Below are 288358 nucleotides of genomic sequence, written 5' to 3'. Positions count from 1 at the left end.
AGTACCAGCTACTCTGGAGGCTGAGGCAGTAGAATCGCTTGAACCCAGGAGGTGGAGGTTGCAGTGAGCCAAGATCGCACCATTGCACTGCTGCCTGGGCAACAGAGTGAGACTCTCAAAAAATTAATTAATTAATTAATTAAATAAAAAAATAAAAATAAAATATAATTAAGACAACTAGGTCTGCTGGGACCAGGTAATCTAAACTCCTCCTACTGTAAAATTTCTTTTAGAAAGTACTAGTAAGATAAGTGAAATTCCCAGAGGCAGGGGAAAAAAAAAAAAAGAACAAAAGGGCATAAAAACTGAAGGAGAAAGGGTGTGAGTTGAGCTGATGCTGTGGCTACAAGTGGTGAAGGGAGATGAGGCAGTGGGCCTGCCTGCGGTGAAAAATTAAAACTTAGACCATTCACGGAGAAGGGTTATGTCTTTACTACAGGGGGGCTAGAAAACAATCTACCGTCCATACACCAAGATGACAAGGAAGAGAGGCCTACATCACAGGGGCTTGGGGCTTGAATTTAAACCATGTGTGCAGTCCTAAAATCACATGCCACACTTCCCCAGCTGGGAAGTTAATATGAAAGGTGGCTAAGGCCAGTGATGTCCCAGGCAGTGACAACTTTGGAGCACCTTACAGAAGCAACTCTGACAAATAGATTTTAAAACAAAGATTGTTTTACTAGTCTAAGGCATTTCACCACTTGCATGTGCTTAAGGTGTCCTCAAACATATTTAAAGCAGAAATCAATGAAGTTAAGAGAAATTTAAAAACCTGTAGACAGTGAGTTATAAAAAACATCTCTCTTAGTAATTGAAGGAGAAAAAAATATAAAATAATAAGGATATTGAATATCTGAATAACCAAATTAACTAGCTTAATCTAGTCAACACATGCAAAACCCAACAACTGATTGCTTGCTGGGCCATAAAGAAAATCTCATCAAATACCAAAGACTCACTAACATATAAGACATATCCTCTGACCACCTTCTAATAAAATATAAACTTGAAAGAGACACTTGAGCTGGCCTGGCACGGTGGCTCATACCTGTAATCCCAGCACTTTGGGAGGCCAAGGCGGGTGGATCACCTGAGGTCGGGAGTTTGAGACCAGCCTGACCAACATGGAGAAACTCCGTCTCTACTAAAAATACAAAATTAGCGGGGGGCGTGGTGGCACATGCCTGTATTCCCAGCTATTTGGGAGGCTGAGGCAGGAGAATTGCTTGAACCTGGGAGGCGGAGGTTGCAGTGAGCCAAGATAGCACCATTGCACTCCAGCCTGGGCAACAAGAGCGAAACTCCATCTCAAAAAAAAAAAAAAAGACACTTGAAATTACTCTGTACATTTGAAAATTAAAAAGAGAGAAGGAAAGATACTTCTAAAGACTATTTGGTCGATGTAGCATTTGGAATTGTATAAGTTATGCTGCAATAATACACAAACTGAAAATATCTTAATATTTTAAAACAATGATGTTTATTTCCCATTCGTGGTACATTTCCAATGTAAGTCAGCTGGGAGCTCCCTTCCACAATTTCTTATGTTGGGACTCAAGCTAATGGAGACTGCATTACCTAGAGTATTGCCAGTTGCAGTGGTGGAATGAACACACATCACCTTCACTCGTATTCTGTCGACCAAAGCATATTCATTGGCATAGCTGACTTCAAGAGGATGGGGACCTGGCCAGAAAGAGGAGAACTGGACAGGTCAGTGACCAGTACTAGTGATTATCACAAAGAGAAAATAAATATGAAAATGAGAAAACATTTACACTTTAAAAATAATGAAAATGAAACACATTAAAACTTGGGGGATGGTGCCGGGCACAGTGGCTCACGCCTGTAATCCCAGCACTTTAGGAGGCCGAGGTGGGGGTGGATCACTTGAGGTCAGGAGTTAGAGACCAGCCTGGACAACATGGTGAAACTCCGTCTCTACTAAAAATACAAAAAATTAGCCAGGCGTGATGGCACATTCCTGTAGTCCCAGCTACTCAGGAGGCTGAGGCAGGAGAATAGCTTGAACCTGGGAGGTGGAGGTTGCAGGGAGCCAAGATTGCATCACTGCACTCCAGCCTGGGCGATGGAGAGAGACTCCATCTCAAAAAAACAAACAAAACAAAAAAACCAAAAACTTGTGGGCTATAGCTAAAGCAGTGCTTAGAGTAAAATTTCCAGCCTTAGATAATTATATTAAGAAAAAGAGACTGTGAATTAAGGAGCTAATCATCTAATCTAAGAAAATTAAGTATCCCAGAAATAGTAGGAAAAAAAAAAGAAAGGTATGAGATGCATTAATGACACAGTCTTAGAAAACAGAACACAATATAAAGAATAAGAAAAAGAAAAAAAACTGCTGTTGTCTTGGTTTCCTCGGAAGCAGACTCTGAGATGAAGATGAGTGTGTATTTGACCCATGAAGGAAAAGCTCCGTAGAGAAGCAGGTAAGGCGGCGGTGAAAACTGGCCAGGGAAAAATAGGCAAGGGTACCATTTCAGGCCAGGTCCCAGGGAGAACAGCTCCCATGTGATCCCACAGTAGGTTTCTGAAGTGTGAAGTACACTCAGCGTTCTTTCTCTTGGGGCCTCCATACTCCCACAGCTGTCAGTTATTGGCTAAGGGCTAACTGGAGTGGATGTGGATTCCTAGACACTTCAGTGTCTCTGCCTAAGTGGCCAAAGTGCCTCCGGTAGCCTGAGGGCAGTCTTCTGAAAAAAAAGTTTTAGGTGCTGGCGCTGGGAAGGGAAACCACCCTGAATCTGGAAGAGGAATGAAAGAGCCCTAGGGAATCTGGATGGAACTAAAGCAGCGTCTACTATAATTGAATCTGTGAAAAAAAACGAATGGACAAGCATTTGTCCAAAATTTTTGAAAAAACAAGTCGGCATTTACAAACAATATTAGAAATGAAAAAGGGGTCATAACTGCTGATGCCATACAGATGAAAAAGAAGATATTACACCAATAAATTTGAAGATGGAAATGGTCAATGTCCAAGGAAAATATGATTTATCAAAACTACCTCAAGAAGAAATTGAAGCAGGAGTACAGCCTTAACCATTAAAGAAATGGAATCAACTGTTAAAAAGCTTACTCTTGTCCCCCACATAGGCCCAGATGAGTTTGGCTGAGCATTCAAGGAACAGATAATCCCATGTTGGTGTCAATTTAACTGAAGAATAATTAACAAAGGAATATTCCCCAACTCAGACAAATAGAGTATAAAAAAAAGGAGATTGCAAATCAGCCTTACTTATAAATGTGTATGTACAACTAAACAAAAGACAAGAAAGTTAGTAACTGTATTAAAATAAAATTAAATTCATCATAGGAATGCACAGATAGATTTATATTAAAAAGATTAAATGAGAAAAGCCATATGATTATCTCAATAGCATTTGATAAAACTCAATACCTATATTCATGATTAGAAAATTCTCTTAGCCAACCCCTCGCAAAATAGGAATAAAAGGAGTCTTTCTAAATGAAAGATAGGTACTAAAAACCTCAAGTGACTTTTTTTTTTTTTTTTTACTTTTACATATTCTTTCTTTTCTTCAACTTTTATTTTAGACACAGGGGTACATGTGCAGGTTTGCTACATGGGTATATTGTACCTTGTACCCAGGTAATGAGCATAGTACCCAATAGGTTTTTTTTTTTTTTTTTCTGAGATGGAGTCTCGCTCTGTTGCCAGGCTGGAGTGCAGTGGCACAATCTTGGCTCACTGCAACCTCTGACTCCTGGGTTCAAGTGATTCTCCTGTCTTAGCCTCCTGAGTAGCTAGGCCTACAGGTGGGCGCCACCATGCCCAGCTAATTTTTGTATTTTTAGTAGAGACAGGGTTTCACCATGTTGGCCAGGATGGTCTCGATCTCTCGACTTTGTGATCCGTCTGAGTCGGCCTCCTAAAGTGCTTGACCCATTCCCTACTCCCTCCCACCCATCTTTGGTAGTCCACAGGGTCTATTGTTCCCGTGTTTATGTCCATGTGTGCTCAATGGTTAGCTCCCACTTATAAATGAGAACATGTAGTATTTGGTTTTCTGTTCTTGCATTAATTCACTTAGGATTATGACCTCCAACTCCATCTATATTGCTGCAAAGGACATAATTTTATTTCTTTTGTGGGACAGCAATCATCTTTAACCATGAAATTTAAAAATCTTTCTCTCCAAAATAAGGAACAAAACAAAGATTCCTTATGTCGATGGGCAAAAGAAAGTATAAAATAATTTAAGAAGAAAAAAACTATTATTATTCACAGGCAATATGACTATCTCAGTAGAAAACCCAAGGACATCTATAAATTATTAGAACTAATAAAGCTCAGCAAGATTTCTGGATAAGTTATTAATATACAAACTTCATTTGAATTTTTATAAAACAATTAGAAAAATATCTTGTAAAAACACATCACGTTAGCATAAAAATTAGTGCATTTGAGAATATGTTTGAAATAATGTACAAGACCTTTATGGTAAAATTTTATTTTTAGAAATTTTTCTCAAAAATTTTTAAGAAAAGCTAAAGTAATGGAGAAACATATCATGTTCATTAATGTGATGATTCAGTATCAAGAAGATCAGTTCCACCTCCAAATTGCCTTGCAGATTATGACAAAAATCTCAATAGGGTTTTTCCTAGAACTTAATCGAGTGATCCTAAAATTGATATAAAAGGGCAAAGGTTAATGTCAAAAAAGAAAATAGATAAAATGGAGGGGGGAGGGTATTGGAATTGTCCTACCAAATGTAAACATATTACAAAGCTGTAGTAATTAAGATTGTGGATATCATAACAGGAATAGAAAGAACAGAGCTCAGAAGATAACCCACACAGATACGTAAACTTGACATACAAAAAATGTGGCATTACCAACGTGGAAAGGATGGAGGTAGTGGGAATAAGTGAGATTGGGAAAATTTATTCTCCAGTGGGAAAAAGTAAATTAGATTGCTATCTCATTATTTAATCCAAAATAAGTTCCAAATAATTTATATACCTAAATATAAAAATTGAATATTTAAACCTTGTAGAAGAAAATGTAGAGGAATTATTTTGATTTTTGGGGTTTAAAAAATTCTTAAACAAGAGAAAGAACAGCTGAAATGATTGATAAATATGACTCCATTAAAATAAAAATAAAACTTCTGGACAATAATAGCAATCATGGAGATTATCTGGACAATAATAGCATACATGGAGAGGAGTGAAGCTTCATTGTGACTGAACACACAGTAAAGACTATTAGGTATTTGCTATTACTTCATGTATAGGTTATTTTCCCCCACAATAATTACAATAAAGCTATTTTTACAATGTATTTCTTTTCTCCTTCAGGGAGGAAAAAATGTACCTTCTAGCTTTCCATCTAATGATGTAACTAAAGGAAGAGAATATTATCTGAAAAACATGTTTTCATGTTAATGAAAATGAGTATTTTACTCTTAGGCAAACTTGCCAATTTTAATACAAGCATTTCTTCCATGGGAACCAGTCGTCATTTGCATAAACTCTGTAGCTTCTGGTCTTTTCTTGGTAATGTTAACATGGAGCAAATTTCTCCTGGTGACTTGTTTTGTGTGCCCAAAAATGCAGCCACTGGCTTTTCACAGGAGTGTAACTGTTGGCAGGCCCCCAGCAGGTCTGACGCTGCCATATTGCTGGGGACTGAACTGGTTAGTGTGAAAACCAGGAGTCTTCTCTGTTTTCCCTTTTGACCCTGGGTCATCATTTCACATTTTCATCTGGGCCTTTCTCCATTTGTCTCTTGCAGGCTGCCGAAATAAACAAGTGAACTTCATTCCTGCTTCTATATTAGACTGCACCAAAATATTGGTGTAATTAGAAGAGAAACATTTGTAGGAGCTCTGGAGGTCTTATTAATAAAAGATAAAAGATAAAAATCAGATGATCCTGGGTTAATGTTGATCATTGGAGGTGAAGGGTGGCCATTTATAAGAAAAAGTCTTTCCTCAAAATGATATTATTTCTGGCTCTGTGGCCAAGTCCCTACCATTTTAAATGGCGATCTCTCTAAACCCAAGCTCTTCCACATTACAAATAAACTATTACCACGCACCTCTTAAGGAGCAGCAAGAGCTGTTTTTGCTTCAACCCATAGCACAGTTCAGAAGGTCAGACGTGACCACAGTATCTCCTGTTATTTCAGAGCTCACATGTGTTTGCTTTGGCTCTATTTCCCTGGCATTTGGTTTCCGTTATTTTTCCATGGGTTTGGCTTGCAGGAATCAAAGAAACATTTTTTAAAATAAGCAAAGTTTGTAAAGATGAAGTATTCTGAACTGGTCGTGACTGGACACAGTTGAAGGGAATGCAGGCCTCCCAGTTTATGTTCAGTAGCACGGCCCTGACCCCAACATGACGAATATGAGTAATGGCGAGGGCAGAGGGCTGTCCCACTTGGCCAGACTGGCCAGTGCCTCCCTCCTTGTTCTCCATCCAGACTCCAGCGCAGCTCAGCTGTCTTGGTTCAGGGTACTTACTAAGGCCAAAAGCTAAATACCTAGGAGAGCTGAGGGCCTCCCTTGATGAAATATTTTCTATTTCAGCCTCAGTTGCAGCTGATTGTTCTCAATGGAGAGATACTGTGATTGTCTCATTGCTGGGGCTGGTTTTGGTTCCTGCTGTTAGCTCTCTGCAGAATGTGTCTGGGAAATAGGCATTCACTCTGTATAAAGCATGATTAAGAACACTACTGTGGGGTTAAACTGACAGCAGATACCTCAAGGCCAGATGTTATCAGCCTGTTGGTTTGATGGGAGAAATGTGGTAGACTGGGTGGGGAGGAATGAAGTACAGTAGTTCCCAAGCTTGTCTGCACAATGGGATCACCTGCAGAATTTGAGAAACTACAAGTACCCATGTTCCACCCCAGGAGGTTGTGATTTAATTGGCCACCTGAAGTTAGGATGTTTTAAAAGATTCCTGGGTGATTTGGGAACCACTGATACAGTGGTCAAGAACCCAGACTTTGATGTTGTGCAGCCCTGGTTTGAATCCCATTCCCACCACTTAATAACTGTGTGACTTTGACCAAGATGTTAAACCTTTCTGAGTCTCAACTTTCTCATCTTTAATATGGGGATGATCTTTTCTCCTTTATGTGGTTCTTATGGGAGCGAGTATAAACATACCGAGTTTTAAATATTAAAAATGTTGTATCAACAGTCAGTGAGCTGAGCAGCAGTGCAAACTCTGCCACTTCCTAGTCATACACTAGAGAGGCCATATGGTAGAGTCATTGACAATCTGGGTTTTGGAATCATATTGGCCTGGGTTTGAATCCTGACTCCCCTCTTTGACCTTGGGCAAATGTCTTCCCTTTTAAGTCTTCATTTTCCCTGTTGATAAAATAGACATTTTTACCCTATAGGCTTCACAGGAGGATTAACTTACATAATGCATTTAGTGTTTAGGTTGAACATTATAAAATTACCTTTCCTGACAGGTTAAATGATAAATATCAGCAATTTCATATGTTCTTCACATGAGTCTTCAAAAATGTGAAAAGTCTTCATAAGTCTTCAAAAATGTTAGTAGTAATGGCTGTTATTACTAATAATCAGCATGACCTTGATGGAATTACTTTACATCAGAGGGTCTGTTTCCCCAATCATAAAAAGGACACATTGAAATTCTGCCTCTTTCGCCGGGCGCGGTGGCTCACGCCTGTAATCCCAGCACTTTGGAAGGCTGAGGCAGGCGGATACGAGGTCAGGAGATCGAGAACATCCTGACTAACGCAGTGAAACCCCATCTCTACTAAAACTACAAAAAAAATTAGCCGGGCATGATGGCAGGCGCCTGTAGTCCCAGCTACTTGGGAGGCTGAGGCAGGAGAATGGCGTGAACCCGGGAGGCAGAGCTTGCAGTGAGCCGAGATTGCGCCACTGCACTCCAGCCTGGGTGACAGAGTGAGACTCCATCTCAAAAAAAAAAAAGAAATTCTGCCTCTTTCAACCAATTGCTATAAAATTTAAGTGAGTTGATGTTTATGTAATGACTTTGAAGATTATAAACTATGAGAAAATCATGATAATTTAGAAAAAAATCTTCTTAGAGCCAGGCACAGTGGCTCATGCCTGTAATCCCAACACTTTGGGAGGCCGAGGCAGGTGGATCACCTGAGGTCAGGAGTTCGAGACTAGCCTGGCCAACATGGATGAACCCTGTATCTACTAAAAATAAAAAAAAAAATAATAGCTGGGTGGGGTGGCACACACCTGTAATCTCATCTACTGGGCAGGCTGAGGCACAAGAATGGCTTGAACTTGGGAGGCAGAGGTTGCAGTCAGCCGAGATCGTGCCACTGCACTCCAATCTGGGAACAAGGCTCTGTCTCACAAAAAAAAAAAGGAAAAAAAAATCTTCTTAGAAACTGAGCATTTCATGTATATAATGGTAAATATTCTGGGAAAGAGGGGTACATCTGTAAAGTATGAAACATGGAAAGGAAATTGAGTTACACAGAGCTTGGCCTTTGGGATTCAGACAGGAAATCATTTTTTAAGTCTGCTCTGAGTTGAGCACCACTAAGCAGTGTGGAGAACAGAAGGGGAGTGAAACCCGTGGCTCCTGCCAAAGAAAAACTTGTGTCATGATTGAGAAGATGCATTGCATTATCTGTTTAGAGAATAATAACTAATACTTACATAATGATTACCACATGCCAGACCCTGCTAAAGTTTCCTACATATATTATTTCATTTCATCCTCTCAAAGTCCTATCATTATCCTAGTTTTTCATAGGTGATTAACTGAGGCACAGAGAGTTTAAATAATGTGTCCAGGTATAATAATAAAAGACATTGAAGCAATGATTTTTGTGAAAAGTATTTGTGTCAAATAAATAAGTTCAAATTGTAACAAATTATAAGCAATAACAAAATATTTTACCTGGAGCTCTCTGTGCTTTCCTACTTTTTACTTTTAACATAGACATTTTCACTAGCATTATCAACATTCCTCACAGAAAATGTCTCATGGCTCATGTTGAGGACTGATTACCCGTATTTTTGGTTCTTAACCTCGTTTTTAATCCCTGACACTTTGGGTGGCCTTGGGTGGGCAAAATGACATCCCCGTGGCTATCGTTTCTCCACCTACAACATAAGTCTAATAATGCCTCCCTTGAAAGCATGTTGTGGAGGCTAATTATCATAAAGTCTTTTTTTTTTTTTTTTGCCTCGAATGTAGACTGGAAACCCAAAGGGCCACCCAGACTTCAGCCCTGTGGTAAAATCTTGGCTTCTCTGGGACAAAGACAAGAGTATCGTTTCTTGGTGGGCTTCCAAACCCTCTTACTATCTGCTCTTTGCATAGGGCAGTTCTTGGTGTCTTTTTTCACATGCAACATTACTTGGAGTGAGTTACCATAAATACCTTGTGGTCTAGGAGTAAGTGATCCCATTTATTATAAAGCTAGCTGGGAAATATTTTCAACTAATAGGGATCATTAAGGCAGTAGCAATGTCACTTGATATGCTTATGGTCTAATAGGGAAAATATTATTCCATATGGGAAAAACTTAAAAAGGATTGACTTTCTTTAAGGGCAGAGATAGTGGCTCCTGTGGATTTTAGAGCCTCACCTCTCCAGGTGTGGTCCACAGGTCAGCATAGTTATCACCTGGGAGCTTATCAGAAATGCAGGTCCCACTCCAGTCCCTTTGAATCAGACTCTGCAGTCCAACAACATCCACAGATGTTTGGCACACCCATTAAAGCTTGAGATGCACCACTTCACTTGGAGCCATAACCAAGATGATACAGAAAGTGGTGGAGCTAGAAACCCAGTTGAGGTCTATCATGTTCTGTCCTCTTAGCTGCTCTGCCTCCTCTGTTGGTGGATGCAGGTAGGGTCTGAATTATGGCTGAGATGCAGTCTGACCTGCATGTAAGAAGCCTGAGCATTGCTCCTACAGCGGGTTGCAAACTCCTCAGCTCAGGGAACTTCTGAATAAAAACAGTTTTAACCACAGTGTTTGTAATTTTGTTACATTTTGATTTTCTGCCTTTATTTTTTAAAAAGTTCAAGATATTTTCTTACTTGAGGGAAAAAAGAGAGAGGCAGGCAAAGAGGGAGTAGAGAAAGAAAAGCAAGCAGAGAAGAAAAGCAAAAGCAATCATTTGAGCAAACCAAAAGTTTATTTTCATACTCCAGTTATTTATCCTGATTATGGGGCAAATGAATTTATTGTTAATCTTTAAGGGCTGTTGTTTTATTTCAAACTTTTTTTTTAAATAAAAATCTTTCTGAAATCATTGAACAGCATCAGTGAAAGAGAGTGCCAAAACAACTTATTCCTGTTTTCTTTCCCTTTCAACTTACTTATTTTTACAGACTATTAAAATTACCAAACCAGCAGGAGGTACCCAATAAATATTCATAGTTAGAACTTGATTTTGATTGTCATTCTCATGAGGTTGCACATAATTAAAGAACTATTACATTTATTCATTTTTAAGATAACTTATACTATAGTCGGAATGACTTTGAAAAATGCAAATTTAAACTTCTGATGAATTATTTTATCTAGGCATTTGATCATCAATGGCTGTTAATAACATAAAAAGACAAACCTCCCAATGGAAGCACACAATACCACCATAGGAAATATTCTTATCAAAAGATAGGATCTGGATCTCATCAATATTCTATATCTAATTATCAAAGTACAGGAAATATGGAAGTCACTTAACTGTCACCTGAGCCTTTTGGAATGCTTGCTCTTGGGTCACTCTATCTTGGAATCTAACTACCATACCCTGAGAAGCCCAAGTCATATGAAGAAGCTATGCAGAGGCAATTCGGTTGACAGCTCCAGCTGAGCTTCCAGCTGACAGTCACCATCAGCTGTCATTGCATGAATGGGCCATTTGGATGTCCAGCTGACACATGACTGCAACTGCATCAGAGACCCCAAATGAGAACCACCCAGCGAATCCTAGTCAACCCACAGAACAAAGAGGGTTAATAATAAACGTTTAGAGGCACTAAGTTTGGGGAGCTAATAGTAGTACGGACTAAATGTTTGTGTTCTCTCTCTCTGTCTCTCTCTGACGTGTGAAGACACAACCAGAAGGTAGCTGTGTGCAAACGAGGGGGTGAGCTCTTACCAGGAACTGAATCTGCTGCCACCTTGATCACAGACTTCCTAGCCTCTAGAACTGTGAGAAATAAATGTCTGTTATTTAAACCATTCAGTCTATGGTATTTTGTCATAGCAGTCTGAGTTGACTAAGGCAAGGAGCAATACTCATCTCAGTATGTAGATCACATTGACTGAAAGATAAAACATAGTGAGGATACTAACATGATCCCAGGTTTTGGGCTTGGAAAAATGTGAAGATCATGGTGCCATTCACTGAACTAGGAAATGCAGGATGAGGAGCAGTTTGGTGATGGGAGGGCAGGAAGAAATAACTTAAATGTTTTCCATAATTATCTTAATAATATATACCAATTTTAGAAAATTTGTAATATACACAAAAAGTGAAGAAAAGGAAATAAAAATAACTTGTAATCCTACTACACACAGCTAACCATTCTTGTTATTTATTATAGTCGTCTCCAGTGTTGTTTGTTTGTTCTTTGTTTTTTACAAAATTTTGGAGGCAATTTTCCCCAAACTATATTAAAGCTTACCAACTTGGCAACCCTCTTGGAGAGGATTTAGTTAACTCAAGATCTTGGACCAAAAAATCTAATGTTAACTTCTTGTTGCAACTCTTTTTATTCCCTGCGTAAAACTTCAAATTAAAAAAAAATGGCATAAATGTTGGGAATTATTTGTTTTGGGGAAAAAAGGTAATTATTTTCCAAAGAGTTAAATTTTCAGGGAAATTCTAAACATTTTCTCGTGATGGAATTGCTGGCCTATGACAAAGGGTCAGATGAGGCCATGCTTCAGTGCGTGCAGAAACAAAATTCACTGGATAATTATTTGTCTATTCAGTCTAAATGGGAAAGGTAAGGTGAACCTGGAGAATTTATGGGAATAATATGAATCCCTGGTTGTCCTTTGGTCTGTTCACTCAATCATGTATTTTTAAATCAAGAAATATTTATTGAGCACCTACCATATATCGGCTCCTGAAGTAAGTGTCAGAGATCCAATGGTAAGCAAAAGTCATTAATTCCCTCCTGTTCAGTGGGTGAGACAATCGTTAATCAAATAGTTTCACAAATATATACATAAATACTATGACCAAAAAGCCTATAACAAGTAGCTACTGAGTGCCTACCATGTGACTGTCCTGTGCTTAGTGTCGTGAGTGCTACCAGGAAGGTTGAGAGGGCGTTGGTCTTCAGCACCATTACCATCCAACTGAAGAAGCATGTGTTCCCTGCAGTGATGAGGGAACCTGGGTGCTCCTTTGTGTAGTGTAGACTTGCTATGACAGGAGATCACAGACAGGAGTACTCAGTGTTGGAGCCAACCAATATCTTAAGATGGAAAACTAATACATAATAAATACCGTGGTGTCTTAGTTCTGGATGCTATAACAAAAATACCATACACTGAGTGGCTTAAACAGCAAACATTCATTTTCTTATAGTTCTGGAGGCTGGAAGTCCAAAGATCAAGGCGCCAGGATGGTTGAGTTCTGATAAGGGCTAGCTTCCTGGTTTGCAGATGGTTGCCCTCTTGCTGTGTCTTCACGTGGTGGAGAGAGAGAGATCATCTGTCTTGTGATCTCTCCTTATAAGGATTCTAATCCCCAATCTCGCTTTGGTAACTCTTGCCTTTAAGTTCATTTCTGGAATTTGCATTGTCAGTGAACCTAGCCAAGGCACAATGGCTGTGAAATAGATGGAGAGTGAGGTTGAAGCCTTGGGTTTCAGTCTCCATCCTGCTCACAACTAGCCTGATGCAAGGCTAGCCAAGGTGCAAGTCACCTTAAGCAAGTGCCTTCCCTTATCAGGATTGCAGTTTGATTAACTGAAAAATGGGTTGCTTAGAGAATAACATTGAATTGAATAGGAAATATTTTGCATGCATTAAAAGTATTATCTGCACTTTTGACAAACAAAAAACTCAGCTCTGAAATTTCATTAGCACCACCAGAATGTTTGCCTCACAGCTTCCAGGTGGGACAGGAGGAGAAAAGGTATTTTCTGAGCCCCACCTTAAATATGCAAGCACCATTTCAAGGAGGAGCTATAGAACCTAGAACTCTCTCTCCAGTTGGATTGAGACAGAGAGAGACAGAGAGAGAGAGAGAGAGGGTACGTTTAGTGGGTCATAGTATAAAATGTATTTCTCAGGGGAGCCATGGCCAAAAAGTTTGAAAGTTGATAGGCTAGAGGACTCTCTGCTATGGGTTTAAGTGATTGGCCAAAGATTGTGAAAATGAAGGAACTTGAGATTTTCAGTGCAATAGACCATTGGGATAGAAAGAACTCTCTTGTGGTATAAGCAATGGGGATGGAACTGCTTCTTCCCTGATTTTATTTGTTGCTGAGGTCCAGGGCCAGGAAACAGATCCCCTTTCAATCAATGGCCCGGGTACTAGATATTTGGGGGCATTTTGGTCACCTAGCATGTTTTGAGCAATTCCCAGATTGGTGCCAGTCCTAAGATCATACTCTATCATCTTGGTTTAACTTCTGACTCCTCCAGTCTTGGTTGTCTTTCTGGTTATGCTGCCTGCATCCTGGACCAGACTGTGTTTGCAATGTCCTTGAACTTCTGTTGCCACTGTGACACAGTGAAGAGTGCATTTCTGTGACACTTAATGGCTTCTTTGTTCTTTGTGGACAGAGGATATGGTGCTCCAAATAGCTGAAATGTCTGCACTCTAGGTTGGAAGTAGAAGGCTAATTTACAAGTGCTAGCAAGGAGGCAAAACATTTTTAGACCATTTTTTATTTTTGGACTGACATTCTGAAATGGAAACTGGATTTGACACCAGATGGTCAAGAGTGGGAAGATGGAAAGCCCTCAAGGCACAGGCTTACCAGGATCCCCCAGTATATTTATCCTTTTTCTTCCTGATGTCTTTCAAGGGCTGTGGAGAAAGTCACATGATCTAGAGCTCTTGGCACTATAGCTCCTCCTTGAACTTGGCGCTTGCATATTTAAGGTGGGGCTCAGAAAGTACCTTTTCTCCTCCTGTCCCACCTGGAAGCTGTGAGGCAAACATTCTGGTGGTGTTAAGGAAATTTCAGAGCTGAGTTTTGTTTGTCAATCCTAGGGCAGGCTCTGGCAGATTTGGGGTGAAAGAGCACAAAGAGGTGCGGTCCACAGGATGTGTACACTTAAGTGGAACCCGTTGTGATGCTGTCTTGGGGAGCTGGGATTTATTTTTTTCCAGCCATGCATAGTCCTGGGAGCTGTTAGATTTCTCTAAAGCCTTCACAACTCATGAACCTAGGTAAGCTCAGGTTCCATTTTCCTACCTCCTCAAACTCATTAGCTTTGCTCTGCAAAATAAAAAGAGCAAAGTCTGTTAGAGCAGACACTTGTTGGAAAGGAAATCCCTGATCAATTTTGGGAAAGCACTTTACAAGCTCAAAATGACCGTACGTCTGGGAGGTGGGACGGCCATTCTGAGGTATTTGTTTCTGGAGGTTGATTTTTCACATATGTTTTCAAATGACCGGACAAGGCTTATCTTTCAAAATGGTCACATTGTAGGATTGTTATCTTCTTCCACATTTGTGCCAGGGCTCAGAGAATGTTTGCAGTGGTCTCCAGAGCCAGTTAGAAGGCATGTGATAGATTTGGGATCTGTAAAATTTCACCTCATTTTTGACCTGAACATCCATCTCTGGCTTGGTCTCCAGGCTTGTTCACTAGCTTTGGCACTGAATACCAGATGGCTTTTCCAGAAATGAAAACTTTCTGGGCTATGTGCAGTGGCTCACGCCTGTAGTCCTCACACTTTGGAAGGCCGTGGTGGGTGGATCTCTTGAGCCCAGGAGTTTGAGACCAGCCTCCATGGTGAAACCCCATCTTTACAAAAACACACACAAAATTAGCCAGGCATGGTGGCATGCCCCTGTAGTCCCAGCTACTTGGGAGGCTGAGGTGGGAGGATCTCTTGAGCCTGGAGGAAGGTTGCAGTGAGCCAAGATCATGCCACTGCACTCCAGCCTGGGCAACAGCGAGACCTTGTCTCAGAAAAAAAAAAAAAAAAAAAAAAACAACCACAACAAAAACCTTCTGAAGGTCATAATCTTGCCATTATTGAGGAAATCCAAAAGAATATACTGAGATTTTCTGGGAAAGTTCCAAAGAGGTGTTTTAGAAGTACACTAAATTGCTCTCCAGATTCCTCCTCTCTGGGCAGGGCATATCTGAAAGGAAGGCAGCAGCCCCAGTCAAGGGCTTATAGATAAAACTCCCATCTCCCTGGGACAGAGCACCTGGGGGAAGGGACAGCTGTGGGTGCAGCTTCAGCAGACTTAAATGTTCCTACCTGCTGGCTCTGAAGAGAGCAGTTGATCTCCCAGCAGGGTGCTCAAGCTCTGGTAAGGGACAGAGTACCTCCTCAGGTGGGTCCCTAACCCCCGTGCCTCCTGACTGGGAGACACCTCCCAGCAGGGGTCAACAGACACCTCATATAGGAGAGCTCTGGCTGGCATCTGGTGGTTGCCCCTCTGGGACGAAGCTTCCAGAGGAAGGAACAGGCAGCAATCTTTGCTATTCTGCAGCCTCTGCTGGTGATACCCAGGCAAACAGGGTCTGGAGTAACCTCCAGCAAACTCCAGCAAACCTGCAGCAGATGGTCCTGACTGTTAGAAGGAAAACCAACAAACAGAAAGGAATAGCATCAATATCAACAAAAAGGACATCCACATAAAAACCCCATCTGAAGGTCACTAGCATCAAAGATCAAAGGTAGATAAATCCATGAAGATGAGAAAACACCAGTGCAAAAAGGCTGAAAATTCAAAAAACCAGAATGCCTCTTTTCCTCCAAAGGATCACAACTCCTCACCAGCAAGGGAACAAAACTGGACAGAGAATGAATTTGATGAATTGACAGAAGTAAGCTTCAGAAGGTGAGTAATAACAAACTCCTCTGAGCTAAAGAAGCATGTTCTAACCCAATGCAAGGAAGCTAAGAACCTTGAAAAAAGTTAGATGAATTGCTAACTAGAATAACAAGTTTAGAGAAGAACATAAATGACCTGATGGAGCTGAAAAACACAGCATGAGATCTTCGTGAAGCATACACAAGTATCGATAGCCAAATCGATCAGGCAGAAGAAAGGATATCAGAGATTGAAATTCAACTTAATAAAATAAAGCATGAAGACTAGATTAGAGAAAAAAGAATGAAAAGGAATGAACAAAGCCTCCAAGAAATATGGGACTATGTGAACAGACCAAACCTACATTGATTGGTGTACCTGAAAGTGACAGGGAGAAAGAAACCAAGTTGGAAAACACTCTTCAGGACATTATCCAGGAGAATTACCCCAACCTAGCAAGATAGGCCAACATTCAAATTCAGGAAATACAGAGAACACCACAAAGATACTCTTTGAGAAGAGCCATCCGAAGACACATAATCATCAGATTCACCAAGGTTAAAATGAAGGAAAAAATGTTAAGGGCAGCCAGAGAGAAAGGTTGGGTAACTAACAAAGGGAAGCACATCAGACTAATAGTGGATCTGTCTGTACAAACCCTACAAGCCAGAAGAGAGTGAAGGCCAATATTCAACATTCTTAAAGAATTTTCAACCCAGAATTTTATATCCAGCCAAACTAAGCTTCATAAGCAAAGGAGAAATAAAATCCTTTACAGACAAGCAAATGCTGAGAGATTTTGTCAACACTAGGCTTACCTTACAAGAGCTCCTGAAGGAAGCATTAAACACGGAAAGGAAGAACCGGTACCAGCCACTGCAAAAACATACCAAATTGTAAAGACTGTTGACACTATGAAGAAACTGCATCAACTAACGGGCAAAATAACCAGCTAGCATTATAGTGACAGGGCCAAATTCACACATAGCAATATTAACCTTAAATGTAAATGGGCTAAATGCCTCAATTAAAAGACACAGACTGGCAAACTGAATAAAGAGTCAAGACCCATCAGTAAGCTGTATTCAGGAGACCCATCTCACATTTAAAGACACACATAGGCTCAAATAAAGGGATGGAGGAATATACAACAAGCGAATGGAAAGCAAAAAAAAGGATGGGTTGTAATCCCAGTCTCTGATAAAACAGACTTTAAGCCAACAAAGGTCAAAAAAGACAAAGAAGGGCATTACATAATGGTAAAGAGATCAATGCAACAAGAAGCGCTAACTATCCTAAATATATATGCACCCAATACAGAAGCACCCAGATTGATAAAGCAAGTTCTTAGAGACTTACAAAGAGACTTAGACTCCCACACAATAATAGTGGGAGACTTTAACACCCCACTGTTAATATTAGACAGATCAATGAGACAGAAAATTAACAAGGATGTTCAGGACTTGAACTCAGCTCTGGACCAAGTAAACCTAATAGACATCTACAGAACTCTCCACCCAAAATCAACAGAATATGCATTCCTCTCAGCACCACATCACACTTATTCTAAAATTGACCACATAATTGGAAGCAAAACACTCCTCTGCAAATGCAAAAGAATGGAAATCCTAACAAACAGTCTCTCAGACCAAAGTGCAATCAAATTAGAACTCAGGATTAAGAAACTTACGTAAAACCTCACAACTACATGGAAACTGAACAACTTGCTCCTGAGTGACTACTGGGAAAATAACAAAATGAAGGAGGAAATAAATTAGTTATTTGAAACCAATGAGAACAAAGACACAACATACCAGAATCTCTGGGACACAGCTAAAGCAGTGTCTAGAGGGACATTTATAGCACTAATGCCCACAGGAGAAAGCAAGAAAGATCTAAAATCGACACCCTAACATCACAATTAAAAGAACTAGAAAGGCAAGAGCAAACAAATTCAAAAGCTAGCAGAAGGCAAGAAATAACTAAGATCAGAGCAGAACTGAAGCAGATAGAGACACGAAAACCCTTCAAAAAATCAATGAATCCAGGAGCTGGTTTTTTGAAAAGGTTAGCAAAATAGATAGACCACTAGCCAGACTAATAAAGAAGAAAAGAGAGAAGAATCAAATAGACACAATAAAAAATGATAAAAATGGATATCACCACTGATCCCACAGAAATACAAACTACCATCAGAGAATACTATAAACGCTTCTATGCAAGTAAACTAGAAAATCTAGAAGAAATGGATAAATTCCTGGACACTTACACCCTCCCAAGACTAAACCAGGAAGAAACCAAATCACTGAATAGACCAATTACAAGTTCTGAAATTGAGTGAGTAATTAGTAGCCTACCAACCAAAAAAAGCCCAGGACCAGACAGATTCACAGTCTAATTCTACCAAAGGTACAAAGAGGAGCTGGTACTATTCCTTCTGAAACTATGCCAAATAATAGAAAAAAAGGGAATCCTCCCTAACTCATTTTATGAGGCCAGGATCTTCCTGATACCAAAACCTGGCAGAGACACAACAATAAAAGAAAATTTCGGGCCAATATTCCTGATGAACATGGATGTGAAAATTCTCAATAAAATACTGGCAAGCCGAATCCAGCAGCACATCAAAATCTTATCCACCATGATGAAGTCAGCTTCATGCCTGGGATGCAAGGCTTGCTCAACATATGCAAGTCAATAAACGTAATCCATCACATAAACAGAGCCAATGACAAAAACCACATGATTATCTCAATAGATGCAGAAAAGACCTCCAATAAAATTCAACACTGCTTCATGCTAAAAACTCTCAATAAACTAGGTATTGATGGAACATATCTCAAAATAATAAGAGCTATTTATGACACACCCACAGCCAATATCATATTGAATGGGCAAAAGCTGGAAGCATTCCCTCTAAAAACCAGCACAAGACAAGCATGCCTTCTCTCACGACTCCTATTCAACATAGTATTGGACGTTCTGACCAGGGCAATCAGGCAAGAGAAAGAAATAAAGCGTATTCAAATAGGAAGAGAGGAAGTCAAATTGTCTCTGTTTGCAGATGACATGATTGTATATTTAGAAAATCCTGTCTCAGCCCAAAATCTCCTTAAGCTGATAAGCAACTTCAGCAAAGTCTCAGGATGCAAAATCAGTGTGTAAAAATCACAAGCATTCCTATACACCAATAACAGGCAAACAGAGGGCCAAATCATGAGTGAACTCCCTTTCAGAATTGGTACAAAGAGAATAAAATACCTAGGAATACAACTTACAAGGGATGTGAAGGGCTTCTTCAAGGAGAACTACACACCACTGCTCAAGGAAATAAGAGAAGACACAAACAAATGGAAGAACATTCCATGCTCATAGATAAGAAGAATCTATATTGTGAAAATGGCCATACTGCCCAAAGTAATTTATATATTCAATGCTATCCCCATCCAGCTACCACTGACTTTCTTACAGAATTAGAAAAAACTACTTTAAATTTCATATAGAACCAAAAAAGAACTCATATAGCCAAGACAATCCTAAGCAAAAAGAACAAAGCTGGAGGCATCACACTACCTGACTTCAAACTATACTACAAGGCTACAGTAACCAAAACAGCATGGTACTGGTACCAAAACAGAGATACAGACCAATGGAACAGAACAGAGACCTCAGAAATAATGCCACACATCTACAACCATCTGATCTTTGACAAACTTGACAAAAACAAGAAATGGGGAAAGGATTCCCTATTTAATAAATGGTGCTGGGAAAACTGGCTAGCCATATGCAGAAAACTGAAACTGGACCCCTTCTTTACACCTTATACAAAAATTAACTCAAGATGGATTAAAGGCTTAAATGTAAGACCTAAAACTATAAAAACCCTAGAAGAAAACCTAGGCAATACCATTTAGGACATAGGCATGGGTAAAGACTTCATGACTGAAACACCAAAAGCAATGGCAACAAAAGCCAAAATTGACAAATGGGATCTAATTAAACTAAAGAGCTTCTGCACAGCAAAAGAAGCTATCACCAGCATGAACAGACAACCAACAGAATGAGAGAAAATTTTTGCAACCTATCTATCCGACAAAGGGCCAATAACCAGAATCTACAAGGAACTTAAACAAATTTACAAGAAAAAAACAACTGACCCCATCAAAAAGTGGGTTAAGGATATGAACCAACACTTCTTAAAAGAAGACATTTATGGAGCCAACAAACATACGAAAAAAAGCTCATTATCACTGGTCATTAGAGAAATGCAAATCAAAACCACAATGAGATACCATCTCATGCCAGTTAGAATTGCGATCATTAAAAAGTCAGGAAACAACAGGTGGTGGAGAGGATGTGGAGAAATAGGAATGCTTTTACACTGTTGGTGGGAGTGTAAAGTTCAATCATTGTGGAAAACAGTGTGGCAATTCCTCAAGGATCTAGAACCAGAAATACCTTCTGACCCAGCATTCCCATTACTGGGTATATACCCAAAGGATTATAAATCATTCTACTGTAAAGACACATGCATACATATGTTTATTGCAGCACTGTTCACAATAGCAAACACTTGGAACCAACCCAAATGCCCATCAATGATAGACTGGATAAAGAAAATGTGGCACATATACACCATGGAATACTATGCAGCCATAATAAAGGATGAGTTCACATCCTTTGCAGGGACATGGATGAAGCTGGAAACCATCATTCTTAGCAAACCAACACAGGAAACCAAACACTGCATGTTCTCCTTCATAAGTGGAGTTGAACAATGAGAACACATGGACACAGGGAGGGGAACGTCACACAATGGGGCCTGTCGGGGAGTGGGGGCTATGGGAGGAATAGCATTAGGAGAAATGCCTAATGTAAATGACGGGTTGATGTGTGCAGGAAACCACCATGGCACACGTATACCTATGTAACAAACCTGCACATTCTGCACATGTATCCCAGAACTTAAAGTATACAAAAAAAAAAAAAAAAAAAGAAAACATTATGCTAAGTGAAAAAAACCAATCACAAAAGACTACATATTGTAGGATTTTTTTTTTTTTTTTTTTTGAGATGGAGTCTTGCTCTGTCACCCAGGCTGGAAAGCAGTAGCGTGATCTCGGCTCACTGCAACCTCCACCTTCCGGATTCAAGCAATTCTCCATCTCAGCATCCCGAGTAGCTGGGATTACAGGCACCTGCCACCACACCCAGCTAAGTTTTTTATTTTTTATTTTTTTATTTTTTTTTAGTAGAGACGGGGTTTCACCGTCTTGGCCAGGCTGGTCTTGAACTCCTGATCTCGTGATCCACCCGTCTCGGCCTCCTAAAGTTCTGGGATCACAGGAGTGAGCCACCGCACTCAGCCTGTACGATTTCATTTATATGAAGTGTCCAGAATAGGTCAATCTATTAAAAAATAAAGTACACTGAATTATTGTTGTATCTTTGGGAAAAGGGTCAAGCTTTAAGAGAAAAACAGTATGAAGGTCAATATTTCAAAAACCTATATATATATGTATGTATACACACATATATATTTATAACTATATTATAAAGGGCACCATTTGGTTACCTCCTACCATTTTCTAAATGTATTAATACATACATCTATTTTTTCTCTTTTTTTTTTTTTTGGCAGGAGAAGACAGTGAGTAGCCAGTTATTCATCATTGATTTGTTTATTCATTCATTCTGTCAAAATCTGCCTACTGTTCATCTTTCAGTGGTGAAGAATAGGTGCCCACATTCAAACGGGAGAGATAGTTGAACATTGATCAAAGAATCAGGCAAATAACCAAAATCCACTGTGATAAGGGTTGTGGAAGGGAAGAGCATCCTTGGAGCTAAGGAGCAGTCTAAGGGATAGCTCCCTGGCCAGGGAGAAGCTGGAGGAGGAGGAGGAGTGGTTTGGTGAAAGGGAGTGAAGTGGAAAAGTTTTCCAGCCAGAGAGGATACCTTATGTAAAGTCTCTAACAGGAGGATGATAGGGAGTTGGAGGAACAGAAAGAAGCCTAGTGGGGCTACTGGTCAGAGCACAGTAGGAGAGGAGGATGGAGATATCTGTGATGAAAAGACCTCATGGGACATTAAAAGGAGGGGGAACCACATAATTTACCATCTAAACTGAAACACTTGTGAGAGTAAAATAAAGGGGTATAACTACCCAAACAGGCATAAACTCCAATTACCCTGCGGACACCAGAATATATGCTCACCTTACTTGCAGAACATGCTAGGGATTTTGGTCTTCGTCCTAAAAGCAATGCTAAGCCGCTGCAAGTTTCAAGATTGGGGATGAGAATGAATGAGGACATGATCATATTTGCATTTTGAATAGATCTTTCTGGTTATGCTGTGGAGACAGGAATATTAGTTATTTGCTTATATGCCAAGAGACCTGGCTTGATTGGGATCTTCTTTATGTGCCACTCTCCTTTCTCTGCTCCCAGCCCAGTGCTCCACACACATCTGTGCAGCAGCTGCAGAATTGGATTCCAGAGGCTCTGGTAATTTGTAGCATTATGGAGATGGTGTCTGGCAGCGGACTGCTCCCATTAGTGCTGCTCATGTAAGCTTGATGCCTTCCACATGCTCCTGTTTTATTCCAGTCCTCCTGGGGCCAGGCCAGTAATTAACTCTTTGGGGAAATCTGCTCTGACCTAGTGTCTTTCATTGCTCAATATGCAAGAAAAACAGGGCCTGTGCATGTAAATCAGTGGGAACAGTGCCTCAAACCCACAAGGGGGCTATCTCTCTTCCAGAATCTCTTCTCTGTTTCCCATAGAGTCATAGACTCAGAAAGGGCTTCAAAAGATCTGAAACCCTTCTTTTGAGGGATATTGAGGGATGGCCTATTGAGAAGTGGTCATCCCAGTTATTTTGAGGGATGGCCTATTGAGAAGGGGTCATCCAAGTTCTTCCAGGGACCTGGACCACACTCCCTCCCAGGATTCTATCCCGAATCTGCTCTCTTCTCTCTATCTCCATTGCCACCCCCTTGGTCCAAGCTGCCATCTCTCACCTGGATCACTGCAATAGCCTCCTAACAGGCCTCCCTGCTTCCACTACAGCCTCTCTCGAATCCATTGTCCATAGCAAAGCCAGTGAACATTTTTAAAACAAAAATCAATCAAGTGTTAAACATGACTGCTTAAACTTCTTCAACAGCTTCAGCTTCTTGTGGCCTTGGATTAGGATCCAAACTCCTTACTATGCCCATAGGGTGCTGTTTTCTGCTTATTTCCCCAACCTTCCCTGTCTCCATTCTTCTCTTCTCACACTATGCTCCAGCACCATTAGCCTTCCTTCAGTATTTCAAACATATAAGCTTTTTTTTTTTTTTTTGCCTCTGAGCTATAGCCCGGAATATTTTGTTGCTGTTTATATGACTGACTCCTTCCTATTCTTTAGATCTCCGCTGAAGTGTCACCTACATGGAAAAGTTTTTCTCAACTATTTGTTTGCAGTGCTCCCTCTCACTGGTCTCCATTTCAGGCCCTTTTCTTCTTTATGAGACACAATTTGTGAATTTTTTTTTTTTTTGAGACAGAGTCTCGCTCTGTTGCCCAGGCCGGAGTGCAGTGGTGCTATCTTGGCTCACTGCAACCTCCACCTCCTGGGTTCAAGTGATTCTCCTGCCTCAGCCTCCCGACTAGCTGGGAGTACAGACGTGTGACACCACACCTGGCTAATTTTTTTTTGTATTTTTACTAGAGAAGGGGTTTCATCATGTTGGCCAGGCTGGTGTTGAACTCCTGACCTCAAGGGATCCATCCGCCTCGACCTCCCATAGTGCTGAGATTACAGACGTGAGCCACTGTGCCTGGCCTGTGAGTTTTAATTGGTGTATTTGATTGTTTTGTTTCAGTTGTGTCTCTGGCTAAAATGTGGGCACCCTGAGAGGGGAGCTGAGCGTGATTGCCTTGTTCACTGCTAGCATATAGTACTTGGCACATAGCAGGTGTGCTCAATAAATATTTATGGAATAAATGGACAAATGACAGTGGCCATCTTTTTGTTTAACAGCTCCATTTGTTAGGAAGTAATTTCTTAATTTGAATCTTATAGTCATGGTTACCTTTTGTTACAGTTCTCTTTAGAATTCCCTTTTCATAATGAAAATCCCTCAGATATTTGAAGACCATTATCTTGTCCATTCTAAGACATCTTTTCTCTAGTCAAAACATCCTCAGTTCTTTCAACTCTTACCCTGTGAAATGCCATCTTGTTTGATTCATTGTATCATATTTTCAGTCTGTCAAATTCTCTTTGGATTCAAAATGTCATCTACCATAGTGGTTATGACTTTCAACTGCTGGGCCACTTACAACTTTGATAAATATGCTAGCTAAGTCCTCATCCAATTCACAAGCAAATATGTTGAATGCCCCTAGAGACCTTTCTTCAGGCAATGATATCTTAATATGACCGTGGAAAAAATTACAGAGACCATTGCATTAAATAGAAAGCAAAGAGTTGAATGCTTCAACCAAGAAATACATTCTATGTGGAGCTGTCTAGGTGACACTTCCAATTGGATCTCTTGCCTGCTGCATGCACTTAACATGTTTGAAAAGAAACTCACAAATTAAGATACATAACAGTAAGTGGCCATTTAAATGGTGGTTATAAAGACTATGTAGCAATGTAGAATAATGATTCTGCTATGTGATATATGGTAAATGGAAAAAGTACAATGCCAAATTATGAGCAAATTTTCTTCTCTATTTTGAAATATGTGTTTTTCATATTTATAATGAAAAACATACATTTATAGGAAAACTACTTCTATTTCTCTTATAAAAATCAGTACTTTCTACTAAGGAGTCTTGCTTTCTCATAGAAATAGGAATCAGGATTTTTTTTTTTTTTTTTTTTTTTTTTTTTTTTTTTTTTCGGAAACAGAAGGCATACGAACTTTTAGGGACGGGGAGAATCAATGCCCTTGTATCTTAACCACTTAGAGAGCTTAAAATTGTACTTACATACCATTTTGTAACTTTGTGGCTCCTTTCTTTTGAATGGCACTTTTTTTTTCTATGAAACTTTTTAGGAAAAATTGTGAAATGAAGACGGTTTTTTTTTTTAATTTCCCTTTTTCCTTTACCTTTTTTCAGTCCTCAGGTACCTTGACTTCGTGCTGTCCCCACTATAGCACCCACCTTAATCCCAGAACTCTTTCTTTAATTCTTCTGACCTTCATCAAAGTTTACCTATTCTGATTCCTACTTCTTCCTACTCCAAAAGTAATACAGATCAGGAAAGATCTCGCTATTTAAAAAATACATATGATAATTCAATTTGGCCTAAAATGTTTGTGGATGGTAATGCCTTAGTCTCTCCTGTGCCTTTTTTACTCTAAATGAATAGTGGTCTTTAAACTCATGAACTGGAGGGAGTGGCTTATTGGTGGACATTTTATTCCCTGTAATGAGGTTGCAGGAGAATTTTCTCCGGAAGACCAGGAAGAAGGAGCTATTCACCTTCTTCAAATGAGACCATTAAGCAGCCACTTACTCTGTCTTCTTGGAAATGCATCCTTCTCTTCAAGCTCCCATGTGGAGAAAATGCAATGTAATACTCTTCGCTTACTTCTTCATTCAATAATTAATCTCAGTCCTCACTTCCCACTCCTAGGCAGCTCTCCAGCTTCCAGTGCTGTTTACTGGGGACAGGCCACCCAGCTAGTCTATGTCTTCTCTGAATTCCTATTATATTTCGTTGTCTATTCTGCTTGATTCTTTCCAGCCTTGTATTTGTCCTTAGTTGTTTCTTATAAAGAAGGCCAGCCTTTCACCCAGACATGACTCAAAGGGCCAAATCTGTGCCTCACATAGGAAAATCTCATTTAATTAGAATGATTGAGGGGGCTTAGGGCTGGTACACTTTACTATAAATGTGAGTAATAAAAAACTAATCTGAGTTTTTTTTCCTTCAAAATATATGCAAGGTAACTGATTCTTCTTTTATGCCTCCATAATAAAGTTTAGAGAATATCATGAAATTTACCATAATTTTTAAAGAACTTGTAGATTCAGTATTCTGGACAAAGTTTCTCATTTCCAAAACTCTTACTGTTAAAGCAAGAATATAAGATCTAAGGTTTGATAGTCTCTTTCAGTCTTTATTCCCAAGACAACCTTCAGTCATTATCACTTGAGGTGTCCAAGTCAATAGAAGTGATGTTGAAAGGGAGGATGAAAGATGATGTTGGTGAGACAAAAGAAACTCAAAGTCATGGCCGAGGCTACTCATGTGATGAGGAAAGATAGCAGGGCACCAGGAGCCCCAGATTAGGGCAGTCAATGCATTAAGTTTCCGTGAAGGAGTGTCAGTCCTGTACAATTTTTCATAGGGCAAAGGGTGGTTGTGATGCTGGATCCCAGAAACTCAACTTTTGACTAGAGGTAAAAACACATTTTACTATAATTTTTCTTTCCCCTCCCCAGCATCTAGTCATCTGTTCTCTTTGGAACTCCTCTGGGTATGTGATTGAGATGATACTGTTAAACATTTAATGGGTGAAAATATAAAATAAAGATTCAGAGTCTGAGACGTAGAAAGCATTCAATAAATTTCTGGTGGCTGGATGAATAAGTACACAGATTGGAATTCTGCCTTTGCCTCTAATTTCTTGAGGGACCCTGGAAAGTTGCTTAATCTCACTGAGCCTTAGTGTTCTCATCTGTAAAATGGGATGCTAGTACCTTCCTTATAGGATTTCCGTGATGATTAAATGAGCTAATTGATATGGTTTGGCTCTATGTCCCCAGCAAATCTCATGTTAAATTGTAATCCCCAATGTTAAAGGTGAGGCCTGGTGGGAGGTGACTGAATCATGGGGACAGATTTCTCATGAATGGTGTAGTACCATCTCCTTGGTATAGTCCTCACGATAGAGAGTGAGTGAGTTCTTGTGAGATCTGATTGCTTAAAAGTGTGTAGCACCTCCCACTCTGTCTCTTCTTGCTCCTGCTCCCGCCATGTGAAGTGCCTGTTCCCCCTTTGCCTTCCACCATGATTGTAAATTCTGGAGGCCGCCCCAGAAGCCAGCAGTTGCCAGCATCATGGTTCCTGTACAACCTGTGGAACTGTGAGCCAATTAAAACTTGTCCTTTTAATAAATTACCCAGTCTCAGGTATTTCTTTATAGCAATGGGAGAAAGGATTAATACACTAATGCATGTAAAATATAGCATACAGTGGGGTTTTGTGTGTGTGTGTTTTCTGTAGTTTTAGTTGTGTTTTTTTTCCTTTTAACAGTAAAAAAACTTTTATTTTAGGTTCAGGGTACTTGTGCAGGTTTGTTATGTAAGTAAATTGCATGTTGTGAGAATTTGGTATGCAGATTATTTCCTCACCCAAGTAATAAGCATAGTATCCGATAGGTAGTTCTTTGGTCTTCACCCTCCTCCCATCCTCCACCCTCAGGTAGGTTCCAGTGTCTGTTGTTCCCTTCTTTGTGACCATATGTACTTGATGTTTAGCTCCCACTTATAAGAGAGAACATGCGGTATTTGATTTTCTGCTTCTGTGTTAGTTCACTTAGGATAATGGTCTCCCTGTGTTGTATTCCATGGTGAGTATGTACCACATTTTCTTTATTCAGTCTACTGTTGATAGGCAGATAGGTTGATTCCATGTCTTTGCTGTTGTGAATAGTCCTAAAATGAACAAACATGTGCATGTGTCTAAATGATTTGTATTCCTTTTGGTATATACCCAATAATGGGATTTCTGGGTTGAATGGTTATTCTGTTTTAAGTTCTTTGAGGAATCTCCAAACTGCTTTCCACAATGGCTGAACTATTTTAAATCCTCATCAACAGTGTATAAATGTTCCCTTTTCTCCACAACCTCTCCAGCTTCTCTTGTTGTTTGACTTTTTAATAACAGCCATTCTGACTGGTATGAGATGGTATCTCATTGTGGTTTCTATTCACATTTTTCTAATGATTAGTGATGTTGACCATTTTTCATGTTTGTTGATACATGTACGTTTTCTTTTGAAAAGTGTCTGTTCATGTCCTTTGCCCACTTTTTATTTTATTTTATTTTATTTATTTATTTTGCTTGTAAATTTAAGTTCCTTATAGATCCTGGATATTAGACCTTTGTTGGATGCATAGTTTGTAAATATTTTCTCCCATTCTGTAGTTTGCCTATTTACTCTGTTGATATTTTCCTTTACTATGCAGAAGCTCTTTAGTTTAGTTTAGGTCCCATTTGTCAAGTTTTGTTTTTGTCGCAATTGCTATTGGCATCTTCATCATGGACTCTTTGCCAGGTCCTGTGTGCAGAATGGTATTTCCTAGATTATCTTCCAGAATTTTTTATATTTTAGGTTTTATATTTAAGTCTTTAATTCATCTTGAGTTGATTTTTGTATATGGTGTAAAGAAGGGGTCCAGTTTCAACCTTCTGCATATGGCTAGCTAGTTATCCCAGCACCATTTAGTGAATAGGGAGTCCTTTCCCCATTGCTTGCTTTTGTCGACTTTTGATCAGATGGTTGTAGGTGTGCAACTTTATTTCTCTATTCTGTTCCATTGATCTATGTGTCTGTTTTTGTACCAGACTACAGTGGTTTTTATAAAGTAAAATAGTAGCAATAGTAGAAGTAAGCCCAATAATAACTGCTATTATTGTTATTTTTAGTATGTAATGCCAGTAAATTAAGACTACTTTTAGTTATATTTTGATGTGTGTTGAAATTTGTATTATACCTTTATATTATAACAGTCTAGTTGCCCAGCATAGGTCTCAGTACACTGTAGGGCCTCAATAAATGCTGTTGCTGTGTTTTTCTTCTAGGGGCAGAATTGAAATCTATTCCTGTGATTCTTTCTCTAGTCTGTTAGACCATGTACCCTTCCTCATTATTCTCTAGATTATTGCAATGAACTTAATTATTGGTGGCAAAAATATTTCATGTATAAAAATGTCAGATAACTTATTTGATGATGAAATTGCCACTTATGTCATAAGTGTATTTTGGGGAAAAAATGCTTAATTATTTTAAGATGTTGATCTACCCAGTCAGAAGCAATGACCTCTAGTGTCTAGTAGAATTTGTGGATCAAGCAAATAGGTTCCTTGGGAGAAGACAACCAGTGATGGCTTGGATCTGTGTCCTCACCCAAATCTCATGTCAAATTGTAATCCCCAGTGTTGGAGGTGGGGCCTGGTGGTAGGTGATTGGATCATGGGGGTGGTTTCCAATGGTTTAGCACCATACCTGTAGAGCTGTTCTCATGATAGAGTTCATATGAGACCTGGTTGTTTAAAAGTGTGTAGCATTTCCCTGTCAGCCTTCCTCCTGCTCTGGCCATGTAAGACGTCCCTGCTCCCCGCCTTGCCTTCTGCCATAATTGAAAGTTTCCTAAGGCCTCCCCAGCTATGCTTCCTGTACAGCCTGTGGAACTGTGGGCCAATTAAACCTCTTTTCTTTATAGATTAGCCAGTCTCAGGTATTTGTTTATAGTAGTGGGAGAATGGACTAATACAACCAGGTTATGCAGAAACATCTTAATCTTCAAAGTCCTGTCTTCATTTTGCATTTCTTGCTCTTATAATGAACCACACCTCCTGGTATTCATACCTTTGTGTAGTCCTCATCCTCGTACTTTGATTGTAGGCTTGACCAAGTTACTTGCATTGGCCAATGGAATATTAATAATTGTGATGCAAGCAGAGACTTGATAAACACTTGCGTATGGGAGCATGTCCTCTTAGAAAGCTTCCTCTTGGACTCCAGGCTTCATGCTGTAAATATGCTTAGGACAGGCCACTAAATGATGAGAGACCGTGTGAAAAGAGCCTGAAGGATAAGAGCCAACTTGGACATTCCTACTTGAGCTGAACTCAGAGTTGAATGCAGTACCTGAGTGACCTCAGCTATACCATATGAAACAGATGAACCACCCAGCTAATCCCAGGCAACCACAGACCTGTGGAATATAACAATACATTGTTATTTTACAACATTACATTTTGGGGTGTTTTGTTTACATCGCAATATACAATGGCTGCATAACCTCTTTTCTCCCTTCCTCCAGCACTCATGGACAGACCAAATGGAAGCGTCCCATGATGTATCACCAAAAATATATTGGTGTTCAGAATAGTCACAGCTCTCATTTATCCTGGGAAAAGATCATTCATCTCTTCAAATGCCTTTGCTTTAAAAATGTAAATACTGAGGCTCAGAGAGAGTAACTTCTCCAAAATTACTCGTTTAGGTCTTTGGATTCAGCATCCAATGCCTTTTCTATGAAGAGCCATGAAAATATCTTCAGATTCCGAGAGAATTCCAGACCGAAATCACATCATAACATCCAACATATACATAGAAGTTTTGGTCTACTCACACAACAATCCTTGTTGACGGGATGGGATTCTTTTCTAATATGAACTAGTTATCAAAATATCCTAATGAGAGTCATGTTGGCCATGGAAGTTAAAAGCTAACTTAGCCCAAGGAATGCAAATTAGATGCTAGCAAAAATACAAATGGATATCATAAAAAGAATAAAGATGCAATTCCTACTGATTCTTGCTAAAACTTACACAGCCTTTTATAAGTTCAAATTATGCCTCACCTAGTTCTGCAAACCCACTCGTTCAGCACCTATTGATTGGGCACTGTCTTTGTGCCAGGCACTGTGGTGGATGCTAGGGATATACTGTCAACAAGACAGTCCTTGCCCTTAAGGGAATTTAACGTAAAGTTTAAGCGAATCATTCAGGGTCATATAGTTAGTGACAGATCTGGGGCTGTACCAAGGGATGCTCTGGTCTCCCTAGTGGCTGCCAAACATATGCCTGATGGCACGCTGGAATTGTTGCATGCTCTTAAATTGAGTAACTGTGATCTCAACAGGGGATATTTTCCTTGGGCCTCTATCTCCTTTTAAGATTAGAGTTGTGATTTCTGAGGCTTTGCCATGATTTACTCTTTTTAATACTCTCCTTTGTATGTCAAGAGAAATTTTCCTGTAGATTAGATTCAGCTTTTCTCTCTCTCATTCATTGAGGCAGGAGTATAATCTGTGCTATAGTGTTATACTTGCATTCCTGAGAAGTCTTTTTATATAAATCACTTTAAAAATACTTATTTCAAAGAGTAAATAGGGGATTTGAGGCTGGGCCATTTCAACTCACAATAATAATTTTGCCTGCAGGCATTTCAATAATACTGGTGTTTTTATAGCTTTAAGTCTATAGATATAAAGCTAAATATCCCTGGGCAAATCGAGCCTTGATTTCATCTCGCTTTTGATGAAGAGCAATGGCCTTTTTTTCCTGTCCTCCCAAGACTATCATTGGCCCAAAGCCTTTTAGTCATTTTTATCATGTTTATCACCCATTGTTGGATAAACATATCACAAAGCCACTCAAAGAAGCTGACAGCAAGTTTTTTCCCCTTTGTCTGATATGTTAGTTATAGCATTATAACCATGTGCATAATGAAAATCACATGTCCCATCATTTATTTGACAAATATTTTTTGATGCCTACCTAGTGATAGGCATTGAGCTAGGCAATGGGGATATACCAGTAAATAAGATAGACAAGTTCCTGCTGTCACGGAGCTTCCATTTCAGTAGAGGAGGTGGTCCATAAACAGATAAACAAACATACAATATCATGTCACCTGATGGTAAGTGGTATGGAGCAAACCATGATAGGATCAGAGAATGGCCAGTAGCCAGATCATGGTGAGCCTCAGGAGTCACTGAATGTACTTTGGATTTTATTCTGTGTGTGATGGAAACTATTAGAAGTTTTTGATCAGGAGAATGGCATAGTATGATTTATATTCTAGAAAACCTACTCTAGCTGCTGTAGAACAGACTCTAGAAGATTAAAAGGGATAGCTGGGAAAAATTAGGAGGCTGTTGTAGCTTGAGTTGCTCTACAAAACCAAGTTTGAAACAAGAGCTTGTGTGTAGCCATTTATTTTAGGAAGTTATTGAAGGAATAGAAGTGGAGGAAAGGGAAGTGTTAGACAAGAAAGGACGCAAAGTCAATCTGGTGGGGTGGAAGATGCTGATAAACTCTGTAGGGCTCTGAGCCACTAGAGATCCTCTAAGAGGTCAGGTGGGGATGCAGCTCTGATGTGCTCAGCTCCTGCCCCACATTGGTCCAGGCTGCCCATGGGGATAACTCCCTTGAACTGAGGGATGAGGCAGACTGAAGCAGAATGACTATGACTGAGCAATCCCCATAGGCATCCCACACTTCAAATAGCAGTTACAGAAGCAGGAGTTCTGTGAAGCAGCTGAGACTCAGTGAAGGCCAGTTATGTGCAAGAGGTATCCAATATAGATAAGCTGGTGGCATGTGAGATGACGGGAGGTTGGAGTTGGATGGCAGAGGGAAGGTGGTGAGGACTGGACAGATGCCCAGGTAATATGGTTTGGATTTATGTCCCTGAATAAATCCCATGTCAAATTGTAATACCCAGTGTTGGAGGAGGGGTCTGGTGGCAGGTGGGGGCAGATTTCCCCATTGCTTTTCTTGTGACAGTGAGGAGTTCTCATGAGATGTGGTTGTTTAAAACTGTGTAGTGCCTCCTACTTCTATCTCTTTCTCCTGCTCCAGCCATGTAATATGTACCTCCTTCCTCTTTCCCCTCTGCCATGGTTGTAAGATTCCCGAGACTTCCCCAGCCATGTTTCCTGTACAGCCTGCAGAACTGTGAGCCAATTAAACCTCTTTTCTTTACTGATTACCCAACCTCAGGTAGTTTTTTATAGCAATGCGAGAATGGACTGATACATCAGATTACATCCAAATTACTCAGTGAAAATTTGCACTGGAATATAAATATCTATATTTCCACAGTGAGGGCAGGCTATTAATTTCATAATTACTTGCCTCTATGACGTTGTATTGGTCTGTTTTCACACTGCTGATAAGGAGATGCCTGAGAATGGGCAATTTACAAAAGAAAGAGGTTTAATATGGACTTACAGTTCCACGTGACTGGGAAAGCCTCCCAATCATGGCAGAAGGCAAAGAAGAGCAAGTCACATCTTACATGGATGGCAGCAGGGAAAGAGGGAGAGCTTGTGCAGGGGAACTTCTCCTCTTTTTAAAACTATCAGATCTCCTGAGACTTATTCCTATCATGAGAACAGCATGGGAAACACTTTCCCCCATGATTCAATTACCTCCCACTGAGTCCCTCCCACAACACATGGAAATTCAAGATGAGATCTGGATGGGGATACAGCCAAACCATATCAGATGTTGTCTTCATTCCATAGCCCTGTTCTCATTCATACTCACACAATTACCCATTTTGTGAGCATCAAAACTTAACATTTACAGTAAGGAAACTGATGAATGAAGAGTAAAAACCACAAGGAAAAATAAGGTAACTATGAAAGGTGATAGATATGTTAATTTGCTTGACTCTAATCATTGCACTATGTGTATGAATATCAAAACATCATGTATACCTTAAATATATACAGTAAAAATAAATAAATTAATTGAAAAAAAGATTCAAGAACCCACAAACAAGTCTCTGTAGCCTTAGATGTCTTCTGTGTAATATATTTGATAGATTGTAGAGGCAAAGGAAGGTGAAGTAATGGGAACAAGCTTGAACTTGCTATATATTTGGACAGGAAAATGCATTTTGGTTTAGACAAATGTCTGAAAGGGTAGAAGACTTATGGGCAATGTCAAAAATGTCTGTTTAAAAGTCAAAAAACAAAAGATTATCCCTGCATTGGTCATGGTTATTCAAGTTTCTTATATCATGCTAACCCAAGGCCAGGAATACAATTTTCATGGCATGAAACTCAACATTTTGAAAAACAATATGTGTTAGGGTGTTTCTCAGGAAAAGAACATCTGTAACTTGTCAAAAAATATTTCCTTGTTGATGAAGGTGCCTAGGAGAGTGATTCTGGAGAACAGCAATCCAGAGAATGCTGTCAAAACCCTCGGTAAAGAGGTTGAAGAGAAATGCATTACAGTGTCAGAGGTAGCTGTGCATCTCCTGGGAAGTACTTCAGGGTGTTTTCACAGAAGCATTGTCTCTCTTGCCTAGAACCTGGCCCTTCTGCATTTTTGTCATTCTCTACAGTCACTGTAAGCTTTCTGTTTAAACTCACTTAGGCAAAGTGACAATAATAATGCTAATAACAATAATAATAATTTCCATTTAATGAATCCTCTTTTGTGCAAGGACTATGCAAATCCCTATGCATACATATGCATTGATAAAGAAAAAATGTTTTCTTAGTAGATGATGTGAGAATTCTTTGTGGAGAGAGATTTTTTTTGCTGAAAAGTTAGTTTCTTCAACCCACTGAGGTATAGAAGGAAACCTCTGGGGCTTGGGTGGGGCAGGTTTAAAATGAGGAGGGTTCTTTGTAGTAGAAAGTGGGGCAAAAGGAGCTGATAGAGGATACTAGCCTGCTGTACATGAAGGGTGAGGAAAGAATTGGCATCACATGGCTAGAACCAGGAGAAGCCACTTGGCAATAAGACTTGTCCAATGGGGACTCTCGTTTTTTGTTTTTTGTTTTTCTTGAGAAGGAGTTTCACTCTTGTTGCCCAGGCTGGAGTGCAATGGCGTGATCTCTGCTGTGTTTTAGTTTTTTTCCACTTGCAAGTCCTGGTCCACTCTGGGCCATATTCTGTGCCCTGGGATGCTGGCCTCTATGTCCAATGTCACCTGGGATCCTTTGACCTATGACTTACAGTTGAGTTTGATCTATGAGAAGTACTGACAGGCAACCTCTACCTCCCAGGTTCAAGCGATTCTCCTGCCTCAGCCTCCCAAGTAGCTGGGATTACAGTCATGTGCCACCACGCACAGCTAATTTTTTATTTTTAGTAGAGACGGGGTTTCTTCGTGTTGGTCAGGCTAGTCTCGAACTCCCCAACCTCAGGTGATCTGCCCGCCTCTGCCTCCCAAAGTGCTGGGATTACAGGCCTGAGCCACTGCACCTGGACTAATGGGGACTCTTTTAAGAAAACCGTTTGTGCTGCTTGTTTAGTGAATCCTCCTGGTGAAAGTCATGCCTTTAAGTGAAAGTGCTGTCTGCTCTCAAGATGGACATGGAACTGAGGCACCAAGGGCTCTGCAGATATGGAGGAGAGAAGCTAACTGGTTTACTCTCAAAAGGCAATGGAGTGAGTGGTTAATAATATGGATCTGAATCCTACCTCTGCTGTGTTTTAGTTTTTCTCCACTTGCAAGTCCTTGTCCATTCTGGGCCCTATTCTGTGCCCTGGGATGCTGACCTCTATGTCTAATGTCACCTGGGATCCCTTGACCCATGACTTCCAGTTGAGTCTGATCTATGAGAAGTACTGACAGAAAATTAGAGGCAGAGGGAAAAGAGAGGTCAGGATATTAATCCCCTTTCTTCTTTCTTGCCAAGCTGTGGTTTTGCACTGGCTGGGTTTCTCTATGACCATCTCTCACATGTGTACATGGTTTCAGATATACTGGTCTCTCTTCTTGTCCCTTCTGGCTGAGAGGTGAGAATGACTCTATTGGGTAGTCCCTGGATCTGCCATGGTATTAGTCAGTCTTCATACTGCTATAAAGATTCTACCTGAGACTGGCTGATTTATAAGAAAAGGAGATTTCATTGACTCACAGTTCTGCATGGCTGGGGAGGCCTCAGGAAACTTACAATCGTGGTGGAAGAGGAAGCAGGCACCTTCTTCACAAGGTGGCAGCCGAGGGAGCACATGTGAAGGAGGAACTGTCAAACACTTATAAAACTATCAGATCTCATGAGAACTCACTCACTATCAGGAGAACAGCATGGGGGAAGCTGCTCCCATGATCCAATCACCTCCCATCAGGTCCCTCCCTCGACACATGGGGATTATGGGGATTACAGTTCAAGATGAGATGTGGGTGGGGACACGGAGCCAAACCATATCAGTCACTATTAAACATTCTCAGTTCCCCATTTGAACATGTCTGTCTCCCTGTCTTAGTCTGTTCAAAGCGCTAAAACAAGTGTACCTTAAATGGAGTCTGTTCAAAGTGCTAAAACAAATATACCTTAAACTGGGTGGCTTGCAAAAAAAACAGAAATGTATTTCTTACAGGTATGGAGGCTGGGAAGTCCAAGATCAAGGTGCTGGCAGATTTGTGTCTCGTGAGAGCCTGCTACTTCTTAGAGAGCACCTTCTCACTGAGTCTTCACATAGTAGAGGGGGCAAGTGGTCTTGCTTTGGTTTCTTTTATAAGGGCACTAGTTCCATTCATGAGAGCTTCATCCACATGACCTAATCACCTCCCAAGGTCCCCACTTCCTAATACCATTGCCTTGGAAGTTAGGATTTTGATATATAAATTTTGGAGAAACATAAACTTTCAGTCCATTGTACTCCCTGACTGTTGCAGTGAGTGACCTTGAGCAAGTTACTTAACTGTTTTGTGCCTCTGTAGTCTCATCTGCAAAATGAAGTTGATAATAGTGTATAACATATGGGATTGATTGTTGGAGGATTAATTAACATATATAAGGTACTTTGCATGCAATAAGTGTTAGCTACTATTATAAATTCAGTTTCTTATCTAATCCTTAAAACTATAATGTAGGCATTTTCTTATTTTATATATGGGGAAACTAAGACATAATAAAATTTAGATGACAGAGTTGTGATTCAAAAACCAAGTCTGATTTGAAAGTTATTTTTTACCTCATTGTATTAAATGAGATTTCTCCTCCAGTTAAGGGGCAGAGAACAAATGGTAAGATTAATAGCTAGCAAAAAAACTACTGAAATGCTCTAGTGATGATGGAGTATAGAATAGATTTGTTTTTAGAGAAACCAATCTCCTCAAAATGACTTTGGACAGTAAAAAGAACATTGATCAATGTCATGCCACTCATGCCATGAAAAATGGCTTTTTCCCCCCTCAAAAAGAGCTTGTCACTTATATTTTTATTTATTTTTTAAGCCAATTGATTTTTTCTTTGGCCTCAGGGGCCTTTCCCTTTTAGTATGCTTTTGTGTCCTCAAACATTGATTCTAGAAAAGGATGATTTTCACCTTCCCTATTGCCCACTGGAAAAGTCTGAAATCCTGTGATTAACCAAATAATTATCACTCTCATTTTCCAAGGTAGGGCTTTTGTGCTGAAAGTAGAATGGAAAAAGTGAAACTGGAAAGTCTCAGTTTCACATTAAACCTTCCTTTAGAAGGTTGTGTGTTGTTTGAGGGAAGACAAGGAGACAATGCATGTAATCAAGCTTGATTTGTCTAAGTCAGTGATACAGGATCTCCTGAAACCTCTTTGGAAGGAAATAAATTCTTCTTGGCTTCTACAGCATGAAGGAGGCATTACTTTTCAGACTGAAAACAAAATGATTGGCCCCAGACAAAGATAACTTGGGAATCTGTGCATGCCAAGTTCTGTCGAACAGTCTCCCCTAAGGCAGCTAGACCAGAAGGAGGAAGTGTAAAGCAGCTGTGTTAGAAAGGAGATTGGCCAGAGCTGTCAGGAACAATGTTTCTCTACAAGAAGGCACATTGAGGGTAGAAACTGGTAATTAATTACATTCAAATTGAGTAAATGAATATTATTTTTATATATATTCGTATGTATTATGAATATATATTTTATTTTTCTTCCTGGGAGATTACATGCAGAGTCTCCCAGGAAGAAAAATAATTCACTTGAAAATAAATAGAGGAAAGATTCGGTGGCACGGGAGAAAAACCAAGCCTAACACATTTGATTTTATGAGGTTTTGGACAGAGGTCATCATTCACTTGACTCTGTATAAAACATATCCAATTCACTAACTTCCTTTCCTTTCCTTTTCGTTTTCCTTTCCCTTTCCCTTTTCCTTTTCCTTTTTCTTTTTTTTTTAACAGGGTCTCACTCTGTTGCCCAGGCCGGAGTGTGGTGGCGCAATCATGGCTCACTGTAGCCTAGACTTCCCGGGCTTAGGTGATCCTCCCACCTCAGCCTCCGAATAGCTGGGACTACAGGCGTACACCACCAAACCTAGCTAACTTTGTATCTTTTGTAGAGACAAGGTTTCACCATGCTGCCCTGGCTGGTCTCAAACTCCTAGGCTCAAGTGATCTGCCCGCTTAGGTATCCCAAAGTGTTGCGATTACAGGTGTGAGCCACCACGCCCAGCCCTCTTTTCTTTTCATATCCCCGCCAAACCTGGCCAGTGTGTAGTGGTGCCCACGTTAGCACACATAGGCTAATTGTGATAAGAAACAATCTTTGCATCTCAAGACAAGCACAGTAAAGCTTATATTGTGCTCACTTGTAGACCAATACAGAGCAGTAGAACAGATTTCCCAAATTTGTTTCCTTTTATCTTAAATTTTTTTAAGCCATCCTTTATTTCCCTCTCCCCAATGATAGGAGCACTGCAATCAGGAACTGTCCTTGTCAGTGTGCCTGTCATCGTTATCAGCATCATCACTAACAGGTGGATGAGAGCAACCACCATTTATTGCGTGTTACTTTGTGTCAGTTACCACAGCAAACATTTCACATAGACTGTCTCATTGATCCTTTATAAGGAATGATCATTAAAAGGAATATGTCATTGGATCCTACTTGACAGATTAGGAAAGCGAGGCTTAGAATCACATAGCCAGTAAAGCAGACCTGGAATGCAGACCCATATTTGTTGAAATCCTAAGTTTATATTCATTACCACTTTTCCATAGTGCCCTGATATGTCTTAAACACGGAACAAAATTGAAAAAGGTAGAAGGTAAATGATCAATTCAATTCACTTTCCACTTAGAATAAAAAGGAGAAAGCACTAGAAGATTTAGTCAATTCTTAGGGGTTGAACCCAGTATCATCATGGTCCCTAACCCCCGCAACCTGAGTTTAGCAACACATACAACTATCTCTTTTCCATATTGACCTAGAAGTGAAACTCAGGCCTTTTTTGGGTTTGCACAAGGCCATACGCACACAAAGCTATGAATGTATTTATTAGATTTTACTGAAATGTTGAGATGTGGTTAGGGGATAGAAGAACAGTTTATATTGCCCAAAAACAAAGAACTGTAAGTTGAACCTCAGGTGCCCCTATCCCCAGGACTTTGTATTGGGTGCTTGGCCCTAGCCTCAGGCCATCTCCTCTCCTGGCCATCTTCCCCTTCTGTCCTGGATGGTTATTCAAACTCTAAATTTTCCTTATTCTATTAAATAGGATCATTCAGTGTTCTCTCATTTCATATTCTGCTTCATGCCCACCTTTTTGCACATGAATCCATCAAGGTGCCCAACAGAGCAACAGGGGTGTCCATTTAACAGATTCCACCTTCCTTAGAAGACATTAGAGATTTCCTGTACTACCTTCTCTGGAGCCAGTGCCCTGGAGAGATTGGATCTATTCCTGCAAGGACCTAGCAGAGCCTAAGATCAGCATTAATGGTAACTCCAGCATCTCACACGTCTCCCGACAGCTTGGATTAAGCAGATTCCCTGGAGACTAATTTGACTGAAGTCTGGGTCTGTGTCTCTACCTCCCACTGACTCTGGGTTAGGCTGGGGTTTCTGGAACCCAGGAGACTGCTTTGGGTTTCTAGGCTCCTTAAAGGGCATTTGGCACCTTGTAAAAGCTGCTCATTAAAGGAAACAGTAGGACTGCTTTCCCTTTAATAGCCTAGCCATGGAAAGCTTGATCCATTTGGGGAGTTTGGAGGTGGAAGACTGCAGAGTTTGAGAGGGTGGGACGAGCCTGTTTGGCAAGGCGATAGCAAGGCTACAGAGGGAAGACCAGGCCTCTGGAGCTCTGAGGCCTGGTCCTCGGTGGTCAGGAAAAGCCCAGGGAAGGCTCTGTAAAAAATAATTATAGCAGCTAAATGTTCAAGGGTCCAGTTTGGAGCTGCAATTCCAGATTTTACTTTTTTTCCCCTCACTCTTCAGGTTTGGCTCACTGCTATTTCCCCTCTCCTAAGGTCCTGTTGACACATGAGTGTTATGAAGGCTTCCGGAGGGTGGGATGAAGGGCCGCCATGTCACAAAGGAAGGCTAATTGGCTGGAACTCCCTCCTCTGCCCCCTCCAGCTGGCCTGAATCTCTTTGGTTTTTAGTTATTCCTAAAGGATCTTGGCATTGGTGGCCTGCCTCTCCTTTCAAAATAATTAAAACCAAAGAAATTCAAATGAGAGCCTTTCTCATTGTCAGTGCCATTTTGCCTTTGTTTGTGAGGTTGGCGGAAGCAGAGTTCTGTTGGGACTTTGGGGCTCCCTGGCTGGACCTGAACCAGTTAACTCCTCCTGCAGACTATGTCCAGGTTGTGACATCCCCTAAGGAGGAACAGCAAATTCTGGGCAGGCGAGTGGCTCCCAAACTTGTGGCAGATCTTAATAATGGGCTGAGGCATTTATTATTTATTTTTTTTTAACTTTTCCAGCTAAGCCTGGGCAAAGCCTCATGTTTCTTCTTACTAGAACTCTCTCAGCAGCTACCAACAGGAAGCAATGTTGGTGCAGGAGTTGGAGTCTATTTAGTATCCTTGCCCTTACCCTAAATTGCTCTAAAACTCAGAAGGCATTGTCTTCTTGGTAGGGGCTGGGTCACGGTTAATTGGGTCAATTTTAGGTTTGTTTCCAAATCCAAAAGAACCTCCTTTCTATGCCTTCAGGCTTCTTGTGCCTTTCTTCTTCTCTCTCCCATCTGCCTCCACTCTTCTTCTTCAAAATGCATCATTATAGCTTCTGAGGGGAGGCTTTCTGCTTTCTAAGATGCCTGCTACTGAGAATCCCAGTATTAGTGATGCAAAGTTTCACCCAGTCCAATTGAGGCACCCCCAGCCCAAAAGTTATACCACTTACAGACAAACTTTCGGGTTAGACCCTCAGCTAAAATGAAAAATATGTTACCTAGAAGGAATTGAGCCCATGACGTCGTTTCTGTAATGTTGAGTGAGTAGAGCAGAGTGATTTAGATTCAGTGTACTAGGACCTGATACAGCTGGACTTAAATTGCAGCTCGACCACTTCCTTGCTGGATGACCTTCAGGAAGTTAATTAAACTTCTTTGAACATCTGCTTCCTAATCAGTGAAATGTAGAAAATAACAAAATCTTATCTTTTGTTGTGTTTTGAGCATAAAGTAAATTCATATCTATAAGGCACTTGGCACATTTTGGCAAATTTTGGGCATGCGTGAGGCCCCTTTCTTCCTCAAACTTGTGGCAGACAATATTAATGAACAAAGCACTTAAAAAAGTTGTGCTGATTTTATCCTCTACTTATTAACTACTTGAGAAAGAGGTGAAATTTGTTGTCCAAGGTCACATAGCTAATAAGACAGATTTAAGCTTTGGTTCTGTCTGCTGGATTTCAAAGACCATGTTCTTAAACACCTTGATGCTTCACGTTTGACCTTAAATAAGCTACTATGATTTTTAGTTTCCTGGAGGAAGAACGAGTTTCCTCACCAGTAAAATAGAAATAATAAGCTCAATTTCATTGAGTTATTGTAATGACTAAATGCATTATTGCTTGTAGAATAGTGCTTGGTTAGAAACACATGCTATCGCATATTTATCATCATCGTCAGTGTTTTCATCTGAGTTCACTCCCTCTTCCCTATCATCTAGCACCGTAGTTGGCACATACCAGGTGTTCAGTATGTGAGTAGCTCTTTTAAAGCAACATATGGTATTGTTACTCCAGTAAGAGAGGCGGAATGAATGACTGTCAGGACTGTGTACTCTGGCTGACCTTCTGGTATCCTCATAAATAATTCCAGGAAATCTCTTTCTGGTTACCTAGGGAAAATCCTGGAGAAGAAGCTTAGCCAAGCAAGGATCAGAAGCTCTTCCCACTCCCAACAGAATCCCTGCTTTTTGTGACTATTCTGTAGAGGTTGGCCTTCTGAAGAGTCAGTGGATAAAAATTGAAGGAGATCTCATTAACTGTTGTGTCCCTATCTTTAACAGCCAATGCCTGGGATAGACAACTCATTTTGAGATTGTTAAGAGAGGTGTATTTTGTCACCAGGAGTTCTAAGAAAAGCAGAATTCCTTGAGCTTTTGATTGAACTGTGCCCAGACAAATGCTAATATAGGATGTATTATCTGGATTCTTATACTTCCCTATCCCCATTAGGGGATCACTATGATTCACGCAGTCTTCCTTAAGCTCTGAGTGATCATTTCCTTCTTAAAAACATGTTAATTTCAGTGAGGCCAACTTTATATTTCCAATGGGCAAATGACAGTGGTATTCCTTGTTTCCAGTCTGCACGTATCTGTTATTCCTCATGGTTCACCTATTTTTTTTTTAAATAAACTTTTTTCTAGATTACATTTTTTAGAGTAGTTTTAGGTTCAGAGCAAACTTGAGAGGGAGGTACAGAGATCTGCTCCCACATATGCGTCACCTCCTTCATTATCAACATTGCCCTCCAGAGTGGTACAGCTGTTACAATTAATGAACTTAAAATGACACATCATAATCAACCACAGTTTACTTAGGGAAAGTTTACTTAGGGTCCATTCTTGGTGTTGTACTTTTCATGGATTTGGACAACTGTATTGTGATGGTTAATACTGAGTGTCAACTTGATTGGATTGAAGTATGCAAAGTATTGATCCTGGGTGTGTCTGTGAGGGTGTTGCCAAAGGAGATTAACATTTGAGTCAGTGGGCTAGGAAAGGCAGACCCACCCTTGATCTGGGTGGGCACCATCTAATCAGCTTCCAGTGTAGCTAGAATATAAAGCAGGCAGAAAAACGTGAAAAGACTAGACTGGCTTAGCCTCCCAGCCTACATCTTTCTCCCGTGCTGGATGCTTCCTGCCCTTGAACATCAGACTCCAAGTTCTTCAGCTTTGGGACTCGGACTGGCTTCCTTGTTCCTCAGCTTGCAGATGGCCAATGTGGGACCTTGTGATTGTGTGAGTTAATACTCCTTAATAAACTCCCCTTTATATATGTATCTATCCTATTAGTTCCATATATGTATATGATGACATGTACCCTCTGTGCTTGGCCTGTTTATTCCTCGTCCCTCTCAGCCTCTGTCTTTTTACTGTCACCATATTTTTGCCCTTTCTAGAATGTTGTATAGGTGGAATCATATAGTATGTAGATAAAATTTTTTTTGAAACTTTTTATTTCCAAATAATTGTAGATTTACAGAAAAGTTGGAAAGAGAGTGCTGACAGTTTCTCTATACTTTCATGGTACATTTGTCAAAACTAAGAAATTGGTTTTGGTACAATACTATTAACTAAACTACAGGCTTTATTTGAATTTCATTAGTTTTTCCACTAGTATCTTTTTTGTTCTGTGGTCCAATCCAGAATATCACAGTTTCTGAGTTTTTCTTAGGTTTTCATGGCACTGACAAGATGCTTTGCAGAAAGTATCTCTATTTGTTTTTTTAATGCACTTATTTATTTAAATAAATTTTTTAGTAGTTTTTGATTTACAAAAACTGCAAAAATAGAACAGAGAATTCCATATACCCCACATCAATTTTTCCTTATTCCTAACATTATCTTATGTTATTGTGGCATATTTGTCACAATTAGTAAACCAATATTGATACATTATTATTAACTAAACTCTATAGTTTATAAATATTTTCTTATTTTTTTTTTTTACCTAATGCACTTTTTCTGTTCCAGAATCCCACCTAGGCTACCAAATGTAATGTACATTTAGTTGTCATATCTCCTTAGGCTCCTGTGGTCTGTGACAGTTTCTTAAGCTTTCCTTATTTTTGATGACCTTGACAGTTTTGAGGAGTACTAGACAGGTATTTAGTAGAATGTCCCTTAATTGAGATTCATCTTATGTTTTTCTCATGATAAGACTGGGGTTATTGTTGTTTGGTAGGAAGACTACAGAGGTAAAGTGCCATTCTTACTACATCGTATGAAGGGTAAATATTATCATTATTTATCACTGTTAATGTTGACCATGTACCCTGGCTGAAGTAATTATTCTTCAGCTTTCTCCACTGTAAAGTCACTCCTCCCTCTCTCATCTTTCTTATCCTGTAATCTTTATAAAAATGTAATTTAGGGACTGAGGAGTCATGTTCCACCTCCTTGAGGGCAGAGTATCCAAATATATTATTTGGAATTCTTTCACATGTACTATTTGTATTATCTCTCCTGCTTATTTATTGATTGATTATTTATATCTAAATAGACTCATTGATATTAATTTTATAACTCAAGACTACTTCAATTATTCTGTTGCTCAAATTGTTCTAACTTTGGTCACTGGGAGCTCTGTCACTTGGCTCCTGTAGGTCCATCATTTTATGTTTAGTTTTTTCACTCCTTATTTTCTGGTACTACAAGATGATTCAAACTCATCTTGTGTAGTTCCTGCCCCAATTCTGAAATCAGACATTTCTCTATGAAGCTCTGGCTCTTTTTATTAGAGACTGGTATTAGAAACCAAGATCTGGGTGCTAAGAGTGCCCATTGCTATTGGGGTGTTATTTTTCTAGCCCTCTCAGCTGAGTGAGCAAGGAAATATACATGTGTATACTAACATATGTATCAATTAATATTCCTATTGTTAACATCTGTATCTATATTGTGCCAAACAGGAATTTGTCCCAATTTCTCTGGTTCTAAATACAAAAATTATTGGGGCATGGTGGCATGCATCTGTAATCCCACCTACTCAGGAGGCTGAGGCAGGAGGATCGCTTGTGCCTGGGAGGTGGAGGTTGCAATGAGCCAAGATTGCACCACTGTTCCATGGGAAGGAAATTATTTCCATCTCTACTGGACAAAAATGTTCCAGGAGAGCTTTAAAATAGCTTATATAATAAAAACCAGTACTGTACTGAGAAAATCTTCCATAATTGCTTTTCAAGTTTCAGATACTTTCTGATAATGAGTTGATAAAAAAAAAAAGAAGTGTAGGTGTCTAACAAAAGTACATAATTGGGAATAGGACAAAAATTGGCAAAGAGATAACATTAAGAGAGGAAAGGGCTCACCAGAGCCCCTTACTAATTAAACCAAGGTCATGGGTCTACCTGCTATAAGCCAGAGAAAAGATAGTTGTCTGATGTTTCCCACTGTGATGTGTCTGGCTAAGTTCATTTTCAATATATATCACTTGAAAAGGTGATAAGTTTGTGTTAATGGTGATAGAATAACAAATCCCCACCAAATTGCCTGTCGCTAGAGCTGGTATTCCCAATCTTTTGAAACACACACATTCAAGAGCTGGGAGACTAAGAACACAAAGAGAGCTCTTTAGGCTAGAACAGGGCTCAGAGCAGAACAGAATTAGAAGGTCAACCATGGAAAAGTCAGAAGCTTGCTCCTGCTTCTAGCTTGCTTTGACTGTTTTTGGTTAATCTCCCTATCATGTTTTTGCGTTTTAGGTAGAGGTCCTTTGGAAATGTGTAACCTTTGTTTCTTCATCTGCATTGCAGCAGCAGAGAAAAGGACACATTAAATCTCCATAGGTGGCATTGGAATTATCATGAAAGAAATCCTAGGAAGGGAGGAAAATATCAGAGGCCAAAAGTTGAGGTTACTTTAGTGGCTGGGTCCTCCCAACAGCTGCACTTCCTAGAAGCACATCTCTGCCCTGGTTTTAGAAGGAAAACTTTATAATTGGTTCTTTTAAGGGGTGATTCCCTGACTGTGTCTTTATGTAGAGCTGGAGTTGAGATCCTTTTTGCCTGAATCATGATCTCTCAGTCAAGAAGCAGGCTGTAGGATCTTTCCCCCATATATTAATACTATTAATAGAAAATAGCTTTGTTTTTTTGTTTGAAAGGTGTTGGAAACAGAATCCCTTCACTGGTCTCAAATTCAGGCAGTGTTCTCTATTGATAAGTGTTCTCTATTGAACCATTTTCATTTTCCCAGTGAGGTCACCACTTGCCTCCCTGGGAGGCCTCCCACATAGGTGAACATCACACCATCTTACTCAGCCCTGGAGATCCTATCTGGCTGCCCTGGCAAGTGTCCCGAGCCTGAGACATGGTGACAGCAGATATGGCTCCTCCTTGTCTCACCCACAAAGATGTGAATCTCAGCACTTTGAGTGATGGTTTTGTGGTTTGCACATGGTGAGAAGTGCTTATGGCAGCAAAGGAGCATTGTTTCATTCGAGGGCGCTTTGTAAAACACAAATGTCAGGTTTAAGGCTGCAAAAACTTTGAGGAATTTTCCATTTTCATCAGTATTGCTTTGTTATAAATTACCATAATGATTAGCATCTGGAAAATTCTAGGGACTGAAAGCATGAATATTCTACATATCACAAAAATGCAATGTCATATCTATACCCAGATACTATTTTTTTATTATTTACACCACCACCACTGCCAGCACAGAAAACAACAAAACTGCCTATAGCTGCATAAAAATGTCTCCTTCATATTTCTCAAGATTCTACTTACAGAATATTTTTCTGAATTAAGAAATCTCTCCAAAATTATAAGTTATCCTCTAAATTGAAGCCCATGAGACATAAATCATTCATGCTTCAGTCTTGTTTAATTATATAACTTGCCTTTTTCTTTCTATTATCCTTCTGAGAATTGGCCCCTAGGGAATTGGAAACTTTTATCAGAAAGGAGTGGGGTGGGGGTTTGGGGTGGGAAGGACTTGAATTGGGAAATGCTGGACCATATCATGGGATCCTTTCAGCCTTTAGACTTTTCTCTTGTACAAAATTTCCTTTACTTAAAAATGTATGCCCTGTATGTAAGCCAATCTAGAGTATAATATGTGGTTACATTAATACACACAGGAGGATAGTCACTTAAAACAAACACCCGGTCAGGCTCTGGAATTACATTTAAGTAGTGATAACAGAGCAGTTCCAAGTGAATGGTTTATTGTTTCATGTGTGGCTCCTAAGGGGATTTCAAGCTATTGGTAGCTGTGACTACAGAGTGAGTCAAAAAGTAGGAGGGGAAAAGTGGTGTCCTAACTTCTAAGATGCTTACAGGCAATCAACATGTAGCATATTCCACATCTTCCTCATCCCATGATAAGGTCTGTCACCCTTTTACATTACCCTGTTCAACACTCACTCTTGGATTGTTTGATCCATCCATTAATACATTCATCCATTCATTCATTCATTCATTCATTCTCAAGCAGTTATACATTATGATTTTTAAATGGCAAACAACAGAAGCTGACTTTGATTAACTTAAAATTAAAAAGGGATGTAGTAGAAAATTAACAGGGAACTGAATAACAAATCTGTGACAGTTTGCAGATATGACCATATTTTTCCACCCTCTCTGCATCCACACCCTTTGGAACATGACTTTGCAACTCCTCCTATCAAGAAGGAGAACCTAGTCTTTACCCTCTTCAATCTAGGCTGATCCTATGACTTACTTTGGCCAATAGAATGCAGTGGAAATGGTGATATACCCAGTCTGAGTGTAGGCCTCAACAGGTCTTGTGTAATTCTATTCCCTTTCTTGGAAATCTGCCCAACTGCATGTGAATAAGCTCAGGCTAGAATGCTGGAAAACAGCAAGACCCAGCTGAAGCCACCCTAGACCAGCAAGTTTCCTGTTCACCAACAGTCAGTTGTAGATGCATGTGTGAATCCCTCCAAGACAAGAGAAATGCCCAGCCTAACCAAGTTCAAATTGCTGATCTCTAAAATTTTGAGATAAACAAATAGATATTATTTTATACTACAATTATTTGTTACACAGCAAACACTCACTGGTTCAAAACATTGAGAAGAATAGAATCTAGGAACCAGGGCACTTGTAGCTCTTCTGGAGTGCTGCCACCAGGTAACATAGCTCCAGTTGCCTTTTATTCTTTTTGAATCCTCTTCATTCCTGGGTACAAAAAAAATTGATTGGTCTATCTTGGGTCATATGCCCTCCCCTAGGATAGCAATGGAGTCCTCTGGTTTAGTAGCTTTGCCTAAACCACAAGGAGCAGAGAAAGGACAGTTCCTTAAAGGATAGTAGCAGCTGCTATTTCCATGAATAGGGAAGAAGAGGTCCTGTATAGACAAAACATATGTCTGCTATAAGCATTTACACTGTGTACTTACTCAAGGAGAGTAAGACATTCACTTTCAGCAAGGAAGTCCTGGTCTATTAAGGAGTCAGGTAAGCCGTGGTGTCAGGCAAGTAACAGTGTGGCTACTGCTGTCACAAAGGGGCCAGAGATAGCTTTGAGAGCTGGAGGAGGACAACTAACCCAGAATGAATACCAGGAAGATTTTTGGGGCGATGGCATTGGAACCGAGCTCTGTGAGATAAATAATGAGCTAGGTGAAGGAGGAGAAGTGGTGAGGGACACAGGAGGCCTTTTTAGGCACTTGGATTTTAGCATGAGTGAAAACCTGGAGTGAGAGTCTTCATCTGTCACCACGGGCCAAATATAAACCATGTTTATGCCTGGTTTGGCCTAACTCCTCTAAAAAAAAAATGAGATAACTCAATTCACAGACTCTACTAGTTCCTACTGTTTTATCTCCTCCAGTTCTCACACTTGTTATCATTGGCTTGGTCCTTGTAGGCACCTGAGTTTGCCACTCTTAGGTAAGAGGCCAGAGAGCATCACTGTGGTTAGAGTGGTAGAGAGGGTATGAGAAGGTAAGGGAGAAGGGTTTGAGGCTGAATAGCTAGTGGGGAATTATGGAGAACCTTGTATGCTTGCTAAGAAACATGTACTTACTCCTATAAACAATGCAGAACTATTACAGGTATTTGAGCAAGGGTGGTAGTCATGCTTAGACTTCAAAAGGATCAGTTTGGCAACAAGTAGAAGATGGATGGCAAGGGCAACAAAGGAGGCGGGTAGAACAATTAGGAAGTGATTTTTGTTTTCTAGATAATAAGTACTGGCTTCAACTAAAGGGAGTGGGATGAGGAAATGGTGAGGATGGGACACATCTTTTCATGATGTCCTCCAGGGAGATCTGGAGATATTGGTTGCTTCTATCTTTAACAACTACTGTTGTTTCCTTAAAGCAAAATCATAATTTAAAAGGCCTTTTGCATCTGATAACAGAACTTCCCTATGTCAAAAGGAGACACATCTGTTCTGGAGAAATTGGTGATAAGCTTTAGTCTACATGATGCTGAGACACAAAATCCCTCCTCAGTCTTGCTAGGAAAAATAAACAGCTCCCTTGGACCAAATCAACTTGCCAGAGACCACAGCAGTTTCCACACCACTTAGAGTCGTGGATGGAGGGCTGTCAAAGGTCAGCCCCGAACTAGAAGCAGATGGGAGAGGATTGTTGCCAGAGACATCATCCAAACCTCTTGCTATTCAGCGATCAGAGGTTGAATGTTCAGAGAAAGTGCGTCTGATGCCTTATTCACAACTGGATCAACTGAAATAACAGTGAAAGGCGGTGTCTGCCTCAAGAGGGATAAATGGAGCAGCTGCCAGGAGATTCGTGTTTGCCTTCTGGGGAGAGGGTAACGGGAAGGGGCAGTGTCCTTACTCAAAAGGGTTTGGACAGAAAGCAAAGAGAAAGCATTGATTTGACAGTTCTTTTTCCATATCATAGAGTAGGCATGATGAGGAGGGTGTATAGGGGTTGGGATGATAAAGAAAAAGTATGAATTTATGATGGAGAGAGATCAATTTTTTGTTAGTTTTTTTTTTAAACAAGTATCAGTAGTTCAATTAATATGTTGCATGTCTGTTACAAGCATGAAAAGTTATAGCAGAGTGTATGACCCTTTTACTCTGGTTGGGAAGCCCAGACATTTGCATGGAAAAATGCCAATAATAACACAAGGAATAAAGGCTAATGGTGCAATCAGAATCCATTAGTGGTGATAAAAGGAGGAGGTGTTTAAGGGAAGCAGTTTGGCAACAAATCTCAATTTTAGACTTGTTTTTAATCTCCAAATGATGCCATTGAGTCACAGAGCTTCAGGGAAAGGATTGAAAGAAGGTGTACATCAGAGAGCTCTACAGTTTGTCTCCTTACTAGGCCACCTTGCCAACACAATGTGTTCACAATCCATTACTTGCTTTCCATAAATCTTGAAATTATATTGTCAATTGCACAATTCAATTGTATTTTGGTTTCACATGTATATGCATAATTAAAGCATTGACTTGTTAAATGAAACATTTCAAATACATTGCACATTTTATAACTCTGTTTTTCCATTTTTCTATTTTTATTTTTATTTTTTACTAAACTAGGCAGCTTCAGGAAATGAAAGTGAATGTATTCGCTCTCAACAGGGAAGATCTCCTGATTTCCATGCAGGAGAAGTTAGGGCATTGTGTGATGAATTGCCAAATAATAGTGATTACTATTTATCAAAGACCTATAATGAGCCAGTTACTTTACTAATCTTTGAAAAAATGTTTAAAAGACAGCAAATGCATTTATAGCAGAAACTACAGAAAAATCAGATGAGAAAGAAAATAAGCAACCTGCAATACTGTGGGATAGCCCATTCTTGGAGCCCTTCTAAAAGGCAACCACATTAGCTCAGAGTCTTGACACCTCAAAGTTGGATGGCGACAACACTGCTTCACTCTGGTCAGTGGGGATGAGAGAATGAGGGGAAAGTGAGAAGACACTTTGCAAGGGAATGAAGTTGAGAGAGGTCTTGGTGATCCTGGGCACTGCTGGTCAGCAAGGGCGCCTAGTCCTGAGGTACCAGCAAGGGCAAGCGACCCAGAATAGAGGTGGAGAGGATCACTGGGGGACTTTTTGCTTTAAGCTGGCTAGCCTTTAGAAAGTACTCCCAGACTTTTTTGTCAAACATTCTGTTTCCCTAGTGAGATGTCTGGGGTTCTCCTAAGCTATCAGTCCTGCTTTGCTCAAGATGACAGTCTGGGTGTGAGAGGCTGTGGTAACCCCTTCTGCCTGCGGGACAGAAACCTGGCTGGCTGTGCCATTGTTGGGTCCCAAAGAACGGCATCTGGCCTTTCTTTCCTTCATGATTTTATTGCTCTTCTGATGGGTTTATGGTATTTACCTTATGTGTTTCTCTTCCCTAGGCCTACCAAAGGTCAGGGTGAAATGTTTTGCCTGGTGAAGATACCTCCTTAGCCTAGTGAAGAGATCTGCTTTCACCAGAATCTTTCTCAGGAGGGGTGTAATTTAAAGGAAATAAGATGCTGTGTTTAAAGCAGGGCCTTCATGAACCCTACATATTCTGACTTTTGGAAGCCTTACCATACAACATATCAAACACACTAATGGCACCCATATCCCACATTAAATATACTTTTTGGCTTTAAATTCTTTTTGTAAGGGCCTTTATATTTGTGCTTTAGAAATTATTTGGCTCTATGTAACTTTCATTTAATTTATGATTGGCTATGAGTTCCCAACAATCACTGTGTATACTTAAGGGAATGTGTGAAGTGAGAAAATTGAATCTATAAATCGTATTAGATGTAATGAAATCTTTATGAATATTAAATTTTAATAGTTAATGAAGTTGGCATGTCGGTGCATTTTTGTAGACATTTAATTAAACATTTATTCATTTTAATTTTTTATTGTTTTCTTTTGTAGTTTTGGAGCCAACAACTATTTTTCTACCTGAGGCTTATATATTTTCTAAGCCCCTGAAAAGCTCTTAGCTCTGGGATCACATTGCATTGATGACATATTGATGAAACAGTGCTTCTCAAAGATTTTGGCTTCAGGACCCTTTTAAAATTACTGAGGATTCCAAAGATTTAAAGATTATTGTGGACTTCAAAGATTAATTTAAAAAATTTTTTAAATGTGGGTTATATCTATCAACATTTATTGTAGTAGAAATTGTAACTGATAAATTTTAAAATAATTTATTTACTAGTGAGCTGACTGCATGTTACATAATTAACTTTTTAATGATAAATAACTATATTTTTCACCCCAAAACTGTAGTGAGAACAGCAACACTTTTATAAATCTCTTTAATGTGTGACTTAAGACAAGACAGATTCTAATAATCTCTTTGGCATTCAGTGTGCTGCCATAGATTGTTTTGGTTGCAGTATAGGAAAAAAATTTAGCTTCATGCAGATATGTATTTGGAAAAAAGAGGTGTGATTTAATAGTCTGTTTTTTGCGCCAGGCACGGTGGCTCACGCCTGTAATCCCAGCACTTTGGGAGGCCGAGGCAAGCGGATCATGAGGTCAGGAGATCCAGACCATCCTGTCTAACACGGTGAAACCCCGCCTCTACTAAAAAATAGAAAAAATTAGCTGGGCGTGGTGGCGGGTGCCTGTAGTCCCAGCTACTCGGGAGGCTGAGGCAGGAGAATGGCGTGAACCTGGGAGGCAGAGCTTGCAGTGAGCCGAGATCGCGCCACTGCACTCCAGCCTGGGCGACAGAGTGAGACTCCGTCTCAAAACAAAACAAAAAAAACAGCCTTTTTTTGATACTACCTCAAAACTTGACTGCCAGTTTCTTAAAAGGTAGTTGTAATATAGAACCTGAAACTATACAAATGCAATTTTCATAGTATGTTACCTTAAACTCCACTGGCCATTTTATGCTTTGAATCAATGTTTACCTGTGCGTGATTTTGCAGTATGATACAGTGGACATTTAAAAAATATTGGTTCACTGAATTATACAGATCTTCCAAATGTTGACACATTGTCTTATACACTATCAAAGGATCACATTCTTTAATGCCAGCACAGATCTGATCAGAAAAGTCTTAATATATTGGGAAGCTAATGAGTTAACAGCGACGTATATATTTTCCAAACTTCTAATTTTCACATGAAAGTTCAAATGTTACCACTGGCAACAAACATGGTCCGCTGTTTCCTTCCTTCCTTCCTTCCTTCCTTCCTTCCTTCCTTCCTTCCTTCCTTCCTTCCTTCCTTCCTTCCGTCCTTCCTTCCTTCTCTTCCTTCCTTCCTTCCCTTCCTTCCTTCCTTCCTTCTACCGCTAGTGCTTGCTCCTTCCCTCCCTCCCTTCCTTCCTTCCTCTCTCTCTCTCTCTCTTTCTTCTTTCTTTCTTTTGACGGAGTTTTGCTTTGTCACCCAGGCTGGACTGCAATGGCACAATCTCGGCTCACTGCAAACTCCGCCTCCCAGGCTCAAGTGATTCTCCTGCCTCTGCCTCCCAAGTAGCTGGGACTACAGGCATGCACCACCACACCAGGCTAATTTTTGTATTTTTAGTAGAGACGGGGTTTCATCATGTTGGCCAGGCTGGTCTTGAGCTCCTGACCTCATGATCTACCCGCCTCGGCCTCCAAAAGTGCTGGGATTACAGGCGTGAGCCACTGTGCCTGGCTAAGCTGTTTTCTTTGAAGTAAGAGGCTCACTTAGTTAAGTTTTGAGAACATGTCTGCCAACTACCAGAGTCTGAACACCCATAGTTTCTCTTTTGTTCTTTCAAGTACAAATGGTGATCTATGAAAACTGAGCTTAGTTCAGACTGCAACTCAACAACTGTGCAGGTGCCTTTTCTTTGAGACAACCATGGTACTTAGACATGCCTTATGAGTTCTTCCTGTTTCCTCGTGCGGAATCTTTAAAAGATGTTCATGTGCTCAAGGGTTAAAATTTAATAAAATTAAAAATGATTCTGCTTCATCAAAGACATGCTTATATGAATGGCCACATTTTTCTACCACAATAACCGTGCTGGTTATTCACAAGTGGGTGGCCTTGAATAATTCAATGACTACTAGTGCAGTTTGGTGCACTGCCTTGATTTGTGCTATGGTCCTGGCAGCTTTCCCATCAGCAGTGCAAATGTAAATACAATGGAAAAGGCGAACACTGTTTTATTGTTTTTATGAATATTGTTTTGACCTTGTAGATCTCCTGTAAGGGTGCTGGGAACTCAGAGAGGTCCACGAACTGCACTTTGAGAACTGCTGGGATAACCAGGCCTACGGCAAGCACATAATAAATGTTCAATCAACCGCAGCTAAGACCATATTCTGTTTGCCTTTCTAAGCATCATTTTTCTGTTTTTAAAAATAGGGTTAATGTTACTTCACAGGGCGATTGTGGAGATTAAATGCAGCAAAGTATGTAAAATGCTTACCATAGTGTTCAATATATAATAAATGTGCTATGAAGATTCAGTATTATCATTAATATTAATATTACTAATAAGTTATTTAAAAACTTTTCCTGCAGAGGAACAGTAGGGTTGCTTCATATTTCTACCGCTAGTGCTTGACTGGAGTCTCTTTCCTATGGAGACTTTTAAAGGCGGTGGTACCTCTTTTCTTTTTTAATCTTCATCCTTCAAGCCAAGGCTGCTGCTGCTGCTGCTGCTGCTGCTGCTGCTGCTGCTGCTGCTTCTGGGGATTTGCTCCTGTGTACTCTGGGAAAAGGGCCCGAGCCAGGAATTCCCACTTGTTTGAGGACCACAGAAAGCTGCAGTCATTTTTTTTCCCCAGCCTTCGTAATCTAGTCTAGACACTCTGAGGAGGTGAAGGATATAATTACAGCTTGAAACACTTCACATGCACCAGCAATGCAGCTCCTCCCGCACATGTGTGATTCAAGCCCCAAGAGGGCAGTGAAATCTGATGATTCACTTGTCTAGATAAGCTGGAAGTGAAACCCTAGCGGTCCAGGGTCCAGTTGCCTTTACCACATAGCACCCTTTACTTGCAACCAGTTTCTCCATTCGGTTCAGTTGAATTCAAAGCAGCACATGGGCCTTGAGGTCTTACTGGAAGCGTGCCCTTTGTGTACCACACTGCGTCAGGTACCGTGCTGGTTATTCACTCTTGGCTGCCCCAGTCTCATTTCTGCTTTTCTCTGTGCTGCTCAGAGGCCGACCTTCATGGATGGCATTTCCAGGCTCTTCTGCTTTCTGGCCTCCAGTTGGAGTCCATCTCTAGCAAGTGCTGGCAAGAAAGAGATTGGAGGGTCATAGGAGAAACAGGTTGGTGCCACCTGACTAATTGTATAGCTGGCCTGCTCTGGCTAAAACTTCTGTTGGGCCACCCCTCTTCCACTGTTAAAGCAGGCTATAGCTCTCGTCACAATATGGTAATAACATTTTCTCCCTTTGTCCCTTTCAGGGTGGTAAGAGCCTCTCACTCTGTGGCTAGTCCCTGGCAAGCCACTACCCCTGTTGTTCCCTTATGCTGCCTGCCCACACTGCTATAAATATGGCCTCCGTTATACCCTTTCCAGTTAACCCTTTCAGTGTGCCATCTGTTCCCTGGCTGGACCCTACTGACACAGACAGAAAGCTGCCTTGAGAAACTTATGGGCTACTTAGACTAGTTATCCCAAGCACTAGTCAGATGCATACCATCTTCACAGCTGTTAAAGCTAAGAACCAGCTCTACTATTATTATACATTTAATACTTCTGCTTAACTTGCTTAACTTTTTAACCATACATTATTTAATTCAGATAAAAAAGAGGAAGGGGCCGGGCATGGTGGCTCATGCCTGTAATCCCAGCACTTTGGGAGGCTGAGGTGGGCGGATCACCTGAGGTCAGGAGTTCGAGACCAGCCTGACCAATGTGATGAAACCTCATCTCTACTAAAAGTACAAAAATTAGCTGGGCATGGTAGCATACACCTGTAATCCCAGCTACTCAGGAGGCTGAGACAGGAAAATCACTTGAACCTGGGAGGCAGAGGTTGCAGTGAGCCAAGATCGTGCCATTGCACTCCAGCCTGAGCAACAAGAACAAAACTCCGTCTCAAAAGAAAAAGAAAAAAAAAGAAGAGTGGGAGGGAGAGAGAGAGAGAGACTTTTTATCACCAGATAAGCAGGAAATAAATATACTTGCTGCTATGGTCTGAATGCTTGTGTCCTCCCAAAATTTGTATGTTGAAATCCCAACAGGTAAGGCCTTTGGGAGGTTATTAGGTCATGAGAGTGGAGCCCTCATGAGTAGGATGAGTGCCTTCAGAAAAGACACCTCAAGAGTTAGGTTGTCTCTTCCACCCTATGAGGATGCAGTGAGAAGGTGCCATTCATGAAACAGGATGTAGCCCCTCCCCAGACAGTGAATCTGCCAGTGTCTTCATCTTGGATACCTCAGCCTCCAGAATGGTGGGGAATATATTTCTGTTGTCTATAAGCTACCTAGTTTAGGATATTTTGTGATAGCAGCCCAAACAGACTAAGACATTTGCCAAAAATATGAGAAGAGGGTAACAACAAATCACATGAAAACAAAACAGTATTGCTAAACCCCAGCACAGCATCACTGTGGTTAAAGGGCACCTGCTCTGTATACGCTGCCTAGGTTTGAATCCTGGTTCTCCGACTTTCCAGCCAAGTGACCACGAGCAAGTCACATAGCTCTTCTGTGCCTCAGGGTCTTTACCTTTAAACTGGGAATGAGTCTACTTCGTAGAGTTGTGAGGCTAAGTGAATTAATATGTGTAAATATATGTAAAGCGCTTATAACAGTGCCAGGCACATAGAAAGCACTGTGTGAATTTAAGTATCTTTTTTTTTTTTTCTTTTGAGACAGAGTCTTACTCTGTCACCCAGGCTGGAGTGCAGTGGCATGATCTCGGCTCACCGCAACCTCTGCCTCCCGAGTTCAAGTGATTCTCCTGCCTCAGCCTCCCGAGTAGCTGGGATTACAGGTGTGAGCCACCACACCAGGCTAATTTTTGTATTTTTAGTAGAGACGGGGTTTCACCATGTTGGCCAGTGTGGTCTCAAACTCCTGACCTCAGGCGATCTGCCCACCTTGGCCTCCCAAGTGCTGGGATTACAGGTGTGTGAACCACTGCACCCGGCCAAGTAACATTATTTTTTATGATCAGATGATGATGATGATGATGGAATTACCTGACTCAGGCTCTGAGCTGCAGGGTTATTAGCAAGAGGAGAAAGACACATCGGCTCCAGACTGAGGCTTTCTCCTGGTGTAATCAGTAGAGTTTGGAGAGAACTGAAAATAATAACTTCCTTACCATGTGGTTCGGTGTCATTTGTTTCTCTATTATCATCCAAAATTATTGATATTCCACAAAAACTTGCCTCAGGTCCAACAGTGGAGCACGTCCTCCACTTCGGGAAACGCAGGGAAACAATGGTTACACTACAGCAAACAAACAACAAGCAAGGTGGAAGAGGCGGCACAGAGAAAAACCAGCGACAAACTCGGGGGTGGAGAGTGAGAAGGAAGTTGTTGGCCAGGTTTATCAGAGTCTGAGTTAGGGCTGGAAAATTGGCAGACAAAGGGGGTTCTTGGGGATTAGAGGAAATAGCTGTTTGAAGACAGTTGGGTGCAGGGGGGATGAGTTAACAATAGTAAGGTTAGGAAAGAACAACATTCACAAAGAAATAACTTCCCCCAACAGAGAGACAGTAATGGCTTATGAAGAGCTGCCTAGAGAAGCAGTTCTCCAAGGGTGGTTCAGAGAGCTACTCATCAAGACCTGGGAACCTGTTAGGAATGCAAATTATCAGGCTTTATCCCCAGACTTACTTAATCAGAGACTCTGGAGGAAGATTCCAGCAATCTGGAATTTGATAAACCCCCAGGTGATTCTTATGCATGTCAGAGTTTGAGAACCACCGGCCTAGAGGAGGTTGGGAGAATATCAACAGCACCTGAGCTTGAGATTTTGTGCACAATAACAGAAAGAGCGGTTTACTGAGCACTTTCTATGCACTGGCAGTTGTGCTTATTATTTTACCTGCTCTAGCTTCTGTAATCTTCACAACAATCCTGAGAGATAGATTATTATGCCCATTTTACAACTGAGAAAATTGAGGCTTATGTTGAAGCTTAATAACCATTTGTTCCAAGGCAGTGAAGCCTAGAGTAATGAGACAATTAGGTGGTGGAAAGAAAGGCAGAGGACAGACTGGAACAGACTGTTGGAAGATTGTCTACAGCACCTTTGTCTGGTAAAACTCTCTTTTTTTAGTTTTTTGACATAGTCTTGCTCTGTCACCCAGGCTGGAGTGCAGTGGCATGATCTCGGCTCACTGCCTTCTTCGCCTTCTGGGCTCAAGTGATCCTGTCACTACAGCCCTCCAAGTAGCTGGGACTTCAGGGGTGCACCACTGTACCTGGCTAATTTTTGTATTTCTGGTAGAGACGGGATTTCACCGTGTTGCCCAGGCTGGTCTCAAACTCCTGAGCTCAAATGATCTGCCCACCTCAGCCTCCCCAAGTGCTGGGATTACAGGCATGAGCCACGGCACCCTGCCTGGTAGAACTTTCTATAATGGTGGACATGTCCTGTATCTGTATGGTCTAATATGATGGCTACTAGCTGTATGCAGATAGTGAGTTGGCTAGTGTGGCTAGTGTGATGGAGGAGCTGAATATTAAATTTTATTTAATTTTAATGAATTTAAGTGTAAATAGCCATATGCAGGGCAAGTCTAAATTCATAGAACAAGTAGGTTCAAGGGCAGGACTTCACCTTAGGTCTGTCTGACTCACGAGCTATGGTCTTTTCTACTATTGCTCCTAATGTAGAGCCATTCTTGTCCATTGTCTGAAAAGAACTGGGATCCCTTTCTGGCCAAGTCCCTATGAAATTATCTCATAGACCCAGAATGGCTCTCTGAGAACCCTCTTCCTTAGCTGATCAGTATGGTTGGCGGGAAGGCATAGCAAAAAGCCACAACAGGCTGCCCTCAAAATGTTCCCTATGATATGAATGACAGCTGACTGGTGGCTTTCAGGGCAGAGAGTGCAGGTTGACCAGGTCCTTCCTTAGCCTTTACTGTGTTCCTGGTGCCCTTTGTGTCAATATTAAACATTGGATGGACCAGCCAGAGACCCCAGGAGATCCCCTGGAAAAGATTTTTCTAAGCTAAATGCCAGAACTTGAGCATGTTTTTTTATTTGCTTGATTCTCCATGGAGCTGATGGAACATTGAAAACTTCTGCTCCCAGGAATTCTTGGCCTCATCAGCCCTATAACTTCTTCAGATCCACCCCCTGCCTTTCTTTCCACCATCCAATGACCTCATTATTCTAGACAAGAGGTTGGCAAACTTTTTTCTGTAAAGAGCCAGATAGTAAATATTTTAGGCGTTATGAGCCATGTAAGGTCTCTGTTCCATATTCTGTGTATGAGGTTTTTTTTAGACGACTAAAAATGTAAAAGCCATTCTTAATGCTCATGCAAGATTTGGCTTACCAGCTGTGATTTGCTCCCATTCTAGGCTCTCTTGCCTTGGAAATAAATGTTTATGAAGCTTCAAGAAGCATGACGATCTTCTACATGAGTTTGTAAACCCCAGATTCCTGTGCTCTCAGAAGATTGTGATTTCGTGGGGTTGGGCTAGGGTGTAGGAATGTACATTTTAACAAATAGTCTTAAGTAACTGTTCTCATGCAAGTGGTCTGTAGTCTACCTTTTGAGAAATGCTATTACAGGTGGAAGGGCTCTTAGACTCCTTTAGCGACCAATCCCTGCATTTTACAGATTAGGGAATTGAGGTCCAGGGAAGGGAAGTAATTTGTCCCAAGAGTTATTGAGTTAAGGCCACGAAGTATCTGTAGGAAGAACCCACTGCCCAACGCAGGGCAAGGAGATGGAGGAAAAACTGGATCATCATTGATTTAGCTGAGGGAACAAGCATCCCCTGAAGGTGGTCATACTGGTGCATTTTCAACAAAATTTCCATTATGACTTAAGCCAGTTTGAGTCAGATTCTCTGCTGCTGGTATGTGAAAGCACCCTAACTGATACAGACCCCTCTTGTTACCAGCCTTCTTTGATCCATCTCTTTTGAGAGAACTATCTTTGAAGAAATACTCCCAAGGCATCATCCAAATGTTTAATCCTTTAAATGTCAAAGCCTTCGTAATGAATGGGGTAGGTTACACACACCTCCCTGCACCTGAAGGCAGAGTGTATAGAGTTGAAAGTGGGCCAGGCCCGGAATTGGGAAATTTGGCTTCTATTCTTGCTTCTATCATCATATATCTGTTTGAAACGGGCAAATTACCTAATTCTTCTGTGCCTAGCTTTCTCATTTGGAAAATGAAGGGGGTGGGAAAAGCCATTTTTAGGCCCCTTTGTCCTAGGTGTTATCATTGCGTTTTAATTGTTGACACTATTTTTCTTGATTTTCATAACTTATTCCTTGCCTGTTTCTCTCACTCTCTTTCTTTACAGAAAATAAACACAAAAATAAATGGCAGCATTGACTTTGGGCCAGTCTATTCTTTCCTGGCAGAAATTATACCCCTGAAGAGCTGATATATGTTTGCATTTGAATCAACATCCCGAAAAGGTTTCTCTAGGGAATGTGAACGTTTCCTTCCCAGTTTGAAGAATGGAGCTAATCGACACAACATAGCTTTGTGTCAGGTGGAAACATGTTTTTTTTTCATTTGCTAAAAAATAGTGAGGCTAGCCAGGTAAACTGCAACAACAATTAAAAAAAATGCACTGGTGCCTTAATTTAGTGGTGCTGGTGGAATAAATTACCTGTGTCCGGCACTCCAGGGAGAGCAGCCACCACGCCTTGGCAGGTTTTCCTTTTCACTGAGGGAGGGAGGACATTACCTAATTTTGCCTTCAACATGTTGTGACAGGAGCCAGGGAGGCCTAGGTAGTTACAGCCCACATTCATGTGAAATCATTCTTGTTTGGGTTTCAGTAATGTTTGTTCTTTTTTCTTTTAAACCCGAATGCATTACGTGTTCAAAGCATAAGCTTATAGCTTTACTATAAGAAAATATAGTAAAGCAAAAAAACACACAAAGCAACACAAATCATCCTGTAAGTTCACAACCCAGAGATGACCACTTGTCATTTTTTAATTGTTTTGTTTCAACAACTTCTTTTCTAATCACCAAAGCAATACAGGCTCAATGCTCAAGCAAACACTGAAGAGGAAAATTAATCACAGCCAATCCTACAGCCAATGATAGTCACATGAAATCTTTGAATAAATACCCGACCCCACTGTGGCCTCCCAGCTTGCTGCCTTTCCTCATGGTTTTGTCATTCCCATGCTCCAGGATTTCACGTTCCATGAACTGAAGGCATTGGGCCCAGCAAAGAGGCACCAGTGTATTTGCTTTAGCGCTTTGGAAAGATGCCTCCCCAAGGGCTAGACCCCAGGGAGGGTCTGTGCGCAGGAAAACCAGCTCCACAGAAACATACAGCCACCACGACTCCCCCTGCCCCTCCCCTCATCAAAATTTAAACAGTGTGTCTGGAGCTCTCCTAAAAAAAGTTTTTCAAATTGGTGTGGATGCCAACTGTACTCACAGGCTGTAATATCACCTAAAACTTTGTTGTTTGATTTGCACAGTTAGTTTCTGATGCCATAATGTCATCGATCACCTTTCTTCCCAAACCAGTTCCCTTTTCTTGGTATTTCTTTCATTTGCCAGAAACGCCATCATTCTCTCTAACTCCCAGGATCCATATTCTGTGGTCCCATCTTTTCTGCCTTGAAAAATGTCTGGATATTTTCTTACCAGGTGATAAGGAGTAGTGGAAGAAACATTCCATTGGCTTTGGAGTCAAAGTGACTTGGATTTAAATTCTACTCTTGCTGCTTACAAGCCTGTGAGCTTGGATGAATCAATTTACCTCATTGAAGCTCAGTTTCAGCTTCTGTAAAAAATAATAATAGACATTATGCATTGAGTGTTTACTATGTGCATAATACTCTTCTTACTGCTTTATATATATTAACTTATTTAATCCTCACTACTGCCTTATAGGTACCATTATTCTCATTTTGCTTGACAAGCAAATTGGCCCAGCGAGATTAAGCCACTTACCCAGGTAACACAACTAAGTGACATTCAAACTCAGGTAATATGTTCCCAACCATGCCTCTGTTTGCCCCTCTGTTGAGGGAAGTATTTCCTCCGAAGGGTATAATAAAGGTTAAGTGAGAATTTATGTGTAGTATATATAGCAGAACCTAACCATTCATGTGCTTCACTTTTCTTTAAAAAAATTGTTAGAAATAGTTTTTTCTTTCTAAATTTTGTCATCCATCCTTGTCCCTCTTTTTTTTTTTTTTTGAGAGAGAGGGTTTTCAAATGCTAATAGTCTATAAGTCTATACATCTCCAATGGCCAGGTCACAATAACACAACTGTATACTAATATTGAGAGGTGACAGCATGATGGCAGTCCTCACAGCCCTCGCTTGCTCTCAGCACCTCCTCTGCCTGGGCTGCCACTTTGGCGGCACTTGAGGAGCCCTTCAGCCCACCGCTGCACTGTGGGCGCCCCTTTCTGGGCTGGCCAAGGCGGGAGCCGGCGCCCTCAGCTTGCAGGGAGGTGTGGAGGGAGAGGCGCGAGCGGGAACCGGGGCTGTGCGCCGCGCTTGCCGGCCGGCTGGAGTTCCGGGTGGGCGTGAGCTTGGCGGGCCCCGCACTCGGAGCAGCTGGCCGGCCCTGCAATGAGGGACTTAGCACCCGGGCCAGCGGCTGCGGAGGGTGTACTGGGTCCCCCAGCAGTGCCAGCCCACCGGCGCTGCGCTCGATTTCCCACGGGACCTTAGCTGCCTTCCCACGGGGCAGGGCTCGGGACCTGCAGCCCGCCATGCCTGAGCCTCCCACCCCCTCCATGGGCTCCTGTGCGGCCTGAACCTCCGCGACGAGCGCCACCCCCTGCTCCACGGTGCCCAGTCCCATCGACCACCCAAGGGCTGAGGAGTGCCAGCGCACGGCGCGGGACTGGCAGGCAGCTCCACCTGCAGCCCCGGTGCAGGATCCACTGGGTGAAGCCAGCTGGGCTCCTGAGTCTGGTGGAGATGTGGAGAACCTTTATGTCTAGCTCAGGGATTGTAAATACACCAATCAGCACCTGTGTCTAGCTCAGGATCTGTGAATGCACCAATCGACACTCTGTATCTAGCTACTCTGGTGGGGCCTTGGAATACCTTCATGTCTAGCTTAAGGATTGTAAATACACGAATCGGCACTCTGTATCTAGCTCAAGGTTTGTAAACACACCAGTCAGCACCCTGTGTCTAGCTCGAGGTTTGTGAGTGCACCAGTTGACATTCTGTATCTAGCTGCTCTGGTGGGGTCTTGGAGAACCTTTGTGTCCATACTCTGTATCTAACTGATCTGATGCGGACGTGGAGAACCTTTATGTCTAGCTCAGGGATGGTAAATGCACCAATCAGCACCCTGTCAAAACAGACCACTCGGCTCTACCAATCAGCAGGACGTGGGTGGGGCCAGATAAGAGAATAAAAGCAGGCTGCCCGAGCCAGGAGCCAGCCGTGGCAACCTGCTGGGGTCCCTTTCCACACTGTGGAAGCTTTGTTCTTTCGCTCTTTGCAATAAATCTTGCTACTGCTCACTCTTTGGGTCCACACTGCTTTTATGAGCTGTAACACTCGCCGCGAAGGAAGGTCTGCAGTTTCACTCCTGAAGCCAGCGAGACCACGAGACCACCGGGAGGAAGAAACAACTCCAGACTCGCCGCCTTAAGAGCTGTAACACTCACCGCAAAGGTCTGCAGCTTCACTCCTGAGCCAGCGAGAACCACGAACCCACCAGAAGGAAGAAACTCCGAACGCATCTGAACATCAAAAGGAACAAACTCCAGACGCGCCACCTTAAGAGCTGTAACACTGCGAGGGTCCGCGGCTTCGTTCTTGAAGTCAGTGAGACCAAGAACCCACCAATTCCGGACACGATATGGTTTGGCTCCGTGTCCGCACCGGAATCTCATCTTGAATTGTCCTCCCATAATTCCCACATGTTGTGGGAGGGACCTGGTGGGAGATAGTTGAATCATGGGGGCAGTTTCCCCCATACTGTTCTTTTGGTAGTAAATAAGTCTCACGAGATCTGATGGGCTTTCGCTTCTTTTTCATCTCTCTTGCCACTGCTACTTAAGAAGTGCCTTTTGCCCTCGCCATGATTGTGAGGCCTTCCCAGCCATGAGGAACTGTGAGTGCATTAAACCTGTTTTTCTTCTCAGTCTCCTGTATGTCAGCAGTGCGAAAAAAGACTAATACATATATTGTGCATTTATTATGTTTCAGGTACTGTGCTAAATATTTTAAGTGAATGATTTTTACGAATCCTCATGGTAGCCTTGTCAGTATGCACCGTAGTACCCTCGTCCTGTGGAAGACTGCTTCTTCTTGGTGTGGTTAGGTCAACACTGCCAAGGTCAAGCAGGTGAGTGACAAAGCCAAGATTCAGACTGAGGTTGCTTCATTTCAGAGCCTGAACTCTTGATCACTTATGCTAAAAAATATCATTCTTTGTGGTGTTAATGTCTTTCCTGGGGTGAGACGTGAAGTTGGGCAGAAATAGATAAGATCCTCTTTGGGAGATTATCAAATGATCATCCGAAGAAGGGCATTGGTAAAGACTGCTGTGGCGTCTCTGGGAAGGGGCATCATTGCAGGGCCTGGAGTCACTGAGACATTGGATGCAGCAAAGCATCGACCTGTGGGCAGATGCATTCACAGGGTCTTGACAGTGTGGGTCCCCTAGCCTTGTGCTTGAATATACCTAGAGAGCTACCCTGATTAATACTGGGAACGAGAAGACTTTCAGATATTTTCTTAGCACAGGTGACCAGAATGTGGGGATTTGGGGTATAGGTGGTGTGATTAGGAAACAGAGGTAGAAGAGTGGGGTTTGGGATGCAAGGTTTTTTGTTTTTTTAGTTACTGTAATATTTCCTGTGCCCAGTTTAAGGAGTTGAGGGGAAATAATTAAATGTATAGAGCCCCTACTATGTTTCTAGATGCTTTCTGTATGCATTATCTCTTTTGAGCTTTGTAACAATTTCTTGAGGTAGGTAGTGCTAGGACTAGCTCCATTTTTGTAGGTGGGAAAACTAAGGCTGAGAAAGCATAGGTTATTTGTTTAGGATCTTGAAGAAATAAAATGGCTGAGCTGAAGTTTGAAATCAGATCCTGGCCCAGGAATAAAATGATACCACTATGATTGAAAGCTAAAAAACCTGTACCAATGATATATTGATGTGGTGCTGTTTCGCTGAGAAAAAACTTAGTTACCAGTGAAATCAAAAACACACAGTAAAGGGGCAAGACTAGTCCTCTTGTGGGTAAGAAATAGGATTCTTGACATGTCTACACTGTTTGTGAAAGAGAGTATATTTGTGATTTTGTTCCAGAAATTACTAGGGTTTTTTTTTTTTTTTTTTTTTTTTTTTTTTTTTACTGATAGAGCAGAGAAGGTTCTGAATAAATGCTAACAACTGTTTTTGGGGGAGCAAAGTACAGGTGGTGTGATGTGGTGACCTTGGTTGTAGTTATTACCAGTGGAGGGTGTCCAGGTTCTTGGCATCTTGGACAAAGAATTGGACAAAACACACAAACAAAGCAAGGAAAGAATAAAGGAACTAAAGCAGATATTTATTGAAAATGAAAGTACACTGCACAGGGTGGGAGCAGGCCAAGCATAGGGGCTCAAGACCCCCGTTACAGAATTTTCTGGGGTTTAAATATGCTCTAGAGGTTTCCATTGGTTACTTGGTGTATACCCTATGTAGATGAAGAGGAAGAAGCAAAGTTACAAAAAAGTTGCAAAGTCATTTACTCAGTGTATGCGCTGTGTAAATGGAGAGGATATTTCCTGTCATAGCTGAAGTGTTTCCATTTGATTTAGTTCTAGGAAGTCAGCATGAATCGGCCTTATGTTCCCTGCTTCCAGACCCTATTCTCCTGCCTCACAGGGAGTGACCTCACAGAAAGGCATTTTTTTTTTTTAATTGGAAGTTTCTTTCAAACTCTGCCTGCTTTTAGATGGCTCCTCTTGAAACTATGCCTCAACATCTCTCCTGATACTTGGATGCTTTTCCTCTGACTGGTGAGACCTCCATCTCTGATCCCATCTGCAGTCATTTGGGTGCAGTTCAACCCACAGGATTAGAAAAATCTGTGGTCGGACCAGTGAGATCTGGCCTGAAGTGCTGGTCAGTGACTTCTGTGACTGACCATCCCCTTGAGACGGACAGACCCTGGGCCTCTTCACCCTCCCCTCTCCTTTCCTGGAGAAGCTAGCTCTTTCAGGTTGGGCTGCTTCCTAGAATTTCTTGGTTTACTTAGTTCCAAGCGAGGCAGGAGGTGGAAAAGGGGGCAGCTTCCAAGTTCTCCTGGGGAGAGCAAACTCAGGGCCATATCATCATTTCACCACAGACAACCACTCATGGAATTTTTCCTGATGTCTGTGTGGTTCTCAAGTTTCCCAACCTGTTCACCCTGGACACTTGGAGTTGGCTTTTGAGCTCAGAGAAAATACTCACTGTTGCCAGGCCACCAGTTTAGCCTTGGGGAGCGATGACTAAATAAATAAGGGGACCCCTCCCCCAATCTTGTTAGTTTACTTTCACAGATAGGACTTTCCACTAATGCTGCCCAGAAAGCCCACAGAAAGGACTGTGGGCAGTGGCTGCTGTGGCTGTGCATGGCAGCTGGGGACTCCTTCCCCCGACCCATTTAAGTCACACTATGACTGATGATCAGAATGGAAGAAAAACAACTGCAGATGGATAGTCAGTGGGGCAACCAAAAACCAACACAGCCTGTTCCTGGTGTCTGCCCTTGCCTGACGTTGAAGGGGCACTTGAAGTAGTACAGTGATTAAAAGCACGGGTTATGGAGTCAGAAAAATCTGGGTTCAAACCCCAAGAGCAGCACTTAATGATTGGGAGACTTTGAGTAGATTTGTATCATTGTTCTGAGCCTTAGATCCTTGAGGGCGGTGGGGATAATAATACCTTACTCTTAGTGTTGTTCTGAGGATTAAATGAGATAATACAGGGGGAAGTACTTACAGAAGAGCCTGGCAAATAACCAGTGCTCTATCAGTTGCAGCTCTATCACAGCTGTTGGTTGGCTGTGATGATTTTGCGATTATGTGAAATACTCAGCACAGTATCTGGCACAGAGGAAATAATAAATGGTAGCTGTTTCATAGGATTATGGAATGTCAGGGTTGGAAGGAATCTTGTCTGAAGCCAAATTACTTTTATCTTCTCCTTTTATAGATGAAGATCCTGAATACCAGAGAGGGCCGCTGACAGGTCCAGGATTACACTTCTAGCACCTAGCAGAGAGAGGATTCACTACATCGTGCTTCCTGACATCTCTCCCTTTGAAGAGCAGTCAGACTCCTGCTTTGCTCTTCAGACTTAGTTTGGGGGTTTAACAGGTGAGGTTGCTGGGGGAACTCTTTTACATCTCTCTGAAAGAATCCGGGCTGCCAGTTTCATTTGGTTTGGGTGTCAGTAGCATGATGGAAAGACAAAAAAACACAACTTGACATCTGCAGAAATGGGTTCAAATTTTACCTGCAACTCACCAATTCTGTGGCCTTGGTTCAGTAATTAAACTCCCTAAAATTCAGTTTTTTCTTTGTAAAATGGGGTTATGAACAGTACCTACTTCAAAATGTGTTTGTGAAGATTAGGAAAGTTAACATAAAGAGTTTAGAAGAGTGTCTGGCATATTGTGCTCAATAAGTGTTTATTTATTTATTGCTGAATAAACCAGTAATTTAATTAGTATTAATAATTAGCTATTACTAATTAAACTAGCATACTATAGTAATAAATTATTACTAAAGATCAGGTTGCAAAGACTTAGTGCTTAGGAACTCATTTCCTGCCTCCAGCCAATTTTGTGCCTCAGTGACAGTGTTGGTGGCCTTGGTCCCAAGACAAGGGGGAGGCAGAGCTGCCTGCAGATAGAGGGTTAACACAGGAGCTACCAGAATCCAAGGGACAAAAGGGGATTGGTTTGGAATCCTGGTATGGATTTGGGGTACAGATCCGGAAGCCTGGACTTTCTCTGTGGCTGGTGGCCTTGAGAGACACATGCTACATCATTCTTGTTATTTATTTTTTTTGTCACTGGAGCAAAGCAGAGGCTTTTCCTGGTTCAATCAGGAGTCATGAGCAAGGACAAGTAGAGAAGCTGAGCAGCTGTCAGGAGAATTCAGGCTGGAGTGGGCTCAGTGCCCAGGCCTTGCAGCCTGAGCTAGGGAGGAACACATCGAAATGTGACATCTGCTGCCCAAGTTCCCCCTGACGCCCACCCCCTTCCTTGTCCAGCTGCTCAGGAGAAGGGAGGAAGCTAGCATTTTCCCATTGCCATTGTATACCTGACAAGTTCATTAATCTTAGCTTATCTCATCCTCATGACCTCTCAAGCTGGTTATCATTTCTTTTTTATGGAAAAGGAAAAGGAAGAGGAAGAGGAGATTCAGAAGTGCCCAAGGGCGCACATGGGGGTAGAGCCAGCATGCAAGCCCAGTCTTGGACTCTAAAACCCATGTTCCTTTCACGGCACTTGATAGTTCTTGTGGACCCAGCCAAGATATCACTGGCAGCATCTGGTTTATCATGAATCTGTGCAGTGTATGGCCAGAGGAGACAGAAATAAACCTAGAGGCAGGTGGCTCCTGGCATTAATGGCCTGAAGAAAAGAGAAGACCAGGCCCAAGACTCCTTCCTAGTTTGCATATCCCTCCCTCCCCCGCTACCTCCCCACTTCACCTTCCTGCCCCTAGTGCCCTGGACCAACCCTTGACCTGGAGAGGGCAGCTTGTCCTGGTGCCAGCCCAGCATGCTCAGGCCTAACAACAATAGCTGGAAGGGCCTCTTGGAGCAAGTACTTCCTGAAGTGCCCAGAACAGCCACTGTCCTTGCGGCTCAGGAACAATCACAGCTCACGCCAACTTCCGCGCTCCATTTCAGAGCCTCCAGCACTCTCAGTGGAGCCCCTGGGCCTGCTGTTGCAGGCTCCGAGCTTCAGGAGAGACAGGTAGACAAGGAGTCCAGGAGGCTACCCCTCAGACTGCTCAAATGCCTGGGGTTTAGGAGGACCTCAAGTTTGTTTTTGTTCTTAAAGTTGGAAGAAAAATCTGTATAGTTGTTGTCCTTTACCCTTCCTGTAAACCAGCGGCCTCCTCCTTCATCTTTGTTCTTCTGTCATCTTTCTTTGGGCTTTGAAAACAAAGAGGGAGAAAAAGAAAACCACAAGTAAAAATTTAATTCTGGAATAACATTATACGCTTGATTCTTCATTCAGCAACACTGAATGAGGCCTGCTATGTGCTAACCACTTTGGGGTACGAAAAAACTATTCAATATTTATTCACTTATTTATAAATGTATCTGGTCATTTCACAGTAATGATAGAGCCCCTGCCAAGATGCAGGCATTGTATTTATAGAAATGCCTGGGTAGCTTGGACCCTGTCCTGTGCAGCTTCAAGTCAAGGGTGGGAGGTGGACAGAGAACCTGTAGTTGAAATACCCAGTTTATGTGCTGAGTGCTGGGAAGGGGAAGCACAGGGTGATGGGGGAGCACACACAGGAGGGGCAGCTGACCCTGACCAAGAGTCCTGGAGGACGGATAGGAAGGAGCCCAAAGGAAAGTGAGGTTAGGTGGAGTAGGCGAATGCATAGGAAGAGGCATTGACATTTGAGAAGGATGGAGGTGAAAAACAATGCATATTTTGCATTAGACATAAAGGAGGTTCATGTGGCTGGATTGCGAAAGGAACAATAATCTCTAGTTCTTAGGAGTCCAAGCTCTGGATCCAGTCGGCCTGGGTTAGAATCTTTGTTGGGCCGCTTATTACTGTGTGTCCTTGGTGAAGCTATTAATGCTTCTGCAACTCAGTTCTCTTATCTGAAAAATGGAGAGGATGAAAATAATAGTACCTACCTCATAGGTTGTGGCAAAGATGAAAATGAGCAAATATGCATGAAGTACTAGAATCATAGCTGGCATGCAGTAAGTAAGGGCTTTAGTAGTGTCACCTATGATTAGGTGAGGAGTAGGGGACAGGAGGCTTGGACAAGCAAGGGAGTTAGTTCCATATACCCGTAATGCCTGTGGGCCAGGCATTAGCAAACCAAGCAGAATCAGAAAGACCCAGCTCCTGACTGCAGGGAACTTGCAATATTGACTTGTTAAAAACTTGGACCTTGGAATCAGAGAGACTTGCCTTCCAACCTGTCTCATCTGTGTAGTCATAGGCAGATTATTTGTCCTCTTTGAGCCTTCTTCTTTTCATCTGTAAAATGGGCATAATGATAGTATATTCTTTATAGAGTTGGGGCGAGGATTGGTGAGACCATATGTGTGTGTGTGTGTGTGTGTGTTTATAGTCTCTATGTATATAAAAACACATATAATGTAAATATATATATGTGTATATATAAAATAGTACTAGCAAAATAGTAGCTATTATGCCAATCAGGGTAGGAGATGACAGGGAAATAACCATAATACAGGGAGTATATTTCATAATAATCAGGATGGTGACGCCCTTAGACACGGTGGCTACAGGCTCTCAGTGGTTTCCCATAGCTCTAAAATAAAGACGTATTTACCTCACTGGCTTCATCTATCTTCATTTTCTCTGCTCTCTCTACTTCATCTACCCCGCTTTGTACTACACTGCCTAGACATTCCTGCTCCCCAAACCTACAGATTCCAGGTGAAACATCATTCACTAGCAGAAGCTTTTCTTGAACCCCAGATGGGGTCAAGTTTATGTCCCCCACTACATACTCTCACAGTATCCTTTATTTTGATTCGTGTCTGTTGTCCATAAGCTTCATAAAGTCAGGGGTCATATCTTTTTTACTTATTATTGTCTCTCCATCAATTATTATGGTCCCCATATTAAGAAACCAATAAATATCTACTAAATACATAAACACAAATGCAGCCGAGATTTGAACTTTTATAAAGGGAGAAGCTGGAAACCTGCTCCACTTCCACTCAGAGAATACAATTTTCCAGGGCCCTCCGCAGATTCCAAGACCCCATTTCTTTGCCTGAACAGCAGTGTAACTGATATGTCACACTGTAATGAACCAGAGCGCTGATTAAGAGCTTATGTAAATGTTGGGACTTTTGGCAGCATTCATTTCCCTCTGATTTTGGCATGACTCAAAGCATGGGAATTTTTCAAAAGAGAGAGCTTTCAGAAAATACCCACACCCAACGGTGGAAACCTTAGAACAGAGTGCAGAGGAGCGTTCCTCAGCGAGGGATTAAGGGACTCTCAGCAGGTTTTCAAAGGCATATGGAGACAAGATGTCAGTGTGAGCTTGTTTCTCTGACAGAATCTGAAACGCTTTTAACCAGCAAGTTACCAAGAGGCTTTTAAGTGAAGAGGCTGATGTTGTAGGTTTATAAATAAATGGATGTTTGTGGTGACTTCTTTGTGGTTCATGTGACAGGGAGAACTTCAGGGAGGGGAGATTATGTCTTGCATTAACAGGTAAATTGCTTTTTCTGCCTCTTGGTTAAGTGAGCAGGAGGACAGAGTGCCCTGGGTAAGGAATCGGGAGACCCCCCTTTTCTTTTTAACTGATCCTGGCTTTCCCTGTGATAAGCAGTGTGACCATGGACAAGATATTAACCATTCTCTGCCTCAGTTCCCTCATCTGCCCAATGAGATTTAAAACACCTTGTCAGATTTTTATAAAATTCACTTGTAATACTGGTAGCTAAAACTTATTGAGCACTTAATATATGTCAGCCCCATATGAACTCGGTCAATCTTCACAACCACCCGTGAGATAGATTACTACTATTGCCCCTACTTTACAGAAGAGAAAACTGAGGCACGAACACTCTAAATACCTTGTCCAACGTCACAAAGCTGGTAAGTAGTGGCACCGGGATTTGAACCTAGGCTACCTGGCTCTGGAACCAGATTTAATGACTGTGCTCTATGCTACTGCCCTTCTAAGTAGAGAGGGCCTTCTTAAAGGCCTTAAGAAGAATAAAGCCCTCTGGCTGGTTGGCTGGGCAGGATTTTGACAGAAAGTCTGCAGAGGAAAGAAGGATAGAGTGTCTACCAAGGGGAGACGTTATGAGTAATCATCTCTAGAAGGTGAGTTTTACCTTTTTATGGCTAGTATGGGAGAATGAGAGTGCTTAGACCTTGGGCTTGGAGACAGATATGGGCTTGAATCCATGTTTGGTCACTTAATATGTAACTTTTGGGGTAAATTACTAATCTGATCTGAGTTTCACAGCTCACCTTAAAGACAGAGCTATCAAGGTTACAGGATGTTGTATGGATTATGTGAGAACATGTCAGGCATATGGTGCTCAACGAGTTTCTCCCTTCCCCTTTTTAACATGGTCCCCCCAAAATGAATTTATCGGTGTCAATCACACTTTGAAACTAGTTTGGGATATGTTTATTCTCTGGGCTGCATTTTCCATTGATAGTGTTTTTTCCGGTCAGGGTAATTGATAGGTTTTTGGGGTTCACTCCCACACTCACATTTGTCTACCAATGGGCAATTTGCTTGTCCTTTGGTGTGAGGCACATAGCCATTTCCAAGGAGGTTTTAGCCTTGCTGAGTATAGGGTCTCAGCCCCATCCCAGTGATGAACTGGAAATGGGTAGGAAACATAAGGACACTGGATTCCATACACTTTTCCTGGGTACCATTTCTGTGCTGGACCCAGGGGGGTTGGTTGTTCAACCAGGAAGCCAGCTGGCTAGTTGGCTGTGGTCTCAGCTGAGCGGAACTTGAAGACATGACAAGAACTTCCTATCAAGGAAGTGGGGAGCCAGGAGAGTCAGCAGACAAACCCATGCCAGGTCTATGAGGGCTGCTTGGACTCATACTCCAGAGAGTCCAGAGGCAAAGTCCAGCAAGGTCGGGAGAGATGGGGATTACACATAAAATCTTAAAAGCTGGATTATTGCATCTGGAAAAGGTCACGATGCAAGTTCTGGATACGTCCAGGTAAATAGGTACAATCTGGGCTTATGGAAAAGAGGGTACATTGTATGTGTGAGTGCCAGGTAATTTCAAATTAGGTGGCATATTAGGCATTGAATAATAGATAGTCAGATAAAACCTAGCATTCCCTGGCAACACCACAAGGGGGCAGACATTCAGGTGGGAGGGTTATGTTGTAACAGGAAGAAACATTGATTTTGGTTCTTAGTCCCTTCTTAGCTCGTAATAATAGCGGTTGCATGCATTGGACACTTACTATGGGTCACAGACTGTGAGCATGCAATCTCGTTTAATCTCCGCAGCAAACGTGTAATATTAAGACCTATTTTTTCCATCTTTTTTTTTCTTTGAGACAAGGTCTTGCTCTGTTGAACACGCTGAGTGCAGTGGTGCGATCATAGCTCACTATAGCCTCAAACTCCTAGGCTCAAGTGATCCCCCTGCCTGGGCCTCCCAAAGTGTTGGAATTATAGGTTTGAGCCTCTGTGGCCAGCCAGATTCTCTTTTATTGGACAGAAAACTATAAACCTTGGTCCATATCCACAAGGTATTGATGTTGCCATGACCACAGAATGATAGAATATCAGAAACATCCCTCTGATCAGTCCTGTCCTCATCTTCTCTACCAAGTTTAGGCCAAGTCTGGGGGCCTGAAGGCCAGTTTTGGGATTTGCTCAGTTGTAGAAGGCTGTAGAAGGTGGCCCATCTACTCATTCACTCACTGTGTATTAGTTGAGGTGCCCACTATGTGTCAGAGAATGTTCTTGACACAGGTGATGAAATAGACCCTGCTCTTACAGACCTTGCAGTCATAGGAGTGACCAAATTACTGGTGTGATAAACTCTTTTGTTAAGGAAGTAGCACGTGTTATAGGGACTCATAAATGGAGCACCACTTAAATAAATAAGAGGAGACTTCTGAAAGAAGTAACAACTAAACTACATACATGGAGTCAAGCTTTGCATGAAAGGTGCCATCAAGGCTTAAGATTCAAAGGGCATGGTCATATTCACTGTATACACTGACATGGAGCAGAAATTTTTTTTTTTTTTTTATACTTTAGGTTTTAGGGTACATGTGCACAATGTGCAGGTTTGTTACATATGTATCCATGTGCCATGTTGATTTCCTGCACCCATTAACTCGTCATTTAGCATTAGGTATATCTCCTAATGCTGTCCCTCCCCCCTCCCCCCACCCCACAACAGTCCCCGGAATGTGATATTCCCCTTCCTGTGTCCATGAGTTCTCATTGTTCGATTCCCACCTATGAGTGAGAACATGCGGTGTTTGGTTTTTTGTCCTTGCGATAGTTTACTGAGAATGATGTTTTCCAGTTTCATCCATGTCCCTACAAAGGACATGAATTCATCATTTTTTATGGCTGCATAGTATTCCATGGTGTATATGTGCCACATTTTCTTAATCCAGTCTATCGTTGTTGGACATTTGGGTTGGTTCCAACTCTTTGCTATTGTGAATAGTGCCGCAATAAACATACGTGTGCATGTGTCTTTATAGCAGCATGATTTATAGTCCTTTGGGTATATACCCAGTAATGGGATGGCTGGGTCAAATGGTATTTTTAGTTCTAGATCCCTGAGGAGTCGCCACACTGACTTCCACAATGGTTGAACTAGTTTACAGTCCCACCAACAGTGTAAAAGTGTTCCTATTTCTCCACATCCTCTCCAGCACCTGTTGTTTCCTGCTTTTTTAATGATGGCCATTCTAACTGGTGTGAGATGGTATCTCATTGTGGTTTTGATTTGCATTTCTCTGATGGCCAGTGATGATGAGCATTTTTTCATGTTTTTTTGGCTGCATAAATGTCTTCTTTTGAGAAGTGTCTGTTCATGTCGTTTGCCCACTTTTTGATGGGGTTGTTTGTTTTTTTCTTGTAAATTTGTTTGAGTTCATTGTAGATTCTGGATATTAGCCCTTTGTCAGATGAGTAGGTTGCAAAAATTTTCTCCCATTCTGTAGGTTGCCTGTTCACTCTGATGGTAGTTTCTTTTGCTGTGCAGAAGCTCTTTAGTTTAATTAGATCCCATTTGTCAATTTTGGCTTTTGTTGCCATTGCTTTTGGTGTTTTAGACATAAAGTCCTTGCCCACGCCTATGTCCTGAATGGTATTGCCTAGGTTTTCTTGTAGGATTTTAATGGTTTTAGGTCTAACATTTAAGTCTTTAATCCATCTTGAATTAATTTTTGTATAAGGTGTAAGGAAGGGATCCAGTTTCAGCTTTCTACATATGGCTAGCCAGTTTTCCCAGCACCATTTATTAAATAGGGAATCCTTTCCCCATTGCTTGTTTTTGTCAGGTTTGTCAAAGATCAGATAGTTGTAGATATGCGGCATTATTTCTGAGGGCTCTGTTCTGTTCCATTGATCTATATCTCTGTTGTGGTACCAGTACCATGCTGTTTTGGTTACTGTAGCCTTGTAGTATAGTTTGAAGTCAGGTAGTGTGATGCCTCCAGCTTTGTTCTTTTGGCTTAGGATTGACTTGGCGATGCGGGCTCTTTTTTGGTTCCATATGAACTTTAAAGTAGTTTTTTCCAATTCTGTGAAGAAAGTCATTGGTAGCTTGATGGGGACGGCATTGAATCTATAAATTATCTTGGGCAGTATGGCCATTTTCACGATATTGATTCTTCCAACCCATGAGCATGGAATGTTCTTCCATTTGTTTGTATCCTCTTTTATTTCATTGAGCAGTGGTTTGTAGTTCTCCTTGAAGAGGTCCTTCGCATCCCTTGTAAGTTGGATTCCTAGGTATTTTATCCTCTTTGAAGCAATTGTGAATGGGAGTTCACTCATGATTTGGCTCTCTGTTTGTCTGTGATTGGTGTACAAGAATGCTTGTGATTTTTGTACATTGATTTTGTATCCTGAGATTTTGCTGAAGTTGCTAATCAGCTTAAGGAGATTTTGGGCTGAGACAATGGGATTTTCTAGATATACAATCATGTCATCTGCAAACAGGGACAATTTGACTTCCTCTTTTCCTAATTGAATACCCTTTATTTCCTTCTCCTGCCTGATTGCTCTGGCCAGAACTTCCAGCACTATGTTGAATAGGAGTGGTGAGAGAGGGCATCCCTGTCTTGTGCCAGTTTTCAGAGGGAATGCTTCCAGTTTTTGCCCATTCAGTATGATATTGGCTGTGGATTTGTCGTAGATAGCTCTTATTATTTTGAGATACGTCCCATCAATACCTAATTTATTGAGAGTTTTTAGCATGAAGGTTGTTGAATTTTGTCAAAGGCCTTTTCTGCATCTATTGAGATAATCATGTGGTTTTTGTCTTTGGTTCTGTTTATATGCTGGATTACATTTATTGATTTTCATATGTTGAACCAGCCTTGCATCCCAGGGATGAAGCCCACTTGATCATGGTGTATAAGCTTTTTGATGTGCTGCTGGATTTGGTTTGCCAGTATTTTATTGAGGATTTTTGCATCAATGTTCATCAAGGATATTGGTCTAAAATTCTCTTTTTTGTTTGTGTCTCTGCCTGGCTTTGGTATGAGGACGATGCTGGCTTCATAGAATGTGTTAGGGAGGATTCCCTCTTTTTCTATCGATTGGAATAGTTTCAGAAGGAATGGTACCAGTTCCTCCTTGTACCTCTGGTAGAATTCAGCTGTGAATCCATCAGGTCCTGGACTCATTTTGGTTGGTAAGCTATTGATTATTGCCACAATTTCAGAACCTGTTATTGGTCTATTCAGAGATTCGACTTCTTCCTGATTTAGTCTTGGGAGGGTGTATTTGTCGAGGAATTTATCCATTTCTTCTAGATTTTCTAGTTTATTTGCATAGAGGTGTTTGTAGTATTCTCTGATGGTAGATTGCATTTCTGTGGGATCGGTGGTGATATCCCCTTTTTCATTTTTTATTGCATCTATTTGGTTCTTCTCTCTTTTCTTCTTTATTAGTATTGCTAGCATTTATCAATTTTGTTAATCTTTTCGAAAAACCAGCTCCTGGATTCATTAATTTTTTGAAGGGTTTTTTGTGTCTCTATTTCCTTCAGTTCTGCTCTGATTTTAGTTATTTCTAGCCTTCTGCTAGCTTTTGCATGTGTTTGCTCTTGCTTTTCTAGTTCTTTTAATTGTGATGTTAGGGTGTCAATTTTGGATCTTTCCTGCTTTCTCTTGTGGGCATTTAGTGCTATAAATTTCCCTCTACACACTGCTTTGAATGTGTCCCAGAGATTCTGGTATGTTGTGTCTTTGTTCTCATTGGTTTCAAAGAACATCTTTATTTCTGCCTTCATTTCATTATGTACCCAATAGTCATTCAGCAGCAGGTTGTTCAGTTTCCATGTAGTTGAGCGGTTTTGAGTGAGTTTTTTAATCCTGAGTTCTAGTTTGATTGCACTGTGGTCTGAGAGACAGTTTGTTATAATTTCTGTTCTTTTACATTTGCTGAGGAGAGCTTTACTTCCAACTATGTGGTCAATTTTGGAATAGGTGTGGTGTGGTGCTGAAAAAAATGTATATTCTGTTGATTTGGGGTGGAGAGTTCTGTAGATGTCTATTAGGTACACTTTGTTTAGAGCTGAGTTCGATTCCTGGATATCCTTGTTAACTTTCTGTCTCGATGATCTGTCTAATGTTGACAGTGGGGTGTTAAAATCTCCCATTATTATTGTGTGGGAGTCTAAGTCTCTTTGTAGGTCACTCAGGACTTGCTTTATGAATCTGGGTGCCCCTGTGTTGGGTGCATATATATTTATGATAGTTAGCTCTTCTTGTTGAATTGATCCCTTTACCATTATGTAATGGCCTTCTTTGTCTCTTTTGATCTTTGTTGGTTTAAAGTCTATTTTATCAGAGACTAGGATTGCAACCCCTGCCTTTTTTTGTTTTCCATTTGCTTGATAGATCTTCCTCCATCCCTTTATTTTGAGTCTCTGTGTGTCTCTGCACGTGAGATGGGTTTCCTGAATACAGCACACTGATGGGTCCTGACTCCTTATCCAGTTTGCCAGTCTGTGTCTTTTAATTGGAGCATTTAGTCCATTTACATTTAAAGTTAATATTGTTATGTGTGAATCTGATCCTGTCATTATGATGTTAGTTGGTTATTTTGCTCCTTAGTTGATGTAGTTTCTTCCTAGCCTTGATGGTCTTTACAATTTGGCATGATTTTGCAGCGGCTGGTGCCGGTTGTTCCTTTCCATGTTTAGTGCTTCCTTCAGGAGCTCTTTTAGGGCAGGCCTGGTGGTGACAAAATCACTCAGCGTTTGCTTGTCTGTAAAGTATTTTATTTCTCCTTCACTTATGAAGCTTAGTTTGGCTGGATAGGAAATTCCGGGTTGCAAATTCTTTTCTTTAAGAATGTTGAATATCGGCCCCCACTCTCTTCTGGCTTGTAGAGTTTCTGCCGAGAGATCAGCTGTTAGTCTGATGGGCTTCCCTTTGTGGGTAACCCGACCTTTCTCTCTGGCTGCCCTTAACATTTTTTCCTTCATTTCAACTTTGGTGAATCTGACAATTATGTGTCTTGGAGTTGCTCTTCTCGAGGAGTATCTTTGTGGCGTTCTCTGTATTTCCTGAATCTGAATGTTGGCCTGCCTTGCTAGATTGGGGAAGTTCTCCTGGATAATATCTTGCAGAGTGTTTTCCAACTTGGTTCCATTCTCCCCGTCATTTTCAGGTACACCAATCAGACGTAGGTTTGGTCGTTTCACGTAGTCCCAAATTTCTTGGAGGCTTTGTTCATTTCTTTTTATTCTTTTTTCTCTAGACTTCCCTTCTCGCTTCATTTCATTCATTTCATCTTCCATCAGCAATACCCTTTCTTCCAGTTGATCGCATCTGCTACTGAGGCTTCTGCAATCTTCACGTAGTTCTTGAAACTTGGCTTTCAGCTCCATCATCTCCTTTAAGCCCTTCTCTCCATTGGTTATTCTAGTTATCCATTCTTCTAATTTTTTTCAAAGTTTTTAACTTCTTTGCTATTGTTTTGAATTTCCTCCCGTAGCTCAGAGTAGTTTGATCGTCTGAAGGCTTCTTCTCTCAACTTGTCAAAGTCATCCTCCATCCAGCTTTGTTCCGTTGCTGTTGAGGAGCTGCGTTCCTTTGGAGAAGGAGAGGCACTCTGCTTTTCACAGTTTCCAGTTTTTCTGCTCTGTTTTTTCCCCATCTTTGCAGTTTTATCTACCTTTGGTCTTTGATGATGGTGATGTACAGATGGGTTTTTGGTGTGGATGTCCTTTCTGTTTGTTAGTTTTCCTTCTACCAGACAGGACCCTCAGCTGCAGGTCTGTTGGAGTTTACTAGGGGTCCACTCCAGACCCTGTTTGGCTGGGTGTCAGCAGCAGTGGCTGCAGAACAGCGGATTTTCATGAGACCACAAATTCAGCTGTCTGATAGTTCCTCTGGAAGTTTTGTCTCAGAGGAGTACCCAGCCGAGTGAGGTGTCAGTCTGTCCCTACTGGGGGGGTGCCTCCCAGTTAGGCTGCTCAGGGGTGAGGGACCCACTTTAGGAGGCAGTCTGTCCGTTCTCAGATCTCCAGCTGCGTGCTGGGAGAACCACTACTCTCTTCAAAGCTGTCAGTCAGACAGGGACGTTTAAGTCTCTGGAGATTCCTGCTGACTTTTTGTTTGTCTGTGCCCTGCCCCGAGAGGTGGAGCCTACAGAGGCAGACAGGCCTCCTTGAGCTGTGGTGGGCTCCACCCAGTTCGAGCTTCCTGGCTGCTTTGTTTACCTAAGCAAGCCTGGGCAATGGCAGGCGCCCCTCCCCCAGCCTGGCTGCTGCCTTGCAGCTTGATCTCAGACTGCTGTGCTAGCAATCAGCGAGACTCCGTGGGCATAGGACCCTCTGAGCCAGATGTGGGACACAATCTCCTAGTGTGCCGTTTTCCAGGCCCGTTGGGAAAGCGCAGTATGAGGGTGGGACTGACCCGATTTTCCAGGTGCTATCTGTTACCCCTTTCTTTGACTAGGAAAGGGAACTCCCTGACCCCTTGCGCTTCCCGAGTGAGGCAATGCCTTGCCCTGCTTCGGCTCCTGCACAGTGCGCCTCACCGACTGTCCTGCACCCACTGTTTGGCACTCCCTAGTGAGATGAAACCGGTACCTCAAGCAGAAATGCAGAAATCACCAGTCTTCTGTGTCGCTTGGGCTGGGAGCTGGAGACCGGAGCTGTTCCTATTCGGCCATCTTGGCTCCACCCCTGGAGCAGAAATTTAAAACAAAAATGAAAAAGTGTAATTAAAAACCTAGGCTTAAAATTAAAAAAAAAAAAAAAATATATATATATAAAAAACAGAGCCCTTGTCTGCCATCTCTCTCACCCTCAGCACTGTGCAAACCCATCTGGGTATTGTTCAGTTCTTTGAATGCTGATTGACACTGACAAACAAGAGGGCATTAAAAGGGGAGGTCACGGCTGGGTGTGGTGGCTCATGCCTGTAATCCCAGCACTTTGGGAGGCCAAGGCGTGCGGATCACCTGAGGTCAGGAGTTCGAGACCAGCCTGACCAACACAGCAAAGCGCTGTCTCTACTAAAAATACAAAAATTAGTCAGACCTGGTGGTGGGTGCTTTTAATCCCAGCTACTTGGGAGGCTGAGGCAGGAGAATCACTTGAATTTGGGAGGTAGAGGTTGCAGTGAGCCGAGATCATGCTACTGTATTCCAGCCTGAGTGACAAGAGTAAAACTCAATCTCATAAAAAAAAAAGGAGTTCACCAAGAAGTGGAGAGATTTGAACCCTTATAATGCAAGAAATGGGTTGCATTTTGAAGGGTACACAGTAAGGCAGAGGCATAGCAAGGGGAAGCCTCACTTCTCATCTGGGCTACAGTAGCCCTCCATCTTCCTCCTCTTTACACACACTCCAGATGAAATACCCTATATGATGACTCAGAGTCATTAATAACACGACCACTTGTGCAGCCCAAAGATTAGACAGCCAAAAGCCAAGAGTCTGTTGTGTTGAAGTGGCTCTGGGTGGGAAGCATTCTCCCCAGAGACTGGGGCAGGGTATGACTTGCCAGGGGAGGGTTTGCAAAATGTTTAGACTGTGACTCATGAAGGTCTCAGATGAATAAATAGCTCTCTTTCTGCTGTGACTGTTGACAGGGCTGGTGACAGCTTACCTTTGCGGTTGCCGAGGAGAATCTCACTCTGATGTTTGACAAGTTCAATTTTCCTAACCAGCTGGGGTCTCCAGAACGGCCACCATGAATAAAGGCCTAGCCAAATATAAAGGGCAATGAAGCAATAGGTAATATTTGCAGGTATGAAATCTGAAGTGCAAACATCTCCTCCCAGCCAAGGAAAGTCATCATTGGGAAGGGAAGATTAAAGGAAGAAAGTTTTCTGCTTTCTGGATTGGGAAAACAATACCTTGCATCTTGGTGTGGCTAGTTGTCCATTTTATTAATAGTCTTAGAGCTTCATAATCTTGTTGAGAAGAGAGTAGTCCTCTTTCTGGAAACATCTATATAATTTAAAATCTATTTGGCTATAAGTAATAAAACCCTGACTGATAGTGGCCCACACCATATCAGTTTGATTATCTCACATAATAGGAAGTCTGGAGATAAGTAGTCTAAAGTGAGAACAGCAGTTCTATAGTATTATTGAGTTGACAGACACTTTTTCATCTCCGTATTTATGTAGGTCATTGATTCTTCTGCCTGTTGTCTCATGGTTTCAAGATGGCTGCCATGTCTCCAGATATCACAACAGTATTCAAAAGTAGACAGGTGACAAGGAGTGGGAGTGTGGAGTGGCAAAAGATCCTTTTCTTGGAATGACTATGTCATTTTATCAGTGAGGAAACAAAAGTATCCCAGAAGCCCTCCCAGCTGATTCACTCTTATATCTAAATGACCAGAATATTGTTGACCAGAAATGGGTCCCATGACTGCCCTTAGATGCAAGGGAGCCTGGAAAAGTGAGTATCTGGCAAATGTTTATGAAATGGTCATGACTGACTTAGGTCAATCATGATTTAACCCCCACCAACCCAGGGCTGGCACTTTTCTGTCTTGAATAAAACTAATGTTTTGTTGGTAAGGAAGAAGGTTGTTGGGGATGGGGCCAGTTTCTACGGCATGACTTTGGAAAGCTAGTCCAACGTTATACTATGACAACACATCATTAGTACAAAATAAAAAAACTAGAAATAGAGGTGTGAATTTGCAGGATTTTCAAGGCATGAAGGTCTTTGAGAGTGTGATGGACTCCAAAGACTGTCAGTGTGTGCTAATAGAAGATTGCAGAGAAAAATAACAAGTCACTTAACACACCCATTATCGTACTCACCCTTTAAGGCCCAAGCCAACTTTGCCTGCTTGTGAATCTTCCCATCCCTTGCAGGTAGAGCTAGCCCGTCCCTCCTCCTTGCTCCCATTGCACTTTTCACACACATTGATTATACGAATCACCAGCTTGAATTCAGAATCAACAGGTATTTATTGTGTTCCTATTCTGTCCTGGCCCCAGGCTTGGTATCTCTCTATGTCAGTTTAGAGTAGACCTTCCATGGCTCCCCTTATAATCAGGTAATGGACATTCAGGGATAGTAAACTCAAGTGAATTTTAAACTTAGCTCACAAGGCCCTTTGTACCCACTCTGGTTTACTTCTCTTATCTCAACTATCGTGACCACCATCTCTTTAAACCCTGTGGTTCATCCATTCTCTTGACCCATGGAAGCTATCCATTTTTTCTCTCCCTGCTATTCCTTCTACAAAAAACAATATTCTTTTCTTCTATGCCTGGTCAGTTTTCACTTATCTTTCACACCTTATTTTAGATGTCATTTCCTGGAAATGAGCTAGGTAGGACTGAGCTAGGTAGCCTTTGTCTATGATCTGTCTTGCCATCTTAGTCTGCTTGCATTGCTATCAAAGAATACCCAAGGCTGGGTGATTTATAAAGAAAAGAGGTTTATTTGGCTTATGGTTCTGCAGGCTGTACAAGAAGCATGGCACCAGCATCTGCTTCTGGTGAGGGCTTCAGGGAGCTTCCAGTCATGGAGGAAAGGGAAGGGAAGATGGCTGTGCAGAGATCATGTGGCGAGAAAGGAAGCAAGAGAAAGAGGTGAGAGGTGCCAGGGTCTTTTTTAGAAACCAGCTCTTGTGGGAATGAATAAAGCAAGATCTCATTTATTACCATGAGGAGTGGACCAAGCCATTGAGAGGGATCTGTTCCCATGACCCAAACACTTCCCATTAGACCCCACCTCCAACATTGGGGATCACATTTCAGCATGAGGTTTGGAGAGGTCAAACAAACCACAGAACCTGCCCTGCATATCATAATTCTATGTAAGTGCCTGAGTTTCCCAGTGGTGGGACTGAGGTGCATTCATCTCTTCATTGCCAATGCATGGTACAGTGTCTGATGCATCCTGGGGGATATTTGTAGAATGGCTGAGCGACAAAGCTTTTCCTCAAATATTTAGTGCCGGATTATGCATCAGAGCCCAAAGTTGTAGCCCTGGCTCAGAGGAGGAGGTTCCTGAGCACTCAGTGGTGCTGCAGTTGAGTAAACACTGGGCTTGTTGCCCTGTCATGGTGTGACCACAGAAAAAGCACATTCTATCTCTAGGTATAAGCATTATTCTTCTGGGGAAAAAGAGGAATTAATTTTCAACTTTTTTTAAAAAAACAGGAAAAGTCCCCTTTGTTTTCTTTCCCAAATAAACGACACACTGAAAAGCAATCTCAAAAACATAGTGGAGATGATTTGCCTAACACAAGGGTATAGTAAGTTGCTATTTCTGTCATAACAAATTACCACAAATTAAGTCGTTTAAAACAACACATGATTGGACCGGGCATGGTAGCTCATGCCTGTAATCCCAGCACTTTGGGAAGACAAGGCAGGCAGATCATTTGAGGCCAGGACTTTGAGACCAGCCTGGCCAACATGACCAGCCTTAGCCAGGCGTGGTGGCACATGCCTGTGGTCCCACCTTCTTGGGAGGCTGAGGCACGAGAATTGCTTGAACCCAGGAGGCAGAAATTGCAGTGAGCCAAGATGGCGTCAGTGCATTCCAGCCTGGGAGACAGAGTGAGACTCGGTCTCAAAACAAAACAAACAAAACACATGATTATCATCTTACAGTTCAACAGGTTAGAAGTCAGATGGGTTTCACTGGGCTAAAATCAAGATGTTGGCAGGACTGAATTCCTTTCTGGAGGTTCTGTGGTAGCAGCCTTTTTTTTTTTTTTTGCCTTTTCCAGTTTCTAGAAACTCCACTTTTGGGGCTCATGGCCCTTCCTCCATCATCAAAATTAGCAACATTGCATCTCTCTAATCATTCTTCCACAATCACAGCTCCTTCTGACCACAGCTGGGAAAGGTTCTTTATTTTCAAGGTCCTGTGTAATTAGATTGGCCCCACTTGGATAATCCTAGATAATCTCCCTGTCTCCCAGTCCTGAAGTTAGTCGTATCTGCAAAGTTCCTTTTGCCATGTAAGATAACATATCGCAGATTCTAGAGGTCAGAACATGGACATCTTTGGGAGGCCATTATTCTGTCTACTACAGGGAGAAAGAAAAGTAAGATGGGTAGGGGCCTTACTCTTTGACTTTCCCTTCTTGGACAGCCCTTGTGTCTGCAGTGGTCCTAGAAGCCCTAGAGCAGAGTTAAGACCTCACTGGTCTCTAAGATGTATTGTGGTTCTAATGAAAGGGCTAAATAGCTATAGGACCTTGGAATGTTATTTATCTCTCCGTCTCTTTGTTTCGGTAACTGTAAAACAAGGAAAATTAGTCTATCTAGCTGATAGGGTTGTGCTGAGGTTATAGGAAACAATCTGTGAAATACTTAGCCCAGTGCATGGCACACAGTAAACATTCAGGAAATGCTAGGTATTTTCATTATTAGGTGCCCTAGGGTCCCTTTCCATTCAAATAGCTGGCTCCATCATCCTAATTTAAAACAGAGCTGCAACAGATGGAATGAGAACTGCTTTTCCTGGGTCATTTAGCCATCACAAACTTTTTTTTTTTAAAGTTTCCCTTATTTTCCCTAAAAAACAAAGCACATTTTTGTGCCTGTAGGGTTAAAAACTTCTTTTGTCCTTTTGAGCATCTAGAAAATAATGGAAAATATGGTAGGTACCAATGAGAACCAAGAGGCTGGGTGACAGCAGAGTTCTGCTCTGACCAGAAGGCAGTGAGCAGGACCTGGTGTTTATTTAGGAACATATAAAGAGAGCTGAGGCTACAGCTGGGAGACAGTTTACGAAACACAAACACTAGGGAAGTTTACCAAATATTAGGCTTGAATTTTATAGCGTCTGGAAGAAGCACTGTATTCCAGAAGACAATAAAAATCTGGCCTTCTAAAGGTAAATAGTCCCTCATGTCACTTTTGAAGACAGGAATGTTCATGGGAGGGGTCCATTCCTGTTTGAGAGATGTAGGTCTTCCTTCTCTTGTCTCCAAAGCCTCTTGTGGCATCGTTGAGCTGGAGCCAAACAGAGCAGGGAGTGTCAATACCCTTAAGTGTGTATTCATCCCTTCTGATTCGATCATACCACTTGGGGGATTCTACCCTCATATGGAAACTCCAAATGTGGAAAAAACTTTATGCACAAAGATATTTAGTGCAGCTTTATTAGTAATAGCCCTAGACGGAAGGCATCTCAAATTGCCTGTTTTTAGGGGAAGGTCTTGGAAAATTATGGCACATCTTGACAATGGAGTAGAAGGTGGCCAATGCTTACAAGGAGCCTTGAAAGCATTACAATAACTGAAAAAATAGATACAGGATACGCATTTGTATATTTAGTCTAATTTCTGTGTTGTTAGGAAATATATCAGAAAGTTATCTGTGGTTGTTCTCAGGTGTTTGGAGTGAAGGAAAATTTTCCCTTCCCCTTTTTATTACTATTTTTCTGTATTTTCCATCTTTTACAGCTGAATGAATAATCTAGTGTTTAAACACCTTGGGTATGGAGGCTGCTGCCTGCGTTTGAACCCTGCCCCCTACTGGCTGGCTGCTGAACCTTTCTGAGTCTCAGTATTCTCTTCTGTCTTGTGGGGGTAATAATCATTCCTACCTTGCAAGGTGAATGTGAGCATGAAAGAGATAATTCAAGTGAAGGGCTTGACACAGCACTTTGCAGAGTAAGTGCTCACAAGACGCCAGCTGGTATTGTATTGCTATGTTCGGATTTCAAAACTATTTCCAACAAATCTAAAAATCTTAGAGATGGGGCCGGGCGCAGTGGCTCACGCCTGTAATCCCAGCACTTTGGGAGGCCGAGGTAGGCAGATAACTTGATGTCAGGAGTTCAAAACCAGCCTGGCCAACATGGTGAAACCCCGTCTCTACTAAAGATATTTTAAAAATTAGCCAGGCATGGTGGCGGATGCCTGTAATCCCAGCTGCTTGGGAGGCTGAGGCAGGAGAATCACTTGAATCTGGGAGGTGGGGGTTGCAGTGAGCCGAGATCACGCCATTGCATTCCAGCCTAGGCGACAAGAGTGAAACTCTGTCTCAAAGAAAAAAAAAAAGCCTTAGAGATGGAAGACATCTCAAATAGTCTGCGATTAGAGGAAGGACTTGGTAAATTATGGCACATCTTGATAATTGAATGGAAGGCAGCCAATTGCTTACAAAGAGTCTTGAATATCCAAAGAAACTGCTACTCTCCTACCTTAATCAGTGAAAGACTTACTCCAAAGGTTTATCAAACAAACTTTCTTTTTCCTAGTTCTTAATCACTTATGGTATTTTGGAGAGCATCTACATAGTTAGGAGCTAAAGGCCTTCTGAATGAGAATACTCAATTTTTCTCTTGAGAGAAAAATCTAAGACTGCAGCTGTCTCTTCAGTTGCTGGCAATCCCTGCTCTTCTACCTTCTCTAAGCATCAGTTCCCGTTCCTCCCATTTTGGGAGGTCTCCCTAGATGATCATCTGTGTATCCACCAATTATGTATCAGTTTGGCTGCACATAAAGAAAAGCTGACTAGAGCTGTGTAAAGGAGTGTGTTAGTCATTTATTGCTGCATAACGAATTATCACAAACGCCATGGCTTAACGAAACATGCATTGATTATCTCGAAGTTTCTGTGGATGAAGAGTCCAGGCATGGTTTAATTGGGTCCTCTGCTCAGGGTCTCACCAGTTGTTATGAATGTGTCAGGTGGGCTGCATTCTTCTATGGAGGCTTGGCTTGGGAATAATCCACTTCCAAGCTCATTCAGATGGTTGGCAGAATGTATTTCCTTGCCGCGGCAGGACTAAGTGCCCTGGCTTCTTGCTGATTGGAGGCCAACTTCAGCTCCTAAAGGCCACTCACAGTTCCTAGAGGCCACTTGCAGTTCTTTGCCATGTAGGCTTTCCCGACAAGGCTGCTTACTTCATCAAGTCAGCAGGGAGAATCTCGAGAGTAAGCCTGCTAAGAAGAAGCTTTGCATAACATGACATAAGCACCAGAGTCACATCCATCCCCTTTGCCACACTGGTTAGAAGCAAGTCACAGGCCCTACCCATATTCAAGGGGAGTGGAGCACAGACAGACATGACCACCAGCAGGTGGGGATCATGGGGGCCACCTTAGAGTGTCCAGCACAACAAGGAAGGGTTTATTTTTTCCATGGTGACAAGGAGCCCAGCACAGGCAGATTGGGGTGAGGGAATGTATCCACGGTGCTATCCATATTTCAGGCTTTTCTGTGTGTTTTACCATTTTTCACCCTGCTTTTTTTTTTTTTTTTGAGACAGAGTTTCACTCTTGTTGCCCAGGTTGGAGTGCAGTGGCATGGTCTTGGCCCACTGCAACCTCTGCCTCCTGGGTTCAAGCGATTCTCCTGTCTCAGCTTCTCAAATAGCTGGAATTACAATTACACACCACCATGCCTGGCCAATTTTTGTATTTTTAGTAAAGACGGAGTTTCACCATGTTGACCAGGCTGCTCTCAAACTCCTGACCTCAGGTAATCTGCCCGCCTCAGCCTCCCAAAGTGCTGGGATTACAGACATAAGCCACCACGCCCGGCCCACCCTTTTGATCATAAAATGGTTCTTCTAAGCTTCACATCATCCTCATTCAAAGAGCTTCAAACAATAGATTCCTGGAAGTCCTACCCAGACACATGGCCCAATGGCTCTTGCATTTGTATCAGTGAGCCATTTCCACCGCAAAGACCATTGGGAAACACACACAGTTAATAAACAATATCCACTATGACCCCAACAAAAATGCCAAATGTAGTTGGCATGTGTCTTTTGACCTTCAATACATGGGCACATGGGTTAACGCTTCCACTGAGGGCTGGCCTATGAATAAGTTACAAAGCTTGAATGAGAAAATGCATAAATAATCATTTGCACTGTGCCTGGCACATGACATCTTCTCAATCAATGTTGCCTCTTTTCACCATTCCCTACCTGCTCACCCACAACTCTGATGCCTTTTGTTTTTTTTCTGCGTTGCCCCTGCCTCTGGGTTTAAATGCTCCAAACACAGCAGTACCTCCAGAGTTAAGCACGCTGTCAGGCAGACAAGTCTGTATTTATGAGGGAGGAATGTAATAGCCCCAGCTGGAACCCTGCCAGGGGACTAGCAACTGCAACACCCTTATTTGCTCTGGGGAGGAGCAGCTTGGAAACTTTTTATGAGATTCCAGAAGCAGCAAGGTCATCAGTTTTATGGCCATCCCGCTTCGTTTGTAAATATGGCCTTTAAATGATAATGTTTGGGCTCCTTGACACAAACAAGGCTGGTGTTAGCTCCGTTGGAATGGGAGACAATAAAATAAAATATATTCTGTTCCACGTGACTGCAAGGCGTTCTGAGTAATTTCAGACCCCAGCAAACAACAACAAACCAGTCGTACATTCGGAGAGCTTGATTTTTAGATAGCCTTACTATAAAGCCCCTGTGTGTGTCTGAGGCAGGTAATCTGATTTGTCAGGTCACAAGCAAAGCAACATGTGTTTACTATCACACTCATTTCCCAGCCAGCTGCAAGTGTTTGAAGGAAAGCTCTTGGTCAGGCCTGTTTGCTGTGATAAAGTCAAGGCCGAGGAGGAGGGCTGCCTGCTCACCAGGCTCCATGTGTTCTTGTAAATAAGAACCACCCTCTCCAGTGACACCTGGGCCTCTTTCTCTAATTGCTCACTGGACCGTGGCTTTTATTACAGTTGAATATTTACTAGGCTGAGCCCAGGAAACATTCAGCTTCCATTGTCTGGCTGGCCGCCACCGTCTGCTCTGCATTACAGTTGGCCATGGGTAAAAGGTCAACCCATTTTTGGGTTTCTTTATTTTGGGCCAGCCACATGGCAGCAAAGACAGAGCCAGCCTCTCTCTCTCTCTCTCTCGTGTGTGTGTGTGTGTGTGTGTGTGTGTGTGTGTGTGTGTGTGTGGACTGAGGGGGAGTATGGGTAGAGGAGGCAGGAAGTGGTAGAGAGGCAGGAAGACACTTCATAAATGAATGAAATTCTCCTTTATAGGCACAATTCCTGGTACCAAATACTCTTTTGATGAATGTTTGTTGAATGAACAAATGAGTGATTCTATTCATTTAACCAACATTTATTGAATACCTACTATTTGCCAGGTGCCTAAAGTCTGATGATAATGCATAACATAATAATCATGATAATTGTATTCTCCTGGAAAATGAATTCTGTTTGGGGAATGAAGAGGATCAACAAATGAATGAGCGAGATGTAATTGACAAATGCCCTATGAAAAACAGGAGTCAGGGTGTGGAGGTGGACGTGGAGGGGGCTGGGGAAGGAGAGCTACTATAGATAGGAGACCTTCCTGAGGAGGTGATATTTGAGCTAAGACTTGAATGATGAGAGGGCACCAGTCATGAGATCTCTGGGAATTCATGTTCCTGGCAGAGAGAGAACACATTTCTAGAAGGTGTAATGAAGGCCGAAGCTAAAAGAGACAGGAAACTATAGCTTAGACACTTCAGCTGAAGAGAGGGCTCATCTTTCCTTTAGAACGTGGGCAAAGATCAGGAAATGAAAAAAAGAGGTATAAGGAGTAGGAGTAGGAGTAAGGAGTGGTGTTGGAAATAAGTTTAATAGAAAGTCTGCTTTTTGAACAGGTGGCCCTCCACCTTTGCAATGGAACTCCTGGGAGCTAAGCTCTATCCCCAAGGCAGGCACATTGAAAGGCTATTCTCTAAAGAAATTGGATGGCCCTAGACAAATGACTTCCCCGTTGAGGAACTTAGGGGATCCCCCTGACTGATCATCCTACAGTGAAGCCTGCTAATCAGTCCAAGGCTCACTGGGGTACACAGAGCTCCCAAGCGGTCATTTATTCTTTGTAAATAATGACAATTAAGCTTCACTAGACAGATGAATAACACTTGAGATAAAAATGAATGAATAATGTTTCCACTTAGTAGACTGCTGACCTGTGAAAATCTTGCTTAGAGCCTATCAGGGTTAGAGGGACCTTGGGAGTTAGGGAGGTCATTTGGCTTTGAGCTGCACAGAGGCCTAAAGCTTTCTAAGTTAGGCTTTTAACATTGTCTAGAAATGCACACATAGGTTTGAAAGAGGAAGATGTTCATAATTAAACCTACATGCCATTACTGAACAAAATGCCTACAGTATACTGTGAATTAACATATTACATAAATCCTAAATTAACTTTTGAACAGCGTAAGTACATAGCATGTATTTTTGAACATTAGAAGTATACCTTTGTTAAACACAAACATTTAACACATATCAAAATTTCAAAAACTATTTTGGCATATATATATTTTGTAATTTGCTATAAACCTCAAGGAATAGAAGTAGTCTGCCTGCATACCTTTGCATCATCTGGATTGAAGGTGAATCATCTGGATCGAAGTTCAAATGTACCCCAAAGTGTCATTATACACTTGCAACAGCTTCTTAGATGATTTTCTCTTACCTATGGCCAGTACCACTTGCATGCAAATTTGTCTAATTTATCATTCAGAAGTCCTTATGTCTGAGGTTATGGGAACCCCTTATAATGGACAGAACTAACAATTTAGATGATGTTGCCTGCCTACTCAGGAGAGAGCATTGGGCCTCCCTCAGCACCCTCTTGGAGTATTTTCTATATGGTAAGAGAAATCCTAGGTAATAAAGATGTAGAATTAAAATCACATTAAAATATAGGAAGTGAGAAGTGTAAGAGGGTCAGAAATGTGGTGAATAGAAGAATATAGTATGCCCTGAGAAGCCCCAGCTCTTAAACTCAATGCCAGCTTTATGCTGAGTGCCTTCTGTACATATTTCCAAATGGACTTTTGCAGGCTTCCCATCATTATTGCCAGTCAGTTAAAATCCTACCCATTTGTCAAGGTCCATCTAAATGCCCTATTTTCTGTGAAGCTTTTCTTGGATGACTGGCTGGAAGTAATTGCTCATTTCTACATGTTCTCATGGTGCATTCATCATATTCTCTCTCTCTCTGTTTCTCTCTCTATTATCTATCTATCTATCTATCTATCTATCTTCTATCATCTGTCTATATCTCTATCATCTATCTATCCATATATTTAAATGCCTATTCAGCGCTTCACTCTCTGCTGGGCGCTAATATTTATACAGTGCTTTATGGCTCACAAGTGACTTTCATGTGCATTTTCTCACTTAATTCTTAATTCTATAACTCTCAGCACCTGAGAGACACAGAGCCCAGAGACAAGAAGTTGTAAGCAAATTGACTTCATAAATTGTGGCTACAAGTCAAAGTTATGTGAGATATCCAAAATTCAATAGCCAAAGAATGCAGGATTCCATTAAGCACAAAGATCTTTAGAGTTAGACTGAAAAGACATTCACTTATTTTTAGATTCTATTGCATTCAAAAGTCTATAACATGAGATAGAAGAGACATACAGAGATCTTATGAACCAAAGAAAATACATAATCTAATCAAAAGATTGAGCTGGGCTGGAGTTTCAGATATCTGTGAATAGATGGCCGAATCAGGGGTTGTGTATAACTTGAGTCCCGTGATTTGACCATGCCTCCTTTGAAGTTATAAACCCATTGATATAACCACTAAAAATAGAGTTCAATTGTCACATCAAGGCCACCAACATCTCTGATAATTACAACTCCCCACATTTCTTTGGATGATTCGATAGTTTTCTTAGTTTTTGTAAAAGCCGTCACAAGGAAGTCTGAATCTCCAAATCTTATGTCCAGTCTAACAGCTCTTTGAAAGGTAATTTCAGTTAACAAGGATGGCGTTTATGTTTCTTACTGGATAAGTATCTTCAATTTCCTGGAAATCTTAGATTATATATACAAATGATGATTCAAATCATCATATAAATATTTTCGTATTAAGAGTCAGACTGTATTTGGCATTTCTATATACTTGTAATATTTAAGATAAAAGAATATTTATGTTATTCTAATTTCAAATGTATACTAATAAATTATTGACATACAACTTTAAATGGAAATTCATATCAATCATATTTATAAGCATAATTTATTAGATTAAGTATTTGGGAACATTGTTGATCAGACAATAGGAACCCTGAAAGTGAAATTGAATTTCTAAATGTAGTTTAGACAATTTGAAGAAATGTAATTACCTAAGTCTGCAAATATAATCAAGCATTGTTTAAAGACTCTTTAAAAGTGACTAAAGAAGGTGACATTAAAATTTGCTCCATTTCTAAATGGGAAAATAAAGACTCATAAGTTGAATGTGAAACCCAAAGAGAAAATATGTTCTTAGATTTATAACTTTAGTAAATTGACTATTAAAATTCAAGATAAACTCCTCATTAGTCTTATCAATGCACAAAACTTGCTCTCAGGGCCGCAAAGTAACTTAGATTCAAAGAGGTGTCCTCCTAAGGTCACATGGCTCATAAGTGGCACAGTCATAACTTGAGCCTAGGGTCCAGGCCCTGTATCTTTTAACTGAACCTTGCTGCCCCTCTTGGCTGCATTTTCAGTACTTCCTTTATTAGCACCTGTAATATTTTGTCCTGGATTTTAGGTTGTTTATCTGTGTCTACTTGTGTCTTCCCAGCTGCCAACACTAGGTCAGACATGGGGTGGAGGTGGGGGTAACTCAATAAATGTGTCAGATTCAAATGATGGTAACCCATAAGCAGCCTCTGAGAAAGGGCGTCTTCCTGGTGTGGGGGATGGATAGAGAATGTTTTCTCTCTGTGATACTGTTTAGCTTTAAGGGGGTCTAAGTCTGCAGCCCTGGACTCCAGAGACCCATGCTCTGATGAAGTGGATGTAAACTAGCCCTGTTCTGTCTGCCTTATTTGAGATTTAATTCCATGGATAAGCTTCCTACTGCTCTCAGGACAAAGAATAAAATCCTTCCAGGCTCAGGGAGACCAGTATTGTCTAGCCCCTGCCCATCTCTCTAGATTCTTATTCCACCTGCTCTGAGTACCCTGGCCTTCATTGAGTTCCTTGAACAAACCAAGGTTATCCCTAGATGCAGGCAGGTCTCCACACTGGCCACTCTTAGAGCTCTCTGAACCTCGTCTCTTTCACAGCACTTGTTAGAGGTTGTAACTATCCATTTTTATTTGTAGTTATTTATTTAATATCTTCCTCTTATGGAAAGTCTTTAGCTCTGTGCAAAGTGCCTGCTTTGCTCACCCTTATGCTTGGTGCACTGTAGGGGTTTAATAAATGCACACTTCTATTATTAATATCTTTACCATTTAATACGTATCTGTTGTTGTGATGGATGAATGGAGTAATATGTGGGAATCGATTTTATGGTGATCTTTTGGACTGGCCTGATCTCCACTCAGCCGGGAAAGATTTTAGATGAAATCTTATCAGACAGACAGGGGACATGATGTCTGAGATTCCTTCCAGGCCAATGAGCCTTTTACTTCAGGAAGGCTGTTTGTCACTTTGCTTTAGCCATTGCTTTTATCATTCTTACGGGGATCTGTGGCTGTGTGTGTGTGTGTGTCTGTGTGTGTGTGTGTGTATCACCAGAAAGAAAGAGAGACAGAGAGAGACAGAAAAAGAGAGAAAGAAAGTGTGCTGGCATGCAAGGTGATGGGAAATGACCCAGGGAGGCCCCTGGAAACGACCTTGGTTTCCCTGCTTGCCTCATTCAGGCAAGTGAGATCTCATTTGGCAGGGAGTGCATCAGCTGAAAAATGTCAAGCCCTGCACATCAGTGAGTTTTGCATTTCCAAATGATGGGTTTATGATTAAACTCCAATAACTCAAATGCACCATCTGTGAAGGATGCCAGTTCCATCTGGTAATTCTTGTTCTCTTTAATCCCTTCCCCTGTTTATTTTCTGGTCTGTGCGTCAAAATCCCTCAAACCACAGCCATGGGTGGGTGTTTAATCGAATTTTCTGATGACATGTAGATGCTTACCCCTCATGGGTAAGCATCTACATCACCTATCCTGAAAATTGTAGAAAAAGACACCAAAGAGCATGAGGCTAGCGAGGGAGATAAGCTGATCCTAAAAACAGGATCCTTGCTTTCTTACTCTACCAGAGTAACCTTGACCTCTAGCTGGATGGAGACAGCTAGACAGAGAATTCAACTGGTCCCTCCTGCTCTGGTTGGTGGATGTTGCCTGATCCTCTGGGATTAAAAGATAATATTTGGAAATCTCCGTCCTAAAAATGTTCACTGTATCCTGCCTGGCTTCTCTTCCCCTCCTCAAAGAATATCATCATTTATTTAGTCCTCAAGATTGGCAAGGCATGAATTCCTGTGTTAGTTCAAATTACACCCAACAACTCTGTGAGGTAGGTGTTATTGCACCCACTTCCCCAGCAGGAAAACGGAGACTCAGAATTTTGTAACTTGCCTGGCACATACCATTATGAGGTGGCCGAACCAGCCTTCTTAATCAGGGTTGTCAACTCCAAAGCCTGTTTTCCTTTTAACTCTGAGTCTGGGAGAGACCCCAGGGAGGGTTCAGGTGTCTGGTCCTTTCCCCTCCTCTACGGGGACTTGCTTTGTGGGAAAGGTCTCTCAATCACTGTGCTTATTTGTTCTGCGTCTACCTAACTAATTCCTATTTATATTCAGAAGCCAGGCCGATTCTTGTTCCAGATACGTCAGTCCCTGTAAAAGCAACCAGCTGTCTCCCAGGCCCTTCACTTTCTTGGTGATAACATCTTCATTCTTGCAGACTGAGAGCTCTGTTTGAAACCATGAGGTGAATCAATGAAGCTACCCAAAAATGACCCAAAATGGAATTTGAAAGCCCACTGGGGGTTGAAGTGTCCAAGAAAGTGTAATTCAGTTTTCTGTTTATCTTTCTCTGGGTGTTTTTAATATGTTCTAGTTGAGATTTTTCTGTTTGATGAATGGGTTTCAAGCGAACTCTGTTCAGATGGGAATAGGGGGAGGACATAGAAAAACAGTTTCATTCCTCTTTGATGAGATGATTGAGCTGAGCATGTGGGTGGTGAGATGGGTGCAGTAAGAGGAGAAATTCTAAAGAAAAAAAAGCAATAAAAATTTCAGTTCTTTAAAAATGCATTAGCTGATGTAAGGACAATGTTGCTTATGTAATGTGGGCATCTCAGCTTTCCATGGCGGGGTGTCTTCCAGTATGTGTCTGGGTTGATCCACTGACATGGCTAAGTTTTTCAGTGGCTTGCAAACTAACACATTAAACTAATGGACTTTTTCTGTGTTACTTTATTCAGAAGAATGAAGCTTGCCCAGGGCAGTTTAACATGTTCCCATTAAGATACAGTGTTTACCTGACTTCACAGTATCTTATTTTTCTCATTTTAAACTTTTATAGTCACTCAAATAATTAAAAATAATCACATGTTCTTTTAGACATTTTCTATAAAGAAAACATTTATTTAAAAAACTTGATTATGAGAGCAGACTATATTTTTTATTTGTTAGTATAACATTGTCCTTGTTCCAAGGCTGCAAATACTTCTATGATATGGTTCTTTCATTTTCTCACATTTATTGAGCACACACTCTCATTCTATTATATGAATGAACCATTATTTAGTTAATACATCTCTCATTGTTAAGAAATTTGATTGTTTACAGTATTTTGAAACTATAAACATTGCTGTGATAAACTTGCTTATACGTATACAAGATTCGTTTCTCAGATTAAATTTTCAGAAGTGGAACTGCTAGGTCAAGAGTGGCATTCCTACTTCTGAAAAGGTATGTTTAAATTACCCTTTAGAAAAGTTATACTATTTACGCTTCATCCATGAGTGTGCATTTCCCTGTACTTTAGTCTGATCATAGAGACTTGTTTTTTTGTGTGTGTGCCTGTGACTTACCCAGAGACTTCTTAGCCTACTAATAAATGGCATGTTAAGAAAGCTGACAAAGTTGGAGACTTTAAATACATTCAGGAATCTCAATTTAAGAAACACTCATAGACTATAAGTAGTGAGGCATCCTGCAAGCTGGTGAGAACACAAATACCACTAAGACCAGCCACTGTCTGCAAGAAGCCCACTGAATATCAAAGGAATTAGACGTGGAAGTGCAGAGTGTGTCTGGAGAAATGCTGGCAGACTGGCATGGCAGGATCAAAGCATAAGAAGATGGTGTTAGGATGGGGAAAGAAGGGTGAGTGTGGGGCTCTTGACTTCTCTAAAAAGCTGGACCATTCTGTTGGCTGTAGACAGACAAGAAAGCTTGTGAGAAGGGGAATGTTGTGAGCAGATTTGATTTTTTTGGAAAAATCTTTCTAGTTCTCTTCTTTGCCCTTCACCTTTTTATCACCTGTTTGTTTTTGCTTCCTTTGGGATGCAGGAGGATGGGATTGAGAAAATTCATGTTTGTTTTTGTCTGCAGGGATTATATACTTCTTAAAATTGAAAGTTGGGGGTACAGAGGAATTTTCTTTTTTTAATAAAGTTATATTTTTATTAAACAGCCAAAAATCTTAAGACAAATACCTACAGACAATTTCTTCATTGGCAAATATTTTCCAGTCATAAAAGGTGATAATTTATGGGATTATAGTCCAGTTTCTGTAGAGAGGAATTTTCTTGTTGTGTTGGTGTCCATGTGGAAAACTAGGGGAGCTTAAGAATAAAACAGAGGGCTGGTTAGAAGTGCTGATCACCTCATAATGCAAAATTAATAGTGTATTCCACTTTTTTTTGGTTCTGGAACCAAAAAAGATTAATTTTGGAAAAATTATTCGTTTAGCTTTTTTTCTTAAAAAAGGCACATTTTCTATTTATAGTTGAAAATTCATCATTTAAAAAGTTAAATAAATAATAGTTTGACTAATGTTTCACGAAATTAAATATTATGCATTTTATTATGTATAAAGATAAATCAATACTACAGTCATCCAGTTCTGCAAAGAATGTGCATTTGAAAGCCTGACGAGTTAGATTCGGATATTAAAGAAGAAAGCAACTCAAAGGAAAGAAGGAAGGGGAAAAGGTGAAGGAAGAAAGAAGGGACATGGAAAGCTTGAGCATGTTTTCTCAAGTCGTTTCTTGAAGCACAGGCTCCCTGCAGAAATTTTTTTTCTCTCTCTCTGCATAATCTGTTAGAAACAAACTGAAATTTATAGCAAACTCATAATCACATTAAGTTCTGGTATCTATAACTTTGTATTCCCTTCTTTGAGATCATATAGAAGGCAACTCAAGAGCCCTAAAATTCCACCCATGACATATGGCCAGAGTGCATCCAAAACCTGGAGCCTCATTCACTTTTGATCTTTACTCCTGGACCCTGAAGAAGATGTAAGATAACAGATATGGGCTCTGGAGGATAAAAAAAATTCCTTACAATTATCACCTTTTTTAAAAAATGGTTTTTTGTTTGTTTGGTGGTTGTTGTTGTTGTTGTTTTTTTAGGTTAGTTTAACATAACGCATTGAGACACACATGACTCAGTGAAGCAGTGATCTATTTCCAGCACAGAAATCTGGTAACATACCCCATCTCTCTCACATTGTCACCAATACAGAATGAATTCCAAGTGGTATTTGTTGCACTAATCTTGCTGTGCAGATGACAAGCGGTTTTTCTTAAATATCTGTTTCCAGTTCCTCCAGAGATATAGATACTTGTTTTGTTTCACGTGTGTGCATTCCACATCCCCCCCCACCCTGCCCCAGTAGCTAAAATCAAGTATACTCATGATTATTTTGGTAAAAATAATGTTTACTAATTGTTCTTACAATATCTTACATGTTGACCAGAAGTTTTATTGACCCTTATTTAAAAATGAATAATAATATAAACAGGAATGACATTATCTTTCTATTCAAGAATTTCGGATAGGGCCAACATTGTGTCTGGTCAGTGGCCTATAATCTGCTAGCATAAATCTCTCATTTTGTAGAAATGGAAGGGTCATTTTTTGCACTGTTGTCTTATGACATTTATTTACGCAGGTACGTAGCATAAGTTTATTATGAAAATTAAAGAAATATCCAGGTGATTTTCTTTTCTGGGCTCCTGCTTTAGACATTTGAACCTCTCAACCATCACTCCTTTAAAAAGTTCAGGCCAGGCGTGGTGGCTCACACCTGTAATCAATCCCAGCACTTTGGGAGGCTGAGGCAGACAGATCACCTGAGGTCAGGAGTTTGAGACCAGCCTGGCCAACATGGTGAAACCTTGTCTTTACAAAAACAAAAATTAGCTAGGTGCGGTGATGCATGCCTATAATCCCAGCTACTGGGGAGGCTGAGGTAGGAGAATTGCTTGAGCCCAGGAGGTGGAGGTTGCAGGGAGCTGAGATGGTGCCACCGCACTCCAGCCTGAGAGACAGAGCAAGACCCTGTCTGAAAACAAAACAAAACAAAACACCCAAAAATTCAATAAATTTTCCTGAAGAGATCTACCCCTCCCCCACATTTTAATCCTTCGTATTGTAAAGAAGTTATTTTGTATGTACAGCTGGAAACTCCCCAACTTTCTTTAAATCCTGCTGGCTTTGGATAGGCCCCTGATGTCCTGTTTGAGGCTAACCTAGTAAGGGGAAAGACTGTTAGATTATAAGAGGTCATTGGCTTAGGCTCTGATAGTGGGATGCTAGGTCTCAGCTGAGATGAAGGGAATTGATGGTCCTGTCCTGGATGGGATTATTGATGAAGGACCCAAGTTGCCCAGAGCTGACCTTTTGGCCTTCAAAACTAGTGTAACATGGAAAACCCCTCCCAGAGCCATCCTTCTTCATGGCAGTGTCAGGAGCCTTCTGTCTGAATATCTGACCTGTGTAGAGCGTTATAATAGAGACAGGGCACCTCTGAGAAAGGTGATGTTTACCATGAGCAGAAAGAAGACCAATGGAAAGTCCCAGCTTATCTAAAACCCAAGGACCAGGCCTCGAGATAACAGCACACTGTTTTTAAAGCATTTACATCCAGAAAGCGGAATTTAGCAAGGTGCCACAGCATGGCCTTTGTGGCATTAATTGGGTCTTCCTTACCATTGCCCAACCGTGAAGGTCTATTTTGGAGAGTACCATAAGGTGGTTGGGAAAAGGAAATTTATATAGTACTTATGAGTCTAAAATTTTAGCAATTGGTAATAACAAAGTAAGATAATCTTGGTTGTGGAGAAAGTGAGATTAAATATGAGGAGGGAGACTTCTTTATGAATATTCCCTCCTCACTTCTTAATAACAACTATCAACGTGAGGGCCTGCGATTCTCAATGCTTTGCAAAGACCTGCAACAACCTTGATTGTACCATCTCCTTTTACAGATGAGAAAACTGAGGGTCAGAGAATTTAAATAACTTGCCTGTGGCACAGAACTGCATACACAAATACACATGCATACAGGATGGATGAATTGCACGAATAAGCCAATGAGAATCTCCATGCTCCACTGTTAGGACCTAGAAACCAATTAGTGGACAGACAAGTAAATAGCATAGGTTTTCTAAAAAACAATAATGAACAAGTCAATCTCAGTGAATTTTGTGAAAACAGTCAAGACTCAATCCCATACCTTTTTCATCTTCATTTATTGCCCTGAACAGTAGCAACTGAATGTTGTTACTGGTGAAAATGGTGCCAAGGCCCCATCAGATTTTCAGGTTACAAAGAATGTTACTGTCATGTTTGCTGACTTTGACTTCCAGAGCACTACACTGGCTTCACACTTTCTGGAAAGAGCTTCAACTGAAAATAGTAGAATCATGAACCTTGTCTTGCTTATTTCTCAGTTAATGACAGCATTCTAGTTCATTAAGGTTCCTCTGTATTTATTTGGTACATTTCAAGGAACAGAATAGACAGGGTGGCTGGAGTGGAACGAAAGGAAGGTGGGTGGCAGATGAGGCTGCAGAGGTGGCAGAACCAGCTCACAGTGTGATTTGTGGGCCCTGCCAAGAATCTGGGATTTTATTACAGTGCAAAGGGAAGCCACTAATGAATTTGAAGCCAGAGAGTGACATGATCTGATGTAAAATTTTAAAAGATCATCCTGGCTGCTTTGTGTACTTAATGTTTGGGTAGTGAATGCATTGAAAGGGGACAAGAAAGGCCAGAACAGTTTGGACTTGGGTGGTGGCAATAAAGGTGGAGAAAAGTTGATGGATGGATTTGAGATATATTGGAAATAAGAATTACAGGATTTGGTGATGGATTGAATGTGGGAAGGCAAGAAAGAAGAAAGAGTCAAGGATGATTCAAGGTTTTTGGCTTGAGAAACTGAATAGATAATGGGACATTTGTTGAGATGGAGAAGACTGCCAGAGGAGAAAGCTTGAAGGAGATAATCAAAAGTTCAATTATGGAAATGTTAAGCAAATATCCAAGCTCAGGCATGCAATAAGTAGCTGGAGATATCGATTAGGAAGTCAAAGTAACTATCTTGAAGAGAGTCATTGGCATATGGGTAGTCTTTGAAGCCTTGGGAATGAGGAAGAGCCTTATGGTTAAAATGTCAAGTGAGAAGAAAAATGGATGCACAGCTGCACTTTGAGTATTCCAATATTTAGTGATTTACTGGAGGAGGTGAAGCCAATAAATGAAACGGAAAGAAAGCTACCAAGGAGGAAACCAAAGGAAGGATACTTTGAAAAGGAGGGAATAAGGCCAGGTGCAGTGGCTCACGCCTGTAATCCCAGCACTTTGGGAGGTTGAGGTGGGTGAATCACGAGGTTAGGAGTTCAAGACCAGCCTGGCCAATATGGTGAAACCCCATCTCTACTAAAAGTACAAAAAATTAGCTGGGGGTAGTGACAGGTGCCTGTAATCCCAGCTACTCAAGAGGCTGAGGCAGGAGAATCACTTGAACCTGGCAGGTGGAGGCTGCAGTGAACTGAGATCGCACCACTGCACTCCAGCCTGGGTGACAGAGCAAGACTCCATCTTAAAAAAAAGAAAAAAGAAAAGAAAAGGAGGGAGTGGTCAGTTACATCAGTTGAGATCAAGTAAGACTAGGGTTACATTATAACGTTAAATATGCACTTACTAGGGAAAGTTATATGCCTTGGGTAGTCGCAAAATTAAGGATGTGAAAAAGTCCCAGGACATATATTGGGCAAATAGTAAGGATTGACTGTTAGTTTATAGAATATAAAAGGCCTTTAAAACACTTCTCAACCCAGCCACGTTATTGGTGTGGTGGGGGTAGGACTTAGGACAAAGTTAGGACTCCTTTTCCAGTTGAGATTACCTAATGGACAACTCACACAGAACACAAAGTTCTTATCAAAGTGCTTCGTAAGTAAGGAGGGAGAGAATTCAGGGAACATGCTCTTTGCAAAATCTAGAGCCGTGTGGACAGGGCCGAGTACATTGGTATGTTGCCTTTATGGTCACAGCAGAGTTATCAGGCACCTTTTTCTTTTCTTTTTTTTTTTCCCCCTGATGTTTAGCTCCTCTTTTTTTTTTTTTTTTTATTTCAATAGATTTTTGGGGAACTGGTGGTGTTCGGTTACATATATAAGTTCTTTAGTGGTGATTTCTGAAATTTTGGTGCACCCATCACCTGATGGTCACAGCAGAGTTATCAGGTACCTTTTTCATCTTCATTAACAGTATCTTTTGAGAAAAGATCCAGGAGGGGGATCTTGAGGGCACCAAAGATCATATTAGGCTTTAAAGACTAGATCTTGCTTTTGGGGTCCTGACTAGGGACTGGGGTTCTTTTTGGGAGTGAGGGAAGAAGACTGTTATCTTCTAATCCGATTAGCATCAAGATTTCCCTTCAGGTGAATTTGAAAAAAACTGATCTGCGCTGGGCGAGGTGGCTCATGCCTGTAATCCCAGCACTTTGGGAGGCAGAGGCAGGCAGATCATCTGAGGTCAGGAGTTCGAGACAAGCCTGACCAAAATGGAGAAACCCTGTCTCTACTAAAAATACAAAATTAGCCAGGCGTGGTGGCACATGCCTGTAATCACAGCTACTCGGGAGGCTGAGGCAGAAAGCAGGAGAATCTATTGAATCCAGGTGGCGGAGGTTGTGGTGAGCCAAGATCACGCCATTGCACTCTAGCCTGGGCAAAAAGAGCGAAACTCCATCTTAAAGAAAAAACAAAAGAAAGAAAATAAACTGATCAAACCTGTTTGCCAAATTTAGGCTTCTTTTGAGATTGAAAAAAAAAACAAAAAACAAGAAAAGAAAAGAAAAGCCTTGAAGACCAAAATAGAACCTGAGTTTATATCCAAAGGAGATGAACAGATTTCTGGCAATCACTGCAGAGAACTAGAAGGACACACATGCACAGTTACGGAGACAGAGAACAGGACGCAGATCACAGAGAGAAGCTCGCAGCACTGGAACTGGAGAATGAGATTTTGTGGGGAAGAGATCACACGCTGGAATTCTCCTATGAGAGTAGCTTTATTTATGGAGGACCAACGTTTTTCTAATTAGGCCCCAGACCTTTCCCAGTATCCTACAAATCAGGAAAATAATGCACTTGGAAAAGAAAAGAGTTAAGGACATGGATGGTTTTATTTGCAGTGTAGGGGCATTTGAGTTTCTTTGAATTCCTCAAGTCAGACCAGGGTGAAGTTAATGTCTCTTTTAGGGGATAGCAGTATAAATACCAAGGAGAACCCTCTCACTGAAGGATAAAAACATTAAGAAAATGCAGCCTTTGTGAACATCCCTGCTAGGTCTGGTTGGGCTCTGATGCTGCTGTTAATGACAAGATAACAACATTAAGTTCATTCATTAGTTCAACAATATTTACTGAGTATCTATCATGTGCTAGGCATTGTGGTGAATGCTAGAGACACAGATTGAAACAAAGCAGACAGGGTCCTTGACCTCCTGGTACTTGGATCCTAGAGGTAAACACAGACAATAAACAGGTAAACAAAAAAGCAATTAATAATATAATTTCAGTTAGTGGTAAGGAATGGGAAGAAAACAAACACAAGCACGAAGAGTGCTGGATAGAGAATGCCTTGGGGTGGGGTTGGGGATTGGTAGAGTTTTACTGGTGATCAAGAAAGGCTTTTCTGAGAAGATAACCTTTGTACTGAGATAAGAAAGAGCCAGCTATATACAGATCTGGAGAGGGAAGTTATCAGGCTTACAAAGCTGCAACTGCAAAGACTGTTGGAAGTTTGAGAAATGAAAAGAGTCCATGCTGGAGCTTAGTGCGAAGGAGGAGAAGAGTAGACAACTTGTTTGGAGAAATATTCAGGGAATAGATGGATTAAGGGCTTGAGGGCCAATGATAAAGGTTTGAATTTTGTTCTAAGTGAAATAGAAAGCCCTTGGAGGGTTTGAGTAAAAGAGTGTTGTGGTGCAGGGTAAAAGAACACACTGAAGAGAATGAGGAGAATAGATTGAAGGACACAAAGAGTGGATATGGGGATTGGTTAGGAATCTTTTACAATAGTGGTCCAGGCAAGGACAAAATGACAGGGGCACAGGCTAAAGGCGCTGCAATTTAGTATCTGAGCTGGGGGAAAACTAAGGGTTTTCAACATAGGTTGCATGAAGCCCTAGGTTTTGGAGGAAGTGCATCAGGACTGGCCAAGGCAGCAGATAACTGAATAGGTGGAGCCACCGACTTGCACTTGGGGTTGCCTCAGGGTCTGAGCTAATCACAGGGGATCGGATAACTGGGGGCTACAAATGAGTAGGATTGCAGCGCTTTCAGTGGTGTGCTGGTAAATGTTTAACAGCAGGCACTAGGAGGAGGGAGAAGGCTGGATTTGTGGTGTTTGCCAATTAAACACTGCAAATGATCCCACAGTTGTTGATTTCACGCTGCCAAGGTGATGCAAAGTGGGGAGGGGGTACATAAAATTGACTCCTTAGAACCTGTGCTACTGACCCCAGCCCACCACTGAGCACCTTCCTCACATCGATTGCTGGCTCTAGCTACTGCACTAAACTTTGAGAACTGGGCTGCTGAAGCCATAGCAGGGAGTAGAGTGGAACCAGACTCAGTTGTAACACTATCCTCTACAGTCATAGGACATGTGGAGAGGTGGGCCTTTCTCCTTACAAGTAGGCAGCTCCCTCCTATTCTTTCTGGAGTGGGTGTGGGTGGGACCTTTTTAAAACAGCCCCCACTGCCTCTATTTGTGCCTGCAGTTCTACCATTAGTAAGTACTTCTTTCCTTTTCTTTCTGAAGTTCTTTAAGAAATTGAGAGTTCATGAGTTGGGTGCAGTAAGTTCCCAGCATTTTGATGTGGGCCTGTTTGGCACACTGGAGAGAGATCTTACGCTGAACAGGCATAGGTAGGAGCTAAGGAACTCAGTCTAGGGTCAGTGCGCTCATTCCTCACAATCTGCTCATTTAGCGAGGCCTCCAAAAGAATAGGGAGGAGGCCAATTAGATTCTTCTTCCCTTGAAGTCCTTGGGTAAAGCCTATGGTTAAAAGACTTTGTCCTAGTGAATGAGCCTAGAAGATTGACTTAGACAAAGGGAGATGCAGGACAGTTCTGAAAGATTCTATTCTACCTTACTTACATCATAGCCCAAATCAATTCCAGATGGCATTAATGCGAAAGGCAAAACCTTAAACGTTTTAGAAGAAAATATAGAAGAATAACCATATGACCCAGAGGTAGGAAATGATTTATTAAATGAGACTCATAAAGTACTTAATGTAAAATAGATAAATTCAACCACATCAAAATTAAAATTAATTTCTGTTTTCAAAAGGCACAATTAAAAAAAGGTGAACCTCAAATTCCTCAAATTGGGAGAAGATATTTGTGATATAATTAATTGTGATTAATATACAAAATATTTTTAAAATTCCAGAAATCTATACAAACAATGCAAACAAACATAGTTAAAAGATAAATGGGAAAATTGCATGAACAGGCAACTTGCAGAAGAGGAAACATAAATAGCCAATGGTCATATAAAAGATGCTCATCTCATTAGTAGTAGATACTATATTCCACCCATTTTATTCCAACTAGATTGGCTGATTTATATATTTTTAAAAGCTAACACTACCAAGTGTTGGATAAAATATGGAGTGATGAGACTTACATACTCCTGGTTGGTGTAGAAATTGGTACACTTTGGCAAGCAATGTGATACTATCTTGTAAATTTGAAGTTGGCACACTTATAACTCAGAAATTTCAACCCATGTGTCCTCCAGAGCTGGGTTTCTCAGACTCAGCACTGCTGACATTTTGATCCGGATCATTCTTTGTTGTGCAGGGCTGTTCTTGGCTGGTTAACGGCATCCTTGGCTGCTAGCTTCTAGCCAGTAGAAGCCCTCTGTCCCCATTTCTCTTCAGGGGTCCCTCTGGTTGTGATGATCAAAAATGTGTCTGGATATTGTCAAATGTCCCTGGAGAGGGAAAATTGCTCTGATGAAGAACCACTGCTCTAGAGAAACTGTTGCACATGGGTGCCAGGAAATATTAAAAAAAATTATAGCAAAATTCTTAACAATTAAAAACCCCTGGAAACCATTCACATATTGATCAACAGGAGAATGGATACATAAATTATGGAATATTTACATAATGAAATACTATACAGTAGTATAGATGAATGAGCTACAACTTTGGAAATCTCTGAAATATAATTTTAAGTGAAAAATGAAACTACAGAAGAATGCAAGCTTCATGATTGCATTTGTATAACATCTAAAAATGAGTGAAACAAAAAAAATACAATGTCTAAAGGTATGTACGTATGTATTAAAGCTTGAAAGAGAAACTAAGGGAATGAAGAAAGCAAAATTTAAGAGAGTGGATACCTCTTGGCAGGGAGGTAGGGAGTGGGATCAATGAAGCACACATGTAGTTCCTATTTTTTTAAATTAAGGGGTGGATTATTTGTGTTTATTTTATTTGTACGCTTTATTTCTTTGTGTGCTACACACATTCTTTTATATGTAACAACAATTTTATTAGAAAAAAGTTAAAAAGGGAGAAGGAATTACAAAATATTTGTAGAAAGAGAAACAAATTAGTCCAAACTGTGTCAGGACTACTTAGCTGAGGTGAGAGAATCACCCGTGGCTTTGAGAACAGACGCACAGGAGTGTTCCTTGTCTGTTGACCCTGTATCCTGAACTGAGCTGCCTCAGGGTTATAATGCTTTGAAAATTCACCTCTTGTCCTTTAGCTGAATGACCTTGACCACTTCCTTTTTCTTCTCTGGGCCTTAGTTTCCCAATCTGAAAAAAAGAGAAAAATAGTGGGTCCTGGATTAGAGGTCAGGGTTAGTAAATGCATGCACATCCTACTCCATTGTATGCTCCTGGCAGACATGAATGATTCATTGCAACACACATTCTTTCTTAAGTGGGAAGAGGCATCCCAATTGATTTCAACATAGAACTTCAGGTAATTGATCACATGTAGCAAAAGAGAGTAAGTCTGTGTTCCTAAAACTTGATCTCTGAAGGCCTTCAAGATTCTTCCCTTCTCACCCCTCAATTTTATATTTAGCCACCCTAATTATTTTGGGAGTTCTTCAAATGAAGGAACTATGTCTCACTTCCATTGTACCACCCATTTCCATTTCTCAAGGCTACTGGACAATAAGTTTCAGTAAAAAATGGCTGTCTGGAAAGCACCTTCTCTTCTACCTTTTGCACCATTCACATCCCAGATCAAGAATGAAGCGAATCTGCCAGAGCCCATTAAATGGATCCTGGCTGTTTATGTACTAACCCCATTCAGTATGCTAGGGCCGTATTAAAGAGGCCCAGGCCCTGGTTTCTGCTGGAGGTTTGTGAAAAAGAAAAGAGAACTTGGAGAAGCCATGTGCAGGAGCGAGGAGAAGAAGAGATGGGCTCACAATCTCTTAAGAGTTCCTCTTTTAAAAAGTTAAGAGAGGATGTGGCATGAAGGGCTGTTTAGGGATAATATTATGGAGAAATAAAGGCAGTACAATTGGCATCAGGAAGATTAAGCACACTTCTCTCTGTTGACTTTTCTAACTCACATCGTCTCTGCAGGCTGCACCTCCTCACCTATTAGCTCTGTCAAAGGAAGGAAGTGGTTTCTTTGATTCTTTGATTCCAATTCAATGGACTGAAATTGAAGTTGTGTGCAAGAGAGCTAAAACCTAGAAGGCCATTTTACAAACAAGTACTGCACGCCCTCCAGTGGCAGAAAACCAATAAGTCAAGTAGTAATTAATTTTTGCCTCAACTAATTTTTGGAACTATTATAATTTTTTTCTTTTGCTCTCAACTGGATGTTCAAGATTCTATATAGGCTTCCAAAAACAGCTTGGATGCTTCACAGGAGTGTTATAGAATGTTATCAATTCACAAAATGTCAGAGCTGAAATTAATAAAAAAAATTATCCAATTTTTATTATACCTAAGAAGAAAAGAAAGTTCAGAGAGGTATAGGGAGAAGGCTGATACTATGACCTCTGTCCTTTGGCTCAAATTCAGTGTTTGCTTCATTCTCTTGGCTTCTCTATAGCAGTGGTTTGTTTTTGTTTTTTTTTTGTTTTTTGTTTTTTGTTTTTTGTTTTTTTAGATAAAGTCTCACTCTGTTGCTCAGGCTGGAGTGCAATGGCATGATCTTGACCCATTGCAACCTCCACCTCCCAGGTTCAAGTGATTCTCCCACCTCAGCCTCCCAAGTAGCTGGGACTAGAGGCGGGTGCCACCACGGCCTGCTAATTTTTTGTATTTTTAAAGTAGAGACGGGGTTTCACCATGTTGGCCAGGCTGGTCTTGAACTCCTGACGTCAAGTGATCCACCCACTTCGGCCTCCCAAAGTGCTGGCATTACAGGCATGAGCCACCATGCCCAGCCTGTTTTTGAACATTCCCAATGAGCATGGCACCATGTTGGCCATTACTGGGGGAATAATGATAACAGTAGCCAAATACTGAGTCTTACTCTGTGCTGGGTACAATTCTAAGAGCTCCATGTTGATTATCTTATTAATCCTCAAAACAAGTCTATGAGATAAGATTATTATTCTTATTTTATAAATGCAGAAACTGAGGCTCAAAGTAGTAAGAAGGGAATTACTAAAAGAAGTGGATGATATGTCCCTGCCCTCGAGTCATTTAGGCTATTTTTGCGTTTTACCACATTTGTTAATTTTATTTTTAAATTAGGCTTCTGACAGCCTGGTCAGAAAGACAAGCTTGCTTATCTTAGCTGGAAGGAAAGATCTATCTGTTATTGACTGTGGCTAGTTTGTCTAGAACACACAGAGTTTTGGAGCTAGGACAGTAAGACCCCAGAAATGACATGAGTTTTCTCGGTGGATTTCTCTGTAATGCCGCTGGATGGGACTAACATCAGTCCTCCACGTTTCATCTCACATGACCACTCCTATAAGCAGCACCTGCCCTCTACAGTGCTCTATCTAATGGGCATATTTAGGCTCAGGAGGAACTTATGTTTGAGCAATGAGTGATCTCTGCTATGGGTGAGGGATGGGGGTGATTGGCATGTGACACATATTTGCCGTAATTGCTCTAAACGACACATATTTGCCATAATTGCTTTAAATGAATTAAATAATACAAAGCCTACACATCTCTCAGTGTTGTCTACAGACACAGAAGGGCATCACCTAGTTGTTATGCTCAGGCCCTATCTCAGATCCACTGAATGAAAATCTTCATCGTAACCAAAGCCCCAAGGAATTTATGTGCCTATTAAAGTTAGAAAAGAGCCACTGTAAAACTTTTTTTTTTTTTTTTTTTTTTTTTAACAAATCTAGTCGTGACATATCAGAGGTCAAGGCTGGACTTCTGCTACATGTAATTCAACAATGTGATTATTTTTGCATTTTATCACATTTGTTAATTTTATTTTTAAATTATCATATAGTGAAATGGACTTTTTTGCTGTACAGTTCTATGAATTTTAAGACATGTATAGATTTGTGTGACCACCATCACAATTAGGATGCACTATAGTTCAGTAAGTCCCCAAACTCTCTTGTGCTATTCCTCAGTAGGCACACCTGCTTCCACCATTAATCCCTGCTGACCACTGATCAATTCTCCGCTATTGTAATGTTGTCTTTTTTACAATGCCATTATAAATGGAACCATACAGTGTGCAACCTTTTGAGACTGGCTTTTTTCATTCAGCATAATAACTTTCATAACTAGGTTTTAATTTCTTTCTTTCTTTCTCTTTCTTTCTTTCTCTCTCTCTCTCTCCCTCCCTCCCTCCCCTCCCTCCCTCCCTCCCTCCTTTCTTTCTTTCCTTTTCTTTCTTTCTTTCTTTCTTTCTTTCTTTCTTTCTTTCTTTCTTTCTTTCTTTTTTTCTTTCTCTTTCTTTCTTTCTTTCTTTCTCTTTCATCTCTCTCTCTCTCTCTCTCTCTTCTTTCTTTCTTTCCCAGCTATAAAGAAAATACTGTAGAGTAATATTCTGTGACTCCATAGAAAAATGCTGATTTCACTGACATAAATGTTGAGGCTAGATGATCCTAGGAATATATCAATATATTCCCTCTGGGGTGTCTATGCTCATTTAGGCGTGACAGTGTATATGGAGTTTACTTCCTAGGCACACTCAATCTGTTGTCACTTGGTATTTGCTATACTTCATAAAATGCTCATTCATATTCTTCCTATTAGTCTAACATTTGTTTTATTTCTCTTTTTTAAAATGACATTTTTAGTCTGAGCCTGGTGGCTCACGCCTGTAATCCCAGCACTTTAAGAGGCCAAGGCGGGGGGATCACCTGAGGTCAGGAGTTTGATACCAGTCTGGCCAACATGGCAAAACCCCATCTCTACTAAAAATACAAAAATTAGCTGGGCATAGTGGCAGGCACCTGTAGTCCCAGCTACTCAGGAAGCTGAGGCAGGATAATCGCTTGAACCCAGGAGGCGGAGGTTGCAGTGAGCAGAGACTGAGCCACTGTACTTCAGCCTGGGCGACAGAGCAAGATTCCATCAAAATCAAATAAAACAAAATAAATAAAATAAAATAAAATAAAATAAAATAAAAACAAAACATAAAATTTTTAAAGGGTGTATTCCTTACCTGTCTTTGTAAATCATGTTTTGGATGGAAAACTTAAATACATACATACCCCAATCCACCAGACATTATACAATGGGATAAAATTTAATATTCTTTTTTTTTTAAAGTTTTGAAACAAATAGCTTTATAGAAATCTTTCTAAGAAGGAAAACAACAAACAGAATGTTTAAAATTCTGCCCTAGAATATAATCTTCATTATCATAGCCATCCTTTATGTTTATAAATCAGTTTCCCCTCCATCCTCTGTTTGAAATCAAGAGTCCTGAAAAGGGAAGGAGTCCAATTATTTTTACTGTTATTGTGCAGATGAGAAATGTAAAAACCAAAGGGGAGAGGAGTAGACAAAGGTTACACAGATGGCTGGTGATAGAGCCAGAATTAGAATGCAAAACTTTGGGTTCAATTCTGCTCACTAAGCCTCTGGTATTGCAAAAAAAATTTTTCTATTAGAGAATCACAGAGACTTTGTTAGATCTTTGTTTTAAAAGACAGGAATAGTCTCTTATGAAAAACAAAGACTGTCTAATCATGGTACTTTTTTTATATAACCTCATGAATATTTTGATAGTAATCCTTTTCTGTTCTTTTTGTTTGATTCTGGTCCCACAGAGCAGCCGGGTTTGAGGATACCACCCATTTGCCATCACAACCACACAAGTAGAAATTTTTGTTCCCAGAGAGTAAAACTGTAAAAGACTGAATCCATTTCCTAGTTCCCTATTCCCCTGCTTCCCATTTTAGAGCCTTCCAAAAATAAAGTCTACTACAAAGCAGGACTTATTAGAAAAATAGACAGGATTCTCTTCTCCCTTGGAATTGCCATGGGATCTGGTAGCCACTTCTTTATACCCTCGGGATCAGGTTTATGGGAAAATTTTACAATGCAGAGAATAAGTAATATTTCAATGGAAGTGGTTATGATTTTAGTTCATATCTTCACAGACATTTTGTTTGGGATTTTATCTGAAATGTGCTGCACATTGGCAATTTGGAAACCATTACCTTCAAAATCATGGAAACAAAAGCAGAGAGCCTCTTTAAAGCTGACTGGGTCTTAATAATGGAGAAAGGCAGTACTTAGCCCTGGTGCATAAAAGTTGCTTTATGTTCTCTTAACCACCTTTTTACCCATCCCCGGGACATACCCTGCACTGCCTCCAATCAAGAACAGTGCCTAGGCTGGGCATGGTGGCTCACATCTGTAACCCCAGCACTTTGGGAGGCTGAGGTGGATGGATCACCTGAGGTCAGGAGTTCGAGACCAGCCGGGCCAACATGGTGAAACCCTGTCTCTACTAAAAATACAAAAATTAGCTGGGTCTGGTGGCGCACGATTGTAATGCCAGCTATTCGGGAGGCTGAGGCAGGATAATCACTTGAACCCGGGAGGCGGAGGTTGCAGTGAGCCGAGATGCACCACTGCCCTCCAGCCTGGGCGACAGAGCAAGACTCTGTCTCAAAAACAACAACAACGACAACAATAAACAGTGCCCAGATGTCATGTGGCTCTCCTGCGGGGATGACCCTCAGCCATCCCATGCTGCACAAGCCTACTCAGGGTAAGCAGTAGGCCCAAAATGAATTCATTAATTAACAAGGGTGATGGGAAATTGTAAACACAGCTGCTGGCTGCTGGCTCTGCAGACCTGCCTGCATATGGCAAGTGCAGAAATCTTGTGTGGTAACACAGCCATACTGTCTGGGGCTCCTTAACTGAACTTGACAGAATATCTTTGGCAGAGGAGCCAAAGCAACGTGGCAGTCTCTCCAGAGGTACCCTGAGGCAGGACTCCTTTTTGCTTGGAGTTTCTTTCCTTATAGTCAAGCTGATGATGAGAGAGTCTTGGCAAAGAGTGGGAAGAGAGCAGCCACCCATTTACAATGGGCATATTTTCCAGTCATTGAGCAATTATGTTTTTGATGAGTTCCCAGAAGAGACAATAGCTGACCTTTTCTTCATAGCTGCCTTTTAGCAGTGGTTACTTAACTTTCACCCAAAACTGGGCCATAGCAGTTTTCTGCCTCGGAGGGACACATTTATTCCTTTAGCAGACAAAGTTGTTTGATTTACAAGATAGCACCTTAACTTTCCAGAGATCTAGGGTCTAGAAAACGTTTCCACACTTGCCTTTTCATATGAACTCACCTATGGATGAAGAAACCAAGGTTCAGAGACCTCAAGGAACTTGCATGAGGTCAAATAAAAAGCAAGTGGGAGGTCTGCAACTTGGATCTTCAGTCTCTGCACTCTGTGTTCTTTCCACTACATCCTACATGCCCCACCAGGCCTTTGGAGAGGAGCAGGAACTCATAACGAAGTCTGACTATTGGCCCAAAGTGTTGGAATCCCTCAACACGCTGCTGGAACCAGGGCTCAGACTTGCTGATGAATACTTGCTGCATCAATATTTGCACCAAAACAAAGCTCATTGACAGTATGTTCTGGTAGCAGAAAAAGAAAACACACGAGGCAGCTTGTTTGTAATTAAAAATGAGGACAACAAGTGAACTCACAGGCAGGCCCAAGATGAGGGTGCTCTGATGAATTCCTTCCTACTCTGGGCAAAGTGTTTTCCATTTGTGCTTCAGAAGGCCCACACGATGTCTAGCCCTCCAGGAATTTCTAATACTGGATTCTTTAAACAGTTCAACTTGACCCATATACATACAGGATTGTGTATCTGTGGTTTGCAAAGCACCGTGGTAGAGGTGGGGGTATCAGAAATAATTAAAGTAGGCTTCCTGCTTTTGAATTGCTTCCAGTCTTGTGGAAAAGAATGGCCTGTTGTAAACAACTTTTTGGAACATGAGGCAGAATGAAATAAATGCCATAACTGAATGAAAAATTAAGTGCTATGTGAACCAGAGGATCACGACAGGGAAAATGGAAGACTTCAGGTAGAGGAGGGATTTGGGGTGGGCCTTGAGGGACAGTAGGATTTTGATAGAAGAAAGCAGGGGAAAAGCATGCTGAGGTCATGGCCCAAAGGAGCAGAAGCCTATCTTCTGTGTTCTGGGTTTCACCAGGGGATGTCTGTAGGGTGAGGAACCTGTGAATGGCCGAGAACAGAGGAAAGGGGACCAGGCATCAAGGAGGAAGGTCAGAGAGGTGTTAGGAATTGAGATGAGGTTTTTAATGCATTTATGCCCAGAGACCTGGGAAAGCTTAGATCTACTCCACCAGTCAGTTCTTTCCCTAGTTGATTTCTTGATGAAAATAGAGTCAAGGAATAGAACCTAAATGGAGATCTAATTAGTCCCACATGTACCCAATAGCCCTCAATGCAGAATGCTGGGGAAAGTGCTGTCTTAAGCTTGAAGACTAAGTCAGGCTTTAAATCTCAAAAAGACTTGAATCTGAATCCTTCTAACCAGCTCAATTCTATATTGTGGCAAACAGCAGCATGCTTAGGCATGCATATGGAGATATAATACATCTGGCCTACCTGGATGTATACTCCCAGCCATATGAAGATAATGGGACAGATAGCTTTGTGCCTTTAACACATAGCGATCTTGCCCCCAAAGAAAATGTGACATGAAAAATGTTCTAGAATTTTAATCAATCATATTAGTTACTTTCTCTCTCTTGAAAGGTCAGGGCGGGAGCTAGGAAGGGGTGGCAGAGGTCTGCATGACGTGGGGAGAGGGTGGGAGCATTCCTGTGATGACATGCAGCAATGGGTGAAAAGTTGGGGGAATCTCCATGAACCAGAAAGACACAGGTTCTGGTTGGCAGAAAACAATGAGGGGTGGGGGTGGGCTCAGATCCTAGAAGGCAGTTAGGAGCTGATAAAGCTGATGGAGTCCCTTAGCCACAAAAAGATGGCTGGTCAAAGGACGGGGAGGTTGACAGGAAATAAGGAGCAAGGCAAGACAAACAAGAGAAGGAACACATGGTACTAACAAGGCAAATGGAAGTATCATTGTCCAGCGTTCCTCTTGTTGAGGTCAAGTCCCTGGTGAATGTCAGGCAATGCTGCCTTGGTAGCAATGTCAGCAGCTGCCTTGGTAGCAATGGAGTGGGGGTGGGGGAGTGTGGGGAGACATTTATCTGTGGCAGTGGGAAGTAGGGTGGGCAGCAGGTGTTTTAGTTCCCCTCCACCAACTGTAACAAGGGCAGTTCTACTGTTACATCTTGATGTGCCATGTAAAGATATTCTTTCCTTAAAGAGGGATTTTGATCCTTTGAAATGTTTGAAAACTTTTAGTATGGCAGAAAAGATTGTATTGGAAGTCAGCAAACAGGAGTTTTAATGCCGATTCTGCTATTTCAGCTACATGACCTTGAACACTAATTAAAAACTGTAATGATCCTGATGGTCACTAATCGATATTGTGTGTTAAACTGAGTGTGAGATTGTATATGTAATAAGTACCTTATATGTACTACTTAATTTAATACTCATAATAACTCTGCGAGATAGGCATATTATTCCCATTTCACAAATGAGATGCAAAAAGTAACTTGCTCAAGGAGATACAGCTGATATTAGACCCAGTCCTCAAACCCAGGTCTGTCTAACATCAGGACTATGCTTTTATTGTACTGGTTCTACTGCTTATTATGACTGTCACTCCCACCTATAAGACATGAATAAGGATCGATTCCTATTTTCCTCACAGAGTATGGTGGGGGATCAAATGAATGAATGTTTGTGAAAACAAAATTATAAGCTAGAAGTGCTTTAAAAAAGAAGCAATTATTACCCTGTTCAAAGCCTGGTACTTTAAAATTTTTGCTGAATGCATGCATACTTAATTGGGAATGCATTCTCTTTCTCTATATTGATATTTTTTAAGGTCCCAATTGTGTGAAGAAATTGTCTAAGCCACAGAAAAACAATCTTTAAGAAAATCTTTTAGTAGGAGAAATTCCTCCCAAAATTTGGTTGGTTTAAGTGTGTCTAAGAATGATTGTCCTTGGATGACCTTCATGAAAGGAATGATAGAAGAGTTCCCTATTTGTTTATTTTTAAGGCAGGGTCTCACTCTGTTGCCCAGGCTGCAGTGCAGCAGCACAATCACAGCTTATGCTGCAATCTTGACCTCCCAGGATCAAGTGATCCTCCCACCTCAGTCTCTTGAGTAATCGGGACTACAGGCACACGCCACCACATCTGGCTAATTTTTAACTTTTTTTGTAGAGACGGGGTCTCACTATGTTGCTCAGGTTGGTCTCAAACTCCTGTGCTCAAGCAGTCCTCCCACCTTGGCCTCCCAAAGTGCTGGGATTACAGGCCTGAGCCATCGCACCCAGCTGAGCTCCCTTTTATTAAGCACATGGTGTCTGTCAGGTGTACGTGATGTCTCATTTAATCCTCAAGTGTGGGCATTATTTTCATTTTACAGGTGAGTGAACTTAACCTTTAAGAGGTTGAGCAATTTACTCAAATTTATCTAGCTTGAAATGCAATCATGAAACTTAAAAATATCTGACAAAATGAAATGTGAATATAGCCTTGGAGGCACAGTTTGGAAATAACTTATAACCTTTCACTTCCTACCAAGCCAAGAAAAGAAAATGTGTACCACTGCCTATTGGAAAGGCAATTCCCAAAAGGTTTGGATAAATAAGAAAAGTTTCAGCAGCCTGTGACCCTGAAGAATGAGGAATGATTTGAGAGCCAGGGCTGGGGCTCGGTTGCGCTCCCTGGAGCTCTGATGTGATCTCCAGTTCTTCTCAGTAGCCTTGGCTCCAACACTCATCTGGCGAGAATTTTGTTTTTCTCCTCAGCATGGCTGGGCTGGAGTTTTTTGATAGTGTTCGACTTCAGCAAGTCTCTACATGAGCCTCTGATCTAGTGGTGGAACAAAGCAATGGTGAAGGGAGGCCCAGCTTGGAATGAGTCAGGCGAAGACTGATGCCTTGTTTCTTGTTAAACACTGTTCTCCCTCCAGGTATGTACTTTTCCCCAACAGTCAAACTCTGTCAACACAAGTCTGGGCTTCCTTCTGCCACTAAAGCAAACACTGTCAATAGAAGGAAAGGAGAACAAGGTGATGGCTGAAATTTGCAATCCTATGTTTTCAGATGGAGGATCAAGAGCCCTTTACCTTGCCAAACATTATTTGAATTTTGTAGAACAAACACTGGAGTTTAAGTTACATCCTCAAATTCAATATTTGGCATAGGTGATTTCTCGCACTTAGTGTACCTGTTAATTGCTTTGAGATAATGCAATAGGCACTATCAGAGGATTTTAGGAGTTTGTATGCATTACTCCACCTGTTTTTTAACTAGTGAAGAAACTGAGCCCCAGAGACGTGAAGTGATTCACCTAGGATTATATAGCTACTTGAAAAATGGACTCTAGAGAACCCCAGGCTCCTAACTCATATTACAGTGCCCTTTCAACTGTATGAGGTTTAATTCTGTTTTTGTTGGAATCTATATCCACTAAAATAAAGCTATTTGACTTGGATCAACTTGAAAACACATTCTTTTTTTTTTTTTTTAGGTTTTCTTAAACCATTTTTTTTTTTTTTAATTTCAACTTCTATTTTAGATCAGCAGGGTACGTGTGTGGATTTGTTACATGAGAATGTTATGTGATGCTAAGGTTTGGAGTACAGATCCTGTCACCTTGGTAGTAAGCATAGTACCTGATAGGTAGTTTTTTAAGCCACCCCATCCTTCCTCCTCCCTCCTCCCTCCAATAGTCCAGTGTCTATTGTTCCCATACTTGGGTCCATATGTGCTCAATGCTTAACTCCCACTTATAAGTGAGAACATACGGTATTTGGTTTTCTGAAAAACACATTCTTAAGAAGTGATCTGCTGGTAAATAACAGTATTTACTACTGTTAAATATTCTGATTCAATTTGCCAGCACCTGTAAGGATGTGGTTAAGGGTGCACATTCTAGAGTCTGCCTGTATTGCATCTCAGCTGCACTCCTTACCAGCTCTATTCTCTTAGGAAGTTTTGTTTACCGCTCTGTACCTCAGTTTTCCTTTTCATAAAATGGGGATTCTAATATCAACCTAAAAGAGTTGTGAGAATCGAGATTATCCATATAACCGAAGTTAGAATGTGTCAAGTGCCTAGCAAATGCCCAATAAATGTCAAGTTATTTATTGCTAATCTTACATTGAACCTTGAGAAATGTTAATTTTGGCTCTGTCATAAACTAGACTCTTTGTGCCTCAGCTTCCTCATCTGTGAGATAAAATTCTTATTTCTTTGCCATTCAAAACTGAAATGAGTTTATTTAGATGCTGTGCAATGGAGACAGTAATTCATTTAATTTATTCATTGATGGGTGAATATTTATTGCATGCCAGCTCTGCCAGGCATCATATGAGCAAGACTGACAAGTTCTCTGTTTTCAAGGACTTTACAGCCTGTGGGGGAAGACAGAAAATTAACAAGTAGTTATGGTAAAGGATGATAATTGTTATGATAGTTCAAGCATGGGGTGCTGTGGAAAGCAAGGGTAACTCACATAGTTTGGGGGTGGAGGTGAAGAGGTTAAGGAAGACTTCTGAGAAATGTTGATTCAGCCAAAATCCAGAGGATGGTAATAGTTACCCAAGCAAAGAGAGAGAAAAAAGTGTTCTAGGAGGGACAACAGAACACGTGAAAATCAGAGGTCAGAGAAAGCAAGAGAATAAGGTGGCTCCACTGTATTTAATCTAGTTCAAGATATCATGGATTTTAAGATACACCATCATTTTATATACCCATAAGAATGAAAAAACATTGCCAGTTAAACTATGGCACAAGATTTTCTTATCACTTAGGGTTTTAATACTTTCTGAAAGAGCATTTTTTATCCTCAACTGGATATGTATTTTATTATACATCACTCTATCAAATATAACAAAATAAATACAAAATATGGCAAAATAAAACTATATATGAAATAATTTTCTTTCAGTATTCCTGAAACTTCACTTTTAGAATCAGATTCTTCTGAAAGACTTGATTCAGAGGCATGGACGTCACGCTTTTCCACACACTATGGGCAAGAGCATTGCAGAGGCAGCATTTCTTAACCGAATTTATGGAAGATCTGGAAACCATCAGGACTGGGCTTTTAAGCTGGGTTTATGAGTATGTGGCATGAACCTACTTTTGATTCCCAGTTGTGCGGTGTTGCTAAACACCTCTGCTTTGCTGCCCACCACCACCTCCCCATTGGGTTCCTAGGGGTTAACAGGATTGTCCAGTGTTGTTTGAGATTTTCTTCCAAGCAAACATTCATTCTGACAGTTTTGAAGCTGCTGCTTTTTATGTTTGTGCATGCAAAGGCACAACAATTAGTTAAATCTCTTGTTTGTTCTACAGTGATTTCCAGGTAATCTCAATCTCAGCAGTATTAGGATGTGTCAACATTGTGCATCTTCAAGGATAATGGAATATGGCTGAAGCAGAGAGGGTGTGTGTGGGTGTCTGTGTGCGCACACACTCACGAGTGTGTGTTGTTGCCGTGGGCGGGGTGAGGTGAATAATCTGTAGCTTATCATCAGCTCAAACATCTGAAGGCATTTTGACTTATCCACAAAGTGTTTGTTAAGCTAACAAGGATGCTAATCAGAGGAATGATAACCCTTGCTGCTGAGTGGAGAATAGATAGAATAGGAGCAAGATAAAATTTAGAGGATTCAGAGAAGAGGCAGGTTTTAGAGGATTCCTGCTTTGTGGGTTATTATTATAAAAAGGAGACAGAATGTCGATCATTTTAGGAGCTCTTAGTGGGGGCTTTAGCCATAAAGATTGCTTCTCTAGGGTAGCCAGCTCCCCACCCAATTCCTGGAACATGTGGTGTCTCAGGCAGAGGATTAAACACAGAAAAACTGCTAGTTTTTCACCTTGAATGAATATCCCAGATAACTGAAACTTATCTCTTTAAAAACTAAATTCTCTTTCTAATGAAAATCTCTTTCAGTTCAAATTTACATGGCTTCTTATGTTGGGGGCTACTAAATATATCTATTTTTAAACTGAGGGCTCTATTTAAGAATATTAATATTTTGATTTGCATTTCTCTGATGGCCAGTGATGATGAGCATTTTTTCATGTGTTTTTTGGCTGCATAAATGTCTTCTTTTGAGAAGTGTCTGTTAAAGATTTGGAACCAACCCAAATGTCCAACAACGATAGACTGGATTAAGAAAATGTGGCACATATACACCATGGAATACTAGGAAGCCATAAAAAATGATGAGTTCATATCCTTTGTAGGGACATGGATGAAGCTGGAAACCATCATTCTCAGCAAACTATCGCAAGGACAAAAAACCAAACACTGCATGTTCTCACTCATAGGTGGGAATTGAACAATGAGAACACATGGACACAGGAAGGGGAACTTCACACACCGGGGACTGTTGTGGGGTGGGAGGAGGGGGCAGGGATAGCATTAGGAGATATACCTAATGTTAAATGACGAGTTAATGGGTGCAGCAAACCAACACGGCACATATATACATATGTAACAAATCTGCACGTTGTGCACATGTATCCTAAAACTTAAAGTGTAATAAAAAAAAAAAGAATAGTAATATTAACTAAAGTACTTGGTGGCAGTGCAGTGCATTTCAGAAGACTGTTATTGGGTTGTCAAAACAATTTGCCCCTGTATTTTAAAAGTAATTAATACCTAATACTTGTTTCTCATTCTATGGTTTTCAAAAAATGTTTGTATTCATGATTGCATTTGATCCTCACAGCATCCTCCTGTGTCATGTCAGGTCCTCCTGGGAGCAGATGCTAAGATAAAATGAAAAGTGCAAGAGAGTTTTTGTGGGAAATACCTGTGAAAGACAAAGGAGAAGATATATAAATAAGCATTATTATATATAAATATATATAAAATGCTCAACATCTCTAATCATCAGAGAAATGCAAATGAAAACCACAATGAGATATTACCTCAAACTTCTTAGATTGGTTATTCTCAAAAAGATGATGAAAGGTACGGGGTCCAATTTCATTCTTCTGCATATGGCTAGCTAGTTATCCCAGCACCATTTCTACTGGATGCACATGGACAGAAAGAAACAACACTAGGAACCACTAGAGGGGGGAAGTAAGGAAGGGGAGGAAGGGCTGATTACCTATTGGGTGCTATGCTGACTAGCTGGGTGACAGGACCATTTGTACCACAAACCTCAGCACCATGCAGTATACCCATGTAATAAACCTACGCATGTATCCCTTGAATCTAAAATAACAATTGAGTGTTGGCAAGAGTGTGAAGGAAAGGGAATCCTTGGACACTGTTGGTATTGTAAATTGGTATAGGCATTTTGGAAAACAGTGTGGAAGTTCATCAGAAAACTAAAAATACAACTACCATATGACCCAACAATCCCACTTCTGGGTATATACCCAAAGGAATTGAAATCAGTATGTCAGAAAGATGTCTATACTCCCATATTCATTGCAGTATTAGTCACAATTGCCAAGATATGGGATCAACCTAAGTGTCTATCAAGGGAGGGATAGATTTTTTTTTAACTATGGCATATTTACACAATGAAATACTATTCAGTCATGCAAAAAACAGGAAATTCTGTCATTTGTAATACCAAAGATGAACCTAGAGAGGATGATATGTTAAGTGAAATAAAGCAGGCACAGAGAGACAGATGCTATATGGTCTCATTCATTTAAACTCATAGCACTAGAGAGTCGAATGGTGGTTACCAGAAGCTGGGGTGGGAGCAGAGGTAGTGGTGGGGTTGGATGGGAAAAGTATTATAGTAATACTAAAATTAAAAACTGTGGTAATATAAATTAATTCTAATAAACTTCATTACTACAGTAAAGTTGGTCATGGGTACAAAATTTAAGTTAGGAGGAATAAGTTCTGGTGTTCTATTGCACAGTATAGTGACTATAGTTAATAGCAATTTATTGTATATTTCAAAATAACTATTAGAGAGGATTTCAAATGTTCTCACCACTAAAAATGATAAATATTTGAGGTGATGGATTTGCTAATTAGTCTGATTGGATCATTCCACAGTGTATACATGTATCAAAACATCACATTATACCCCATAAATATATAATTTTTATTTTATTTTATTTTATTTTATTATTCTACTTTAGGTTTTAGGGTACATGTGCACAATGTGCAGGTTTGTTACATATGTATCCATGTGCCGTGTTGGTTTGCTGCACCCATTAACTCGTCATTTAGCATTAGGTATATCTCCTAATGCTGTCCCTCCACCCTCCCCCCAACCCACAACAGTCCCCGGAGTGTGATGTTCCCCTTCCTGTGTCCATGAGTTCTCATTGTTCAATTCCCACCTATGAGTGAGAACATGCGGTGTTTGGTTTTTTGTCCTTGCCATAGTTTACTGAGAATGATGTTTTCCAGTTTCATCCATGTCCCTACAAAGGACATGAACTCATCATTTTTTATGGCTGCATAGTATTCCATGGTGTATATGTGCCACATTTTCTTAATCCAGTCTATCGTTGTTGGACATTTGGGTTGGTTCCAAGTCTTTGCTATTGTGAATAGTGCTGCAATAAACATACGTGTGCATTTGTCTTTATAGCAGCATGATTTATAGTACTTTGGAAATATACCCAATAATGGGATGGCTGGGTCAAATGGTATTTCTAGTTCTAGATCCCTGAGGAATCGCCACAGCGACTTCCACAATGGTTGAACTAGCTTATAGTCCCACCAACAGTGTAAAAGTGTTCCTATTTCTCCACATCCTCTCCAGCACCTGTTGTTTCCTGACTTTTTAATGATCGCCATTCTAACTGGTGGGAGATGGTATCTCATTGTGGTTTTGATTTGCATTTCTCTGATAGCCAGTGATGATGAGCATTTTTCATGTGTTTTTTGGCTGCATAAATGTCTTCTTTTGAGAAGTGTCTGTTCATGTTCTTCGCCCACTTTTTGATGGGGTTGTTTGTTTTTTTCTTGTAAATTTGTTTGAGTTCATTGTAGATTCTGGAGATTAGCCCTTTGTCAGATGAGTAGGTTGCAAAAATTTTCTCCCATTCTGTAGGTTGCCTGTTCACTCTGATGGTAGTTTCTTTTGCTGTGCAGAAGCTCTTTAGTTTAATTAGATCCCATTTGTCAATTTTGGCTTTTGTTGCCATTGCTTTTGGTGTTTTAGACATGAAGTCCTTGCCCACACCTATGTCCTGAATGGTATTGCCTAGGTTTTCTTCTAGGGTTTTTATGGTTTTAGGTCTAACATGTAAGTCTTTAATCCATCTTGAATTAATTTTTGTATAAGGTGTAAGGAAGGGATCCAGTTTTAGCTTTCTACATATGGCTAGCCAGTTTTCCCAGCACCATTTATTAAATAGGGAATCCTTTCCCCATTGCTTGTTTTTGTCAGGTTTGTCAAAGATCAGATAGTTGTAGACATGCGGCATTATTTCTGAGGGCTCTGTTCTGTTCCATTGATCTATGTCTCTGTTTTGGTACCAGTACCATGCTGTTTTGGTTACCGTAGCCTTGTAGTATAGTTTGAAGTCAGGTAGTGTGATGCCTCCAGCTTTATTCTTTTGGCTTAGGATTGACTTGGCGATGCGGGCTCTTTTTTGGTTCCATATGAACTTTAAAGTAGTTTTTTCCAATTCTGTGAAGAAAGTCATTGGTAGCTTGATGGGGATGGCATTGAATCTATAAATTACCTTGGGCAGTATGGCCATTTTCATGATATTGATTCTTCCAACCCATGAGCATGGAATGTTCTTCCATTTGTTTGTATCCTCTTTTATTTCATTGAGCAGTGGTTTGTAGTTCTCCTTGAAGAGGTCCTTCACATCCCTTGTAAGTTGGATTCCTAGGTATTTTATTCTCTTTGAAGCAATTGTGAATGGGAGTTCACTCATGATTTGGCTCTCTGTTTGTCTGTGATTGGTGTACAAGAATGCTTGTGATTTTTGTACATTGATTTTGTATCCTGAGACTTTGCTGAAGTTGCTAATCAGCTTAAGGGGATTTTGGGCTGAGACAATGGGGTTTTCTAGATATACAATCATGTTATCTGCAAACAGGGACAATTTGACTTCCTCTTTTCCTAATTGAATACCCTTTATTTCCTTCTCTTGCCTGATTGCTCTGGCCAGAACTTCCAGCACTATGTTGAATAGGAGTGGTGAGAGAGGGCATCCCTGTCTTGTGCCAGTTTCCAAAGGGAATGCTTCCAGTTTTTGCCCATTCAGTATGATATTGCCTGTGGGTTTGTCATAGATAGCTCTTATTATTTTGAGATATGTCCCATCAATACCTAATTTATTGACAGTTTTTAGCATGAAGGTTGTTGAATTTTGTCACAGGCCTTTTCTGCATCTATTGAGATAATCATGTGGTTTTTGTCTTTGGTTCTGTTTATATGCTGGATTACTTTTATTGATTTGCGTATGTTGAACCAGCCTTGCATCCCAGGGATGAAGCCCACTTGATCATGGTGGATAAGCTTTTTGATGTGCTGCTGGATTTGGTTTGCCAGTATTTTATTGAGGATTTTTGCATCCATGTTCATCAAGGATATTGGTCTGAAATTCTCTTTTTTGGTTATGTCTCTGCCAGGCTTTGGTATCAGGATGATGCTGGCCTCATAAAATGTGTTAGGGAGGATTCCCTCTTTTTCTATTGATTGGAATCATTTCAGAAGGAATGGTACCAGTTCCTCCTTTTACCTCTGGTAGAATTCAGCTGTGAATCCATCAGGTCCTGGACTCTTTTTGGTTGGTAAGCTATTGATTATTGCCACAATTTCAGAGGCTGTTATTGGTCTATTCAGAGATTCAACTTCTTCCTGGTTTAGTCTTGGGAGGGTGTATTTGTCGAGGAATTTATCCATTTCTTCTAGATTTTCTAGTTTATTTGCATAGAGTTGTTTGTAGTATTCTCTGACGGTAGATTGTATTTCTGTGGGATCGGTGGTGATATCCCCTTTTTCATTTTTTATTGCATCTATTTGATTCTTCTCTCTTTTCTTCTTTATTAGTCTTGCTAGCAGTTTATCAATTTTGTTAATCTTTTCAAAAAACCAGCTCCTGGATTCATTAATTTTTTGAAGGGTTTTTTGTGTCTCTATTTCCTTCAGTTCTGCTCTGATTTTAGTTATTTCTAGCCTTCTGCTAGCTTTTGAATGTGTTTGCTCTTGCTTTTCTAGTTCTTTTAATTGTGATGTTAGGGTGTCAATTTTGGATCTTTCCTGCTTTCTCTTGTGGGCATTTAGTGCTATAAATTTCCCTCTACACACTGCTTTGAACGTGTCCCAGAGATTCTGGTATGTTGTGTCTTTGTTCTCGTTGGTTTCAAAGAACATCTTTATTTCTGCCTTCATTTCATTATGTACCCAGTAGTCATTCAGGAGTAGGTTGTTCAGTTTCCACGTAGTTGAGCAGTTTTGAGTGAGTTTCTTAATCCTGAGTTCTAGTTTGATTGCACTGTGGTCTGAGAGACAGTTTGTTATAATTTCTGTTCTTTTACATTTGCTGAGGAGAGCTTTACTTCCAACTATGTGGTCAATTTTGGAATAGGTGTGGTGTGGTGCTGAAAAAAATGTATATTCTGTTGATTTGGGGTGGAGAGTTCTGTAGATGTCTATTAGGTCCACTTTGTGTAGAGCTGAGTTCAATTCCTGGATATCCTTGTTAACTTTCTGTCTCGTTGATCTGTCTAATGTTGACAGTGGGGTGTTAAAATCTCCCGTTATTATTGTGTCGGAGTTTATGTCCCTTTGTAGGTCACTCAGGACTTGCTTTATGAATCTGGGTGCTCCTGTGTTGGGTGCATATATATTTAGGATAGTTAGCTCTTCTTGTTGAATTGATCCCTTTACCATTATGTAATGGTCTTCTTTGTCTCTTTTGATCTTTGTTGGTTTAAAGTCTATTTTATCAGAGACTAGGATTGCAACCCCTGCCTTTTTTTGTTTTCCATTTTCTTGATAGATCTTCCTCCATCCTTTTATTTTGAGTCTATGTGTGTCTCTGCACGTGAGATGGGTTTCCTGAATACAGCACACCGATGGGTCCTGACTCCTTATCCAGTTTGCCAGTCTGTGTCTTTTAATTGGAGCATCTAGCCCATTTACATTTAAAGTTAATATTGTTATGTGTGAATCTGATCCTGTCATTATGATGTTAGTTGGTTATTTTGCTCGTTAGTTGATGCAGTTTCTTCCTAGCCTCGATGGTCTTTACAGTTTGGCATGTTTTTGCAGTGGCTGGTACCAGTTGTTCCTTTCCATATTTAGTGCTTCCTTCAGGAGCTCTTTTAGGGCAGGCCTGGTGGTGGCAAAATCACTCAGCGTTTGCTTGTCTGTAAAGTATTTTATTTCTCCTTCACTTATGAAGCTTAGTTTGGCTGGATATGAAATTCTGGGTTGAAAATTCTTTTCTTTAAGAATGGTGAATATTGCCCCCCACTCTCTTCTGGCTTGTAGAGTTTCTGCCAAGAGATCAGCTGTTAGTCTGATGGGCTTCTCTTTGTGGGTAACCCAACCTTTCTCTCTGGCTGCCCTTAACATTTTTTCCTTCATTTCAACTTTGATGAATCTGACAATTATGTGTCTCGGAGTTGCTCTTCTCGAGGAGTATCTTTGTGGCGTTCTCTGTATTTCCTGAATCTGAATGTTGGCCTGCCTTGCTAGATTGGGGAAGTTCTCCTGGATAATATCTTGCAGAGTGTTTTCCAACTTGGTTCCATTCTCCCCGTCATTTTCAGGTACACCAATGAGACGTAGGTTTGGTCTTTTCACATAGTCCCAAATTTCTTGGAGGCTTTGTTCATTTCTTTTTATTCTTTTTTCTCTAAACTTCCCTTCTCGCTTCATTTCATTCATTTCATCTTCCATCAGCGATACCCTTTCTTCCAGTTGATCGCATCGGCTCCCGAGGCTGCTGCAATCTTCGCGTAGTTCTCAAAACTTGGCTTTCAGCTCCATCAGCTCCTTGAAGCCCTTCTCTCCATTGGTTATTCTAGTTATCCATTCGTCTAATTTTTTTTCAAAGTTTTTAACTTCTTTGCTATTGTTTTGAATTTCCTCCCATAGCTCGGAGTAGTTTGATCGTCTGAAACCTTCTTCTCTCAACTTATCAAAGTCATTCTCCATCCAGCTTTGTTCCGTTGCTGGTGGGGAACTGCGTTCCTTTGGAGGAGGAGAGGTGCTCTGCTTTTTAGAGTTTCCAGTTTTTCTGCTCTGTTTTTTCCCCATCTTTGTGGTTTTATCTACTTTTGCTCTTTGATGATGGTGATGTACAGATAGGTTTTTGGTGTGGATGTCCTTTCTGTTTGTTAGTTTTCCTTCTACCAGACAGGACCCTCAGCTGCAGGTCTGTTGGAGTTTGCTAGAGGTCCACTGCAGACCCTGTTTGGCTGTGTCAGCAGTGGTGGCTGCAGAACAGTGGATTTTCGTGAGACCACAAATTCGGCTGTCTGATAGTTCCTCTGGAAGTTTTGTCTCAGAGGAGTACCTGGCAAAGTGAGGTGTCGGTCTGTCCCTACTGGGGGGTGCCTCCCAGTTAGGCTGCTCAGGGGTCAGGGACCCACTTTAGGAGGCAGTCTGTCCGTTCTCAGATCTCTAGCTGCGTGCTGGGAGAACCACTACTCTCTTCAAAGCTGTCAGTCAGACAGGGGCATTTAAGTCTGCAGAGGTTCCTGCTGAATTTTTGTTTGTCTGTGCCCTGCCCCCAGAGGTGGAGCCTACAGAGGCAGGCAGGCCTCCTTGAGTTGTGATGGGCTCCACCCAGTTCGAGCTTCCTGGCTGCTTTGTTTACCTAAGCAAGCCTGGGCAATGGCGGGCGCCCCTCCCCCAGCCTCGCTGCCACCTTGCAGTTTGATCTCAGACTGCTGTGCTAGCAATCAGTGAGATTCCATGGGCATAGGACCCTCTGAGCCAGGTGCGGGACACAATCTCCTGGTGTGCTGTTTTCCAAGCCCTTTGGAAAAGCGCAGTATTAGGGTGGGACTGACCCGATTTTCCAGGCGCTGTCTGTTACCCCTTTCTTTGACTAGGAAAGGGAACTCCCTGACCCCTTGCGCTTCCCGAGTGAGGCAATGCCTCGCCCTGCTTCGGCTCGCGCACAGTGCGCTGCACCGACTGTCCTGCACCCACTGTTTGGCACTCCCTAGTGAGATGAACCCGGTACCTCAAACGGAAATGCAGAAATCACCCATCTTCTGTGCCGCTCACGCTGGGAGCTGTAGACCGGAGCTGTTCCTATTTGGCCGTCTTGGCTCCACCCCCCAAATATATAATTATTATATGTCACTTTAAAATAGAATAAAAAATGAAAAAGATAAAGGGAAGAGGGAACAGGAACTTGAAAGGAATGGCTTTCAAGTGCAATGCAGGTTTCACATGCATGGAAGGACAAGAAGAGGGAGAACTGGGTAGAAAAAGCCTTAGATTGCAGTGTAGCTCTAAGTCTCTACTAGGTTGATAGGGAGCTTCTGAATGAAGAAGGCTTGTTAGAGGAACTCTGTGACAAGCAGAAACAGTTTGATTCTTGTTCTGCTGCCATACTTAGTCACTGGGGAAAAGCAAACTGGGGACAGTGTGGTCCTAGCATGAATGCTGTAGCAGATCCCCAAAATGCGGCAGCTGGAAGCTCTTGGCTAACTATCCTCTTCTGGCAAGTTTTTTTTTTCTCTCTCTCTCTCTTTTTTTTTTTTTTTTTTTTTTGAGACAGGGTCTCACTCTGTCACCCAGGCTGGAGTGCAGTGGCATGATCACAGCTTACTGCAGCCTTGACCTCCCAGGCTCAGGTGATCTTCCTGCCTCAGGTTCCCAAGTAGCTGGGACTACAGGTGCACACCACCACACCCAGCTAATTTTTGTATTTTTGATAGAGATGAGGTTTCACCATGTTGTTCACGCTGGTCTCTAAGTCCTGGGCTCAAGTGATTCACCACCTCCCAAAGTGCTGGGATTACAGGCATAAGCCACTGCACCAGGCCCGTTTTTCTTCTTTAAGGGAGATCTTAGTAGCAATCCAATCCTTCATGGCTGCCACATTCTGTGAAGTAGGCAGAGCAAGAACTATGAACTCTACTTTAAGAAGTTTCAGATAGTTAAAAATAATCAGTGTGATAATGGCAGATTCCTAGAGTTCACAGTTGTCTTACCAGGTAGGTTTTTACAAGTATTTTTGTAAATCCAATTGTGATGGTTAGATAGTCTTCAAAGATGGCCACCATCTATTACTTCCTTTCTGCATTCAAAAATGGAATCTATGGCTTCTCCCCTTGAATCTGGGCTGGCCCTATACCTTGCTTTGACCAACAGAAGGCAGCCAAAGTGTTTGATGGCTACAGGCTTTAAGAGGAAAGACAGCTTCCTCTCTCCCCTCTTAGAAGCCAGCCATCCTGTGAATAGTCTAACCAGAGCTTCATCCAATTATGAAAAAACATCAGACATAACCAAACTTAGAGATATTCTATAAAGTAATTGACTAGTACTTGTCAGTGTGTCGAGACCATGAAAGACAAAGTTGATGAACTGCAATAAATTGGAGGAGAATAAGGAGAAATAACAACTAAGTACAAATGTGGGATGATAAATAGGATCTTGGGATAGAAAAAGATCATTAATAGATCAACTGGTGCAATTTAGTACAACCTATAGTTTAGTTAGTAGTAAATGTACCATGTTAATTTCTTAGCTGTCATGATGTTTTAAGGAGTCTAAGGTGTTAACATTAGGGAAACCTGGGTGATGAGTATACAGGAATTCTACTCTTTTTATAATTCTTATGTTGGTCTAAAATTAGTTCACCATAAAAAGTTAAAAAAAAGGAAGTGTCTGATCACCCTGACGTCTCTGTGTTGAAAGAAAGCCAAAATTAGCCTTAAAGAGAGGCCACATGGAGGAGCACTGAGGTGCCACACATGTGAGTATAACCTTTCTGGATCAGCCAGCCTGATTTGGCTGTCTGGATATAGTCAGTGAGTGACTCCAATCTATGCCACGTGGGGCAGAAGAGCTTCTCAGCTGAGCCTTCCCTGAATTCCTGACCCAGAATCATGAGGAATTGTGCCATGGTTGTCTTAAGCCACCAAGTTTCAGGGTGATTGTAATGCAGCAGTAGGTTCCTGGAACATCTGTAGAAGAGGCAGCAGCTCAGATAATCCCGCAGAGTTTATCCTGGTTGGAGAGAGACAGGGGAGTCCTGTTAGAAAACAGGACTGATCCCATGATTGAGAAGTTGGTAGCTTTTTCTGCAATGTTATTGAAAGGGTCATCAGGTATTTGCTTACCAAACAACATTTTCACTTATCTATCTCAAACTGAAATTCCATCCTTTAGGTAATCCATTAATTTAAGGCAAGCACCATAGAGGGTATCTAGTGTAATAGTAATATTGGGAGATCCACCACAAAAGAAAAATCTTTGTTTAATGTTTGAGAAAGAATCAGACAGTTTACTTCTTGAAGATTACCTATAACATTAGCAGATGAAAGACTTGAGAAATCCTGCAGTGAAAAAAAAAATCTGAAGAACTTTATGTACCTAGCATTTATTCCCCAAATTTATTACCATGGAATGTTTTTAATTTTTTTTTTATTTTTGAGACACGTCTTACTCTGTCTCCCAGGAGGGAGTGCAGTGATGCGATCTCAGCTCTCTGCAGCCTTGACCTTCCAGCCTCAGGTGATCCTCCCACCTCAGCCTCCTAAGTAGTTGGGACCACAGGTGTGCACCACCATGCCTGGCTGATTTTTGTTTTTTGTAGAGCTGAGGTCTCCCTATGATGCCCAGGCTGGTCTCAAACTCCTGGGCTCAAGTGATCCTCCCACCTTGGCCTCCCAAAGTGCTGGGATTACAGGAGTGAGCCACTGTGCCCGGCCACCACAGAATCTTAAGTGTGTGTATAAAAACATTTTTCCATGGAAGATACTTTAGAAAATGCCATATGAAAGCATCTTGAGCTACAAGGGGCTTCAAGTAACAAAAGTGAATCCTCTTTCCTTAGGAGAGATAAAAGTGAGGCTGAATATCAAGATTAATAAGAAGGTCTCCCACATTAGAAGATAGTTTGGACTTGCTAGCCTCTATATATTCTTTACCACTTAAAAAGTCTGTCAGTCAATAGAAGGGTATATTAGCCAAGATTCTTAGTGGTGAATAACAGAATCCACTCCAGAACAGGGATTTATGACAGTACATTACTTAGTTAATTTATTTATTTTTAATTTTATTATTATAATTATTTATTTGAGATGGAGTCTCACCCCATCACCCAGGCTGGAGCGCAGTGACGCAATCTCGGCTCACTGCAACCTCTGCCTCCCGGGTTTAAGCGATTCTTGTGCCTCAGCCTCCCAAGTACCTGGGATTACAGGTGTGCGCCACATCACCCGGCTAATTTTTGTATTTTTAGTAGAGACAGGTTTCACCATGTTGGCCAGACTGGTCTCAAATTCTTGGCCTCAAGTGATCCGCCCTCCTTGGCCTCCCAAAGTGCTTGGATTACAGGAGTGAGCCACTGCGCCCGCAGTTTATTCAGTTTAAATGAGGGCCAGGGAACCTGTTTTGATACCACAATATAGAACAACACAGGAAGGAGAAACCCTCAACTGCATTATGAAATCCCACCACCAAGGATGTCCACCTGTTATTACCTGTGATGCCGGAACCTTAATCATAGCTACGCAGAAGAAGCCCAGAAGATCTCACTGACTATAAGTCATATGAGTATCCTAGCAGCAAAGGCCTGTGGGAAAAGTAGTTTCCCCTCTTTTCTGGGAGCGAATGTATAGGAACACACATTATAAGGGCTTTTAATATTTGTTGGGTAATCTAATTTGCAGCATTGGCCACAGAGTGCTACATTTACCCATTCTTCATTTGACACATGCAAACATGAGATTGGTTTCATACCATGATTTTCGTTCCCCACCCCCTCTTCTATGTAGGCCTTAAAAGTAATTATTATTTTGTTTATTTATTTATCTTGAGACAGGGTCTTGCTCTGTCACCAGGCTGGAATACAGTGGCGCAATCTTGGCTCACTGCAACCTCTGCCTCCTGGGCTCAAGCAATTCTCCTGCCTCAGCCACCTGAGTAGCTGGGACTACAGGCATACACCACCATACTCAGCTAATTTTTGTATTTTTAGTAGAGACGGGGTTTCACCATGTTGGGCAGGATGGTCTCGATCTCTTGACTTCGTGATCCACCCACCTCGGCCTCCCAAAGTGCTGGGATTTCAGGCGTGAACCACTGTGCCAGACCAAAAGTAATTATTAAAACACTAAACATTATAGCAATAATAAAATCCTGAACTGTGACAATAATAACCATCACCATAAAACCCAGTACTAAAATAATACATGCAATATATTGTTAATATTAAGCCAAGTGTTACAGTAATACTAAAATTCAAAACTATGGTAATAAAAATTAATGCTAATAAAATTCATTACTAAAGTAAAATTCATTTTTGTAATGGCAATACAACTTAATACTCTAATTAAACTGAATAACATAGTATGCACCTTAGTATTTGAATTTAGTTTCTTTCCTCTTCGTGGTTAAGAACTTAGGTTCTGGAATCAGAGTTCCTGGCTCTATCCTGACTTTCTAAGGGACGTTAGATTAGTTAGGTAAGCAATTTAGTTCTCCATTTCACATTGTAGACTGGAGATAATAGTTGTGTCTTCCTCATAGGGCTGCTGCAAGAATTAAATAAGAAAATATTTATTAAAAAAGTATCTTGCATATTGTAGGTATCTGTCTTAGTCCATTTTGGGCTACTATCACAGAATTCCTGACACTGGGTAATTTGTAAAGAACAGAAATTTATCTCTTATAGTTCTGGAGGTTGGGAAGTCCAAGATCAAGGCACAAGTAGGTTCATTCTCAGGTTCTAAGATGGTGCCTTGCTGCATCCTCTGGAGAGGAGGAACCTCACATGGCAGAAGAACAGAAGAGAGAGGATCCACATTTTTACAGTGGCATTAATCCATTAATGAGACAGAAGCTCTCATGACCTAAACATTTTCCAAAAAGCCTCACCTCTCAACACTATTGCATTGAAGATTCAGTTTCCAACACATGAATTTTGGGGGACTCACTTAGATTATAGCATCACTCAATAAATGTTAGCTTATGGCTGGCATTCTCTGCTTCTGTGAGACAGGAAGCCTGCCTCTGTAATCCAGCCTTCTGTGACACCCTGATATATCCCTATTGAGTCATTTCCCACTGTCATACCTACCTGTACTAAGAGGGATATGCCATTCATTTCTATTTTTAGATTTATCCCTACTTAACAAACATGGAGTTTGGTACCTGCATTCTGTCAGCATCATGAGGACCTTTCTGGATCTCCATCTGTAGGGCCTAGCCTTTCTTTGAGCTTAGGGATCTGCCTATCCCTTTAACTATCCAAGACATGGGCTTTGGAGCCAGTCAAGTTGGACTCAAATACTGTCTTCATCATTGATTAGCTGATCTCAGGCAAATTATTTTACCTCTCTAAACCTTGGGTTCACATGTAAAATGGAGTTCATGACACTTTTCTCAAACTGTTGCTATGAAAAGCAATGAAGTGATGCTAGATGGCGTCTGGCATAGTTCTTAGCATGTAGCAGGTGTTTGCAATGAATATTCCACTCCCTCCCTTGTCCCCTCTCCTGTCTGCTCTCTGCTCTTGTTTTTACAGTGCCATTATCCCTTTTTCTAATAATGTTCCTGTGGTGGAAGAGGGTGGAGGCTGAACCTTGAGTTTGTTCTGACCTCAAAAAACCCCTAGATATTGTGATTTTTGTTCTAGGTCAAGGAAAATAAATCAGCTTGTTCCCGTGTGTGTGTGTTTTTTTCCCCTAGAAGTGAGACTCAGCTAAAGTTCTGGGAACAGAGAGTTCAGGTTAGCTGCGTTCTGCTTCAGAGGTTTTTCTGTGTCTCTCCATCGAGCAGGTTAGTCCTGGGTGTCTTGCTTAGGCAGATACTTTTTATTCAATAGGTTAATAGCTACATTTTCTTCAGGGCCTTGAAAGAGTTTGTACAGCTTCTGAGATTCTACGTTGAATCAGTATGATCATATAATCTTAATATAATTATTAGCACAGTGTTGGAATTTAGTATTTTGGTTACAGGGCAGAGAGCTCAAGAGGTCACATTTTGGTGTCAGGTAGACCTAGGTTTAAATTATAGGCTGTGTACATTGAGAAAATTATACCAGAGCTTCTTGGTGTGCCTTGAAACAATTCACTAGTGTCGTCAACTGTTGGGTGGCTAGATAGGGCCTGAGGTGGCCAGTGCCCCCACAGATGGTTTCTTACGCCTGCCAGGACCTACAATGTGCTGTAGAAATGTTATTCTTTTTGATTTGTGCCTTGACATGACAAGCCTTGTGTTTCTCATCTGTAAAATAATTATAACAATAGTATTTACCTTAAAATAATTAATATATCAAAAGTGTTTAGAATAGGACCTACCACATAGTAATGTATGTAAGTAATTATTGTTATCAGCTATAATTGTTTTCCAAATATTATCTGTAAAAGGGAGATGGATAAATATTTATACTTTGGATAATAATCTAATACTACGTTACTTTGTTCTTCAAATTATTTTAGCTTTGGCCATCAGCTGCTCTTTCAGGTTGACTCCTATATACTTTTATCATCCTTTTGCTTTTTGAATACTTCCTTACTTTCTAGCATTGAAAGATGCTTCAGGCTTACTTTGTATTTTCCGTGCCCCAGCTCTGGAATCAGCCATTTCTCCAAGGATCCTTGGTTCCTTTTATTGAAAAATAGTATTAGACATCAAGATCTGGGTCCTAGGTGAGCCACTAGATTTTGATCCAAATACTTTTGCTATTATGTTGGTGTCTGTGAAATGACACATTCAGATGAGTTGGTCAGGGAGGCACTGCAGGGCAGGGTATAGGATAGTTATATCAAGCCAGGGTCACGGAATGAGAGTGTTTACTGGAGCTTGAGTATACCCAGAAGGGAACGTTGCTGAGGAGAGTCTGTGGAAGAAATCAAGGATGTTTTTAAAGACAGTGTGAGTCACAATGATTCTGCAGTGGTGATTACATTCTAATGATCCCTGACTTCTTCAGAATTGTTTCGATGCTTTCTTTTCATTCCAATTATCTATTGCTGTGTAACAAATTACTCCAGAACTTACTGGCTTAATACAACAATTGTTTTATCATCTCTCTTGGTTTCTGTGGGTTAGTGATTTGGGGAAAGGCTCTGCTGGATAGTTCTGGAGTCTTTAATGAAGTTTCAGTGAGCTGGTGGCTACAGCTGTAACAGTAGAGATATGGAGCAGCTGGGGACAACTAGATCTCTCACTTATATCTCTTCTTCAGATAGTCTCAGGGCTTCTCCATGTCATCTCCTCATGTAAACTAGCTTGCTTACCCACAGCATGGCAGCCTCAGAGCAGTTGGAGTGCTCACATGGGAACCAAAGACCCCAGTGCAGGTGTTCCATGGGACCCTCACCCTTTCTCACCTCACTTTAGAATTTACTTTCACTGCAATCTGTTATAAGTGAGTTACAGACTGCTCAGATTCAAGGGGAGGGGATACAGACCCATCTCTCGATGGGCAGAATGCCAAAGTTGCATTTTAACAAGAGTCTCTGGGATGAGAGTCATTGTTCTGAGCATCTTTGGGGGAAAAAAATCCTCCATACATTCACATATGCTCCCAAGATTTCTAGTATTTGAAAATATGGCATACATTCATAAAAGCTGAAAGCTGCTGCCCTGAATTGGAAGGGTCTTTATCTGGTGTCTTTCTGTACATTTCTTCCTTTATTTCTCACTGTCATGACTTCTTAGAATTTCTTTCTTACCCACTGTCACTCATCTACTTTCCCATGTCATGTTTTCTGATTCTTTCTTGAGGGACATAAAGATTTTCTTTAAGTGGGCTGTTTGCTCTTAGTGTGGCTGAAAGAAGACATGTCTAATAAAGAAAACACATAAACAGAGAGAGATGACACAAATGAGTAATGGAAAACAGAAGGAAAAATGAACAACGATGGGGAAAACAGAGTCAGTGGCACTGAATAATATGTGAGAGCACAGACAGAAGGGACTGAAAAATGTTTAAGAGTGAAAGTAAGGAAATATTAAACAAAGGAAAAAACTGCACCAGTGCTAAGAATTGTCACGGGCCTATTTCCTACAAAACAGTAAAACTAGGAATCAGGGATGTCATTAAATCATAAAAATTGTGCACAAAATTAAATTTAAGTGAGAGAAGAGGGTCTATATTGCTTATCAGACCTGCCAAGGGGTATGTGGGTAAAGCAGCTTTAAGATCCAGTGATAAGGTCAGGTGCGCTGGCTCACGCCTGTAATCCCAGCACTTTGGGAGGCCGAGGAGGGTGGATCACCTGAGGTCAGGAGTTTGAGACCAGCTTGGCCAACATGGTGAAACCCCGTCTCTACTAAAAGTACAAAAAATTAGCTGGGGATGGTGGCATGTGCCTGTAATCCCAGCTATTCAGGAGGCTGAGGCAGGAGAATCAGTTGAACTGAGGAGGCGAAGGTTGCAGTGAGGCGAGATCGCGCCATTGCACTCCAGTCTGGGAAATAAGAGTGAAACTTCGTTTCAAAAAAAAAAAAATTCCAGTGATAAAATGTCAGAAGCTCACATGGAGAAGGATTTGTTCAAAGTTGCAGATAGGAGCAGGAGAGTTCTGAAAATCTGACGTCACTGATTCAGGGCCATGAACTATGTATGTCCCAGCTGAGATTCAGCTTGTTTTGGCCCCATTCTGCTTCCTGGTGAGACATGCTGTTCCTCCCTTGCAAGTTTGTGCATCTGCTTTTATCTCACTGTCCAATTAACATTCATCCATTCTCCTGTTCTTACTAATGCATATGCTATGTCCACACCTTTACCAATTGCTATTGACTATTCTACAGCTGAGCTCTTTCTTAGCACCCTCTACACACAGACACAGACCCAGACACACACAGTTTTGTTTCTTTGGTTGTTAGAAATCACAGTTTTCTTCTATGTGCAAAGAGATACACTGGGTATGAAATCTCCATGAATGGAGAGGGCATGACAAAATCTAGAGGTTAAGAATGCTGCAGTTCTCAGCAAGCAATGAAAGGACAGGATTCAGTGAGTTCAGGAGGGAAATTTTTCTCTGCCAGGCTACATGAGGGAGCTCTAGTTTTCTGTTTTCATAAAGTTGGTGAAAAGAAATAGTGTGTGTTTAATAAAGGCTGTGGGTTAATTTCCAGGGCAAACCACTAGATGGAGGCCCTGCCTAAAGAACACACTTGAAGGATGAGTCACTCCAATCTGCAAGTTTCCTCTTCCAGATAAAAACGTGAATTGGAAGGCCGGGAGCGGTGGCTCATGCCTTTAATCCCAGCACTTTGGGAGGTCATAGGTGGGCGGATCACGAGGTCAGGAGATCGAAACTATCCTGGCTAACATGGTGAAACCCTGTCTCTACTAAAAATACACACAAAAAAACAAAAAACAACAACAACAAAAAACCCAACCAAACAAAAAAATGTGAACTGGGGGCACCAGCTGAAATCCTAATTTATCCAAAGGGCTCTGTAATCTTGTCTTGTTGTGGAACATGCCTCCTTTCTAACTGCTTTATCAATTCTCCATTTTCTTACTCACGAATTGCCCCAAAATTGGGTCATGCAATGCCCCATGGTTCCGTACACTTATACAACTAACTATAGGAATGTTTTTTACTCTTTAAAGACTTTTCCCCTCTGAATGCCAGAATGGCCAACTTTGTCTTTATTCTCCATTTTATGAGCTTTAAGTGCTACCTGACCTGTGAAGAGTTTGTTGTTTCTTGAAAGGAAACCTTGACAACACAGGTAATCTCCCCAGTATGTGATTTAGAGTCTACATAGTAAATAAACAGAGACAAATCTGAAGGTAGCTAACCTCTCTTTCTGGGGGTGGAGTTAAGTTTTTCTGATTGATATAGATTACTCCATAGCTAAGGCACTTGGGACAGGCCTTATTTTTATTGTGAGTATTATTAGAAGCAAGTGTACGTTTACTCTGCCAATAAAACTCCATTAATTTAAACATATTATAGCTGCATCTCATGAGCTATAAACTCACAATTATTTAACATTTTCATCAAATAAATCTTCACACTTGAGATATACAAGTCAATCAACAATTCACAGAGTTTACTTGCTTTTATTTTGCGTATAAGAAAGCAAGAATGGAGATGGGCCTGGCTTCCCAACCTACATCTTTCTCTCCTGCTGGATGCTTCCAGGAGTACTTGAACATCAGACTCCAAGTTCTTCAGTTTTAAGATTCGGACTGACTCTTCTTGCGCCTCCAGCTTGCAGACAGCCTATTGTGGGAACTCGTGATCATGGCTTGGGAGCTAAGATGGCCGAATAGGAACAGTTCCAGTCTACAGCTCCCAGTGTGAGTGACGCAGGAGACGGGTGATTTCTGCATTTCCAGCTGAGCTTTGAAGAGAGTAGTGGTTCTCCCAGCATGCAGCTTGATATCTGAGAACAGGCAGACTGCCTCCTCAAGTGGGTCCCTGACCCCCGAGTAGCCTAACTGGGAGGCACCCCCAGTAGGGGCAGACTGACACCTCACACGGCCGGGTACTCCTCTGAGACAAAACTTCCAGAGGAACGATCAGGCAGCAGCATTTGTGGTTCACCAATATCCGCTGTTCTGCAGCCACCGCTGCTTATACCCAGGCAAACAGGGTCTGGAGTGGACCTCCAGTAAACTCCAACAGACCTGCAGCTGAGGGTCCTGACTGTTAGAAGGAAAACTAACAAACAGAAAGGACATCCACACCAAAAACCCATCTGTATGTCACCATCATCAAAGACCAAAGGTAGATAAAACCCTAAAGATGGGGAAAAAACAGAGCAGAAAAACCAGAAACTCTAAAAATCAGAGCACCTTTCCTTCAAAGGAATGCAGCTCCTCACCAGCAACAAAACAAAGCTGGATGGAGAGTGACTTTGACAAATTGACAGAGGAAGGCTTCAGAAGATCAAACTACTCCGAGCTAAAGGAGGAAGTTCGAAACAATGGCAAAGAAGTTAAAAACTTTGGAAAAAAATTAGGCGAACGGATAACTAGAATAACCAATGCAGAGAAGTCCTTAAAGGACCTGATGGAGCTGAAAACCATGGCACGAGAACTACGTGACGAATGCACAAGCCTCAGTAACTGATGTGATCAACTGGAAGAAAGGGTATCAGTGATGGAAGACGAAATGAATGAAATAAAACATGAATAGAAGTTTAGAGAAAAAAGAATAAAAAGAAATGAGCAAAGCCTCCAAGAAATATGGGACTATGTGAAAAGACCAAATCTACGTCTAATTGGTGTACCTGAAAGTGACGGGGAGAATGGAACCAAGTCAGAAAACACTCTGCAGGATATTATCCAGGAGAACTTCCCCAGTCTAGCAAGGCAGGCCAACATTCAAATTCAAGAAATACAGAGAATGCCACAAAGATACTCCTCGAGAAGAGCAACTCCAAGACACATAATTGTCAGATTCATCAAAGTTGAAATGAAGGAAAAAATGTTAAGGGCAGCCAGAGAGAAAGGTCAGGTTACCCACAAAGGGAAGCCCATCAGACTAACAGCTGATCTCTTGGCAGAAACTCTACAAGCCAGAAGAGAGTGGGGGCCCATATTCAACATTCTTAAAGAAAAGAATTTTCAACCCAGAATTTCCTATCCAGCCAAACTAAGCTTCATAAGTGAAGGAGAAATAAAATCCTTTACAGACAAACAAATGCCGAGAGATTTTGTCACCAAGAGGCCTGCCCTAAAAGAGCTCCTGAAGGAAGCACTAAACATGGAAAGGAACAACCGGTACCAGTCACTGCAAAAACATGCCAAATTGTAAAGACCATCAAGGCTAGGAAGAAACTGCATCAACTAACGAGCAAAATAACCAGCTAACATCATAATGACAGGATCAAATTCACACATAACAATACTAACCTTAAATGTAAATGGGCTGAATGCTCCAGTTAAAAGACACAGACTGGCAAATTGGATAAAGAGTCAAGACCCATCAGTATGCTGTATTCAGGAAATGCATCTCACGTGCAGAGACACACGTAGGCTCAAAATAAAGGGATGGAGGAAGACCTACCAAGCAAATGGAAAACAAAAAAAGACAGGGGTTGCAATCCTAGTTTCTGATAAAACAGACTTTAAACCAACAAAGATCAAAAGAGACAAAGAAGGCCATTACATAATGGTAAAGGGATCAATTCAACAAGAAGAACTAACTATCCTAAATATACCTGCACCCAATACAGGAGCACCCAGATTCATAAAGCAAGTCCTTAGTGACCTACAAAGAGACTTAGACTCCTGCACAATAATAATGGGAGACTTTAACACCCTACTGTCAACATTAGACAGATCAATGAGACAGAAAGTTAACAAGGATATCCAGGAATTGAACTCAGCTCTGCGCCAAGCAGACCTAATAGACATCTACAGAACTCTCCACCCCAAATCAACAGAATAGACCGCTAGCAAGACTAATAAAGAAGAAAAGAGAGAAGAATCAAATAGATGCAATAAAAAATAACAAAGGGGATATCACCACCGATCACACAGAAATACAAACTACCATCAGAGAATACTATGAACACCTCTATGCAAATACACTAGAAAATCTAGAAGAAATGGATAAATTCCTCGACACATATACTCTCCCAAGACTAAACCAGGAAGAAGTTGAATCTCTGAATAGACCAATAACAGGCTCTGAAATTGAGGCAATAATTAATAGCATACCAACCAAAAAAAGTCCAGGACCAGATGGATTCACAGCCGAATTCTACCAGAGGTACAAGGAGGAACTGGTACCATTCCTTCTGAAACGATTCCAATCAATAGAAAAAGAGGGAATCCTCCCTAACTCGTTTTATGAGGCCAGCATCATCCTGATACCAAAGACTGGCAGAGACACAACAAAAAAAGAGAATTTTAGACCAATATCCTTGATGAACATTGATGCAAAAATCCTCAATAAAATACTGGGGAACTGAATCCAGCAGCACACCAAAAAGCTTATTCACCATGATCAAGTGGGCTTCATCCCTGGGATGCAAGGCTGGTTCAACATATGAAAATCAATAAACGTAATCCAGCATATAAACAGAACCAAAGACAAAAAACACATGATTATCTCAATAGATGCAGAAAAGGCCTGTGACAAAATTCAACAACCCTTCATGCTAAAAACTCTCAATAAATTAGGTATTGATGGGATGTATCTCAAAATAATGAGAGCTATCTATGACAAACCCACAGTCAATATCATACTGAATGGACAAAAACTGGAAGCATTCCCTTTGAAAACTGGCACAAGACAGGGATGCCCTCTCTCACTACTCCTATTCAACATAGTGCTGGAAGTTCTGGCCAGGGCAGTCAGGCAGGAGAAGGAAATAAAGGGTATTCAATTAGGAAAAGAGGAAGTCAAATTGTCCCTGTTTGCAGATGACATGATTGTATATATAGAAAACCCCATCATCTCAGCCCCAAATCTCCTTAAGCTGATAAACAACTTCAGCAAAGTCTCAGGATACAAAATCAATGTGCAAAAATCACAAGCATTCTTATACACCAATAACAGACAGAGAGCCAAATCATGAGTGAACTCCCATTCACAATTGCTTCAAAGAGAATAAAATACCTAGGAATCCATCTTATAAGGGATGTGAAGGACCTCTTCAAGGAGAACTACAAACCACTGCTCAATGAAATAAAAGAGGATACAAACAAATGGAAGAACATTCCATGCTCATGGGTAGGAAGAATCAATATCGCGAAAATGACCATACTGCCCAAGGTAATTTATAGATTCAATGCCATCCCCATCAAGCTACCAATGATTTTCTTCACAGAATTGGAAAAAACTACTTTAAAGTTCATATGGAACCAAAAAAGGGCCTGCATTGCCAAGTCAATCCTAAGCCAAAAGAACAAAGCTGGAGGCATCACGCTACCTGACTTCAAACTATACTACAAGGCTACAGTATCCAAAACAGCATGGTACTGGTACCTAAACAGAGATATAGACCAATGGAACAGAACAGAGCCCTCAGAAATAATGCCACATATCTCCTACTATCTGATCTTTGACAAACTTGACAAAAACAAGCAATGGGATAAGGATTCCCTGTTTAATAAATGGTGCTGGGAAAACTGGCTAGCCATATGTAGAAAGCTGAAACTGGATCCCTTCCTTACACCTTATACAAAAAGTAATTCAAGATGGATTAAAGACTTACATGTTAGACCTAAAACCATAAAAACCCTAGAAGAAAACCTAGGCAATACCATTCAGGACATAGGCGTGGGCAAGGACTTCATGTCTAAAACACCAAAAGCAATGGCAACAAAAGCCAAAATTGACAAATGGGATCTAATTAAACTGAAGAGCTTCTGCACAGCAAAAGAAACTTCAGAGTGAACAGGCAACCTACAGAATGGGAGAAAATTTTTGCAACCTACTCATCTGACAAAGGGTTAATATCCGAATCTACAATGAACTCAAACAAATTTACAAGAAAAAAACAACCCCATCAAAAAGTGGGCAAAGGACATGAACAGACACTTCTCCAAAGAAGACATTTATGCAGCCAAAAAACAAATGAAAAAGTGCTCATCATCACTGGCCATCAGAGAAATGCAAATCCAAACCACAATGAGATACCATCTCACACCAGTTAGAATGGCCATCATTAAAAAGTCAGGAAACAACAGGTGCTGGAGAGGATGTGGAGAAATAGGAACACTTTCACACTGTTGGTGGGACTGTAAACTAGTTCAACCATTGTGGAAGTCGCTGTGGCAATTCCTCAGGGATCTAGAACTAGAAATACCATTTGACCCAGCCATCCCATTACTGGGTATATACCCAAAGGATTATAAATCATCCTGCTATAAAGACACATGCACACGTATGTTTATTGTGGCACTATTCACAATAGCAAAGACTTGGAACCAACCCAAATGTCCAACAACGATAGACTGGATTAAGAAAATGTGGCACATATACACCATGGAATACCATGCAGGCATAAAAAATGATGAGTTCATGTCCTTTGTAGGGACATGGATGAAGCTGGAAACCATCATTCTCAGCAAACTATCGCAAGGACAAAAAACCAAACACTGCATGTTCTCACTCACAGGTGAGAACTGAACAATGAAAACACATGGACACAGGAAGGGGAACATCACACACCAGGGACAGTTGTGGGGTGGGCGGAGCGGGGAGAGATAGCATTAGGAGATATCCCTAATGCTAAGTGAAGAGTTAATGGGTGCAGCACATCAGCAGGCACATGTATACATATGTAACAAACCTGCATATTGTGTGCATGCATCCTAAAACTTAAAGTATAATAATAATAATAAATAAATAAAAAATAGGCCTGGAAATTTTGTTTTTTTTTTTTACTAAAAAACAAACAAAACAAAAAGAAAGCAAGAACTTTCAGTGGGGCACAGTGGCTCACACCTGTAATCCCAGCATTTTGGGAGGCCGAGGTGGGTGGTTCACCTAAGGTCAGGAGTTCAAGACCAGCCTGGCCGACATGGTGAAACCTTGTCTCTACTAAAAATACAAAAAATTAGCCTGGCGTGGTGGTGTCTGCCTGTAATCCCAGCCACTTGGGCAGCTGAGGCAAGAGAATTGCTTGAACCTGGGAGGCGGAGGTTGCAGTGAGCTGGCGAGATCACGCCATTGCACTCTAGCCTGGGCAAGACAGCAACAATCTGTCTCAAAAAAAAAAAAAAAAAAAAGAAAAAGAAGACAAGAACTTTGCATTTGACAAACAATGACCTGTTTTCTAGCTTAGCTAGTTGAAGAATTGGGCTACACTAATGTTAGCTTTGGGAAAGTTTGATACTGAGAAGCCTCTGAGTCCATCCTTGCTAGGATGGCCAAGGTCAAGGTGGCAGAAAGAAAATTGGAGGCTCTCTAGTGTTCTCCACATTCTGTTAGGGCCCCTGCCACTGTTCAGCTTCCCTTCACCTCTGCACCCCTTGCAGTCAGGAGCAGGGGATGTGTGTGTCAGTTTGCCTACTTGCCTATATCCCTAGTCAAAAGTCTGGGGGCCATGTTATCCTACCCTCCCAGCTAACTGGACCAGAGGTGATTCTGTCAGGATTGACCAGGATGATACTACTTTAAGTATTTAAAACATAGTCTATTTAAAGCAGAGAATTAAAACATGAGTGATGAAAGAGCTGAGAAGCCTAAGAGGGCAGTCAAGAAACTCAGAGATTATTAATAGTTAAGAAGTCAAGACGGCTCCTAGGCTGCAAGGGACAAAAAGAGTATATGGTGTTTCCTGAGCCCAGGGCTAGGATCACCAGTCAGAAACCAGAACCACAGGAGGCCTGATAGCAGGAACTGGAGCCATGGGAAAGATACATTCTCTACCCGAGCTGCCACTGACTCAGAGCAGGAAGGGGAATACCCCTCCTGGCTCTCCAATCCTCCAATGGTGCCCAGATACTAAATACTAAGTAGGACTGTATCTCCAAATAAGAGATAAAAGCACAGAAGGATATCTTGATTTAGGAAAGATTCTGTTGATGGAGTGCCTAATTTTAATTAGGAATGCTTATATTCTGTTACAAAATGGAATGAAAACAGAAATTCCTATAATTTAGTAACATCTAAATCTGGTGACACATTCCAAAGAATAACTAAGACAACTTTTTTGATAACTGTTGTTTTGTAATATAATATTACTAAATAATATTATTTTAAAGAGGCAAAAATAGAGTGCTTTTGGGTATATTTGGGTCAAATTTTTATACATTTAATCCCCCCAGTTAAAAAAAGCTAATGTCTTTCATTCAGTAGAAACTGCCCTGAATTTTCCAGTAACCTCGGCACCTGCAAAAAGTATTTTCTAATTAAATATTATAATGGTCTACTGAGAAAAGTCAATTAAAGGTGTCATTAATTTTATATTTATTAAGAAAAAAATAAAACTTTGAAGTTTGCAGACAATTTTATGAAAACATTTAAAAACAAGATTTTGTGAAGAAAATCTCTAGAGGCGTAACAGTGATACAGTTTTAGACTCAGGTATGTGTTTTAAGATACTCTGCTCAGTTATTTTTTAATGTTCACATTATTAGTTTAAATAAGCTTTAAAGATAATTTAATGTATATGGACCTATGCTGTTTTAACTTTTAAAAATGGATATTTAAAAATAGTTTTAGTTGGGCACAGTGGCTCATGCCAGTAAATTCCGGCACTTTGGGAGGCTGAGGCAAGAGCATTGCATGAGCCCAGGAGTTCGAGACTAGCCTGGGCAACATAGTGAGACCTCGTCTCTAGAAAAAGGAGAAAAATTAGCTGGATATGAGGGTGCACACCTGTAGTCCTAGCTGCTCTGGAGGCTGAGCTGGGAGGATCACTTGAGTCCAGGTGTTCGAAGTTACAGTGAGCTATGATCACGCTACTGCACTCTCGTCTGGGCGATGGAGCGAGAGACTCATTCTCTAAATATTAATAAGTAAATAAAATAAAAATAGTTAACTGTTTTACTTTTTAAATTGATCTGTTTTCTAGGTCAATATAGTGAAGTTTTTATTATCTTGTAATAAAAGCACAATTTGTTGGTCAGCAAATATATTTAACAATAGCCTTCCTTATTTTAGGCTTAGAAGAGCTCTGAGCTCCCTGGGCCACCCATGCGGGAAGTACTTAAGCTTTTATCTCATACTCCCCTTTATTCTAACCCCTACTAATATCTTAGCTTACCACAGGGAGATTTAAGCCCCTGGTGCTCAGAGAGACTCCGAATTGTACTTGCTATAGTTCCCCGATCCACAGACTACTAATAATACTTACTAATGTCTAGAAATTACCAAGAGAACAAATTGGTAGTTTTCTGAAGAAGAAAACATTCTACTTCTCTTGCTTGGATTATGGGCTATTCCTGCAGATTATCTCTTTATGCTTTCCAGTTATGTAATTTAAATAACCAGGAAAGATATAATAAAAATTAATTAGTTAGAAAACTTTAAAAATGCTAAAGCAACTAAAAATAGCATAAAAACAGGATAAAACAAGTAAAATGGAATATTGATAAAGCCCTAAGAAGAATGGAGGTAAGAAAGCAGTATAAATAATCATAAGGAGGCAAAATAAACTAAGAACAATGAAAATAGAGTAAAAGGCCAGGCATGGTGGCTCACACCTGTAATCCCAGCACTTTGGGAGGCTGAGATGGGAAGATTGCTTGAGCCTAGGAGTTCGAGACCAGCCTGGGCAATGAGGCAAAACCCCATCTCTGCAAAAAATTTAAAAAATTAGCTCTGTGTGGAGGCATGCACGTGTAGTTCCAGCTACTTGGAAGTCTGAGGTGGGAGGATCACTTGAGCCCAGGAGGTTGAGAATTCATGCCACTGCACTCCAGCCTGAGTGCCAGAGCAAGACCCTGTCTAAAAAAAAAAAAAAAAAGAAAATACAGTAGAAAAGTTAACACAAAAAGAATAAAAGAGTCAAAGAATAAATCCAGCTAAAATGATACAAAAGTGGGTACAGGTTTAGGTTTATAAAAATCAAATCAATTAAAGAGAATGTGTACTCAGCAATGTTAGGAATTCTATGTTTTAGCCCATCACATGAAAACAATTTTGGCCTAACTGGCTAAACCAGGCCTGTAAATTCTGGAGGCATTGCAGGACTCTGTGGAAAGAACTCTAGGGCAGAGGACTCTCAGTGCTCTGAGGTAAAAGCTGGAAAGCAGCTTAAACCCATTAAGAAAAACCCTTTTTTAGGCCTATTTAGGTCACAGGTCATGGTGCAGTAGATGATTCCTTAGAATAATTATCTAGTCCAATCTTCTTCCTATAGATCTGTGAAATACACCTGCATTGATGAAAAAAGTGGAATTTCAGTGATGGGAGTAGAGAGAGGTAGAGCCACAGGGAACACATGCTGACTGGGAGACCTACACATTTAAGGTTTTATCAGCACCTTCTTGAGTAATCCTTTGTTTTTTTTTTGTACTCAAAGTTTGGAATTGACACAGGTGTGTTTGATGTGTCCTAGGTGGGCATTTACCTCCCTGAGAACTTACTCCCTAGGCTGTCTGGGTATATCCAGTTGCACAACGGAGAAGTATCTGAGAACAGTGATTTCTCACAAAGACACAAGCAGCTCTGCTGGCCTGGGGTGAATTAAGGTTGAGGCATAGGTGGAAAGTGGGGGAGGTTAGTCTTGTAGAGCCTTGCCTGGATTTGATGGGGCAGCTGGAGAAGGCCCATGAAGGGGGAAAAAGGAACAGAGTGGGCAACAATCCTGGCTGCCCCAGCTTCACTCAGCCTCCCAGGTGGTACCTGGGGATCTCTGCAAGGCTGCCTCTGGGAAGAGAGCTGCAAACACAAAGCTTGTGCAGGTAGGTCAAGGCATCTACCATAAGACTCAAAAGGCTTGCAGGCCTCTTCAATTGTGACAGTTCTGGAGCAAGGGACTGTGTTAGTTTCCTATTAGCTGCAGTAACCACTTATCGCAGATTTATTATCCTGCAGTTCTGGAGGTCAAATATCTGAAATGAGTCTTACAAGGGCTAAAATCAAGACATCAGCAAGGTGCATTCCTTCTGGAGATTCTAGGGGAGAATATATTTCTTGCCTTTGTTAGCTTCTAGAGACCACTTACATTCGTTGGCTCATGACTTCCTTCTCCACCTTCAAGGCCAACCATACAGCAGCTTCAAATCTCCCCCCGACCCCATCCCCTCTTACCTTTGCTTCTCTTTGACTCTCCTGTATCACTCTTATAAGGACCTTTGTGATTATATTGGGCCTGTTTGGATCATATGGGATACTGTCCCCATGTCAAAATCCTTAACTTTATTGTAGCTGCAAAGTCCTTTCGGCCATGTAAGATAACACATTCACAGATTCAGGGGATAAGGATGTGGATATCCTTGAGGGGCATTACTCAGCTTACCACAAGAGCTGTTCATTCCCTGTTACTTCAGCAGATTTGTCCTTGTAGGAGAGCCCAACTGAAGATCTTCTTCAGCTCCTGGTGGGAGCTGGAGGCAGGCACTAGCTTGTGGTTTCATTAAAAATAATGAGTGATTGAGCCAGCTGCTTTAGGACTAGCTTGTAACTCCACTTCCTCTTGGAAGTTTCAGCAGCTTAAGCCTCTAACTGCTTAGGCAGGAAAGAGCTGAGGGTTGGCCAAAAATGTTACAGTACTAGACACAAGCAAATTCATTGAGCAAATTTATACTCAGTACTTGGTGGGTAGTGAATATTCTGCAGGACAGTAGAGACTCATTGGTGAATAAGAGTGATTGCTCTCAGATATTAATTTTATTTATGTGCTATCTCCCCTTTTGTGGTAGAATCTAAGCTACATTAGAGAACATATTTTGTCTTAATCACTGCTAAATCTTGATGCCCGCTTTTCAGGGATTTTGATGGTAAATTCTCAATAAATTTTTGCTGGTTTAGTAAAAGATATGATCTTTGACCTCAGTGAGCTTATAATTTAATACGTTGGACTAGAAGTTGGCTAATTATGGCCCTTGGGCCAAATCTGCCTCACTGCTTGTTTTTGCAAATAAAGTTTTATTGGAACTCTGATGTGCCCGTTCATTTACATATTGTCTTTGGCTGTTTTGTCGTATAACAGTAGAGTTGAGTGGCTGTGCCAGACTGTATTGGTCACAATTTGGGGTTAAATATTTACTGTCTGGCCCTTTACAGAAAACATTTACTATCACCTGGGCTGACAAATGGTAGCCAAAAATGGTAACAAAAAATGGTAGCTACATTGAGCATAATAAGATCCACGATAGGAGCTCATGAGACAGACAACACTTTCATTATTCTTGGAGCTTCCCATGCTCTGAAGTTCACACATTTAGAGAGACGCTTTAGCACATCAATCATCTGACCACAGTGGTTGTCATGGAAAGCCCATTGTTCCAGCTTTCATATTCTTTTGGTTCCTGCAGGTTTGTGGCTTGGTAGTCACCTATGAGACTCTTTGTTGAAGTGGGAACTCTAGTGTCTAGGATCTAGATTCTCTGGGTGGACCATTCCACCTTTTATTCTGAGGTCTCTCTACCTTTCTACTGCACTGTTGAGGTGTAGCGTTTAGATTCCTACTGTGCATACATTTTTCTATTTCACCCCCGATGTCCTACAATTGTTTCCTATGACCTCATCAGTTCTGTCTCCTCACCTTCCAGGTGATCTAACATAATCTAAGTACTGTCTAAGTCTTCAAAAGATGTAGACATTTATAAAAGGCCCCAGTTTCTAATTTTCTCCCATCAGAATCTCTAGGGCAAAGAATTGCAAGTCTTGGTTACCAGTATGGAAGCAGCATTAGATGGTAAAGGAGATAACAAACAAAAATGGTATTTTAGGAATTATCTCTCCTGCTTTGCATTGAATTATATCCTGAAGGCAACACATTTAAATAAGAGAGTGGTTTTAAGGAATAGAGTGGCAAGATCAACTCCCAGGATAATATTTAATATTTAGCAGGTGGTACGTATATTAACCACACAGACTTAAAAAATTGTGTGGCAGTATGGGTACTTACTGGCTATGGATCAGTAGGATTTGTGTTTTGGAAGTTGATCTGGCTGTCAAGGGCAGAATGGATGGGAGGCATTCCCATAAGATTAGAGGGAGGCTAGGTAGGAGGGTATTATACTAGTCTAGGGAAGAGATAATAGGATCTCTACTTGGAAAATGACAGTGGGAATGGAGTAGGGTATACAGAATCTAGTACCATTGTATATGTGGAACCAAAGGGATCTGGTGAGTGGATATCTAGAGTGAGGAACTGGAAGAAGTGTGGATTGCTCGTAGGTTACTGACTTCAGCAATGGGATGGATAGCGGAACTCTTAGGAGACAGGATGAAGAAGTAAGTGTGGAGTACGTTAGGAAGATGTAAAATTAACTTTGGTTGGGGGATTGGACCTTCTGCTCTACCTCTGGAATCTTCCCTTTAATTGCTTAGTGATATGATTTGGATATGTGTCCCCAATCAAATCTCATGTTCAATTGTAATCCCCAGTGTTGGAGGTGGGGCCTGGTGGGGGGTGATTTGATTATGGGGGCAGATTTCTTCCTTGGTACTGTTGTTGCAATAGTGAGTGAGTTCTTGTGAGAGATGGTTGTTTAAAAGTGTGTAACAACTCCTCTTTCTTTCTCTTCCTCCTGCTCCAGCCATGTGAAGTGCTCACTCTCCCTTTGCCTTCTGCCATGATTGTAAGTTTCCAAAGGCCTCCCCAGAAGCTGAGCAGATGCTTCCTGTGCAGCCTGCAGAACTGTGAGCCAACTAAACCTCTTTTCTTTATAAATTACCCAGTCTCTGATATTTCTTTATAGGAGTGTAAGAATTGACTAATACAGAAAATTGGTACTAAGGAGTGGGGAATTTCTATAAAAATACCTGAAAATGTGCAAGCAACTTTGGAACTGGGTAATAGGCAGAAGTTGGAACAGTTTGGAGGGCTCAGAAGAAGACAGGAAGATGAGGGAAAGTGTGGAACTACCTAGAGACTTGTTGAATGGTTGTGACCAAAATGCTGATAGTGATGTGGACAGTGAAGTCCATCTAGGCTGAGGAGATCTCAGATGGAAATGAGGAACTTACTGAGAACTAGAGTAAAGGTCACTTTTGCTATACTTTAGCAAAGAGCCTGGCTGTATTGTGCCCTTGCTCTAAGGATCTATGGAACTTTGAACTTGAGAGAGATGATTTAGGGTATCTGGTGGAAGAAATTTTTAAGGAGCAAAGGTGTTTAAGATGTGGGTTGGCTGCTTCTAGCAACGTTTCCTCATATGCGTAAGCAAAGATATGGTCTGAAACTGGAACTTGTGTTTAAAAGGGAAGAAGAGCATAAAAGTTTGAAAAATTTGCAGCCTGGCCATGTGGTAGAAAAGAAGAGCATTTTTAGGGGAGGAATTCAAACAGGCTGCAGAAATTTGCATAAGTAAAGAGGAGCCAAATGCTAGCAGCCAAGACAACTGGGAAAAAGCCTTGAAGGCATTTCAGAGACCTTCTTGGCAGCCCCTCCCATCACAGGCCCAGAGGCCTCTGAGGGAAGAATGGTTTTGTAGGCCAGACCCAAGACTTACTGCAATGCACAGCCTCAGAACCCTGCTTCCTGTGTCCCAGAAGCTCTAGCTTCAGCCATGGCTAAAAGGGGCCCATGTAAAGCTTGGGCTGCTGCTCTGGAGGGTGCAGGCTATAAGCCTTGGCTGTTTCCACATGGTGTTAAGCCTGTGGGCGCACAGAATGCAAGAATCGAGGCTTGGGAGCCTCTACCTAGATTTCAGAGAATGTATGGAAATGCATGGATGTCCAGGCAGAAGCCTGAATGAGAGGTAGAACCCTCATGGAGAACCTCTACTAGGGTAGTGCAGAGGGGAAATGTGGGGTTGAAGCCCCCATGCAGAGTCCCCACTGAGGCACTGCCTAGTGGATCTGTGAGAAGAGGGTCATTGTCCTCCAGCCCCCAGAATGATAAAGCATGGTAGAGCCACCAGCAGCTTATACCCTCAGTCTGAAAAAGCCATAGCCACTCAACACTAGCCCTTGAGAGCTGCTGCGGGGGCTGAATCCTGCAAAGCCACAGGGCAGGACTGCCCAAGTCCTTGGAAGCCCACCCCTTGCAACAGTGTGCCCAGGATGAGACGTGGAGTCAAAAGAAATTATTTTGGAGCTTTAAGATTTAATGACTGCCCTGCTTGGTTTCAGGCTACCATGGGGCCAGGAGCCCTCCTTTTTTTTTTTAATTTTTTGGCTGATCTCTTCCTTTTGGAATGAGAATATTTACCCAATGCTGATACTCTCATTTTACCTTGGGGGTAATTAACTTGTTTTTGATTTTACAGTCTCATAAGTGGAAGTGACTTGCCTTGTCTCAGATGAGACCTTGAACTTTGGACTTCTGATTTAATGTTGAAAGAAGTTAAGACTGTGGGGGACTGTTGAGAAGGGATTTTGAAGAGTGAGAAGGACATGAGTTTAGGGAGGGGCCAGGGGCAGAATGATATGGTTTGGATATATGTCCCTGCCCAAATCTCACGTTCAATTGTAATCTCCAGTGTTGGAGGTGGGGCCGGGTGGGAGGTGATTGGATCACGGAGGCAGATTTCTCCCAGGGTACTGTTGTCACAAGAGTGAGTGGGTTCTCATGAGATCTGGTTCTTTAAAAGTGTGTAGCACATCTCCTCTTGCTTTGTTTCTCCTGCTCTGGCTATGTGAAGTGCTTGCTCCCCCTTTGACTTCTGCCATGATTTTAAGTTTCCTGAGGCTTCCTCAGAAGCCAAGCAGGTGCCAGCATCATGCTTTCTGTATAGCCTGTAGAACCATGAGCCAATTTAACTTCTTTTCTTTACAAATTATCCAGTCTCAGGTATTTCTTTATAGCAGTGCAAGAACTGACTAATACACTTAGCAAATGCCTTAGCTATCCCAGGAAAGAGAAGTCCCTTTATACAGAAATGGCCAACAATCCCTGCATCAAGAGAACTGTTCTGTTTTATGCAAGCCAAGCTCAGGGATCTTGGAGGGTTGCATATTGTGATGGAGACATAACTGTTTTCTAAGTCACTTTCTGCTAGCCTGCCAGAATTTCTGTATGTGGAGTCTATTTTATTAAATTTGGAGCCTTCTGGTATAATCTCTTTCTCCTCTATTTTAGGTCCAGATAGTTCTATGTAGCATTTAAGATCACATAAAATCACAATAAAACCTTTCCACTCTGATTCTATTGAGTTACTTTTTAAAAATTTTTGTCCCTTCAAAATAAATTATATGAACCACATAAAACACAACACATGCTGTTTCCATTTACTGTGATTCTACAAAGAGAGATGTTCTGACAGGACAATATAGGTAAGAAGTACAGGACAAAATTATAAAAAGAGAACTTGTTCTTCTTCTCTCTTCCTTCCACATTCTGTCATCTTTTTCCTTTTCTTCCTCATCCTTCTCTTCCTTCTTCCCATATTAGCAAGAACTGATTATCATACAGTAGCCTAAACACATTTCTCTGCCTATTACTCCCAAAATAGAAAATACAAGAGAGGTTAAGTAATGCATTTATTTTTTAAAAATGAAATTATGAAAACTGTTCAAAACTTTTCCAATAAAATTTTGATTCTGATTCAGTCCAAATTCTTTTTTAAGTGGTTGGCTCAAACTTAGGAGCTCTTCAGGGAGTAAAATGAAATATTAAAAAGGAAAATCCTTCTGGTAATTTTAACAATACTAGAGCCTGCTGTTTTTGTCTTTCCATTAGATCTAAAGCCAATGTCCTTTTAGTCAATGTGCTTTCAGAGACAGTTTTATTATTATTTTTTAATAAAGAAAATCTATTTTTATAGAAGTTTTAGTTTTAGCAAAATTGAGCAGAAAGTGCAGAGAGTTCCCGTAAAGCCCATGTCCCCACACACGTACAATCTACTCCGCTATCCACATCCCGCACCACAATGGTATATTAAATGAACCTGTGTTGCCACATCGTCACCTCAAGTTTACATTAGGGTTCTCCCTTGGTATTGTACATTCTATAGGTTTTGACAAATGTCTACTGGCATGTATCTACTACTGTAGTATCATACAGTTCCCTAAAAGTCCTCTGTGTTCCACCAATTTTTCCCTTCTTCCCTACTAAAACCTGGCAAGTACTGATCTTTTTTTTTTTTTTTTTTTTTTTTTTTTTTTTTTTTTTTTTTTTTTACTATTTCTATAGTTATCCCTTTTCCAGAATGTCATATAGTTGGAATTATACAGTAGGTAGCTATTGAAGGTTGGCTTCTTTCACTTAGTAATATGTATTTAAGTTTCTTCCATGTCTTTTCCTGGTTTGATAGCTCATTTCCTTTTAGTGCTGAGTAATATTCCATTGTCTGATGTACCATAGTTTATTTATCCATTCACTTACAAGGGATATCTTGGTTGTTTCCAGGTTTTGGCAATTATGGATAAGGCTGTTATAAATGTCCGGGTGCAGGTTTTTGTATGGACATAAGTTTTCAGTTCATCAGAGTAAGCACCAAGGAGTACAATTGCTGAATCACATTAGTTTACTTTTTAAAAATCTAAGAAATACTTAGCGCTCTTCAATCAACCCTGGTAACAATGAGGCAAATTAACTCATCCAAAATAATTTTATGGAATAGATGTTAAATATAATTGTATTTAATATTCAAATTATTTAGTATTTAAGTTATATTTAAATACAATTATATCAAATATTTAAATATAAAGTATTTTCTTTTTTTTCTGATTTTACTTTAAGTTCTGGGATACATGTGCAGAATGTGCAGGTTTGTTACATAGGTATACATGTGCCATGGTGGTTTGCTGCACCTATCAACCCATCATCTAGGTTTTAAGCCCCGTATGCATTAGGTATTTATCCTAATGCTCTCCCTCCCCTTGCCCCCCACGCCCTGACAGGCCCTGGTGTGTGATGTTCCCCTCCCTGTGTCCATGTGTTCTCACTGTTCAACTCCCACTTATGGGTGAGAACATGTGGTGTTTGGTTTTCTGTTCCTGTATTAGTTTGCTGAGGATGATGGCTTCCAGTTTCATCCATGTCCCTGCAAAGGACATGAGCTCATTATTTTTATGGCTGCATAGGGTGTATATGTACCACATTTCCTTTATCTGGTCTATCCTTGATGGGCATTTGGGTTGGTTCAATGTCTTTTTTATAAATTTACAAGTATGCAATTATGATTAAATATTTCAGAATCTTTCAGCTTCCAAAATACTGGTTTTCTACAATGTCTGGGATATTCTTGAACAGGAAATTTTGTCCTGAGACAACAGTTATTTGATGACTATGGATCAGAGGTAGGGGAAAAGGAGCACATTGACCTGTAAGTGTGTAGAAGTCAATGTAAATCTATCTTTTGGGAAAGAGGAAGCCTTCCTCAGATGCACTTTAGTCTCATTTGTGGGCATATGTAAGCCATTGCATTTTATTTCTTACAAACACTTAAACATTTCATTTTTACTACTCTCTCTTGTGCTTAGTTTCTTAGACAACTCATTTCTTCCTACTATTTTTTTACTTTGAAGTTTTTTGATCAATTTAATTGAATAATATTTTAGATACAATAAACTGCAGCCATTGGAGGTATATAGTACATAGATGAATTTTGACATCAGGAAAACCACAGTCAAAATCGAGTTACAGAATATTCCCATCACCTCAAAAGTTTCCTTCTGCTCTTTTGCAGTCCAAACATCCCTCTGCCCCAGCCTAGGAAACCCACTGATCTGTTTTTGCCATTGTGGATTATTTTACATTTTCTAGAAATTTTTTATAAATGGAGTCACACACACTGTGTATTATTTGATTTTTTTTTATACTTATGCATGGTGCATGCATCAGAAATTTGTTCCTTTTTATTTGCAGAGTAGTAGTTTGTTGTATAAATATACCACATTTTATTTATCTAGTCACTTTTTGGTAAGCATTTATATGTATCCAGTTTTTGGACATTGGCTATTGTGAATAATGCTGCTGTAAACATTTGTGGACATGTTTTCATTTCTCTTGGGTACATATATCTAGGAGTTGAATGGCTGGATCACATGGTAAATATAATACAACTTTTGCTTTAAGTATTTGTATATATTTTAAAGACATTAAGAAAGAAAAATTGGCTGGACATGGTAGCTCATTCTTGTAATCCTAGCACTTTGGAAGGCTGAAGTGGGAGAATTGCTTGAGGCCAGAAGTTTAAGACCAGCCTGGGCAGCATAGTGAGACCCCATCTCTACAAAAAATAGAAAAAATTCTCCTGGCATGGTGGAATGTGCCTGTAGTCCTAACTACTCAGGAGGCTGAGACGGGAGGATTACTTGAGCCCAAGATTTCTAGGTTTCAATGAGCTATGATTGCACCCCCACACTCCATCCAAGATGACAGAGTGAGACCTTGTCTCAAAAAAAAAATTGGTTCTTATATGAACCGAGTTTTTACTATTTTGGATGTTTTTTGTTTATTCTTAAAAGATCTGTGTTTAACTCTGTCAAATTCATTTAGTCTGAAGAATTTCCTTTTAGCATGCCTTTTAGTGTGGATCTTCTGGCAATAAATTCTCTTAGTTTACTTTATATGGAAGTGACTTTTTTAAACCTTTATTTGTAAAGGATACAGAATTCTAGGCTGACAGTTTTCTTTCAGCAATTTAAAGCAAATCACACTGTTTTCTGGATCTCATAATTTCTGAAAAGTTCATGGTTATTTGAATCTTTGTTCCCTTTCCACAATATGCTTATTTCTGGTTGATTTCATTTTTTTTTCTTTTTGTGTTTGGGTTCAGCAGTTTGACTGTGATATGCCTAGATGTGGTTTTAGTAATGCTTATCCTGCTTAGTGTTTGCTGAGGTTCTTGAATGTGTGAATCAGTATAGATGTCCTTTACCGTATTTGGGGTTTTTCAGCTATTGTTTCTTCAAATAGTCTTTCTTTCTCTGTTCTCTCTTTTCTTCTTTTGGACAAAAATTACACATTTTCTATAGTTTTGAGATCTCCCCACAGGCTCCTGAGGTTCTGTGTATTATTTTTCAATCTGCTCTCTCTCTCTTTTTCAGATGGAATAATTTTTATTGATTTATTTTCAAGCTTATTGAATATTTCCTCCATTATGTTCATTTGTGTTTTTAAGCCCATTCAACTAATTTTATTTCAGATTTTGTACATTTTAGTTCTAAAATTCCAATTTACTTATAATTTTCTATTTCTCTGCCAAGATTCCTACTCTTTTGTTTCATTTAAACATATTTTTCTTCAACTTGTGAGCATAGTTTTAATAGCTTCTTTAAAGTCATTGTCTGATAATCTCCAAATCTGGTTCATTTTGGGTTGATATCTAATGTTTGTCTTTCTTCACGAGAATGGCTCATACTTTCCTAGCTTGTTATAATTTGGGTAATTTGGGATTGTCTCCTGAATGTTGTGAATTTATGTGTCAGGACGCTATGTATGTTTTAATCATCTGAAGAGTGGTGACGTTTTTGTATTACTAGGCACTTAACTTGATTAAACTCAGATAAGAAAGTGAAAGTCTGTCTCACTTGCAGTGGAGGTTTAGATCTCAGATTAGTTTAGTTTTAGAGGGGTTGTTTTTTGAGTATATCCAGCACATGTGTTTCAGAATTCTGTTTTTTTGTTTTGTTTTGTTTTGTTTTGTTTTGAGACGGAGTCTCACTCTGTCACCCAGGCTGGAGTGCAATGGCACAATCTTGGACGCCTCCTGGGTTCAAGCAATTCTCTCGCCTCAGCCTCCTGAGTAGCTGGGATTACAGGAACCCACCATCATACTCGGCTAATTTTTGTATTTTTGTAGAGACGGGGTTTCACCATGTTGGCCAGACTGGCCTCGAACTCCTGATCTCAGGTGATCAGCCTGCCTCGGCCTCCCAAAGTGCTTGGATTACAGGCATGAGCCACCGTGCCCGGCCTATATTAGAAATCTTACACATCATTTGGAGCCCCCTTCTTTAGATGTCTACCCTCTAAGACTGCCTCTTCATTTTCTCGTGACTGTGGATCCTCCACGCTCCATTGTTCAGTCCCTGCCTGGTGGAAGGCTTTCTTTCAGGGAATTAGCCTGCCTATGTAATGTGATCATTGCAATTTGTCCTCAGGCCAAAGGAACAAAAATTAAAAACCCATTCCATTCCAATTTCTTTGCCCAAGTTTTGAAGTCTCATCAAAATTCACCTGTCTTGCTCACTCTGCAGAGACCACAGTTAGGGTTTCTTTCTCTGCTGCATTTTCTCTCTCTTTCTCTTTTTTTTTGTTTTTTGATATGGAGTTTCACTCTTATTGCCCAGGCTGGAGTGCAGTGGTGCAATCTCAGTTCACTGCAACCTCCGCCTTCCGGGTTCAAGCAATTCTCCTGCCTCAGACTCCTGAGTAGCTGTGACTACAGTCAAGCACCACCCCACTGGGCTAATTTTGTATTTTTAGTAGAGGCGGGGTTTCTCCATGTTGGTCAGGCTGGTCTCAAGCTCCTGACCTCAGGTCATCTGCCCACTTCAGCCTCCCAAAGTGCTGGGATTACAGGCATGAGCCACCGTGCCCTGCCACTTTTCTTTTTTTTTTTTTTTTGAGATGGAGTTTTTGCTCTGTTGCCCAGGCAGGAGTGGAATGGCGCCATCGGCTCGCTGCAACCTCTGCTTGCTGGGTTCAAGTGATTCTCCTGCTTCAGCCTCCTGAGGAAATGGAATTACAGGCTCCCGCCACCCTGCCTGGCTAATTTTTGTATTTTTAGTAGAGACGGGTTTCAACGTGTTGGCCAGACTGGTCTCGAACTCCTGACCTCAGGTGATCTGCCTGCCTAGGCCTCCCAAAGTGCTATGATTACAGGTGTGAGCCACCATGGCCGGACCTGAATGTTTCATGCATTCTTTGTTTCTTACTTTCTCCCTTGCTGTCATCCTTTGTGATTTGATGAGTTTTTAAATAGTGTTATGCTTTGATTTAATTCTCCTTTTATTTAATGTACTACGGGTTTTTTCTTAGTGGTTTCCAGGAGGCTTACATAAAATATTTATAATTATACCAGTATTTTGTGCTGATAATATATAACTTCATCTAGATACTGTACACTTAACAAAAACTACACGTTTACCTCTCCCTCCACATTTGTTATTGATGTCATAATTTATACTTTTTAATATTGTATATCCATTAACAAATTATTGTAGCTATAGTTATTTTTAATACTTTTGTCTTTTAACTTTTATATTAGAGTTAATAGTGATTTAAGCACCAATATTACCATATTAGAGTATTCTGAATTTGACTATACTGTCACCTTTATAGGGACTTTTATACTTTCACATGTTTTCATGTGGTTAGTTAGCATCCTTTCATGTTAACTTGAATAACTCTCTTTAGTATTTCTTGTAAGGCAGGTTTACTAGTAATGAAATTCCTCAGCCTTTGTTTGTCTGGGAAAGTCTTTATCTCACCTTTATTTCTGAAGGGCAGCTTTTTTTGTGTGTAAATTATTCTTGGTTGACAGTTATTTCATTTTAATAATAAAAGATACCATCTCACTCTTTCTTAGCCTGCAAAGTTTCTTCTGAGACTCTTGCTAATAGCCTTATGGAAGTTTCCTTGTGTGAGATGAGGTTTTTTTTTCTTGCTGCTTTCAAAATTCTTTCTTTGCCTTTGATTTTTGACAACTTTGTTATTATAATGTGCCTTATGAAGTTCTTTTTGAGTTGACCCTGTATGGGGACATATGAGTTTCAGGTACCTGAATGTCCATAATTCTCCAAGATTTGGAAAAATTTTAGTTATGTTTTTTAAAATAAGCTTTCTGGTTTTTTTTCCTTCTCTATACCTTCTGGAACTCTCATAATTTGATTGTTTACCTTGGTGGAGTCCCATAATTCACATATGTTTCTCCATTGCTTTTCATTTTTTTTCCTTTTCTCTTCTGAATGGATAATTTCTAATGACTTGTCTTCAAGCCCAAAGATTTTTCTGCTTGATCAAGTCTGTTGTGGATGCTTTCTATTGCAATTCTCATTTCATTCATTGTATCTTTCAGCTTCAGAATTTCTGTTTGGTTCTTTTTAATGATTTCTGTCTGTTGGACTTCTCATTTTGTTTGTATAGTCTTTCATTATTATTTTCCTAATTTCATTGAGTTATCAGCTTACCTTCCCTTAGAGCTCACAGAGCTTCTTTAAAACAATTATTTTGAATTATTTGTCCAGGAAATTTTAGATATTCATTTTGGGGTTTGTTACTACAAAATTATTGTGTCTCTTTGGTGTTGTCATCTTTCTTGAATGAAACAAAATTTTTGTTATAGTCTTGCGTTGATGTCTGCACATTTGATGGATCCAGTTACCTCTTCCAGGTTTTATGGACTGGTTTTGGTGGGGAAGGACCTTCATCTGTGGGTAGATGTGAGGGTGCCAGCTGGGTGGAGTGTGGCTGTTACAGTTCTGGGAAAGGCCCAGTGGTATAGTATCTGTGCCTCTCTGTCACCTTTGATCAGCATCATTGAAGATTTTCGGAGTCCTCAATGGCCAAGGCTCTGGGTATCTTCTGTAGCAGCAAGGGCTGTTGGTGTAATTGGTGGAAGGCTGCTGAGGACTTCCTGATCTCTTTTTGTTGTTGTTTGTTTCTCATGGGGGATTTCATGACTGATCAGATTCCTCTTGGTGCCAGGTCCAGCTCATAGGTGGCGTTGTGCTAGATAGCCCATTGTTTCAGTCACTAGCTCACAGTGATGATAGCTTCAGGGTGTGACACACAAGTGCACATGGAACAGCCACGGATCTGGGGTTAGGAGCATAGATACTTGTAGAATGACAGTGGCCATAGGGTCCAGGGCACAGGATAGCCAGCCCACAGTGGTTGTGGCTCCAGTGATTGAGATGGTGATACATACTGAGCAGCCATGAAGTTGGGATTGGGAGAATAGGTATGCATGGAGAGACAATGACTCTAGGGTCTGCATTGCTGTTAAAGGAAAGTTAAGTGGCGTTCTAGATTGTCTTAACTTAAAAGATTTTACAGGGGGACCCTGATTCAATTTTTTACCCAATAATCCCAGTGGCAAACAACTTAGTGATGGCTTCAGATGTGAACTTTTCCAAGCTTGAGACTAGGTCTCCCTTTGATTGCTGAGAAAGTACATTATTCATCATTACTAGAACTTTCAGCTGTTTTCAAGAAAATGTATAGGACATTCCAGAGATCATTAAATGCTAGCTTTCATGAGAGTTTCATTTGAATACTGATTGAATCCAATATTTCAAGGACCCTGGCTAAAATTTGAAAGCAAATTATATAAGGAAAAATAAAATCTTACAAATAAGTTTTCTTTTCCCTTGCATATTTATATTCATTACATCCTTTTTCTTCATCTGCCTTTGTCCCACCATGGATCTGAGAATGAGGACTTAACTCAAACAACTAGGGTGGTAAGAACTGAGTTTTGCATAGGTGTATTAAAAAAGGAAATGTTATGATTTATGTCTTAAAGTGAAGCAGCATATCTATATTCACTGCATCTTCTGCACCCTGCTGCCCTGCCACCAGCTGAATAATTAGGTCTCTCTGTGTATGACTTAACCCAGAACAATCAGATGACAAATTCTGCAATTTTACATGAGTATATTAAAAGGGAAAACTTGTGATTTATATCTTTATATGTATAATGAAAACTAAGCCTCTGGGTCAGCACACTGATATTTCTTAGAGAGAAATCATAGCAATATTTGGGCTCATGAAGCATCAGTGACAGTGATATTTTCCATATGGCTTGCAGAGATTGTCAAGCTTGGGTCAGGGCTTCTGCTTACATCATATACAAATAAACAAAAGTACTCCTTTTGCACTCAGTATAAATTTTTTTTATTATTATATTGATTTCAGTAATTTGAGGGCAGTTATAATCAACATCTTCCCAGCCACATAATGGGATCATAATTATAAATGCAACTTTCTCTAAAAATAAAAGGAAGGGAAAATGTCTTCTCTTCTACCTATCAAATGCGAGTTTTGGATTATTTCCAAAAAAAATATTCTACACTCAAAAGTGATACTTTACTTATTTATTCAGCAACTGTTTATTGAATGTCTGCTGGGTTCTGGGTATGCCATGTGTTGTTAATATAACTGTGCCAATGCCATCATGTTTGTCTAGGGAGGAAAAAAAATCTGGATCATTAATTATGCAGAAAACCTTCTGATTACAGCTGTGGTAAATGCTTCCAAGGAAAAGTTTAGGTTATAAGGAGAGCATGTGGTAAGTGACAGGCTGAGGAAGAAATATGACTTATTATGGCTGAAAAAAGGATCTAGTTATCAATCCCTAATGACGTAGAATAGGGTAAGCATACCCTGTCTGGATGCCTCTCTTTGCTACTGACATACCAAAGGAAAATAACGGAAATCTTTGCCTTAGGAAAGTGAAACAAGTACAGACAAGTCATGGACATTAAAGGTCCCTCAGGATTTTTTTGGTCAGAATGAAATGCTTCTTTTGGACCAGGTGATATGAATGCTATTTCTTAAAGTATGGTTCATGGACCACCTACACCCAAATCCTTTGGATGATGGTTAAATATCCAGATTCTTAGACCTAGGTCAGCTGAATCTGAATAGGTGTGGCCTAGGGGTCAGCATTTTAAATAAGCTTCCCAGGTGATTCTAATGTGTTCTGCAATTTTAGAGCTTTTGCACTGATTTGGATTCTCATAAGTATTAGACCCTCAGATGACCTCTTTGCCCCTTCATGTTTGTTCCTGAATCATTTCTGGGATTGCTTCAAAGGAAATGCAAAGTAAAGCCATTGGTCAGACATTTGGAAGCAGCATGGAGCCAAGCTAATTCCACATGAAGTTGAAATCCTCACAGTGTGAAACAGTGGAATGAGAAATAATGTGGAATCCAAAACTTGTGTTTGAATTCTGGCTCTGTTACTCACTATGTATAGCCATGGAAAGTAATTTCTCTTCTGTGATTCTGTTTGCTTGTTCATAAAATGATCAGCATTTTCCAAACTTTGGTCAATTCAGTACTACCTTCAAAATAGTACCACCTGCACGGTTAGTAGTATTTTTAAAATAGTTACTTAAGTTTAATTTTAAAAGGAGCTTTATGTCATTATCATAAATGGAAAATCAGCATCACTTACCATAATTAGAAAATTTTAACTATAAAATATATAACAATTAAACATTTTTAAAAAGTTTAAATTCTGAAATTTTAAAATAACTTTATCTATTGCTAATGATATTGTTATCATACTTTTGGAAATAGTGAATTTAATGACATTTAAGACGATTTCATGTTTTATAGATCTAAGTATTTATTGGAGTGTAATGCAAAAGGTTATTTCATTATTTCTAGAGGGAAGGGGAATCCAAGTTTGTGAAGAAATTTCTGAAAAATCAACGTTGGGTGATTATCAGACAAAAATTTCATAATAAAAGTTGTAGGAAAATAATGGCTTTTCCTCTTCCTCTAAAAATGGCTTTTAAATGTTACTCAAATATTTAATTAAATGCTTACATTGGGTATGTAGCATTTAAGCAGGAAATATTTTTCTTAATAACATCTGCTAACCCCATCTGTTTCTATTTTCAAATCTTTAAAACTACATTGGAATTAGAAAAAAAATTACAGTTTTAGCAGAAATAAAATTCCAAGTCTGTTCACAGTATTCTCATTCTGCTTTCTTTAGGTTACTGGGTAGTGAGGATGGGGAAAGTTGGGAGGTGGGTGTCTGCAGTAATGAATCTGAGCGTAGTACCTTCTAAAGGGATACTTCCTAATAATTTCAGATTGTACTGTTGGGTTTTACACTGACCTGTTCACACTGCTTATCTTAATGATGGGAAGGGGGCAGCTTCCATTAAGACTTGACACAGCGATCATCATTAAAGGCATTTATTATGGTTGTATACATGTTAACAAAATAATTGGTTAATTCAGTAGGAAAAAAAGGATAATCACAACTAGCTATCGCAAAGAGTAATAGCTAGTTTTGATTATCCTTTTTTTTCTATCAGACTGACTAATCTTGTCCACTAGCAGTACTGAAGTAACGATGAACACAAACTCATCTCATTTTGATGTAGTGTTCTATCAAACAAAATGAAAAGACTGTCTCCTCTACTGGGAAAAGGACAGAACAACCTTGCATTTTTCAGAGAACTGTTATAAATATAAGCAAATGAATGGATTGGAAATGTTTTTGAAAAGCTGTAAAAGGCAAAAAGCCAAGCGATTTTTTTTTTCATCCAAGGGCTCAATAAGAACTTTATAAGAATAGTTTTTTGTTTGTTTGTTTGTTTTTACAGGGGATCTCAGTTACCTACAAAAATCTGATGAACTAATAATCTTTTGACTCAGAAAAACATGTGTGATACATACAACATGCATAAATACATAGTACATACAATTTCAAGGTGTTCATGAACTTTCTAAAGTCAAACGCCAAAGCCTAGAATCCCACAAGAGAGCAAGATCCTCTGGTTTTATTACAATGATTGCGGTCTGATACCAACATGGTAATACTGTAGCCTGATATTAACATTATAAACATGGAAAACACTCAATACTATCTACTAACATTAAATTAAAGAAAGAAGTCCTGTGACTTGATCAAGTTAGTTCATGTTCTAACTAAAGCTGGCAAAAGCTGATGATTCTCATCAGAGACATTGACTGAAGGATTCACGTAACCAAAAGCTTGAGAACCTACTTACCACTCAAGGTATAGTGATGTTTTATTTTACTTTCACATATTTATTCTCTGGTGCTCTTCATTTTTTATGTAGATTAGAGTTTCTGGCCTACATCTTTTTCTTTCTCACTTAAGAATTTCTTTTAACATTTCTTGTAAGGCAGGTCTACTGGCCACAAATTCCCTCAATTTTTGTTTTGGAAAGTCTCTATTTCTTTTTCACTGTTACAGGATTGTTTCTCTGGGTACCTAACTCTAGGTTGATGTTTTTCTTTCTCTCAACACTTAAATATTTCACTTCTCTGTCTTCTTGCTTGTTTGTGTGCATGGTTTCTGAAGATAAGTATGATGTAATTCTTATCCTTGCTTTTCTGTAGGTAAAGTGTTTTCTTTCCTCTGACTTCTAACAAGGTTTCTTTCTTTATTTTTGATTTTCAAACTTTGAATATAATATGCCTAGGTGTAGTTTTTGTTGCTATTGGGATTTATCTGGCTTGTTGTTTTCTGAACTTCTTGGGTTTCTGGTTTAGCATCTGATGTTAATTTGGGGAAATTAGTTATTATTCCTTCAAATACTGCTTCTGTTCCTTTCCGTCTTTCTCCTCCTCATATTCCTGTTAGATATCAGGGGAACCAGCCCCCAATATTTCAACGTAGGTTCTTTTCTATTTTCCCTAAGTGTCGACTGCTCTGAGAAATAAAGAGAAAGAGTACAAAGGGAGAAATTTTACAGCTGGGCCTCCGGGGGTGACATCATATATTGGCAGGTTCCATGATGTCCACCTGAGCTGCAAAACCAGCAAGTTTTTATTAGGGGTTTCAAAAGGGGAGGGGTGTACGAATAGGGAGTAGGTCACAGGGATCACATGCTTCAGAGGGCAATAAAAGAACACAAGGCAGAGGGTGAGATTAGAATTACTGATGAGGTTCCATGTCCTGCTGGGCACATATTGTCTTGATAAACATCTTAACAGGAAACAGGGTTCGAGAGCAGACAACCGGTCTGACTAGAATTCACCAGGCTGAAATTTCCCAATCCTGATAAGCCTGAGGGCACTGCAGGAGACCAGGGCATATTTCACCCCGTATCTTCAACCACATAAGACAGACACTCCCAGAGCAGCCATCCGTAGACCTACCCCTGGGAATGCATTTCTTCCCCAGGGTTATTCCTTGCTGGGAAAAGAATTCAGCGATATTTCTCCTATTTGCTTTCTGCAAGAAGAGAAATATGACTCTCTTCTGCCCGGCCCCACAGGCAGTCAGACTTTATGGTTATCTCCCTTGTTCCCTGAAAATCGCTGTTATCCTGTTCTTTTTCAGGATGCCCAGATTTCATATCATTCAAACACACATGTTTTACAAACAATTTGTACAGATAATGCAATCATCACAGGGTCCTGAGACGACATACATCCTCAGCGTGTGAAGATGATGGGATTCAGAGATTAAAGACAGGCATAGGAAATTATAAGAGTATTGATTGGGGAAGTGATAAACGTCCATGAAATCTTCACAATTTATGTTCAGAGATTGCAGTAAAGACAGGCATAAGAAATTATAAAAGTATTAATTTGGGGAACTAATAAATGTCCATGAAATCTTCACAATTTATGTTCTTCTGCTGCGGCTTCAGCCAGTCCCTCCGTTCAGGGTCCCTGACTTCCCACAACAGTTACACATTATGCCTTTTGTAGTTGTCCCACAGTTCCGGGATATTCTGTTCTGTGTTTTTTTTTTTAATAATTTTTTTCTCTTTATTTTTCAGTTTGGGAAGTTTCTATTCTTATGTCCTTGAACTCAGAGATTTTTTTTCCTCAGTCATTTCCAGTTTACTAATGAACCCATCAAAGGTGTTATACATTTCTGTTATAGTTGTTTTTATCTCCAATATTTCTTTTTGATTCTATCAATTTCCATCTCTCTCTTTACATTATCCATCTGTGCCTGCATGCTGCCTACATTTTTTCTATTATAAGGGCACATTAATCATAAAAAAGTTTCTGGTCTAATAGTTCCAACATTTCTGCCATATCTGACTCGCCATTTATTGAAGAGACTCTCCTTTCCCCATGTGTGTTCTTGGGGTCCTTGTCAAAGATTTGTTGACCATATGTGTCTGGGTTTATTTCTGGACTTTGTGTTATGTTCTGTTCATCAATGTGTCTGTTTTTATGCCAGTACCATACTGTTTTGATTACATAATTTTGTAATAGAGTGTGAAATCAGGAAGTGTGATATTTCCAGCTTTGTTTTTCTTATTCAAGATTGCTTTGGCTATTAGGGCCTTTTGTTGCTACCTATGAATTTTGGGATTGCTTTTAGTGTTTGTGTCTTCTTCAATGTTTATTTCTTTCATCAGTGTCTTATAGTTTTCAGTATACAGATCTCTTACCACTTTGGTTAAATTCATTCTTGAGTGTTTTATTATCTTTAGTGCTGTTGTAAATAGGACTATCTTCTTAATTTATTTTTCAGATAGTTCATTATTAGTGTACAGAAATGTGACCAATTTTTTTGTATGCTGATTTTGTATCCTGCAAATTTACTAAATTTATTTATTAGTTGTAACAATTTTTATGTGATGTCATTAGGGTTTTCATTGTATAAGATCATGTCATTTACACAAGGAAACAGTTTAACTTTTTTCATCTTGTCTAAGTATAGCCAACCTTGTTCTCGTTTGGTTACCATTTGCATGTAATATTATTTTCATCTCTTCACTTAAAGCCCGTATATGTCCTTGAAGGTAAATTGAGTCTCTTCTAGGTAACGTATAGTTGGGTCTTGTTATTTAATCGATTCAGTAACTCTATATACTTCGGAGTATTTAACCAATTTACACTTAATTATTGATAGGTAAAAAATGACTGCCATTTAAAAAATTGTTTTCTGTTTCTAGTTATTTTTTCCTCTTTTTCTGTCTTCCTTTGTGATGTGATGATTATCTATAGGCATATGGTTTGATTCTAGAGGTTTTTTTTGTGGGTACCATGAGGCTTGCATAAAGTATCTTACAGGTATAACAGTCTATTTTAAACTGATAACAACTTCAATTATATATTAAAATTCTACACTTTTACTTTACCCCTCACATTTTATGTTATTGATATGCTTTTTAAAAAATATTCTGCATCTATTAATAAATTATTATAGCTGTAAGCATTTTTAATACTTTTTTAACTTTTATACGGGGTTTAAAAATGACTTATGCACCACTATTATAGTATTCAAATATTCCAATTTTGACCATATATTTGCCTTTACCAGTTAATTTTATACTTTCTTACGTTTTCATGTCGTTACTTAGTGTCCTTTCATTTCACCTTGAAGATCTCCCTTTAGCATGTTTCGTAGTCTGGTCTAGTGGTGATGAATTTTCTCAGCTTTTGTTTGTCTGGGAATGTCATGTTTGCCTCTATTCACTTTATCTCTTCTTCATTTCTGAAGGAGAGCTTTGCTGGATATAGTATTCATGATTGATATCTCCCCCACACCCCCTGCCAGTCCCAACACTTTGAATATATCATCCCACTCTCTCCTGGCCTGTAAGATTTCTGCTAGGAGTCCGCTGATAGCTTTATGGAGGTTCCCTTGTAGGCTGCAGTTGCTGTTCTCTTGCTGGTTTCAAGATTCTCTCTTTGTCTTTGATTTTTGACAATTTGATTATAATGTATATTGGTGTAATCCTCTTTGAGCTAATGTTGCTTGAGCCTCATGATTATGGATAGCCATATTCCTACCAAGATTTGGGAAGTTTTCAGATATTATTTATTTAAATAAGCTTTCTACTGCTCTTATTCTTCTCCTTCTTGGACCCCCACAATGCATATGTTTGTTTGCTTGATGCTGTCCTGTAGGTCCCATATGCTCCCTTCCTTCTTTTTCATTCTTTTTTTCTGTTGTTGTTGTTGTTCCTCTCATTGGCTAATTTCAGGTGACTTGTCTTCAAGTATCCTGATTCTTTGGCACTATTGAGTTAGCTGCTGAAGCTATCTATTGCTTTTGCAACTCTGTCATTGTGTTCTTTAGTTCAGGTTTTCTTTTTAGGTCTTTTTTTATGGTTTCCATTTCTTTATTAGACATCTAATTTTGTTCATGTATTTTATTCCTGATTTTGTTTAGTTGTCTATCCTGTCTTCTTGCATCTTGTCAAGCTTCTTTTAGATGATTACATTGTGTTATTTATCAGAAAATTGATAGATCTTCATTTCTCTGGGGTTGAGTACTAAAACTTTAATTTCCTTTAGTGATGACATATTTGCCTCCATTACTGTGGTTCATCTAGCCTTGCATTGGTGTCTGCGCATTTGAAGGAGTAAATGCCTTTTCCAATTTTTACAGACTGGGTTTGGCAGGTAAAGACCTTTTCCTGTTGGGTCCTTGCCCTGATGAGATTGCCTCTAGGATCACAGTTGTGTAGGATTGGGGTCAGTTTACATGGCTGCTGATTGGTCTATCGTGGGTTCAGTGATTGGTTGGCCTATTACCAGAGGTTGGTCAGATATGGATCCTGTCTGGTCCCTGGGTAGACTGGACTGCCTCCATGACCTGGGTCAGTAAGATTGCAGCTGGGACAGGACCTACTTCAGGGTCTGTAGCAGTTAGGTTCACGGACAGCTGGCATGCTATCTGGTTTACAGACAGTTGTGGCTCTTGCCAGGCCCCTTGGATGGCTCTTACCAGGTTACCAGGTAAGTTTCTGGGTGGGTTCTTTGGCAGGGTGGCTTGGAATCAAGTTATAGTACTGCTTCAGAGTCCATATCTGAGAGTGTAGCCTGTATGTCTGCCTCCAGGTGTACGGATATGTATGCCACCTGCTGGGCCCACGGGAGCCATTTTCTAGGGCTACTTCAGTCTGACTGAAGTTGGCAGACCTGCTTCTTGGGACATGAATGGGTATGTCTTTTGGCAGGTCATTGCAGAGGAGGACCATTCTTGGTCTGCAACTGACAGGGGCTGGAGTCAAGTTGCAGGGTTGTTTCAAGATCTGCTATGGGATTGAGGTGGGAAAGTCTGCCTCCAGGGGCGTGGATCCTGGTGGGTCACAAGACTGGAGCTGGGTCACAGGCTGCTTCAGTGTCCTCAGCTGACTGTGGTCAGCAGGCCTGTTATCTAAGGCATGGAGTGGGGGTGTGACTTCTCCTGGGTCTCTTGGCAGATGGTACTGCTGGCAAGACCAATGCTAAACAGGTGTGTATCTAAGTCCATAGGAAGTTGGGGGCTGTTTTGGGGTCTTTAGCTGGTACCATGGTCAGTGAGCCCTACACCTGGGTGTAGACTTGCCTTTTCAAAACAGCCCTCTTTGGTCTTGAGCTTCACTGGATTTCAAACCTCCTACGTGTTTCCCAAAGCTTCTACAAAGGCACTTTTTTCTGTTGATGGCTGCCAAATTATAGTTGCTGTGGAGAGATATGAGTGGGAAACCTCCTGCTTTATCATCTTGCTGACCAATCTTAGGCTGAACTTTGAATGAAGAAGGGGAGTTTTCCAGGCATAAAGGGTTGTAGAGCAGGGTATTCCAGACAGCTGGAAAAAATGTGCAGAGACTCAGAGGTATGCTCCAAACCATAAAGTCCAACCAAATTACATTTTCATTGCAAGAAATTTTGGTTCACATCCCTCCTCAAAATGTTATTTAACATAAAGGAATATTCTTGTTTATAAAATACCCCTTGTTTCACAGTTTAAATTCCTGAAGAGAAATTACCCTCAGCATCACTCTGTTTTTCTATAGAATTTCTTTTTTTGTTTAAATTCTTTATACCAATACTTGTTTGCCTGCCCTTTAATGGTTGACTGGGGAGAGAAGTAGACACCAATGAAAATACTTTGTGACACGTAATTCTGGTGACCTGTGGAGTCATTTTGATGAACTAGCCAAGTAGCTAACATTCTCCAAGTCAAATCAGAGAAATGGAACAGAGAGTAAGAATCCATACTGCCAAATAAGGGTAAATTCTAATCCAGCTTACATCAGGTCTATTATGAGGTTGGGGAGAAGTCAAATCTTTAGACAATTATATCCAGGAAACCTAATCATCTTCAGTTAGCACCAGCTGCTGTAGCCCATAATATGTCATGTCCTATATAACACTTTAGAAATTGTTTAACTGCATCCAAACCTTCTGTCTCTCCTTTCCAGGACAGAAATAATATTTGCAATAGAGAAGGAAACAGCCAGGCCACGGGGTAGTGGCTTGGAATGCTGTTTTTTAGAGACAAAATATAATATGTAAGAGATTTATCTGATTTTGAATATAAGCCTTCTCTGATTCTGAATGTAACTGATTCTATAAGCGAGGCCAATATCATTGGCTTATCATCCAAACATTAGGGATGTGACTTTGGTCACATCACTAAATGTCTCCAGGAAAACAAATGATGATTTCAACTACCATCTATATACTTTCCAAGTGTAGACCTCTAATTCAGATTTCTGTTCTGTAGTCTATGTGCACATATATCCAACTGTCCAATGGAATAGCTCAGTGGCAACTCAATCTCAGTTTGTTCAAAATTGATTTTATTGCTGAACAAGCTTGATCCTACTATTGTGGCTTCTTTTCCCTGTGCACAACCCATTTCTCCTAACTATAAACTGATAAGACAAGCTAGACTCTCCCTCATTCTTTACATGCAGTGGGTCAAGTCCTCTAGATTTTGCCTTCTATGTATCTTTCGATTCCCTCTTCCAGTGTTCTAATTCAGTGCTCCTTAATTTTGCATCTGGCTTCCTATAGTAGCCTCATAAATAGATTTCTGGCCTTTTTTCTTGCCTGTTTACAATTCCCTTCACCATGAAGCTAGATGAATCCTTAAGAAATGAATATCTAATCAAGGCACTTTGCTGCTTAAAAACCCTTAAATGGCTCCTAATTGCTTTCAAGATGAAATACTAACTCCTTAATGCAACATGCATTTAGACATTTCATGACTTGATCATTGTTTCTATTTCCAGCTTCATATACCCCTTCTCATCCTAATCCCCCTCTTCCTCTGCAAATTCTGGTTTTATAACTAATTTATAGTTAATGTCTATTGAGTACTGACCCCAACCCTGGAACTATGCTAAATGTTTTATATCAGTATTTTCCAGACTTCACTGATGAGGCATATCACCTGGGATCCTTGCTAAAAATATAATTCCTGGTCCTCATCCCAGACCCACTGAATCATAATCCTCAGGGAATGATCTGGGAAAATGTATTTTTTAAAAAAAGCACCATGGGTGTGACTTACCATCCGAGAAATTTGAGAAAACACTGCTTTACATGAACTTTCATTTAATCCTCATAAAAATGTAATGGGATAAGAACTGTTATTAGTTTCATTTATAGATAGAAATAATGAGGCTTAAGGGGAACAGTAACAGTTATTTGTCCAAAGACACGTGGTTCGAACCTAGGCATACAACCCCAAAATTCACATTATATCGTAATCTATTTCTTTCACTTGTAAGTCAACACAAGCCATGTTGCCACTCTCAATTCTCTGTGCCTCTTCTGCCCTTTAACTTGGAGTTTTATTTCACCATCTTTGCCTGGAAAACTACTATGAACCTTTATAATTCGACTCAGACTGAAGCTTTTCTTAGCATTCCCAGTCTGGTTTGGTTGCTTTCCTGAAGGTCATTCTGTTAACATAGCACATTATAATCTATATCCTTATCTGCTCCCCTACCAGACTCTAAGAAGGTAAATTTCAAGTCCTTTGGTATTCTTATTTTAGCAGAGTGCCTGACATATATCAGATATGTGATAAATATCTGTTAAATAAGTAAAAGTATAAGAAGTCACTTTAGCTGGGCAAGTGCCTTGGGTTTAGATGCTATGAATGGATAAATCTAGGGTCACTCCAGCAAATTGTTTTTAGGTATCTAATGTTGCGTTTTAGAATCAGGCCATGCATCTTGAATTTACTTGTTTTTATTCTAGGAGCATTTTAGGAGGTATGGGATTGAGAACCCAACTCATTCCCTTTGTAGTTCAAAGGAATCAACGTGTGATATACTACAGTAGCCCAAATCAAGACCAAATGATAGAAAAGGACAATGAGGACCCCAGAAGGGGGCGGTGTTATAAGGGAAGGAGGAGTCTTGGCTGGAAATGTGGACTTCATACCAGAATTCAAAGTGTCCAAGTGGTGTGCCCACATAGGCTAAAGGTGGTCTTCATCTAGACTCCCTGTGCCATGGGCACACTTTGTGGAAATTGAAGTGGATGTGCAGCAAAAGTCAAAACAACAATGAAAGTAATGTTTTCTACTTGGTCTTGAGGCAACAGGTAGAGAGCTCTCCAGTGGTGGCAATAATTAAGACTTTTTGAACAGGAAGCTTGATTAGGTCCAAAAATCTATGAACTACCAGGATTTCAGCAAATGGTAATGCTAAGCCTTCTTGGCAGGGGTAGAGGAAGACTGGATTCAATAAGCATAGGACTTCCATTGCTGGCAGTGACACCTGTGTTCCATCACTAGGGAAAGGCAGTGACTATAGAGGAAGCTGGGACCAACAGGGAAAGCTGTCCAGAGATTTGCAGACGTTGTGTTATTCATAAGTAGTACCTGTCTCTTGGTTTTACCTTTTCCAGTTGTTAGTCAAAAACAAGAAATGAGGAGATCTGATTCATAGACACATGGAAGCAATGCTGACAGTGGTTGGGAGTATTTATTTGGGACAAGATAAAATTAGACTAGGCTGAGCGCAGTGGCTCATGCCTGTAAGCCCAGCACTTTGGGAGGTTGAGGCTGGTGGATCACCTGAGGTTAAGAGTTTGAGATCAGCCTGGCCAACATGGTGAAATCCTGTCTCTACTAAAAACACAAAAAAATTAGCTGGGTGTGGTGGCAGGCACCTGTAATCCCAGCTACTCGGGAGGCTTAGGCAGGAGAATTGCTTCAACCTGGGAGGTGGAGGTTGCAGTGAGCTGAGATCGCGCCATTGCACTCCAGCCTGGGCAACAAGAGTGAAACTCTGTCTAAAAAAATAAAAAAAATAAAAATAAAAAAAAATAGTGAGACTAGATTTTCTCTTTATTAATCATGCTTTGTTTAGACGTCATAATTTAGGTAGTAAAAGAAAATGTTGGAATCACTAAATTGGCGAGGTCTAGAAATTTGGATAATAGAATTCTGTAATAAAAGTGCATAAAACAGATCTTTGGAAATATAAAACCTTTTCCAAGCATGCTAAAGACAGTCATGTGCAGTTTTGGAAAATGAGATCCTATAGGCAACAGGGTAGAAGCATGTTTTGAGACAAGTTTTATTTGAAACGAAAGGCTTATTTGAAGAAATGTTTCATTTGCTACAAAAACTATTTGTAGACATTCTGGAGATACTCATATATGGGCAAAAGAAATCAGAGCAGGCATGCAACAGAGCAGAAAGGATGCTTTATTTGCAAAAGAGTGGTGAAACACCTACAAAGTTGACATTGTATATGATTACAAAGTAAAGAGTACTCTTGTGAGAGAAGTTACATGTTCATTGTTAAGGAAATTATATGTAAATGACAAAGATCATGGTCTGTGAATAATGTGCCATATCTCGCAAAATATAGTCATTGGAATCTTATTAAAATTATCTACAGGAGACTTCAGTTTCCATTCTCGACCCTCTGCCTTAAGATACGAAGCCTTGACATGACCACATCCCAGTCAGCATAAGCTCCTTCTAGATGGCGGGATATCTCAGTTCCTGCTTCATAGCTACGTCGGCCATGAAGTAAGCGCCAGTTATCAAAAGTAATCACATCACCTAAAGAAAATATTTTTTTCAATATGAATAATTGTGTGTTTAAATGACTTACAGAGCTAGAAAATGTAACATGCAAAACATAGCTGCTACTTGGTTCACATCAAGAACCATCACTTATTTCTTTACATGAAACTGCACATTTACTTTTCCACACAAATCAGGCCACTGGATGCAAACTGCTTTAGACCTTATGACAATTAAACTACCTAGCCTGGTAGTCTCCTGAAGGTACTTTAATCATTCTTATTTAAAATATTATCTCTGTGTAAAACATCTGTATCGTTTTGACTGATCGATACCTAATTAGAAATGTTTCTTCTGCCTGGTGTGCTGGCTCATGCCTGTAATCCCGGCACTTTGGGAGGCCGAGGCAGGCAGATCACGAGGTCAGGAGATCGAGACCATCCTAGCTAACGTGGTGAAAACCTGTCTCTACTAAAAATACAAAAAATTAGCCGGGCGTGGTGGCAGGTGCCTGTAGTCCCAGATACTCAGGAGGCTGAGGCAGGAGAATTGCATGAACCCAGGAGGTGGAGCTTGCAGTGAGCCGAGATCACGCCACTGTATTCCAGCCTGGGCAACAGAGAGAGACTCCGTCTCAAAAAAAAAAAAAAAAAAGAAAAAGAAAAAAAGAAATGTTTCTTCTCAGTTTAACAGCTTCAGAAAATAAAAAGGATAGTGACATTCTTAGTTTGTCTTCTCTGTGCCTAGTATTTTATGTCACATTATTTCTAAGCCTCATAAGAATCCTGAAAAGAAAGTATTCTCTCATCTTTTCACACATGAAGAGACCGAAGCTTTAAAAAATTGAGGAATTTACCCAAAACTACACTGCCATTAAATAGTCAAAGCTTGGATTCTAACTTGTATTTTTTGTATTTTTCCCCCATAATGTTTTCATTTTACATGTTGCCATTTTTAAAATTAACCCGCTGTGACTGCATGGCAGTGGATTTATGGAGATTCCTATTAACTTATTATACCAAAGATCAATTAAAAATATATACAAAGGAAAAGAATCTTCCATCTGGCCAAATCAACAGCAGAGAGAAATTACACCTTTTATTGTAGATGCCAAAAGCCTCAGGTTTGATGGCACTTTACAGAGTAGAGATGGTCCAGAAAAAATATAATGCTTTCTGCTTTTTTTATTTCAAGTAACTGGAATACTTTAGGTACTACTTTATTTCAGGTAGTACTGTCTCCACTAGTAAAGCCTAATGAGTGAGCATTACTTGTGTGTGTTAGAGTAAGAATCATGAGGATTTTTTATTTATCAGGATAGGATAATTAAGCGTAAGCCTCAATGAGGGCCACAAGTCCACTACGTAAGCAAGTCAGTTGCTCACCAAGATTCTGTTGTTGGTGTTCTACGTGCCATACCTGAGAAAAACTGCTCTGGATATAATTCCAGGTGGTTAAGGTTGAAGAAAATCCATGCTTTTGGTTGTTTGAGAAAATGTATTCACTGACCTGGATTCATCTTGAAGGTAAACTTAGATTCTTTGCTGTTCATGAGATCAACAAACTCCTTCAGAGCAGCATAAAAAGGCTGAACTCTTTCAACAGGCACATCAAATATTGTGTCCCTAGTTGCGTTATTGAAGTTGATGCGAACCACTTGGCCTTTATCATCTAACCTGTTTTATTAAGAGAAAAAGTTAATACATAATTCATGAAATATCTATTTACATTGAAAAGGGTCAATTCCTCTTCAAATATATTTTTGAAACACCATATTAAAAAATCCAAATACATGTACAGAAGATATTAAGGCTACCTGTGGTACAATGTATTCTTTTTTTTTTCATGCATTCATTTAGATTTTTTTCTAAATCTTACTACCTCAGTACCAGGAGAATTCAACTTAAATTAAAATAAGTATTACTGAGAGATTCAAGTTAAAAATTTTGTTATGCTTAGTTAAAGTCATTCATTCTTTGTTATTTGAAACAGGTATTAAAATCCTTTCATGTTACAAATTTATAGGTCAATTGTTCTATGTGTTTCATTTATTAAGGTTCTAAGTATGGTGGTTTTATCTGGGGGGTATGATGGGAAGAAAATTCTATTTTTTAAATAGTTTGAAATACATGATTCTAATTCAATTCTTAGTTTACAGGTGGGAAAACCGAAGCATGAGAAAGGGAGGGACTAGCCTGAGGTACATTCTTTCTATCTATTTACTCATCCTACCTATCTTAGTATTGAGGCTTCCAGAAGACAGTGCTGTATCTCATTTAATGTTGTATTCCTAGCATTCAACATAAAGCCTGGACATAACAGACAGTTAATAAATGTTTGTTGCACATATCACTCTCTATATTTTTTAGTACCTTGGGAGGGCACTAAGGTTTTTTTTTAGTAATTTGAGAGCTCTTAATGTTGTGATCTTTATTCTATTTCTTACAATACGGATTATGACCATGCCAATGTAAGATAATACAGCATTTAATAAAAGGAAAGAAAGCCAGGCACGGTGGCCCACACCTGTAATCCCTGCCTCCCTTCGGGGGCCAAGGTGGGCGAGGCAGTTGAGGTCAGGAGCTCGAGGACAGCCTGGCCAACATGGCAAAACCCTGTCTCTATTAAAAATACAGAAAAAATAAAAGGCTGGGCATGGCGGCCCATGCTTGTAATCCCAGCTACTTGGGTGTGGTGGCAGGCACCTGCTTGAACCTAGGTGGCAGAGGTTGCAGTGAGCTGAGATCGCACCACCACACTCCAGCCTGGAAAACGAAGTATGACATCTCCAAAAAATAAATTAATAAATAAATAGGGAAAGAACATTATTTCCTAGATTTGAGCTTTGGTGGTTATAATTAGCAAGACATGAACATCACCCAGATACAGAGGCAAAAAGAGGAAACTCCTTTGTAGCTTATTGGGAAGGTGGACCTTCAGACAGTCTTAAAGTGTCAATCAACATTATCTTTTCTTTAGGTAGAAACAGGATGAATGCATGCAAACTGAAGGTGATCAAGGATGGTGGCAAAGTGCCTAGGATTACTCCCAGGAGCAGCATCCTAGAAGGACAAGTGCAGGAAGTGCTAATGAGAGCCAACAACTGACCAGGGCCAAGGCTTGGTCGGTCAGACCAAACACATCATCACATATACCTGGGTTTGGTGACCCTGGTTTGGGGTCTGGGTTACATTTAGTAAATATTATCAACAAATGGCGAAAGATGCCATTGACAGTGAAGTACAAATTGTGACTATCAGGGCCCCCTGTGCATGGTGGCTCTGGGCCCAATGGCAATTGTAATGGTAAACTCAACAGTTGGTGATTAGCACCAATTCTTTGCTTATTGGATAAGGCCATAAATCTACCTATTGAACCCACACTGGGAAAGAAGTAAAAGGAAGGAACAGGCTTTCAAAAAGGCTCTTAGACTCTTAAAACATAGATTTGCATGTATTAATAACAATACAAATGTGACTCACTAGGTGATGGAATACCCCACCCACTTCCACATGCTTTCACATAAATCAAGAATTCTGAGCCTTTTGGATACAGCTTTATGTACAAAGAATCAGATAGAAGGTAAGTCAGTAGAAAAGACTGCGTACCTCTAGGATTTAGTGGTACAAAGAGTACACGACCTTTCAATTGCCCCCTTAGAGTTCATGCTGCTGGTTTCAGACCTCTGTCACAGTGTCTGAGGCCATTTGCCTTTTGATATTACCTTCAAGATTCTAGCCCTACTGCTTCTGACCCACTTTTCCTCTTTTTTTTTCTTGTTATGTGTTCTGTACATATAACATTATCCTCTGTGTCATCCGCCAAAGGATGTCATGACTTTGAAACTTCTGGGGGGTCGTCTGTTTCAGTCATCCTGAAGATCTGCTTTACTTTTCTTCCACTATTACCATAGCTCCTTGATTTGAATGGTTATGCTAATTATGAGCTAACTATTCCAGAGTCCTTGGGTATATCCTCATGTATCAGTGAAAGGAACTTTGTGATTAATAAATGTAATGAAAATCAGAATTGGATGCCTCATGGTATACTAGATTAGGCTTTCATTTTTAAGAGTTCACCTATATAGAAAGGTAATCAACTTTTTTTGTGTGTTACAGTGTAACACAGTCCCTGCTTTCTTTTACCTACTGTTTATCTGAGAAAACAAGACACAAATTTATTATTTAGCATTCTCAGCAATAATAGGGGAATGGAAAGCAAATTTTGTTATAAGATATAGAGGGGACATTATTCTGAGAATTGAAGAATGTTAGAGGAGATGGGTAGCTGGTACCTTGAAGAACAACCTAAAATGCAAAATTGAAGGTTAGCAAGAAATTTGATGCCTTATAACAGAACAACAGGGTCTAATGTAAGTTTGCATGCTGAGGAAAGGTTAAAAGCCACAAAAGATGGGAGTAACTGGCTATACGTTCGCTATACATAAAGGACAAATTAATTAAACTTAAACCGACAACATAGTGGCAGTGAACCAGCAAAAGCAAAACTTTATCAATGATGCCAACAAAAACAAAAAAAAACAAAGGACTTTTAAAATGATCTTCTACAGTTTGTGTTGTGAATACTCCTCATTAGTGACAGCATTATGTCTCGTTGTTAGACACAGTGTTTTATGGAACTTGTTGTATTTGTTGTGGGAATACCACTACAGTGTTGTCTACCATGTCATAATTTATGAGGATCTGTGGGAAAAGTTTATTTCAGACTTCGAAAGCGTCTTGTCTTGTAACTGCTTATATTCTCTGTTTGCTTTGGTTTCTAGAAACTCAGACCTGAAATAGAAATCTCTCCCCAGTAAGTGTGTTGGACTTCATGCATATTATAACTAGCTAAAACGTATTCTGCATTTTCTAAACTAGGCACAATAGTAGGGGCTTCCATATATTAACTCTGCAATTTCTACTTCAATCATGTGTGGCAGTATTTTTTGCTTTAGTTTTTTTAACTGGAAAATATACTGTGGATCAGCAAGGGTAAATAATCACATGAGAGATTACACAGCTGGCAAGTAAAAGACTTGAATTTACGTGATTGAATGTGTAGTTGATAGGATAGCTGAGTCTCACCGTCATTATTTTTGCTCGTTTCTTTATTGATTTATTTTTCTTTGTACTGAATTATAGCTAATTCAGTCAGCAGCATAAAAGACATTTTTGTACTAGGACATAAAAATTTAAAAATTTAACCACAAAGAAAATTAAATTAACCCAAACACTTAGGAGATGGAGGCCCTCTGTTAACTGAGAACGCTCTGTTTCATTTCCTGTTGTTGAAAATATACTTTTAAATGAATTAATGTTAACTATTTGATAGTTATTCTCTAGGGGCTATTCCTGAGACCTCACAGATGGCCAAATTTTGAAATTTTACTACAGAAAATATCAAAGCCAAGTCATGAGCCACATGGTGGACATTCAGTTAATCTAATCTATAGCTATGTTTCTTGCCTCTGTTCACTAGCCTTGCAGAATCTGTAATCGTATTGTGTCTTAACAAAATTTTGATTTGTCATGAATTTTTAAGGTAATATTTGACTAGTTAAAACTGTCACATTATAACTAAGGGTCTCAAGTTATTTCCTTTTCACCTTGATGAGTGAATTCTTAGAAAACGTCTCAGGTTTATTCTGAACTAGAATTTCATTCTTGACGTCTATCTTTTTCTCAGACACTTCCTCCAATCTTTCAGGAAAACAATCTGTTTATACATGCAAAATGTAACCAAAAACTGATCCTTCTCCACACCACCACTGCTGTCACTCTAGCCACTCATGTTCAAGGCACCACCATTGCTAGCCTGGAGTCATGCAGTAGCTTCCTGGCTGGTCTTCCTGCTACTATCCTTGCTCTTTCTAGCAGTCAGGGTGACCCATTTAAAATATAACTAAATTTACATAAATATCAAAGTCTTTCCTTTGATCAGGATCTTGCAGCAACTTCTTACTTCACTCAGAGTAAATGTTACTGTTATAATTTGCTAACAAGACTCTACAGGAACTTGTCCCCACCTGACTTCCTCCCCTAATACTTGCCTCCTTCACTCTGTTCCAGTCACACTGGTCTCCTTGCTGTTCCTTGAACACCCCAGACGCGTTCTTAGGACCCTTTTAGAACTTTTGGTCTAGAAGTTTTGGGAAACTGCTTCTCTTCTGAAAACTCCGTCACTCCTTTAAGTGTTTCCTCAAATCTCAGTAAAGCTTTCCCTCACCACACTGTTTAATAATGCAAGTTCTGTCCTTGCTAAGCCCTACAGATTCCCCTTATCTTGCTATGCTTTTCCTTGTTTTCTTGAGCACTTAATAATTTTTAACATTTATTATAATTTGCTCATCTGTTTAAAAATCTTTAAAATTTCCCCTTCCCCATTAGAGTATAAGCTATATGAGGGGAGAGATCTTTATTTTGCCCACTGATGTATTCCAAGTACCAAGAAAAGTGGCTGGCCTCAATAAATATTTGTTGAATGAATAAATGAATGTACTGGGGATTTAATTATTTTCTAAATGAGTTTATTTTCATACCATTTGGCTATTTCTCTTAATAGAAAAATTTAAACTCAATTCTAAAATTATACCCCTGTACCAAAATTAATCGAGGTATAATTCAATAAACTGTTGTAGAAACAAAATGTAAGTTAATTTGCAAATAAAAGGATGAATTTGTGGCCTTTGTAGGTACTTGGAAAAATTATGATAAAATAATATTAAATAAAAAGAAAAGGAGAACACAAAATGTTCTGTGTAGGTAATATATGATCTTTGTTGGCTTAGTATCTCTTTCGGGAGCCTCCCTGCTTCATTCTCAGTCCGTGTGGTTCAGATGAGGCTGACCCTGCTCCAGAGTTGAACATGTGATCCAGGCATGGACAATCAGAATTCTCTAACCCACTGGCCATGATGATTGATTCAGGGATAGACTTGGACAGAAATTAGAGATTGAGTCATCTAGCTTTATTGTAGCTATTGGGAAATAAAAGCATTGTTTGTGGTGTGATTACTAGCTCTAAGGACAATGAAAACTTGGAGCTTCTGCTGATCATCTTTGAAAATAAAGCTAACATAGAGGATGGCAAAGCTAAGAAGAAAAAAGGGACCAATATCAGATGACATTGTTTAACTCTCAGATCAACCTATTTTGAGTTATATTCTTTCACTTCTGGCCAAAAGCCTTCTGACTAGTATAATTGCATCGATTATAGCTATGTAGAACTTATATTCTAAAAATGAAGTGTATGTGAAATCTTAGTTACTTTTCCTCTAATATTGATTAGGAATAAATTTTATGTAATTCAATAACAACTTTTATGGTGAAAATACTATCACTCTAAAATTGGGTGAAATGTTAATAAAAATAAAGCTCTGAAGTTCGTTGAAGTTTTGTGCTGTTTAAACTTTAGATTAATAGATCCTTTGCTGTCAATTCTTTTATTGCTATGGGAAATGTATAAATAGTACTTACTCTATAATTTTATGTTTTGATTGTACAGAAAAATCACAGTAATCCACTCCAATGTCTGTAAAGTCCACAAAGGTAGAGGACAAAATCTGGAATGCCTGAGGATTATTTTTCTTTAGTTTTTGGCACACATTAAACCCATCTACAATTTCTGAATCACCCCCTGTGACTGTTTGCTTTATGCAGTGAAGAAGCTGAACCTAAAAAAGAAAATATGCATTATTAAATAAATATTAAATTAAATTTTAATTATTAGAATTAATCTTCAATAAAATAAATAATAAAATAAAATAATATACATGCACCATTTTTTGATACTATGTTAAAGATTCAAAAAGCTATGAATGAACCAAACCCAACAAACTTTTTTTTTTTTTGTCTTATGTCATCAGAAAAGAGTTGGGAAGAAAAAAGTTGCTTATAATCAATACTGTATAGTTCAAACATGTTACAGTTGAAGGCATAGATGCAGGCATGATAATGCTCGTTAGCAAACAAAAAGCACAGCTTGTAAGAGCTGCAGAGATGGAGCACTTGATGTTGGAGTAGGCAGGGAAGGATTTCAAGGGGAAGAGGCAGGTAAGTTAGGCAAAGGAGAATGGATGAGATTTGGGTCATGCAGAATAGAATGAGAAAGCAAATCAGGTGACAGAAATAATGATGTGCAAAAATGCACAGTTCACTGGGTAATAAAAAGTCTGGCTACAGCAGAGGGCCATAAATAGAAAGAATGAATCAGGTTGGAAGGGCAATTTGAGGCCTCATGATGGAGAGTCTTAAATATCAGATGAAGGGCTTTTGTACTTGTGCATAGAGGGAATTCACTGAACGCTTTTGAATATGAAAGTAATGTAGTCAGAACTGAGCTGCAAAGTATTAGGCCAGTGGTGTTACATAGGATTATGATTTTTTTTTTGAGGAAGGAACTGGTCAGAGTAGCAAAACAATAGCATAACTTTGTTTTTGAAGGATCACAGTGTTCTTTTTTTTAATTATTATTATACTTTAAGTTTTAGGGTACATGTGCACAATGTGCAGGTTTGTTACATATGTATCCATGTGCCGTGTTGGTGTGCTGCACCCATTAACTCGTTTAAATCCTTTTAGATTTTGCCATCATGAACTGACAGAGTATTTCAAGTGCTAATTTTTAAAAAGATCATTTTTTAAATGTTATTTACATATGTCAAGGCCCCTTAATACTTTTTTTGTACAGTTACACTTTTAATACAATCTTCCAATAGAAAAAAATGATGGAGCCTGACAATACTTTTATTGCTAGGTTAAAAGGCAAATATATGCCTGTCATGTATAAAACCCAATTTTACTTCATATGAGTCATTCAGAACCAAAAATATTTTCCTTCTGAATGTTACTTTATGCAGCATGTGACTTCTGCAAAGACAGTGAGTGAAGCAACATCTCTGTTTCATTAAAGATGTGGTGACTTATCTCTGCCCCACATAATCCAAATCGATCAAACTGAACTCTCAACAGGTAACTCATTTTTCAGATTATTTCATCTGTATAGAAAAATATATTGGTTTGTTCTATTTGTTATAGAAAATCTCAAACCTTGGCACAACTCCCCTGGAATAATTCAAAATGGAAGTTTGAACAACGGTACAAACAGCTTGCCTACATTTTATTATTCTAGTAGAATCTAGACATTTTAGGAATCATCTGTTATTTTAAAATCTCCTATCAAGTCACCTAGTTTGAACGTTTCATTTGCTGGAGACAGGTACAGGTTTGTTGCACTTCTTTGCCTCTTTATAGCATATCTATGATGTCTCTATTACACGCAATGTGCGTGTAAATATTGAGATACAAAGTATTGAAATACAAAGAAATTTTTTCTTCCCAAGAGTCAATTCTTGTCTTTAAGAAGTTTGTAAAGTATGATAAAATCTGTAAATATTCTATTTTATTACATAAATTATAATAATTAGAAATTCCAGATCAGTGTGGTGTGACAGAAAACTAGATGGAGGCCTGGGTTCAAGTCCAAGTTCTTCCTTAATCAAATGTCACCCTATAAAAATATTGAATCTCGTGTTTCATTTTCTCATCTGACATAAAAAGACATGATCAGTCTTGTCTACCTTAAAGGAATGTCAAGAAGAGTCAGGTAAAATAATGAAAGTAAAACTGCTTTGAAATAGTATAATGTGCTATGAAAAAGTCAAGCGTTCTATTATACTTCAGGAACATTTATGAAGTCATTTGGTCACTTTTCCTTAGGCTTTGAATTTTAACCCAGAAACAAAACTTAAATTCTTAAAAGACAGAAGATAACTTAAAAATTCAAACAGAACTTTTAGTTTTCTAGTCTCATTCTTTAAGCCTTATTCCATCCAACACCCTCAGCCTATCTTTGGAAGATGAGCTGAGCTGATTAATTTGGCTCTTAACCCTAGGGTTTTAGAAAAATCTGAGCCACATTTAGAGTAAAATCACATTGTGTGTCTCCTGCCCCCAACCCTTACCCAAAAATGTGTCTACAGGGGTCATTTTACTGCCACTTAGTTCAAAGAAATCACGTGGTGTTTTACAATCAACAAAATAATTTAAAACACGTAAAGTTAAATACTAGACTAGCGTAGCTAATACTGGCGAGAAGAATGGGTAACAACAAGGGCACAGAGAAAACATGTTCAGTGAAGATAATGACAAAATGGGCTAATTGTGATTTTGGCCCATTTTTCCTTTGTTAAGAATTGTCCAAATTTTCATTGCCTTTGAAGATACAGATTTCTATGTGGTTATTTCACATAGTCTAATTTAGCTGTAAAAATAGGGATGGCATATCTTTTAAAAGGTAGTTTCCTAACCATTTAGTTTCGGTGTAATAAAATAATGATTTGGTAAAAATGTAGCTCATTTAGTAAAATGAAACTTTTGTAAAAATGCAGAGAAAGAATGTCCACCCAGAGATTCTCCTGGGGATTTGTGGCTTCACACTGAGCATTTCCCTCCTTGACAAGGAATCTGATAGATGGGATGTTGGATGGTTTCCAAAAATAGACACTGTTAATATGTTCCTTGTAGTCATACAGTTTATAATGCATTTTTGCAGCTTCCTCCATAAGCGGTCTATTTCCTCACCTCCTGAATGTGGGCTAGATTTATTACTTTCTTAGACCAATATAACATTGCAGAGGTGACTAGCCTAGGCCTTGAGAAGTTGTGTAGCTGTCTGAAAATTCTTCCACTTGCCATATGCATTAAACTTGGGCTAGCCTACTGGTGGTCAATAGACCAAGTGGAGCAGAAACCAGCCATCTCAGTGAAAGCCATCGGTCCCAAGCCAACTTAGCAACTGATTGCAGGTATATGACTGAAGACAGGAGCTGCCTAACTGAATACAGCCCAAATTGAAAAAACAAGGGCTAAGTAAATGGCTGTTTTCTTAAGCCATCAAGTTAGGGAGTGAGTTATTATTTTTTTGTTGTTGTTGTTATACTTTAAGTTCTGGGATACATGTGCAGAATGTGCAGGTTTGTTACATAGATATACACTTGCCATGGTGGTTTGCTGCATCTGTCAACCCGTGATCTACATTAGGTATTTCTTCTAATGCTATCCCTCCTCTATCCTCCCAACCCCCACAACAGGCCCCAGTGTGTGATGTTCCCCTCCCTGCATCCATGCATTCTCATTGTTCAACTCCCACTTATGAGCGAGAACATGTGGTGTTTGATTTTCTGTTCCTGTGTTAGTTTGCTGAGAATGATGGTTTCCATCTTCATCCATGTCCCTGCAGAAGACATGAACTCATCCTTTCTTATGGCTGTGTAGTATTCTATAGCATATATGTGCCACGTTTTCTTTATCCAGTCTATCATTGATGGGCATTTGGATTGGTTCCAAATCTTTGCTATTGTGAACAGTGCTGCAATAAACATACATGTGCATGTGTCTTTATAGTAGAATGAGGCAGCAGTAGTTAACGGATATGAATGTTGCCCATGTGACTTTGAGGGAAACCCTACATTTTGTTTACTGATTCCATTTTCTCTCTTAACTTTCTTAGAAATATATGTGCAAAAAGACCTCAAGATTTACTACTACCTTAAAATCTGTCTTGGCAAAACAGAAAATGCAATAGTAATTTCTAGGAAGAACAAAGAAATGTTTTTGTTGTTGTTGTTGTTTTAAATGAATGAAATTATCCTCTCCTTTAGGAATGTGACGATATTTAGGATTTAGGTACAGAGATTTTGTGAGCTTGGATTGTGTTTGGAGAAAGAAAATTTATATAAGACAAACTACCTGGTGAAATATGTAATCTTCTAGACTCAAAATACGAAAAGATATTGGTCATTGGCCTGCTTTGTGGAAAATATGTTGAAGCTCACCTTACCCCAGGTGGATGATGGAGGGCTGGATAATCAGTGTGAAAGCTTAGCTTCCCAGTTGTGTAAGCCACATTGTTTGCATCGATTTTGTCTTGCACTTGCCAAGTATGTCTGTAAAATGCAAGAAACACATGTTTAAACAGGTTGTCACTAAGCCAGAGGAAATGTATTAGAATGAATTTGATATGTGGGGAGAAATGGAAACTTTTCATTTTTTGATATAATTACCATAATGACTATGAGTGAGAAAAGGAATCTGACCTTTCTCTGCCTAAAGTCACTATTTCAGAATTAACATCTCCTCATTTTTCCTCTCCTCTCAACAAAAGAGTACATCAGTCTGTCCTACAGTTTATAAAGAAGTATATATGGAATTGTAGGTTATCTTTTTACTGGCTTAATGCATTTTAAAAAGTGATTTATTGAGGTGAAGTTCACATAACAGAAAATGAATCACTTTAAAGTGAATAATTCAGTGGCATTTAGTAAATTCACAATGTTGGCAACCACCACCTCTACATATCTAGTTTCAAAATGTTTATATCACTCCACATCAAAACCTCTTATTTTAGTAAGCAGTTTCTTTCCATTCTATCCTTCCCCAAGACCTTGGCAATCACTAATTTGCTTTCTGTCTCTGTGGATTTACCTATTTTAGATATTTACCATAAATGGAATTATATAGTAAGCTCATTCTTTTAATGTTATATCTAAGAATCCACTGCCCAATCCAAAGCCATGAAGATTTACCTCTGTTTTCTTCTAAGAGTTTTATGGCTTTAACTCTTATATTTAGATAATTTGTTCATTTTGAATTAATTTTTGCATATGATATGAGTTGTGGGTCCAATTTAATTCTTTGCATGGGGGTATTCAGTTGCCTCAGAACAATTTGTTAAAGAGATTGTTCTTTCTCTATTGAATGATATTGTCATGCTTGTTGAAAATTGATTGGTCATAGTTGTGTGGGTTTATTTCTGGACTCTCAAAATTCTATTCCATTGATCTATTTGTCTATCCTTATGCCAATATCACACTATTTAGATTACTGTAGATTCGTAGTTAAGTTTCAAAATCAGGAAGTGTGAGTCTTTTAATTTCAGTCTTCTTTTTAAATATTGTTTTGCCCACTTGGAGGCCCTCACAATTTCATGTAAATTTGATACTGGCTTTTCCATTTCTAAAACAAGAAAATGATACTGAAATTTTGGTAGGGATTGTAGACTGCTTTGGGGAGTATTGACATCTTAACAATTTTATGCCTTCCAATCCACGAATACAGGATGCCATTCCATTTCTTTAGGTTTTCTTTAATTTCCATCAGCAGTGTTTTATAGTATTCATTGTACAAGTCTTTTACCCCTGTGATTAAATTTATTCCTAAGTATTTTATTCTTCTGGATGCTGTTGTAAATAGATCTGTTGATTTCCTTTTCAGATTGTTCGTTGCTACTGTTTATAAAGACAACCGATTTTTGTGTTTTGATCTTGTACCCTGCAACTTGCTAAATTCATTCATTAGCTTTAGTAGCTTCTTTTGGGTGGATTTTACGGGATTTATTATATGTAAGATCATTCCATCTGTGAATAGAGATATATTTACTTTTTTATTTCTCATTTGGATGCCTTTATTTCTATTGTCTAATCGCTCTGGCTAGAAATATTGGTGCAATGTTGAATCTCAATGGAGAAAGCTAGCATTTTTGTCTTGTTTTTGCTCTTAGGGAGAAACTTGATTTTTTTTTTTTTTACTTTTAGGTTCAGGGTACATGTGCAAGTTTGTTTTATAGGTAAATTGCATGTCACAGGGGTTTTGTGTACAGAGTATTTTTGTCACTCAGGTAATATATATAGTAGCCAGTAGGTGGTTTTCTTGATCCTCACCCTCTTCCCAACCTCCACCCTCACAAAGGCCCAGGTGTCTAGTGTTCCCTTCTTTGTGCCCATGTGTACTCAATGTTTAGCTCTCACTTATAAGTGAAAACATGCTGTATTGGGTTTTCTGTTCCTGTGTTAGTTTGCTTAGGATAATGGCCTCTGGCTCCATCCATGGTGCCACAAAGGACACAATCTTGTTCTTTCATATAGCTATATAGTATTCCATGGTGCATATGTGCCATATTTTCTTTATTCATTATATTGCTGATGGACATTTAAGTTGATTCTATGTCTTTGCTATTGAGAATAGTGTTGTGATGAACATATGCGTGCATACATGCTCTTTATAGTAGAACAATTTATATTCCTTTGGGTATACACTCAATAGTGGGATTGCTGGGTCAAATGGTAATGTTTTTAAGGTCTTTGAGAAATTGCCAAACTGCTTTCCACAATGGCTGGACTGATTTACATTCCCACCAGCAGTGTATAAGTGCTCCCTTTTCTCCACAACGTCACCAGCATCTGTTATTTTTTAACTTTTTATAATAGCCATTCTGACTAGTATGAGATAGTATTTCATTGTGGTTTTGATTTGCATTTCTCTAATGATTAGTGGTGTTAAGCACTTTTTCATATGCTTGTTGGCTGTGTGTACGTCTTCTTTTGAAAAGTGCCTATTCATGTTTTTTGCCCACTTATTAATGGGGTTGTTTGTTTTTTTGCTTGTAAATTTGTTTAAGTTCCTTATAGATTCTGGATATTAGACTTTTGTCAGATGCATACTTTGCAAATATTTTATTCCATTCTGTATGTTGTCTGTTCACTTTGTTGTTAGTTTCTTTTGCTGTGTAGAAGCTCTTTAGTTGAATTAGGTCCTATTTGTCAATTTTTGTTTTTGTTGCAATTGTTTTTGTTATATTCATCATGAAATCATTGCCAGGTCCTATGTCTAGAATGGTATTTCCTAGGTTATCTTCCAAAGTTTTTATAGTTTTAGGTTTTACATTTAAGTCTTTAATTCATCTTGCGTTGAATTTTGTATGTGGTTTAAGGAAGGTATCCCATTTCAATCTTCTGCTTATGGCTATCCAGTTATCCCAGCACCATTTATTGAATAAGGAGTCCTTTCCCCATTTCTTGTTTTTGTCCACTTTGTTGAAAATCAGAGGGTTGTAGGTGTGTGGCATTATTTCTGGGGTCCCTATTCTGTTCCATTTGTGTATTTATCTGAGAAACTCAATTTTTAAATTACACTCTCGAAACTATTGCTCAGGTCAATAAATAAAACTTTAGGCACCTATGTGTGGCCTGTCACAGTCACAGACACTTCTGTCTTCTCCAAAGTAACTATGACTGTGACTTCTATAGCTATCATTTCCTTGCTTTTCTTTACAATTTTATCAACCAAATGTTCATCCAAGGACACTATGTTTAAACTTGCTCATTAATAACAATTGTTACATGCTTTAAGTCTATTAATCTTCAAGTTTTTCCTTCAAATTGTGCTCCTTACAATTGTTGAAGAACTAGGGAATTTGGCCTATAGAGTTTCCCACAGTCTGGACTTCATTGAGTACATACTCATGGTGCAGTTTCTGGGAAACTGGCAGCAAAATGCAGAGGCTTAGACAGTGTCTATTCTTTCTCTTTGGCAAAGCCACAGATGGCATTATGTTCTTGTATTGCAAGACACATAACACCTGGCTGTCTTTCTTTTTTGATGTTTGTACATATTCATGTTCAATGGCTATATCCATTAATTCGTCAAGGCTTTCAAACAATGAAATACCAAACTGATGCTTTTTTTAAAAAGATTTATCACTCAGAATACTTTTAAGGGGAGCCACTTTTCCTCATCCACTATTTGGTTACTCAGTATAACAGCTTACAGAGGGATGATGAGATAAACATTTGGTGCTTTCTCTTTATTTACCATTTGTAATATAACAAATTTGTTTCCTATCATTCCAAATTGAATAGTTTAGAAAATATTATTTATGAAAAAGTATTAAACTAAATAGAGGTGGTATTTGCACAAAATTGTGAATGTACTAAATGACACACAACAGAATATACTAAAGGAAACTAATTACACTTTAAAATGGTAATAAAAAAATAATTTCAGCTTTTAATTTCAGGGGGTACATGTGCAGGCTTGTTAGATGGGTATATTGCATGATCCTGAGGTTTGGGGTAAGACTGATCCCATCCCCAGATACTGAGCATAGTACCCAATGGGTAATTTTTCAGCCCTTTCCCGTTCCCTCTTTCCCCCCTCTAGTAGTTCCTAGTGTCTATTTTTGCCATCTTTATGTCCATGAGTACTCAATGTTTAACTCCCACTTGTAAGTGAGAACATGTAGTATTTGGTTTTCTGTTCAGGTATTAATTTGCTTACAATAATGGCCTCCAGCTGCATCCATGTTGCTGCAAAGGCTGTGATTTTGTTCTTTTATATGGCTGTGTAGTATTCCATGGTGTCTATGCACCACAAAATGATTAATTTTATTGTTATGTAAATTTTACCTAAATTAAAAATACCTTAGCTTAAAAGTTAAAAAAAAAGTGAATTAAAAAAAGAACTAAGGTTACTTGCAAGTCTGTAGCAAGAAAATAAACCATTATTCAGACTTCGTAAGCTATTACCCTTGGAAGATCCAGACAATGGGTAATTGAAAGGAGGCCATGTTTAAAAATAAACCAAATATGTCTTGAAAAATGTTCACTATATATACAGGCCATTTAGTTGCTGTTATAATGTCTATTAATATATATTCATATACATCAAATGATCTTTGAATAAATAAACACTGAACACCTATTCTATTTCAGTCATTGATTTAGCATCAGAGATATAGCAGGGAACAAAAAGACAAAATAGTAATTATTAAATTTAATAGAGATAGGTCCTACAAAGAAAATGGGGCAAGGTAAAGAGATAAGGAAGGGGGTCAGAGAAGTATTATTACAGAGATGATGCTGTGGGAAGTGCTCTGTGAATAGGTGGCATTTTTCCCCACAGAAACCCAAACAAAATAAGGGAAGGAGAAATGTGAATTTCTGGGAGATGTATTTTAGGCAGAACCCAAAGTGAAAAGGTTTTGAGTTCAGAGTATGTCTAGCGTATTTGTGGAAGAACAAGGGCAGAACAAGGGCAGCATGGTTGGGACAGAGCCACCAGGGGATCAAGAATGGGAAATGCATCAGATGCACAGAGAGAAGCCGGTTTCTGAAGGGCTTTGGGGACTAGGATGAGGATTTGAGATTTTGCTTTACATGTGATGCGAAGCCACTGAAGTTTTCCATTATGTAAATTATTCATTGGAATTGTAGTTTCAAAGAATTGCTCTAGCCACTGAGTAAGGGGTAGATGGTACTGGGAAAAAGGTGGGAGGAGGGAGAGATGATGGTAACCAATTCTCTCCTAAACATGAGAATCATGATGGTTCTTTCCTAACTATGGCTACATGCATAGGAGAGAATGATTGGATTTGAACTTGAAAGGTAGAGTTATCAGGATTCTCTGATAAATTGGATGTAGGATATGAGAGAAATGGAGTCCAGAATGATGCTAAGGTTTTCAGGTTGAGAAACCAGGTGGGGGAGGTCCTATTTATTGAGATTCACTATATAAAAATTTATTATCTGGTGGAGGAAGAAGTTTGCTTCACCTAATTTAAAAAAACTTTTAAATAAGTGCTTTTTTAAAAATCTCCATTCACATATGGACAAAAGAGCACACAAAATAAGACCCTTGGTCTGGATATTTTAGCTTCCCAGAAAGTCACTCTAGGCTGGTATTCTACCCTGCCTCTGGTATTCCCCCATACACTGCGTACTACAACCAGGCAAACCTCTCTAGTGCTTCATGTTTATTTTGCCATTTCTCTGTCAGAAGCTCTTACTGATTCTTCAGTCCCAGAAGGACAGAATTCAGCGCTGCTGATCTAGAATTCAAAAACCCAATGCAATTTTCTAACCTTGCCAACTATTGCCATATTTGAGTCATCTGTTCAAATCATGTTGATTTTAGCACTACACACTTTCCCGCCTTTTTTCTGGTTTCTTTTTTCTGCCAGTTTTTTCTGTTCTTTTCCTGATCTCTGTGCCCATTAATGAAAATCTAGCTCAGGTTCCAACTATTTCATAATCTCAATTCTAGAAAAAGTCTTGGTCTTTAGGTTCAAACGGTACTGGCTTCAAAGCCTTGGTTTCTAATTCATAACTATATAATCTTGGACAATCCATCTATTATTTCTAAGCCTCAATTTATATATTTGGAAAATGGAACAATACATTATTGTATTTGAAATACATTATTTCAAAAACTTGTAACAAATAAGAAAGGTCTATGTATGACACACAGGAGATGCCCCATAGGACTTTTCCTTCCTCTCATTCTCCTGATTACCCAATATTTACTCCTACACTCAGAACTCTCATAAGCATGTTTTATTCATCTCATTTATTAGATCTGAATATGTTAGGGGTTTTATGAAGATGGTTATAATTTTTAAAGAGCTATTGTAAGTCTAAGCTCATTTAAATACACAAATACATAATTCCGCTTCCTCTTCTGGACTGTAAACTCTCTTAGTGTACAACAAATACTTTTGATCTCCTACTAGTAACTAAACCAGTGCCAATTCTAAAGCAAGGAACCAATAAATTTTGACTGAATAAGTGTAAGCAGGGAAGGGGTGACTTTTATGAGCTTTCATTTTCATACGGTGTATGGTAAAGTGTATTAGTAGGGTGGTAGTTGCAGGAGGAGAGTGGGAATACAATCTATAATCTCTTCTCACATGTGGGGATATTTTTCTTAATGAGAAAAAGAGTTTCTCACCTGTTCCCTGGGATTGAGGATAAAATTGGCTATTTTGCTCTATTTTTCTCATTTAAAATTAGGGTGAAACACTTGATATGTCTTTCACTAAGGGTCAAGCAGCCATCCATATGTGGCCATGAAGTGGAAACAGGCTGAGTGAAAAAAGATGGAGTATTATAGTCTGCTGCAACTCATTTCAAATATGCGTCAGACAATCCATTATATTGCAGTGAGAGTCGCCAAGAAATACATGTTCTCTATGAAGTTCACGTCACTCCATAGACCATACAAAATACGGATCCAGACGATTGTCAACACTGGCATTTGAAAAATAATGAACATATGAGAAGAGATTTAAGGAGATCAAAAAAGTAATTTCATCAAGGTGCAGAATGCATAATATCTTCTGACTAAGAAAATGCTGCTGTTTGCACGATCAATAGGAAATGACTATTTGAATTCTTTTTCAAGAGTGGTGATGGTTTTGCATTGATTCACCTACATTCTTTTTCCTGGTTCCTTCTATGATCAAGGGTAAACTGACAGAATTTTACTCTAGCCAAAACCTGGTTGAGATGCAAGGTGTAAGCATTAGCCAGAGAACAGATCTTTTCTTTGACATTAACTGGCCTCTACAGGGATGGGGGTCTGTGACTTGGCTTCATCAGAGCAGTTCTCTGGCCCTCTGAGCTAACTGGCAGGGAATAATAAAACATTTATTAGCCCTAGAGTGTCTTAGGCACAGTATGGGATATGTAGCCTAAAAGTCTATGCTCACATATTATGATAAATCCCATGAAAGGAGCTCACCAATTCCAATCATAAAACATTCTCCTAATGGTCATAGCACAAGTATGGAAAAATCTTAGAAATGTCATCTGCTTTACCTTTCTACCTTGTCATAGAAATGAATCATGCCAAGAAGGCTGCTACTTATTGTTGAGGACACTAAGTTCTTACTTATGCATCCCAAATCCAACTCTCCAAGAAAACACAGCAGAAATAAAATGCAAACATATTTGCAGCCATATAACCCTGGACTTGCCTGATCTTGCAGCTAAGCAGGATTAGGCCTGGTTAGTACTTGGATGGGAGAAACAGGTGCAAATGTGATTCATTGGTCATGAAGGAACTTTTTTAAAAGCCTAGTGGTGAGGCCTTGGTGAGATGAAGGTGTATTTACGTGCATCCCTCATTAGAGACAGATTCTAATGCTATTCCAAGTAAGGCAACAACTCAAGCAGATTACTGAGAATGGCCATGACTGACGTAAAGGTATGGGACCAGATTCTTATAAAACTGAAGAGGCAAGCTCCACATAATATCTTAATCCAATGGTATAGACTTGTTTACTGTTGTGCTGGGGTGAGTGACTGAAACTCTGCAAATTATCCTGCTTTTATCAAAGATGCTATTTTAAACAAACCTAAGTATTTCCACTGAGCCATTTGTGTCATTCTCAACATTTCTTCTTTATTAGTCTTGATAGCGGTCTATCAATTTTGTTAATCTTTTAAAAAAACCAGCTCCTGGATTCATTGATTTTTTTGAAGGGGTTTTTGTGTCTTTATCTCTTTCAGTTCTGCTCTGATCTTAGTTATTTCTTGTCTTCTGCCAGCTTTTGAATGTGTTTGCTCTTGCTTCTCTAGTTCTTTTAATTGTGATGTTAGGGTGTCAATTTTAGATCTTTCCTGCTTTCTCTTGTGGGCATTTAGTGCTATAAATTTCCCCCTACACACTGCTTTAAATGTGTCCCAGAGATTCTGGTATGTTGTGTCTTTGTTCCCATTGGTTTCAAAGAACATCTTTATTTCTGCCTTCATTTCACTATGTACCCAGTAATCATTCAGGAGCAGGTTGTTCAGTTTCCATGTAGTTGAGTGGTTTTGAGTGAGTTTCTTAATCCTGAGTTCTAGTTTGATTGCACTGTGGTCTGAGAGACAGTTTGTTATAATTTCTGTTCTTTTATATTTGCTGAGGGGTGCTTTACTTCCAACCATGTGGTAAATTTTGGAGTAAGTGCGATGTGGTGCTGAGAAGAATATATATTCTGTTGATTTGGGGTGGAGAGTTCTGTAGATGTCTATTAGGTCCCCTTGGTGCAGAGCTGAGTTCAATTCCTGGATATCCTTGTTAACTTTCTGTCTCATTGATCTGTCTAATGTTGACAGTGGGGTGTTAAAGTCTCCCATTGTGTGGGAGGCTAAGTCTCTTTGTAGGTCTCTAAGGACTTGCTTTATAAATCTGGGTGCTCCTGTATTGGGTGCATATATATTTAGGATAGTTAGCTCTTCTTGTTGAATTGATCCCTTTACCATTATGTAATGGCCTTCTTTGTCTCTTTTGATCTTTGTTGGTTTAAAGTCTGTTTTATCAGAGACTAGGATTGCAACCCCTACCTTTTTTTGTTTTCCATTTGCTTGGTAGATCTTCCTCCATCTCTTTATTTTGAGCCTATTTGTGTCTTTGCATGTGAGATGGGTCTCCTGAATACAGCACTCTGATGGATCTTGACTCTTCATCCAATTTGTCAGTCTATGTCTTTTAATTGGAGCATTTAGCCCATTTACATTTAAGGTTAGTATTGTTATGTGTGAATTTGATCCTGTCATTATGATGTTAGCTGGTTACTTTGCTTGTTAGTTGATGCAGTTTCTTCCTAGCATTGATGGTCTTTACAATTGGGCCTGTTTTTTCAGTGGCTGGTACCGGTTGTTCCTTTCCATGTTTAGTGCTTCCTTCAGGAGCTCTTTTAGGGCAGGCCTGGTGGTGACAAAATCTCTCAGCATTTCTTGTCTGTAAAGGATTTTATTTCTCCTTCACTTATGAAGCTTAGTTTGGCTGGATATGAAATTCTGGGTTGAAAATTCTTTTCTTTAAGAATGTTGAATATCGGCCCCCACTCTCTTCTGGCTTGTAGACTTTCTGCCGAGAGATCCACTCTTAGTATGATGGGCTTCCCTTTGTGGGTAACCCGACCTTTCTCTCTGGCTGCCCTTAACGTTTTTCCTTCATTTCAATTTTGGTGAATCTGACAATTATGTGTCTTGGAGTTGCTCTTCTCGAGGAGTATCTTTGTGGCGTTCTCTGTATTTCCTGAATCTGAATGTTGGCCTGCCTTGCTAGATTGGGGAAGTTCTCCTGGATAATATCCTGCAGTGTTTTCCAATTTGGTTCTATTCTGCCCATCACTTTCAGGTACACCAATCAGAAGTAGATTTGGTCTTTTCACATAGTCCCATATTTCTTGGAGGCTTTGATCATTTCTTTTTACTCTTTTTTTTCTAAACTTGTCTTCTCGCTTCATTTCGTTCATTTGATCTTCAATCACTGATACCGTTTCTTCCACTTGATCGAATTGGCTACTGAAGCTTGTGCATTCGTCACGTTCTCATGTCATGGTTTTCAGCTCCATCAGGTCATTTAAGGACTTCCCTACACTGGTTATTCTAGTTAGCCATTCGTCTAATCTTTTTTCAAGGTTTTTAGCTTCTTTGTGATGGGTTCGAACTTCCTCCTTTAGCTCGGAGAAGTTTGATCGTCTGAAGCCATCTTCTCTCAATTCATCAAAGTCATTCTCCATCCAGCTTTGTTCTGTTGCTGGTGAGGAACTGCGTTCCTTTGGAGGGGGAGAGGTGCTCTGATTTTTAGCATTTTCGGCTTTTCTGCCCTGTTTTCTCCCCATCTTTGTGGTTTGATCTACCTTTGGTCTTTCATGATGGTAACATACAGATGGGATTTTGGTGTGGATGTCTTTTCTGTTTGTTAGTTTTCCTTCTAACAGTGAGGACCCTCAGCTGCAGGTCTGTTGGAGTTTGCTGGAGGTCCACTCCAGACTCTGTTTGCCTGGGTATCAGCAGCAGAGGCTGCAGAACAGTGAATATTGCTGAACAGCAAATGTTGCTGCCTAATCCTTCCTCTGGAAGCTTTGTCTTAGAGGGGTACCCGGCCATGTGAGGTGTCAGTCTGCCCCTAATGGGGGGTGTCTCCCAGTTGGGCTACTAAGGGGTCAGGGACCCACTTGAGGAGGCAGTTGGTCCGTTCTCAGATCTCAGACTCCATGCTGGGAGAATGACTACTCTCTTCAAAGCTGTCAGACAGGGACATTTAAGTCTGCAGAAGTTTCTGCTGCCTTTTGTTCTCATGCCATTTTTTTAAGGTGAAAATTAGTACCCCAAACACAAACTAGAGAAACGAAGATAACCTTTCTGATATCTAGAATAGCTCTTACTCAATCCATTAAACTAATATGAAAATCTCCACAAGACCTAAAGATATAAAGTAAAGAGAGAGGTTTAAATGATAGTGGTGACATAATTTAAAAGAATCTCTCTGAATTCTCCCTATACAACATGTAGAGTGAGAATTCAGGAATTCAATGACAACATCTAAACAAAAATTAAGTGATAAGATATTCCCATGAACTGGGAAATAGGAGGGGATAGAGACAAACCTTTCGAAGCCAGAAGACCTATATGATATTGGCAACTGTGCAGGAGAAAGCAGAGAGAAGCAACTGGGTACATGATGGATCTAAAACATTCCCAAATCACTAGCAGGTATTTACTGGACAGTGCAGTGGGGCAATGTGAGAATGGCAGTTAAACTTCGGAGGGGATTTCTACATTCCAATATAGCTGAGTACATAAGGTCCATGATAAGGGATCTGAATAGTCTGGAATTCATGAATTCTAGAAACTAACCAGATAAATCTCCCTTCCATGACCTTCCTTCTGAGAAGAGTGCATATTGAGTAGTACAGGAACAATATACACAAAAAAAAAAACCACAAAGTCCTGATAAAAGTGAAGGAGAGGAACTAGAAGGTCTTAGAAAGTTGTCAGCCAGTTTTGAAATATAGCTTAAAACCATGAATTTAAAAAGGTTTCTGAATCATATCTCCTTTTAATAGTTAAGGAAAACAAGTTTAACGTAAAATTAGCAACAACAACAACAACAACAAAAATCAAGGTTTAAATTCAAAATTATTTTAAGAGAAAAACCCAGGATAAGTAGCAAAATAGCATACCTACAGACAGGCAGTACATGTCAGAAGGACAGGCCACCCCCAATAAAAAAAATAAAATACTATTTTTTTCTACCTTCTGTTTTTTTTATAACCACTTCTAATGAATCCAAAAGTCTTCATCAAAATGGTCCAATATGTAAAAGAATAATCTACATCAGAATTAGAAACTCAAAAATGGACTGATGTATTAAGAAAAGAAAAAAATTTAAAAAGTCCTTAAACAAAGAATAAATTAGAAGGAACGCAAGATCAAATAAGGATAACAAGCCTTTAGGTAACTGGGAGATAAGAGGGAGAAGAATTTAAAAGAAATCAATAGAAATGATTTGAGAGAAAGTAACAAGAGGACCGGCAAAGAAGACTTAAGATATGCATAATAGGACTCCTCAGAAGAAGAAGCCCAAAGCAAAGGAACAGAACAGATACTAAAAAATATGATTCCAGAAACATTTTCTGAAAAAAAAATTTAAAGCTGTTCCCTAAAACAAATCATATCCTCCTAGAAAAATGTGTCCCAGAACAATCAATATCAAGACATAGTCTATAAAATTACTAGACTTTAAACAACAACAACGCAAATTCAAAATCCAGGTAAAAATGTCAAATTACTTTTTCTTGTTGAGACGGAGTCTCACACTGTTGTCCGGGCTGGAGTGCAGTGACATGATCACTGCAACCTCCGCCTCCTGGGTTCAAGTGATTCTCCTGCCTCAGCCTCCCAAGTAGCTGGAATTACAGGCACCCACCATCATGCTCAGCTATTTTTTTGTATTTTTAGTAGAGACAGGTTTTCACTATGTTGGCCAGGCTAGTCTCAAACTCCTGACCTCGTGATCCACCTGCCTCAGCCTCCCAAAGTGCTGGGATTACAGGCATGAGCCACCATGCCTGGCCATCAAATTACTTTTAAGGAAAAGAAAATCATATTACCAGTAAAACCATAAGTGACATATTAAAGATGCTGTGAGCCAAGAATTTATATTTAGCCAAGCCAATTTTCAAGTATAAAGGCCTTAAAACTGCTGTCAACATGCAAGAATTCATAGAATACTGTTCCTATGAGGCCTTCCTTAGGAATTTACGAGAGAATGGACTTCAGAAAACCAAAATGAATAGATACGTTGATGTAAGTTTGGTGCTGAGCAGTAAATTTATGTTTACATGAGTTAAATTGTAGGGGAGGAAAAAAAACATACTGAAAAAGTAAAAAGTAGAAGAACCAAACTGCAGTGGTAAGGATGCATGTGATGATAATACTCTAAACCAGGAAAGAAAGGAAGTGAACACCATAAAACTTAGGAAAGCCATTACATTTGGGGAAAAAGGCAAGGTTTATGCTTGGTTGGGATATGTCAATGGGTTTTGGGGTGGCTGGCAACGTTCCATTTTTTGACCTGGCTGGTGTTTAAGGGTGTTTGCCTTATGATTGTTCATTAGGCTATACATTTATTTTATGCGACTTTCTGTATCTGTATTATATTTTACCACAAGAAACCTATTTTACCAAACGCAAACCTCACTTTTCTCCCCAAATGTAACAGCTTTCCTAAATTTTATGGTGTTCACTTCCTTTCTTTCCTGGTTTAGAGTATTATCAACCACATGCATCCTTAGCACTGTAGTTTGCTTTTTCTATTTTTTAGCTGTTCAATATCCTTTTTTTCCTCCCCTACAATTTAATTCACATAAACATAAATTTACTGCTCAGCACCAAACTTATGTCAACGTATCTACTCATTTTGGTTGTCTGAAGTCCATTCTTAGTAACAGAGAATAGAACAGTGGTTACAAGGGATGGTAGTAGGAGAAAAGGGGAGATACTTGTCAAAATGGTAGAAACATTTGGTTGTTACATGAATAAGTACTGGAGACCTAAAGAACAGCATGGTGACAATAGTTGATAACAATATATCATATACTTGAAATTTCCTAATAAAGTAGATGTCAGGTCTTTTTGCCACAAAATATAAAGATAACTATGTGAAAGAATGGATATGTTAATCAGCTTGATTGTGGCAATCAAAATGTCATGTTGTACACTGTAAATATATACAATTTTTGTCTCTTGTACCTCAATAAAGCTGCAAAAATAATTTAAAAATAAAATTAAAAAAAGAAATCTTTGTTGTACATTTATTTTTAAAGGTTAATAATACTGCCATTAATAAAAATCAAGTCAGGTCGTGATAGAAGGATGACAACTACCTGTAAAAACATAAAGAAAAAGTTGTAGCAATTTGCTCCAAAGGAAGCCCAAAGGCTTCATTATAAAAAACAAATAATGTAGTACATTGCAAAAAAGTGAAAAAATTAATGAGAATTCCACATTAAATATATTTAGTAGGGTTCTTTTTGAGTTGGAGGCAGTCAAATTTTGCTTAATACATTTTATTAGAACAAGAATTGGGTATTAGTTTTGATTTTTTAATGTGAAAGATTGAATAAAATGTTTTCTGATTCTGTATTAATTGCCATTTTCCTTTATGTAAATGGTTGGTGATAATTTTAACTTAGGAGAAAGCAATGAATATTCTGGTGCTGTCATTCTACTTAATTTGATAAATTTCTATATAATGCTGTCTAATTATCTCCTTGCATCTGAGCAATCAGCAGTTATTATGGCATTGGAAATTAGGAGGCAAATGTTAGATAACAATGAACCACCATAGTAGCATGGTATAAAGGAAAGACTGCATGCTATTGAGTCAAGCAAACCTGGGTTTGTAGCCTGATTGTTCTGCCTCATTTTTTGGGGGGATAATGAGTTAATGATTCTTCTCAGAATTGTGAAGATTCAAAATAATGACTGTAAACCGCTGAGCTCAATACTTAGTACATAAAAGGGGCTTAATAAAAAATTATTTCTACCATCCCAATAACAGCCATCTGTCCTGGCTGCACAGAGTACAAGCAAGGAAGGAAGGTTGTATGTGTGTGTGCTGGGGGTGGGGTGGGGTGTCAGAGGACCTGTTGAAAAGCAATTGCCTTAATTGGTTATCTCATACATTTTCTCAAGTGATTTCTAAAAGACCATGAGACACAGAAATTATTTTTCCTTTCATTCATGAGATGACTTCATACTCAAGTGGTTTTGTTGGCAGCAGTATTAATTACTATGAAACTTAATATTACAAAGGGAACCCGGGAGACTGGCTCTTGGCTGATAACATAAGCTGAGGTTCACAATGGCTCAAAGAACATAGCTTGTTACTCTGCTTAAGAAACCCTAATACTTACTAGAATACACATTTTAAAGAGTTTTTTTGTCCCTCTACCCAAGCATTATAATTAGCACATTAAGTTATTAAGGAGTCCCAGTGTAGATTTTTAAAAAGTAGAATGGGATTACAATTAAATTTAGAACTCAGGCAATTTTTCTTTGTCTTCTTCTCAGTTTGAATTATTTCTAGGTTGATTTTTCATAACCCAGAAGACATTTTTATTCAAGAAGGGCTGTGTGGTTTTCTCAAGCAATTTCCTAATTAGAACATCAACAAATGGGTAAACTTGTTTTTTCTTTCTCTAATCCCCACACTTCACAACTGTTTTCTGGTAACAAGTATTTCAAACAAGTAGCTGTTTCAAAGTCAGATTTGGAGGCTGTATTTATGGTAGGAGCAATATCTTAGGGGTGAGATGCCAAGAAATAGTAATATTTTTCACTTGTACATCCTTAAATACAATCTAATGTATGAAATGCTGCTGGGCTGGCTTACAAGACATCTTTCAGAAATGCGAACAGGAGTCTAGTGGATTCTGGAAAGCTATATATTATAGTTGTACTTCCCAGAGGCCATTTCAATATTGTGAATTCTTAACTGGTCTGGCTGGTGGATTAGATCAACAACTCACTAGACACATTCCTATTTGACCTTATTTTATTTATCCAATGAAGCCTGCATGCAAGGAACTCATGAAGATATAACACTGGGCAGTAGTAGTAGCATTCTATGTTTTTCCAGCAAACTTTCACCCAAGGACCTCAAAGGACATAGCAGGTATTAAAACACCCCTGAAGAAAGAGTGAGGCAAGTCCTCAGTAGAGGAGGATCAGAGAGATCCGGGAAATTACATGAAAAGCTCAGATCAACTTCTCACTTACAAATACAGCCAATGGTGAAGCCATGATTAGACTGCTTCCCTGTTGATCCTCTGAGCAGCTCTCAAGGACATAATCCTGTACAGATGCTCTGGGGCACTGGGTCCCCAATTCTTCCTAAATTTTTTGGGTGTAAAGTTTCCAAAGTATTTATTTATATTTTCTACTATAAACTTGTGGCCTTATAAGTTTTATTCAGCAGGAATATAGCTTCCATGCAGTGCTATACAAGATAAAATTTGACTACCACCAAGATCCACATTTATTTTATCTCCTTTTCCTATTGCCTCTTGCCTTCTTTATTTCATTCCTTGAAGTTCATATTTCAGATTTTTGTTTCCAATTTTACCCCATTATTCTTACCAGTGTAACCCTCATTACATGTATTAATGCAATTTGCTGGTGCCAGCAAATAAAACGTTCTTAGAAAAAAAACAAATCTGAACTTCTGGGCTCAGTTCTGAAAAGAAGGATGTCTCGCTAGCTAAGGTTAGAAGTTTTATTCTCTTCTGCTTGACTTTTTGGGGAAGAAGAGTCACTCTGAGTTGCCCATGAGGTTAATTTTTAAATTATGGACTGATAAATTTTGACAATGTTGTCAAAGAGTTTTTGTTGTCTTGTTCAGATGGAAGTCTACAGTATCTTACTTAGCACATATTCCCTTTCATTAAAATTTCCTGAGAGATAATTGTGTCAGGTGCTGAGTTAACAGTAAAGATACAACCCTGATTATGCCACCATTTATGCCTATAAGAAGCTCAACATGACAGTGGCAATGGCAATGATATCTTAGTTTTCAAAGGTTAGTTTGACTGGTAGAATTACAAGCAGGATAGTTAATTAATAATAAAAAATATAGTTGACAAATATTTTTTAAAATGACACTGTACCCTTCCCACCAAGTCTTTCTTTCTCTCCCTTTCTCTGTGTCATGCACACAAACATACTCACAGATGAGCTTATGTAAATAATAATTCCCTGGCCTCTCCAGTTTATTTAGTTGTCCAACTCATTAAAAAAGGAATTTTCAGGGTTTGAGTTTTGCCATTTTAGAGAAGATTGTCTGAATTTCTCAATATTATCTTACCAGAATTATAGTATGAAAAGACCATGCATTGCTACAGTCCAGCATAAAAAACAGTAGCGACATCTTACATGAGTGTTGTTCATTTTCTCTTACTAATATAATGCATGTATTACTACTAAAAATAGAATCTGCAACAAAAAGTAGAAATTGCCTTACTTTATGTTACAAATTTGTGGGAGAGAATTTCCACTTCTCTTTCCTGATGGGCCATCAAGAGTGCAAAACTGGTTCATTTGAGTGAGGAGCATATAATTATTTTGTTTTATTATAATGCCAGGTCTTGGGGATGAGGTACTGGTAGTGGTTTCACAGAACAGAGGCTGGGAGAAAATTTCTACTGTAGTGCTACAGAGGATGCCAGATCAACGGCAGGATGTAGCAGGTGTGGTGGTTGGAAGGGAAGAGGAAAAATGTTAGTAAGTCAAGTGAAAAGGGCAAGAAAGGCCAAAAAGCAGCCAAAAAGACATGAAGACTTGGCACTGGTTGTCTGTAGTCAGAATAAAGGTCCAGGAGATATAAAAGCAAGAGAGATACATACAGCAAACAAAAGGTTAAGCAGGAAGAGAAAGAAGCAGTCCTGAACAAACAAGTGAGAAAGAGACGGATTTAGGGGATGGCCAGGAATGGGGAAGAATGGCATGTCATAGAAATGGCATGTGTCTGAGTTGGATTAGCTTGAGGATGGGGAGGAAGGGCTGCACAGCATTGCATAATCTTAATTAAATTTATATTATTTTGCCACACCTATTTACACAACGGTAGCCTGTGTAAATTTTGAGGAGTGGATTCATTTTGTCTGAAGATAATATTGGTAGATGAGTATTTCCCCATCTTGACCATGCTTTGCATCATTCTGGGGATCACCTTCCTGTTATCCACCCTCTTTGAACTGCTGTTGGCATATATTGACTGTCATGTTCCCTCAGTTGGAATGCCAAAAGTCCGGGGTTACTTTTCAGTCTGTTCCTTCGCTTTATGGAATTTTTATTGGCCTAGATTACTTAAAGGAAGCCAATTCAAGTATTTACATTTACCCACATACAGCAATTACAAAAGATATTTTTTCATAAAGTAGAAACCCAAATCTAAACCCAACAAAATGCCTAGTACAGTGCCATGCATGTATTAGTATTCAAGAAAGATACTCTGTTTGATTGACAGAAATTGTACTTTCTTTGGGATTTACTTTGTAGGACACATTCTGAAAAAATATCCTAACTTGGTATAATCATTGAAAATGACAGTATATGATAGAATGTAGTTTACAATAACTGTTTCCCAATGGATTAAGTCATGTCATAAAATTCATTTCTTCAATAATATCACCTTTCCTAAAAGGGCTCCAGAAAATTATTTTCATTGATTTTCTTTTTTTTTGTTGGGGAAGAAAGGACATGAGATGAGGCATTTTGGTGCTGGTCTGTAAAAACTTTGTGTTAAATCAAAGGTTTAAATTCTCGAAAAATTGTCTTTTTACACACTGCTCCATGTTTACATGTATCTGACAAAATTGACAATGAGAGTTTCTTTACCTACTCTTATTCTTTTGTCCCAGGAAAGTATTCATCATTATCAAGTGAGTAAAGTTACTGAGCATTTCACATGGTTGCGTAAAAAAATATTGTCTAGATGATGATGTGCTACAAAATAATGACAAGCATCAGAGAAAATACAGATGTGGAAAATGACATGCATTTTTGTCCTGAAAGTTATTGCCATTTTGATTTAGTTGAACATAAGTTTATAATGGTGAAAGATTCTAATAATTATTGCATTCATCTGCTGGTTTATAGTCCTTTACAAAGATTTAGGCATGATTTATTCATTAAACATTTATTCCTTGCCTTCTGTATATGAAGACTACATGAAATGCTGCAATCTACTGTTTTTCTGTTCATCCAACCAACCACTTAACAATTGAGATGACAGCCAAGAACCAAAAATAGCTATTCTCATTCTCATTTTAGACTCATGCACTTAACATTTTTGAAACTAATAACCCTACTTGAATGGAAAAGTGCGAGGTGGGTATTAGTTTCCCAAGGAAGGCATGTCTAACGTGGCACCATCAGCAAGCTATTATTGTTTTAGGCACCTAACCAAGAGCAGTCATAAGCTTCCTTGAAAAATCTGCATGGAGAGCAAAGTTTACTTTTAATCTGTTCCTACATTCCTTTCTCTATCCCTCTCCTATTGTTTAATCACTTTTCTCCATTATTTATTGTGTGCATTTATTCATTCCGTTCACTCACTCATCAACTAATTATTTTTGAAACAAGAGTAAGATACTTTCCCAGTGGAGAAACAAAGATATGAAAGGGAGGGACATTGTTTAAGGCAGCTACTGAGTCTGTTCTGAAGATGTCATATCCAGGCACAAACAAAGTAGAAAGAATAATGTGGTAAATGCCATTTAGTGCACATCATTGTGAGAGTTCAGATGACGTAAAGCGCCCAAGTTATATCCCAACGGAGACCTGCCTTCTATTGAAGTCCCCCTGCCTTTCAGCCAGAGGTTCTCAAACTTGGCTGCACATGAGAATCACCTGCAGAGTTTTGAAGAGTCCTATACTCAGGCCAAATACCAGTACTGTTAAAAAACAATAAAAAAAGAAAAACAAGCTCTGGAGATGGGATGCAGATGTCAGTATTTTTTAAATTGGCTATTCCAATAAGCAGCTTAGGTTGAAAACCACTGTTCTAAGTATTCTTTCTTCTTTTAAATCTATGTTACCCAGACTTCAGTATCACTTTTGCACATTACTATGCAGAGAAATGGAAAAAGGGAACAACGTTAGAGAAAATATTTATTTTTCTTATTCTCTGAACAACATCAACAAAAACAAAAAAGCAAATAAAACAACTAACAAAAACAACAAAACTGTTCTGTCAGTTCTTGAGGTAGAGAATTAAAAATTGTCAAAAAATATGTGGAGAGATCTTGATAACCAGTGGTAGAAGTAAGGGGTAAGCTGGAAAGAAAGGCATTTTCTGGCATGCGCATAATTTGAGAGATTCAGGTAAGAAATGTGATCATCTAAGGAAGGTGAGATGGGATAGGTTAACTTATCTGGTTAGATGGCAAGGTCCATAAAGGACATGGAATGGTAGTAGGAGGTCTGATTTGTTTTGACAACAGACCTTTAGTATTTATTCCAATAATTTCACAATATTAGATCAGTGGCCAAATTATTAAGCCCTTTTATAGGACAAAACAAAACACACATAATAAATCAAGCTTAGATTCTGACCCCTAGTGTGATAGGCTTGGGGGCTAGTTTAGAGAACTCCAACAAAGAGCCCCAAATTTGGCCACTCTTATGAAATTGTGAAATTCCTTGGAATAGATACAAAAAGTTTGTTGTCAAGGATCCTCAACTACAGTACCATACAAAATAATTTCATAGCCCTAAAATATCCCCTGTGCTTCACCTTCTCAATACTCCTCCAAACCCCTGTCAAACAACCATCTGTTTTCAGCCTCTCTAGTTTGCCTTTTTTAGAATACTGTATGAATGGAATCATATAGTACAAAGCTGTCTCACACTGGCTTCCTTCACTTAGCAATATGCATTTAAAATTCATTCATGCTTTTGTGTGGATTAATAGTTTGTTCCTTTTGATTGCTGAACAGTATGAATGTACCACCATTAATCAATTCACTTTTGAAGGGCATCTCAGCTGCTTCCAGTTTTTGGTGGTGATTGTGAACAAAGCTATTATCAACATTCATAGGAAGATTGTTGGACTTATGTTTGGACATAAGTTTTCAAATCAGTTTGGTAAATATATAGGATGGTAATTGTTGTGTTGTATGTTAAGTCTACATGTAGGTAATAAAAAGAGTAAAACTATATTTCAAAGTGGCTGTGTACCCTTTTGCATATAATCCAGTAATGAAAGACAATCCTTGCCAGCACTTGTTATTATCAGGCCCTTTTTTGGATTTTAGCAACTTCTAATATGTTTATAGTGGTATTCATTATTTTAATTTGTGTTTCTCAAGTAGCACTGTGTTGAGCAATGTTTATTTGCCATCTGTATATCTTCCTTGGTGTGGTGTCTGTATAGACTTTTTGCCCATTTTTATGATGGGGTGTTTGTTCATTTGTAGTTGGGTTTTAATTGCTATTTTTGATGAGCTTGCTAGCTTTTTTTGTGTAGGTCAGTGTTTCAGAATACATGTCCCTCATGCATCAAAAAAAAAAAAAAAAGTTTGTTGTCAGCAAATAAAACTAAGTAAAATGACTTAGAAGAGATTTGTTTCAAAGTGTCCTGTTTAACACCAGTGGCTAAAAGCTCTTCTTTTCCATTTGCTTTCTTCATATTATTGACAGCAAGGTAGAGCAGAAAGTCCATAGATAAGACAAACTCTGGTTCCTTTATTACTATCTGTGGGCACTTGGGTTACAAATTAATTCTCTGGGCTTCAGTTTCCTTATCAGTGAACTGAAGGATAATATTTATTTCAGAAAGTTGTTGTGAGAATTAAATGAACAATACATAATACAGTTAAGTCTCTTAATAATTTTGAGACTTTCCCCCCTCTTTCCTTTGTCTGTTGTTGTTGCTGTAATCTCTAGGGCAGCTCAAATTCTTGCAGGTGTAAGGGAGATACAAATTTTATACAACACAAATCCACTAATGGTAAATGTAAGTTTCAGAGTCAGAGTAGGTGCTGTGTTGTCTAAGTCTAAACGTGGCAGGGGTGGCAGAGTCTTTCAGTGATTGAATATTTTTGGCCTCCTGTTTATCTACAAACCAAGTCTTACTCTAGTTTAGGGGTGGCAAACCTAAAGAGTAGCAGGGCCCTTGCAGGTCTGGAGAGGGTGGAGGATTTTGGCAAACTGGAGAGTGAGTCTACACTCTTTTCAAGGGCAGCCTCTACTTGTATGTAGCAGATTGTTGACATGCAAGGATTTAGGCTCTGTTGTTGCTAGATATGATTTTTCAAGAAAAGTCAGGTCCACATGTAATGTAAAATCTCCCAGTTTTTAAGTGTTGACAACTAATTCCATTTTCTTTCAACATCATGTTGGCCAAACCAAACATCTGAATACAGCCCGTGTGCTTCCAGTTGCAACCTTTGGAGTTGGAAGGTCCCTTTCACTTTCAATGCTCTCTACTCTATGAGCCCAAGAATAATTGTATTAATCCCACATGAAGGGCTCACTCTAAAGAAATACAGTTATACTCCCACGTCTACATAAGTGTTTCCTGTTGTTAGTGTTTCACTATCCATAATTAATGTTACCTCCTAGGAAATTCTTGTGCAAACAGCCTCTTGTTCCAAAGTTAAAATCAATTATATCTCCCTGTTACTTACTAAAGCACATAGGCCTAATTTTATGAATGTTAGTTTTATCTTTTTAACACGTCTGTGACTGATTTTAATTTCTCAGGGCCCAACTTTATTTTCAGCCAACTCTTGGGGGTAAAAGTTTAATGAACTTTAACATCAAGTTTAATATGTTGTAAAGTCTTGAAGAAACACAGTCTTTCATCACACCTGTTATGGAATAAATTATGTCCCCCCAAATTCATATGTTGAAGCCCTAACCCCCAATGTTTGGAGATAGAGCCTTGGGCCCTAAGCTAATAGGACTGGTGTCCATAGTAGAAGAAGAAGGGACAGCAGGAGTGTGCTATGCACAGAAGAAAGGCCATGCGAGGACACAGTGAGAAGGCAGTCATCTGCAAGCCAGAAAACATAAGCCTCACCAGAAACCAACCCTGCCAGTACCTTGATCTTAGACTTCCAGTTTCCAGAACTGTAAAAAGAAATAAATAAATTTCTTCTGTTTAAGTTATCTGATCTGTGATATTTTGTTATGGCAGCCCAAGCAGACTATATACACCACCTATAACTAGCCTGATGTCTTTGGTGCCTGGTGTCTTTGGGCTTTTGGGCTCTTAAAAAAATTATCATTCTCAGCAAAATACTACTTTTAGACTCTTCTTTTTATCTGACTTCCTGCTCAAGACATTATGAAAATTTCTGTATCTTCAATCTAGGTGGTCTTCCTCAGTTGGGAAATATTTCAAACTTTATCTGTGATGGCAGAATACAAACCGTTTGGTTACTCACCCATAAAATGTGAGATAGAGGAAACCCATCCTTTTCCCAAGTTTTGAAACTTCTCCTGGTTTGTCAGATGCTCCGGTGAGTCGTACTATGCCTACTTTCTTGAGGGTGGAGAGCCACTTGTATGCATGTTCATCATATCTTAAAACATCTTCAAAATCCAAAGTGGGTAGCTGGAGCTCTGAGCCCCAGTATTGGCATTCTGTGAATTCATAAAATGAAGAAATCAGATGGGATTACATTCTTTTTACATAAGATGATAACCTCAGAGAAGGGTCTAGTTCATTAAAGTTGATCGTTGATTTATAATGGAGTTTATTAAATGTTATTCATATTAGAAATGCCCAAGTCACTAGACCTTTCTTCCTTGGCACCACACCAGTCTGTTATATGCCTCCTGCTTATAACTGTGTCTGGCCCATAGCAGGTATTCAATATGCCCCATTTGTTAAGGGAATATTGTTTAGCTGATGAATGACTCTTGATCTGTATGTTCTTAGGGCTTCTCTGCATGGACACTGCTTAGAAATAACTCTGAGATACTGTATGTGTTAACAGCCAAGTTATATCGCTCAACTCCAAATAGATGATAAAATCAAAATGGTAGATTAGAACAGCATATGTCTATTCTTGGGAGCTGGGGGTTGAGGAGAGCTTTGACATGGTAGATACAGCTCTTCTTTCCTCTTATTTCACCTGTTAAGAAGCAACCGCTGGGATCAAGTAATCCTTTGGGGTTAGCAAGAAAAGATGAAGGTATATTCCTGGAATGCATAGACCTTTTAGTGGGAGTGCCACACAGATAAGGTCAAATGCTTTCCATTAGCTCTCTCATTCTTCATGATTAAATGCTCATAAAAATGCTTAATTGAGAAAACAGAAAGAAAAATGTAAAAAATAATTGGCTTGCAAACTGGGCTCTCCCAAAGGAAGTGGAATACAGAGGAAATGCAAATTTGCCAAGGCAAATAAAACAGATATTACCAACTAAATTCAGGAAAAACCTGACTCTAGCTAGTCCATTTGATTTCTTCCTTCCTTGGTAAGAAAATTGCCCTAGGAAGGTAAGCCTTCCTAAAAAGTGACAGAATGAGAACTTATGATCTCAATATCATTGTGAGCAATGCTTTACTTTTCTAGCTGGGGAATGTGTCATTTTATAGAAACAAAATAAAGCCCCCTGTTTAAGAATGAAGAACGGTGCCTCTTGTAGTAATTGTGGACTGGAAACCATTGCTTCTTTGATGTCAGCATAGCTGTTTCTGCAGAAATAGGAATTTTTGTAGGCGTCAGATAGTGGCTTTAGTAGTAAAAAGATATATGCAGGTGCAGGGAGCCACTTCTTGCTCTTCCACCAGCTAGTTGCATAAGGACATTGGCAGAGGTTAGTAGGTGTGTATGTATGAAAGCCTAATTAGGCTATAAATGCATATATTGCCAAAGTTTCTGGGTTATTAAGCACAGCAGTTTGCATGATGAGCCAGAATTTCTAGGACCAAAATTGCAAACTGTAAATGAGGCCTCCCTAGAGCTGCATTAATTATTTTTTACTATGCTAATATTCGTTAGTACTGAACACATTCCACAGGCCCCAGTGACTTACTGTATCGTCTCTGAAAGTTGAGCTGATATCCAGCCACTGGTTCTGAATTCCTAATTTTAACTCTTTTCTCTCTGTGAGGAGTAACCAGAACTGAAAGAACTATACAGTCTTTCCAGCTCCTTAAGCATTGTTTTTCAAGTGCTTCTGATATTTGAGAAAACCTTAGAATTTAATATTAATCAAGTCACTTTGGCAAAGAGAAACAGGTCAGCACATGGGCCATGTTTTATTAGACCAGAGCAAGTTGCCTAAATCAATAACAGACAATGAGGCATGAAGGTTTCAGGATGATTATACATTTTGGGGGAGGGAGGAAGGATGGTTTGATACAGTTTCTTGGTATTTCTTGATTATATCAGCTACCTAATCAATAGTCATTTGTTGGTTTATCTTTTCAATAAGGCTAATATTTTATCATGTCACAAGGCATGGTGATAGGCAGTAGGTTTTGAAGAGTTCACAGTCTATAGGAGAATTTGACATGGAAGGTGGCAATTAAAACAAAATATAATCATTGCTATAGTTGAGATATGTTCAGGATACCAAAAAGGTATCTGTTGCAGGAAGTCAGGGACCCCAAATGGAGGGACCAGCTGGAGCTGCAGCAGATGAACATAAATTGTGAAGATTTCATGGACATTTATCAGTTCCCAAATAATACTTTTATAATTTCTTATGCCTGTCTTTATATTAATCTCTTAATCCTTTTATCTTCATAAGCTGAGGATATACATCACCTCAGGACCACTGTGATAATTGCATTAACTGTGTAAATTGATTGTAAAATGTGTGTTTGAACAATGTGAAATCAGTGCACCTTGAAAAAGAACAGAATAACAGTGATTTTTAGGGAACAAGGGAAGACAATCATAAGGTCCGACTGCCTGCAGGGTTGGGCAAAAAGAGCCATATTTTTCTTCTTGCAGAGAGCCTATAAATGGATGTGCAAGTAGGGAGGATATCACTAAATTCTTTTCCTAGCAAGGAATATTAATATTAATACCCTGGGAAAGGAATGCCTTCCTGCGGGGAGGTCTATAAATGGCTGCTCTGGGAATGTCTGTTTTATGAGGTTGAGATAAGGACTGAGACACGCCCTGGTCTTCTGCAGTACCCTCAGGCTTACTAGGGTGGGGAAAAAGGCCGCCCTGGTAAATTTGTGGTCAGACCAGTTCTCTGCTCTCAAATCCTTTTTTCTGTTGTTTAAGATGTTTATCAAGACAATACGTGCACCGCTGAACATAGACCCTTACCAGTAGTTCTGCTTTTGCCCTTTGTCCTGTTCCCTCAGAAGCATGTGATCTTTGTTAGACCCTTACTATTAGTTCTGCTTTTTGCCCTTTGAAGCATGTGATCTTTGTACCTACTCCCTGTTCTTACACCCCCACCCTTTTTGAAACCCTTAATAAAAACTTGCTGGTCTGAGACTCAGGTGGGCATCACAGTCCTACTGATATGTGATGTCACCCCTGGCCTCCTAGCTGTAAAATTCATCTCTTTGTACTGTCTCTCTTTATTTCTCAGCCAGCCAACACTTATGGAAAATAGAAAGAACCTACGCTGAAATATCGGGGGCAGTTTCCCCCAATAGGTATCAAATTTTCTGATACCTTGTCTAATGTTCTTTCTTTTTTTTTTTTTTTATTATACTTTAGGTTTTAGGGTACATGTGCACAATGTGCAGGTTTGTTACATAGGTATCCATGTGCCATGTTGATTTCCTGCACCCATTAACTCATCATTTAGCATTAGGTATATCTCCTAATGCTGTCCCTCCCCCCTCCCCCCACCCCATAATAGACCCTGGAATGTGATGTTCCCCTTCCTGTGTCCATGAGTTCTCATTGTTCAATTCCCACCTATGACTGAGAACATGCGGTGTTTGGTTTTTTGTCCTTGTGATAGTTTACTGAGAATGATGTTTTCCAGTTTCATCCATGTCCCTACAAAGGACATGAACTCATCATTTTTTATGGCTGCATAGTATTCCATGGTGTATATGTGCCACGTTTTCTTAATCCAGTCTATCATTGTTGGACATTTGGGTTGGTTCCAAGTCTTTGCTATTGTGAATAGTGCCGCAATAAACATACGTGTGCATGTGTCTTTATAGCAGCATGATTTATAGTCCTTTGGGTAGATACCCAGTAATGGGATGGCTGGGTCAAATGGTATTTCTAGTTCTAGATCCCTGAGGAATCGCCACACTGACTTCCACAATGGTTGAACTAGTTTACAGTCCCACCAACAGTGTAAAAGTGTTCCTATTTCTCCACATCCTCTCCAGCACCTGTTGTTTCCTGTTTTTTTAATGATGGCCATTCTAACTGGTGTGAGATGGTATCTCACTGTGGTTTTGATTTGCATTTCTCTGATGGCCAGTGATGATGAGCATTTCTTCATGTGTTTTTTGGCTGCATAAATGTCTTCTTTTGAGAAGTGTCTGTTCATGTCCTTTGCCCACCTTTTGATGGGGTTGTTTGTTTTTTTCTTGTAAATTTGTTTGAGTTCATTGTAGATTCTGGATATTAGCCCTTTGTCAGATGAGTAGGTTGCAAAAATTTTCTCCCATTCTGTAGGTTGCCTGTTCACTCTGATGGTAGTTTCTTTTGCTGTGCAGAAGCTCTTTAGTTTAATTAGATCCCATTTGTCAATTTTGGCTTTTGTTGCCATTGCTTTTGGTGTTTTAGACATGAAGTCCTTGCCCACGCCTATGTCCTGAATGGTATTGCCTAGGTTTTCTTGTAGGATTTTTATGGTTTTAGGTCTAACATTTAAGTCTTTAATCCATCTTGAATTAATTTTTGTATAAGGTGTAAGGCAGGGATCCAGTTTCAGCTTTCTACATATGGCTAGCCAGTTTTCCCAGCACCATTTATTAAATAGGGAATCCTTTCCCCATTTCTTGTTTTAGTCAGGTTTGTCAAAGATCAGATAGTTGTAGATATGCGGCATCATTTCTGAGGGCTCTGTTCTGTTCCATTGATCTATATCTCTGTTGTGGTACCAGTACCATGCTGTTTTGGTTACTGTAGCCTTGTAGTATAGTTTGAAGTCAGGTAGCGTGATGCCTCCAGCTTTGTTCTTTTGGCTTAGGATTGACTTGGCGATGCAGGCTCTTTTTTGGTTCCATATGAACTTTAAAGTCGTTTTTTCCAATTCTGTGAAGAAAGTCATTGGTAGCTTGATGGGGATGGCATTGAATCTATAAATTACTTTGGGCAGTATGGCCATTTTCACGATATTGATTCTTCCAACCCATGAGCATGGAATGTTCTTCCATTTGTTTGTATCCTCTTTTATTTCATTGAGCAGTGGTTTGTAGTTCTCCTTGAAGAGGTCCTTCACATCCCTTGTAAGTTGGATTCCTAGGTATTTTATTCTCTTTGAAGCAATTGTGAATGGGAGTTCACTCATGATTTGGCTCTCTGTTTGTCTGTGATTGGTGTACAAGAATGCTTCTGATTTTTGTACATTGATTTTGTATCCTGAGACTTTGCTGAAGTTGCTAATCAGCTTAAGGAGATTTTGGGCTGAGACAATGGGATTTTCTAGATATACAATCATGTCATCTGCAAACAGGGACAGTTTGACTTCTTCTTTTCCTAATTGAATACCCTTTATTTCCTTCTCCTGCCTGATTGCTCTGGCCAGAACTTCCAGCACTATGTTGAATAGGAGTGGTGAGAGAGGGCATCCCTGTCTTGTGCCAGTTTTCAGAGGGAATGCGTCCAGTTTTTGCCCATTCAGTATGATATTGGCTGTGGGTTTGTCGTATATAGCTCTTATTATTTTGAGATACGTCCCATCAATACCTAATTTATTGAGAGTTTTTAGCATGAAGGGTTGTTGAATTTTATCAAAGGCCTTTTCTGCATCTATTGAGATAATCATGTGGTTTTTGTCTTTGGTTCTGTTTATATGCTGGATTACATTTATTGATTTGCGTATGTTGAACCAGCCTTGCATCCCAGGGATGAAGCCCACTTGATCATGGTGTATAAGCTTTTTGATGTGCTGCTGGATTCGGTTTGCCAGTATTTTATTGAGGATTTTTGCATCAATGTTCATCAAGGATATTGGTCTAAAATTCTCTTTTTTGGTTGTGTCTCTGCCAGGCTTTGGTATCAGGACGATGCTGGCTTCATAAAATGTGTTAGGGAGGATTCCCTCTTTTTCTATCGATTGGAATAGTTTCAGAAGGAATGGTACCAGTTCCTCCTCGTATCTCTGGTAGAATTCAGCTGTGAATCCATCAGGTCCTGGACTCTTTTTGGTTGGTAAGCTATTGATTATTGCCACAATTTCAGAACCTGTTATTGGTCTATTCAGAGATTCGACTTCTTCCTGACTTAGTTTTGGGAGGGTGTATTTGTCAAGGAATTTATCCATCTCTTCTAGATTTTCTAGTTTATTTGCATAGAGGTGTTTGTAGTATTCTCTGATGGTAGATTGTATTTCTGTGGGATCGGTGGTGATATCCCCTTTTTCGTTTTTTATTGCATCTATTTGATTCTTCTCTCTTTTCTTCTTTGTTAGTCTTGCTAGCGGTCCATCAATTTTGTTGATCTTTTCAAAAAACCAGCTCCTGGATTCATTAATTTTTTGAAGGGTTTTTTGTGTCTCTATTTCCTTCAGTTCTGCTCTGATTTTAGTTATTTCTAGCCTTCTGCTAGCTTTTGAATGTGTTTGCTCTTGCTTTTCTAGTTCTTTTAATTGTGATGTTAGGGTGTCAATTTTGGATCTTTCCTGCTTTCTCTTGTGGGCATTTAGTGCTATAAATTTCCCTCTACACACTGCTTTGAACGTGTCCCAGAGATTCTGGTATGTTGTGTCTTTGTTCCCATTGGTTTCAAAGAACATCTTTATTTCTGCCTTCATTTCATTATGTACCCAATAGTCATTCATGAACAGGTTGTTCAGTTTCCATGTAGTTGAGCGGTTTTGAGTGAGTTTCTTAATCCTGAGTTCTAGTTTGATTGCACTGTGGTCTGAGAGACAGTTTGTTATAATTTCTGTTCTTTTACATTTGCTGAGGAGAGCTTTACTTCCAACTATGTGGTCAATTTTGGAATAGGTGTGGTGTGGTGCTGAAAAAAATGTATATTCTGTTGACCTGGGGTGGAGAGTTCTGTAGATGTCTATTAGGTCCACTTTATGTAGAGCTGAGTTCAATTCCTGGATATCCTTGTTAACTTTCTGTCTCGTTGATCTGTCTAATGTTGACAGTGGGGTGTTAAAATCTCCCATTATTATTGTGTGGGAGTTTAAGTCCCTTCGTAGGTCACTGAGGACTTGCTTTATGAATCTGGGTGCTCTTGTGTTGGGTGCATATATATTTAGGATAGTTAGCTCTTCTTGTTGAATTGATCCCTTTACCATTATGTAATGGCCTTCTTTGTCTCTTTTGATCTTTGTTGGTTTAAAGTCTATTTTATCAGAGACTAGGATTGCAACCCCTGCCTTTTTTTGTTTTGCATTTGCTTGATAGATCTTCCTCCATCCCTTTATTTTGAGTCTATGTGTGTCTCTGCACGTGAGATGGGTTTCCTGAATACAGCACACTGATGGGTCCTGACTCCTTATCCAGTATGCCAGTCTGTGTCTTTTAATTAGAGCATTAAGCCCATTTACATTTAACGTTAATATTGTTATGTGTGAATCTGATCCTGTCATTATGATGTTAGTTGGTTATTTTGCTCATTAGTTGATGCAGTTTCCTCCTAGCCTCGATGGTCTTTACAATTTGGCCTGTTTTTGTAGTGGCTGGTACCGGTTGTTCCTTTCCATGTTTAGTGCTTCCTTCAGGAGCTCTTTTAGGGCAGGCCTGGTGGTGACAAAATCACTCAGCGTTTGCTTGTCTGTAAAGTATTTTATTTCTCCTTCACTTATGAAGCTTAGTTTGGCTGGATAGGAAATTCTGGGTTGAAAATTCTTTTCTTTAAGAATGTTGAATATCGGCCCCCACTCTCTTCTGGCTTGTGGAGTTTCTGCCGAGAGATCAGCTGTTACTCTGATGGGCTTCCCTTTGTGGGTAACCCGACTTTTCTCTCTGGCTGCCCTTAATATTTTTTCCTTCATTTCAACTTTGGTGAATCTGACAATTATGTGTCTTGGAGTTGCTCTTCTTGAGGAGTATCTTTGTGGCGTTCTCTGTATTTCCTGAATCTGAATGTTGGCCTGCCTTGCTAGATTGGGGAAGTTCTCCTGGATAATATCTTGCAGAGTGTTTTCCAACTTGGTTCCATTCTCCCCGTCATTTTCAGATACACCAATCAGACTTAGGTTTGGTCGTTTCACGTAGTCCCAAATTTCTTGGAGGCTTTGTTCATTTATTTTTATTCTTTTTTCTCTAGACTTCCCTTCTCACTTCATTTCATTCATTTCATCTTCCATCAGCGATACCCTCTCTTCCAGTTGATCGCATCTGCTACTGAGGCTTCTGCAATCTTCACGTAGTTCTCGAAACTTGGCTTTCAGCTCCATCAGCTCCTTTAAGCCCTTCTCTCCATTGGTTATTCTAGTTATCCATTCTTCTTATTTTTTTCAAAGTTTTTAACTTCTTTGCTATTGTTTTGAATTTCCTCCCATAGCTCAGAGTAGTTTGATCGTCTGACGCCTTCTTCTCTCAACTCGTCAAAGTCATCCTCCATCTAGCTTTGTTCCATTGCTGGTGAGGAACTGTATTCCTTTGGAGGAGGAGAGGTGCTCTGCTTTTTAGAGTTTCCAGTTTTTCTGCTCTGTTTTTTCCCCATCTTTGTGGTTTTATCTACTTTTGGTCTTTGATGATGGTGATGTACAGATAGATAGGTTTTTGGTGTGGATGTCCTTTCTGTTTGTTAGTTTTCCTTCTACCAGACAGGACCCTCAGCTGCAGGTCTGTTGGAGTTTACTAGAGGTCTACTCCAGACCCTGTTTGGCTGGGTGTCAGCAGCGGTGGCTGCAGAACAGCGGATTTTCATGAGACCACAAATTCAGCTGTCTGATAGTTCCTCTGGAAGTTTTGTCTCAGAGGAGTACCCGGCCAAGTGAGGTGTCAGTCTGTCCCTACTGGGGGGGTGCCTCTCAGTTAGGCTGCTCAGGGGTGAGGGACCCACTTTAGGAGGCAGTCTGTCTGTTCTTAGATCTCCAGCTGCATGCTGGGAGAACCACTACTCTCTTCAAAGCTGTCAGACCGACAGGGACATTTAAGTCTCCGGAATTTCCTGCTGACTTTTTGTTTGTGCCCTGCCCCCAGAGGTGGAGCCTACAGAGGCAGACAGGCCTCCTTGAGCTGTGGTGGGCTCCACCCAGTTCGAGCTTCCTGGCTGCTTTGTTTACCTAAGCAAGCCTGGGCAATGGCGGGCGCCCCTCCCCCAGCCTCGCTGCCGCCTTGCAGCTTGATCTCAGACTGCTGTGCTAGCAATCAGAAAGACTCCGTGGGCATAGGACCCTCCGAGCCAGATGCGGGACACAATGTCCTAGTGTGCCGTTTTCCAGGCCCGTTGGGAAAGCGCAGTATGAGGGTGGGACTGACCCGATTATCCAGGTGCCGTCTGTTACCCCTTTCTTTGACTAGGAAAGGGAACTCCCTGACTCCCTGCGCTTCCCGCGTGAGGCAGTGCCTCGCCCTGCTTCGGCTCGCACACGGTGCGCTTCACCGACTGTCCTGCACCCACTGTTTGGCACTCCCTAGTGAGATGAAACCGGTACCTCAAGCAGAAATGCAGAAATCACCAGTCTTCTGTGTCGCTGGGGCTTGGAGCTGGAGACCGGAGCTGTTCCTATTCGGCCATCTTGGCTCCCGGGGCAAGCCCTAATGTTCTTTCTTGATGCCCAGCTACTCTTTCACATTCATGAAGTTCTCCAGGGCAGTCCCTCATACTTAAACTATTTCCAAAAGAAAATGGGATTGATTTCATATAGTAAGAGCCTCTTCTCAGAGAGGCAATAGATGTGGCTTTGTTTTGAATATTGGATTATGTGATTGTTTGCTTTGCCACTCCCATTTGCTCATTGTGTTTACAATCCTCTGATTGTAATATCTGATACCAATTAAAAGGGTTTGCAGGAAGAGGGTGATAAATGTTATACAAATTACATACTGACTGCCTAACTAGAAAGGTCATTTGAGTTTTAGTGAGAAAAAAAATTTACTGGCCAAAACATCAGTGTTAAGGGCATAAATAACAAATCACCATTTCCTCTTTCCAAAGCTCACCGCTAAGTGGACCATGTCCAGAACATTAAAAGATTTATTGAAAACAGCTTTAAGCTTGTTAGAAATCAGGGGCTCACAGAGTGTTAGAAGCGGATGGGATGTTAAAGACTCACTTGGCATTTTCATATTGGTTTTTGTATTTCCCATTACCATTCATTCTTATCACCGAACAAAATGCTTGCCTAAATTGCAGCTGAAAATTCTAGTTTTCTGACACTGTGGTAATTGGTCCAAAAATATATTTTCTATTCCTATGTAGACTGGTGTATGGAATTAGGTATTATCTACATGATTATCTATAGTAAATGTGTTGCCTTTACTACAGCTGTTTGAGTAATTTATTGATGAGCATTTATTAAGATTTTAAGAAAAATTTATTTTTTCCTATTGAGAGTAAACCAGCCTAGAGAGATGATAGTGGTACAGACTATAGTACTGTCCAATAGGGCTTTCTGCAATAATGGAAATATTCCATATCTATGCTGTCCAATATCATAGCTACCAGAAACACATGGTTATTGAGATTTGACATCTGGCTGGTGAAACAGAGGCACTAAAGTTTTTACTTTATTTAATTTTAATTAATTTAAATAAATAGCCATATGTGACTGGTACTGTATTAGATAGGTCATGCATCAAGAAAAGAGCATGGAGGCAAGAAGCTTGGGTTTGAATCATTGTCCAGCCTCTTACCAGATGCTCTCATTTCTTGGCTTCTTCTCTGTGTCTCAGTCTTTTATAAAATAGAGACAGTTATACTTACTCTGCAGATCTTTTGTGACCATGTAATGATATTATGAAAGGAGTTTGGTACAGTACATGGCACATAGAAGATCCATAGTATCAGTAATAATAGCTAATATTTGCTGAATAGGTCAGGCACAATGCTAGATGCTTCCGTGTCTTATTTCTTTTAATCTCCACAGCAAATATATGTAATAGATGCTTTCAGTGTTGCTGTGTTATAGAGAAGGGAACAGAGTTCCAAGTCGTGCTGCTAATGTTTTACAGGACTACTTAGTCAAATCCAGGTGACTGATTCAAAAATCTATAATTTTAACAACTGCATATAAAATGAACGTTTGATGCCTTGAAATACTATCATCATAGGTATTTTTATGTCCTATGTCTGAATGTCCATAGCTTAGTCTGTCCCTCATAAAGGAGATCTACTAGATATAAATGAAAGCAGAGCAAGTTACAATTAGGAACATTTTGTCTGAACTTGTTCAAGCATGGGTGTTTAAAGATAAACCTTGGCTCCTAGTCAGAATTTTAAATGCAGGAAAAACACTATGAGCAGGTTTCATTGCACAACACTGAAACAACATTGCTATTCACCTTTGGTGAAATGAACCAAGGCTTTGCACACTGAAAAATCAGCTAGCTTCTCTTCTTTAGTATATGCCACTATATTTCAGTGTTCCATGCCTTTTTGGTTTTACTTAAGGTCATTATCACTTTCCAGAGAGTTTCAGTGACCATGTGGCAGGGAAATATAATACACAGTGATTGAAAAATCATTTTCACAAGATGAATTTTCTTTATTTTTATTTTATTTTCATTTTCTTTTCTTTAAACGTTGAGTTTATATTTTGACTACTTTGTTGATTCAAGAAGCATCTGATTAGGGCACACACTACATACTTCCATAGCATGTTTCAGTGAATTTTTGTTTCTATATGAGCTTTTTTTTCCATTATAAAATAGCACCCACCCACACTCACACATAATATTCTTTGTTTTAAAAATACAGAAAGATTTATATTCTTTTAAAAAATATGTTATCCTTTAGATGTGTAAAGTTAACCATATTCACACAAAGAGACTCCAGGATAATGCACAGCTGTCAATACAGTAGGTAGCATAGTCTGTAGTATAAATAATTCCAGTTTTACAGGACTTTACCATCACAGTGTGGTTACAATGGTTTTTCAGTTCTTCAAAGTTTATACTTTTTCAACCATAGCTCTCATTTTGGAGTGCTCTAGTTAGGAGTTTTGCTGAAATCAGAGACTAAGGGCCATAGCCCATTAGAACCTGTGTACCAATGTGAGCCTCTCCTAAATTTGGTTATGCTAAATGTGACTTTCACAGACGCTGCTGTGACTAACCAGTTTTCAAATTCATCATAGTGGCCTGAATGCAAAATACTCTAATTTTCAGGGAGACAGACATACCCTTGGAGTTACTGCAGGTTGGGTTCCAGATGGCCACGACAAAGCGAATAGCTAAATAAAGTGAGTCATGCAGACATTTTGGTTTCCCAATGCATACAAAATTAATGTTTACATTATACTGTAGTCTGTAAGTACGAAATAGCACTATGTCTGAAAAATATGTATAACTTAATTAAAAATACTTTATTGCTAAAAATTGCTAATGATCATCTTAGTCTTCTGTGAGTCATAATTTTTTGCTGGTGGAGGGTCCTGCGTCAGTGTGGATGGTTGCTGACTGATCAGAGTGGAAGTTGGTGAGGGCTGGGGTGGCTGTGGCAGTTTCTTAACATAAGACAACAGTGAAGTCTGTTCCATTGATTAATTCTTTCTTTCACAAAGTATTTCTTTGTAGTATGTGATGCTGTTTGGTAGCATTTTTCCACAGTAGAACTTCTTTCAAAATTTGGGTAAATCTTCTTAGACTCTGTCACTACTTTATAAACAGCATTTATGTAGTATTCTAAATCCTTTGTTTTCATTTCAACAATGTCCACATCATCTTCACCAGGAGTAGATTCCATCTCAAGAAACCACTTTCTTTGCCCGGTCGTAAGAATCAACTCCTCATTCATTCAGCTTTTATTATGAGATTGTAGCAATTTAGTTACATCTTCAGGCTCTACTTCTAATCCTAGTTCTCTTGCTATTTCCACCACATCTGCAGTTACTTCCTCTGCTGAAGTCTTGAACCCCTCAAAGCCATCCATGAGGGCTGAAATCAACTTCTTCCAAACTGCTGTTAATGTTGATATTTTTACCTCTTCCTGTGAATCAAAGATGTTCATAATAGCATCTAGAATGGTGAATCCTTTCCAAAAGGTTTCCAATTTATTTTGCCCACAGCTATCAGAGGAAACACTATCTGTGGCAGCCATAACCTTATATAAAATGTGTGTTTCTTAAATGATAAGACTGGAAAGTCAAAATGACTCCTTGCTCCCTGGGCTGCAGAATGAATGTTGTGTTAGCAGGCATAAAAACAGCATTAATGTCCTTGTGCATCTTAATAACAGCTTTTGAGTGACTAGTTATATTGTCAGTGAAAAGTAATATTTTGAAAAGCATCGTCTCTTTCTGAGCAGTGAGTCTCAACAGATATTGAACGAATATTCAGTAAGCCATGCTGTAACTAGACGTATGGTCATCCAGGTTTTGTTTTACCATTGATAGAGCACAGGCAGAACAGATTCAGTATAATTCTTAATGGTCCTAGAATTTTCAGAATAGTAAATGATCATTGGTTTCAACTTAAAGTCAATAGCTGTATTGGTCCCTAACAAAAGAGTCAGTCTGTTTTTTGGAGTGTTGAAGCTAGGCATTGACCTCTCTTTTTTAGCTATGAAAATCCTAGACGGCATCTTCTCCAACATTAGGCATTTTATCTACATGGAAAATCTGCTACTTAGTGTACCCACCTTCATCAATGATCTTAGCTAGATCTTCCAGATCACTTGCTGCACCTTCTCCATCACACTTGCTACTTCACCTTGCACTTTTATGTTTGTTATAGAGAAAACTTCTTTCCTTAAACCTCATGAACCAACCTCTGCTACCGCCAGACTTTTCTTCTATAGCTTCTTTACCTCTCTCAGCCTTCACAGAATTAAATTGAGTTAGGGCCTTGCTCTGAATTAGGCTTTGGCTTAAGGAAATGTGGCTGGTTTGATCTTCTATTCAGACCCCTCAAACTTTCTCCACATCAGCAGTAAGGCTGTTTCGCTTTCTTATCATTTGTGTGTTTACTGGAGTAGCACTTTCAATTTCCTTCTGTAACTTTTCTTTTGCATTCTTCACAACTTGACTGAAAGTCTGGCACAAGAGGCCTAACATTTGGCCTCCCTCAGCTTTCATTCCTTTCTCACTAAATGTAATAATTTCTAGCTTTTGATTTAAAGTGAGAGACATGCAACTCTTCCTTTCACTAAAACACTTAGAGGTCATTGTGGGGTTATTAATTTGCCTAACTTAAATATTGTTATGTCTCAGGGAACAGGGAGGCCCAAAGAGAGAGAGAGAGAGAAAGAGAGAGAGAGAGAGAGAGATGGGGGATTGGCTGGACAGTAAAGTGGTCAGAACACATATATTTATTAAATTATCAGAGAGAGAGATGGGGGATTGGCTGGACAGTAAAGTGGTCAGAACACATACATTTATTAAATTACCTGTCATATATGAGTGCTGGTTATGGTACCCCAGAAAAATTACAGTAGTAAGCTCAAAGATCACTGATCACAGATCACCATAACAGATATGAAAATAGTTAAACAGTTTGAGATACTAAGATAATTGCTAAAATGTGACATGGAGGCAAAAAGTGAGTACATGCTGTTGGAAAAATAGTGCTGATAGACTTGCTTGAGTGTTGCTACAAGCCTTCAACTTGTAAAAAATGCAGTATCTGTGAAGCTCAGTAAAGTGAAGTGCAATAAAACAAGGTATGCCTGTACTAATATACCTGAAATCATACTACATTTTATTAAATCCAGCAGGAAAATTATTCTATGATATCTGCACAGAAATTTTAAATTTGTGTGTGTTGAAAGAGTAATTTAAAAGCATTTTCTTATCTTCCCCCAACTGTAAGACATAACTATCCAGGGAACCAAAAGAAAATACATTTGACTAGAGTAAATCATTTATCAAGAGAATACATTAAAAACAAATTTAAGTTTCACACTTGGGTCTGGGTACATAAACAGTATGGAAAATGATGGAATATTTAAGGTATGAACCACCCTTCCTAATTTAACTTGTGGTCTTACTAATAAATACTTCCTTGAACATGTGCTTCACACATCATAAAATTTATGAACAGGCTACATGCTGGTTTTCAAGGAACCATTTGTACAAGGTTTCCTTTTCAGGGTTAAGCATCACATTCCTGGATCCTGAGCTGTATTTCAGAAAAGGAAAAGACACAAAGAAGCTCTTTAGTTAAAGATTCATGAGCACAGCATGCTGGGTTGCAATGTGTTATTTCAAGAGTTTAGGACCTTCTGTCCACCTGCACTGAACTGAGCTGTTGGCTCTGAAATAGCTTATCGAATATGCAGGGGATCAGCCAATCTCTTACTGTCTTTTCCTGTAAATACCTTCTAGGGGCCTGACAAAAACAAAGTCTGATCTGTCCTAGAGGAAAGGCAGCTGAGTGGAAAACAGAGCTTTGATTTTCTTCTCGTGCACTATGGGGATCCTGCCCTCTTCAGATTTTTTTCTTTTAACTTCTTGTCCAGTGAATTCTACATGTCTTTCAAGATTCTGATCACTTCTCTTATGCTGAGATTTTCCTGAAGCTGACCCTGTGATGAAGATTTAAATGCAAGAAATGTATTGAGGCAGTCTATCCGGAAACACTCATAGAAGATGGGGAATTAAGACAGGAAAGAAAACCTCTGGAACGTGTTGTAATGAACAGGTTACTGCTTTGGCAACAGGGGCCCAGCACCACAAGACTTCACAGGGACACTATAGGGTATACCTTAGAGGTTTCCTACTTGGGGAAAGGACACTGAGGTGCTCAGGTTACCCATGCCTACCCCTCTTTTGTTGAGAGCTGCTCCTCTGGGCATCCACTTCTGGGTCTTTTTGTCCTTTCTTGTGTGCTGGCCAAGCATGCTGTCTCAGGCAAAGAGGGGAGATAAGCAGTCTTGCAACAAGAAGGTGCTGGCATGTATGTGCAAGTGCTAAGGGGCTATGGCAGGGCACTGGCAGCCTCTGCAATGCCCTTCTGGAAATCTCCTGCAACTGCTAAGGGTGCTCTGGATGCCTGACTTCTCTGGCCCTCCAGCACCTCAGTCCCAGTCCTAATTATGTTATGTTGAAATCTTTCACTCATACAACACATTTGTTGAAATCTTTGCTGTGGAAAAGAGATCACATTTGTGAATAAAGATAGATATGATCACTTCTCTTGTTGGGGAAAAAGAGTGCAAAAGCAAGGAAGCAAACACATAAATATTAATACGTAAAAATAAAAATTTGGGGAAGTGCTACAAGGGTAACAAATGGGGTGTATAACAATAATAAATGAATCTTGGGATTGGGATAGGGAATTTATTTAGACATGGTGATTAAGAAACACCAAGCTAAAGAGAAGCTATTTATGCCAAATCCTGAAGGATGAGAGAAGACAGTCATGCAAAGGGCAGGGGGAAGAGTGTCAGGTAGGAGGGACAGTGGGAAGATGGGAATCATCTTGCTTGAAAAACTCAGTCACCAAGTCTAGAACTGGGGCAAGAGGGCGTGTACCAGATGAGGTGGAAAAGTAGGCAAGGGCTGGCTCAGGCAAGACTCCGTCTCTTCTGCTAGATTGTAAGTTCCTCATGACCTATGAGGATCATGTCACTTATCTTTATTTTTTCACAGATATTGCTCCTTTCCTTCCTCCCCAACTTGTGTAGTCCAACACCGAAGGTTTTCAGAAAACTGTTATGGTCTATATCCAAAACACATCTTTGCTTATTTCCTAATGATGACTAGAGACTCGAAGCAACCCCTGAAAAATGAGATTGTGTCTGAGTGCACTTTTATATTTTAAAAGATGAAGAAATCCATCAAATCTTTAGGTGGTAACCCCACAAAACTCTGAAAGTATTGCTGAGAATGTACAAGTGGGGCTTCTAATCAAGTCTAACCTGCTTGAAAGGAGAGACACACATTTTCATGTTGGACTGTTAGTAACCTGACATATTCTGTATGCTCAGTCCTATGACCAGAATGACTACCTAGCTGGAAAAAGCAAAAATAACACAAAATAATGAAGAAACACTAATACTGACATATTCTGTAGACTCATGCCTATGACCAGAATCACCATCTAGCTGAAGAAAACAAGAATTACACATAAAATAATAAAGAAACCATAAATGGCAGTGAATGAAAAATAATTTTAAAAAAATGAACCCTAATGTTTATTGAGGACTTATGATTTCAAGCACCCTTCTAAGGACTTTATATGGATTAATTTATATAAATCTCACAACAATCCCATAAGAGATACTCTATCATTGTTCTCATTTTATTGATGAGGGGACAGGCACAAGGAGCTTAGATAATTTGTCCAGCATCAGACAATATGTGTCAGATTTGGGATTCCCACGCAATTTGACTGAAGACAATGGGAAAAGAGTTGTATGGTGAAGGAAAACATGCACCAAAGAATGTCAGAAAGAAAGATTATTATCCCAGACTTCCTTAGAGTTGGCAGGGAAGATAGATAATTGTTTTACCCTCTGTCCTTGTGACTCTCCTCTATGACATCCATAAAAAGATGACAGAAGGCCCTCTTCATCCCTTTCAATGACATGCCACACACCTCCCCGTGGAACAGTGGGTTTCAAACAGCTGCAATTGTCACAGCTTCTTTCTTCTGCTGAGGCACAATAGACCTTTTAAACCCTAATTCTGTGTGCTCCAGAATTGCAGAATAGAGATATAGTTTGGATATTTGCCCCTACCCAAATCTCATGTTGAATTGTAATTCTCAGTATTGGAGGTGGGGTCTGCTGGGAGGTGATTGGATCATGGGGGTGAATTTCTCATAAATGGTTTAGCACCATCCACTTGGTGCTGTCCTCACAATAGTGAGTGAGTTCTCAAGAAATCTGGCCATTTAAAAGTCTGTGGCACCCAGCCAAAGAAACTATCATCAGAGTGAACAGGCAACCTACAGAGTGGGAGAAAAGTTTTGCAACCTATCCATCTGACAAAGGGCTAATATCCAGAATCTACAAAGAACTTCAACAAATTTACAAGAAAAAAACAAACAACCCCATCAAAAAGTGAGCAAAGGATGTGAACAGAAAATTCTCAAAAGAAGACATTTATGCAGCCAACAGACACATGAAAAAATGCTCATCATCACTGGTCATTAGCAAAATGCAAATCAAAATCGCAATGAAATACTATCTCACGCCAATTAGAATGGCGATCATTAAAAAGTCAGGAAACAACAGATCCTGGAGAGGATGTGGAGAAATAAGAATGCTTTTACACTGTTGGTGGGAGTGTAAATTAGTTCAACCATTGTGGAAGACAGTGTGGCAATTCCTCAAGGATCTAGAACCAGAAATACCATTTGACCCAGCCATCCCATTACTATATATATACCCAAAGGATTATAAATCATTCCACTATAAAGACACATGCACACGTATGTTTATTGTGGCACTATTCACAATAGCAAAGACTTGGAACCAACCCAAATGTCCATCAATAATAGACTGGATAAATAAAATGTGGCACATATACACTATAGAATACTATGCAGCCATAAAAAAGGATGAGTTCATGTCCATTGCAGGGACATGGATAAAGCTGGAAACCATCATCCTCAGCAAACTGTCACAAGAACAGAAAACCAAACACTGCATGTTGTCACTCATAAGTGAGAGTTGAACAATAAGAACACATGGACATAGGGAAGGGAACATCACACACCGGGGCCTGTCAGGCGGGGGGAGCTAGGGGAGTGATAACATTGGGAGAAATACCTAATGTAGGTGACAGGTTGATGGGTGCAGCAAACCACCATGCCACGTGTATACCTATGAAACAAAACGACACGTTCTGCACATGTACCCCAGAACTTAAAGTATACTAATAATTAAAAAAATGTCTGTGGCACCTCTCTCTTTCTCTTGCTCCTACTTGTACCTGTGCTGTATCTGTTCCCTCTTCACCTTCTGCCATGATTGTAAACTTCCTGAGGCCTCCCTTGAGCCAAGCAGATGCCAGCATCATGCTTCCTGTAAAGCCTACAGAATCTTGAGACAGTTAAACCTCTTTTTTAAATAAGTTACCCAGTCTCAGGTATTTCTTTATAGCAACACAAGAACAGCCTAACACAGGCAGTCTTGAAGATGTGCATAAAGACAACTACTGCATTAAGTATTTCTTTGTAAGGCTAAGTGTTCTCTTTCCTCCCCAGTATTTCTTCATGCTTTCTGGGTACCATGCACTCTACTACCCTCTCTGCTTTTCTTCAGATGACATGTTTAAATTTGCTGATGCCCCCTGACAGCACTGGCATCTTGAATCAGACATAATACTACAGGTATGGTCTGGTCTATGCCTGCAGGGTGGGCTCATTCCTACATTTTTACTAATGCTGCCCATATCTAATTAGTCTTTTTTGGCAGTTCCAACTCTGATGACTCACAGTAACTTTTCAGCCTACCAGAGCATGTAAGAATCGCCTCTTAGCCAAGTATTTGTCTCCTGGATTCATGTACTTTATTTCTGAAGCTAGTTCATTGAAAAAGAACTTACTAAGCACATATAGAGATGAGAATAAAGGCTACATCTGATATGGTCATTTGTCAAATTTAACAACTCAAGGTTTGAAGGTGAAAAATCTGGATTCAAATCCTAGTTCCAACACTTCCTATCTGCATGACCTTTGGAAAGTGAGAAATTCTCTAAGTTCAGTTTCCGTATCTGGAAAATACAGGATGAGAACAACCTACAGAGTTGTAAAATTTGAATGAGATAATATCTATCAAGAATTTAACATCATGTGCCTGCTGTCTGGTTAAATCTTCACTCGAACCAAAGCAGCTGAATGTGGCTGGAGGAAAACACATGAGGATGACTGATTTTATTGTAATCTCTAGTTAACTATAACTTACACGTTCCTATCTGACTGTTTCTTATGTTTTCTATCCTCAAACCTTCCACACTTCGTCCTCATATTTATGCTCATCTGGTGACTTTGATTCTTACTTCAGTGAAAAGACAGAAGGACTCAGAAGAGAATTTCCGTACACTGCTACCACTACATCCATCAACCTGCCTGAGTCTGTGTCCTTATCATTACTAGATGTATTATAGGTATATTTGTACATTTATTTGTCTCTTTCTCTACCAAAATATAAACTGCTAAGGGGCAAGATTTTTCTCTTATTTTGTTCACCACTGGTTCCCCACTACCTAGAATAGTGCCTAGTACATAGCAGATACTCATTAAGTATGATGAATGAATAAATGCACAATCCATGGAAAGTGCTCAATAATGACATATGTTACTAATATTAGTTCTTTCTCTAGATTTTAACTGTCTAGTGTGAAAGAGATTCAAATACTATAGAAAATGACCATTCGGTGTAGTAATTGTAGTGAGAGAGAGAGGACCCATACAAACTGCTGTGAGCACATAGAAGAGGAGGATAATAGAAGGCATTTAACAGTTCAGATGCTCTTAAATCAAACCTTGGCTCTGTTACTTCATGTCTCTGTGATTACAACCTGGTTATTTATTTCTATCAGCCTAATTTTTCTTGTGTATAAAATGGTTACAATAATAATGCTGCCTGGGAGTTATTGCTAGGATTAAACAGGGCAGTAAATATTAAGTGCTGAGCTCAGTAGCTGGCATATGGAAAATGATTTTAAAGCGTTTTTTAAAAAGAAAGATCAGAATGGGAATAGGAAATAAGCTATAGGAGGAAGAAGAAGGGCATATGATGTTGGTAGTGCGGACAGAGGGTTAACAGTAGAAGCAGCAAGATATGGTTGGATTCTGAATTCTTTTGACGATAGAGCTAATAGAACTTTCTAATAAGTTGGATGAGTATCATGAGAGATAAACAGTAGTCAAGCGTAAGCCTGCTACTGGAGTGATGGAGTTGCCATCATCAGCTGAGATAGAAAATGCTGTATGTGGAGCAGAATTAATCTTAGAGCATCTGCTCCCAGCAGCGGTTCATTTTCCTCATTTTTTTCTTACTGTTTCAAGTAAATAACTTCAATAATCCCCTCTATCGTTGCCCGTCATATATGTTGATTCATCAATTTATTCTGGGCTAGAATCTCCTATTATGCCTTACTGAAGTTTGAGCTTAAAGACTGTGGTTCCTCATTACATGGGCACATTGTTTTCTTTAGATATTTTTCCTTTATATTCCCTATTGAGATCTGCTCTTCTATGGTGATGAGATTGTACCGATTTTCGGTTTGGAATTTTTCTTTTTCAAGTATCTAGCATATATGTGACATATAATGTAGCTGATGATTGCTGGTATTTTCATCTGTAGCTGTTCTTAACTAATAGATAACACAGGATCATTTTCTTCCAAGTTTGCTGGTCATTCCAGCTTCACCAAACATTTGTATATTCTTGATTGGAATTAGGTTCATAATTGACCAGTCTTTTCACTGCCTTCTTTAATTCTATTTAAACGAAACTATCTACCAGGTAGGTAAATTTTTGCTAGGAATCAAACCAATGTGTGACCAAAGTTTTTTTCATGGCAATTGTCCACCTTTGAGATACTCTCATGTGTTTAATCAGGAATAGAACATGATTGTTCTTCATGTAAGGGGAGCTCAAACACAAGATATTATAAGGCACTCTTCTTCTCTCCTGTCTTTTCCCAAATGTTCTTTAATGTGTCTTTGCTCTTATGTTTATTGTGCTTTAACTAGAAGGAAAAGGGGAGACAGAAAGGATCTAACAGGTTTTGAGCATCCACAGTGTGCCAGACACTGTGCTAAGTACTTACAGTCTATCACTTAGTCTTGGTCTCCCAAGGCTAATAGGCATCACCTCTTTTAAATATGGAAAAAGTGAGGCTCAGGTCATTTATGAAACTAGGTCAAGGTCACAGAAAAAGGTCAAAACCAGCTCTTCTGACTCCAAAGTGTATGCTCCTTCTGTTAACACCATGTTATTTCATGAGTGAAGCACTTTCTTGATGTAGTGCACTCTTTTACCTTCTCTTCTAACAAATTCTAACAAAATTCTTTTTGAAAAATGTCTATGTGTGTGATGTTCCCGTCCCTGTGTCCATGTGTTCTTCTTGTTCAACTCCCACTTATGATTGAGAACATGCGGTGTTTGATTTTCTGTTCTTGTGATAGTTTGCTGAGAATGATGGTTTCCAGCTTCATCCACGTCCCTGCAAAGGACATGAACTCATCCTTTTTTATGGCTCATAGTATTCCATGGTGGGGGGATAGGGGAAGGATAGCATTAGGAGAAATACCTAATATAGGTGATGGGTTGATGGGTGCAGCAAACCACTATGGCACGTGTATACATTGTAACAAAACTGGACGTTGTGCACATGTGCCTCAGAACTTAAAGTATAATAATTAAAAAAAAAAGAAAAGTAAAAGTAAAACCTGTATGTTTTCATTTGTACATGAAAGCCTGGCTGTTTGAATGATACCGGTGAAGTGATGCCTATTTCCTAGGCTTACTTTCTTTCCTATTGATATTTGTGGCTTGGTTTAGGGATAAATATAAATGTAGGGTGGAATAATTGATGAAGGTCTTCATTAGGATGTAGGTAAACCTTGTAGAATGGGTAGGTAATGTTTGACCAGTCAGAAAGAGAAGAATAAGTCATACAGGAGGCAAGCAGAAGTTGGACAATAAAAGGAGTCCACATGCTCGTGGAGGGGGTACCAGATTGTGGGAGGATTGGAAAGCCCCAGTGAAGACTTTCATTCTGTAGGCAATGAGACACATGAGCAAGAGGGACGAGAGATGATTGTGAGCCTCAGGGGGCTTGCCCTTAGAATTGTGCAAGCTGGGTATGAGCAGAGAGGCCATGTTATGTCAGTAATACAGACATGGGATGATAAAAGGCTCCAACTAAGCCGTTGGCAAGAGATACAATCTATATAATCTTTCCCTCCATAAGCCTAACTTAAATATAAGTCATCTCTATACAAACAGCAAATATGCAATATAATTGAAAGGCAAAGGGAGACAATGAGAAAGCAATTTTAATAATAATATTCTACATTTTTCAAAAACAAATATTCTGTTCAAGAAGGTCAAGAAAACTGTTTTTTTGGTTTTTGTTTGTTTGTTTGTTTGTTTTTTTAGATGGTAGATTGGAGACATTGTTAGTATGCCTCTCCCTTTTGGAAAGACAAAATAGTGTGTAGAGATTCACACTGTGAACTTTTTCCAAGAAGCAACACAGGAACTTAACAGGAAAACTCAAAGAAACCACAGGCCCTTTGAAAGAAGTGGCAGGCTGTAGTCTTCACTGTAAGCCAGGTGGAAAACTGTAAGTCCCCAGAATGCGAGGGCAGATAAACTGCCTCCGGGATATACCCTCCCACTGGGGAACCTGGCTATGCAGCCGATGGGGAAAGGCCTTAATCCTACCCGGCACTGGAGCTGATTTAGGGAGTGGTAGGGAATATAAAAGCAGGAGCAGCAGCGGGAAGACTTCTGGGCATTCCCAGTCTCCAGTGTGGATGGAGGGAAGCCATTTTTGGTCCTACTTCACAGGGGACCTCACAGAAGTCTGTCGGTTAATGCAGGTGGCAGTCACAAGTTGAGAGAGGCTCCCAACTGAAATTCAGGATATCATCTCAAGTGCAGAAAAATACCCTTGGGCAGAACTTAAGCGTGGGTGGGAAATGTGCTGCTGCCACAGGTGCAGGAGCTGGATGCTCTGGCTTTGTGGGTGGACTGGAAGGGGTGAGGTCTGAAAGTCATGGTAGCTGTCTTCTGGGAAGTTCTGAGCATAGACTGCTTAGGACTTAGCTAGCTGCTGCTAGTGGAGAGCACTGCAAGTGTGAGACCTGCCTTGCCAAGTGAATGGGAGCTGGGTGGGACTTATTGCCACCTGTTACTCCCCACTTCCTGCACAAACTCTTCTGTGCAGCAGAGACAGCTGTGCTTCTCTCTGGAACATTACCCTAGTGGCAAGAGAACTGCCCTCCACTTTCACAAAAACTACTGCTTGCCCTGCATGTGGAGAGCCAGAGTGTGGCCCTGTCTGACCCAGCCCCTACCTGGCTTTGTCCCTCTACCCACTCTGGTAACTTAATACAATGGACAGAAACTTTTGGGAGCTTTATGGCCCCACTCATTGTCTGAGAATACAGAACACCTCCCCTAGGTAACAAAGCAAGCACAAATCCCACTGCTACTAACACAGCTGGTGCTCTTTTGCAAGTACCACCTCCTGGCTGGAGGGCAACTGACACAGTCCATTACAGCATCTGCAGATAGAATAACACAGTGCTCAGGAAGGAGAAAATGTGTGTGTTACCTCAGCTATCACCATTGCCTGCAGATCATGGCTAACCAGGAGGTCGTGAGTCTGCCTATGTGACCAGTTCATTACTTCTTCAGCCAGCATTTGAGAAAGCCAACACACTAAGGTTATTTATAACCAAGGAACTTTATAGGGTCTATGTCACTCCCCTGCCATCTCCACCAGAGCTGGTGCTGGTATCCACTGCTGGGAGACTAGAGGACAGATCACATCACTGGATCCCTTGCAGACATTTCCCAGCACCAGCCTGGAGTGTGGTAGCCCCACTAGGTGGCTAGACCCAGAGGAGCAGCAGCATTCACAGTGGTCTGGTTCTCAGAAAATCCTACTCCTAGGCGGAGAGCGAATGTACCACATTAAGAGAACACCTTGGGAGATAAACAAATCTGGATGGCAGGCCTTGGGTCCCAGAACTTTCTGCTGGTGGAAAGTGTCTTTCAGCAGAGGCACAGATACAGTGCTGGGCTCAGTGGGGAAAGTCTGCAGCTCTGCCCCAACTGTCAGGCAGCCCTTGTGCTCACAAAGGGCCCTGGAGAAGAGGAATTCTTTTCCCTCTTGTCAATCACTGCAGACACAGCTAGGGCTTCTACCATAGGAGTTCAGTATGAGTGCACCTATAGGCAGCCTTTCTGGAACACTTCAGGGTGACTGGATCCCCACAAGAGGAGTGCCCTCTGGGTTCAGGCTTGCATGAGGGGTAGAGTCGCAATTCGTCTCTACTTGGAATATCAAGTATTCAACTCTACTTGGAATTTCATTCCTGCAGATGAAAAGAGATGCCTGTCTGATTTGAATAGCTGTAGCACTGAGTCAGGAATGTGACTGGCAGGTGGATTGCTTTCCTGCTGGCCTGGCAAGGGAGAGGCCATCCTTCCCCCTGGTAAGATCTCAGTGCATTTCACTGAGAGCTTCCCCAGCCACCTCTGTCAAGACTGGGACCTCTGCCGACAATTGGGTGTTGCATTTACCCACCTGCTTCAACCATAAATGGTTTCTACGCAGGGACACCTCTTCCACTGGGGAAAAGTAAACAAAAATGTGCACACCATGGGGGAATGAGATTAGCTTCAAGAGGCCTCTGCTATTCCAACCTCATAAGAGACAGTGAACTTAATCACATACCAAGCACATCATTACCACAGCCAGCATCTGAGAAAGCCATCATCCAAAGACCATAACAAGAAATTCTTGCAGTCTTTACCCCTGAAAACAACAAGAGCTGAATAAGGCTGCAATAAACTATAAACGTTAAAGTCACATCCTTCAGGGGAAAAAAGAAATAAAACAGTCAAATAAAAAGAAGTCAACAATAATGAAAAGAAATAGTCTATCCAAATGAGAAGGAAACAGAAAAATAATTCTGGCAAGTATGAAAAAACAGGGTTCTATAACATCTCCAAGATACCACATTAGCCACTGTCCTCCAGACCCCAGAATGGTAGATACACTGACAGCTTGCGCCATGTACCTAGAAAAGCCACAGACACTCAATGCCAGCCTGTGAAAGCAGCCACAGGGGCTATACCCTGCAGACCCACAGAGGCAGAGCTGCCCAAGGCCTTGGATGTCCACCTCTTATGGCCTGAATGTGAGATATGGAGTCAAAGGAGATCATTTTAAAGTGCTAAGATTTCATGACTGCAAAGTTTTCAAACTTTTATGCTCTTCTTCCCTTTTAAATATAACTTTCAGTTTTAGCTAATCTCTTTGTTCACACATGAGTATAGACTTTTATAAACAGCCAGGTCACATCTTGAATGTTTTGCTGCTTAGAAATTTATTCTGCCAGATACCCTAAATCATTTTTCTCAATTTCAAAGTTCCACAGATCTCTAGGGCAGGGGCAAAATGCCGCCTTTCTTCTTGCTAAAGAGTGACCTTTACTCCAGTTCCCAATAAATTTCTCATCTCCATCTGAGTATCTCAGCCTGAACTTCATTGTCCATATCACTATCAGCATTTTGGTTAAAAACATTCAACAAGCCTCTAGGAAGTTCCAAACTTTCCCACATCTTCCTGTCTTCTTCTGAGCTCTCCAGACTGTTCCAATTTCTGCTCATTTCCAAAGTCATTTCCACATTTTTAGGTTTCTTTATAACAGTGCCCCACCTCCAGTACCAATTTTCTGTATTAGTCCATTCTCACACTGCTATAAAGAACTACCTGAGACTGGGTGATTTACGGAGGAAAGAGGTTTAATTGATTCACAGTTCCACAGGCTTATAGGAAGCATGACTGGGAGGCCTCAGGAAAGTTACAGTCATGGTGGAAGGTGAAGGGGAAGCAAGCATCTTTTTCACATGGTGTCAGGAGACAAAGAGCAATGGGGGAAGTGCCACACAGTTTTTTTTAATATTATACTTTAAGTTCTAGGGTACATGTGCACAACGTGCAGGTTTGTTACATATGTATATACGTGCCATGTTGGTGTGCTGCACCCACTAACTCGTCATTTACATTAGGTATATCTCCTAATGCTATCCCTCCCTGCTCCCCGTACCTCATGACAGGCCCCAGTGTGTGATGTTCCCCTTCCTGTGTCCAAGTGTTCTCACTGTTCAATTCCCACCTATGAGTGAGAACATGCGGTGTTTGGTTTTTTGTCCTTGTGATAGTTTGCTGAGAATGATGGTTTCCAGCTGCATCCATGTCCCTACAAATGACATGAACTCCTCCTTTTTTATGGCTGCATAGTATGCCATGGTGTATATGTGCCACATTTTCTTAATCCAGTCTATCATTGATGGACATTTGGGTTGGTTCCAAGTATTTGCTATTGTGAATAGTGCTGCAGTAAACATACGTGTGCATGTGTCTTTATAGCAGCATGATTTATAATCTTTTGGGTATGTACCCAGTAATGGGATGGCTGGATCAAATGGTATTTCTAGTTCTAGATCCTTGAGGAATCGCCACACTGTCTTCCACAGTGGTTGAACTAGTTTACAGTCCCACCAACAGTGTAAAAGTGTTCCTGTTTCTCCACATCCTCTCCAGCACCTGTTGTTTCCTGAATTTTTAATGATCGCCATTCTAACTGTTGTGAGATGGTATCTCATTGTAGTTTTGATTTGCATTTCTCTGATGGCCAGTGATGATATTTTTTCATGTGACTGTTGGCTGCATAAATATCTTCTTTTGAGAAGTGTCTGTTCATATCCTTCACCCACTTTTTGATGGGGTTGTTTTTTTCTTGTAAATTTGTTTGAGTTCATTGTAGATTCTGGATATTAGCCCTTTGTCAGATGAGTAGATTGCAAAAATTTTCTCCCATTCTGTAGGTTGCCTGTACACTCCGATGGTAGTTTCTTTTGCTGTGCAGAAGCTCTTTAGTTTAATTAGATCCCATTTGTCAATTTTGGCTTTTGTTGCCATTGCTTTTGGTGTTTTAGACATGAAGTCCTTGCCCATGCCTATGTCCTGAATGGTATTGCCTAGGTTTTCTTCTAGGGTTTTTATGGTTTTAAGTCTAACTTTAAGTCTTTAATCCATCTTGAATTAATTTTTGTATAAAGTATAAGGAAGAGATCCAGTTTTAGCATATGGCTAGCCAGTTTTCCCAGTACCATTTATTGAATAGGGAATCCTTTCCCCATTTCTTGTTTTTGTCAGGTTTGTCAATGATCAGATGGTTGTAGATGTGTGGTATTATTTCTGAGGGCTCTGTTCTGTTCCATTGGTCTATTTCTCTGTTTTGGTACCAGTATCATGCTGTTTTGATTACTATAGCTGTGCAGTATAGTTTGAAATCAGGTAGCTTGATGCCTGCAGCTTTGTTCTTTTGGCTTAGGATTGACTTGGCAATGCGGGCTCTTTTTTGGTTCCATATAAACTTTAAAGTAGTTTTTTCCAATTCTGTGAAGAAAGTCATTGGTAGCTGGATGAGGATGGCATTGAATCTATAAATTACCTTGGGCAGTATGGCCATTTTCATGATATTGATTCTTCCCATCCATGAGCATGGAATGTTCTTCCATTTGTTTGTGTTCTCTTTTAGTTCGTTGAGCAGTGGTTTGTAGTTCTCCTTGAAGAGGTCCTTCACATCCCTTGTAAGTTGGATTCCTAGGTATTTTATTCTCTTTGAAGCAATTGTGAATGGGAGTTCACCCATGATTTGGCTCTCTCTTTGTCTGTTATTAGTGTGTAAGAATGCTTATGATTTCTGCACATTGATTTTGTATCCTGAGATTTTGCTGAAGTTGCCTATCAGCTAAAGGAGATTTTGGGCTGAGATGATGGGGTTTTCTAAGTATACAATCATGTCATCTGCAAACAGGGACAATTTGACTTCCTCTTTTCCAAATTGAATACCCTTTATTTCTTTCTGTTGACCAATTGCCCTGGCCAGAACTTCCAACACTATGCTGAATAGGAGTGGTGAGAAAGGGCATCCTTGTCTTGTGCCAGTTTCCAAAGGGAATGCTTCCAGTTTTTGCCCATTCAGTATGATATTGGCTGTGGGTTTGTCATAAATAGCTCTTATTATTTTGAGATACATCCCATCAATACCTAATTTATTGACAGTTTTTAGCATGAAGGGCTGTTGAATTTTGTCAAAGGCCTTTTTTGCATCTATTGAGATAATCATGTGGTTTTTGTCTTTGGTTCTGTTTATATGCTGGATTATGCTTATTGATTTGGGTATGTTGAACCAGCCTTGCATCCCAGGGATGAAGCCCACTTGATCATGGTGGATAAGCTTTTTGATGTGCTGCTGGATTTGGTTTGCCAGTATTTTATTGAGGATTTTTGCATCGATGTTCATCAGGGATGTTGGTCTAAAATTCTCTTTTTTTGTTGGTGCCACACACTTTTAAACCATAGATCTCATGAGAACTCATTCACTCTCATGGGAACAGCAAGGAGGAAGTCAGCCCCCATGATTCAATCACCTCCCACCAGGCCTCTCCTGTCACATCTGTGAATTACAATTTGACATGAGATTTGGGTGAGGACACAGAGCCAAACCATATCACCTTAGAAGCCCAAAGGGACTGGGATCCTATCTTTAGCCTTTTTTTTTTTTTTGATGGAGTCTCACTCTGTTGCCCAGGCTAGAGTGCAGTGGTGCAATCTCGGCTCACTGCAAGCTCTGCCTCCCAGGTTCATGCCATTCTCCTGCCTCAGCCTCCCTAATAGCTGGGACTACAGGTGCCCGCCACCATGCCTGGCTAATTTTTTTTTTTTTTTTTGTTTTTTTTGTAGAGACGGGGTTTCACTGTGTTAGCCAGGATGGTCTCGATTTCCTGACCTTGTGATCTGCCCTCCTTTGCCTCCCAAAGTGCTGGAATTACAGGCATGAGCCCCACACCTGGCCTCTCTAGTCTCTTTAAAGGGAATAATTGTCAGGTAAGAATTTTGTATCCTGCAAAACTAAGTTCCATAAATAAACGAGAAATAAAGTCATTTTCAGACAAGCAAATGCTGAGGCAATTTGTTACTACTAGACAAGCCCTACAAGAATGCTAGGAGCTCTAAATCTTGAAACAAAAGTTTGATATGCACCAGAATAGAACCTCTTGAAAGCATAAAACTCACAGGCCTATAAAACAATAATACAATGAAGAAAATAAAGTAGGTAACAATCAACATGACGACTGAGAAAGTCTCTCACATCTCGACATGAACATTGAATGTAAATGGCCTAAATGCTCCACTTAAGATACAGATTGGCAGAATGGACAAAAAAAAAAAAAATCACAAACCAAATATCTTCTGTCTTCAAGAGGCTCACCTAACACATAAGGATTCATACAAATTCAAGGTAAAGGAGTGGGAAAAGATATTCCATGCAAATAGAAACCAAAAGTGAGCAGAAGTAACTATTTTTATATCAGATTAAACAGACTTTTAAGCAACAATATTAAAAACAAAAAAGAAAGCAGGTCATTATACAATGATGAAAGAATCAATCCAACTAGAAGATATTACAATCCTAAATATATATGCCCCTAACTCTGGAGCTCCCAAATTTATAAAACAATTACTATTAGACCTAAGAAGTAAGACAGACAGCAACATAATAATAGTGGGGGACTTCAATACCCCACTGACAGCACTGAACAGATCACTGAGACAGAAAGTCAACAAAGCAACAATGGACTTAAACTATACCCTATAACAAATGGACCTGATATTTATAGAACATTCTACCCAATAACTGCAGAACACACATTCTTATTAATACGTGGAAGGTTTTCTAAGGCAGACCATATAATATTTCACAAAACATATCTCAATAAATTTAAGAAAATCAAAATTATATCAAGTACCCTCTCAGAAGACAGTGGAATAAAACTGGAAATTAACTCCAAAAAGAACCCTGAAAACAATACAAGTACATGGAAATTAAACAATCTTCTCCTAAATGATTTTGGGGTAATAATGAAATCAAGATGGAAATTTAAAAATTCTTTGAAATGAATGATAATATTGACACAAGTTATGAAAACCTCTGTGATACAGATGCTGATTACTATACATCACATAAACAGAATTAAAAACAAAAGGCATATAATCAGTTCAATAGATGCAGAAAAAGCAGTTGATAAAATTCAGCATCCCTTTAGGTAACCCCCACTAACGAACTAGGCATTGAAGGAACATACCTCAAAATGCTAGGAGGTGAATAAAGGCCATATATAACAAACCATCAGCCAACATTATGCTGAGTGGAGAAAAGTTAAAAGCATAAGTTAAAAGTTAAAAGCAAAAATTTAAAGTTAAAAGGTTAAAAATTAAAAGTTCCAGTTCCTGAGAACTGGAACGAGATAAGGATGCCCGCTTTCACCAGTTCTATTCAACATAGTACTAGAAGTCTTAGCTTGGGTAATTAGACAAGAGAAAGAAAAAAAAAGGGCAACCAAATTGGAAAAGAGGAAGTCAAATTATCACTGTTCACTGATGATAAAATTGTATACCTAGAAAACCCTAAAGACTCCTCCAAAAGACTTCTAGATTTCATAAACAAATTCAGTGAAGTCTCAGGTTACAAAATTAATGTACACAAATCAGTAGCACTACTACACACCAACAATAACCAAACTGAAAATCAAACCATGAACTCAGTCCTTTTTACAATAGCTGCAAAGCAAAATCTAGGAATATTTTTAACCAGGGAGATGAAAGATCTCTATAAGGAGAACTACAAAACACTGCTGAAAGAAATCATACATGACACAAACAAATGGAAACACATCCCATGCTCATGAATTAGAAGACTCAATATTTTAAGAATGACCACATTGCCCAAAGCAATCTACAGATTCAAGGCAATGCCTACCAAAATATCGACATTATTCTTCCCAGAATTAGAAAAAAAAAATCCCAAAATTCATATGGAACCAAAAAAATTAAAAAGAGCACAAATAGCCAAAGCAATCCTAAACAAAAAGAACAAATCTGAATGCATCATCTGAACTGATTTCAAATTTTACTATAATGCTATAGTTACCAAAACAGCATGGTACTGTGTAAAAGTAAACACACAGAACAATGGAACAGAATAGAGAACACAGAAATAAAGCTAAATATCGGCAACCAATGGATCTTTGACAAAACATACAAAACTATAAACTGGGGAAAAGATACCTTATTTAATAAATGGTGCTGGAAAAACTGAATAGCGACATATAGAAGAATGAAACTGGGTCCCTATCTCATACCTTATAAAAAATAAACTCAAGATGGATTAAAAACTTAAATTGAATATCTGAAATAATAAAAATTCTAGAGGATAACCTAGGAAAAACTCTTCTGGACATTGGCCTATGCAAAGAATTTATGACTAACACCGCAAAAGCAAATGTAACAAACAAAAATACATAAATAAATGGGGCCTTATTAAACTAAAAAGCTCTGTATAGCAAAAAAAAAAAAAAAAATTACCAGAGTAAACAACCCACAGAATGGGAGAAAATATTTGCAAACTATCCATCCCAACAAAGGACTAATATCCAGAATCTACAAGGAACTCAAACAAATCAGCAAGAAAAAAGCAACCCCATCAAAACGTGGGCAGATGACATAAATGGACATTTCTCAAAAGAAGATGTACAGATGGCCAACAAACATGAAAAAATGCTCAGCATCACTAGTCATCAGGGAAATGGAAATTAAAACCACAATGAGATGCCATTTTACCCTCACCAGAATGGCTATTATTAAAAAGTCAAAAAACAACAGATACTGGCATGGATGTAGTGAAAAGGGAAGCGTTCACTGTGGGTAGGAATGTAAATTAGGACAACCTTTATGGAAAACAGCATGGAGATTTCTTAAAGAACTAAAAGTAGAACTACTATTCAATCCAGGAATCCCACTACTGGGTATCTACCCCAAAGGAAAAAAGTCGTTATGTAAAAAAGACACCTGAAAATGTATGCTGATTACAGCACAATTCGCAATTGCAAAGTTATGGGACCAATCTAAGTGCCCATCGACTAATGAATGGATAAAGAAAATGTGGTATATACACACCATGGAATACTACTCAACCATAAAAAGAATAAAATAATGTCTTTTGCAGCAACTTGAATGAAGCTGGAGGCCTTTATTCTAAATGAAGTAACTCAGAAATGGAAAACCAAATACTGTATGTCCTCACTTGCAAGCAGGAGCTCAACTATGTTTTTTAAAAATTTTTATTTTATTTTATTTTTGAGATGGAGTCTTGCTCTGTCGTCCAGGCTGGAGTGCAGTGGCGCGATCTCGGCTCACTGCAACTTCCGCCTCCTGGGTTCAAGCAATTCTCCTGTCTCAGCCTCGGGGTTCAAGCCATTCTCCTGTCTCAGCCTCCAGAGTACCTGGGACTACAGTCGCATGCCACCACGCCTGGCTAATTTCTGTATTTTTAGTAGAGATGGGGTTTCACCATATTGGTCAGGCTCAAACTCCTGACCTCAGGTGATCCACCTGCCTCAGCCTTCCAAAATCCTGGGATTACAGACGTAAGCCACCGCGCCGGGCCCGGAGCTCAACTATGGGTACACAAAAGCAAGCAGAGTGGTGGTATAATGGACTTTGGAGATGCAGAAGTGTGAGCGTGAGAAGAGGTAAGAAATAAAAAATGACATATTGGTTACAACATACACTACTTGGGTGACGGGTGCACTAAAACCTGAGACCTCACCACTATGCTATTCATTTAAGTAATAAAAAAACACTCTTCAAAAGCTATTGAAATAAAATTTAAAAAAGAAATAAACCTATTTTAAAACAAACAAAAAAGAAAACTCTCAGGGTTGCTGTCTATAGTTACTTACAACTACTTTGAAGGAAATCTTTTGAAAAAAATAAAGAGTTGATATGTATTGTGCAACACTACCCTTCCCCCAACATTGCACTGCTTGAGAAGTTGAGTATATACTATTATTATATCTGTTGTGCAGATAAGGATATTGAGACATAGAAAGGTTAAGTAAGTTTCTCAAAATCACAGACTTAGCAAGGCCTAGGGCCAAAAACACTCTTAATTTCAGTGCCCTACTTTCTTATTGATTAATAACAAAGTTACTGATTGAGAAAAATATAAAATTTTAAGAAAAAAGAAAGAAAAATGAGATGATTTATTGGATAGAGTAGAACTTAAACATTTTTATTTAATTTGCTAAGCCGGAAATTAGGCAAATCAATAGTATGTATGAATGTAAACATCAACAAATTCTTAAAATTGGCAAATCAATAGTATGTATGAATGTAAACATCAACAAATTCTTAAAATGTTTTTTTTTTTTCCCTACAGGGGTAGCCCACAGCTATTCCATGGATGGGCACATTTGGAAGTTTGGTTCTAAAATCTAAAAGAAGAAATTTAAGTGTGCTGAAGATAACTGCAACTCCCAACCTAATGCTGTGTAGTTCTATGTTCTGCCATCTTGAAGCAAAGTGGAACCAGAAGTGAGAGGTAATGGTTTTTGAATCAATTGTCCTCTTTTTTAGTGTCTGGCAAATCTGCTGATATATAGGCACTAGCAAAACTGGCAGGCTAAATTTATCCCTTATGTGTACATTTGGTAAATGTGAAGCCAGTGTAGAAAGTATTCCAACTTTACTTTTGGAAATTGAAACGCTTTGGAATTTTCTAAATGTATGAATTCTAAACTTGTAGCCCAACTGCCAATGTTATAAAACTTATTCCTGGGCTGCAAAAAAACAAAACAAAACAAAACAAAAACCAAAAAACCACACACACAAAAACACAAAAAAGCCTAGCTTGTAGAAATGGAGCTCGTCATTCACTAAGGAAAGCCCGTTCTATTTTGTTTTCCTTGTTTAAAAAGTAATAAATTTACTTTAGTATAACTACAAAAAATTATTTTTCAAAGAGCAAAGAAGTTAGAATATTTTCCTTAATTCTCAATGTAGCAGCTAAACTAAAAAGGTGTAAAAAGCGAATGGACTGTAATAATTATTTCTGGAAATATATTTGCTTTAGTTCTCAAAAATATCCTCAAACTTTGCCAAGGCTTTTTAAATATTTTAAGATACCAGCTTTTCAAGGTTCCGTCTAGCGCTAACATTGTCTTATGAAGTTGTTAAGTAATAAGAAGATAATTTTTGAAGAATATAATTGATATACCTCTTACTCAAGCATTTAAAAAAGTAATAGATGTAGTAGTATACAGGCTTTTAAAAATTTTTATTTAATACATCTAGTAAAATAGACTTATTTTTAATATTTATATCTGAACATGTGGTATGTGTTTTCTAGCTGGATGTATGGATGGAGTTTAGAAAAGGAAAGAGGAAGATAAGTTTATCTGGAGCTTACAAATGAAGCCCAAAACTAGGCAGATTTTGTGGGAGCAACCTGCAGATTAGTGGCACCTGCGAAAAGCACAGGGCACTGCAGTGTGCTTCCCAGGTTCTGAGTCTCCCCTGGTAGGTTTACAGTCAGAACTAAGGGCAGCCCCATCTTGCATAGGTACATTAGACTCTTTAGATGTTATGCCTGATTTTACCAAGTGCGGTGCAGAAACTGAGAATAATAGATTACATATAATTCAGAAAAGAATAAGACACGTTGAAAGACATCAATATGGCACAGAGGAAAAATGAAGCAAGGTACACATTCATAAACGGACATGCATTTGAGAGAGCTGTATTCACTTAATCAAAACCCCAAAGATATTTCTCTGAAAGTCAATAGGTCCCTTTGCAAAAATTGTACCAGTGAGAAAATTATGGCAATGAAAGAGATCTGATCTAACCCACCTCCTCCATCTTGCCTTTCCCTTAATCATTCCTGGGCTTAGGCTAAGCTGTCTTTGAGACATATTTAATTTATAGTTTTAAATGGGAATAGGCCTTCCCCAAGAACTCAATGGCCTTTGCAAAACTAATGAAAGACCATCAGGTTAGGGGAAAGAGAGGAGCCTGATTCTGCTAAGGCATAGAAACAGATTGTCAGCCATTCCTGCAGGTAGCACCACTATTGTATATGGGCCTTTGAGATGTTTTTTTCGGGTTTTTTTTTTTTTTTCATGTCTGACACCTATGGCTCCACTGGACCCCATGGGTCTACCTGGACCCACCAATCCTGCCCCTGTGGTCCCACCCAGAAACGATTTAGCCCACAGGAGGACAGCTTTGACCCCCTGTGATTTTATCTCTGCCCCAACCAATCAGCAGCAAGCCTAGCCACTGCCACTCCTTTCCCCAAAATGCCTTTGAAAAACTCCTAACCTATGAGCATTGGATAGATTGATCTGAGTACTAACTCCATCTCCCCCATGGCATGGCTGGCCTCATGTCTATTAAACTCCTTTTTTACTGTAAAACCATGGTCTCTTTGAGCAGCAGGCAGGAAGAACCCCTCAGGCAGTTATAATAAAGTCATGCATTTGAGATAGCTATATTCATTTCACAGAAACCCCAGAGATATTTCTCTGCAAGTCAATAGGTCCATTTTGCATATGACAGGCAAAGCAGAACAAAGACATGCTTCTTAAACATATAAATCCTGTGAGCTATTCTCCCACCTGTGTATCTGAGTTATGAGTTTGGGTGACCTTAGGGAAGAAACCTTTATTAGTCTCTCTTGGGAATGAAATGCATTTCAGAAGATGATGTGGTGGCTTAATTGCTCTAAGGCAGCTGTTTTGACAGGGCTGTTTGGAAGCCATTCTGACCTGGCAGCCCTGATACTGTTGGGACATCCTAACGCAGCTTGAAAAAAAAAACAACCCACCAAGTCTTGCTAGTTCTTTTTATAATTACCAAATAATAGTGAAACAATACACTCACCCCATCCCTGATTTGCATCACAGGCTCCCTCCTCTGAAGATTCAAGAATGGATGTAGCAAGGCTTAGAGATGGGGGCAAAATATCACATGGACGAGGCATATTTATTTTGTACATTACTTGAATTAAGAAAAACACACAAGATTTTTGCTTTATGACAAGGCTTTGTAAAAATGGCCTCTGCACCAAACCAAATCTGGTTTTTGCACTATCATAAAATCTCCATCTTCAAGTAAATATATGGTTCTCTGCAAGAAAGGAAGAACTCTCTACTTTTTCTTGCCATGTACAAGACGAATAGATTTTCGAGGGTCCTAACAGTTACTGGTGAGTTTTCACTTCCTCTTATGGAATGCTCCTTTTGAAACAAAGAAGTGCGTTATAGCTATAGACTGAAGGGCTGTAATCTGATTAAGTAGGTGGTAAAGACTGCCATGAGAGAGGCATAAAGAATTGTGGGGAAATATTCTTTTTTGTTTTTTGACTGTGCAATGTACTCCATCCCCGGATTACTGAGAAAACTGAGCAGCCTGTCTCCACTGAAATAAAATATTTTCTTCAATTATAGCTTTTTAAATCTCAATATTCTATAAAAAATATTATTAAAGTTAGAGATTAATACAAAAATACTTCAGTACCAATTCAAAGAGATAAATCAATCATTTGCATTCTGATATTGAGGATTAATAAAAAGAACAAATATTTAGCTTCATATGTATATCATACTATATGGTGATTTTTTTTTCCATTTTGGTCCTGCCAGTTATATGTTGGGAATGTTGCATCTCAAAGTTAGTGACAAAAATGAGTGTATAATTATGTCAAAATTTCACATGAGAGCTGAATTATAATTAGTACATAAAAACCTTGTCTCTAATATGATTTAAAGTCTTTCATTTTCACCCATATGTTTGGAAACATGTACCTGCTGGGCTTCAAGTCTTAGGATTTCAGTTAATAGAGACTAGAGAATATGGCCAGCAACTTTCTGTCCTACAGGTCATACATGTTCCTTTTGAATACAGATTCTACACCCTCCTCCATCCTTCCTGCCTCTCAAAATTTCTTTGTCTTTTACAGGACTATTTCTAGGTCATGTTATGGTTACCCTGACCCCAGTCACTCCCTCTGCTGGTCCATCCAAACTCAGAGCCATGATCAAGGCCCTTCTACAACACAGATCTGATTACTTCACTCTCTTTTGTGGGGTAAATATAAGCCAAGAGCCAAGCAGGTGCACTGTGGAGGAGGGGAGAATGCAAGAAGAAAAAAAGAAAGCCCGCCGGGCGCGGTGGCTCACGCCTGCAATCCCAGCACTTTGGGAGGCCAAGGTGGGTGGATCACAAGGTCAAGAGATCAAGACCATCCTGGCCAACATGGTGAAACCCCATCTCTACTAAAAATACAAAAATTAGCTGGGCAGGGTGCCTGTAGTCCCTGCAGTGCCTGTAGCTACTCGGGAGGCTGAGGCAGGAGAATCACTTGAACCCAGGGGCAGAGGTTGCAGTGAGCTGAGATTGCGCCACTGCACTCCAGCCTGGTGACAGAGGAAGTCTCCATCTCAAAAAAAAAAAGGCCTAGGAGACATGTACAAACTTGTAGGCATTTGAGAAATTATGTTCATTTGATTAAAATCAGAAAGACACAACTCGGAAAATGTAAAATACAGATGAAAAAATGAAAGCAATCATCTTCTTAAACTTATAAAGATTTTAAACTCATTTCTCTGGCTTTAAAAGAAGAGCATCAGTCTGGAGAAGCTAATGGGATGGCATATCTGAGCCCTTGTTGGGAAAACTCTTAATTGCCTACAGGTTTAGGACCAAGCAGGGCATATAAGCCACTTCATGGTTTGGCACCTTCCTTCTTCTCTGTTGCCTAACAATTTTAACTTCACCAATATTAAACTAATTGCAGTTTTCTAAACCTATCCTACTATTTTACCCTTTGATGATTTTCTACCTGCCTTTTTCTTTGTTGAGAATTTCCTTACTTTCTATCTATCTTTGCCTGACAAACTGATTGATTCTCCAAAATGCAGCTCAAGTATTACCTCATTTCTGAGGATCATTCCTTCATCCCTTCAAGTTCCTTTCTCTGTGTCATCATTAACTTTCTATGTGTGGTTTTAATGTACTTCAAGTAATGTCTTATACTTATTTTCTCTTGGCTATTGTTCCCTTTCAGACTTGATAAGTCTTCAAAGAGAGAATGTATGTCTTTTAAAAAAATCTTGATATTTCCTTACAGAGGTCCTGGCACAAAATAGATACCCAATATATGTGCAACTGAATAGAAATTTATGAGGGAGTGATTATTATCCGTGTCTTCCTTTCAGCTATGACTGTGTCCCATGACAAAAGTTTTTTGGATGATAATCATTTGTCTTGTCATTTCTGAGTTCAACAGCGAGTGCCGGCGGAAGATCAAGGAAAAATTGTCTGCATCTTGATTCCAGATTTTAAAAGCTCTGTAACCCTCACTCCAAGGGTTGTGCTTGCAGAAGAGAAAACATTACCGCTGGGACTAAAAAACAAAATCCTTTCACAAATGTAACTGAGTTTGTTTGCATGCTCTGGAATATAAATGTTTGAAAATCTGCAATGGCAATGAAATAAGGTATCAAATTCTACAGGCAAAAAGCCATAGAACCAATATTCCAAAAATGGCTCATTAATTTCTTTTTTTACCCACCAACTGCACAGCTTGAGAATGTATTTTAAAAATATGATCTTGTTTTAAACTATTAAAATATTTTCCAGTGTCTAAATAGCAGCCAGTTCTTATATTATTCATGATTGCAGCCTGTCATTGTGACCAGTTTTTTCCACTACTTAATTGAGTGTAGTATCATTTCCATTTTGCTACTGCCCGATAGTACTGAAAAATGTAAGCTATAAAACTGCACTCCTCAAGAAATATTAATGGAGGAGGATGTCCATATCCTTTTACAATGCTTAAAAGCTTAAGCTGTAATAATAAAAAGTTGGCATATATTTCCTGAAAAAATCAAAAGAAGAACTTGAAGGAAATGAAAGTAAAATCCAATAGGATTATAAAATTAGAACAGAGTTAAGGAAAAATATTTTGAGTACCAGAAGAAATCTAAAATAAATAAAAAAATAATAATACATTTGTGATACTGTGATGTGACCCAGACAATCGGTACTAAATTATGTAATTGGAGACTCCTTGAAGAATCTAGCAATGCACTCATTGGAGGAAGGCAATAAAAACATCTTTCCCTGGATACCCATCTGGATTTAACCAGCTAGATAAAGGGAAAAATGAACTGGTAGTTTAGAGAGAAAGCACTAGGACAAAACCTTGTCAGCCATCAGAATGGTGAGACTAAGGAAATGGAGGAACCAAATTCTTGACATGGCTGGTCTATGCTTAAAGAGGAAGGGGACAGTATCATACTCTATTATTGATAACCAGAAGAAATGGTGAAGCTATTTGGTTCAAGTTGATTAGTAACATCTTCATACCTAGTAAAGTGTCATAAGTCTCATTTAAAGCCATGGAGAGTCACCACACATGTTTAAGAATTTCAGATTTGAAAGGAGTTAAGGTAAAATCTCTCTCTTGGTATATGGCTAAGAATTTCTAGGAGAGGTGTTACAAAACTCAACAAGGCTGGTATATTAGTCTGTTCTTGCATTGCTATAAATAAATGAGACTGCATAATTCATAAAGAAAAGAGATTTAATTGGCTCACTGTTCTACAGGCTTTATAGGAAGCATGGTGCTGACATCTGCTTGGCTTTTGGGGAGGCTTCAGGAGACTTAAAATCATGATGGAAGCTGAAAGGAGGAGCAGGCAGGTCACACGGAAAAAGCAGGAGAAACAGATAGAGGGATGTGTTGCTATACACCTTAAAACAACCAGATCTTCAAAGAACTCATTTGCTATTGTGAGAATAGTACCAACAGGACGGTGCTAAACCATTCATGAGAAATCATCCCTTGTGATCCAATCACCTCCCATCAGGCCCCACCTCCAACATTGGAGATTACAGTTCAACATGAGATTTGGGTGGAACATACAAACCATATCATTTTGCCTCTGGCCCCCCAAATCTCATTTACTTCTCACATTGCAAAATACAATCGTGCCTTCCCAGTAGTCCCTGAAAGTCTTAACTCATTCTAGCATTAACTCAAAAGTCCGAAGTCCAAAGTTTCATCTAAGACAGGGTAAGCCTCTGCCACCCATAAGCCTGTAAAATTAAAGACAATTTATGTACTTCCAAGATATAATGGGGTTATAAGCATTGGGTAATCATTCTCATTAGAAAAGGGAGAAATCAGCCAAAAGAAAGGGGAGTACAGGGCCCATGCAAGTCCAAAACCCAACAGGGCAGTCATTAAATCTTAAGGCTCCAAAATTATCTCCTTTGACTCCATGTCTTGCCTCCAGGACACAATGGTACAAGGGATGGGTTCCCAATGCCTTGGGCAGCTCTGCCCCTATGGCTTTGCAAAGTTCAGCTCCAGAGGCTGCTGTCACAGGTTGTTGAGTGCCTGTGGCTTTTCCATGCTGAGTATGCATGCTGGCAGTGGATCTACCATTATGGAGTCTGCAGGACAGTGGCCTTCTTCCCACAGCTCCATTAGGCAGTGCCCCAGTGGGGACTCTAAGTGGAGCCTCCAACCCATTTTCCCTCTGCACTGCCCTAGTAGATGTTCTTTGTGAGGGCTCTGACCCTGCAGCAGGCTTCTGCTTGGGCACCCAGTCTTTCTTATATTTGCTATTACTTTTAATGGCAAAAACCACAATTACTTTTGCACCAACATAATACATCCTCTGAAATCTAGGCAGAGAACATCAAGCCTCATTAATTCTTGCACTCTGTGTGGCCACAGGCTTAAAGCTACATGGAAGCCACCAAGGCTTACAGTAGCTTATGCCCTCTGGAACTATGGCCAAACCTGTACCTGGGCCCCTTAAAGCAGAGGCTGGAGCCGGAGCAGCTGGGATGTGGGAGCTGCATCCCGAGGCTACACACAGGGCAGTGGAGCCCTTGGCCTGGGAAAGCATTCTTCCTTTCTAGGCCTCTGGGTCTGTGATGGGAGAGGCTGCTGTGCAGGTCTATGAAAGGCCTTCGAAGCCTTTTTCTTGTTGTCTTGGCTATTAGCACTTGGCTTCTTCTTATATACAAATATCTCTAATAAGTGGTTGATCCACAGTCTGCTTGACTTCCTCTCCCAAAATAGCTTTTTCTTTCTCTGCCTAGACATGAATAGGTTGCAAAACTTTCAAACTTTTACACTCTGCTTTCCTTTTAAATATTAAAGTTCCAACTTATTTGTTTGCTCCTGTATATGAACATAGGCTGTTAGAAGCAGTCATGTTACTTCTTAAACACTTACTTTGCTGCTTAGAAATTTATTTCACCAGATACCCTAGGTCATCACTCTCAATTTCAAACTTCCACATATCCCTAGGGCATGGCCACAATCCAGCCAAGCTCTTTTGCTAAGGCATAGCATATGTGACCTTTGCTTCAGTTCCCAATAAGATCCTCATTTCCATCTGATACCTCATCAGCCAGGCATTCACTGTCCATATCACCATCAGCATTTTGGTCACAACCATCTAACCAGTCTCTACAAAGTTCCAAACTTACCCTGTCTTCTTCTGAGCTCTCCAAACTCTTCCAACATTTGCCTGTTACCCAGTTCCAAAGCTGCTTCTAAATTTTAGATATCTTTATAGCAATGCCCCACTTCTCAGGACCAATTTTCTGTATTAGTTCATTCTTGCATCACTATAAGGAAATACCTGAGACTGGGTAATTTATAAAGAAAAGAAGTTAAATTGGCTCATGGTTTTGCAGACTATACAGGAAGCATGGCACGACATCTGCTCAACTTCTGGAGAGGCTTCAGGAACTTACAATCATGATGGAAGGTGAAGGGGGAGCAGGCAGGTCATATGAGGAGAGCAGGAGCATGAGAGAGAGGGGAGTGCTACACACTTTTAAATGACCAGATCTTGCAAGAACTATTTTTCAGTTTGTCTTTGATTCACATAGTTTCATGTAATAAATCTTCAAAATAGTCAGGGAATGAATTGTAAACACCCCTTACTCCTTACCAGTTCCTCTGCTTGAGTTCTATTACTGTGTATCTCCTAAAGTTTACATTTAAAAATATTTCCACCTGTTTTAAGTATTTATTTTGCTTCTTTGCTCAGCAATAAAGTTGTCTTTATCCACTGAATCCACCTTTGCAGTTTTTCTGAACATTGTTCTGTTCATGGAAACCTACATAAATTCTTCCTAGACAAATGTGGCTTTGCATGCATGTGTGTGTACATGCACCCACACAGACAAATTGTCCCACACTCACAGGCATATGCAGTGCTATGCGTACCATTTCATGGGTTCATCAATCCCATAATTCCATCTATGAATACCAGGTTAGGAATTCTTGCTGTGTTGATTTGTGTTGTTCTGGCCTTAGACAAAATTGTTATGAAGGGCCAGTCTGCCTCTAGTTCATCCTGCTTCTTTGTAGTGAGCACTTACGGAGTGTCTGTGGTATGCTGTGCCAGGTTTTGCTTTAGATGACAAAGACACAAGTTTGCTGGACTTATTTTGTTTCTTTCTCTATAGAATGTCTAGAATTACTCTATACTCCTTTTCATCTCTACCCAAATGATCTTTGTTGGTAAAACTTTAAACACGCCACATAATTTACATGTCACATATTTTAATCAAAGCACAAAGGTTTGGATTTTCTGTGAGCAAATTTCTTATTAAAAATCCTTTACTGTAAGAGTTTAAAAAGACATTGAAGACTTTGGCAAAGTTACCTGGAAAAAACAATTCTCTTTGGAGCTTTGCTCTGGCCTGCTTGGAAAAGCATCTTTTCTTCAGCCAATCAGCCTGGAATTCACTGTGATGCTCATCGGGCCATGTGATGTACACCTTATAACACAAAAAGCAAATTTCACCTATGTGGATTTTATTTCCATTCTCCTCTATTGTTCTGCTTTTGAATGCTCTTTAGGATAATCAGGGAATCCAATTATGCTTTGCTTAATTTTTTTTTTTAGACGGAGTCTTGCTCTGTTGCCAGGCTGGAGTGCAGTGGCACAATCTCAGTTCACTGCAACCTCTGCCTCCCAGGTTCAAGTGATTCCCCTGCCTCGGCCTCCCAAGTAGCTGGGATTACAGGCACATGACACCACACCCGGCTAATTTTTTGTATTTTAGTAGAGACGGGGTTTCACCATGTTGGCTAAGAGAGTCTCAATCTCCTGACCTTGTGATCTGCCCGCCTCGGCCTCCCAAAGTGCTGGGATTACAGACATGAGCCACCACGCCTGGCCAGCTTAATTTTTAAGATAGAGATTAAGTATATGCTTTTGGAAAACAAGGAAGCCAAAGTAATACATCTGAGGTCTGAGGCCCTTAAATAGCACTCAAGAAATAGAGCATGGACAGATCTACAGTTCTTGACCTACATCCTCTAAACCTGGGATCCCCAAACTTTCTGTGATAACTGAAGCTAGTTATCAATTAAGATTCCTGCCAAGAGTTTTAGAAATAGTAAAGATGCAGCTGGGTGTGGTGGGTCATGCCTGTAATCCCAGCATTTTGGGAGGCCAAAGGGGCAGATCACAAGGTCAGGAGTTTGAGACCAGCCTGGTTAACATGGTGAAACCCCGTCTTTACTAAAAATACAAAAATTAGCCAGGCATGGTGGCCCATACCTGTAATCCCAGCTACTTGGGAGGCTGAGGCAGGAGAATTGCTTGAACCCGGGAGGCAGAGGTTGCAATGAGCTGAGATCGCCCCACTGCATTCCAGCCTGGGCAACAGAGCAAGATTCCATCTCAAAAAAAAAAAAAAAGGGAAAGTAATAGTAGTGATGATAAGGAGGACAACAGTAATAAAAAAAATAACACTATTTTGAGTATTTATAACAAGTACTATAGACATAACACATTTAATCTTTACAACTCTAGGGGGGAGGTACTACTATTATTCTCATTTTTTTCAGGTGAGAAATGTTAAGAGTAAACAACATTTCTATCCAGCTAGCAAGCAGTGAAATCTGGGAGTAAAGTCCTCAAGTCGGAATGTGGACAAGAGCGTAATAAGAATCCTAGTAAATTTGGAAGAAAGAAACATGGAATGGTGGCTGCCTCTGGTTTGTAGTTTTGAGAGCTGTGCTTTTGGGAATCCCAGAACAAGCCTTGTATCTCTACATACTAATTTGACTAAAAGACATTAGTCAATGCCATTTTTTTTTTTTTTAGTGCTCACTGTATGCCAGGCACTGTTAAACATTTTTATCCATATTATCGCAGTGAATCCTCACATTTCTATGAGCAAGTTCTTTTAGTATTCCTATTTTACAAATGAATAAACTGAGGCTCAGAAGCATTGCTTTTATTGTAGACAGTTTGTGTTTTTAAGGCTGCCATTCATTGAAAGAATGACAAGTAACACTGTAAATTTTATTAAAAATAGTAGTAGTAATGATAATAGTAATAATAATAGCTGAAGCTTCCTTTTACTGAATATACTTAATTTGCACCAAGTACTATACAAACGTGGGTCCATAAGTGGTTATACATGTGTGACCAAAATAAAAAAGAGTTATCTAAATTATTGTTGACTAGCCCCATTATTGAACTTGGGAAAGAAGGGAGACATAATTTAGAGATAATTACCTTTTTTCTGTCAAATGTCAAGCCTTTAATTCCAATGTTCACATCAAGAGCTTCGACTAGAAGTTTCCGTGCTTTTGCAGAATCCAGGTAGCAATGAGAGCATGGGCAGTTGTCTCTCAGCCATACAGCTGGGTAGAGAGACTCTTCCTCATCATGCCAGAGGATCTGCATCAAACGAGCCCCGTCAAGTGCTTCTGCCTTTTGGATGGTACAAGCCATGTTTCCGGTCTTCAGGAGTAAATGCTGTCAGCTACCTGCTATGACAAATCAGTGTCAAAAAGAATCTCAGGCAGATAAGATCTAAACTTGGCCTCTGAGAGTGTGAACACTTCAAGTGGACTCTGGCCTCTGCACTATTCACTCAGCTGTCAGAGTCTGCGGTTTGACTTATTGACGCTGGGACCTTTGTTCTGGTGAGAGTATTTCACATACTGTAAGCAGAAACACAGTGACTAAAAGTAAAAGGGATATAAGTGCTGAGTCAGGATCCAAATGAAAAGAATTCCTTGTTTTTCTCACAGAAAATTCAGATATTAAGTTTGGAACCAATGACATATGCACTTTAATAATTATGTTTGCATAAAAGCTCTGCAATGTTTAAGGAAGAAAAATGTTCCACAAATTGAAAGTGTAACAATCATCCCTGTCCTATTTTAACTGGTGCCCACTTGGACATGGCTTTTGAAAAAAAAATGTTTTTATGATACTAAATTAGTAAACTTGTTTTTATGAAGAGAAGATTAATGCTTATTATTTAAAGACCACTGTAATTCAGAATATTGCACTGTTTCTGTAATTCAGAATATTGCACTGTTTCTGTTCTATCATTTGCTTTTTTACCTTTACAATACATTTTCTTAATGAAATATAGAAATCCTTAGGTTCTGCAAGAAACTTGCTTGGTTTGTTGAGATTTTTTGTTTTAATACATATCAATAGAGTGTGCCTTGTTACTTTATTCTGAACATTTTTGGAGTACTTGTGTATACCTTCGTATTACTTGAGATTACATGACTTACTTTTTATTAAAAAATCCAGCAAATTTAAGGACATGGACTATTTACAGGAGAGGAAATTTAGTGAAACAGAGACCTCATGGTATTATGCTTGAGCACCTGTGTTGATCCTGATTCCATTAGTGACTATATATTTGACCTTCAGAAACCATGCCAATGCTCTACATTTTACTTTCTTCATATGTTATTTTCTAGTACTCCAAACTTACGTGGATGAAGTAGAACTTACATAGGAAAAGTAGAATTTATATGCGAGAAGTAGAGCTCCTTAACTTCGCCCATGTAATGATCTGCTCATCATTAACAGAAGGTGACATATGACAATGGAAACAAGACTTCATTGCCTTGAGATGAAGGGGAAGTAGGAGTGCACGCACACGTGTGCGCACACGCACACGTGTGCGCACACGCACACACACACACACAGCTTATAAAATCCTTTCCAGGCACTGCAATAGGCACTGGGGGATTTAGTGACAAGTAAGATAAAATTGCTCCCTGTCCTTGGGATTATGGGAAGACTTTATGCAACATTAAGATAAAATATACTTTACACAACATGAAAGTAAAATACTTCTAGGTGGTTTCACATATGCTTCCTCAAATCATTGGCTTGGATAATTTAGTCAAGTTATGGAGCAGAGTCAATAGGAAAAAGATTGCTTTGTTTCTTTATCCTCACATACAGAGTTATCCAATAATTGCATGGGTGAAATACAATTAATTGGCTCTCATGCTTATTTCTGCTTTGGAACTACAATTTTTTTTCTTTAAATTTGTATAATGATAGTAGAACACTATTACTTAAAAATCATCAAAAATTATAGTGTACTTTCAAACCTGGAAATTTAGCTCATAAGTCTGAGTGAGGAGCATTATGGAAGTCCTAACATCAGTTTCTCTGTGGAATGGGTAGGACATTTGAATTTCCTGACAAGAGAAAGGGTTGGCTGGCAAGTTTTCTCACATACATTGTTTCAAAAGACAAAGATGGCTCCAATGACCCTGGAATAATACAACTAGATCCTTAAATAACACTAAAAAAAAGAAATGTAGTACATTTTAGCCTGTGTCAAGGGATGGCAAATATGTTCGGTAAAATGCCAGATGGCATATCTTTTAGGCTTTGCAATTTATATACAGTCCCTGCTACCTATTCCTGTTTTTATTTTTTAAAACCCTATAAGAATGTATCAACTCTTCTTAGTTCATGGTGTGCACAAAAACAATGTAGGCCACATTTTGCCCCCGTGCAGTAGTTTGCTTATTCTTGATCAAGTTATCTAAGTTTATGCTTTCATTACGATGGAATACAATCATGCTTAAATGCAGAAAATGGTTCTCTTTCCCTTGTCATTTATAAAGTTAAACTTACTCAAATATATAATAAGTATCTTCTTTGTGTATGCTGCACTAGAAGGTACAAAGATGACTTTGAAGTTCCAGACAACCAGGAGAAGATAATTATGAAAATAAACAAATATTGAGGCCGACATTGCTGAATGCATATCGGTTTCACCTGATTTTCCTTCCTCACTAGTACAACATTTTCTGACTAGTAAATATTTTGTCAGCTTTCTTTATAGCTAAGATTAGTTATGATATAATTATGCCCAGTGAAATATATTTGGAAGTTGCTGTGTGGGGAAATTTTTAAAAAGGTGATAAGACTTGGCTGCCATATGCTGTTTTCCCTATTTTTTCCCACTTCCTTTCTGGAATGTGAATGTAGTATTGGGGGTGAAGCGGTAATTTTGCAACCATGAGGCAAGAAGCAGAAGTATAAAATCTAAAAGGAGTCAGAGTTCCCCAGGGTTCTGTGAAAACACTTTACCAGCAATAGATGGTCATGTCTGGACCTCTTTTTTATCTGATAAAAACTAAATTCTTTGCTTATTTAAACCTTTATTTGCTAGCTCATCTGGGTACAGGTAAGTTGGATTTAAGAAAGATTTGTGAAAGGTCATTCCACATTTAGGGTGCAGGCTGAGCCAACAACAGATATGAAAGTACAGTGTTTGGGCAGTAGAAAACATGTTGTTTGGCTGGAACAAAAGGCTATGAGGGGAAATAGTGGTTGAGAGAGATTAAAAGTCATGTTGATACCAGATCATGAAGCACCATGTATAGCAAGATAAGGAGTTTGGGTTTCATTCTGTTATGAATGGGACTTTTTAAATATTTTTTTCAGGTAGCAGATTTGACAATGAAGGTGATGACAGTGTGTATGGTATATTGAAAGAAGGTTAAAGGGCTAGAATCAGATACATTGTATGGAGCGGTTGTAAAAATTTAGTCTAGAAGAAATGAGAACTGTGGGAGTAAAAAAGCATATATGGGAGGATATATGTAAGCGATGTTCCAAAGATATACTTTGAATTGCCTGCAGTTTATGTTCTCACAAAAAGTTTTATTATTCTCTTTGCTTTTGTATGAAATATCATTTTATGAAAGATAATGACTTTGTCATCAAATCAATACCAGGGGAAAAACTGAAAAACTCCTGTGAATTTTCAGTTTTCACAAATATGTGAAAATTAAACAACAAACTCCTGAACAACCAATGGGTCAAGGAAAAAAATCAAAAGAGAAATTAAAAATATCTTGAGACAAATAAAAATAGCACACATCATAACAAACTTTTGAGATGCAGTAAAAGTAGTTTGAAGAAGGAAGTTAATAGTGATAAATGCCTTCATAAAAATACAAAAAGATCTTAAATAAACAATCTAGCTTTACACTTCAAGGAACTATAAAAAAGAAGAACACACTAATCCCTAAGTTATCAGAAAGAAGGAAACAATAAATATTAGAGCAGAAATAAATGAAATAGAGACAAGAAAAAAATTAAACTAAAACTTTTTTGAAAGGTAGAATTGACAAACCATTAGCTAACCTGAGAAACAAAGAGAGAAGACTCAAAATCAGAAATGAAAGAGGAGACATTACAGCTGATACCACAGAAATACAAAAGCTCATAAGAGACTACTAGGAACAGTTATATGCCAATAATTGAATAATCTAGAAGAAATGAATTCATTCCTAGAAATGTACAACCTACCAGGACTGAATCATGAATAGAAAATCTGAACAGAACAATAAGTATGAAGATTAAGTCGGTAATCAAAAACCTTCCAACCATGGAAACTCCAGGACCTGATGGCTTCACCATTGAATTCCACCAAACATTAAATAAGAATTAACACAAATTCTACTCAAACTTTCCCCAAAAATTGACAGAGAAGGAATATTTCCAAACTCATTTTATGAGGCCAGCACTACCCTTCAACCAAAGGCAGACTAGAATACTGAAAGAATAGAATATTACAGACCAATATTCCTGGTGAACATAGATGCAAAATCTTAAATAAAATACTAGCAAAATGAATTCAATAGCACATTAAAAGGATCATACACTATGATCAAGTGGGATTTATCTCTAGGATGCAAAGATGGTTTGACACACACAAATCAGTAAATATGACACAACACATTAGCAGAATTCAGGATAAAAATTAGGTGGTCATTTCAATAGATGCAGAAGCAGCATTGATAAAATTCAACATCCTTTTATGATAATAATTATCAACAATGTATAGAAGGAATGTATCTCAACATAATAAATGCCATTTGTGCCAAGCCCACAGCTAACATCATATTCACTGATGAAAAGTTGAAAGCTTTTCCTCTAAGATTGGGAACAAGACAAGAATGCCCACTCTAACCACTTCTAATAACATAGTACTGGAAGTCCTAGCCAGAACAATTAGGCAAGAAGATGAAATGAAAGGCATCCAAATCTGAAAGGAAGACATAAAATTGTCCTTGTTTTCTGATGACATGATCTTATACACAGAAAACCCTAAAGACTGCAGAAAAAACTTTTAGAACTAATAAATATAGTAAAGTTGCAGAATACAAAATCGACATACAAATATTTGTAGCGTTTATGTATAATAACTAACATTCCGAAAAAGGTATCAATAAAACAATTCAATTTCCAGGATCACTAAAAATACTTAGAATTACATTTAACCAAGGAGTAAAAGATCTATACACTGAAAACTATAAGACGATGACAAAAAAAATTAAATGAGACGCAAATAAATGGGACAATACTCTGTGTTCTTGGATTTGAATGATTAATATTGGTAAAATATCCATACTACCAAAGTCATCTACAGATTCAGTGCAATTACTATCAAAACTCCAATGACACTTATCAAATAAATTTTAAAAAGCACTCCAAAATATATATGGAACCACAAAAAATCTGAGTGGCCAAAGCAGTCTTGAGAACGAAAAACAGAGTTGGAACTATCACATTATCGGATCCCAAAATATCCTACAAAACTATAATAATCAAAACAGCATGGTATTGGAATAAAAATACATATAAGTCAATAGAAAGTAATAGCCTAAAAATGAATTTGTGCATTTAAGGTCAATTAATCTTTGGCAAAGATCCCAAGAACACTAAAAGGGGAAAAGAAAGTATCTTCAACAAATGGTGGAGTGTTACTAAATATCCAGATGAAGAAGTAGAAAATTGGACCCCTATCTCACATCATACATAAAAATCAACTCAAAATTGATTACAGACTTAAACATAAAATCTGAAACTTTAAAACTACTAGAAGAAAACATATGGGAAAACTCTGTGACATTTGCCTGGGCATGGATTTTTTTTGATATGAACCAAAATGAACAGGCAACAAAAGCAAAAATAAACAAATGAGATGGTATTGAATTAAATCCCTGCACAGCAAAGGAAATAATAGAGTAAGGAGACAGCCTAAAAAATGAGAGAAAATATTTGTAAACCATATATCTGAGGGCCATCTATGTTTTTACTTATTTTAATCAAGTAAGTGAAGCAATCATCCTATATCATTCTATATGCTGAAGTCACTTTCAAGTGGAGCCATGCTGACTCTTCTGTAAGCCACAGCAGGGCCCGTACATCTGATAAGGGGTTAATCTCCAAAATATATGAGGAATTCAAACAACTCAATAGAAAGAAAACAAACTACTCAATTAAAAAATGGGCAGCTGGGTGCAGTGGTACATGCCTGTAATCCCAGCTATTCGAGGGGCTGAGGTAGGAGGATTGCTTGAACTCAGGAGTTTGAGGCCAACCTGGCCAACATAGAAAGACCCTACCTCTAAAACAATAAAAATTTAAAAATTTTAAAAATAGGCAAGGAAATGGAATAGACATTTCTCTAAAGAAGACATATAAATGGCCAGCATTTATATGCATTTTATGATATAAAAATGCTATCAATTATCATCAGGTAAATACAAACCAAAACTACCTCATGAGATGTCATCTCACACCTGTTAGAATGACTGTTGTCAAAAAGACAAAAGATAAGTCTTGGTGAGAATATGGAGAAAAGAAAACCCTTGTACACCGTTAGTGGGAATGTAAATTATTTTAGCCATTATAGAAAACGGTACGGAGGTTCCCCTCTAAATAACATATAGAACTACCATTCCAGCAGTATCATTACTGGCCATAAAGGCAAAGGAAATGAAATCAGTATGTCAATGAGATATTTGCATTCTCATGTTCATAGCAGCATTATTCAGAACAGCCAAAATATGGAATCAACTAATTGTCCATTGATAGATGAGTGGATTAAAAATGTGGTATATATCTAAACCCATATCTATCTATCTATCTATCTATCTATCTATCTATCTACACACACACACATACACACACCCCTGAATATTATTCAGCCTTAAAAAAGAAGGAAAATTCTCTCATTTTTGATAACACAGATCAACCTGAAGGGCATTATGCCTAGTGAAATAAGTCAGGCACAGAAAGACAAGTGCAATATGATCTCACTTACACATGGAATCTAAAAATGCCAAACTCATAGAAGTCATGAGTAGAACAGTGGGTGCCAGGGCCTGGGAGGTGGGAGAAATGGGGATATGTTGGTCAAAGCACACTACTTATTCAGGATAAATAAATTCTGGAGATCCAATGTACAACATAGTGACTACAGTTAATAATACTGTCTTGTGTATTCAAAATTTGCTGAAAGAGCAGATCTCAAATGTTCTCGCCCCCCCGCAACATACAATGATAACTATGTAAAGTTATGTATATATTAATTAGTTTGATTGTGGTAATTATTTCACAATGGATACATAAGCATCACATTGACCATTATGTTTACAATTTTTATTTGTCAATTTACCTCAATAAAACAGGAAAAATAACAACATAAAGTGAAAAAAGATTATTAGTTTTAATTGTATGGACAGTAAGATTACAATAATAGTAATAGTAGTAGAAGTAGCAGTAGTAGTAAAAGTAATAATAGTTTATATTTATTGAATGCTTTCTTTATGCCACTCACTGTTTGAAGTTCTTTATATATAATAACTCATTGAATCCTCATTTCAAGCCAAAGAAAAAATCTACTGTAATTACCCCATAAAACAGAAGTAGAAAGAGGCTAGGAAATACTAGCATACAGAAGATTTATCTTAAGTTCTTGTAGGAATAAGACCTTTTAAAAATTATTCTTATTTATTTTTATGAAGTTCTTTGTGTGCTGATAGATATATTAAACTCAACACATTTTAAAAAGTACATTTGAGTGTTTGAAAATTTTTTGGCTCAAAGTATTTTTATATAACTTGAAATGTGAAACACTAATACTTAATGAATCCTCAGTCTAGGGGTGCATGTTCTACCATGAGGAACTTGGTTCCTCTGCTTAAAGATGGTGTTGTGCCCATGTCACACCAACTATTGAAGTGATCACTCCTATAGACATCTGTGCCAACAAACATTAATCACATTTCAGACTGCTGTTTTGAGCTTTCCATCTGTTTTTTTTCTTTTTCTTCTTCTACTTAGGTTTGAATGAGAGAGGAAGAAGCACATTTCCAATCACTGGGGGAACCTGAGACCATTCTCTCCAACCCATTTTGCCAAATGGATGTCCTGCGGAAGGTGTTCCAAGAGAGGTGATGTCAGGATAGTGTCTGATTGGAGGGTGCCCAAGTCACATGGGAGAATGTGGAAGAACTGGAAAGACTTGGGTGTTGCTGATGTTAAACTAATTAGTTATCTCTGTAGAAACTTGGTGGGTCATTCCTTCTCTTCACAATCCCTTTCTTAAATTTATGATAAATGTGAATGGTAATCAAAACAAAAGCAGGGCAAAATGGGAAAATAAGTTCCCACTTTAACTTTTTCTGGATTATCTAAAGGTCTACTGGGGCAAATGTGATGAAAATTAAAAAAAATAAAAAACATCGCGGATCATCAGTGTTTAAAAGCAAATGCTTTCTGAAAATTATAGCTTGTATGTTAACATGATTTGTTGAAATTTGTTTTTGTAATTTAACCAACTTGACTTGTTAGAATTGAGCTCAGTTGAAGCACCATGGCAATTTAGTTAGATGATAAGCTACTGTGTTTCTCTGAAGAAAAGAAAAATGTAGATGCTCCTAGCTACATAGGATGAATTTTTATCAGTGGGATTTCTTTGACAAATTAAAGAACACCTATAAAACAAAAATTCTTGTTTTGCACTTATTTTTCTTCTTACAATTATAATTTAGTTTATGAAATATCAGATTGGTTTTGGTGGGAAGCAGTAGTTTCACCTCTTCTGAAAAACAGCCCTTGGATTTTTGGCATATTCTTATCTGTTGGGATAGGTTTTTTTTACTTCATATTAATACATATGTGTAGTATGTGTGTGTGTGTTTGTGTGTGTGTGTATGTGTGTGTGTGTGGTGTTTCCCTCCTAATTTATTCACCTACCATATTTTTTCTCTTCAGAGTAATAGAAGTTTGTCTGGGACTTCTGTTGGGCACAACTAAATTGCTTGTTTTTGAAATTACTCTACTTCAGTGATGGGTGTGGGTTTTCTCCTTCTTTTTTCTTTTTCTTAATATTACAAATTCAAATTTGTCTCTTGATTCTTCAACACTCTTTGGAAAATCAAGAAAGTAGCTGTGAAATTTATTTTATGCACTGATCTTGGAAATAAAAGTAACTTAGAGCTAGAGCTTTTAGAGCCAGAAAGAAACAGCGTGTGCTATTATTGGGTCACAGGGCCCTCATCAGACATGCAGGGAAAATGGAAGCTCAGAAATGTTGGGTGTGATTTGTCCAAGCTCACACTGCTGGTTAGTGAGAGAGGTTGCCCCAAACCTGGATTTGCCAGCCAAGTTTACATGTATTAAGTGATACTTTTCAAGTTCTCATAAAAGAAATTGCAAAAGTTTTTCAAACATTAATTACAACTAATTTCAATCATAGGCTTTGGAGGGAATTCACAGGAAGCAGATGCAGAAACTTTATAGTTATTATACATAAAATTAAAATTAAAATTGTAGTAGATTAATATGTACCTGAGAAGGCTGATTTATCTACTAAATTACTTATCCCTCAGAATAAAAGGCTGTTATTTCTTGAGTGTTTTTAGTAAATGGAAAACAAGACCAGCATAGACCTATGTTAGCAAACATCAGTATCTGTTAATTTTCATCTTCTCTTCCTCAAGGTAAGCTATCAAATCTGCTATAATATAGCAGGATTCACTAATATGTTTGACTTCCTCCCTCTAGGTGGTAGGATAAAAAAATGATCAGAATAAAAGAAACATGCAAATTGTACAGATATATATGTGCAAGGTGTGTGTCAAACCATTTATGCAGCAATTATGTTCTAACCACTCAGCTGATACCTTAATCCCCTAGAAAACCCTCTAAGACCAGTGCTATCACCTCCATCATACAGACGACCTTAAGCCTGGAGAAGGAAAGTAACTGATGTGAATGCAAAGGAAATAGGAATTTTGACATGCTATTCCATCATGGAAAATTTATGGCTGAATAATTTTCTAAGTAATGTTTCCAATTTACAAAAAAATGTACTATTAAAATTAGTAACAAGGATATCCAGGACTTGAACTCAGCTCTGGACCACCAAGCGGACCTAATAGACATCTACAGAACTCTCCACCACAAATCAACAGACTATATATACATTCTTCTCAGCACCACATCACACTTAGTCTAAAATCGACCACATATTGGAAGTAAAACACTCCTCAGCAAATGCAAAAGAATGGAAATCATAACAAACAGTCTCTCAGACCACAATGCAATCAAGTTAGAACTCAGGATTAAGAAACTCCCTCAAAACTGCTCAACTACATGGAAACTGAATATACTCCTGAATGACTACTGGGTAAATAACGAAATAAGGCAGAAATAAAGATGTTCTTTGAAACCAATGAGAACAAAGATACAACGTACCAGAATCTCTGTGACACATTTAAAGCAGTGTGTAGAGGGAAATTTATAGCGCTAAATGCCCACAAGAGAAATCAGGAAAGATCTAAATTCGACACCCTAACATCACAATTAAAGGAACTACAGAAGCAAGAGGAAACACATTCAAAAGCTAGCAGAAGGCAAGAAATAACTAAGATCAGAGCAGAACTGAAGGAGATAGAGACAAGAAAAACCCTTCAAAAAGTCAATGAATCCAGGAGTCAGTTTTTTGAAAAAATCAACAAAATAGATAGACCACTAGCCAGATTAATAAAGAAGAAAAGAGAGAAGAATCAAATAGACACAATAAAAAATGATAAAGGGGATATCACCACCAATTGCACAGAAATACAAACTACCATCAGAAAATACTGTAAACACCTCTACACAAATAAACTAGAAAATCTAGAAGAAATGGTAAGTTCCTGGACATATACACCATACTGAGTCTAAACCAGGAAGAAGTCAAATCCCTGAATAGACCAATAACACGTTCTGAAATTGAGGCAGCAATTAACAGCCTACAAACCAAAGAAAGTCCAGGACCAGATGGATTCACAGTCTAATTCTACCAGAGGTACAAAGAGGAGCTGGTACCATTCCTTCTAAAACTATTCCAAACAATAGAAAAAGAGGGAATCCTCCCTAACTCATTTTATGAGGCCAGCATCATCCTAACACCAAAAACTGGCAAATAAACAACAAAAAAAGAAAATTTCAGGCCAATATCCCTGATGAACTTTGGTGCAAAAATTCTCAATAAAATACTGGCAAACCAAATCCAGCAGCACATCAAAAAGCTTATTCAAAATGATCAAGTCGGCTTCATCTGGGGATGCAAGGCTGGTTCAACATATGCAAATCAATGAATGTAATCCATCACATAAACAGAATCAATGACCAAAACCCCATAATTATCTCAATAGATGCAGAAAAGGCCTTCAACAAAATTCAACAGCTCTTCATGCTAAAAACTCTCAATAAACTAGATATTGAAGGAATATATTTCAAAATAATAAGAGCTACTTATGACAAACCCACAGCCGATATCATACTGAATGGGCAAAAACTAGAAGCATTCCCTTTGAAAACTGGCACAAGACTAGGATGCCTTCTGACACCACTACTATTCAACATAGTATTGGAAGTTCTGGCCAGGGCAATCAGTCAAGAGAAAGAAAGAAAGGGTATTCAATTAGGAAAAGAGGAAGTCAAATTGTCTCTGTTTGCAGATGACATGATTGTACATTTAGAAAACCCCATCATCTCAGCCCAAAATCTCCTTAAGCTAATAAACAACTTCAGCAAAGTCTCGGGATACAAAATCAGTGTGCAAAAATCACAAGTATTCCTATATACAAATAACAGACAAACAGAGACCCAAATCATGAGTGAACTCCCATTCACAATTGCTACAAAAAGAATGAAATATCTAGGACTCCAACTTAGAAGGGATGTGAAGGACCTTTTCAAGGAGAACTACAAACCACTGCTCAAGGAAATAAGAGAGGACACAAACAATGCAAAAACATTCCATGCTCATAGATAGGAAGAATCAATATCGTGAAAATGGCCATACTGCCCAAAGTAATTTATAGATTCAATGCTATCCCCATCAAGTTATCACTGACTTTCTTCACAGAATTGGAAAAAACTACTTTAAAGTTCACATGGAACCAAAAATAGCCCACATAGCCAAGACAATCCTAAGCAAAAAGACAAAGCTGGAGGCATCATGCTGCCTGACTTCAGACTATACTGCAAGGCTACAGTAACCAAAACAGCATGATACTGGTACAAAAACAGATAGATAGACCAATGGAACAGAACAGAGGCCTCAGAAATAATGCCATACATCTACAACCATCTGATCTTTGACAAATCTGACAAAAGCAAGCAATGGGGAAAGGATTTCCTATTTAATAAATGGTGTTGGGAAAACAGGTCAGCCATATATAGAAAGCTGAAACTGGATCCATTTCTTACACCTTATCCAAAAATTAACTAAAGATGGATTAAAGACTTAAATGAAAGACCTAAAACCATAAAAACCCTAGAAGAAAACCTAGGCAATACCATTCAGGACATAGGCATGGGCAAAGACTTCATGACTAAAACACCAAAAGCAAGGGCAACAAAAGCTCAAATTGACAAATGAGATCTAATTAAACTAAAGAGCTTCTGCACAGCAGAACTATCATCAGAGTGAACGGGCAACCTACAGAATGGGAGAAAATTTTTGCAATCTATCCATCTGACAAAGGGCTAATATCCAGAATCTACCAAGAACTTCAACAAATTTACAAGAAAAAAAACAAACCATCCTATCAAAAAGTGAGCAAAGGATATGAACAGAAACTTCTCAAAAGAAGACATTTATGCAGCCAACAAACATACAAAAAAAAAGCTCATCATCACTGGTCATTAGAGAAATGCAAATCAAAACCACAATGAGATATCATCTCATGCCAGTTAGAATGGCGATCATTAAAAAGTCAGGAAACAACAGATGCTAGAGAGGATGTGGAGAGATAGGAACACTTTTACACTGTTGGTGGGATTGTAAATTAGTTCAAACATTGTGGAAGACAGTGTGGTGATTCCTCAAAGATCTAGAACCAGAAATACCATTTGACCCAGCAATCCCATTACTGGGTATATACCCAAAGGATTATAAATCATTCTACTATAAAAACACGTGCACATGTGTGTTTATTCCGGCACTGTTCACGATAGCAAAGACTTGGAACCAACCCAAATGCTCATCAATGACAGACTGGATAAAGAAAATGTGGCACATATGCACCATGGAATACTATGCAGCCATAAAAAAGGATGAGTTCATGTCCTTTGCAGGGACATGGATGAAGCTGGAAACCATCATTCTCAGCAAACTATCACAAGAACAGAAGACCAAATACCGCCTGTTCTCACTCATAAGTGGGACTTGAACAATGAGAACACATGGACACAGGGAGGGGAATATCACACACTAGGGCCTGTCGGGGGGTAGGGGCTAGGGGAGGGAGAGCATTAGAAGAAATACTAGGGCAATCAGTCAAGAGAAAGAAAGAAAGGGTATTCAACGTAGATGACGGGTTGATGGGTGCAGCAAACCACCATGGCACGTGTATACCTGCACATTCCGCACATGTACCCCAAACCTGCACATTCTGCACATGTACCCCAAACCTGCACATTCTGCACATGTACCCCAAACCTGCACATTCTGCACATGTACCCCAGCACTTAAAGTATAACTTAAAAAAAAATTAGGGCCAGGCGCGGTGGCTCACGCCTGTAATCCCAACACTTTGGGAGGCTGAGGCGGACGGATCACGAGGTCAGGAGATCGAGACCACCCTAGATAACATGGTGAAACCCCGTCTCTACTAAGAATACAAAAAATTAGCCGGGCGTGATGGCAGGCGCCTGTAGTCCCAGCTACTCCAGTGGCTGAGGCAGGAGAATGGCGTGAACCCGGGAGGCGGAGCTTGCAGTGAGCCGAGATCTCACCACTGCACTCCACCCTGGGCGACAGAGCCAGACTCCATCTCAAAAAAAAAAAAATATTAGTAGCTACATCTTAAGATTGTTGTGTGTTAATTAACCTCACCATCTGACATTGACATTTCAGCATTGGAGAGAAAGGGCAAGAAGTTTTTTAGACATTACATGAAGGCTTAACTACATTGTTATTATTTTATATTTTAACCTTTAAATAATAAAATCAATTAGTTTTTACTTGGTAAGGTGGAGGTTGACCAGACAATATTTGTAGTGCCTACACTTTAACATGATTTGAATACATACATACTCTACCCAAGATACCTGCTACCTAAGGTTCTTCAACTTGAAATCTTTTTAAAATTGTAAAATGGTTATTATTATTATTTTTAAACTTGGTTTAATAAGTGGCTGAGATACTTAGCAATTTGTGAATACATTCTCATGTGAATAATGAATTCTATAAAGCAATTAGAAGCCAGGTAGAATAGCCTATAATCCCAGCACTTTGGGAGGCCGGAGCAGAAGGATTGTTTGAGGCCAGGAATTTGAGACCAGCCTGGACAACAAAGTGAGACCTCCATATCTACAAAAAAAAAATTAGGCAGGCATGGTGGTGCATACCTGTACTCTGAGTTACTTGGGAGGTTAAGACAGGAGGATCGCTTGAACCCAAGAGTTTGAGGTTACTGTGAGCTGTGACTGCATCACTGCATTCCAGTCTGGATGACAGAGCGAGACCCTATCTCAGCAACAATAACAACAAAAATAATGCCATTAGAAAAACTAGTCCATTCTCTGAAATAGGTTCACAATTCTGCCTGTCTTGCTTAAGGCATTAAATTTCATGCAAACACTTCATTTGTAAATTATACAAAGGAAAACTTTAGCTTCCCTTTAGTGGAATCACCACGTTCAGATTGGAACTCAAATTATCAAGTCTTTGTTTTCTGATGTAATGCAAAGTACTGGGTTTAGATTTTAGGAAAATTTCTAAATTATTTGAACCAGAACATATATTCATTATGAGAAACCTTATGTTTTTAATCAAATCCATACCTGTAATATACCTTCTTGAGCTTCGTTAAGGGAACAAAACAATTGCAGATGTGCACAATGGCTTTAATTGGCCAGCATTTTAAAGAAGCATGTTATAGTCAGCTTTTTGAGCTTAACAAAGAGCCAGGGTATCATACGCAGTCACTGTTCTTCGGGATGGGTCGTGGATTATTCAGAGAACATTTTGAAAATCCAACCAGAATCCTCCTTGCCCCATCCCCAGTCTCTTTTTAGACAGCATTCTCTCTGTCTCCTCTGTATATTTTCTGGATCAGCTTAGGGATTGTAAAGTAATTTGACTATCCAAATTACTAAGCCAAACATAATTGGGAAAGAGAAGCTGCCAAGAAGCAATCAGATCCACTGCGTTCCAAAACCAAGCCTATTCTAAATGCTTGATGGACCATCCCCAGCACAGCCCACATGACTGTGAGCTACATGTGAATGGAGTTCTAATTGGATGCTCCCCACCACCTCAGTCCACAGACTTGAATTCACAAACCCTTCCAATAAGGAGAAAAGAAAGTTGAGCTCAATCATACCTGTTCTCAGATACGCTTTACACAGCAAACTACCCAAAACTTACCAAGTAAAGAAACTGTCAGCTTTGGTCCTTAAATCCTTTGGAGAGGGAGCCTTCTGGTGACCGTCACATCCCAGGAATGATCTGTCCCCAGTTTCCAGTCTGATGTGGTACTTTTTCTTGGAAGCCTTTTTGCTCCTGGCAGTTTCACTGTGGCCCTTCCCCCAGACACAGCTGAGGTTTGTAAACGAGGAAGGATGTCTCAATCTGAAGGTGTAGCAACTACTGAAGGGAGGTTGGAGGTTTTTTTGTCTTTGTTTTTTTGTGCTTTTTTTTTTTTTTTAAAGAAAGGAGCCTTTATGGCCTAGAGGGGAAGCAGTTACCAAGAGAAAATACTTTGACTACTGTTGGTTCCCAAAACCACAAAACCCCAGGACTCAATGCAAAACATTACCTCAGTTTAGAATCTTTCCTGACAGAAGGAAAAACAGTTCTCACCTGTCTTGCCTTCTATTTCTGGACCAGCAGTGGCAACAGCAGCAAGTGAACAAGCAGTTCACTTCTTTCCCACCTGTTCAGAATGACAGCTCATTTATTGCACAACTCACTTAGGGCACAGGCATTGAGAAGTGCATTTAACAGGAAGCAGCTGCCAGCACTCACCCTAGCAGAGGTGAAATGGTATCTACTTGTCAACAGAATATTCCAATATAAGCCGCTTTAAATGGAGATTTAGTAGTTATAAGGGACTGGTAGAAAGACAAGGATTGGTCCCCTAAGCTTGATGCCCTCCTTTCTCTGCAATTTTGGCTGGAATACACGGTAGTTTCCAGAGAGCTTGGGGCTTTTTTGAAGGTACTTGGTTGCCCAGTGATTTGATTCACAACACACAGCCCTTAGGGCAACAAAAGGGAAAGGCCAGAATAGGCAGCATGCCAGGATTCAGAGCCTGACTGCCAGGCATACGCTTGGAGAGTGCCCAGTGCAGGGGGAGACCTTGTTGGACTGGTCTCAGGTCCTAGGTCCTAACAGTCTAGATTACATTAAAAGAAAGTCTGCAGGTGGAAACTAAGGTCCAGGAGAGAGATGCATGAGTCCTCTGCCCTCCTCCCACCTAACACCCCCCTTCCTAGGCAGATGTAGAAGCAGCCTGCAACTTGTTGCTTCTTGCCCGAAGGATTCACAAGGCTGTGAGTGAGACTCAGTCAAAAAAGAACAAGAGGTAGCCACAGAGAGAGAAAATGCAGCCCAACTGTCTGGTGGCCTCCTTTATGGGAAATCTCCCCTTCCAGAATGTCAGCAACCCCTGCCTAAACGATGCCTTGTCAGATCCTTTAACAATAAAATTTAAACTGTTTCCCTGCATCTGAAGAAAGGAACCTCTTTTCCGCTTTCCTCTTCCCCTAAGTCTCCAGGTCAAATTACTGACACCTACTGGCCAGTGAAAACAACAGCAGGTTTTGTTTTCCATGTATGAGAGGAGGGTGTGCATATGTGGGTGCCCTCATAAATGTGCCCAGCATCTTAAACCCACGGTAACTGAAGTTATAAGTATGCCAAAAGCAATCAGATAATTATATTTTAATAATTCATGACATCACAGAAATACACACAATTAATTTTTCCTTTACACTTTGTACTTTAGTAACAATTACTGGAATAAATTAGACAAATTCTGTTTCAGCTTTAAGAAAGTTGCTGACAAGAATGTGCCGGATATACATGGTTTCTAATGGAATGATTAAATAAAACAAACAACAAATAAACCAACAAGTAAATCTGTTAATAAAGTTTAAAGACTTGCACATAAAGAATCGATTCTCACAAATAGGCAAATAATCAAAACTCTGCTCTCCACTATAAGAAGCTTCTTAAATGAACATGGGAGTGCAACTATCTCTTTGACATATTTATTTTATATCCTCTGGATATGTATGCAGAGGTGGGATTGCAGGATCATATGATAGTTCTATTTTTAATTTTCTGAGGAACCATCATACTGTTTTCCATAACGGTTGTACCAATTTACATTTCCAGCAACAGTGTGTGTATTAGTCTACTCTCAGACTGCTATAAAGACATACCTGAGACTGGGTAGTTTAACAAGTTTACTGACTCATCGTTCTGCATGTCTGGGGAGGCCTCAGGAAACTTACAATCATGGCAGAAGGCAAGAGAGAAGCAAAGGCATGTCTTAGATGGTGGCAGGCAAGAGAGAGCAAATGAATGAAGGGAGAAGAACCTCTTATAAAACCATCACATCCATGAGAACTCACTCACTATGACAAGAACAGTATGGGGGAAACCACTCCCATGATCCAATCACCCCCCACCAGATCCTTCCCTTGAGATGTGGGGATTATGGGAATTACAATTCGAGATGAGATTTGGGTGGGGACACAGAGCCAAACCATATTAGTGTACAGAGATTCCTTTTTCTCTACATTCTCTTCAGTACTCATCTGTTGTCTTTCTGATGAAAGCCATTCCAACAGTGTAAGGTAGTTTCTCATTGTAGGTTGAGTTTTAATTTACATTTCCATGATGGTTAGTGATTTGAACATTTTTTCATATATCTTTTGGACATTTGTATGTCTTCTTTTGAGAAATATCTATTCAGATCCTTTGTCTATTTCTTATCAGATTTTTCTTCTATTGAATTGTTTGCTGTGGAGTATTTCTTATATATTTTGGATACTCTTTGTCAGATGGATAGTTTACAAATATTTTTTCCCATTCCATAGATTATCTTTTCACCCTGTTGACTGTTGCTTTGGTTGTGCAAAAGCTTTTTGTTTTAATGCCACCTCATTTATTTGTGCTTTTGTTGCCTGTGTTTGGGGTCATATACCAAAAATCATTGCCTAGACCAATGTCATTACAGCATTGTTCACAACAATCAATAAAGGGAATCAACCTGGGCTCATCGACAGATGACAAATGAATGGATAAAGAAAATATGTTGTGTGTGTGTGTTTTTGTGTGTGTGTGTGCGTGTGTATGTGTCTAATGGAATTCTATTCAGCCTGAAAAAGAAGGAAATCTTATCATTTGTGACAACATGGATGAGCTTGCAGGAGCTCTGTCTGAGCCTTCCTCCATCTGCACCACTCTCCAAGGGGTGATTTATCGGTAAGAAGAAGGGACTCACCCAGAGCCTATACCATCCTTCTTTTCTAGATAATGCTGAAATTTCAGACCTTTAAAGACTTGTGTCTGCTTCCAGAATCTGTGAGTATTCTCTCCCTTTATCTAGTCAACTGAGGTTGTTCTGCGCCCCTGGTGCGTATGCCCCTAGGCCCAAAGGGGTGATCTAGGGCAGCTCTTTCTATGTGTATGTGGTACACAGATAGACGAAGCTTCGATGTGTGTGCTGGAGTGTTCACAGGGGTTCCCATGAACTCCTTCCCAGTGCATGATGAAACTTGGGATGTGATGAGAAGTGAAGAGAGCTAGGGCCTCATGCTGCAGGTGAGGGGCCAGAGTTCTGGGGAATGACTCTCTCTTCTCTGCCAAATTCTGGTGTGGAACAGTAAGGAATCTGGGACTAAATTCAAACTTGGCGTTCCATGTAACTATAAGGTATATTTTAAAAAATTAAGAGTAGAACATATTTTATTCAAAGGTTAGGTTGTTATAAGCAGTGCTGTGCCTGTAAATGCTTAAAAAGAGGCTCTCTGAAGGTAAACCAACAAACAAAAAGACAATTTGTAGTGTCTGCCATTTACCATGGTCTAAATATTCCCACCATGGCTGATTTCAAGCTACCAGTACAATGTTAATAAATCTTAATTTGGGAAGAGAGGCCTATGGCCTGTAATACCTGGCTCCAGCACACCAGTGTTTATAATTTTAAACATTTAGACATCTGGTGTAGGGACCTCAATTTGTACGCTCATCCTGGGTCCCCCAAATGTTAATGATGGGCTTTAGGGCACAGGAAAGCACCAGCATGGCAACAGGCATAGTGGCTCACGCTTGTAATCCCAGCACTTTGGGAGGCTGAGGTGGGCGGATCACCTGAGGTTGGGAGCTCGAGACCAGCCTGACCAACATGGAGAAACCCTGTTTCTACTAAAAATACAAAATTAGCCAGGCATGGTGGTGCATGCCTGTAATCCCACCTATTCGGGAGGCTGAGGCAGGAGAATTGCTTGAACCCAGGAGGCGGAGGTTGCAGTGAGCCGAGATTGTGCCACTGCACTCCAGCCTGGGCAACAAGAGTGAAACTCCATCTTGAAAAAGAAAAAAAAAGAAAGAAAGGAAAGTGCCAGCATGTAGTAGAGTCCCTTAAATACTTCTCACATAAAAGACTCTGTTAGTTGTGTGACTATGGGCAAGACATTCATCTATACATTAATATGTACTTTACAGAGTTCTTGACTAAATGAGACAGTTCATGTGAAAGCATCTAGCATGGTTCTTGGCATCTTATATACAACCAATAAATGTTGTTGAAAGAATGAGTACTAGACTAGACATTCAATAAATTTTAAGTTCTTTTTTTATTATCATATTTAGGGAAAATTCAAGTTTTTTTTAGTTTAAACTATTCTTAGGTGTTTGTAATTTTCTGCATTTCTTTTTAGGTCATGACAAATGCCCATTTTTGAAGGAATTTTTTTTTTCTTGGAGAACCCTTTGTGATAGATATCTCATTTTCATAAAGTTCCCAAGGGAACAGTGCTCACACAGTGTTACTCATTTTAGAAAGTTTGGTAAAATTCCATTTGGCTGCATGTCTGTTATCGGAGCCTAGGGGAAGAAAGCCTGTGTTTTGTATTCTGACTTTGCTCTCAGCTGCATTTTGTATCCTGGGATAGTGGAGAGAAAAATGGCTTTGAATTAATACTTGAGATTTAGTCATTCCATATGTTGCCCTCAGTGAAGAATGTCTTGAGTTTTCAAAGTGAACACATGAGAAATAAAGACGTGTACAAGATTCAGTGGCATTCTCTCTCATTTGCTTGGCTAATTGAATAAAGCTTAATGATGAATGGTAATTTATATTTGAAACAGTTGTCACCCGTGAACATATTCCATTGGTTGGTAATTTATACACAGTATAAGCATTGCTCTTTTCTCAATAATTTCTAATAGCAGATGTTTTAACTCTGGTGAGGACTTTTTCTTTCTCCTAAAGTATTTCAGTGTTGTTACATGCCCTAATGAGCCATTTTGTCCCTCCTCAATATTTTTTCAGCAGCTAGACTTTTTTTCCTTTTCTTTTTTTTTTTTAATTTTTTACTTCATAGTGCTACAAATAGCTTTTTTTTTTAACCTACCAATTACTAAGAAAAAGTCACTTTTGCTGACTCCTGTTTCTATAAGCTCAAATCCCTAGGAAAATTAGCAAAGGTCTTGTCTACAGTTTTCCTTTGTACCAACAAAAAGGAGTCCATTTTCAAAAAGATCTCCCAAAAGGAGAGTCCTATGATCAGATCACAAATGTATTGAAAATGCATCAGAACAGGCTACTGAATGAAAACATAGATTTGTCAATATGGACGTCAACTTAAAGTCAGAGCCTAGGGAAATAATCAGTAAATTTAGAAGTATATAGTAATTTGCAACTTGGAAGCCCTTACACACTTTCTTACACACTAGTCTTATTTTATAGATGATGAACATGAGATAATTCTAAACTAAAATAAAAATGGGTATCATCAGAGGATGGTCTAGAAGTTTTCATCTTTATATTAGTTGTAATGAGTTAAGCCATGGTATGTAAATAAATAACTGCAAAAGCTTAGTGGCTTAAGACAAAGGAAAGGTATTTCTCAAATACATGACATGCTCATCATGAGTCACCAGGGGGATCTATTCCATGAGCTTGGGGATTAAAATTGATGAAGCCTCTTGTATTAGTCCCTCTTGTGTTGCTACAGAGGAATACCCGAGGCTGGGTAATTTATAAAGAAAAGAGGTCTATTTTGGCTCATGGTTCTACAAACTGTACAAGAAGCACAGTACCAGCACCTGCTTTTGGTGAAGACCTCAGCAAGCTTTTACTCATGGCAGAAGGTGAAGGGGGAGTGGGTTTGTCACATGGTGGTAGAGGAAGAAAGGGAAATGCCAGGCTTTTAAAAATAACCAGCTCTCATGTGAACTGATAGATTGAGAACTCATTCATTGCTGCAGGGATGGTACCAACACCCTCATGGGGGATCTGCTCCCATGACCCAAGCACTTCCCACTAGGGCTCACCTACAACATTTGGGGATCACATTTTAACATGAGATTTGGAGGGGACAAACATCCAACCTATGTCACCTCTACTGCCTGGACCATCACCCAATGCTGTGGCAGAGAGAAAGCAAGCATGGCCAGTCATGCCTGGAATTTAAAGACTGCCACCTGCAAGTGCCACATATCATTTCCACTCATTTTATTAGTTTAGCAAGTCAATGGCCATGCATCCTTTCAAGGAGGTAGGGACTGCAAACCTTCTGTGCTCTTGGGAGGAAGAAAACTGGAAGATTTTTGAACAGTCAAAATACTTGCAAATCCTTATTACCCTTACAGTCGTTGACAATTTTCAAATGTGTTAACACATAAACTTAGATAGTAAACATGGAATACACTAAGGCATAAGACCTTAAAAACGAGGTGGGTGAATCATAAGGTCAGGAGTTCGAGACCAGCTTGGCCAACATGGTGAAACCCTGTCTCTACTAAAAATACAAAAAATTAGCTGGGCCTGGTGGCAAGTGCCTGTATTCTCAGCTACTTGAGAGGCTGAGGCAGGAGAATCACTTGAACCCAGGAGGCAGAGGTTGCAGTGAGCCGAGATCGCACCACTGCACTCCAGCCTGGGTGACAGAGTGAGACTCCACCAAAAAAAAAAAAAAAAAAAAGGAAAAAAAATAGGGTGTTTGAAAATACAATCGTGGGAAATGTAGAAAGTTATCCAGAAAATTACTATGTAACTGAGTGGCTGAAAAGTTTCTCCCATCCTAGAGAACATGCTATCACCTGGCTGAGTTAGTAAGACTCAAGCCACTGGAAGATAAATGATATTAAGATATCTAGGGAGAGAATGGAGGGTGGAGCCAAGATGGCCGAATAGGAACAGCTCCAGTCTCCAGCTCCCAGCCCCAGCGACACAGAAGACGGGTGATTTCTGCATTTCTGCTTGAGGTACCGGTTTCATCTCACTAGGGAGTGCCTAACAGTGGGTGCAGGACAGTCGGTGAAGCGCACTGTGCGCGAGCCAAAGCAGGGCGAGGCATTGCCTCACTCGGGAAGCACAAGGGGTCAGGGAGTTCCCTTTCCTAGTCAAAGAAAGGGGAAACAGACGGCACCTGGAATATCGGGTCAGTCCCATCCTAATATCGCGCTTTTCCAACGGGCCTGGAAAACGGCACACTAGGAGATTGTGTCCCGCACCTGGCTCGGAGGGTCCTATGCCCACGGAGTCTCGCTGATTGCTAGCACAGCAGTCTGAGATCAAGCTGCAAGGCGGCAGCGAGGCTGGGGGAGGGGCGCCCACCGTTGCCCAGGCTTGCTTAGGTAAACAAAGCAGCCAGGAAGCTCGAACTGGGTGGAGCCCACCACAGCTCAAGGAGGCCTGCCTGCCTCTGTAGGCTCCACCTCTCGGGGCAGGGCACAGACAAACAAAAACTCAGCAAGAACCTCCACAGACTTAATTGTCCCTGTGTGACTGACAGCTTTGAAGAGAGTAGTGGTTCTCCCAGCACGCAGCTGGAGATCTGAGAACGGACAGACTGCCTCCTAAAGTGGGTCCCTCACCCCTGAGCAGCCTAACTGGGAGGCACCCCCCCAGTAGGGACAGACTGACACCTCATTCAACCGGGTACTCCTCTGAGACAAAACTTTCAGAGGAACTATCAGACAGCTGAATTTGTGGTCTCACGAAAATCCGCTGTTCTGCAGCCACCGCTGCTGACACCCAGCCAAACAGGGTCTGGAGTGGACCTCTAGTAAACTCCAACAGACCTGCAGCTGAGGGGCCTGTCTGGTAGAAGGAAAACTAACACACAGAAAGGACATCCACACCAAAAACCCATCTGTACATCACCATCATCAAAGACAAAAAGTAGATAAAACCACAAAGATGGGGAAAAAACAGAGCAGAAAAACTGGAAACTCTAAAAAACAGAGCACCTCTCCTCCTCCAAAGGCACACAGTTCCTCACCAGCAATGGAACAAAGCTGGATGGAGGATGACTTTGATGAGTTGAGAGAAGAAGGCTTCAGACGATCAAACTACTCTGAGCTACGAGAGGAAATTCAAAACAATAGCAAAGAAGTTAAAAACTTTGAAAAAAAATTAGAAGAATGGATAACTAGAATAACCAATGGAGAGAAGGGCTTAAAGGAGCTGATGGAGCTGAAAGCCAAGTTTCGAGAACTACGCGAAGATTGCAGAAGCCTCAGTAGCAGATGCGATCAACTGGAAGAAAGGGTATCGCTGATGGAAGATGACATGAATGAAATGAAGAGAGAAGGGAAGTTTAGAGAAAAAAGAATAAAAAGAAATGAACAAAGCCTCCAAGAAATTTGGGACTATGTGAAAAGACCAAACCTACGTCTGATTGGTGTACCTGAAAATGATGGGGAGAATGGAACCAAGTTGGAAAACACTCTGCAAGATATTATCCAGGAGAACGTCCCCAATCTAGCAAGGCAGGCCAGCATTCAGATTCAGGAAATACAGAGAACGCCACAAAGATACTCCTCGAGAAGAGCAACTCCAAGACACATAATTGTCAGATTCACCAAAGTTGAAATGAAGGAAAAAATGTTAAGGGCAGCCAGAGAGAAAGGTCGGGTTACCCACAAAGGGAAGCCCACCAGACTAACAGCTGATCTCTCAGCAGAAACTCTACAAGCCAGAAGAGAGCGGGGGCCGATATTCACCATTCTTAAAGAAAAGAATTTTCAACCTAGAATTTCCTATCCCGCCAAACTAAGCTTCATAAGTGAAGGAGAAATAAAATACTTTACAGATAAGCAAACGCTGAGTGATTTTGTCACCACCAGGCCTGCCCTAAAAGAGCTCCTGAAGGAAGCACTAAACATGGAAAGGAACAACCGGCACCAGCCACTGCAAAAACATGCCAAACTGTAAAGACCATCGAGGCTAGGAAGAAACTATAGCAACTAACGAGCAAAATAACCAACTAACATCATAATGACAGGATCAGATTCACACATAACAATATTAACGTTAAATGTAAATGGGCTAAATGCTCCAACCAAAAGACACAGACTGGCAAACTGGATAAGGAGTCAGGACCCATCAGTGTGCTGTATTCAGGAAACCCATCTCACATGCAGAGACACACAGAGACTCAAAATAAAGGGATGGAGGAAGATCTATCAAGCAACTGGAAATCAAAAAAAGGCGGGGGTTGCAATCCTAGTCTCTGATAAAATAGACTTTAAACCAACAAAGATCAAAAGAGACAAAGAAGGCCATTACATAATGGTAAAGGGATCAATTCAACAAGAAGAGCTAACTATCCTAAATATATATGCACCCAACACAGGAGCACCCAGATTCATAAAGCAAGTCCTGAGTGACCTACAAAGGGACTTAAACTCCCACACAATAATAATGGGAGATTTTTACACCCCACTGTCAGCATTAGACAGATCAACGAGACAGAAAGTTAACAAGGATATTCAGGAATTGAACTCAGCTCTACATAAAGTGGACCTAATAGACATCTACAGAACTCTCCACCCCAAATCAACAGAATATACATTTTTTTTCAGCACCACACCACACCTATTCCAAAATTGACCACATAGTTGAAAGTAAAGCTCTCCTCAGCAAATGTAAAAGAACAGAAATTATAACAAACTGTCTCTCAGACCACAGTGCAATCAAACTAGAACTCAGGATTAAGAAACTCACTCAAAACCGCTCAACTACATGGAAACTGAACAACCTGCTCCTGAATGACTATTGGGTACATAATGAAATGAAGGCAGAAATAAAGATGTTCTTTGAAACCAACGAGAACAAAGACACAACATACCAGAATCTCTGGGACACATTCAAAGCAGTGTGTAGAGGGAAATTTATAGCACTAGATGCCCACAAGAGAAAGCAGGAAAGATCCAAAATTGACACCCTAACATCACAATTAAAAGAACTAGAAAAGCAAGAGCAAACACATTCAAAAGCTAGCAGAAGGCTAGAAATAACTAAAATCAGAGCAGAACTGAAGGAAATAGAGACACAAAAAACCCTTCAAAAAATTAATGAATCCAGGAGCTGGTTTTTTGAAAGGATCAACAAAATTGATGGACCGCTAGCAAGACTAATAAAGAAGAAAAGAGAGAAGAATCAAATAGATGCAATAAAAAACGAAAAAGGGGATATCACCACCGATCCCACAGAAATACAATCTACCGTCAGAGAATACTACAAACACCTCTATGCAAATAAACTAGAAAATCTAGAAGAAATGGATAAATTCCTCGACAAATACACCCTCCCAAGACTAAACCAGGAAGAAGTTGAATCTCTGAATAGACCAATAACAGGTTCTGAAATTGTGGCAATAATCAATAGCTTACCAACCAAAAAGAGTCCAGACCTGATGGATTCACAGCTGAATTCTACCAGAGGTACAAGGAGGAACTGGTACCATTCCTTCTGAAACTATTCCAATCGATAGAAAAAGAGGGAATCCTCCCTGACACATTTTACGAAGCCAGCATCGTCCTGATACCAAAACCTGGCAGAGACTTAACCAAAAAAGAGAATTTCAGACCAATATCCTTGATGAACATTGATGCAAAAATCCTCAATAAAATACTGGCAAACCGAATCCAGCAGCACATCAAAAAGCTTATCCACCATGATCAAGTGGGCTTCATCCCTGGGATGCAAGGCTGGTTCAACATACGCAAATCAATAAATGTAATCCAGCATATAAACAGAACCAAAGACAAAAACCACATGATTATCTCAATAGATGCAGAAAAGGCCTTTGACAAAATTCAACAACCCTTCATGCTAAAAAGTCTCAATAAATTAGGTATTGATGGGATGTATCTCAAAATAATAAGAGCTATCTATGACAAACCTACAGCCAATATCATACTGAATGGGCAAAAACTGGAAGCATTCCCTCTGAAAACTGGCACAAGACAGGGATGCCCTCTCTCACCGCTCCTATTCAACATAGTGCTGGAAGTTCTGGCCAGAGCAATCAGGCAGGAGAAGGAAATAAAGGGTATTCAATTAGGAAAAGAGGAAGTCAAATTGTCCCTGTTTGCAGATGACATGATTGTATATCTAGAAAACCCCATTGTCTCAGCCCAAAATCTCCTTAAGCTGATTAGCAACTTCAGCAAAGTCTCAGGATACAAAATCAATGTACGAAAATCACAAGCATTCTTGTACACCAATCACAGACAAACAGAGAGCCAAATCATGAGTGAACTCCCATTCACAATTGCTTCAAAGAGAATAAAATACCTAGCAATCCAACTTACAAGGGATGTGAAGGACCTCTTCAAGGAGAACTACAAACCACTGCTCAATGAAATAAAAGAGGATACAAACAAATGGAAGAACATTCCATGCTCATGGATTGGAAGAATCAATATCGTGAAAATGGCCATACTGCCCAAAGTAATTTATAGATTCAATGCCATCCCCATCAAGCTACCAATGACTTTCTTCACAGAATTGGAAAAAACTACTTTAAAGTTCATATGGAACCAAAAAAGAGCCCGCATCGCCAAGTCAATCCTAAGCCAAAAGAACAAAGCTGGAGGCATCATGCTACCTGACTTTAAACTATACTACAAGGCTACAGTAACCAAAACAGCATGGTACTGGTACCACAACAGAGACATAGATCAATGGAACAGAACAGAGCCCTCAGAAATGATGCCGCATATCTACAACTATCTGATCTTTGACAAACCTGACAAAAACAAGAAATGGGGAAAGGATTCCCTATTTAATAAATGGTGCTGTGAAAACTGGCTAGCCATATGTAGAAAGCTGAAACTGGATCCCTTCCTTACACCTTATACAAAAATTAATTCAAGATGGATTAAAGACTTAAATGTTAGACCTAAAACCATTAAAATCCTACAAGAAAACCTAGGCAATACCATTCAGGACATAGGCATGGGAAAGGACTTCATGTCTAAAACACCAAAAGCAATGGCAACAAAAGCCAAAATCGACAAATGGGATCTCATTAAACTAAAGAGCTTCTGCACAGCAAAAGAAACTACCATCAGAGTGAACAGGCAACCTACAGAATGGGAGAAAATTTTTGCAACCTACTCATCTGACAAAGGGTTAATATCCAGAATCTACAATGAACTCAAACAAATTTACAAGAAAAAAACAAACAACCCCATCAAAAAATGGGCAGAGGACATGAACAGACACTTCTCAAAAGAAGACATTTATGCAGCCAGAAAACACATGAAGAAATGCTCATCATCACTGGCCATCAGAGAAATGCAAATCAAAACCACAGTGAGATACCATCTCACACCAGTTAGAATGGCCATCATTAAAAAAGCAGGAAACAACAGGTGCTGGAGAGGATGTGGAGAAATAGGAACTTTTACACTGTTGGTGGGACTGTAAACTAGTTCAACCATTGTGGAAGTCAGTGTGGCGATTCCTCAGGGATCTCGAACTAGAAATACCATTTGACCCAGCCATCCCATTACTGGGTATATACCCAAAGGACTATAAATCATGCTGCTATAAAGACACATGCACACGTATGTTTATTGCGGCACTATTCACAATAGCAAAGAGTTGGAACCAACCCAAATGTCCAACAACGATAGACTGGATTAAGAAAATGTGGCACATATACACCATGGAATACTATGCAGCCATAAAAAATGATGAGTTCGTGTCCTTTGTAGGGACATGGATGAAACTGGAAAACATCATTCTCAGTAAACTATCTCAAGGACAAAAAACCAAACACCGCATGTTCTCACTCATAGGTGGGAATTGAACAATGAGAACTCATGGACACAGGAAGGGGATCATCACACTCCGGGGACTGTTATGGGGTGGGGGGAGGGGGGAGGGACAGCATTAGGAGATACACCTAATGCTAAATGACGAGTTAATGGGCGCAGGAAATCAACATGGCACATGGATACATATGTAACAAACCTGCACATTGTGCACATGTACCCTAAAACCCTAAAGTATAATAAAAAAAAAAAAAGATATCTAGGGAATGGATTAGTTGAAATGTGAAGAAACATTGACAACCAAGAGTTAGGGGAAGAAAGCTGGTAGCATCCCTCTGGTGCCAGCTCGAGGATTTGGCAGTACAGATGGAAGTATTAGTCTCTACAGCATGTATCCAATAACATTTGAGACCTACAAATCATTTCCCTTGCCAAAACCATTTTTGCAACAAAATCTGATTTTCATGGTTTTTTTTTTTCTTAAAAGAAAAGAATGGACTGCTCAGGCTAGTATAAATATTTGACATTGGAAAGTTAGGGTTTTTACTATAATTCAACAAATGGCCTTTTGTCCATATGCTTCAGTTTGGACACTGCGAGGCAGTCTCAGTGTTAGCAGCCTTGGGAGACTGATATTTTCTCGACCTCCATGGCTAATACTTGATTGTGGTAAATTCATCCAGGAAATGCTACTGGTTAAGACCTTCTACTCACCAGCCAAGTGACCTTTTCTTGGCAAAATCTGACCTCTCTCACCATCTCTCACTCTGCAACAGATAGTTCCTGCTTGCTTCTCCATCAGTAATGTTATCCTCAAAGTGTAACGTGAGGAGTGCTAGTTCTCTTCTTTTTTTTTTCTTTTTTTATTACACTTTAAGTTTTAGGGTACATGTGCACAACGTGCAGGTTTGTTACATATGTATACATGTGCCATGTTGGTGTGCTGCACCCATTAACTCGTCATTTAGCATTAGGTATATCTCCTAATGCTATCCCTCCACCCTCCCCCGACCCCACAACAGGCCCCGGTGTGTGATGTTCCCATTCCTGTGTCCATGTGTTCTCTCTGCCTAAACAAAGTACACCTATGGTAGCCAGGCACAGAATCTCCTGGTTAAAATTTAGACTCTTCCTGAGATCTTTTCATATGCAAATATCCTTTGAGTGAAGGATTCTTTTGTCCCAATGTTTATTGAATATTTCTTGCAGGGCAGACATGTCAGTCAATGTTTTATGCTGTACTTTATTTAATATTCACAAAACCCAATGATACTATCATTTCCACTTTACAGATGATGAAACTAAAGCTTAGAGAAGTTAAGTAACTTGCCCAAGTTTACTAAGCTAATAATTAAAGAGGCTAGGATTCAAATGAACTTTGATTTTAAAACCTGAGCTTTTCATTATTATGTAAAAGTGAGGACACTAAATTGACTATAATATTCATTTACTCACTTATTCAATGAGCATGTCTAGTCCACTATAAATTCCTCAAGATGTTTCTTAAGGAGCTTTTATTCTGTTAAGGAATACAGACAATGAGTAAATTAATTGATAAGTTAATTTTAGTGGTATAATAGGATGGAGAGAAATTTGATAAAAATATATTAGTTATGTTGATCAGAGAAAGCTTTTTTCAAAATGAAGAAAATGCTGAAGCTGAGACTTGAATGGTGTGGAAGTCAGCCTTTGGAAGAAGGTAAAAACATTCCAGGTAGAGAGAACAGCAGGGCTAGAGAGAGAATAAAAACATTCCATGCAGGGAAAAGGGCAGTGGAAAAATGTTCGGGTCAAGGATCAGCTTGGTGCATCTGAGGAAAAGGCAGGCCACTGTGAATGCACATAATGATAAAGGGGCGAATGGGAGGAGAGGAAGTTGGAGAGACGGGCAGGTATCAAATCATGCAGGGGATAGTAGCACCTGAAAAGAGGGGAGCAACATCTACTCTTGGATTCGACTAAAATGCATAAGAGGGAAAGTTGAGGAGTCTCAAAAGACAGTGACTTGCAGTGGCACATGCCTGTAATCCTGACACTTTGGGAAGCCGAGGCAAGAGGATTGCTTGGGGCCAGTAGTTCAAGACCAGCCTAGGCAACAGAATGAGACCCTGTCTCTATAAAAAACAAACAAACAAAAAAAACAAGAAACAAACAAAAAAGAAGACAGAACTTTTTTTCTTCATACTTCTTTCCAAGGGCTATCCCTGTCCTCAGTTATTTTTAACTTTTACCCTCCAGAATACCCAGTAATGTATAATGCAGATTTGGTTTTAGATATGCAAACCCTTGTATGCCTTCAAGAACTTGTTGAACACAAAGCAGGGGATTTTCTGTAGTGTTGACTAAAGTTATGTCAAGCACGTATTGTAACAAATAGCTTTATTAATGAATAATGATGTAGAGTTCAGCCAATTCTAGCACCTCCAAAAGTTAGTGTTTAGAATGTTTACATTCAGAAAGATGTGTAACAGGCCGGTCATGGTGGCTCATGCCTATTATCCCAGCACTTTGGGAGGCTGAGGTGGGCAGATCACTTGAGGCCAGGAATTCAAGACCAGCCTGGACAACATGGTGAAACCCTGTCTCTACTAAAAATACAAAAAAAATTTAGCCAGGCATGGAGGTGCATGCCTGTAATCCCAGTTACTCAGGAGGCTGAGGCAGGAGAATTGCTTGAACCTGGGAGGCAGAGGTTGCAGTGCAGTGAGCCGAGATCTTGCCACTGCACTCCAGCCTGGGTGACAGAGCAAGACTCTGGAAAAAAAAAAAAAAAAAAAGAAGAAAAGAAAAGGAAAAAAAGAAAAAGATGTGTAACAAACTGATGGTGGCTGAGGTTAACTCAAAAGTTTGGAAATGGGACAGAATAAATGTTACCTATGAATTTGATGATATAAACTGATACCTTCTTATGATTATCAAATGGTGCCCAAATCAACACTGTAACATTGGTCTGAATCCTACAGATTCACCTTGAAATTAATTAGTGTCTTCTGAGTCTCAAAGCAAAGGTTCAAGTGATCCAGAAGGTTAAACATGTCTCGGCAATTCTAGGAAACCTAGTGAGACCCAAGGGAACTTTCCTTACTATCTTCTTCTATCTCCTATATGAATCCTTTCTGCTTGTAAACAATCTAGTTACTTCTATAAAGTAACAGATAATTCTGTTGGCTGATTCGTTGTTTAGCAAGTGAAGCGTTCTCCAGGCACTTTTCTACTTGTGAGGTATTTGTTAAATACCTCAATCAAAGACTTCAACATACGACTGGGCAAATGGATTTAATATTTGACAATATGCTGTCGAAAATGAATTCAGAATGTGACTGGAAGAAAATATATGCTACACTGAAATCTCTTCAACAACACGGTCCAATGCATGCAATTCTGTAGGCAAACTTGTATATATTTGGGAGAGTATATTAATGTCTTTTGCTTACTTGAAGCTGTATTCTAAATCTCACATTTCTTCCATATCCAGATGTATTTACAATCCTTTTTATTTGTTCCTAGTTGTAAAGGCTTCTATAACATTCATTTTTTTCATGATCATTTTTCAATTAGCTGCCCAGGCTCTGATTGCATTGTTGGCACAGAGACGGCAACTCCTGACTCTACTCACTGTGTGATTTGAACAGTGGAAGAAGAGAGTTAGCACACTCTACATAAAGCATTTTAAAAACAATAATTTGTGGGTTTATTATTTGGCTAGCCAAATCTCAATTCCTTAAAATACTATTTATTTTTTCTTACTTGAAAATATATCATGTTGAATATCAAAAGCCCCCAAAAATTGCTTCATCCAGACATATGTACTTGATTTGCAAATGTGGAACTGATTTTTAAATTTTGAGATGCTTTTAGATAGATAAGCTGAAGATATGAAAACATCTCAATGGGAAAAAGTTGTTTTGCTCTCCCAATAAATTACTTAAAAGGCTGGCCCATTAATGGCTTTAAAAAATGATAAACACAGATCTCTGAGACTTAACGCCTTCTGAAATACAAATGGAAATCTGGAACTCATTTGTTTTACAGAACATTAACATCGCTTGGTTACTTCCATGAGCTCAGTCACAGACACATGCAGCATGAGGTTTTCTTTTTATTTCATCTCTCTTTAATTCGTAAGATGATTCTTATTAGCTGCCTTATCAGTAAATGATGTTGATAATCTTTTAAATTTATAACTTGCCGCATTTGATATTATTAAGTTAAATAACACTACTGATAAATGCCAGGTACACATGAATTGTGACACCTTGTGAATATAGCAATTTATTTATTTATCTCAATAAGGTTGGAAATAAGAGAAATTATTAAATGGAGATGATGACTATATAATTCCAGATAATGAAGATCTTTGTTTTATACTTAAAGAAGTATTTCTATTTCTATCACTTTCTTTTGTTACAAAGTATTACATGATCATAAAATTTTAAACAATAAAGAAGTATATAAAGTACACAATTAGTTTTCTCCTCAATCCCCTGTCCCCAAACTAATTTATCAGGGATAATTACAGTAACAATTTGGGGACTATCTTTTCAGATTTTTAGTGTGTATATAGACTTACATAAAAGTATGTCTACATACACATACACACACACGTGTACATGAGCCATGTATAAATTTGTGTGTGTAATAAGAAATGAGATCATGATACATACAGTTTTATGCTTGTTATTTTGCTTTTATTGTGGAAACCTTTTCATGTGCGCACATAGGAATACCTCACCGTTTTAAACTGCTGATATCAAAAAAATGAGATTCTATTTTTTACTTGTCAGTTAGGTAAAATTTTTTTTTTTTTTTTTTTGAGACGGAGTCTGGCTCTGTCGCCCAGGTAAAATTGTAAAACACTGTTAAGGCCAGACTTAGAAGGGCATGGTGAAACAGGTGCTCTTATATCCAGTAGGTGGAGATGTAAAAAGTGTTGACATAAAAAGTTAGAATATTTTTTCCAAGGAATTTAGACAGTTTATTAGTCAGGGTTCTTCAAAGAAACAGAGCCAATAAGATATACAGATATATATATATATATATATGATATTCAGAACTTATATATATATATAAGATATACAGATCTTATATATATGATATACAGATCTTATATATATAAGATATACAGATCTTATATATATATGATATACAGATCTTATATATATAAGATATACAGATCTTATATATATATGATATACAGATCTTATATATATATTAATATGATATATATTATATATCATATATATGCAGGTATATATATTGTATACATATATGTATACAATAAGATATACCGATATATATATGTGTATATATATATATATAAAATAAATAAAATTTTGGCCCAGAAGTCGCTCTTCTAGTTTTCTGGTTTATAGAAATAATTTTTCATATGCATAATCGTGTATGCAAAATGATGTTTATTACAGCACTCTATGAGTTAAAAAAACTTGAAAAGGTAAGCAACCTAATGCCTATCAATATGGTGAATATATATATGTATGTGGAGATTTATTATGGAAATTGACTCACACAATCATGGAGGTTGAGACGTCTATAATATGCAATCTGCAACCTGGAGAAGCAGGAAAGCTAGTGGTATAATTTAGTCCAACTTTGAAGGTCTAAGAACCAGGGAAGTCAATGACATCCTCCCAGTCTGAGGCTGAAGATCTGAGAACTGGGGTGGCACAGAGTGAGGGGTGGTGTTGGTGTAAGTCTGAGTCTGAAGGCCCAAGAACCAGGAACTCTGATGTCCAAGAACAGCAGAAGAAGGATGCCCCAACTCAAGTAAGGAGAGAGAGACAGAGAGGGAGAGAAAGAGAGAATCTGCCTTTCTTCTGCGCTTTTGTTCTATTTGAACCCACAATGGACTAGATGATGTCCACCCTCATTGCTGAAGGTGGATCTTCTTTATTGAGTCTACTGGTTCAAAAATGCTAATTTCTTCTAGAAACACTCTTGGAGACACACCCAGAAATAATGTTTTACCAGCCATCTGAACATCCCTTAGCCTAGGTAAGTTGACACATAAAATTAACCATCTGTGAGGATTTCTGGTTTATAGAAATAATTTTTCATATGCATAATCGTATATGCAAAATGATGTTTATTACAGCACTCCATGAGTTAAAAAACTTGAAAAGGTAAACAACTTAATGCCTATCAATATGGTGAAATGGCTAAACTAACATATCTATCTATATATTTCTCACAAGTACACGAGTTGGCTGGGCACCAGCTCTTCTTAAGTGATCTTGGCTTCAGTGTGTGAGTTAGATTTATATCTGCTCCACATGCCTCCTATTCTCCTTGAACCAGTGATGACCTGAAGCATGTTCTTCTCATGGCAAAAGGCAGGAGTGCTAGAGGGCCAGCCAATCCACACAGTGCTTTTTAAGTCCTTGCTTATATGGGATCTGCCAATATCCTATAGGTCAAAACAAGACATATGATCAAGCCCAACATAAATGGGCAGGGAAGTAAATTCCTCTTTTTGGAGGAGGTCAAGAGGAAAGGAGTGACTACTTGCAAATAATCTAATAACATCTAAATACCAACATCTAGTAATCTAAAACATCTTCAGTCTCACAGGTTTCCAGTAAATTTCAGGTACAAAGAAGTCCAATCCAGTGTAGTTGAATTGAAAGCTTTGATGTCATATTCAACTTACTGCTCACGTCTCAGCCTTCTGCATCTGACTTGGGGTGGCCCAGTGCTGGGGCCCCTGGAAAGATCTGCTCTTTCTTTTCATTTACTTGGTATTTCTAGAATTGAAGAAGATAGAATAGTACAAGCACCTCTAATTCAGCAGGTCATAGCACTTGTACATGTCTCTTGGCAGTCTCTGAATCTATGCCTAAGACTGACTCCTCATGCCCTTGTACAGCAAACATGTACACACTGGCTCTATTGTGAGAGGAACGAGGGTCCTTCGAGGTTTTCTTACTGCCTGGTTTTCTACTGTGAGATTCTTCTTGGCTCAACTTTCTTGAACCCCTTCATCTTGTGCTCCTGGAAGTCCACCCCCCAGTGGATTTCTTTATGCTCTTGATATCACACTAGGTGGCCAGACCTTTTGGATGTGCTATCAGCAAGATGTTTCCTGTTTAAGTATCTATTGCAATGGCCACTTAACTTTGAACATTTTGCACACCTTTGCTAAGCTTCACCGCTGGTGCTCCCACTTCCACATTGCCATCTTTTTCCAAATCCTTTGCCCCCTTCTTAAATAGGCATAAAAGGCAGATTCGCATGCATACTACC

The 288358-nt window shown here is 39.6% G+C and overlaps 1 protein-coding gene and 1 long non-coding RNA gene across 5 annotated transcripts; one reads left to right on the top strand and one right to left on the bottom strand.

The window, feature by feature from the left end:
* The first annotated feature begins 64640 nt into the window (after positions 1-64640).
* Positions 64641-261216, top strand: LOC100592477. The gene is made up of 6 exons (XR_120909.4): positions 64641-64657; positions 66876-67039; positions 149138-149240; positions 241530-241691; positions 245112-245362; positions 260626-261216. It is a non-coding gene; the product is annotated as an uncharacterized LOC100592477 (long non-coding RNA).
* Positions 172415-268477, bottom strand: BBOX1 (gamma-butyrobetaine hydroxylase 1). Of its 4 annotated transcripts, none has more exons than XM_030828619.1 (8): positions 268214-268477; positions 252724-252980; positions 250855-250969; positions 207743-207941; positions 184736-184841; positions 180373-180569; positions 174404-174570; positions 172415-172930 (listed from the first exon to the last, which is right to left on the bottom strand). In XM_030828619.1, exons 2-8 carry the CDS (start codon positions 252940-252942, stop codon positions 172770-172772), a joined length of 1164 nt encoding a protein of 387 aa, XP_030684479.1. In that variant the 5' UTR covers positions 252943-252980; positions 268214-268477; the 3' UTR covers positions 172415-172769. The 4 variants fall into 4 exon arrangements, with proteins under 4 accessions (XP_030684479.1, XP_030684478.1, XP_030684481.1 ...); XM_030828618.1 differs by having other exon boundaries at positions 252724-252977; positions 268214-268437; XM_030828621.1 differs by lacking the exon at positions 268214-268477 and adding an exon at positions 267628-267888 and having other exon boundaries at positions 252724-252977.
* Positions 268478-288358: the final 19881 nt, after the last annotated feature.

This window comes from Nomascus leucogenys, chromosome 15 (genome assembly GCF_006542625.1).
Source record: "Nomascus leucogenys isolate Asia chromosome 15, Asia_NLE_v1, whole genome shotgun sequence".
NCBI lineage: Eukaryota > Metazoa > Chordata > Mammalia > Primates > Hylobatidae > Nomascus > Nomascus leucogenys.
Note: the sequence above shows the minus strand (reverse complement) of the source record. Positions and strands in the feature narration are given on the sequence as shown.

Bases quoted from the DNA above. Each gene is read 5' to 3' on its own strand.
- BBOX1 (XM_030828619.1), bottom strand. From the start codon at position 252,942: ATGGCTTGTACCATCCAAAAGGCAGAAGCACTTGACGGGGCTCGTTTG. The intron at 207,942-250,854 runs GTAACTTTGCCA...ATGAATTCACAG, and splicing joins AAGAGAATTGTTTTTTCCAG to AATGCCAATACTGGGGCTCA. The intron at 172,931-174,403 runs GTCAGTGAATAC...TATTTTCTTTAG, and splicing joins TACCTTCAAGATGAATCCAG to GTGATGTGATTACTTTTGAT.